The following is a 288358-nucleotide window of genomic DNA, read 5'->3' as shown; positions in this document are numbered from 1 at the left end:
ATGGTCACAAAATTGTTGCATTAGGGGCTATGTCACGGGGATACAGATGCCCATGTTTTGTCCTCTTTATACTATTTTTAATAGTAACCCATCTCCCTTTTTCTCATACTTCCATTCATGTGCATCCCTCTATTTTGGCTTCACAACTTAGATCATATTTAGGCTTGATACATGAACCAGTCAAAAAAACTGACAAATATCATAATCTATTAGATAGTAAAGCTGTAACAACATGGCCAAATGTATATGATCCTGTTCAACTTTTCATGGAAACTAGGATACAATGGTCATAAAAATGTTGTATGAGCGGTCATGTTACATAGATGTTTATGCTTGCATTGTGTCCCCTTTTGTACTATTTTTAATAGAAACAAGTCATATAGATCATACTATAGGGCTTGGTCCGTGAACCATTCAAAAGTACATAAAATCAATACAATTTATTAGATAGTGAAGTGCCAACAACAATGCCAATGTATACGACTTTGTTCAGCTTCTTAAGAAAATTAAAACACAATGGTCATAAAAGTATTCTATTATGGGCATTATCATAGGGATACCTCAAGTCCTTAAGGAGTTGTTTGATGGCACATCCCACGTGTCGTGTAAAACACTCAATCCATCTAACAACAGACACAACGAACACATGTAATGCACATCCACCATGTCTCAAGAATGGGAAATCAGCGTTCCAACCCTTGTTACGAAAAGAACAGAGACAAGGGAACATGATTACAAAAAATAAAAAAAAAATGGGGGGGGGGCATATCCCTCAACATATTTCATGTTTTGCCCCTCCCATTCTTTCTCACTTCTCTCACTCCCGACCCCTTTTCACTCCCATTCTCTCTTGCCTCTCTCACCTCTGACCCCAGAGCTCCCACTCTCTCTCACCTTCAGTGAGCGACCCTCTCTCCACAAAGAACAACTCGTTGTCTAGCTTGTCTCTATGGCATCTCTCTCTCTGGCAACCCTCTCTCTTCGATTAACCTATTTTTGCACATATCTCTCTCTGTTGTTGTTTGATTATATGGGGCTTTTACATTTGAAACCCTATTTTTGCAACATTTATAGTGAATGTATGCTAAATCTGGTTTATTCAAGGGTTTGTTAGGGTTTCTTGCACTTCGAGCATGTTAGAGTTTGTTCAATTCGATTTGTTTTTTAATGATTTTGTATTAAAATCATTGTTTGTGCAACTTTTTTAGTGATTTTTGAGTCAGATAGTGGGGAGTTTCTTTTGCAGTCGAGTAAGAGATGCTCCCATTCTGATTTTTTCTCCTTCCATTTCTTTTTTTTTTCTTTATGCAGTTGTAGTATATTTGTTTTTTCCTTTCCTTTTGAATTTGTTTGATTAGAAGCAGATTCGATGTTCTTGGCTTTTGTCTCTATTGAAGTTCATTTGGACAAACCCTTTTTTTCCTTTGTTATGTTTTTCTATTGGGAAAGCATTTTCTTGATGATGAGATTTTATCTGAAATCAGGTACACCATGAAGATTGAAAGATGGTTTCCCTGCAAAATTATGCTTTACTCATTCTATTATGGTATGTGGAGTTGTTTGCATGGCATAACATATTTTTGTGGTTGGGTTAATGAGAAATGGTCACTTACTGAAAAAAATAGAAAGGTGGTCTAAAAGGGAAGAAAGGCTTTCTTCTAGTTTTTGCCATGGTCTTGGATGGGCTTCTTGGGATCCCCCTATAAAGGATGATATATCCACTTTATTCAAACTAATGCACTGGTTCCATATATTATGCAAGTAGAAGTTGGGAAAGAGAAGGAATTGAAAGGAAGTGGCTAGGCTAGTTTATCTGTATTAGTTCACTACTTGTTCTTGTCTTTTGATGCCTTCTCTATAATTGTTTCTTCTCGAGTGTTCTTTGTTTAACCTCTAAACATTGCCTAGTAGGAAGAAGAATGTATAGTGGATGTTAGATATCTTCCATAGACGATTTTAAAGAAGCTAATAACTGGTTGCAAGAGTACATGGCGAAGACAAGGTGGGTGTAGAAGGAGGTGCAACAACGAGAGGTGCAACAACGAGAGGTGCACCAAGCAGCGACTACACAATTTTGGAGGGGATGCTGCATTTTTTTTGTCGTGTTACTTTTCCTATTTTTTTTCTTTTTTCTAGTATCTTAATGTATTTTCATGTTGGAGTGATGTACACTTTTTGGGGCTTGGGTGGATAGTTGATATACTATGGTACACTCACATTGAATTATTAGATTGCTTCATTGCTAATATTTTGGATTTACATATACTATGATACACTCTTGTAGGAGTACATGCATTTGCAGGTTTATTTTGGTTTGAATGACATTAATGAATGAATGATATTATCTTGCAGACTGATTTTTTGAATGGATGAAATGAATGTGTTTATGAGGAGGTTGATTTATGAATGAATGAAATGAATGTATATATGAGTTTTTAAATGAATGAAAGGAATGTATGATTAAGGAGGTTAATTTTTGAATGAATGAAATGAATGTATGTATGAGTTTTTGAATAAATAGTGGTGAGAATACTGATTTTTGAATTAATGAAATGAATGCATATGTTAGTTTTTGAATGAATTGAAAGAATGCATGCATAATCTTGATTTTTAATAAATGAAATGAATGATTATATATGAAAAGATTGATTGTCGAGTGAATGAATATATAAGAAGGTTGATTTTTGAATGAATGTATGATTGAGGAGGTTAATTTTTGAATGAATGAAATGAATGTATGTATGAGTTTTTGAATGAATGAAATGAATTTGGTGGTAAGAATGTTGATTTTTGAATGAATATATAAATGAGTTTTTGAATAAATGTATGTATGTGAATCTTCATTTTTGAATGAATGATTATATATGAGGAGGTTGATTGTTGAGTGAATGAAATGAATGTATATATGAGAAGATTGATTTTTGAATGAATAGAATTATATGAATCTAGAATTGGATCCAAATACTAAAACAATATAAAACTTATGTAAAAATAAATGCTTATATATACATTCATTCCATTAATTAAAAAATCAACATTCTCACCACTACCTTCATTCCATTCAATCAAAAACTCACATATATATATATATATATATATATATATATGCATTCATTCCATTCATTTAAAAATTAAGATTCTCATGCATATATTCATTTAATCTATACAAAAACTCATATAGGAATTCATTTCATTCATTCAAAAAATGTTCATTCTCACGAATATATTTATTTTATTCATTCAAGAACTCATATATACATTCATTTCATTCATTCAAAAATTAACCTCCTCAATCATATTCATCATTTTTGACATACATTCACAATTGGATCTAATTCAAGAGCCTTATTTGGAGCAAAAATCCATGATTTTTGACATAATTCAAAAAAATAGTTTAAGCATTTTTTTTTACATAAGTTTTATTTTTTTCATATTTGGATCCACTCCAAGATCCATATCTTGGATTAAAATTCATAATAAACTTGTTAAAATATGAATAATTATGGGCAGGTGGTATGATCCAAAACAAAGTAATCTGACCCATTATCCATATCTGTCCAAGTTGTCCGTATATCATAATCAAACAACAAACATTAGAACACAACTTCTCTGTACCATCTAAACAAATGTTATACGGAGTACAATTGTTATATAACAGACAAAACACATGTGTTCGGTCTATTTTGTTCTTTTGTTCCGTAAAATCATAGATAAGCTATCAAACATACCTTAACTTTTCTGCCGCACATCTTTATTTTGCATCTTTTTTTTCTTGTTTCTAGGCCAAATAAAAACTTTCATACCGACCACACAGTGGAAAGCTTCCAGTTGGTAAAACCCTTGAGGTTCTCTTGCCTACCACGGAGTTTACCCAGTTTTGACCATGTGGCAAGACATGCTCTACAGGTTTTGAATCATGATCATTCCACATCAGATGGCAAATCACATTAATTCCTTATTTGGAAGGCAAAGCCCTTGTGAGCCCCCTTCTATGCTATTATGTAGTGGGAAAGTGATAAGTTCTAGCTCCAAAGGGGTTTGGCGTAGTGGGATGAGACAGAGGCTGCTAAGCAGGTAAGTCTAAGTTCAAATCCCATGGGCGTCACCTCCCGAGCAAGTTGAAGCATGCCTATTCTCTGTGGGCAAGGGGTAAGCCCATAGAGTTTTATGCTGCCAAGACAAAGACCATAAGCGTGGCTAGGTCTTTGATTCTGAGGTGGTTTCTCCATGTAAATATAAAAGAAAAGTGATGAATTCCATGTCTTTTTTTAGCGTGTCTATGTGACGAATTAAGGGTGGCTTTGGGTTTAGTTGAAGATGAAGGTGCTCACGTCTAAACTGTCCACTCATGGGGGAGGTAACTTAAACATATGCTCTTCTCATGACTTAAAAAAAAAAAAAAAAAGTCAAGGGCCCAGGTCATGATCACCCCCATCAATCCCAATAAATTTAAAAAAAAGGTTATGATCTTGCTTGTCCTTTGACCAAAAAACCATTTGGGCTTTCCCACACGTAATTTTTCTCTTTATTTTTTAGTTTGTGATAAATAAAAAAAATGGCCTGAAATTCGTGTTTTAATCTTGTAGGGCCAAAGGTCTTGAGGGCACAGTTGCCAGAAATGGGTACGCGTGGGCATGAGATATTGGTACAAGTGAGGGCTTAAAAAGATTCAGGTATATTTTTATTTAAAATACATATTGATATGACTGAAAAATATCTATACGAGTTTCTAATAGTCCGATGCTGTTTCTAAAATCATTGGCATGGGTTTTTAAACAGTTGATATAAAGTATATATTTTTTATAAAGATACCTAAAAATTAAAATAGTTTTAAATATACATATATAATAAATAATTATTATATAATAATTTTTATAGATTATAATATTTAAAAGTCTTTATAAAAATGTATCCTTTTTTTTTTTGAAAAGCAAGCTGAGGTTAGGCAGACCCTTGACAGATCTCTTAAGCCCCATGTGGCAGAAGGATTCGAACCTGGGCCTTCAGCTTGACACAGGACCCCGCTTACCACATGGGATACCACCTCGGTATAAAAATGGTATCTTTATAAAATGAAATTATTTGTGTGCAAAAATGTTAATAGAAACAGACTTGATTCTCATTTATAATGTAATACAAACATGTTTCTACGTAAGTTGGTATGCATTTCTCAAGTAACTGAGTCGAGTTTCTTAAACATTAGGCACTTGGTACTTTGTACCTAATATGCCATTTCACTGGGGGTTGTATATATAGAGTATCGATGCAACTGTGCTTGAGAGTCCTTGCTTTTTTCATCATATAACATCAAATCCCGTTCAATTAAGTTTTTTTTTTAAGAGAAAACTCATTGTACATGAAAAGTTCGTCAGGTGTTGATAGAGTGCAATTTCTAAATGGTTCAGCTTTTGAACCAAAATCCTGTAAGACATGACTAGATCCATAGCTGGATCGGGTGAGCATTTTAGCTCAAAATGCTGAAAATATATACTGCATCTTTGTCTGGCTGCACCAAGTGAGTTGAATTGGTGCAAACCAACTTAAGCTTATGTTTGGTGACATTTTTTAGATAATCAAGTGTTCGAATCTCACCATAGAAACCTTTTATGCAACCAAAGCAGCATGCTTTCTAGGGCAACCCTTGAGGTTTTACCTTAACAAGTATAGCTGGGCACCATATGGTAAGGGTGACTTGTGAATGTCTCCAAGTTGAAGGAATGTCACAAGTTCTAAATTCACAGGTAGCGTCCCTTGCCTCAAAGTTGAAGCTGGGTGTACTCCCTGTGGGCAGGGTGACCTCAAGGGTTTTACCAACCAGAGGTCAGCCCATCTACTGTTAGTAATGGGTTTTTCCATTTTAACTATGTAAAAATAAATAAATAGAAAGAAGCATAGATCGACAGCCGTTGTTAGTTTCTCCACGTAATAAACAAAAAGAAGAGTAATTCAATTCGTATTCCTAAAAGAGAATAAAAAAGTACCATAGAGTAAATTATAAATTCCATGGCAGATTTCTATTATTACGTTTAACTGTACTCTCTCTCTCTCTCTTTTATTTTTGTTTCATATTAGACACACTTGGTTCAAAAATCACCCAATTGACCATTGTTTTAGCCAAAAAATATAAATGATCATCATCTTTAATAGTTTAATAAAAAAATAGAGATTTATTTTATAAAAAAACCTTAGGCTAGTATTTGAAATTCATTAAAATAGCATTCAGTTAAATCTAATTAGTAACTAAAATACGGGTTTTTTTATCTCTCTCTCTCTCTCTCCGTATAAAGTTTTGACTTTGATGACTATGGAATGCATCATCCACCCACGATTAAGAACAATTCTGGTTGCGTATGAAAGACACGGAAGTTTCCTACTTTCCTTCTCAACAAAAAAGTCAGCCTTCTTAGACATTAGTATTATAATTAGAAAAAAGAAAGAAAGAAAGATCTATGCGTGTGTTGGGAGGGGGGCACCCCACATCCATAAGCATCACCATTCATCACCACACCCATCATCTTCATCTCCACTTCTCCATCATACAGGTGTCAGTTCCCACCTTTACATAAAAAACTATATTTTAAAATGTCATTTCCCCATTAACAAAACAACCCATCTCCTCTTTCATATAAAATTGCTTGGTTTTCTGTCACCTGTGGTGCAATTCTGAACCCAAGATTATAAAATAAGAAACTGCTTCTTCTTCTCATCAAAATGTGTAGTTTGTTTTGGCAGATGGAGAATGACCAAGGTGATCTCTCAGATATAATAAGAGCTAGTAGTGGTGGTGGTGGTGGTGGTATTGCTTCTACTACTTCATGTTATGACTGGAATTTTCCGGCAGAACCTGCGAATTTTTCATTACGACCCGAAGATCAGATCGACGATTTCAGCAATATCCTCAGCAGTGCTCGCGATCCCTTTTTGCATGAATCGGAGATCATGAATTCGATGTTTTACCGGGGCTCCAATCCTTTGTTGCTTAAGAAGGATAATGCTAGTGTCCCTGATAATAGTTATGGTGATGGCATGATGGGTCAGGAGATTAAGTCTTGCCAATTGTTAACAAGGATGATTCAAATCGGCCCAAAACCTAACAACTTTTCACCTTCTTCTCTTTCTCCTAGAGGAATAAAGCCTCTGAATGATGGCGTGAAGGTGAATTCATTAGGTGGATCTAATGAAAATGCTGGATTGCAAATGAATTCATCAAGGAATCATGGTATCAAGAGGAGGTGAGAAGATTTTGATCTCTTGCACTGTTATCTGTTCTAGACTGTACTTTGGTTAAACTCTGTGAAAACAAGGTATCATGATTGTTCTTTATCAACCGATAATTGGCAGTTTTCTAAAATTTTAATTGGGTAGAAAAATAAATAAAAGAGCTCTGATATTTCATTTTCTTTTTCATCTCTTTAGTCATAACAAAGAGAATTGCTTTCTTTTAGTTATCCATGAAGTTTTACCATTAGTTGCAGGAGAAAAGATTAGGATGATTGTTTTCTTTCCCTTCCCCTCCCTCTCTTAGCACAGAAGCTACAGACATTTAAGCTTTACCACTCGTTCGCAGACAGTTGAATAGATCGTCTTTTATCACTTCTGACAAAGATGTGTACGTTTTTTTTCTTTTTGGTGTTCAGAAAGAGTCAGATGAAAAAGGTGGTGTGCATACCGGCGCCTGCAGCAGCCAGTAACAGACCAGGTGGAGAAGTTGTCCCCTCAGATCTATGGGCATGGAGAAAATACGGTCAGAAACCCATTAAAGGATCTCCTTATCCTAGGTATCATTTCTAATTGGAACTCAAAGAAAAAAGAAATTGAAAAACTAAAAAGACAAGAGGGAAGCACGCAAAAAAAGAAGTGTCCAAAATGATTGTTTTCTCAACAGTTAATCTCTCTCTCTCTCTCTCTCTCTCTCTCTCTCTCTCTCTCTCTCTCTCTCTCTGTTGGTTTTCTTTACGGCTGAAAATAATAACAGGTTTCCAACCAAGAAGGAAAAAATTTAAAATTTAGATTTCTTCGGTTACCATGCATGAATCACAGAATTTGACAAATTTGATTTTGATTTTTATTTCATCATGGTGTCCGTTTCTTGTTTTTTTTTGTGTGTGATTTTTTTGAGACTATCGTGCTTTTTACTTCTTGTAAAGGAATGTTTAAGAAAGAAGTGAAAGTTGGCATATTATAAACTTCTGTTATGCTTTCAGTCACCATGAATTTGAAGAATTGGGCACTTGGTCCTTACTACTAACTTTTCTTTCCCCCCCCCCCCTCTTTTTTCTTCTTTTCTCCATCATGCAAATATCATGGATGTGAAGCTAAAAAACAAACCAAAAAAGAAGCCTACTACCGTCCAAAAGAGTTAATGATTTTGCATTTGGCTTCTGGGTATATCATAAGCCTAATTTTGTTTGTTTGTTTAGTCTTTCGCTTCTCCTCTTTTCCTTGATGTGATGATGGAGATGTTGAGAAACTGTTCAATAGAATTGCTGACAAGAACAAATGATTATCCACTCAAAGGGAAATAAAAAAGAAGGGTCTTGATTAGAGATGATTTTTGCTTCCTACAGAGGGTATTACAGATGCAGCAGCTCCAAGGGATGTTCAGCAAGAAAGCAGGTTGAGAGGAGCAGAAATGATCCCAACATGCTGGTCATCACCTACTCCTCAGAACACAACCATCCATGGCCAACTCAAAGAAATGCACTTTCTGGTTCAACAAGGTCACAGCCAATGAGGGCAGCCTCAGCATCGAAGGCCTCCCCTCCTCCACCCCACAACCCGAAGGCTGAAGAAGCGGTGAAAGAGGAGCTCAAAGACACCAATGACAGAGAAAATGAAAGTGTGTGTGTGAAAGAGGAGATGGGTTATGTAGATAAGTCTCTGGAGATGGATGAGGGGGAGCTGAGTCAAGACTTCCATGAGAGTTACAGGCCAATTCCACCTCATTCAAGCCAGTCTGATGATTTCTTCTCTGAGCTGGAAGAGTTGGAGCCAGACCCTCTGAGCCTCATCTTTCCTCATGGTCTCAATACTGAGAAATCAAATGAAGACTCTGAGAACAAGGGTCTAGATCCTTTTAGTCTCTTTGAATGGTCTGAGAACTCATTTGCACGACCTAGGAGGAGTTTATAGCAAGACCATTGTTCACCAACATCAATTTTTTTTTACTCAGGTTTGTGGTGCAACTTCAGTTCAAGGTCTGGCTATAAACCCTTTATTTCAACTTGGAAATGCATGGAATTTTTCTTCTTTTTACATTTTTATTTCTATTCTTCTTTTTTTATTTCCATGCCACAAAGAAAAATAGTAAAAAAGATAGTTGTGCGATTGGTTGGCATCAGACCCATATTATTGGGATATAGGGAGAGTGGGACATACAAAAAGATGAGCAGTTCCACGACTACGTGCTGGAGTCATGACTTATCCTCCACAGTCGGGAAATAATTATGCTCAGTCTATTGCTGGGAAGGTTCAAATGCTAGAAGGTAGTTGGGCTTTGAAAGAAAGAAACAAGACATGATAAGAGTGAGCCAAATGAAAGGGAAAGGTTAATTGATTTTTTTTTCTATCAATGCTTTTCCCAAGATCCATATGCACATGATGGAGAGTTCAAGATTTTTGGTCGCCAAGAGTTTAGTCTATTGATCAATTAATGTTGCAGCTCATTACTAAAAAACCTGTTCCTCTTAACACATTGAACCATGTAATTCAAAACTTTCTCTCTTTTGTTTTTCTGGTGTTGGATGATGCATGAATGGCAGTTATGTATCTTAATACTTGATATTTGTGATATAGACTATATTTTATTGTGAATATTAGGAACGCACACATTTGTTATTAGTTTATAGTTGCCACACAGACGATGCATTTCATACATTACATTGGGAAAAAGTAAAAAGGTGAACTATGGGAGCTTGTGTCAAAAGTAATCATATCGGAGCTACTTGACCTTAATTACATACATATATGCAATTAATATTCGAGTCTGCAATGACTTTAATGTTTGCTGAATGCACGTGTGGGCAGTGCCCAATTTCTTATTTAAATAATAGATGCTGAGGATAAATGATAGTAATAATAAAAACATCAGTAATGCTTGGTTGGTAGCTGGGGACTTTGTTTCGCTTGGTTGGTAATGGTGGGATGGTGATTATTGATAAGATCATTATAAATTGAGCCAGCTCTAGGATTTCTTATTGTCTGACACCCAAAAGTGACAAAAACATAGGCCAATTTCCTTAAACAAATGTGCAAAAAGTTTAGTCAGATTTGTGATACTTTGATGGGATATACCTAATCCTAGTTTTCTTTTTGGGTTTAGGTCACTTAGAATGATCAGGTGAGCTCAAGACTTACTGAAGGAATTTTTTAAAATGAAACAAAAAGTCTGTTATCACATCAAAGAGGCTTGCAAAGAAACCTACTTTCTTTCAACTGTATGGAAATTTAGGGCTTATATTGCCTGCATCATGAATTCAAACTATCCCTCTAACATAATGAACAAATTGAATCGCACAAGTTATTCTAACTGTGCCTTTCTCTATAGAAGAAGAACAAGTACGAAATTACAGAAAAAAAAAAAAAACCTTCTTAACCTACCCCACTTTGACTCCTACAGCTTGGGTGAACCAATTTTCACCTAAGCCTTTTTTTTTCTTTTAATTTCTTTGGGTTTCATCCTACCACTTGTGGTTCCAATTAGCAATTTGATGTTTCAGCATGAAAAGAGGCATAACCTAGGGTGCGTGCGTTATTTCAAGGATAAAGCTGGGTGTACTTGGTGGGTAAGGGGGACCTGGGTTTTACGCCGGTGGAGGCCATGAACAAAGCATGAATCAACCAATTGTAGCCGATCCATGACAAATTGGTCCGAGTCACTTGATTCAGCGCACAAATGAAGGTTTTAGGACACACTAAGGAACACAAACAAATAATCTGCATCATGTATTTGTGTCTTATCACACCATAATTGACTAAGCAGTAAATGTCCAACATATATGGTTGAATACAAAAAGTTTGGAATGAGACCTCTGGTTCAACTTAACTTGTCCGAAGGCCAATAAGTAAACTTTTTTTTTAACACCAAAGGCCAATATAGAAAACTGAAAAGAATTATGTTCTAAAAGATGGTAGGTTAACCTGAGGTTTTTGTTTGACAGGGGTTAATATACTCAAGAGGGCATAGCAAGGGTGCAGGATAATGGTCAAAGAAGGATGCATGTGCCCAAGCTGGTGTTTGTTATGTAGAACTGGAGTTTGAGAATTAAGGGAGATGGATGAGAACGAAGAACCAAGGAATTTAGATGAGAGGACCAAGGTTCGGATGGCATCTAATTACTCGAGTGGAGATGAAAAAGGTGGAGGCATAAGGCAGAAGAAGCGAAAAACAAGGGGCCATATAACAAAATTGAGAAACATGAGCCCCTTTTCAGGGGATTATGGACAAATGTTAGCACCTAAATGAAAAAAAAAATCCTTTCTTCTTTCCTCAAGTATGATGACAAGGACATAACATTCTGTGATGAGTATTTGGTTCCTGGTTTAATGGTGTTCATAAACCGAATTATAATAGGAGGCTGTAGGTAGGGTTGGTAAACTAATCGAACAAACTGAACAGATGGAGTTCAACCTTGGCTCATTCTTGTGGCAACCTGAGCTGAGCACAAGCTCATGGCTAACCCAAGTTAAACGAGTTGAGCACGAGCTGGCTTGTTAAAAAAACAAGATACATTATCCAAAATTGAAAACAGTAAAGTTTAGACTCTAAACCTACTGCACGAATCTCAAGCTAGATCATTTATTACAAAATAAATACACTGTCTGAAAGTTACAAGCAATAAGATTTAAACTTTAAACTTATTGCTTGCAAGTCAAACACTTCAACCATCTATACTCTCTGATCTAAAATATACGTAAAACATATTCATTACAAGTTAATGAGCTTATATGAACTGAACCAAGATGAACATCGATTGTTTGTGTTGGGCTCGTCGAGCCTATTTCATGAGTTTCTTATAAGCTGAACCATGAGCAGCCCGTGTCATTTACCAGCACTAGTTGTTTGTTTCACTCAATTTACACATGAAAACGGGGGTTTACGTATCAAACCCTCTATTTTAGTATGCAGATAAAACAAACATGCCAACTCTATTTTCCTGTGGGATCCATAGTCATCAGTTTTTTTTTTTGTTCACCATGCATTTACTACCTAAATCCATACACACCACACCCCTAAATAAATGGATTTACATATTCATTTTTTCACACATAGGATGGCCTTCCCATCATGGGATGCCTTTCTCATGGAGTCTTTCTTTATTGGTGGGAACGAAACAAACGACCTCTAAATGTTAAAAAAAAAATTAATGAAACTTGGGTTTCTCAAGTGTTTTATAAGAAATGTGGAAGCTTGTCATCTCTACACGCATATGACGTCAAAACAGTATTTTGAGAAAATGACAATGAATGCTTAATATGTAGCTTTGTGTTGAGCTATTCTGAAGAGATGGCAGTGGATCGGGGAAATGGGGCCTCGCCTGGCCTCACCCCGTTTGGACCCTGGAGGACATGAAACAGGGAAGGGACCAGGGATGGAGGTTAAAATCAAAACCCATGTGAGGATGAAGGCGGGAATAAATTTACTCTTGCCCCCACCCGTCCCTAATCCCCGTTAAGGAAATTATTATTATACCCTTATACATATTATAAAATCCTATATATATATAACCCTTTCTCGAATCTTTTCTCTCTCCTTCCTCTAACGAGTTGTGTGAACTCCCATTTCTCTCCTCGCCTTCCGCTAACGATGGAAGGCGATAGTAGTGGAAGGTGACATCAAAGGAAGTATTGGGAAAATAGGCTGTTTGGACTGGAGAAGGATGACATGGAATGAGGATGGATCGAGGATAGAGGTTAAAATCAAAACCCGTGAAGGGATGGAGGCGGGGATGAAGGGCAAAATTTTGAGATGGGGCCAGGGTGGAGACCTTCTCCCCCTCCCCCACCCCAATCCACTGCCATCCCTACATCGTTGCCAAAGTACAGTTTTGAAGATGGGATTTATTGGGGGGTCTGCTTACGAGTTGCCCCCCATTAAGCATTACCAAACAAAAAAAAATGATAGAATGGGACATTTCCCGGAACCAAATTCTAGAAGGTGTCCAATTGGTGTTTAAGTCCTATCAAGAATCAATAGAGGTTGAAATAACATAACATTCCCACATGTGAGTGCCAACCATCTTTGTAATTTGCATGGATGGTCATGAAGGTTGGTCCTCTAGGTCTATCTATAAGATAATTACTCTAGTGTTGGTGTTATATGAAAATTATGTTGACCTTGAATCTTTCTTTGTCATTGAGAACTCCAACACTATTTTCTTTTCTTCTCGCCTTTACATGTGTGATTTTTAGAGAGAGCCGAAAAGCGTTACTTAAAAGTGAAACTCAACAAAGCGTTGAGACCCACAAGCACAAACACAACAGCATAACATGAGAACACCAATAACACAAAACAGAACACTCATAGAGGACCACAAACATCTATATGAGGATCGGTTTGTGGCAGAGGCAGGTCTTTAGGGAGAGAGAGAGAGAGGCAATTCCTCCATATGATCTTTTGGATTGCTGTATGATCAGGGGCTGTGTTGATGCTTTGACCTTTGGTCTTCTGGTTGAACTTTTTTTGTATTGGAGTAATTTCACCAACATTGGACTAGTCCATCATATTGACCTTCAGCTTCCAAAAGTCTAATAACCATATCTCTGGTGATACCCACATTTCATGGCACACAAATAAAGTGACAAAATTTTGCAACAATGTAAGGCTGCATGTAGTTTACATGGCACATTTGATCATAATTCTTGTATTATACACTGTATAATTTCTTCATGTTGCGGTTCATACGTCAAATGGATTAGGAAGGAGGAGGTTGGATGTTCCACATAAAAGTCGACCATTAGGTTTTCCCCATGTCACAAATTACAAATATCACCCTGACATTTTCAAAGGCCTATATAATATTGAAAAGGATGTGATACTCCCAAATATACCCTATTTTGAAAAATATATTGTTTAATTTTATCGTGATATTAACACAATAAAATAGTTTTGTAGTGTTTTTATTTAATTATTATTTATGCTTTTATAACTCTTTTGTGCTTTATAACTGCCAACATTTTCTCAATATTTTCTTGAGAACTGAAAATCCCAAAATACCAAGGGACTTTTCCCCTGCTGAGAATTTTCCAAGAATGAGATTTGTGAAGCATTTTTTGCAATGTTGTTAGAATTGATTTCTGAACCGAATTATTTTTCAAAACAGTTCAGAAAATCGGCCTGAATCGAATAATTTTGAATGGGTTTATTTGAACAAATTAATTTTTTAAAAATCCAAAAAAATAACACTCCAAAATATAAAAGGTTGCAGAAAAATATCTAAAAAAAGAAAATACAAAAAATGAAGTGAATGGGGACTTAGATGTTCAATCAAATTCCAAAATACTCAGTTTATACTTAAAACAAAACTAACAAATTAATAAGAAAATATCACAAAATATTAAAAAAAGTAAATAGGAAAATCGATTCAGACCGATTTTCAATAAATCGATCCATGTGACAAACGTACTTGTATCTATGGCTTCATGGGCTCGGTGAGGACTCAATGGATTAGCTCCACGTGCACTTTCTAGCCTTTATACTAACAGCAGCTTTCCATATCATGTCAAGCATTGCAAATCACTGAAAGCTCAGGAGAGTTGGATAGCCAAGCAGTTCACTTCACACACAAAAAAAACAAATTCTTTGAAAATAAACTTTTTTTTTTTTGTTTTTATGATGAGGGAACCCTCACCAAGAACTGGGTCACTCAATCGGCTCGCCTTTCTGCGAGGTAAAACTCTTTGTTGAGAACACGATCACCCAGCCTTACGTGCCCCAACCATGCTAAAACAACGACAGCCCCCATGCACCAGCAGGATTTGATCCTAGTTCTTCAGCGTGACACAGGACGCGGTGGTCTTTGAAAATAAACATAATTAAATTTGGCATGTTGCAATTTCATGTGTTTGTTAAAGTCACATGCATCACGTATTGTTGAGGCCTATCCACGAGTCGTGCCATGTGACCTTTAATTATTTGTTTGTGAACATCTTGGAAAACTATAGAGATATAGGGTTTAGATGATATGTACAAGGGCAGATGTGGGGCCCATCATCTCTCAGAAATTCAGGGTTGTTAAATGAACAGAACGAACCAAACACAGGTTATTCAGACTCAGATTGTTTACAGTAAGGTACTGCTAATTTGGCTCGGCTCGTTTCCCTTGTGTGAGCTGAACTGAGTTTGAGCTTGTACGAGCTCAAGCTAAACGAGAGAGTCCAAGTTGGCTTCTTCTAAGGGAAAAAAAAAAAACACTTCTAATTCTAAGACCACAAATTGGAATGGAACTGCAGGCCAGCTTCCACCCACATCCACATGCAAACCCATCAAACTAATTGAGCTACCATTCTATTTATTAAAAAAACAAGCTAAGCCGAGATGAACAGCCATTGTTGGCACTCGTCTTGCTAACACTACACGAGCTGCTTATTGCTCGCCTCACTGAGCTCATTAATTTGACGAGTCTGAACGAGACCCCTATGGCAGACCACCATGTGGGGAATGGTGGGCCTTAGGATGCATGACACCTTGTAGTGGGCCGAGTACTTAATTTGCCCCAGGCACTGGAACTGTCATGGGCTTACTTTTTTCAATAAGCCAGTACGGTGCAATGGCCCTTTCTTACTGCAACAAGCCTACTTATTGCTCTGTCACGGGCATAGAATGCTTCGCAAACCCGCGACGCATCAAGCTGCCCAAGCTAGCCAACGTAACGGCCAAAGGCTGCATAACAACATCATTCCATGTGCTGAATCATTTTCATTGGCCCTGCGCACCACCCCGTGCGCAGCTGCCTAGCCGAAGCTGATCAAGCACATTTCCAAATGCACATTCCATGTAGTCCATACCGCTTAGTGTATAGTCATTCCATACCAGTTATCACTTACGAAAGAGACACAAACTTTGCCTTAGCCTTGCGTGCTATGAAGTGTATTGCAGCTCCATGCGCACAACATAGCAAAACCTCATCACTAAAAGAACAAGACTTTGTGCCCCCCAGTCTGAAGACCAATTGATGATTGAATACCATAGCGAAAAGCACTACCCAGACTCATTCGCTGGCACCTAGGCATTCACTTGCCTAGCCCCGAGTCACCATACTCGATTGGAATCACCTAAGGTGATCACTGGGGGAATTAACCCTAACCCACACGCACCCTCGTGCATCCAACCGCTATGCATGAAAAAACTCTTGCAAGCCGAGAGGTCCTTAACCAAATATCCAAAGTCAACATCCTCTGATCCACTGGCAATGCTTAACCGAACAACACTCCACGTCTGTGCCGCCACATAGTGATACACTAATGACGATATTGATGTCTATCGCATGTCGTGCTACCACCACACTTCACCGATCAAGCGAACGCATACCGCGCATTACTACACTCGATGCATTTTCCACTCAGTAGAGCTCCGCACAACACATGCCCCAGTATGAAAGATCAGCTCAGAACATTCTTCCCCACCAAAAACCATTGTCGTCCTCAACAATGCTGGTGCAGGTAAGAACACAGTCTTCACTGATATGCCAGTTTTCCTTTGTACTTATCTTTGGTTTTACTATTTTTCTTCAGCCTACTCAACTTGTTCTGGTTTATATCCACCATCACTGCAACCTTTAACACACCAAGTCCCATACCTTTAACGCATCTCTGATCACTTAGACAACGGTCTTCTGCTTTATCAACATCGAGCATTCTCTACTCATGAGACCCCAGTGCAGTCTCAAACGCAAACAGGTCCACTACAAGAAAAATGTTAATTAGCAACGAATTTTTTTCGTCGCAAATTTGCGACAGATTGGCTAGAGAAAACTTTCATCATGAATCCGTCGCTACTGAGGGACTGATTAGTGACGTCATTTTTTCGTCACTAATTCTCAATACAATAAAAACATTTTAGCGACTGATTTAGCGAGGGAATTTTTTCGTCGTGAATCCATCGCTAATTAGCGATGGATTAGCGATGGAAAATTCTCTCGCTAAATCCGTCGCTAATTTTTTATTTAAACATACCCATCAAGAGCGCGGAATTTTCCCTCTCTCCCCGTTCAAAATTTAAACTGACCTCGCTCGATTTAAACTGACTTCTTCGTGGAGGGCGACGAAGTTTGAGGACGGCAGAAGGGATGATATCAGAGGATGGCGATGAGGCAGAGCGGTCATTGGAGGACGACGACACCAAAGAGCACGTCGGAAAGCGCGCTGGAGAGCACGCCGGTTCACAGAAGACGGCGATGAGGCAAAGCAATCACTGGAGGACGACGATGCCAGAGAGCACGCCGGAGAGCGCGTCGATTCACGAAGGATGGTAACAAGGCAAAGCGATCGCTGAAGGACGACGATGCTGGAGAGCATGTCGGTTCACGGAGGATGGCAGGGCTGATATCGAAGGACAGCGACGCTGGAGAGCGCACCAGTTCTGTGCAGAAGACCCCACAGTGGCGGGTCAATCCTCTCGGGTCTAAGACCTTGTGCAATGCCTGTCGGGTGAGGTACAAATCCGGCTTATTGCTGCCGAAATACCACCCGACAGGGATCAATTTTTTTTTTTTAATTTAGCAACGGATTAGCGATGGATAATGTTCATCGTTAATCTATCACAAATTAGCGACAAAAGTAACGACAGATAAGTTTTGTCGCTAATTAGCGACCAAAAATTTATGTTGGGCATTATCCAGCGCTAATTCGTCGCCAATCCATTGCTAAACTGTTTAGCGACAGATTAACGATTGATTAGCGATGGATATTGTCTGTTGCTAATCCATGATTTTCTTGTAGTGGTCATCCTCGTCCGCATGACAAACTTGTCATCTTGATAATCATAGATGGGGTGCCTTCTAACCTCTGAAAGGGCAAGTTGAAGCCCTTCGCGGTCCTCATAGAGAAAGGCGACCACCAATGCATGTCGTAGGGATATTTACTTCCTTAAGCACCAACTTACGACTTTCTACTGATCTAAACTAGTCCTCAAGTGGGGGGCGTCTGCTTACGTATCATCCCAATGTGGTCCTTCAAAGTGTCTTTCTGGGCACTTGTCCTCACAAGGGCAATTTGCTCTAATGTTGCACTCCCCTCCCGAAGTCAGCACACTCTACTCTCTCTCTCTCAAAGTCAGCAAAACGTTTCTGCAAGAACCAACGAGCCACAAACAATAACTTTTTTTACACGCGCAATCCATTAAAGATTTGTCAACTCAGGAGACCAAAATAATGTGCCTTCTGCTCAACGTGGGCACTCCGCTAACCCACAATCTTGGGAGAGTGTCTACAAGTTTAGTCGAGTCTCCCATACCCAAAGGTGCAAATCCATCTAGTCGAATCCAACGTGCATTCTCTGCATGCACAAGGCAAACGCCACACTCCACCTATGAGCCTAACACACAACTGGTAGGAATCTTTGGCTTATCTACGTTCTCTTAGCCAACTGAACAATAACCTTCCACTTCTACTTATCATCGACAAAATGTTCCATACCATCCTGCCAACATCTTGCTTTTGTGCTCAGTCAACCACCCTTTAGCTGCGCAAAATTACGTAACCAAGATAAACCATCGTTGTTCTCTTCAGTGTCGCACACAATGAAGAACAAGGTCTCCATGAATCTTTCTGCTCTGATACCAAATTGTCATGGGCTTACTTTTTCTAATAAGCAAGTGTGGCTCGATGGTCCTTCCTTACTGTTGCACGCCTACTTATCGCTTTGTCACTGGCATAGAATTAGGGGTGGCAGTCGGGTCGGGTTGGCGGGTCAGCATACCTCAACACGAACCTGACTCGTTTATTAAACAGGTTGATTGTGGCAAACACGAACCCGACCCATTTATTAAATGGGTAACCTGACACAACACAGTTAACCCGTTTAATAAACAGGTTGGGTTGGGTAAACGGGTTGGCAGGTAAATGGGTTGGCGAGGATGAGGTTGAGGTCAGAGAGTCGGTCGCCGAAGAGGGCATTCACGGCAAAGGCGGCAGCGGCCGTGCTGGCCGTGCTCAAGCAGAGGCCGCTGTCGAGAGGGAGCCCCTTCTCCAGCGAAACTAAGATGTCGACGAACCGAACACCCGAAGGGCTATGATCGTCGCAATCCCCGCGCAGTTGTGGAGCGGGTCGAGGGTGAGCCTGGGGGCACCGTGGATAGCGGCAATGTCCTCGAGCGAGTCCTTGTAGAAGTCGGTCTCAGGGGAGCCACCGGCAAAGGCGTCGTGGACCAGGTGGTTCTGGCTGTGGGGGATGGTCATGCCGTTCACCGGGAGGGTGAGCACGCGGGGGGATCCCGGCGAGGTCCCCGACGAGCAGTGGCGGAGCCAGGGGTGGGCAGTCGCCCACCCCAGAATCTGAAACCGAAAAAAAAAATACTGTGCCTCCAGCGATATTTCCTAAAGAAACAAAGAATCTGATTTTAAGTCTTGTATGCTAATGCCTACAGCTATGTGTGTTTTAATTTGTCTGGTGTGTGACAAACAGAAAATAAGTGTATGTTTACTTTTAATCCAGCAATCTGTTCTGGATATTATCGTCTGTGGTGTGTTGTCATTTAGATGCAGTTTGTTTTAGGTGGCGAGCACTCGCCCAGGACAGCAATCAGCAAGTGGTGCTGACACGTTTATGTCTTCCCGTGGCAGCGGTATCACATACACCCTAAGCTTCCACCTAATCTGCACCCGCGTTTGTCACTTTCCGAGTTCGAATCTGCATTCAACCGGATTCTGGATTGTGCGTTTTAAGCTTTAGAAGCTGCTTTCGGAAAGCAGCGTAATGTTCTGGTTCCTTGCTGTTTATTTGAGCTGAATGTATGCAAGACTGATCTCAAATGATTTGAGTATATTGTGATAAATATTGCTGTTTTTTTTACATTGATAACCAATAGATTTCAATATAATTCAAAGACTTATTTAAGTTTTATCTCTTCACCAACCAAATTTTTTTGGCCCCTCCATTGATCCGAATAAATGGATCGGCCTTCAAGACCATAGCATTGTCCCCGAGACCCGAGGTCTGCCCACCCAAGGAAAAACTCCTGGCTCCGCCACTGCCGGCGAGTATGGGCTCGGGAACGAGCCGAAGAGCGACCATGGTGGTGTGTGGTTCACCGCAGTGGTATCACCCAACATGGCTGTTTCTGCTCACACGCACCGAAAAGAGGTTTGAAAAAAGGGTGGTGGGGTTATTAGTTGAAGGGGTGGCATATTTTAAGGGGTTTCAGGTTGCGATGGCGGAAGCATCGCTCTGCAACTCTGAAATGCAAAAAACCTACTGGAGGGTCATCTCAATATATTGGCTCGATGAAGGGGGATGTGGTAACTCAAGGTGGGGTTTGGATTTAACCCTGGTTGCTAAAATAATATTAATGATCACCATTTTGGTCCTTGAGGTGGTGGATTGATATTTACTGCGGGCAGAATAAATTAATGCCATGAAGAAAAACTTGTTCTTCTCAGGAGTCCAAGCCACTTGTTTTGGTGTGTTTCCCTTTTTCTCCCTACATTTTTGGTTAATGGCAGATATGGTTTTGGAGTTTATTAAATGGGTTGGCGGGTTGGCATACCCCTAACACGAACCTGACCAGTTTAATAAACGGGTTAAGCGGGTTGACCCATTTACGACACGAACCCCTTTAAGCCAAACTCGGACCTGCCTAAGAAGCGGGTTGGAGGGTCGTGTCAGAAATTTCCACCCCTACATAGAATGCTTCGCAAACCCGTGAAGTGTCAAGTTGCCCAAGCTGGTCAGCCTAACAGCCAAAGGCCACGTAACAACACCATTCCATGTGCTGAATAATTTTTATTGGCCTTACGCACCACCCCGTGCACAACTGCCTAGCAAAAGCTAATCAAGCATATTTTCAAATGCGCATTTCATGTAATCCATGTCGCTTAGTGCATAGTTGTCCCATACCAGATATTACTTCCGAAAGAGGCACAAACTTTGCCTTAGCCTTGCGTATCATGAAGTGTATTGTAGCTCCATAAGCACAACATAACAAAACTTCACCACTGAAGGAACAAGATCTTGCGGCCCCAGTTCGAAGACCAGTTGATGATTGAACACCATAGCAAAGAGCACCACCCAAACTCATTCGCTGGCACCTAGGCATTCACTTGCCTAGCCTCGAGTCACCATACTCGGTTGGAATCACCTAAGGTGATTCCTAGGAGAATTAACCCTAACCCACATGCACCCCCATGCATCCAACCGCTACACGTGAGAAAACTCTTGCAAGTCAAGAGGTCCTTAATCAAATCTCCAAAGGCAACATCATCTGATCTGTTGACACTGCTTAACCGAACAATGCTTTACATCTATGCCGCCATATAATGATGCACTAATGACGATGCCTATCACATGTCGTGCTACCACCACACATCACTGATCAAGCGAACACATATTGCACGTTCCTACACTCGATGCATTTTCCACTCAGTAGAGCTCTGCACTGCACATGCTCCATTCTGAAGGTCGGCCCGAGACAAGAACAATCCTACATATTTATAGCCTTATGAAAGGGAGCATATTCAGATGGGTTTGGATCAGGTCATTTGTCAAATGAGATTTTTTTTTCTCATTTAACACTCAGATGGGTTTTTGACTTATTTTAAAATTATGCTAACTTCAACTTTATTTTTTGCCACCAAAATAGCATTTTAAAGACTTTTTTTTTTAAATTGAAATTAAGCTAGGGGATCTTATCTTTTTAACAAGCCAAAAATCAGGTTAGTATGATATTGTAGAAAAAAGTTATAACCACAACAAGGTCACTTGTTTAGTAAAATATTTATTTTTTAGATAAAACTCACTTTGAGTGCACTTTTGACTATCAAAATGATCAAATTTGTTTTTTTATTTAAAATATAAATTAGTGCAGAGGATGTTAGGTTTTGAACTCACTAAATCGTGCCTTAATATGATATCGAGATGGAAGGTTATGGCTAAAACAAGTTAACTTGTTAGGACCTATTTTACCCAATTTTGCTAACAACAATCCATGTGTCATTAATAGTTGTCCAAAAGTGCCGACGACAGATGGATATGTCAGAAGCATTTTTAAAGTATTATAAGTAGTTTTTTAGTATTATTAGCACTATGTGTCATTAGGACTTTTTATCGCCAGATGCCTTTTTTGAGTTAAAAAATGCATGTCATTTGAGAAAACCACCCACAATCCTATCATAATCCTCCCTAAACCAAAATTTGGCTTATCTTAATCCCAAACCAACCTAACCCTTAAAATTGGGTTAAAAGTACCCCTAGCCAATCAAAATCGTCTATTTAAAATCCAGCCAATAGGATTTCACCATATCATTTCATGGGTGGACCCGGATCTACATATCCTAAATTCAAGAGAACCATGTCTAAACCCACCAAAAAATCTATCAATGGGGGTCTACCCCCCTATTCCAATATCTTGAACTCAAAACCTAGTTGCACCTACACTCTTTCAAAATCTTTGCATAACTAGACCTAACCCAATTAGCCTAGCTGAGCCTACTTAGCCCAGTCTAGGGCCTAGATTTCTTATCCCTTCTAGCATGAGGAACTTGTACTTAGCTAAAGTCCTATTCAAGTTATACCATGCTCATAATCAATATAGAAAAGGGCTACCTAAGCTCGATGTGAGATTCAGTTTATTTTCTTGTTTATTTCATTTATTTTACAAGTATAAAATTTTTTTAACCCTTGCACATTGTGTTTGTTTATACTTATTTTTTGAGTTTTTGTGGTACATGCCACCAAGCTTGCTTTTTCTTTTAGGATCTGCGTATGAGGTACATGAATTTGCAAGTTGAAACCTGCAATTAAGGATATTAAATATCCAGTGTGACTAATTTTTTCTTAATAGAAGAGAAAAGAATCATGCATAATATTCAGATTTTATTAGTCATTATTTATGCATGATTCATGTTAAAATCACTCTAAAAACTCATTTTTATTGTTAGTTTTGAGAAACCGCATTGAATTAAATTTTATCAGAAAATCGGGTTTTTCAAAGCTTTCCTTGCAGTTTTAGTGTTTTTGTTAGATTTAGATTTTTGTAATTGTAGTTCAATTAGTTTAGGCTTGTATTAGCTAAATTTTAATTAGATAAGTAAGTTTTGATTTTTAGAAAAACATGTTTTTCATAAGAGACCTTGTTTTGAAAATTAGCAAAAATCTTCGAACTCTTTTTGAAAAAACCTGTTTTAACCTAATTAGATCTTTATAAATACATATTTTTCAGCTAAGGAGGTTGTTTTTTCATCAGCCTATTGCACCCCCTCCATCTTGCCTCCCTCTTCTTCTCTCTCTCTCTCTCTCTTGCCTCCTCTCTCTTTTGCCGATTTCTTTCTCTCTTACTCTCCTCTTCTTCTTCTTCTCTCTCTTTTTCTTCAAGCTTCAAACACTTTCATCATCGACAACCTCTTCCTCTTTGTCGAGGACGCATGGATGCAGTTGGATCAACCATCTTCTCTTCTCAACCCCTCCATCGAAGGCGAATCACGGTTTGCTTTTCTCCTCAATCTCCATAATTTAGGAACATATCATTGCATGCATTGTCTTTGATTTTCTACATTTGTTGTGCATCGGACTTATCTTGCATTCATAGTAGGTAGAATAGTTATTCTTGAATCTAATAGTTTTGCTTGTTAAATTAAAGATAGAAAGTATGTTGTAGTTTTCTTCTGATTTTTAGAATAGTTGATCTTTAGTTCTTTTGATTTTTAGTTCATTAAGATTTTATTTTTTTGGAAAACGCAGTTCGCACTCATATCGTTCATCAAGCCAAGAACTGCGTATTTTCTTGGAGACATTGAGTTTTTTTTATAAGGCTACGTGCTTGAATGAGAACAATGTTTTGATCAGATGTTTAAGCAAAGATGTGAACTGAAATCACACAGTTAATGCATCCAAGAAAAAAATCTAATGTTTTGATTCACGCCCTTGCTGTGCCAATCATCTAAATTCCTGCTGAAATAATCATGAATTTTAATTTATGTGCATCTGATCACTTGACAAAAACAAAGAAAAATAATAAAAACGTTGTGTAGCACTCTAGAGTGATTGACGTGAATCAGTTCCCAAGTAGCATTTTGGGGTTGCATACTATGTAGCCTGTAAAATTAGGTATTCAGCCAGTGCCTTAATTGATATATGTAGGCTGCACATCTTAGGTTATTTTCCTTAGGTTAGTTGCAATTAACTATTTAGTTCATCAGGTAATTAAGTCAACGTAGGTTCTTAAATTTTGTCTATTAATTAAGGTGTTCTTAGCAATTGACGCTACTTTTAGTTATTCATGTTAACTTTGTGTTATAAGCTAGCTCTTGATGTGAATTAGTGATTTTTTTATTCAATTTATTTTCAGTTAATTTAAAGTAATATCATATAGGTGGCTGTCTTGCGTAGGTTCATATTATTTCCTAATTAGTGACATTAATTTAGTTGTCGATTGATTGAGATATGTAGGTTACATTTTTTTTAGTCTCCTTGATTAGAGTAGAGTCATTTATTTCTTAGTCTTGTTGGTTCATATATTCATTTTTATTAGATTAATTGAATGGTTTCAATTTAGTCATGCTTAGTTTATTTGATTCAAAATAATGTGATTAATTTATTTTAGTTCAGCCATGCTTAATTAGATTTTTTGTATTATAGTATTGTTCACATTCTTCTCTACATTAGAAATCGTTGATTCGCTTTGAGTATAAGTTATCGATAGTTAGATCATAGTTGTTTACTTTAGATTCATGGGTTGTGTTTATTATTTTAATTTAGTTTCTAAGTTGTTACAGAAGGTTGTTAGTTAGTTTCGCTATTTCTTTTTCTAGTAGTTTGTTTCTAGTTAGTTACATTTTGATCTATATGATGTGTGATTTGTGTGGACTCCTATATATAGATAGATCATATACCATGGTTTAAAAGAAAGATTCTCATACAGATCTTCTTAAGAACCCAATCTCATCTTATCCAAGCTAGGGTGCTGAGAACCTGACCCGAACATACAACTTGAGTCTATAGCCTAAGAACCATCTAGTAATCCTTGGAAGGAACCCAGAGGCATCAAGAAGTTTTGAGCCTTGTTGGATGGGATCTCACTCCAAGGAGCGAGGGTGACATTTCCGCGTGAAGAGAATTCTTTTGATCAACATAATGGGAATGAAACTGATTTAGAGAGTGAAGAAGAAGAGGTCCAGTCTGAGATATTGGATTAAGGAAGGGGAATTGTTCAAAATTTCTCAGGGGAGGTTGCCTTGGAGGAATTAGAGAAATCCAATGCCACTCTTAAATTGATGATGCATGAAATACAACAGTTCATAGAAAATGATGCTAGGTTGAGAAGTTACAAGGAGGCACAAATAGAGGAGTCAGTGTCTCAGTCAAAAAAGTTTAATCCACTAGTATGCCAAAGATAGTGGTCCCAATAGTCAGAACTACATCCTTCCAATCCAATGAATATTAAGAACATGTCAGGAACTTGGAAGAGGAACTGAGAAACATGAGTCATCAGGTAAAAGAAACTAAGGGAGAAAGAAGACCTTATGAGATTCATGACTTTGTCCTGAGTCAAGACACTGAACCTTTGGGTCTCACCTCTCGAAGGTTCATTAAATTCAATGGGATAGGAAATCCGCATACTCATGTGACTTTGTTCCTCGACACCTGCTCAGATTGTTTAAGGAATCACCATGCTTTAATCTAATGGTTCCTGGAGAGTCTTGAGGGAGAGGCCTAGTCTTGGTTCTCTACTCTAGATGTCCACCAAATAAGACTGTTCAAAACTCTTATGAACTTATTCATTAAGCGATTCCGCTTCAAGGTGGATGCCCTGCCAAAGATCAATCAACTCTATGATCTTAAGAAAAAGAAGGATAAGGATGCACAAGATTTCATTAACCAGTGGAGATCAGTGTGCCACCATATGAAGGACCCTATTATAGAGTCTCATGCCATCACCCTTATTATGAATAACTTTAATCAACCTCGCAAGGGCATGTTGGCTACTTAGATGTGTGAGACCTTTGTGGATCTGATTGATGTTTTTCTTTGGATGAAAGAAAATCTTAAAGAGGGATGTATGTTAGGATTCTAGTTAATACTGGCTCTAAAAGGGATAGATCCAAAAAACAAGAATCACCCAAGAGCTAGGTTATTGTGGCTACTCCTTAGAAAATAACGAAAAAGTTCCAGTCTCCCAACCAAAATTGGAGACAAACCCAAAATTATAGATGACACAAAGATAGAGAGTTCACCAAGATCCATCAAACTTCCCTAGATAAAAGGAAGGAACCCAATAAAATTTTGCAGATATCATTAGTCTCTTGGCCATGATACTAAAGAGTGGGTTACCCTTAAGTACGCAATTCATGACCAGATTGGCAAAGGTGGACTGATCTTGAAAAGTGAGGAAGTTCGGGAGGAACCATGTTACATTCAGAATGAGGAACTCCACGATTACCAAAGTTGAACTAGTATTAAAAATTTTTGTCATAATCTACAAAGTCTACAATGACTTTTTTTTATCAGAAAGGAGCTGCATTGTTGTCTGAATCACCACAATTTGCATGCACTCAGGTCCACCAATATGAAACTCAAGTCAAGAAGAAAATGCTTCTAGCCAAGTCCTAGAAAAAACAATTATGCCTAAGTTATCTATTGAGGAAAAAAATAAAGATCTTACCAAGGCTTCAAAAGAAGAAAGTTCAGCCATTTCTGGAACTATAGAGGGACTTTTCTCTTTTAGAGCTTTCATTTTAGAAGAAGAGGAAGATTTTGAATTTGATGATGTAATTAAAAACTTCGACTCATCCAACTTAGTAGATACAGATGATCATGCTCAGATGAACTGTTTAAATTATGTTATGGAGAATTCAAAAGCTAAAATTTCTTGTCTCCTTTAAAAAAAAAAAAACTTTACTGATGAGATTTCTCATGACAACTCAAATTTTGTCAAAGGAAGATGCACTTTACCATTCTCATGCTCATGTTGTTCATCAACCTTGTGATTTTAACTTGGATCTTGAGTAGCATATAGGGAAGAACCAACAACTTCACAAGTTTAATATGAATCTCTGCCTTTTATGTTAAAATTGGAGTCACCTGCAATTTGCACTATAAAGAGAAAATCTATGTTGGGTCAAGAGAGTCAAAAGGTCAACAAAATTTTTTAATAATGTGAAAGATAAACATCATCTTCCATTTTACAGAGCCATATCTGGGGCAACATCGCAAAAAAAGTTCAAATCCTAATATTTTAAAAGATCGAGGTTGGAAACGAGGAGGATAAAACCAGAATATGGGTCACATTATGCTTTAAGAGGAAAATATTGTGGACCTATGCTCATAACATCTATAGTCTACTGCTTGGGTTGATTCCAAGTACATCTCATTTTTCACATTGGGTAGAGTCATAAGAGGTAAAACTACACCATTTGGATTATGTTTGCTTTCAACCCCTTATAGTATAGATCACACATTCATCATTTTCACATCTTTTGGGAGCGTGAGAGAGTGTTCTAATTATCTTTTGTAAATAGCTATTTGAAATATCCAAAAAATAGAAATTTTAGAAAAAAAAATTCCCATTTTGCTGCAAAAATTTTTTTGAGTGGATTTTTGCAAAGAAGTCATTGCATTTATGAGAGGTTTACATGCACTTCATCGCACTCCTTGCATCACTAGTAGTGGACTGTTTCTTTTCCATTATTGCGACAATGAAGCTTGAAGGTAGAGTTTTTTATGAAGAGTTAGGATGAATACGTAGTAGAGAGAGGAACTCCTATCTTTAGGGTGGTCTTTCTAGATAGAGATGAACTATTCTATCTTAAAAGGGATTAACTGCGAGGCTTGGAGAATTTAGTAAAAAATCAAGAGTTTCCTTTCTGGTCAACGAGACTCTACGTTCAGGTCTTATCCCATCTTAGTCTCAGATTAGTAAGAGTGCCCTTGAATAATTAGAAACTATTATTATCCTGCCGATGAGAAAGGAAAAGCAAACTTTGAGGGGGAAGATAGAGAAGAGGAGATGAGGATAGTCATGTCTCCATAGATAGTTGACACAAATTATTATTTAAAGACTTTCTTCAGGTCAGAAATATCGGCATATCTGCATGTGGATCTATGCTCATTTTCCCTCTTCTTCCTCTTTACAACCAGAATAAGGAACCTTAGACAAAACCGAACCCTACCTATAGATAAATAAATTGGATAGGATGGAGCACCTATTAGTAGATCACTTTAGATAAAGAATATAGGAATCACCTAAAACATAAAAATGAGAAAAATCACTTTAGATGGTTTTCTTAAGGACATCCAAATTGAGGAGGAGACTCATCTTCATGACAAAAAGAATTTGAGTCCTAAAGAGGGTTATCCTAAAGTGAATTTTATTAGTAACAAGGGTGGCAAAATCATGAAAACCCAAAAAATCAAAAAGAATTTCGTGAAAGGGAAAAAGTCAACTGATAAAAAGAAAATTAGTTGTTATGTTTGTGGTAAGTTTGGTCATTTTGCTAGAAAGTGCAGAGAAAGAAAGAGGATTGGTTCTAAGCCAAATGAGTCAGAGGAGAGTCTTGTTGTTGTAATCTCTGAAACCTTCATGGTGGCAGCAAATAAGGACTGATATCTGGATACTGAAAGCATTGTTCATGTGGCAAACGACATGAACTTGTTCAAGTCGTATGAAGTAGTGGGGGAGGGATGTAATCTCTTTATGGGAAACTCTTCATCAACTAAAGTGTTGGGAAAAGGTAGTGTGAAAATTAAGTTCACCTCCAAAAATTCTTAACACTTGAGAATGTCTATTATGCTCCAGAAGTTCAAAAAAAATTAATTTCTACAAATCTACTGTCATGAAATGGTTTCAAGATTGTTATTGAGTCTGGGATTGTAACTGTGACCAAAGAAAAAATCTTTGTAGGAAAAAGGTTTGCCACTGGTGGTATGTTCAAGATGAGCATAAATGAAGCTATTACTTTTGTTTATATGGTTGACTCCTATTTTCTTTGGCATTCATGATTAGGACATATAAATTCTCGTTGCATTCATAATATGAATAACTTTAGTCTTCTTCCTTGTCATGTTAGAATAGAACATAATAATAAGTGTGAGACATGCATTCAAACCAAACTGACTAGACTCCCATTTCCTAATGTTGAAAAGAATTATAAATTGCTTGAATTAGTGCATTCTGATGTGTGTACGATGAATAATATTTTGAGTCATGGCGGCAATAGGTATTTTATTACCTTTATAGATGACTACTTACAATTCTGTTATGTTTATTTGATTAAACATAAATCTGAAGCATTTTCAAAATTTCTCCTTTATTTTGCTAAAGTAAAAAATAGGTCTAAAACAAAGATTATGCATTTAAGAACAGATAGAGAAGGTGAATACTTAGGTAGAGAATTTGATAAATTATGTGGAGATAATGGTAATATCCATCAAACATCTGCTCCTAAAACTCCTCAACAAAATGGAGTAGCAGAAAGGAAAAACAGAACACTTGTAGAAATGATGAATGCTATGCTTTTTAATACAGGTTTGTGTTCCAACTTATGGGGAGAGGCTATACTTTCTGCTTGTTATATTTTCAACCGAGTTACTTATTCCAAATCTGAAAAATTACCTTATGAATTGTGTTTTGGTAAGAAACCTAATCTTAGTTATTTGCGTGTTTGGGGTTGTTTAGCATATGTTAAAATTTCAGAAAATAAAAGAAAGAAGGTTGGACCTAAATCATTTAAATGTGCATTTGTTAGATATGTTGAACATAGTAAAGCATATAGATTTCTAAACATTGTTAATGATGTTATTGTAGAATCTAGAGATGCATCTTTCATAGAACATAAAAATGCATTTAATTCTCTTCTTGATGACAGTCATATTATAGTAGACAAACATCTTGTTAATGACATGATTGAATATTCTAATGATTGTGCTGCTGAACCAGAAACTGAAGTTAGGCACAGTAAACGTATTAGAAAACCAACTAATTTTGGTTCTGACTATTATACCTTTCTAATTGAAAATGATCCTGTGTCTTTTCAAGAGGCAATGTCTTTTCAAGATGCTGCCTTTTGAAGAGAAGCTATAAATGATGAAATTGAATCAATTATATCTAATAATGTTTGAAAATTAGTCGATTTACCTGTTGGTTGCAAAACTATTAGTTGCAAATAGATTTTCAAAAAGAAATTAAAAGCTGGTGGTATAATCGATAAATTTAAATCTCGTTTGGTTGCAAAAGGATTTAAACAAATAGAATGTATTGATTATTTTGATACTTTTGCTCCTGTAACCAGAATTTCTACTATTAAAATTTTGATTGCCATAGTTGTCATATATAAGCTTCAAATTCATCAAATGGATGTGAAAATAACCTTTTTGAATGAAGAATTAGATAAAAAGATATATATAAAGCAACTTAAAGGGTTTGTAGTGTTAGGGCAAGAGCCCAAAGTTTGCAAACTTAAGAAATCATTATATGGATTAAAGCAAGCCCCTAAGCAGTGGCATAAAAAATTTGATAGTTCTCTGATAAATAATGGTTTTAAAATATATGATGTTGATAAGTGTGTCTACAGTAAAGTAAATTGTAACTCAATTATTATTATCTATTTATATGTTGATGATATGCTTATTTTGGGTTCCAACAGTGAATGCATAAATCAAACAAAAAGTTTTTTATCTTTCATGTTTTGTATGAAAGATTTGGTTGTTACAGATGTTATTTTAGGAATCAAAATTATAAGAAATGTTAATGGCTTTGCATTATGTCAATCACATTATATTGAGAAATTTTTTACAAAGTATGGATATAATAATAGTTCACCGGCATGCACGCCATATGATCCAAATATGAAATTGACTCCAAATGTTGGTGCAAGTGTTCAACAATTAAAATATGCCAGTGTTGTAGGTAGTCTTATGTATGCAATGAATTGCACAAGGCCTGATATATCCTATGCAATGAGTAAGGTGTGTAGATATACTAATAATCCTGGTCATCGACATTGAAATATAGTGAACAAGATTCTTAGATATCTTATACATACTTTAGACTACAGAATCAACTATACTGAGTTTCCTGCTATTATTGAAGGGTATAGTGATGCAAGTTAAAATACCAATTTTGAAGATTCCAAGTCTACGAGTAGTTGGGTTTTTACCCTTGGTGGAGGAGCAGTTGCATGAGGGTCTAAGAAACAGACCTGTATAACTCATTCTATAATTGAATATGAGTTTATTGCTTTGGCATCTGCTTGTAAAGAAGTTGAATGGCTCAAGAATATGCTAGTGGATATTCCACTAGGTGAGAAGCCTATACCTACTATTTCAATGTTTTGTGATAGCCAATTAGTTATATGTAAAGCAGGTAATATGAAATACAATGGGAAGTCTAGATATATTAGTCTAAAACACAATTTTATAAGATAAATGATTGATGACAATATTATATCATTGAAATATGTGAAGTCATGTCACAATTTGGGAGATCCATTTATGAAAGGCCTTTCGAGAAATGTCATCAATAAAACATCGAGGGGGATGGGAATTAAGCCAATTAAGTCATCACCTAAGGATACCCAACCTAGAGCGTTGGAGACCCCACATGCCTAGGTTCAATGAGAAACAAATTGGTGAATGACAGATATTGAGCATATTTATGTGAGTCCATTACTGATGTTTACTCATGAGCTGTAACTAATGTGAGGGTTGAGCTAATAACTCTTAATGAGTTTGTAGGCCTTATGGCTAGGCTGTGTGTTACAGTACACCTAGACAAACTCACCTATGTGAGTGTAGAAGTGTAAGCCACTTCTTATGAGATTTGACAATTCTCTAGAGCACTCATGAATCAAGGGAAGCACACGGCTCAAAATGTGCCAACATGAAATCCACATAATTGAACTTTTGGAAACCTATGCATGATTGAATACTCATTAACAATATAAGGAGCTAAGTTCAAGGTAAGTCCACTTAGCACCTTAGTTAATTTAGGTTTTCTTTTAATAAATGGGGGTTCAAGTCATGCAGACACTCTCACTGCTGCATAAATTTCTATGCAACCCAAGTACATTTTAAAACTAGTGGGGGATTGTTAGAAAAGTTTTAAAATATAACTATAAAATCTTGATGATTTATTGTTTCCCACCAAAAGTGCTTTGAAAATGTTAAGTCTCATATATAAGAGAGAGAAGTTTTTCAAGTGGTTTAAATAGAAGGTTTGTTCTCTATTCTTTACTTTGGTAATCCTTGAGTCTTTAGGTGGCTTGCGGACGTTGTTGCGCATCGTGCAACAACGGATGCACCATTCGTGCATACACATGCGTGTGTGCCCAAGGGCGCTTGAGGCACAATGTGGTGTTTTGATGGCACACTTTGCACGCTCGCAACAGTGCAAGGTGCATATGAGGTGCAAATGTCTGTTTTGACTTTTCGGTTTTGAGATGTCTGGCCGTTTGAAAGGCTTTTAATTGCATTTATATAGAGTTTATGTTGCATTGTGGTTGTTGGACGGTTTTAAAGGCCTTTAATCAATAGTCAAAGGTGGGTGACCGTTCAGGGACTTTTTCATCCTAGTTCAAATCGTCAAATTTATGGCCATTAATCTTATTTATCGCAAAACATTTTGGCCTTTCTAAAAGTCTATAAATCTCTTCGTTTTTCATCTTTTGAGGGATCCAAATTTTTGACTCTCTAATTTTCTTCCTTCTTTCTTCCCGGTTTGGCTTGCAGAGTTCAAGTGTGTTGAGGTCATCTGTTCTTGCGAAGCAGTGACTCTCTTGAGGTTCAAGCCTAGTTGTATCCTGGGAACTCAGTCGTAACAAACCTCTTTTCGCATCTTCGGAATTCTCAGAGTGGGGCGATTGAAGTTCTAAAGATAGTGATCTTAAGAACATGCCTCTAGGCTTGAGATCTCCATTTTCTTAAATCCTTATTTGTCACTTTGTTTGACAGTAACACTAATTGCATAAGCCCTTACCAACCATCTAGTTGGATAAAAAAGGCAAGACTCTTTTGTATAAGGGGCAGCAACTCTGAAACCCAGTGAAAGAGATTTTTTCAATCTGACAAGTTAACATGTCTAAGATCCAAAGGGGAAAGGGTAAGCCATATAAGATCAGGCAAAGAAACTGGCTCTGGATATGGCAAGGAATGTACCCCCTTTAGGTCTAGGTAAGTTTATAGAGAGTTGTGTATAAGTCTATTATGTCAAGTGTGAAAAAAGATTTTTTATTTTTAGTGTTATTCAGGGCCTGATAGTCAACACATAGACAAAGACTTGCACATGCTTCTTCTGGAACAACATCACTGCCCCGAACAGTGCCTTCGAGGGTTAGATATAGCTGTCATCAATAAGCTCCTTGAGTAGCTTCCTTAGCTCTGATAGTTCAGGGGGCCATTTTCCTTAGCGAAGGCTAATAAAGCTCCAACTCAAACCCAATCGAATTGAAAATCCCCTTTCCTTTGAAAGGTTTAAACCTGTGGTGTAAGTATCGTTACTGTGAGCCTAAATCAATATGATACAGACCCTATCAAGATACGGGTGTGTATCTTACTGGTACAGGGTGTATCTTATGATATACAATTAGTGCATTTTATGTTGCACTCAATTTATTTATTTATTTGAAATATATAAGAAGACTCCTTAAGGTGAGTTTGTGTTCACTTTTAAAGAACTTGAGAGTGATTTGGGGCTTGATTTCTTGCAAGAAGAAGTCTTTATTTTTGTTTGAACTTAAAAAAAAATGGTTATGTAAAATTATTAAGTATTGAGAAACACTTGGGGATTTTGTTTTTGTTATAACTTGTTAGCTTAGTGTTGTTTATTATTTCACAATTTATATTTTTCTTATAAGATAATGCATGTCATCCATAGCAGATCATGGAGACATAAATGATACGGATGGGTCAAATTTTTTAGAAATTTGAATTAGAACAAGAAAGAAATGGACTCAAGACCAAAACCATATAGATACTCAAGATCTGACCTAAAAGAGTTTTCTGATTTGGTGACCCTCTATGAATACCCAAAATTCAGGAAGAAAGGAAAGTGACAGCAAACCAACAAAACAGGAATGACTAAATTTGGATTGTGGATCACACAGATGTTGATCCCCAAAAACGAACTTGTTCCAAAAATTTCAGCAAAAGGTTTGCACCCACTTTCAATATTCTAGCCCAGATTTGAAGATCATAGAGATAGTTTTTGGGAAAATGGTGAACAGAAAAAATAAAGATCATATCAAGAGATTTTTGATATTATAAAGTTTGCAGAAAATCGAGTTTGGATAAGGGGGAAATGCCCTTAAAAATCTCACTTTTCGTGAAATTTTTTGGAACAGAAAACCCATTTCTGAATGTTGATCTGCAGATTTGGGAATGATGCAGGACTCTTTTAAAAACTTGATCAACAAACTGAATAAACTAGATGAAATAGCTTCCTCACACATCAAATTTCATAGGAAACTAATTTCAGATCAGGGAGATATGCCTCCCAGAACTCGAGAATCTGTCCACCGAACCTCTCCTATATAACTGCCGTTTTAGAAAAATAGAGACATTTTTTGAGAAATGTGGTCAACAAAAGGAAAACTTTGGAGACTCCAATTATTCCAACGATATATCCCCTTGAAGGAGAAGGAGAAAAAACAAAAATAATATGATGCAGTTTGGTAAATCGAGTAACCCAAGTTCCCAGATTTCGGACTTTGATTGAGGATTCCGACCCCTTTGAAGGGTTTTCTGATGCTCTACCAAGAAGAGTTGATGTAGAGCAAAATCACAGGGTTCCAGCACAACAAAAATCACTGGACTTCGTTGTTAGATCATTGAGAGGCAAAATAAGAAAGACTAGATCCAACTTTCTGAAGCTTTGGTAGAATGTGTGGGTCCCACCGGCCGGGTGTGCCAAAAAATATTATAGATGTAAATTTTTACCAAATCAATTTAAAAAAGATAAACAAAGTATTTGAATTAATTAAAAATATGTGGGTATTCAGCTTGCAAGTTTATCGCCTTTCCTCTCCAAATGGCCAGGGATCAGTTCTAACAAGACCTCCGCTCCGTTAATTTGTCTAGTTGTGTATCTGGAGCTCCATACCTCTTTTCGAACTGAGCTTTTGATGGTGCAAGGCACCTCCAAATTTGGGCTTTAGAGTGGGGTTCTTGGGTAGGGATGGCAGTGGACCGGGGGAAAGCGGGGCCCATCCCCGCCTCGCCCCGTTTGGACCGGGGATGAAGGGTATGAAACGGGGATGGAGGTGGGGACGAAGATTAAAATCTATCCCCATCCGGGGGTGGAGGCGGGGATGGACGTGCACTTTTCCTCGCCCCAACCACTTTTCCCCGCAATATCCCCGCCCCGCCCCATCCCCGTTTGAACCGGGGATGGAGGACATGAAACGGGGATGGAGAGGATAAAATCCATTCCTCACCGGGGATGGAGGCGGGGGTGGAGGATAAAATCTTGAGGCGGGGCGGGGGTGGAGACCTTGTCCCCCACCCCGCCCCACTGCCATCCCTATTCTTGGGTTTATAAATAGGGGAGTGACATTTTTTTCTTTGCAGTCAATTCTTTTAATGGAGTGAGGTTTCTCTTGGGTATTTGCTCCTCCTCTTCTTTGAGCGATATGCTTTTTTCCTTGTTGAACTTAAGGAAACTCTTGTGGATTCAAGGATCTCTTTAAGCTATATTTTATTGTCAAGTCAACTTGAGAAAACCCTTCTGGATTCAAAGGATCATACAGTGTTCTCCTCTGAAAAATTGAAGATCTTGTTTATTCGAGATCAACTCTTTTAAGAGGGTGTTCTTCTTTAATCATGCTTCGGACTAAGTTACTTTCACAGTATAATGGTGGTCCACCAAGTTCAGGGAACTGGATCTTTACTGAAATTTGTTGAATCCATGTCATTAACGGCAACGTAGAGAATAAGTTTGACAGACACTGGAGTACACCTTCTGCACACAATGCATGTCCATTAGTGCTACATGCATTGTCTATAGTTTGTTGCTTGATTGATAGAATTTGGCTAAATTAATTGTAGCTCAGCCTGTGGGGTGCCTAATTAGTGTAAGTTTTTTAACTTATGCTCATGTTGGTACTTATACAGATTGTATATGCTACCATGATATGCTACACATTTTTATGCATGTCAAATCAATCATAAGTGCATGTGACCAGTGTTGTCAGTTTCGGAATCGGACCTGTATCGTTGGCCAACGGTTCAGGTGAATCAGCCGATACCCATTAAAATAATATTAAAAAAACTAATTTTAAGTTATTTTTATATTTATTAAAAAATAACTGATTCAGGTGAGTATCATATCGATTTTCTGTATCGGCCGATACACACAGATACTGACAAGACTGCATGTGACCATGTCCATGCCCAAGTGAGCCTCCCCACATGCATGAAAAGCAACAAAGTAAAAACAAAAGCATTTGCAAGTTGTATGTAGAAAGGTACATATATAGCTCCAAGATAAGATGTGCAGTTGCAAGAAAAAGCAAGGGGTCAAGGCCCACATTGTAGGGCCATTTTGCACCAACATATTTGTAGAAAATTTCTAGGGCCATATGATATGAAGAAGAAAAGGAATCTTTGATTAACAGTGGGCCAGTCTCGGATCCTACTAATGAAATTAATCTTTGTGTGTGTGTGTGCGCGTGCACGCGCGCGCGAGAGAGAGAGAGAGAGAGAGAGAGAGAGAGAGAGAGATCACTTTGGAGTACTTGAGTGTTGAACCACATGCTAAATTGGGTTTTTCAGCTTCTCCGGTGCTTTTTATGCGGTTCTGGTCCTATAAATGTGTGGGGCATGGTCGATTTACTAAGAATCCACACCTGGATCATGTGTTTTCAATGAAAAAAATGATGTTTGAAGCCTCGAAAATTTATAAAGATTTTGGACCATTAATTTTTCAAACTTTATAAAAAACCACCCATGTTTTGGAATCAAACGCTTCAAGAGCTGATCCCTATAAAATCTAGTACATAGATCACATCTGTATGGTCATAATTTAAAAATAAAATGAAAAAAGCCCAAAAATCCTATTTAGCACGCGGTTTATCCCCAAATGGGTTTAGCACTGACCCATTACTCCATTAAAACCAACTTTAAGGCTTAAAAAAATAGCTCTTGTAAACAATAATTCTAAGTTTTCTTCTTTACAACATTGACATACCCTTTTGTTTCACTATTGGGAATCTTTTCAAACAAAACTTGAGCACAATGGCGCCAATTCAAACAAACGTCATGTTTATAAACCAAGGCCACTGGGATGGATTATGTGGCTTTGTACTATATATGGGGTAAAACAAACAGGAAATAATTTGTCTTTTTTAACATATGAAGCCTTGGTAAGATCATTCTTTTCATGCCTAAAAAATATTGGATATCAAAAATGTTTTCCAAAATAGGAAACAAAAAGACATATTTTATATTATTTAATTGATTTAAAAATGTTTCTAATGTTTAAAACTATATTTGTTATCAGATATAGTACTAAAATTATTTTAAAATTGAAAATATTAAATTATTGCCTGAAAGTTCATGTGTGTGTCTCATGTCTGTGTCACTAGACACGGAGTCAAAAATGGCATGTCCTTGTGGCATATAATGCGCAATTAACCATCCTTAAATTGGAAATGCTGCATATGTTCTAAAGGTAAAAGACTAGTACTAAGTCTTGTTCACTTTTAGATTGAATACAGTTTTAAAATTGACACGCAGAAACAAGATTAAACCTTCATTCTTTTCGGGTTGCAAAACCAACCATCCTAAGAATGAACTCACCCAGTTTAGCAAACCTACGAACTAGGGCTGTCAGTGGATCAAGTTTTGCCCGATCGACCTGACCCAGTTCCGGCAAGATCAATGATGGATTTGGACACAAACTAACAAACCAAGTGCAACTTGTCAAGTGGGGCTGACAATTAGGTACGTTCAGGACCAAATAGGTGTTTAGACCATGGCAGAATTCGACTCAGACCCTGACTTGGATCTACATGCATCTTGGCCAAATCCAACCACTTGATAGCTAGCATTATTAGCAAGTTAAAATTGTTAGTCCTTTATCTCCTTAAGAGCTAAACTCTAACTTATATTATGATTCATCACTAGATATAATAGTAAATTTGTGATCCAAATGGGAAAAAAAGTGGGTTAGCCGCTTAGTGCCAATGCCTGTAATGGTTAGAGGCTGGGCCCTTGTTATGTTCATAGAAAACAACACAACTTCCATGACCTGTCTGGAAGTTGGTGCTTATATGAAGGTGTTGGGTATCATTTACTTCTAAGCTCTCTCTCTCTCTCTCAGGTTGAAGATGAAGAAGATAAGCATGATCATGAAGAAATGGAAGAACTCCAAACTATCAAGGATCTCATCTTGCAGTAGCCTTACTCCACAGCCTGAAAGGCATGAGTCATGGGAAGAAAGAGAAGATGAAGAAGGGAAAGAAATTGTGTTTGTGGGTAGTTCACGAAAGCGTTATGTGATCAATTCCAAACACCTAGTTCATCCTCTATTCAATGCATTGATCGATAGATCCACGCAAAACACCGAAGGCATCACCGTGCAATGCGAGGTCGTCTTGTTTGATCACCTCCTATGGATGCTGGACAATGCTGATCCCAACGTAGTTGCCGACTCCATGGAAGAATTAGTAGAACTTTATGCTTGTTAAAGCCATACTTTTCTATGATGTAGTTTGTATTAGCCGAATCTTAATAAAGCATTGGCATAAATATCTTATCCTAAACAAGAGTTTGCGAGTTTCAAGTTTCTATGTGAAGATGAAGCAATGTGGAATTTTTTATCTTATTTGAGCAATGCACACCATGCATTTATTGGTGCACTAAAGGCGTGTGGCTTAGAATGCACCTAGAGAGGAAGGCCTGTTTTGAGGGCGTACACACCAGACAAGCAATGCAAGTAGTAAGTTGGGTGTCATAACCAAATATGCAGGGGCAGCAGGTCAGTGAACAATGCAAGCTTGGTCAGCATCTCTCCATATTTCATCTTGATTGAGATTGAGAATGATATATAAAACCACACACACATTCTTTTTGACAGGAGCAAAATGCACTAAAATAAAGAATATATACGTGAAACATAGAGAAAGCTCTTCTGAAGTTTTTGAAAAGCTCTCTCTCTCAACAGCAACAGCAACAACAACAACCTTTTCTTCCCCATTTGTACAAGTTCTTTCCTAATGTTAGCATTTTTGTACCTCTCTTTTAACCTTCATTGTTCTTGTTGTTGACAATCATTAATCAATTTTCAGCATTAGGAAGAAGAGGGGCATAAATATGACAGAATCAAAGGCAAAATTCCTCAATAAATGAATGATAGTGCATGCTTCCAAGGACTATGAGTGGATATCAACCTTTTTCAGGTTTTTTATTAAGTTTAAGAAATTTGCAGGCATTTTGCTTGGTTCTCATATTTTAGAGACAAAACAGCATCAATCTTATTACTATACCCTATAAGGGGAAGTAAATTCCCATTAATTTGATGCAAGAAAAAGAACTACATTATAAGAAAATTTACTTAATTTTTCAATATAGACTAAATGAATTAGGAAATGAATGAGGGGAGCATTCGTGGAGATTTATACTATGGACATTGAAACAAAGCCATGGCCACATGGCACCTCTCGGCTTGTAATTGGACTTCTAAACCATATCGATGAATTTTTCTTGTTATCAAGAAGAGAAAAAAAAAACTTCATTTCTCACTCTAGATCGGAATGGGGATAAAAGTAAGCGTGTTTATATGCCATGAACCTCTGGTCTGTGTGATGATACTTGTAGGTTGCTGATGCCAAACTTATGTATTTTTATAATCAGGGAACCTAAGATCCTCAACTTGTGATTCAAAAGTAACCCCAGATTCATTAATGTATTAGGGCATGTTTGTGTGCTACAGAAAGTCAGACGCTTCTCCAGAAAGGCATGGGGGCCCCATAATCTCCTACTGACACTGTGACACACGGGAATTAATCTCCTTCCATCAGGAAAGAGACTCATTTTTCAACAGTCCTCCTTTTCAGCGGAAATGAAGTCTGACAAGGGGGGGTTGGACTTCATTTCCGTGGAGAGAGGCTCTATGTGTTATCCTGCGCGGTGCCCCTTTCTTTGGCATGTAAACGTTCCCTTAGATAAGAGAGTTAGAATCACTCAAAGAACTCTCTCTCTCTCTCTCTCTCTCTCTCTCTCTCTCTCTCTCTCTCTCTCTCTCTCTCTCTCTCTCTCTCTCTCTCTCTCTCTCATTGGATTTTAGATCTATCTAAAAATCATAGGATATGACATCTTACAGTGACCTTAATCTATTATAGCGACAATCAAATGCACCCTAAATGTCGCCATTAAATTTGCATATATGTATTGCCATGAATTAGAGGGGATCAATAACCCTCAAGTATCCTATGAGGAAAATGCAAGCCTTCAAGCTCTCTTCTTTGCTTCGGAAATTCGGGAAGTAGTGTTTGAGCTAGATGGTGACAGTGCACCAGGCCCAGATAGTTTTCTAGGTTCATTCTTTTAGATATGCTAGAGGATAGTAGGGAAGGATGCTGAGAGCGCAATTGTTGATTTCTTTTGATCAGGTAAACTTCTGAAAAGCATTCATGCTACCAATATTATTCTAATTCCTAAGTTCAATGGTGTTGCTCGTCTTAGTGAATTCGGACCCATTAGTTTCTATAATTTTATTTACAAAATCATTTCTAAGTTGATGGTGAATCCAATGAGAGGGATTCTTCAAAGAATTATTTCAAAACACCGGTGTTTTTTATCTCGTACCAAACGGCTTTTTTGAGAGGTAAGCATATTCAAGACAATATTTTTATTGCTCACGAAACGGACTCAATGAATCAAATTGAGAAGAACAGTGTCCTTTTCAAATTAGACCTAGCCAAAGCTTATGACAAGGTGGATTGGGATTTCTTGGAGAACTCTATCCTATTTTTTGGGTTTATCAGATGGTGGGTGGAAAGAGTTATGTTGTGTGTTCATTGCTCATCATTTTCCATGGTGATCAACGGTAAGGTGTGACATAAGTTTTATCCGAGCAGGGGCATCAGGCAAGGGGATCCTATTTCTCTCTACTTATTCCTTGTCGTGATGGAGAGGCTTTCTGGGTAGCTCTTTTTGTTGGAAAAGGCTAGTAGTATTGGTCCTTGGTCCGTAAGGGAGTTTAAACGGAATCATTTGTTTTTGAAGACGATGCTTTATTCTTTATTCAAAATAAGTGCCAATCAATGCATACATTTTTGAAAGTCATGGCAGACTTTGAGAGTAAAACGAGTCTTTTGGTTAGCAGAGAAAAGCATTCATCTCATTTAACTTATCTACTAGCCGAAGATCAGTGCTGGTCAGGGATTCAGGGTGGTCGGCGTTGCCTCTTAATTATCTTGGAGTCTCTCTCTTTAAGGGAGCTTTGAGATATAGCCATTGTGAACCTCTTTTACTGAAATTTCGTACGGCTTTTGAAGGGTGGTGTGGGACGCAATTATATCATATTCTTATAAGGTCCATTCTCTCCTCTTTGCCTATTTACTGGTTCATGACTTTTCATATTCATGTTTAAGTGATTAAAGAGATAAAAAGAGTATTATGTGCAAACTGTTATTGAATTACTCCCTAGACAAATCTCGGTTTCATCTCTTGAACTGGGAGAGTGAGTGTGTGCATCCCAAGAATAAGGTGGACTTGGCATCCGTAGCTTACTTTAAGTTGATTTGATTTGTCAAATAAAGTTGGCTTGGGCAGTGATAAACAGTGACAACAGTCTTTGGGTCAAGCTGGTGAGGAGCAAATATGTTGAGCATGAACCAATTTGGTTTCCTTTAATCATTCATCACGTTTCATGGGTGTGGGAAGGTATTCAATGGGCTGTTAGTGTTATGGAAGATGATGCTTTTTGGAGTGTGGAAATGGCAGGAATATTTGATTTTCGGTTCGATCCTTGGGCGGGTAATGGTCCTCTAGCTTGTATTTATGACCAAGACATGAATAAGAATTTATATCGTAGCCTTTGAAATGTCAAAGCGGCTCATGTTAGACCTCTCTGCTGCTGCAGTGTGCGTCCTAATCAATAACTGCGTTCATATTCCAGCTGAAGTTAAGGTTCTGTTGAATAAACAGTCCTGTCATGTAGAGAAGGGCGATGTGCTTCTATGGAAAGGGAATAGGGATATATATCAACTAAGCAAGCCTTGGACGATATTAGAAATAAGAAGGATTCTTTCAAGTGTGCAGTTTTTATTTGGTTCCCTCAGCATTATCTCCTACAGCAGCTCTTACTCTCGGACTTGCTGCAGAGGAGAAACTTATCACCAATGGTAGGCTCATGAAGTATGGATTTCACATTGTTAGCAGGTGTCTTCTGTCAAAGGAATGCGGAATCTCACAATCATTTGTTCTTTTCATGCCCTATTAGTCAACTGGTGTGGAAGAAAGATTACATTTTTATTTGGTCGCTGGTGTACTCCCACTCAAAGTATTGAGAAGGAATTAATTAGATGGGCAAAGGCTTTAAAGATAAGGTGGTCAATAGATGTTGGCTCATTTCTTTTCCACTGATCATATGGTGTCTGTGGTCTTTGAGGAATAAAATCATTTTTTATGATGTTCACATGAGCCCGAAAGATTTCTGGTTGTCTTGTGTTAATATGATTGGAGAAAGAGAATTATTCATTGGCCACAACAGCCACCATCCTATTAATTCCAGACAGAGGAATCCAGATCATTGGAGAACTCCGCAAGAGCATTGGGTTAGAATTAACATCTTCAGCATCTGCAAATCGGGTACGCGATCCGAGATATGCATTGGATCTTTCTTGTAGCTGGCTGGTTCAGAGCAGGTAATAATGTGAGCCAAGGAGAGTGGACCTGGTGGAGGGAAACTCTTAATCAAGTTCATCCTTTCTCTAAGGTGATCATGAATCATCACAGAGAGATGTTATCATTAATCAATAGCTAGAAGGGCGTGGAGGTTCAGAACGGTTTGATAAGGATATCATGGATTGCCTGTTTCAGTTTGAGTGGCTAAATTGGCTTCTACCAGTCTTTATGCGATGTGGAAAAACAAACCTCCATACTGGTTTCCGAGAGATTTTGTTGACTCTGAGATGTAATGTTCCTTAATTTGCAATTAACAGGTAGGGGTCTGCCTAACCCTAGCTTTATCATAAAACAAAAACAAAATATTACATATTTATAGGGTTGTTAATGAGTCAAGTATGGACCCATCAGGTTGCACCCAAACAGGCCCAAATATCAAGCACTTGGAGGACGCTTTTGGGTGCAGGTTAATTATGTCGGCTCAAGACAGTGGAATCCTAAAACCAACCCACATAATTTAGAGAGTATTTAGAATAATATCTTTTATAAAAATATATAAGAAAACACAGGGTCAGTAGGATCCCATCAGATATTTGGTAAAAAATCATAGCACAAGTCTACCCGTTTGTTAGTTGGTCCGGTTCAAGTTGACCTAACTAACATTTAGGTCAGAATTTTTCATACCCAATCTTGGGTATCCAGTTCGGTTTGGATTTGTACATCAGACAAACCCAACCTGAAGCAACACATATGGACAACGCGTTAAAAAAAAATATTTCATCGAACCCGAACACGCGAAGTCGGTCCATCTCGGACGTCCAATGGACAATTTTGATATTTTTGAGTTTTCAAAATTTTTGGTATTAAGATTTTATTCAAAAATGCAATTTATTAGAATTTAGGAATTATTTTTTAATTTTTTAATTTAGGATTTTTTAAATCTAATTAAATAATCGGATCTAGATCTAGGTCAGCTAACTCATTAAGATAGCTTTAGAGCTATTGGAGGGTGTATGAGGTTTTTGGGTAGTTTTCTCTTTAATATTTGGGTTTCGATTTTTAATATGGGCTTGAATATTTAAATTTGGATATATAAATTCAAATTTTTAGAAGCAAGGAAACTCATTGGCCCAAAGAAGAGGTTGCTGAGTATGGGCTTCAGCTACCCCACTAAAAATGGGGTGGGTCATTTCCTTTTGGACCAATATGGGTGGCAACAACCATTGTTCCAATGAGAAGTGGACTCCTTTCCCATTGGACCAAGGGATCGGCAATCCTAGCCCTCCTCTTTGTTCACATTAGGCTCTTTTTCTCTCAAAGAGAAATCCTAACCCAAAGAAAGAAGTCTTGTTTTGAGAAAAAGAAAAAGGAGTGTAGGGCTTGAACGCCCCTCCCTCTCTAAGCATGTTCCTCTCATTGTGGTCGTTTAGAGATGTGAGCTGCGTGGAGAACATATTTATGGTCATACATAGACCTGGCTGAGGTCCATAAAAAATGGTGAAGGGCATCCTCTCGGTGGCTCGCATCCCGACAGGAGATATCCAGATTTGGCTTGCTCCACTATTTTATTGCTTGAATATTGCATATCTCCTATAATCATGTGTGCGCGAAAGTAGACTAGATGTATTAGTTTTCTGTTTTGTGTCATTGAAGCATGGTCTGAACATTATTTTGGTTGAATATATTTCCTTCTTTCAATTAATATTGTACGTTTCAATTTTGTCATGGTGGTATTGTTATTAATATGACATTATTTTTATCTAAAACCTTATTTTAAGTCCTCATGGTTTTGAATGGATGTACGGAAATGTGGACCCAAATTAGAGACATTTGGGGACCCAATTTGTTGGTTAAAATTTTTGCCTGTAATCCGTCAAAGTTTCCCTGATTTGTTCTTTTCAAATATTGTTTCTGCTAAACTATCGTTTTTAACTCTAAAAAAGGATTGATTATTAAAATTTCATTTTTTTTTTAAATTTACAAGTTCGAGAAATTAGGGCGTTAGATCTGACGTCCCTGATCTGGTTGATCCATGTTTAATAAAGGAAGAAAGGCTCAAGGTCTTGAGCAATGGTTCCCCCACATTCTTCTCAAATTTGGATTTGGATCTCAGATCCATTTTCTAAATAATTTTTCAGTGGAAAACTTGTATTTTTGCTTTCAAAAATCAAAGATCCATAGGTGGATCCCTATTTATAGATTTTGAGATGGGTATCGATCATAATCCTATTAAGTTGAGATCCAAAGATCCAGATCCAACTATTGTGCAACAACTTGAATTTGATTGGATGAGAATGTTGCATGACATATTTACTAGAGTTATCTGGTTTAGAGGCTAAGGTTTTTAATATTAAAATGAGTTTCTTGGATTTCTGAATAAAGTCTGGGTTCATTGAATAATTTTTAGAAGCTTTCTAGGATAGGAATGACTTATCTCTAAGAGAAGTAAGGAAGCCTCTAATTAGCTTCTAGGGTTTTTTAAGAAGATAAGGATCCAAGGTCATGGATTGGGCTTCTAAAGGCTTCCTATAGATTAGACATAGGAATTTTGGCTCTCCACGTTTCAAATCGGGTCGTACTTTATATTCATATGACAGACTAACTTGACCATAACTATGCATCCGAGTGTCAAATTGGAAACTAGTTTGATGCATTAGAAAACTAACATCATCTACTTAATTAAATCTTTTTAGTTCAAAACCAAATTCTACAAATTTGTAGTAAAAAATGCATTTAAAGTGGGGCCTACCTAAAAATAGGATTTTGGTCAAACAGATCCCCTTGTTTTTGTCAAAACTCATTACTTCAATATTGGATCGACCTCATTTTTGTCTCATTTGAAAGATAAGACTAGTTTAATTCATCTTTTGGTCAAAACTCTCAAGAATGTCATTTTGAAAGTCAAAAATGCTAATTTTAACTTGAAAATTACTCAAAAAACCTTGTTTTTAAAGATGACTTTTTTTCATAAAACTATTTGGTTAAAATTGAGGTATCTATAGGGTATCTATCCCAATCATCATCAAAGAAGACTTATAACTTTGGAAAATTGGACCTACCAATATAGAAATCAAGATTAATCATACCCTTCAAATACCTCATGATTCTCTGGACATAGGCCAGTGATCCTGCAATGGTTGGTTCTTGAATTGGGATGCTTTATTGACTGAGTTTGTTATGCCAGGTCATGTAAGTGTGACATAGTGGAGTTCAACTATACTTTGATAATTTGTGACATCTTTCAAAACCTTTCAATTGAATTTTGATAACACAATGTGTGGAGCCACAGGAGTAACCAGAGGCTTTGCATTGACCATATGAGACTTAATTAGAAGATCATATATATAGTTGGAAAAATTATTTCTCATGGGCTACTACCGAGAGAAACTTGGGAAACATCACAAACTCTAAGTCCTATGAATCTCAAACATCATAAGTGACCTACTAAGGCCCACATATTAAAAAATCAACAAATAATTCATTCAAGAGCTTAAATGAGAATAGCACATTCACAACAACTTTTAACTAAGTCCAATTATCATTCAAACATAGGAAAAGTATTCATTATGCATTTAATGCCATAACCTCCAAGCCTTCAGTTCAATTAATGTCCACCAAAATAAAAGTATTTTAACATACAAAAAAGACCATATCCATCATATAACATAGGGAAAAGTCCCTTCTCAAAAAAACTATAAAATTTAATCATGCTTGTATGCACATCTTACAATGGCATGCATATACACTATTGAGTTTTTTTTTTAACTTGGAATCACATAGACAACATGCACACAAGCTACAATTTTTTTTTTCAACTTAGAACCACATGGACAACATGCATAATAGATTTTTCTTTTTTGAACTTAGAACCACATGGACAACATGCACAATTTTTTTTTCCGACTTTGAACCACATGAACATCATATATACCTACTACAGAAAAAAAATTCAAACTAATCACATAGACAACATAGATTTTTTTCAACCCGACCACATAGGCAGCATAAGTAATCAAAGAACTATTTTTTTTTCAAACTAATCACATAGACAACATAGGTAATCAAAGTACAAAAATTTATTTTCAAACTAATCACATAGCATAGGTATTCAAAATAAAAATAAAAAATTCTAACTAATCACATAGACAACATAGGTATTCAAAATATAGAATTTTTTTTTCAACTAATCACATCAACAACATAGATATTCAAAATCCAGAATGTTTTTTTCAAACTAATCACATGGGCAGCATAGTAATTCAAAACACAGAACAAAAAAATTCAACTAATCACATAAACAACATAAGTATTCAAAATACAAATTTTTTTCCAACTAATCACATAAACAACATAGGTATTCCAATTACATAAAAAAAATTCCAACTAATTACATAGAGATCATAGGTATTCAAAATACAATTTTTTTTTACTAATCACATAGATGACATAGGTATTCAAAATATTAATTTTTTTTCAAAGTAATCACATAGGCAGCATAGTTATTTAAAACAGAAAAAAAAATCAACTAATAACATAGACAACATAGGTATTTAAAATACAAATTTTTTTTTCCAACTAATCACATAGATAACATAGGTATTCAAAATACAATTTTTTTTTTAACCAAGTCACATAGACAACATAGGTTTCTCAAAATACAGAATCTTTCTTTTGACATCAAGCTACATATTTAGCTCATAACTACATACAATTTTTTTTCAAACATCAAGCTACATACTCAGCTCATAACCACATAATTTTTTTTTTTAACATTAAGCTACATACTCAACTCATAACCACATACAAATTTTTTTAAACATCAAGCTACATACTCATCTTATAACCACATGCGTAATTTTTTTCAAACATCAAGCTACATACTCATCTTATAACCACATAATTTTTTTTTCAAACATCAAGCTACAAACTCAGTGCATAACCACATACAATTTTTTTTTCAAACTTCACGTAGGCATAATAAGCATCACGATACATGCTGCAAAACACACACACACACACACACACCTATATTATTATGAGAGGCGTCGAGCTCCTACCTTAGAACACAAATCCGACAGAAGTAGGGCCCCAAAAAAATCAACACAAACCTTCAAGACTCACTGTTGTAGCAGCCTTACTACTGCCCAAACGAACCAAAAATACAATGAAAGAAAAAAAAAAGAACAAGAAGAAGAAGGGGAGGGGCCAGCCTACCCTAGGTTGGTCCTTCCTCTAATGTCCTCCAGTTGGAATGTCCACCTTGCAGCAGCTAGAGAGAGGCACAACAACAAGTGGAGGGAGGTGCTCCATGGCAGGGATGAGGGTCAGCACATCGACAACAAGGAGAAAAAGATGATGGATGGAAGGGTGCAGAGGTGGTGGATGGAGGAGGAGCACCAGTGGCAACAAGGAAAAGGTGAGAGGGGTGTGGGGAAGAAGGGGAGAAGAAAGAGGGAAGAAGAGAAGTGAAAAAAGGGTTTTTCATGAATGGGGTTTTAAGGAGGGAATCGAGTACAGGTCCATGTTTGGATCCAGGATTCAATTGAGATTCAACTAGATCCCAAACTAGGAAAGGGTGTGGAACCCTAGTTGGCCCACTTGGTTGGCTAACTAGGTTCAAACCTAGTTGGCCCAAATAAGTTGGGACCAACACCCAAAGAAGTTTGCCAACTGGCTGTGTCCAGATGACCCTATAAGGTTTAACCATATACACAAAAATCATGAAAAATACCTCTATATTGCCATTATTTATATAATAAAAAAATCAAGAAAATATCAAATATTACATTCAATTCCACTAAAGGAATTTTTGTTTTTGAAATTCAAGTCAATAATGAAGGGTATCGGCTATGCATATCATCTTTTGGCTCCTAGGTGCATTCTTCAATCCCATGGTGCTGCCATCTCATTTTGACAAGCAAAATTACCTTATTCCTTAAGATCTTATTTCAACGATCCACAATCTTAATAGGGTTGTCTTCCACTGTCAAATCTTCTTGCACCTTAATCTTCTCATGCTGAATCACGTGAGATGTTTCGCTAACGTACTTCCTTAATATCGAGATGTGAAATACATCATGAACTTGTGTGAAATGTGGCAGTAATGTCACTTGATAAGTTGATGCACCAGTTCTCTCCAACACCTTGAAAGGTCCAACGTATTTGGGGCTCATCTTGCCCTTCCTTTTGAAGCAAAAAATACTTTGAGTGGGAGAATCTTCATGAAGACATAATCTCTAATCACGAAAACCAGATATTTAGGCCTCTTGTCAGCACAACTCTTATGCCAGATCTAAGCTATCGAGGACCAGAAAAAACAGTGAGAGTGATAAAAAAGTCTCAGCTATGTTTGGCAGAATAGTATATTCTAGACCACAAAGCCGACTTTAGATCGAATTTTGGCATAATGTCTGATAATAATTGAGCATCAATGTGCTTCTGCCTCTGTGAGAACTGCCTGACACATCGCTCTGACTGGTAATAGATAGAGAAGAATGGTCTGAGTAACTTGAAACGCTTGCCATATGCATAAGTGTATCGAGGGGGTGACTCCTGATGATCGAAGTAGTCCCACACGATTTCTTTTTCATGGAGGTTTTCGATCAAGGATCTATACTAAGAAGTGGGTAGTGGTTTTTTGTTGTTATATCTGAATGAGCTGGCTCAAGCTGGCACATGCTGGAAGAACCAGGACTGTAATGCGTAGATGCATCCTACTACTAAGATTGAATCTTTGAGCGTAAAGTAGGTCAATCTACGATACAAGAAAGCGGGTGCGGCCATGACAATCGAGAGACGGTTGGTCTGTCAACTTCCCCATCTTTGCAAAAGTTGTATTATTCTGATGTCCACATAGTTTTGTCCATCCTAGAAGAAGGCTAGTCCCACTGTGTACAGAACCATTGCATGCTGGGAGATCGTTTGTCCACCCCCTCTTTGTCAAGTTTATTATCCTTCAATAATTCTCATTCTATCATGGGTTGATGTCCTCGCCTAGGTAACAAGGCATATTTTAGTTGTTTATTTCTTTTATAAGAATAACAATGCAATTATCGTAATTTCAGCGATGACCCAATCCTTGGTAATAGGATATTCATCAAATTGTCAACTTGATCTTCATCAAATATTTTTCCCCTATTCATCCTTATCCCAAATCATTCTTCAGAGTCTAATAATCCATCTTATTCTGCAGTGAGCAATCGTGATCCCATATGGTTCAGACAAGGTCCGGCAAGAAAACTGCACTTGTCTAGCACATCGATTACTCTTCTGCATCTAAACAAGAAATGTCATCTCCACGATCTCTCAGAGATCAGAGCCAGCAAGACAATGATGATGTTGATCCTCAGATGTATTCATTGTTTCATAAGATACTGACTGAGCAGGCAGAGGCTAGTTCAGGCAAAATCCCTAGCAAGAAGAAGATCAAGGGTCGTACAGCGAAAAAGCATCTAAAGATATCGAAGAAGCGAGTTCATCACGATGACACCTCTGATGAAGCTGAGTCAGTGGGAGAAACCGATGAAAAGTGTGAGGCTCAGCAAGACTTTCAGAAGTCGACTCAGGGACAGGGGTCAGCCAATAAGCTAAAGGATCAATCTGTAGATGACCGGTTCAGACACAGCTCAAAGAAATGGTCAAAGATTTATAGGCCCATGACAAGGGCAAGAAGATCTTCACGAGTGAGAACTTTTATGATGGCTAGAAGGAGATGATAGCCTCAAGAATCTCCTCGGGAAATTTATCAAGTTTGATGGGTCTGGCGACCCTAAAGTGCATCTTGTCATGTTTTTCGCTGAATGTGCCAAGTTCAAAAGGGAAAATCGAGCTTTATTTCTTTGTTTTTCACGCAACTTAGAAGGCACCACAGTTAAGTGGTACTCTGAGCATATTAATCCAATCAAGCTGTGAGAGTTCGATAAGGTGATCAATCTATTTATCGAACGGTTCTTATTCAATACTGAAGCCTTACCAACTCTCAGTCACCTCTGCAACCTCAAGCAGAAGGAAGACAAAAAGGCCAGGGACTTCATTCACAGGTAGAGATCTACCTGCAACAAAATGAGGAGTCCAATATCAGAAGAACATGCATTGTCAATTATTCTGAATAATTTTTCTCAACCTCTAAGAGGCCTCATTTCTACCTTTTCATCACGATCTTTCATTGAATTAACAAAACGAGCAGAATGACTCGAAATGGGGATAACGAATGGTGTATATGAGAGTCTTATGCTCTCAAAGAGCACCAAGAAAAAGGCACCTGTCACCATGAATACCGCTAAAAGCAACAAGGAGAGTAGAAAGAGTGACATTTTCAAGCAGAACGACTGGTCTCTCTAGCCAAGCTTTTATCAAAAATCAAAAACTCAAGAAAAGTCGAAGCACGCCAATTGGAGTTTTAAACAAGACTTTACTCTCCTAGATCAGTCGCGTGAAGAAATTCTTGAGTATATGCTGGCCAAGGAGATGATTAAGCTCCCAAAAGTCAATGCTCATCTTGTCATTAGGGAAAGGTTTAAAGATCAATTTTGCAAGTTTCATCAGGCAATGGGCATGATACCGAGTACTGCTTCGTTCTCAGAAATATTATTCAAGACTATATCGATAAAAATCTCCTTGTGGAAGGTAAAAAAGAGGACAAAGCAACCAGCTCATCAACACTCTAAGAGCGGCAAGGCCAATACTCTCTCATTTTTTCATTTTGCTTTTGTCATTTTGTAGGGACAACGTAGCCCCATTTCTTTCATCAATAAAATTATCAGTCTTTCTCATTGCTTGATGCCATCTTCTTTATTTCTTCTTCTTTGCAAAATACCTTTTGCGAGGAGTGACCACTTTCAGAGTGCCTCCCGAATCAATCAGGAAGCGCATTGTCAATCTTTCCCTTGTTATCTTCATAGAGCATTTTTCAAATATCAATTATTTGTCATTTTCATCCAACATCGTACTTTACAGTTACACTGGGGCATTTTTTAAAGATTTGTTTTTACTTCAAAATGTCTTGTATGTAGGCAGGATCAAACAAAATCTTTCACCATCTATTTGCATTCATTCGCATTTGTCTGCAACATTCATCTGCATTTTGCATTCATTTGCATCCATTTGCATCAAATTCATTCAGGATAAGGGATAAATCCTGAGACCTCGACAGTTGTCTAGGTCATCATGAGGGTGAAGATTAAAAATCTCACATCACAATCATCAAGCGCTTTCAAAACACCAATCTTTTTTAAATTTGACATTCGGGTCGAGTCTTTTATCGAAGTTATTTTTGCTGATCATATCAAAATTAACATTTAGGTTAAGCCTCTTCCTAAATCTGGTTTTTACTGGTCGAACTTTCTAAATTTGGTTTTTTACTGGTCAAACTTCCTAAATCCGGTTTTTACTGGTCGAACTTCCTAAATTCGGTTTTACTGGTCGAACTTCCTAAATCCATTTTTTACTGGTTAAACTTCCTAAATACGGTTTTTTTACTGGTTGAACTTCCTAAATCCAATTTTTACTAGTCGAACTTCCTAAATCTGGTTTTTACTGGTCGAACTTCCTAAATCCAGTTTTTACTAGTTGAACTTCCTAAATTCGGTTTTTACAGATCGAGCTTTCTAAATCTGGTTTTTACTGGTCGAACTTCCTAAATCTGGTTTTTACTGGTCGAACTTCCTAAATCCATTTCTTACTGGTCGAACTCTCTGGATCCAGTTTTTACTGGTCGAACTCTCTAAATCCAGTTCTTACTGGTAGAACTCTCCCAATCCAGTTTCATTGGTCGAAGTATTCTAAAATCCAGTTTCACACTGGTCGAACAATTCCAAAATCCAGTTTTGCACTGGTTGAACCATTCCCAAAATTCAATCTTCGCACTAATCAAGCTTTTAAAATTCAACCTTTAAGCCAATTTCCAAATCCAATTTCCGAGTTGGTCCAGTTTTCCTCCAACGATTCGAGCCCCGTCTTGAGTTTTTGTTCAAACCCAACTTCCTAATTGGTCTAGTTTTTCCTTTGGAATTCGAGTTCTGACTCAAATTTTCTTTCCTTTAAATCCTAATTGGTCTAGTTTTTCCTTTGGGATTCAAGTTTCGACTCGAATTTTCTCTCTTTCAAATTCAAGAATTGGTTTAGAAGATCTGAGTTCTGACTCAAATTTTCTTCCAAATCCAATTCATCTAGTTTTTCTTTGAAGATTCGAGTCCCTACTCGAACCTTCTTTCAAATTCAAGAATTGGTCTAGAAGATCCGAGTTTTGACTGAAAATGTTTTCCAAATCCAATTCATCTAGTTTTCCTTTAAAAATTTGAGTCCTTACTCAAACCTTCTTTCAAATTCAAGAATTGGTCTAGAAGATTCGAGTTCCGACTTGAATTTTCTTTCAAATCCAATTCATCCATTTTTTCTTCGAAGATTCAAGTTCCGACTCGAACTTTCCTGCCAAACCTAGTTTTTAAACTGGTCCAGTCAAATCCAATTTTTGAATTGGTCCTTTCACCAAAATTCAGCTTTGCATTGGTCCTTTTACCGAATCCAATTATTGTATTGATCGCTTTTTCAAATTCAATCCTTATACTGGTTCTGCATCAAGATTCAGGCTCAATGCCAATTTTCAGACTTTCGGGTCAATCATTTTGTCAGGCAGACCTCCAGGTCGTTCAAGTTTTATCAATCAGATCTTCGTGTCAACCAATTTTATTAAATTGACCTTTGGGTTACCAATTTTTATCAAGCAAGCCTTCGGGTTATCAATTCTATCAAAGTCATTATTTTCCAACCTTCAGGTTGCATCCGCCAATCTTGGTCATCCAAGATTTGACCTTTATGTCAAACTCGTTCCCAATTGACCCAAATCAATTATCAATCATTTTTCTTGCGAGGGACCCTTTTTTCAAGGTGAGTTCAAGGGAGCTCGTTCCTTTCACATGAAATTATTTTTTGTTCGTTGAATCCCTTTCTAGGGAGAGTTTGAAGGAACTCGTGTTTTGCGAACAATTTGTAAGATAATTTTTTATTATCACACAAGGAACCCCTTTTTCAGGGAGAGTTTTGATAGAAGCTCATTTTTCTTGTGGCCCCTCAATATTTTGTTAGGCCATCCCGTTATCGAGGACCCTTTTCTAGGGAGAGTATGATGAATTCATTCTTCTATGACAATTTATCGATCTTATCCAATCGATCACTTTTCCATAAGAGAAGCCTAAAGTTAGAGAGTTTTGACAAAAACTTAATTTCTCTCGAAAGTTTATTTTGCAAACACCTCCTCTTCAGGGAAGAGAAGAATATTTTTTTATTATCCATTCAGGTAAGGGTCAAGCTTGAGTCTCTCCTTTGAGGAAATGAGAGGAGAATCTAGCCACGGATGTGTCAGTTGGATATCAAGCGATTTCTTTTACCAAGGATCTCAAGAAACATTTTGCCAATTTGTCATAAAAAAATAGTTGTTGATCTCAAAAATTTTATTGCATAAAATTTTACCTCAAATTACCTTTAGTGTTGTTTCCAAAAGGACAAAGCTTCTGTAAAGAAAGAAGAAAATTCAAGCTTTTTCTGTTGGTCAACCAAAAGGATAAAAAAAAAATCCTCGATATGACTGGCAAAGGAAAATTTAATGATGTTGAAAAGCCATATGTGAACGGATATTGATCATAGATATGACATATTTTTAAGGACCATTCTTTTGGCAATAAGGCAGTAGAAATATCCTACGCGATAAAAAGAATCCACTCAATCTCAATATCTCTCCAATCATTCAAAATTGACATTAACTATCTGCAAAAGAGATCTCTCAATCATCATCAAGTTGAAGGTCGATGGATGAGTTAGACCTTCGAGGCCAAAGGAGACTCAGATCATCTCCAAGTTGAAGGAGCATGTGACGTGTCCTTCCAGAGAAAGTTTAAATCATTGATAAGTTGAATGCGGATGCGATGAACCTCTTGTCAATCCCTAAAAGATATTTGATCAATGCTATCATCAAGAGATTTTCAATAAAAGAGACCATATTATCAATTCAATTCTTGGGATCAAAGGAGACTCGAAACATCTCCAAGTTGAAAAAGTATGTGACGTGTTCTTCTAGGATAAACCAGAACATCGCCAAGTTGAAGGTTGAATGTGATGAAATTCTCGCCCAACCCCAAAAGAGCTTGCTTTTTAGGTCTCAAAAGAGTGTAAAAGATTACCAAGAGATTTTAATAAAAGAGGCAAAATTATCAATACAATTTCTGGGAGCAATGAAGACTCAAAATCATCTCCAAGTTGAAGAAGTATGTGACATGTCCTTCTAAGAAAAATCAGAATATCACCAAGTTAAAGGCTGATGTGATGAAATTCTTATCAAATCCTAAGAGAGCTCACTTTTCATGTCTCAAAAGAGTGTAAAAAGGTCATCATGGGCAAACCCCAGATATCAAACTGCCAAAACTGCCAAGAATTATCTTTATTCATGTGAAATTCTTTTATCAATATCTTTTCATAAATTGCTTTTATGAAACTAAGAACATCTTCCTTTCTTTTTATATCAAGAAAATGGATAGCTTCCTTGAAGAAACTCAATAAAAATAATTTGAATTCGATTCTGGATTCTACGGAGTTAGCCCAATTGGAGGTAATACTCTAGGTAGAAGAGAGAATTTATTTTTTGCACAAATGTGCTTACTTTCAATCATCTTGAATCAACCACAATTTTTATCTTATTGACAATATTTTCAAGTTATCCCAACATGAAGTGAGAACTTGATGTCCATTTTGATATATCCCAGTGTTGGTTTTATCCCTCTTCAGGACTTGATAACATGAGTTTTCAAGATCTTTTACTTCTGTTTTTAATCTGAGTGCCCGAGCTCTCAGATTCACACACTTTCCTGTGTTCTCCACTGTCTCGCCATCGACAGTTCATTTTTTTTGTTTTCGGTTCGAGGTTGAGCCAATATTTATATTTTTCAGCAAAAGGTCATTTCAAGAGATATTTAGTCCCAGTAATGAGACACCCAAGATCAATCCCTTTTTCAAAGTTTTAGGGAACCTCATTTTCTTCATTTTGTAAACCCCTCTTGAATTTATTGTGCAAAATCCAAAGGTTTCATCATGGTTTCTTCTTCCGAAGATTCTGTCTTTCCATTCAGGTTAAGGGTCAAGCCTGAATCTCGTTCTTCCATGAGGTATATTTTTTCCCTTTCAGGATAAGGGATAAACCTGAACTATCTTTCGCAAAAAGGCCATTTTTCAAAAGCTAAGTCTCATTCATGAGATGCCCAAGATCACTCCATTTTCAGAGCTTTTAGGGAACCCCATCTTCATTGCCTTCTTTGCAGCCCCTCATTTTTCTATGAGGTATTTTTCATGGTTTTCTCAATCTTTTCTCTCAAGGACTCCATTCAAGCCCCCCACCTCCCTCGTTCGGGTTAAGGGTTACACCTGAGCCTCACTTCGTGATGTATTTTATCTTTCATGTTCAGGTTAAGGGTCAAGCCTAAACATTATTCTTCCATGATGTATTATTCATCCCATCCAGGTTAAGGGCTAAGCCTAAGCCTCATTCCGATGAGGTTAATTTTCTTCTTTATTCTCGATGTCATATCATCTGAATCAATTCTTTCATACCCAGTCAGATTCTTCTAATTGAGGCATTTTTATAGCCCAAATTTGGCGTATTTTTTTTTTGCCACTAAGCTCGGCTTTCAACCAACTTAGTAGCAAAAAGGGGCATCTGTAAACACCCCAATTTTTTACCTCATTCATAAAAACCTCTCTTTTGCTACTCGAGCTTACTCTCTGAAGCCTCCAGGGAACCAGCTGGTCGACATCTGAGCTAGGGTTGTTTAGAGCCTAAATTTTACATCAAATTTCAATGTTTCATCTTGCAATCAAAATTCAATCTTCATTTTGGCTCAGTTTCAACTATCTAGTCTTGTCTTCATATGAGAATTTCCAATCCTTTGATTTTGCCAGAGGTCTGGAACTTCAAATCCCTCATCCAGAGTTTGCATTTTGCATATCACTGCAATGCATTTGGCATATCATTTCACATCATTGCATATCATTTCATGGTAGTTCATGTCGCTTCATCTCATTTTCGAGATCCAACACTCTTGTTTTCAAAATCCCCAATCCAGATTCGAGTTTCAAAACCCACTTTCGAAACCAATTTCAAACACTTGGGTTTTAAATTGACATTTGCCATTTGGCTAACCCCCCAGGGTTTATTTCAAAAGCATTTCTTTAGAGAAACGATCTGGATTCATTTTTAACTAATTTCAAACCTCAGATGAGACCCACTCAGGTGGTGTCACTTTTGAATCACTTCTTTTTTTCAAAATTTCATAATTTTAGTTGTTTTAGAAGTCTAGTTGAATTAAGACTCTGTCTTTTCACCTTTTTAAACCTTTTTCAAAATTCTATTTTTGTTTTAATTTAAAAGTAGCCTTACTCCTTGCCCATTTCTGACATTTTGGGCCAAAATTTTAGAGTCTCAGTCGGACTAGGACTCTGTTCCAAAGTTTAATTCGGATTAAGACTCTATCCTGATTTCATCCTTTATCCCTGTCTTTCACTTATTTTCAAAAACCTCCTCATTTGACTTTCAAAAAGATAAAAATTTTAGAGTTTCAGTCAGACTAGGACTCTATTTCAGAGTTTCAGTCGGATTAGGACTCTACCTTTCATCTCTATTTCTACCTGTTTTCAAAAAAATCTTTCAAGAGAAGTCAAAATTCCAGAGTTTCAGTTGGATTAGGACTCTGTTTCAGAGTTTCAGTTAGATTAGGACTCTAAACCTGACTTCATTTTTTAGAAAATCTTTCACAAACTTCTTTATTTATCTTTCAAAAATCAAAATTTAAAATTTCAAGATTATATTGTAGAGTTTCACAATTTCAAGACTCTGCCCCAGAGTTTTAGCCGGTTCAGAACTCTACTCTGATTTCATCTTTGAACTCTATTCCACTTGTCTTTTAAAAAATAAGTCCAATTCAGAGAGTTTTTATTGATTTAGAACTCTATTTTAGAGTTTTAGTCGATTTGGGACTCTAACTCTAATTTCAACTTTATCTTATTTTTACCTGTCTTTAAGAAAATCTTCTAAAACCTTCTCATTTATTTTCAGAAAAACCAAAAATTTTTAGAGTTTCAGTTTGTTTAGGACTCTGTCCTAGAGTCCTAGTCGAGTTAGGACTCTATTCTGATTTCTACTTCTATTTCCACTTGTTTTAAAATCTTTTCACTTGTCTTTCAAAAATTAATCCCATTCTTCAGAATTTTCCCGCATTTTAAAACGAAGATGAGTTATTTTTAAAAACTTTTCAAAGGTCAGTTTGACTTGCAAAAGTAAAATTTTGCAATGATAACAGTAAGGATCCTCCCCTTCCTCTTCTTCTTTGTTTTTGCATTCTTTTTTCGGCAAAGGAAGCTGGCAGCCATGGCTGCTGGCGAAGCTGCAGAAAAAAATAGAGGATTACGAGAGAGAGAGAGAGAGAGAGAGAGAGAGAGAGAGAGAGAGAGAGAGAGAGAGAGAGAGAGAGAGAGAGGAGGGGGGCAGCCCCTCTGCCACAGAGAAGGACAGAGAGGGCCGGCTCCGGCGGTCAACCCCTCTCTGTTTGAGAATAGGGGAAGCCGAAAGGGGTGATGCCCCTTCTACCTTCTGTTAGGGTTTAAAGAAGGGGACCGTCTCGGTCCGGGTATGACCCAGATCGAATCGGGTCGGTATGGGCATGACCCAGACCGAACCTGCCAGTCTGGGTCACGCCCAGACCGAGCCAACTTAAAAAAAAAGTAGTGGTCGAACTATTTCAAACCAAACCACTTCTGGTAGAGCCGATTCTTATTGAGTCGGTTAAGACCGAACTGGTTTGATTCGGTCTAACAGGGTCTCAAATCTATTTGGATTTGATCTGGATAGATTCAAACATGACTGGATCCAGAGAGATATGGGTCTGGATCTAGAACATAATTGGATATGGTTCAGATCAGTTCTGGATCTAAATCAGAACTAGATCTTATTGGATCAGTTCTAGATCCAGATCAGTAAGGGGTCTGGATCTAGTTAGACAATTTTGGATCTAAATCAGAAATGGACCTGGATCTGGTTGTGAGTTATTTTTGAATTATGAAAATAATTTTGAAATGACCAAAATGTCCTTGTGAGTATCCAAAGCCTATTTTGATAAATTGGACATAACTTTGCACGCTAAATTCGGAATCGAGTGACGTTTGATGTGTTGGACTCGTATTGTAGTGAAGAATCTATTTGTCTACTGGTTTTAGTTAAATCAGGGACATAAAAATTAAGGTCTCATGAGTTAATTTAGAAATTTTATTAGAATATACGAGGTTTTGCGCATTAATACGAATATGCTTATGTAATGATCAGATTCTACTGTCAGAGCATCTTGAGACTCGATTGCGACCAGTGCATAATATTCGCATTTGAGGTAAGTGATATTATAAGTAATTTTAGATGTGAATGAACATTTTTACGTTGTATGTTGTTATGAATTAATATAAATAGCATAATAACTTTTAAGTGTAAAAATGATATGCATAAATTGACCATGCATGATATTATGCGATGATTGCATACACATGTTAATTATGCAATACATGTTAGTTGTTGTATATCATGCATGTTAGAAAGATTATTTTGTGTTAGCATGTCTATGCGATAAACTGCTAATGACATGCATTGTGATGAGATTATGTTTAGACTTGAGTCTTATTTTTATTCTATTCATGTTGTATGAATGAATATATTGAGATTAACATGCATAACCCCTTAAATCTCGAAAGTGGTGACCTGTGGTAAGGGCTACCTAGTTCACAACCAGATTGCAGCCACCATGGCGAGTGAGCCACCTATGATTTAACAATATGGAGACCCTACATCGTTGCGTGCTTATTATGAGATAAGTATGAGTCCTAATGTTATCCAGAGATTAAATAATGAGATCTATCATGATCATTTCATGATATCACTCATGAAAGAATGAGTGAAATACGAGTTTGAGAATGTGGGTCTATGTGTTGAACTTAGCCTATGACTTAGGGTTACAATCACACAGTAGTTGAAAACTCGAGATAGCCATAGATGATTAAGAACCATCATGGTTAGGATATAACATGAATCATATCAAGATTGAGATTGAGCCTGACCTCCCGGCTAGTTACCGACGGGGTCCCCTTTTTGTTTCACTGCAGTGCCTGGTGGTTCGGGGATCACTGAGAGTGTATGGTTCATTGTCTGACCAACATGTAGAATTTGAATGTTCTACGTGGGTTGCTACACCTATAGATGACTATGACCGGTATAGCCGACTTATGAGTAGTGTGGTGTGATAAAGTGTTTAAGAGTGTATTGGGGGGTTAATTAAAATATACAAACTTGTGTGTGGTATAAAAAACTAAACTCAGACAAGGGGCTTAGAGCTGACTACAGTTGTAAGTTTAAGTATATATCTGCTTATAATTATTTTTTACTGGGTTGTAGACTCACTCCTCTATTTAATTACAACTGCAGGTTCCGTGCATACTAGACTGGACTTGATCGACTACTTCTTCGGCAAAGCACTTGGTAGTTTTTACTTTATTGTCATTGAACATTTATGTAATTGTTATTTTCTTCTGTTATAAATGATGAACAATGTAAAGAAAGTGAGTTATTGGAAGATAATGAAAAAAAAATTAGCCATGTTTTTCTCTGTGTAAACTCTGTATACTTTCCCTCTGAAAAGTAATACAAACTGAACTCGAACTCCCGACATCCTAGATCGGGGTGTTACAAAACCACACTTCATAGGATGGGTGTCCCACTTGCAAACTAGAGAATTTGTGAATTTCTTCATCTTCTCATCATAAACAATTTAAGAAATATGAATAGGTTTCTTGTCATCATCCCCAAGCGAAGAAGGTAAGTTCAGATTCGGCTCTATCAAGGAGCAACCAACAATTTGCGCCCAAGACTGAGTCTTCAAACTGTCTTCAACATCCTGGTCCTTCAATTAATTATGAGTACCACCAGCTTGGGAGCTAGGGTCATCACAACCACCATCAGAACCATCTTCCATCCGCAAGAGTTGGGTTCAAGCTGGACTTGAGGAAGGTCGCTCAACCCTGCTGCAATAGCAAGGGAACAACTATCCTTTACCACCCAACTTCACTTCCCTGGAACCCATGAAAGGAAGTAGCTGACAGGAATGAGAAGACTCGAGAGGGAGCTTCCAGATGAATAAAAAGTTCATACCAAAAGCTCTGATGTAAGGCCGAAGATCCCTAACGATAACCAGTAGAGGAGAAACCCTACCAGATAGGTCTGAGCCTTTGTAATATTTTTCAAAACTATTGTTTTATAAAAAAATTCATTTAAGGGCTAACCTTTTTATTAATTTATAACCTGAAAAAACTGCAACCGACACCGAGACCTGGTCGCACTGGCTTAACCTGCCATACTTACTATCGTCGTGCCGACAACATAAAACTCCGAGACTAGGTCCCCTACCTCTAGGGTCTACTTAAGGAACAACCTTTTGATTCTAAATATGGGCATTTTTTTTTTTTTAAAATAGTCAAATAAGGACCTCAGATCAACATCCATCATAGTGCAAAATGTGAGTTCATTTTGGTTTTTGTATTGTCCTATGAAAATTGAAAAGGACTCATTCTTTTAAGTTCAACCTTATGTTTCCCTCTCTTTCTCTCTCATAGGTTGAGACTTACAAGTGGGAGAGAGATGAGTGAAGATCAGGGGAAATCACATTGCACACTTTTAATGTCGAGTGTGATTGCAAGATCATTGATCCTCACTCGAGAGATGAGTTTTGGTTTCATACCTGACCGACTGGAATCAACTTTATTCTGAGTTGCTAAGCCACTCTTACATTTGATTGGATGTTGGAAGTATCTTGGAGATTTTTGTATGAATTAAATTTAAAATGTAAAGTATATGAAGAAAGTTGCAGCACTTTATATAGCACCGATTCTTTTCTTTCTTCCTTTCAATTACGCAGTTCCAATGTTACAGGGACATGCTATTTTGGTCCCTCATGACACGAGCGGACACGTAGGCACGGACACTAATACGTATTGCTAATATTTAATATTATTTTAATGATTTTGAGTATTAGTTCAATAAAAACCTATTTTTTAATATTAAAGTATCAAAAAATTATTGTTTTATTCATTAAAAAAAAGCAAAAATTTTGTGCCCTCGAGTACTGTTTTTTTATAAAAAAAACCGAACTTACTCCGGCTTACAAATATAAAAAAAAAAATCATTTTGAATGCAAACATCCAGACAACAGAGAAACGTCTGGTTTCTCCGCGTAAATATAAAAAAAAGAGACGGAAACTCCTTGCGCCGGCTTATCCTATTCCTACGAGTCCTTCCCTTCCTATTGCGAGAGGGAAAATGGGAGGCAAATCCCACCCTTATGAACCTCTCTCTCTCTCTCACTTTCCCTGAACAGCCCTTTCAAAAACTGCCCAGCCGACATTATGGTAGCCCTCCTCCTCTTCCTTCCCTCCCTCCCTCCTTACTGCTGAAACAGACCCCTGCCTCCTCGCATTCTTTTGATAACCACCCTCTACCACGAGCCCCCAAATGCTCCTACCCTCCTTCGTATCCTCTAGCATAGCGATGAACTCCAAGTATTTTCTCAAGCCCACACCTCACAGACCCATCCCACCACCATCCTTCCTCCTCTTCCATCACACACACTCCTCGCTCATCCACACCCTCATTACGGACAACCACCATCTTGGGGCAGGCCCAGCGTTGGGGTTGGGGTGTACCTCCTCGAACCCACAAAAGCTCACCCTGTCAGTTCACCACTCGCCCACCAGAAGGCTCCTCACTACTTTCATGGTGGCTAGGCCGGGTATGCCCAGCTCTTTCTCTCTCTAGAAACTGCACACACCCGTCTCTTTCTCTCTCTAGAAACTAGAAACTCAACACACCCATCTCTTTCTTTCTCTAGAAACACACTAGAAACTCATGCACCCATCTATTTCTTTCTCTAAAAACACGCTGACCCGTTTATCTCTCTCTCGCTCAAAATGGTCCATTTTCTACTTGATTTTTTTTCTAATTTTGTTTTTGTGTTTCAGTTCACTTGGTAGTTCGGAAAGCGGATATGGTTGAGTCGGAAAACTTGCGAGCATTGAAAGAAAAATTGGAGAGTGAAGGAATTCCATTAAATGAGTGCAAGATAGGGGAGTACAACAGAATACTGTGCCCCAAGGTAGTGCTTTTTCTCCAGTTGAGTTTTTTCTATTTTCTTTTTATTCGCCTAACTTTTTGTTGGTGTGTAATACATGATTCTGGAATATTGGTTTGCTTCTGTGGAGACCTGCTTGTTGAAGATGTTAATATGAGCAGGGTGTTTTCGGTTCTTGGTGTTTGATTCATGGAAATTGCTGAAAAGTGCAATTTCAGAGTTCGGATTCAGGAATTGCAGTTCTTTAGCATGTTTTTGTGTTTTATGTAGGTTATGGACGTTTATTATTATTAATATTTCTTTTTTTTGTTGGGGATATTTGATGGATTTGCTTGGTTTAGGTTCCCCGGAGTTTCATAGTTTGTTCATTATGTTCTATGATTTTTTATTTGTTAAGGTTCTGTGATCGTTAATGAATCGTATTGTATCCCTGGGTTTTACCAATTGGCAGTGGAGTTACCTAGTTAAGTAAGAATTAGCATCTCTGTTTGATTACTAACAGGTATCAGATACTTTATTCTCGGAGATGGTGATTTGTTTGCTTTCAAGGAAGAAACGTGCTTTTCTTGTAGTTTTGGTGAAAACAAATTCTTATTTTGAAGCCAAACACATCTTTTCTCTATCTCTCTACACAAGTATTCATTGAAAACTGGCACAGACCAGCCATTTACTTCCATGCTCACTCCTCGGCTTGATGTCTGAATTCATCCATCTAACTGGAATTTCAATGGATATGATCCTCTAAGGTTTCACTAGAAGATAGATTATTAGCCCTTGGGAGCTTCAATTAAAAATGTTGTCTTCACAATTATTATTGATTAGTGTTGGATCTGCCTTTATGGATTCCATTTGCAAACTTTGGAATCTATTACTGTGAATAATATTTCATTGAGATTGATATTGTTATAAATAATATTGTTTTCATCCTTTTTCCAGATCTTCCTTGACATCACTTGTTTCCATTCTTCACACGATTCATAGGCATTCTCAACAAAAATGCTACTCTCAAGTCTCAACTTTACATGCAGCATCTTTGTGACATCTTGATCCACAATGTGAACAATAAGAAATTTGGGTTGGCCCGATAGCAGGCCCGACTGACTCGACTGGTCCGAGGAGCTGCCCGACCTGGCTATTATCGGTCGGGCTTGGCCCAATTTTAATTGGGTTGGGATTCCAAGCTGGCATCCGTAACCTGCCTAGGTTCGAGTCTGGCTGATTGGGAAGTTGGTTATATATATATATAAGAGAGAGAGAGAGAGAGAGAGAGAGAGAGAGAGAGAGAGAGAGAGAGAGAGAGAGAGAGAGAGAGAGAGAGTTTTATATTTAAAAAATTAGGATTATTTCAAAACTTAACTTAAATCTCTTTTCCGTTTCTCAAATTACCGATTTTGGATTAAGTGTTTCTTTTTCACCAACAATTTGCTATATGCAGGATCTCCTGTCCGAGAAGCGGATTGGGCAAGGTCATAGAAGAGAAGACCTATATTACATAGATTTTTTGTCTTTGCTATCCAAATCATTTTGTAATCATGTTCAAACTAAAGATATTGTTACTTGATACAAAAGGCTTGGTCACCCTAGTATTTCTAAGTTGTATCTTTTTTCATTTTTGGAAAAATTTTATAATGAAAAAGAATTTACATGAAATGATTCTAATCTTGCAAAGATGTACTCTCTTCCTTATTCACATAACAATTTTATTTCCAAAAGACTATTTGAGTTAGTGCATTCGGATGTATGGGGATTGACACCCGTTATGTCTAAAGGAGGACATTCATACTATGTTGTCTTTATCGATGATTTTACTAGATCTGCATGGGTTTATTTTATTAAAAATAAATCCGATGTTTTCTCTACCTTTAAAGAATTTCATATCCTTACTCAAAATCAATTTCAAAATAACATAGCTATTTTTAGATCCGATTTCGGATATGAATGCATGTCAACTGAATTTTAAAACTATCTTAAACAAAATGGTATTATTCATCAAAGATCTTGTCTCAAAACTCCTCAAAAAAATGGTCTTACCGAAAGAAAACATAGGCATCTTATTGAATTAACAAGAACTCTTCTTGTCTCTAAAATTGTTTGAAAGAACTTTTGGGCGGAAGCCGCTCTTTCCGCAACTTATCTTATAAATCAAATGCCTTCATCATCCTTAAAAAATGTTTCTCCTTTTGAAAATTTATTTAAAATATCTTTGGATTTTAAAAGATTACAAATTTTGTGTTGTAAATGTTTTGTTCTTTTCCAAAGACAAGATAAACTTTCACCGAAAGCCCTTGAATGCGCTTTTATTGGCTATGGTGAAAATCAAAAGGGGTAAGGTGTAATGACATTAAAAGTAACAAACTCTATGTTTCAAGAAATGTGACATTTCTTTAAGAACAAAATAGATTTGAATATAAAAAATCTAATGAAAAAATTCACTATTCTTTCCTCTTTGACTTATTGCCTATAAATAAGTCTAAATGTAACGACCTCAACTCATACCCAAGAAAAAGTGACACAAATTTTTTTTTACAAGTGTGGAAACAAGCCTTACAGTTAAACACAACCACCACCACAAGGGATCTTAGACTCATCTTTCATACCAAACCAATCCAAACTTTATTTATTAAAATACATATAGTTTGAGGCATAGGTAAATAAAATCAAAGAAAGCAAAAAGAAAGAGCCACGCCATCGCAAGAATCTGCCATGCAGTCATGTAGTTTCCTCGTGACTTTTCTCAAAAGCTAGTCCTCCCCACTAGGCATCTGAGGCTGCGAAAAACACAAAAAGTAGGGTGTCAGAATCCAAAGAATTCTGCGTATGAATCTATCTAATAAAACAAATAAGTATAAAGAATACAGATAAGATTCATGCAATAATTTAGAGGGATGCATTCATGCCAATTTTATAATTTAAACAATCATGTAAGTAATAGAGAACAAATGCTAAATAGGAGGGAACAATTAATATTAACAGAGAACCTTAATTATATATTAAAGACATGTTATCATGCACTAGAGAGCACAAATCATGCATTTATTTATACATCACAACTAAGGAAACAAGTAAATATGTATGATTTAATGCATGGCAGGATTATGCATGATTTCTATGCATATGTATGAATAAATTATAATCTTTTACCAGAGTACTCTTTTCATATGCATGTCCCTATTAGATGCACACAATTTAAGTTTCTCTTTTTAATTACCGTTGTTCGCGGATACACTAAACGAGTAAAATCCCCGAGGTCAAGTTAGGTTCTCAGGGTTGCTTAATACACAATTTGTATTTTATTACTAGATTCCAAATTTAGCTCTCGACCGAAACAGCCTTCGGAACATTAGACCACCCATCTAATGTCGAGGACACTAGGGACCACCCATCCACAAGTGCCACTTTTCTTGGTATACCAAAACAACAGCTGTGTTTACACACCACCCCTAGGCAGAGCGACAAAAACTCTTTAAAACCATGGCCAGGAGCAAGAACCTCCATATCGAGTTCAGGGGCAACAACATCGCACACAAAGTTTTTGTATCCTTTTGGTTTCTCCAAAACCGTAACTCCAAGAGTCCTGTACTCCGGATGAGACATCCCAGAAAGTACATTACACTATTCTTTTTCATTATCTTATCATTAATAGTTGTTTCATTAATTTGCAACCCAGCATGCCAAATTAATATCATAAATTCGCATTTCCAAATGCGAGGCTCATCACGAGACTCCAGCCTGTGAAAAAATGCAGAACAATGCAATATAGAGAAAAATATCAAATGTGATTTTTGTGATGCATAAATAAGATGCCTAATGAGTGAAGGAAGAATACTTTGGTGCCTCTATATAAGAATAAGGGTGATATACAAGATTACACAAACTATCGTGGTATGAAACTTATGAGTCATACTATGAAACTTTGGGAGAGGGTGATTGAGTCTAGGTTGAGGAAGGTTGTCATGATATCGAAGAATCAATTTGGTTTTATGCCTGGAAGATCAACTATGAAAGCTATACATCTTCTTAGACAACTTATTGAGAGATATAGAGAGAGGGACAAAGATTTGCATATGGTTTTTATTGATTTGGAGAAGGCATACGATAGAGTACCTAGGGACATTCTCTGGTGGACAATGATGAAGAAAGATGTTTCTCTCAAGTACATTAGTATAATTAAAGATATGTATGAAGGAGTAGTAACCAATGTCCGCACTTGTAGAGGGGTGACAACCAATTTTCCTATAACGGTTGGGTTACATCAAGGTTCTGCTTTAAGCCCTTTCCTATTTGCTATAGTGATGGATGATGGATGAGCTTACGAGATTAATTCAAGAAAATGTGCCGTGGTGTATGTTGTTTGCTGATGATATTGTTTTGATTGATGAGTCTAGAGCTGAGGTTAATGCTAAGTTAGAATTATGGAGACAGACATTGGAAGCTAGAGGTTTTAAGTTGAGTAAGAGTAAGACAAAATACATGGAATGTCGGTTTAGTAAGCAACGAAGTAGTGATGAGAGTGTAGTGAAGCTTGGTGAGCAAGAAATACCAGTGGATGATTGTTTCAAATATTTGGGATCTATCATTCAAAAGTATGGAAAAATTGATGGAGCTGTAAATCATAGGATAAAGGTTGGGTGGATGAAATGGAAAAGTGCAACTGGAGTGTTGTGCGATCGTAGAATGCCATTGCGGTTGAAGGGAAAGTTTTATAGGACGACTATTAGGCCCGCTTTACTATATGGTACGGAATGTTGGGCTGCCAAGAGACATCATATTCAAAAAATGAGTGTAGCTGAGATGTGTATGCTTAGATGGATGTGTGTAAATACAATAAAAGATAAGATTCAGAATGAGGAGATACGTAAGAAGGTAGGCGTTGCACCCATTGAAAATAAGATGAGAAAGAATCGTTTACGGTGGTTTGAACATATTCGGCGAAGGCCTAATGATGCTCCAGTTAGAAGGATGGAGAAATGGGAAAATATATTAGTTAAAAGAGGTCGGGGTAGGCCTAGGAAGACTTGGATGGAGATGATAGGAAATGATATGAATGCTTTGAACCTCACCGAGGACATGACATTGGATAGAAATGATTGGAGGAGAAGGATTCATGTGGAAGACCCAGAATGATTTTATTTTTTGGTTCATATCATCGACCCCAATTGTTTTGGGATGAAGGCGTAGTTGTTGTTGTTGTTGTATAAACACAAATAAAGGAGCAATCCAAGCTCAAGGCTCAGCAGACCTATAATAATCCATGTTGATTATCGATGCATCATATGAAAAAAAATCATAACCACATGCCATATATGCAATGATGTCAACATGCTTTCCAATGCACATTCATGTTTGCCAAATTTAAAAATGTACATGAGCTACAACAGTCATATGCATGTGTTCATTATTCCTGTGCATGTGCTTTTATGTAATCATTTCACACATATGCATTCATCCATGATTCATAAGTACATGTGAACATTCATGCAATATTGTGCATGCTAAACACATATCGATTTCATGTATGTACATGCCCTTGAACAAATTTTACAATAGCATAATGCTTAAGCATGTTACATCAAATCAAAGCATATGAACAATCTCATTCATAACATGTATTAAAATCAACATACATGTGCATAACTAAGATCTGGAAATTTATCATGCATACTAAATGTCTAATTCCATATTTAAGTAACATCAAGTGTTGGTGCTTCTCAATATTTTATGGCACTGAAATGGTTATATCGGACTGCATATAGTATAAAGTATTAGTTATATGCAACGCAAATGGATTGACAGACATATACTTTACTACCTTTACCACAATAAACATCTTCAGAAAATTAAAACTGCATCTATAGGTGTCCATATCTCCCATTGGAGCAATGATACCATAGCTGTGAAGATGCGATCGCTGACAAACTATAATGAAAGTATTGCCAGTAAGAGCATGCAATAGCTTATGCACAACAGCATAAGTACCAGACATACAAAAATTAATTTGCAAACAAGAACTGCTTGGCCTAAATAAGTAACCTGTTACAGGTTCGGACTTCATGTTCATACAACCTGGTTTACATTTTGTGATTCCTCAACTCAGCTATTATACTATGCAAATTCCTTAAAACCATTACAAGTCTGGTTATGCATAAAATAGAAGGATTTGGATGGATGGACACTTACTGACCATAGTCAATGCACTGTGAATTAAGTCTGAGCTTGGTTATTGGTGGGTGAATGACTCGCCATTCTATCCTCAATTAGTAGTCGATCAGGAAATCTTAAATAAATTAGCAAAGACCTAAATGAGGCTTTAGAAACCACATTCAAACTTGAAGATGGGATCAGGTGACTGACCTGTCTAACTGGCAGGCCCCAGCCCGGGCCTGTATAAAGGGTTTTACCATGGCCTGGCAGTCAGCTGAGCTCCCTCGGCCGGCTGCCAGTCAGTCCAGAACTGCAGGGAAAAACTGTTTTAAAATCTCAGTTTTTTCTTTTTCGTTTTTTTTAACCTGCTGCCCAGCAGGCCTGACAGAACCGACCTGCTGGACCCGGTTCTGTCGAGCCTGGCAGGGCCAGCAGGGTCTGCAACCAGCCAACCTAGTCTGGCAGCACCCTACGAGTGCTGCTAGGCTTGGCCTTGCCCTGCCAGCCTGCTTGTGAGGCTCGGATTGGGTCTGGCCCAACAGGGAAAAATCGTGACCCTAGGCCATTTTTTTTTAGAACTATTTCTTTCCTTTTTACAAAACATCATGGCAGCAACCAGCCTCTGCAGGTCTGCCATGCTATGTCAGGACTCGGCTGGGCTGTCATTGAGCCCCGTATTGGCTATCAAAAGAGGTAAGCATGGCCAGCAATAACAGAAATTTTACAGGGCTTTTGAAGGCATGCACATTTCAGATTTAAGAGTCTATGAATGCATTCATTCGGTGCATTCATTCGTAGACATGCCTGCAAGCATATGTATTATGCATGTTCAAGAACTATTATGCAAGCATGAGCATGCTAATACATTAGAAGAAAATATTCAGATTTTTTTTTCAAGTGATATGCATGCATAAACAGAATTTAAATCTAACAATAAACCAACATCCAAATGCTTCTTCAAGAGGATATTTATGAAACATCAACAAGCATGTAACAAACTATAGTTATCATTGTTAAAATATATATATTATCAAAACCCGATAGGGGTATTTCTGTCTTTTCACGTAGTTGTTTTAGAAAACAACAATTTTATTTTTTCAGCCAATGTAATTTTTAATTCTTATTTTTTCCTTTTTTATTTTTTGTTTTTTATAAATCAAAAGGGGCTCCAACCATAGAGTCGTTGGAGCCGCCAACGGTCACAAATGTGACCGTTGGGGGCTCCCAACGACTCCATGGGAGCCCTCTTTTGGCTCTTCTTTTGAGGCCCTTTGGCCCTCCTTTTCTCTCACTCTCTCTTATATAAATAGGGGTGAACCCCATGTATTCTATATTGCTTGAGAGCTCTCTCTTTCTTTTCAATAAGAGACTTTTTATATTTTTGCCTTCTTAAAGGCTTGTGTTTGTATTGTCCCTTAGTGGACTTGTGAGATTGTCTCTTTTATTCATTGTTGCAAGTGTTTATAAGCACTCTTTATATTTTCGCAATATCTCATTACATGGTATCAGAGCCACTTGGTTTTTGGAAGAAAAATGTGGTACGTATATCTCATATTTTGTGTATCTCTTCTCTTCTCACTTCTTGGAATCATCATGGAGGCAAAGATCGACCTATCCTTCAAGCTCAATGGGAAGAACTACACGATGTGGGCATCAACAATGAAAAACAACCTCAAAGGAAAGAAACTTTGGGGATTTGTCATGGGTACCGTTCCAGAGCGTAAACTTAAGCTCACAAAAAACGAAGGAGGTCAAGAAAAGACACTTGGAGGAGATGCTCGCTTTAAGGCCATTGAAAATCATCAAAAAGAAGTGAAAGATTGGGAAAACAATCACGCAAAAATCCTTGCGTGGTTTATGAACAATGTCGAACTCGAGGTATGTGCTAATATAGCTAAATTTTGTTGGGTCAATGAGGCTTGGTTCTTTATGAAGGGTATGTATACCCAAAATGATCTTGCAAGAGCGTATTTTTTGCAAGAAAAGATTAGAACCACCAAACAAGGTGACTCTAGCATTCAAGACTATTATAGTACCTTAAATCCACTATGGGATGAATTGGCTCTTTTAGAGCTAAAATGGGTTGCTATGGAAGATGTTGAATTAAGACAAAAGCAAGTGGAACAAGAACGATTGTTCCAATTTCTTTTCAGGCTATGTCCCGAATTTGAGCAAGTGAGATCCTCATTTCTCCATAGATCTATCTTTTCTCCAATTGAGGATGCCATTACCGAAATCACTTAAGTGGAGACAAGGCTTGACATGAGTAAACATGTTGATGAAGTGCTTGCCGTATCTAAACCTAGCAACAATGTAAAAACCTATACCCCCCCGCTTTGGTAAACAAGGAAACTATAATGGAGGAAGAAAAATTATTGTTTTCCATCATTGTTATGAGCCAGGTCACATTAAACCCGTTTGCTCAAAGCTCAATGAAACTTTCAAGCCTAAGGTGGCCTCTTTTGAAGAATCTACCACCAAAGAAGATGAAGGCAAGAATGGTGATCTTAATGATACCCTTGGTCAAATATCCATGGCTCTTCAACAAATCCTTAATTCATATGACCCCTCATGAAAATGCATTAGTTGATGTTTGCACCAATTCAAAAGGATCTTGTGTTACTACGGCCGATGGAACTCTTTTGAAAATTTCTAGTATTGGAACTCTAAACACCAAAAATTCTCAAAATCTTTTTGTCCCAAAAGTTAGAGTTATTTCAAAATTAAATTTAAACCTATTTTCGGTTTCTCAAATTGCCGACCATGGATGTGAAATATCTTTCTCATCTAATGGTTGCTTTGTGCAGGATCTCCAGTCCGGGAAGCGGATTGGGCAAGGCCATAGGAAGGGAGACCTCTACTATATGGACCATCTGAACCTTCATTCAAATTCTTTTTGTTCTTATGTCCAAAAGAAAAGTATTGAAACTTGGCATAAAAGGCTTGGTCATCCAAGCTATTCAAAAATGTATCTTTTTTCATTTGGAAACAAATTTTGTAAGGAAAAAGACATTAATTGCAAAGATTGTATTTTTAGAAAAATGAAGTCTATTCCTTTTCTAACTAGAACTTTTCTTTCTTCAAGACCCTTTGAATTGGTGCACTCAGATGTTTGGGGTTCATCTCCGGTTATGTCTAAAGGGAGTTACTCTTACTATGTCACTTTCATCGATGACTTTACTCGATATATTTGGATTTATTTTCTTAGTCATAAATCAGAAGTTTTTTCCTTCTTTAAAGAGTTTCATATGAAAATTCAAAACCAATTTCAAAGTAACATATCCTCTTTGAGAACCGATTCCGGTGGTGAATACTTGTCTAATGAATTTCAAAACTATTTAACAAAAAATGGAATTTGTCATACAAAATCATGTTCTCGGACTCCACAACAAAACAAACTAGCGGAAAGAAAGCATATGCACATTATAGAAACCGCTAGAACATTGCTTGTTTCTAGAAATATTATCAAAATTTTTTGGGTCAAAGCCGTTCTAACCTCAACATACTTAATCAATAGAATGCCTTCCTCAAAATTAAAGAATGCCTCTCCTTATGAAAAACTTTTTAAATTCTCTCCCGATTTCAATCGCCTCCGCATCTTTGGTTGTAAATGCTTTGTTCTCTTACATAAGAGAGATAAGTTATCTTCAAAGGCAATTGAATGTGTTTTTCTTGGTTACGGGGAAAATAAAAAAGGCTATAGGTGTTTTGATTTAAAAAATGACAAACCTTATGTTTCAAAAGATGTAACCTCCTTAGAAGACGAGAATGGTTTTGAAATCATAGAAAATCATATAAAATTGATTATATGTTTTTACATGATCTTATTGATGATATAAATGATGGTTCTATGAATCATCTTGAAAATATAGAGGACACTTGTGAAGTGTTCAACTGCGATATAACACCACCAAATAGTGGTCCTAATAATGAAAACATTAATGTTTACTCTCGAAGAGATCAAGAAAGGCCCATTAGTGCTTTAGAGAATTTCTCTTAAATTTTTGAATCTTCGGAAGAATCTCTCATTAGGCGCTCTTCGAGAGAATCAATACCACCCAATAGATTTGTATCTTATGAGTCTTTAGCACCCAATTATCGAGCATGTTTAATAACTTTACATTCATATTTTGAACCCGCTCATTATAATCAAGCTAAGACTCTACCACATTGGGTTGAAGCAATGAAAATATAATTAGATGCGCTACAAAAGGCTAAAACTTGGGACAGTCGAACTTTCTCCACATAAAAAACCTATTGGATGTCGCTGGTTCTTTAAAGTTAAAACTAAAAGCGATGATCTCTTGAAAGATATAAAGCCAGGTTAGTAGCCAAGAGATATTCGTAGGAATATGAAATTGACTATGAGGAAACATTCGCTCCTGTAGCACAAATGACTAGTGTCAGGACTCTAATAACTGTCGCCTTAGCAAAAAAATGGCTTATATATCAACTGGATGTGAAAAATGCATTTCTAAATGGAATTTAAATGAAGAAGTGTATATGGATCCACCACTCGGAATCAATATTGGTCAATGTCAAACCCTTAAACTTTTAAAAGCCTTATATGGTATTAAACAAGCCCCCAAGGCTTGGTATGATCGTTTTAGTGATATCATGGTTACATTAGGATTTCATTCCTGTTATTACTGACACTGCTCTCTTTGTTAAAAGTGCAGGTACTAGTATTGTTATCTTATTGCTTTATGATGATGACATGATTATCACTGAGAATGATCAAAATAGTATTGTTAATGTTAAAAACATGTTAAAAAATAATTTTGACATGTCTGATTTAGGCTTTCTCAGATATTTTCTTGGTATTGAAGTCGCATATTCTCCGCGAAGATATATTTTGTCACAGATGAAGCTTGCTGCTGATATATGTACTAAGTCTGGCATTTCAGATGATAAAAAAGGTAGAAACTCCAGAGGTCATTAATGCCAAATTAAGGTTGGAGGACAGAGTTCTCATGGAAGATCCCACTCCCTACAGACAACTCATTAGATCTCTCACATACCCGACCATCACCAGACCACACATCGCTTATGCGGTTCACTCTGCAAGTCAATTCCAGCATGCTCCTACAACTGTGCATATGAGTGCCGTGCTCCGGATCATTCGATACATCAAAAACACTATAAATAAATGGCTATTTCTATCCTCATCTTCTTCCTTATACTGATGCAGATTGGGGAGGTAACCCTAATGATAGAATCTCAACTACTGGTTTTTGTGTCTTTTTAGGAGATTCCTTAATTGCCTGGAGATGCAAGAAGCAACAAAAAGTCTCATTATCTTCTACTGAAGCTAAATATTGGGCTATGACAACCACAACAATGAAACTAATTTGGCTTCACAGTCTTCTCAAAGACATGGGGGTTGATATTACTGAAGCCTCAAAGCTATGTTGCGACAACAAAAGTGCCATCTATATTGCAAGCAATCATACCTTCCATGAGCGTACCAAACATATCGAGATGGATTGCCACTATGTTCGAGATGAATATTTACGAGACACAATTGCTCTACCATATGTCACTTCAGAATATCAGTTGGCGGACTTCTTTACTAAAGCTCTTCCTGCTCCTCGCTTCATGTTCTTTCTTGGCAAACTGTCCGTCATCTCCCCGTAAGGTTTGAGGGGGGGTGTTAAAATATGTACTCTTATATATTATCAAAACCCGATAGGGGTATTTCTGTCTTTTCACATAATTATTTTAGAAAACAACTATTTTATTTTTTCAGCCAATGTAATCTTTAATTCTTTTTTTTTTCCTTTTTTATTTTTTATAAATCAAAAGGGGCTCCAACCATAGAGTCGTTGGAGCCCCCAACAGTCATAAATGTGACCGTTGGGGGCTCCCAACGACTCCATGGGAGCCCTCTTTTGGCTCTTCTTTTGAGGCCCTTTGGCCCTCCTTTTCTCTCACTCTCTCTTATATAAATAGGGGTGAACCCCATGTATTCTATATTGCTTGAGAGCTCTCTCTCTCTTTTCAATAAGAGACTTTTTATAATTTTGCCTTCTTAAAGGCTTGTGTTTGTATTGTCCCTTAGTGGACTTGTGAGATTGTCTCTTTTATTCATTGTTGCAAGTGTTTATAAGCACTCTTTATATTTTCGCAATATCTCATTACAATCATGAAATAAATTCTGTTTAGCATAAAATAGACATATACATAATTTTATTTAAGGACGAAAAGAACTAAGAACACATCCATGAAAAACGATATCCATAAAAAACCCTCTAAATAAACACTTTTGCCATCAATAAAATTTTTGTTTTTACATATACAAAATTTTATTTCTTTGAAAGAATAGAGATATTCAAGAATTCTCTTATGGAGGAGGATCCATGCATCCTCCTTCATGTATATTTACAAAAAAGTAGCTTTAAACACTTTTTTCATGGATTTCTATCAAATTATTGCATGTAAATCCAATCTATATCAATTTTCCACTTGATTCAAGAGAAAATACCCATACCATGAATAAAAACTTGAAGAAAAAATGATGGTGAAAGTTGAAAAACGTGGGTAGATGGTTGGAGAAGTCCAAACTCCTCGTCTTCTTCCTCCTTCCTTTTTTTTCCTCTCCTTCTCCCTCATCTTTCTTTTTCCCTTTCTCTTTCCTTTCTTTTTTTTTTGATCTATTTATAGAGAAATAGGGAGGACACCTCCCTTATCTCTCCAGCACCTCTAGAGAGGGTTGGAGCTAATATCCCATTTAGGACTCTCTTAGAATTTAAAAATTTTGGACTCTAAAGTTGACTTTTTAAAACTTTCCAAATTTTTAAAATCCTTTCTTAATCCTTCTTGAGTCTTCTTAGGTAAGTATAAGGACTCTTTTAAGAAGTCCTAATCAGGCCTAAATCAATTTTTTAGAATTAATATAATTTAATTATTTAATTAATAATTAATTAAATAATTTTAAATTTGCAAAGTTGGTTTAATTACCTTAGGAGTCTTTCTAACTCCGGTTAGCTATAATTTAAAGCTTTAAACTGAATTTACAATTATATTTTTATTGGACGTGGATTTGGTTCCGGATCCGAATCCAAAATTCAAACCCATACCCAAAATGAAATTGGATCAAGATTTGGATTAAATCCAGATTAAAGTAGGTTTTAAATAAGATCCAAATCCATAATAATTTGGATCATATGCATTGGATTCAATCCGATCCACTTCGGATCCAGTTCGATAAACTGCTCAATTTTTGAAAAAATGCAATTTTTGGGTAAACCGAAACTTGAATTCAGAAAAGTAAAATATCATTGCGCTTAGAATTTTTAGACGCTTCTAACGACATATTACACAAATATCAAATTTCGAATTTTGCCCAAAAATAAACCGAATTTCGCTAAAAAATAACCCGAATTTAAAGGTAAAAAATGAAACTCTTTCTTACGCTTTGATTGGCTGGCCTCGACCTAATTGATGAGACCTGGGCCAAGTCCAAACTTAAAAACATCGGTCTAATATCGAGGCTCAAATGATTTTTATCCCAGACTTAGCCAAATTTTCAAAAAAATCTCAAATTAGCTAAGTGTGATGTTAATGATACTATTTATGATGACAATTCTCATCAAAATGATGCTTTGTTACGTCAAAATGATGATTCTCACAATGTGAATCCCAATGATATACATGTGTATACTCGACGAGAGGGCAATGAACATCAAAATACTTTTGATATATACTCTCAAGATGTTTCTTTAGAAAATCAAATTGAATAATCCCTACCTAGACGATCTTTTAGGAATAGTAGACCTCCTAAAAAATTTGTGCCAGGTGATTCTTTTTCTCCAAATTATAGGACTTGTCTCATGGTGATTCATTCTTATCATGAGCCCTCCAATTTTAAAGAAGCTAAGCAACATCCACATTGGATTGATGCTATGAGACTTGAGTTTAAAGCATTCAACAAAGCTAACACTTGGACAATTATAGGTTTTCCTTTAAGAAAAAAAGGCTATTGAATGTCGATGAGTTTATAAAGTCAAAACCAAGAGTGATGAGAAATAAGAAAGATACAAAGATAGGTTAGTTGCTAAAGGGTATGCATAAGAATATGAAATTGATTATGAAGAAACCTTTGCCCCGATTGCTAGGATGACTAGTGAAAGGACCTTAATAGCTTTAGCATCTATTAAACAATGACCTATTTATCAATTAGATATTAAAAATGCCTTTTTAATTGAGAATCTTTGTGAAGAAGTTTATATGGATCCTTTGCCGGGTCTTGAGATTGAAAAAGAAAAACATCGTAAACTAAATAAAGCTCTTTATGGTCTTAAACAAGCTCCAAAAGCTTGGTATGATTGCTTTAGTAAAGTTCTTGATAATGGTTTTACCTCTTATTATACTGACACTGCGCTATTTGTTAAGCATGCAAGTGATCACATAACTATTTTATTGTTATATGTTGATGACATGATCATCACCGGGAATGATAAAAGGGCATTGAGCTTATTAAAAATATTCTTAAAAACCATTTTGATATGTCTGACCTTGGATTTCTAAGGTATTTTTTAGGAATTGAAGTTGCATATTCTCCTCGAGGATATGTTCTGTCTCAAATGAAACTTGCATCAAATATCATTGTTAAGTCTAGCTTAACTGACGAAAAGAAAGTGGAGACTCCAGAAGTAATCAACACTAAGATGAGAGTCAATGTTGAAACTCCTTTAGAAGATCCCACTCCTTATCGTCAACTGATTAGATCTCTAACATATTTGTCTATTATCAATCGAGATAGTGCTCATGCTATTCACAATGCAAGTCAATTTCAAAATACTCTTACGAGAATTATCAGATATTTGATGAAAACCATTATCAAATGGCTATTCTTATCTTCTTCTTCGTCTTCTAATTTAATTGCTTATACTGACTCTGATTGGGGTGATAATTCCAATGATCATATTTCTACAAAGGTTATTGCATTTTTCTTAGAGAATCATTAATCTTTTGGAGGTATAAGAAACAACAAAAAGTGTCTCTATCATCTACGGAGGCTGAGTATAAGGCGATGGCCATAACTACCACTGAACTTGTATGGTTGAGAAGTCTGCTTAAAGATATGAGAGTCATTATCTCTACTTCCTCGAAGTTGTGTTGCGACAATAAGAGTGCCATCTATATTGCTATCTATCACATATTCTATGAACGAACAAAGCACATTGAGATGGACTGTCACTATGTTAGAGATGATTTTTTACGGGACACCATTCAACTACCATATGTTACGTCAGAGTATCAGGATTTCTTCACCAAAGCCTTGCTATCTTTCCGATTCTACTTTTTCCTAAGCAAACTCTCGGTGATCTCACCGTCAGTTTGAGGGGGGGTGTTAAAGTACATGGATGTCATATATATATGACTTTTGTAATGTCCACTAGGGGAAAATTCATCTTTTCATTTGTAAATACGCATGTTCATTAGGAACTTCCCTTTTGTATCTTTATTATTTTTATTTTTATCTTTTTTTATTTTCTTTTCTTTATGTTGGAATAAGGGCCCACATAGAGTCATTGGGGACCCTCTCCAATGGTTACAAATGTGACAGTTGGAGGGGCTCCCAACGATTCTATGGGAGCCACTTTTTGCTCCCTCTTGTTGTATATATAAGGGTCTTGCCCCTTGTGACCGTTGGAGGGGCTCCCAATGACTCTGTGGGAGCCCCATTTTGCTCCCTTTTGTTGTATATATAGGTGTCTTGCCCCAATATAAAGTAAGGCTTTTGAGAGCCTTTTTCAATGATAAGTTCATTTATATTCTGAAGTGCTCTCTCTCATATTTTTGTGTTTGTCACTTGCCACTTTTTTTCATATTGTATTTTGCCCATTAGTGGCCTCTTGTATGCTTGTGCATCTCTTATAGTCATTTTTTGACATTGTTCTTTGCCTAGTGTTTCATTACAATCTGATGCTAGAACTCTTTTTCTTAAATAGTTTTTCTTCATATCAGTTGCAGGCAGTTTATTTTTTTTTTGAATCAACACTTCTAATGTATTGTTTGTTCCTAAGGTTTGTGATTATTATCTTACTTTCATCATATGTGGCATATGTGCATCCTAATGTCCTATTGCTTTACACTTTCATTGTATTAAAGAATTATTTATTTATTTTTTGTATTTCATATTCTGTTTTTCTTTGTAGTGTCTGCTATATAACACAACTACAATTATAGTTTTAAAATGGATTACAACAATTAAGAGATGTTGCATCATAAGTATTTGCATTACATTTGGGCTTATAATTTATTCCTTTTATCTGTTTAAAATCATTGTTTGATTTAGGTGACTTTCTGCTGCATTGTAAGCTGTCAATCTGTATGTGTATCTTCAGCTGATGTCTCATGTTTTCTTGCCTTAATAGTGTCGAGGTGGGCAATCAAGTGAAAAGAGTTTTGCTGTTTTCATTCGTGAAGATGGGTCAGCTTTTTTTCTCCCTCTCTCTCTCTCTTTTGTCCATTAATGTTATAGACTAGTGCTTAACCGTCTAATTTTTGTTTTTCCTTGATGTACAGATGTTTGGCAACCTGGTCATGCTTTAGAGCTAAATGTGGTTGGAGAGGTCATGTTCGAGTGAGCACATTTATAAATTTCAAACTGTCATGTCATCCGTTTTCCTGTCTTTCTGAATTTGTTTATTCAACCACATGTAGTGAATTGATCTTTTTGTAGTTTCCCATTCTTCTGTTTTCTATTTACAGGCTTCTACAAGCTCAAGCCATTTTCCACCTACATCAATTAATGGATCTTGCAATGATGGTGATCTGCCACTCAAAGCAAAGCTGAATAGGGTTTTCACAGAAGAGAGCCTTGGTCTAGAATCACCTGGTGATGAGGTTGGTTTTCTATTGGCAATGCATTCTATAATAAAGAGAGTGAAACTGATGTCTATTATTTGAAAAGTGTTATCTTTACGTGGGCATTGTTGTTGACAAAGGACATCTTTTTCCATTTCATGTATATTTAATATATGCTTATTTTCTGTATCTCTTTTGTATTAGGCTCTTGTATCATTATTAACAAATGGAAGAGTTCCACAAATAACCCTCCCATTCTCCTGTTCTCTTCGATTCTCTTTTTCATTGCTTCTTAACTTCCCTATTTTTAACATGGTACCACATATTTTGCCAGCCTCCTGCAATCAAATTGGACCCATTATTGGGTGGAATATGAATACAATGATAAGGCCACTAAGGGCATACAAGAATCAAAGAAATGTGCACAAGCACTAGTTAATGGCAAATACAAAGGCTAAAAAATACACACAATAGCCACTAATGGGCAAGCACAATAGAGCGCAACAATATAAAACATAATGTTTTTATTCACCAAATATGCTTAAGAGAAGCATAGCATTAATAAAGGAGAGAATCCCTTTAAATAGAGCAAACAACCACCATAGAGGGCTAGCCAACTAGACGTTGGGCTAGCCCCCAACGGCTAGAACATAGAAAAAAACAGAAAAAAGACAAGAAATAAAAGAAAAGAAAAGGTGCCCTTAATGGGCACTACCTATTACACATTAGTAAAAGATGAAAATGCCCCTAATGGGCATAACCTATTACAGTTACATATCAGCCAAATATATATATATATATATATATATATATATACATATTTGTATGTACATACCTGTATACAAATACATCTTAACACAAGCCTGATGCTATTTCTTACTCATGAAGTCCTAAAATGAAGGTTCTATTATTAGTGGTGATTGATAGCATTCATATGAACATGCCAAATCAGTTCTTTCAAAAGCACTTGTAGAAACTTCTGGGAATTGAAAGATCAGGTTTCTGGAAAAGATCTGCTCCTCCTGGTTTTCTGGATATGTTCTATATAAAGTTGGTGGATTAGCTATTAAGGGTAGAGACACTAAAAAGAAAGTGAAGAGGTGTCTTCACTATGAGTGCATTGTACAAAGTGTACTATGTCAGCATGCTTTTATTGTTACAGGAGATTTTTAGGTAGTCCACCCTAATGAATCTGCTGAGTAGCTGCATGTGTCTCCTGAACTGCATGATTCATGTCTTCTGGAGGGCTACAAAACAAATTTTCAGAAGTGTTGTTAATTCCTGTTTATCAGGGGAAAATGTAGGTGCATTCTGTTTGCCTGTTAGGTCAATGGGGATCTGGGACCTCTGCCAAGGGATTGGAGTGCAAGGTGTGTTCTCAGGTCAGGCTCTGAAGCCATACAACTGGACACATGCATGTGGTTTATGATCCCATTCATCATATTTTCCACAACTGCCCTTTCATAAACTGGCTCATCTGATTAGCCTGGTCAGTGAAGAGAAGTTCTTGGACTTGTTAATGATTGTGGATCCCTCTTACCTAGCAAGATCACATGAAAAGAAAGAGTTGCGCCAGAATTGGGATCTGGTGGCTTCAGTCAGCCTGGTGGTACATGTGGCTGAAAAGAACACATGTCAAGAAGGTTATTTCCTCTGTGAGTGCTATAAAATCACATTCAGAGGGACATTGAGGATCTTGCCTCTATTGCTTAGCCTGATGTTGATGTTGACTGGATTGGGATTACCTGTGTGGGATCCTTCTGATTTTGTTCTTTTCCCCTCTTTGCTTACCACATATCACCTTCTCTCTTCTCTCCTTTGAACTCTTTCTTTGTTTCTTATGTTCTTGTCAATTCATCTAATTTTTTATTGCCTCAAAATAAAAAAAAATCGAAGAAGGTTGTGCATTAGAAATCTAAAAGCCTAAGCTACAGTTTTATAGGTACGAGATTGGTTGTTTTGAATATTTTGTCGACATAGGTATGATAGCTTCTCCCATTCGGTTATAAAACCTTCCTAGATAGAAACTATTTAGGAAAAGCTAATTTTGGATGAAGGCAAGAAGTAAGGTGATCACTGGCCTATGCAGCAATCCTATTGGATCATGGTGAGCATCTGGGTGGGGAGAACATGAACTATTGTATCCTTAGGTTGACGATTCTTTATCAAATGATTGTTCAGAGCAGATATTGTCAGAGGACCAAAACAGACTAGAAATTGAAAACATAATCTGCTTCCAAGGGTTACAGTTGGAGAAAAAAATGTTTATTTCTCAAGATAGAAAGACTCCTTATTTTCCTTATTGTACATAATAGGCACTATAGAAAGCGCAAAAGCTCGCTCCGTACAAGGAAATACTTAGGCCCTTTGTATGGATGGCAGGATTCTTGAGATGAGAAAACCGCAAGAAAATTGTTTGTTCCTCAAGTCAGATATAAAGAAACGCTTAGGCCCTTTGCATGGACCTTGTTGGCAGGATTCATGGGAGGGGAAAATCGTCAAAGTGTGGAGTTTTCTTTCATCTTTGGTCTGATATTCCTAATATCAAATTTGTTGCAAGTAAGCAGGGTTGTTTCATTATTGGGCTTGATTGTGAAGAAGGCATGCCTCCTTTCATGAGATTGGAACCAGTGTAGAATGCTGGTAGAACCCTTTTAGTGAGTCCATGGAAGCCAAACATAGAATAGAAGCTAGATTTAAACTGATTGGCTCCAATACAAATTAAATTATTGGCTCTCCTAACTGTGATTTGGACAAAATATTTCTTTTGAGGGACTGGCAAACTATATTGGTGCCGTATACTTGGAGGCCGATCTCTGTCACATAAGTGCAGGTGCGACACAACATTTTAAAAAAATTTAGGTGTGGGGTATATATATATATATATATATATATAATGTGTAGGTTCCAGACCATTTATGTACTAGACCATCCCAGACCCCTTTAAAAAACCCATTTGCTTATATTTTTTGCTTAATCCAAGCTTATAGATGTGTTTATCATTACTTGTTCAATAAGAACCATGCTTTAGATCAAAACAATTAAACAAGAATTCTTGATTTTTAGTTAATCAAGTCTTTGGTGTAATATGATCCATTGATATTTTTGTTAAGCTAAAAACACATGTAAACATGAAAAATGTTTAAACTAATGCATGTTTTCTACTAAATAAAGCATAGAGACCACGTCTATAGGTTTAGATTAAGTAAAATACACATGCAAACATGTTTTTTAAAGGAGTCTTGGGCGGTTTGGAACTTACATATTACTCTCTCTATATATATTTATATATTGTGCTTGTGTATGCAAATACATATTTAAGTATATACTATATATTCCATCTACGTCCTGCATTCATGTTCACATTCAAAACTTCATGGGACTTGTCATGTTGCTCATTCTTTCTCTTGGGCACATGAGATGCTTCATAATGAAAAAGAGTAGGATGTAGACTTTCAAGAGAGTGCAATCATTCCTGACTTTGAAGGGCTACAATAATCATAATATACTCTAGATCTAAGCTTGTGAGAATTTGTCCAACTTGATAATTTTCTTCAGTAGGTTGGCTGATGAGAGCCAACTCATTTGCAATGATTTTCATCTTGTTCATGTATTCTATCATTGGCAAATCCTTTCTTTTGGTGTTTTGGAACTCCTCCTTGAGTTCCATTGTTCAGGCTTTTAAAACCTGTGAATAAAACTCATGCAACTTATCCCACAATCGTTGTTGTTAATCCTTCATCGATGCTTACTAAAACTTTCTATGAAAGTGTAGACAGTAGGTAGGCAACCAACATATTGTCTTGCCTAACGCTTCTGTGGCGTGCTGGATTATGGGAGGAGATTTGGATATGGGAGCACATATCCATTGAAATCCTCTGAGACGTGACTGTCTCCCTGAATTTTCACATACTGCAATGTGGAGTCTCTTTATGCAACAAAGAGGAGGAGAATAATCGAAGGACGTTGGGTCCTCACATGGGAAGAGCCTATTGTGCTGCATCATTGCGCATGCTAACTAGGGCACAGGTAAGTACTCTTGAAACAATTTTCTTTATTTTTATAAATAATGTGAAGTGTAGGCTATGTCATAGGGACTCATCAAACTAGGTGCCGCACCTGCGTCGCACCCGCACCCATTGCGGTCAACCTGACCCTGGGTGCGGTCAATGCACCCAAGGTCATTTATATTCAACTTTTGGACTTTATATATATATATATATATATATATATATATATATATAATTTTTTATATTTTTGCCGCACCCCTCGCACCCCTCGCACCCGCACCCGCACCCATGTGACATAGAGTGTAGGGTTAATCATGATTGAAACTTTGTTTTGCAATTAAAGTGTTGTTCTTACGAAGACGCGGAGGAGGAGAATCAAGACATGGTTGTGCAAGCGAAGGACATCGTGAGGAGGTTCATTTGGTTGTACAACATGAATAAAGTTTTGTGCATGCGAAGGACATCGCGAGGAGGGACATTTGGTTGTACAACATAAATAAAGTTTTGTGCCAGATGGCCAGCTGAGTGGTCTGACAGTTTGGGTTTTTTAATAACCACTCTGTCACCAATCGTATCACTGACAATAAAGGATCAAATGAATAATTACTCCGCGATATTCCTCTATGAACTTGAAGACTGGCAGAACGGTGACAATGACAACCAACAGTTTGCAAGCAGTCCCTTCGCAAAGAGGGGCATTGAGGAGGAGGGAGAACTTGGGGCGAGGGGTCTGAAGCACATGATGATTACAAGTGAAGCGGATGCTGAATTGACTCTTACATTGGCTGAAAACCAAATGTTGAAGGAATTGCTTCAAGCAAATGAGTCCATTATACATACTCAAGCTGACCTTATCGCTAACAATAATAAGATCATCGAGGAGCGATGAGCGCGTCTGACACAACCACATCAGTGACGTCTGTTTTCGATTGTTTTGTAAATCATTGTAATTAAGTAAACAATGCTTTGTAAATAATTGTAATGATAGTTATAATTGAATTTTTGTGCCTTGCTATTAATCAAACAAGTTCAAGCCTTGTTGAAAATTGTTGAAGCCAATTCAAATTAATGCTCAAGCCGCGAGGAGATAAGAACAATGTTTGAGTGAGGATCAGTTTGATGTTGGTAATTCAGGGATTAGTTTTTCGGTGGACTTATGTTGCAACTACCAGCAACTTTGGCGATATTGGACCTAAGGTTCGACTAGGGGTGCATTAATGAAAACTTGCAGTCCTAAAATCCAGGAACAAAATATTGGCCACAAGGGCCCACATGATGTGCTTGCCATCTGAGGAGCACCATTGGTGTGTGGGGGCTTTAATCAAGTAGAAATGTTTGGATTAATTCAAATGGGAGGGCTCATGAAAGGTAAGAAAATCATTCTTGTTGGGGAAGGCTCTCCTCCACTTCAGAAGGTGTTCCAATTTGAATCCAAGGGATCAAATGGGAAGATAATTGTGAATCCTATGGGGCCGAAAATGGAGCAGAAAATAGGATCTCGAATAGTGAGACAACCAAAACAGATACTAAATTTAACTACCTTAGTGAGGCTTACAAAAGTAGGGTTGACTATAAACAATGATTGAGTCTTCTTCTTCCAATGAACCAAGATGTAAACAGAATAAGTGGGGGACTCCAAAGGCCCTATTGTGTCTAGTATGAGGGGTCTAAGATCTGGATGAAATTTTCAATCTTGCTGCCACTTGTCCAATAAATAAGCTTGTTGGTGGGTTGACTAACCAAATAGGATCAATCAAGTTAATGAAATGCATGTTGTGGAACGTAAGAGGCCTCAGCAGAAGATGGGTGAGGGTGGAGATAACCAAAATATCTGTAGCAAAAATATTTCAGTAACTTTTCTTCTCATAGTAAAACTCATACTTGAGACTTTCTACAAAGTGACCCCTATCACTTCCTGGTCTTAGTATGGTTGGAAATTTTGAAGAGTCTCCTATTTGTATAATTGTTCACATTTGGGATCCTAGTAAGATAAATATAGATATTTTTTAGGTTACTGAACAGTATATGATTGTTCTTGTGGATGATGTCACTGGAGTTTATGACTCATTACTATAGTAAAAGGCGCCAACTATGGGCAAATTCAATTAACTACCATTTAGATGTTGTGGGTGTTACTCGGTGATCGTAATGCAATGCCTTGCAGGGAAGAGTGCATTGGAAGTATGGATTGTGACTATCTATGAGAGAATTCAATAACGAGCTTGAGAATTGTAATCTTGTGGAGATCCTGAATTCCTAATCCAACTTTACATGGACCAATAATCAAAGAGGGATGGATTTCAATGCTAGTAAACATAGATTTTTTTTCTAGCTCTCCCTGGATTGAGAAATTCCCTAGATCTTGACTAGACGTGCTTCCAAGACTACTTGTTGATCACAATATATTATTTACTTTACATTAAAGTCATGACTAGTCTATGAAAACTTCCTCACTGATTTTTTAAGATATGGAAGATGCAAAGATATCGTGTGTTTTCATTAGATTTGGGCTATATGTAGGTACCCAATGTTTAGAATTGTCATGAAGTTACAAGCTGTGGGAAGAGACTAAAAAACTGGGACTACAACAATTTTAGCTTCATTGAAAATCACATTAGGCATGTTAAGAGGGAGTAAAAAGAGGTTGATGGGAAGATTCAAGTGGTTGACTTTGATTTGATGGATAACCGAGTAGAGTTCCAAAGATATTTGTCATTTTTATAATCTTGAAGAGTCATTTTGGATGCAAAAAGCTTGATCTCATTCATCTAGGAAGATGATAGAAATGTACCCTATTTTCATGCTAGATTCAAACATGATTTGCAAAAGAATTCAATGTGATTCTTGGGAAAAGAAGTGGTAGCAGGTGTGAAGATGTGGACAACATGCTCATTGAAGCCTCAATTTTTTTTTGCATTCTTGTTTGCTAGAAGGAACATTAGTTTGGAAGTCTTTCTTGAGGTGCAAATCCTACTGTTAATGAATAAGAGAATCAACATATATTGGGTTCGGTTGATTGTGAAGAAATGAAGAAGGCGACCTTTGAATTGAAACGAGGCAACACTACTGGCCTAATGGATTTTCGAGTATCTTCTATTGCTCTTATTGGGACATTTTTAAGAATCATGTTTGTAATGCTGTCTCAATTTTTTTCAAGAAAGGAAAGATGCTGCATCGAATCAATAATGTTTCTATTGTGTTGATTCATAAGAAGATGAAGGCATCTCTGCTAACCAATTATGAGCTAATTACTTTGTGAAATTTTATTTACAAAATTATCACTAAAATTGTGGTTATTCCGTTTGTGTTGCTAAGAAAAGAGCTGGTTGAATGCTTCTGTTGCCTTTGCTCTGTTCTTTATATCTCCCAAACCATCTTCTTCTTCTTCCTCCTCTTCTTTAATCATCATTACTATCGTTTTATGAACATCACTACATTTCTCGTCATGTTCATCATAATCACCTTCACCACCTCCAACATCAATACTAATATTTTGATAATCACTTGCTATCACAATCATCCTCCTTTTCTCTCCTTTTAGTCTCACACTTCTTTCTCTTAATCATTAATGCCACCATAGTTGTCTTCTTCTCAGCTTCACTTGTTCTCTTCTATAAATTTATCCCTCTTTCTCTATCTCTCTCTGCTGGTCCACTCTTTTCTTCCTCAATAGTCCATTCAGAAAGTGGTTGCGATAGTACTGCCTATACAAGGCTAAATGTACCATTGCCAGAAAATGGCTAGAGATGAGTTGAAAAAGGAAGGGTGGGGTTGTTGGGGGGTTGATTGGGGGTGTTCAGCCTCAATTAACAAGGTCAATCTCGATAACTGGCTGACCCATTTTTAGGTCCTGAGCAGGTTGGATGTTGGGAAAAACTAGGTCAGCACCATTATCCAAACACAATGCCAAGTTGTTTTTGCTGAAATGCTTGGTTATGCCCCCTTGGTTTTTTCTTTGCTTTTCTTGGGTGTTTAGTATTGTTCGTATCATTACTTCATCACTACTTTTTCTTTTCATTTGATATAATAACTAATTGACAAATACAGAAGATCTTTCCTTCTTATCCATCCCTTTTTTTATTTTTGTTAGTTAAGATTACTGTTCTTAGACAGCAATAAAGCTATTATCTGTTGCGTATCAAGCACAAAAATGCATTCTGATGTTGTGTCTTTCCTTCATTGTCTCTAACTTCTTGTTGCAGATACTTAAGTACTTTGCTGAGAGAATGATTTCTGGGGAAACCTTGAGAAGAAATGGAGTTATGCAGACTATAAGAAACAATGAGGTCCTTATGACTGTTTTAATGACTATCTAACAAATTTTCTTATCTTGTCTGACTATCTTATCTGCTTTCTCTTCATAGATTATTATTGCTTTTCCATACAGACGGAATGGGCAGATTGTTAGCTGCAAATACCGTGGTCCTCAAAAAAATTTTTGGCAGGTTCTGCTAACAATTTAAAGTTTTGTATATTTTTACATATATATATATTATAATAAAAGTAAATTTCAAATTCCCTTTGCAATTCACCATTGAATGAAATGTTGATCTATTCTGTTTCTCTACAGGAAAAGTTTTCTGAAAAGATATTGTATGGACTGGAAGATATCAAACTAGCAAAAGATATTATCATAGTAATATTTGATCCGTGGTTTGCACTTGATTATATGTGTGTTTTTTCATGCCCCTTATTGTCTATGAAATTGCCATCTAGGTTGAGGGAGAAATAGATAAGCTTTCAATGGAAGAAGCAGGTTATCCCAATTGTGTGAGTGTTCCTGATGGAGCACCTTCAAAGGTTTCAGAGAAGGAACCGCCTTCTCTAGAAGAGGTTTGATCTAATATTAAATGTTTAAAATTTAGCATCATCTTTACAATGGTTCATTTTTATGTTTTATTCCTTTTGTTTTCATTAGGTCATAGGTATATGTTTAGTTGTGCATTGGAATGTGAAATCCCAACTTCTGCATCTTCTAAGAAGTAAACTTGCTGTTGTTTGTTTGTTATGTTTAGATTAGTTGGTGGTTATGCTTCTTTTAGAGTTTAGGTCAGGGTTACCGGAAGCGCCATAGCATATGGGGAAGCATGGTTCTCCGAAGCGCGTTTCGGAAGCGCGAAACGTGGCACTTCCGAAACGTGCGGGAAAGCGCCAAAGAAAATTGAGAAATGCTCGCTTTCCCTTATTTTTTCATTTTTTTGTGTTTTTTTTATGTTTCTTACTTTTTTCTTTTTTTTCGGTTCCCCCTTGCTTCCTAGGTCGCTTCCTGTTCACTTCATAGGTCGTTTCCTAGGTTGCTTATGAGACGATTCCTGGTTCGCTTCTAAATCGTTCGCGCTTCCCGCTTTCTAAAATTTTGGAAGTTCCTCGCTTCCCACTTCCACTTCCCGAATTGCTTCCTGCTCCTGCTTCCCCGACTAACAACTCTGGTTTAGGCTGCACACAAGAAAGTCACCAAACAATATTCTTTTGGGCCTTCGGTTGGAGGCTGGATATTTTGCTTCCTCTTTCTTGACTCTCAAGTCAGGATGTGCCAAAATGTTATCTTGAATCACAGCATCTTCGTTTGATGTGAATATTGGTTTCTGCCATATTCATGCTCTACTGTAATATCTTGATTTTCAATATTACAAGAACACACCCCCAAGTTATTTGAAGTTGGATACATCTGGGACAGAGTGGGAGCTATCATGTCAAACAGAATATGGAAGGATAAACCTACTGGATGGTTTCCTTGTACTCATGATTTGTAATTTTGTTGCTTTTATTGTTTTTTTTTACTTATACTAGTAGGTATCTGCCTAACCCTAGTTTGCATATCACAAAAAAGGAAAGAAAAAAAAGTCATTTCAAGTTGGGCTGTCATTGTGTCGAATTAAGGTCATATTGGCACCGATTCTAATCTTCCCATTTATTCCATCATTGGATTCAGATTCTGGTTCGGGTTTTTGTCTAGTCAGATGTGATTTGGTTCAGGTGACCAACCCAATAATAATTGAGCACATCATACTTGAACCTAGCTGATTGGACATGGTCAACTTAGGCATTTTAATCTCTTGGAATTAGGGGTAGGCAACAGGTTGGGCAGCCCAGCAGGCCAAGCTGACCCCGACCACCATTACCCAGGGTTGGGTCAAGTTTTTGGATACTAACCCACTAGCTACCAGGTCGAAACCCAGCCTGTTATATAATGGGTCGAGCACAGGTTGGCCCACCGGGCTATTGGTGCGACCTGGCGGGCTTGAGTTACCTTTATATATATAGGTTATGTTGCATAGTGCGTGAAACTATATGAAGGACTGAAAAACTATGTTGTATTGCATAGCTATAGGGACTAGAATTCTGGATTGTATTTATGATGGTTTGGACCATTGATATTGGCTTAGGCTGACCTTTTAGATTTATTTATTGTTTACAAACATAAAGAAAAACACATTTATAAGGAAAAATCCTGTCTTTAGTGGTAATTAAGTGAATGGTGTGCATGTGTTTGTGATAGATCTGCTGCCTCAGAGTGTGTGCATGCAGTTTTCTTGTAGAAGAAGAATAGTGAAAATAATGAGAGAAGATGGTAGAAAGAATTTGGATCGTGCCTCTCTCTAGGTCACGTCCTCTTTTATATTAACTTATGATAAACAATTACAAAAATGTCTTTTTTACACAAGATAATAATACAACATAATCCTACAATACACAAATAACATAAATGCTCACAGAACATAAGCCAACGACATCTCTAACACATGGGTTTGTTATGACCATCTGCAGTTTGCTTTTAAGATCCCAATGTCTAGCACATGAGACACTTTGTGAATAAATCAGTTACTTTATCATTTCCCTTAATAAGCATGGGCTGAATCTCCTTGCGCTCAACCTTTTCACGGACAAAATGTTGATCCAGTTCAACATGTTTCATCTTGGCATGTTGAACTGGATTTGTAGCAATAGCAACAAAACTCTTGTTATCACAAGAGTAAGAATCTAGTGATGGCCTGACGTGAGGCTGTAGGAAGATGTTGAATCGGTTGAACTTCTGCTATCATTGCTGCCATTGCCTTAGCTTGTGCTAGATCTGGCCACATTGCGTTCCTTCCAACTTAACCAGGATACTAAACGATATCCCCAAAAAACTCCATAACCGGTATCAGAATGCTTGGTCATTGGTTCCCCTGCCCAATCAACATCTGAATATATGAGAATTATAAGTGGTATGCCTGATTGAACTTGATGAATGCTCTTATAAATCAGCCCATCAATGAGCCCTTTTAATGTAGTGCAATATTCGTTTCGCTGCCTCCATGTGACTTTCTTGAAGCATGCATGAACTAGGACACTTGATTGACTACAAAGACTAGATCTGGCCGTGTTAAAGTTAAATATTGTTGTGCTCCAACTAAACTCTTGAAGATATGTGGTTCAACCAATAATTCATCCCCTAGATTATCCTTTGACAACTTAGGATTCATGGTAACGGAAGTAGCTACTGGCTGATAATCGATTATTTCAAAACAACCAAGAAGATCAAGAGCAAGGTTTTATGTATCGTATAGTAACCCGTATCATTCTGTCTCAAAATAAGATACGTATTGTATTGTATTGTATCGTATATCGTAAAAAATCATAAATTAAAAAAAACTTCAAAATTCTAAAAAATAGTAAAAAACAGAAAATAGCAAAAATTCTAAAAAATTACAACACACAACAATGATGAAATGCACAATATGCAACCATAAAATCACATGTGAAGTATTTGTGTCTCTATGATCTACATAACACATCATCAATCATCAAATCTCACAAGAACAATGCAAAATAGTGATATCTTCAATTAAGAACATGCCGCAAGATTCATCAAAAAGCAAAAAAACCAAGTTTATGAATACTTAGCAGTTACAAATTACAATAATAACCAAGTTTTTAAGAAGTATACCATTGATAATCATTATCATCATTATCTTTTTCATATTCATTTTCTTCTACTCTTTCGACATTCAAATCATCTTCAATATACATGGGGTCTTTGTTGTTTACGTCCTGAGCTCTCTCAATGTTTATCCATTGAATGTCCTCTTCATTTTGGACGTCGGCTTTTTCTTGAATCTATTCATTCAATATATCGAAGTTCTCTAAATTCTTTGTGCCTCCTTGATGACAACTTTTGTATTTGGCTAAAAAGATAACATGAAAATTTAAAATTAGTTGAGCTTTGTATGCATAAAAAAAAACATTAAATAACACATGCATATAACAAATAAACTGTATAGTTTTAAAATTACCTTTGCCTCAATCATAAGTTGTAGCAAATGTTAACGAGGTCATTGAGCCTTTTATGCACTAATCTGTTTATTCGCCTTGTATGAATCTGCTCAAAGACACTCCAATTTTTTTTGCATCCACTTGCACTACATGTTTGACTTATGATGCGAATAGCAAAAGCTTAGGTTTGGAACATCACTTTAAAACCTAGTCTACCACATGTCTGAAAAAACAAGAAAATGAGAAATCAATAAGACAATAACTGATACAAATCATACAAAATATCAATATGAAATTAAAATTGAAATAGACAAATAAATTATCTAGGCCCATCGTGGTACAATTTTACATTGTTGCAAGTCTCTCCATATCATACAATGCATTGTCGTAAATTTTTATTTCCTTATGAATTTGATATTGAATGCCATAATCAGGGTTCAGCCTTTCAATGCAATCCAAGAGACCTTTATTGACTTTCTTGTCCATTTTAAATGTATGAGAGTATCTAAATGCAGGATTTAAATAACACGTTGCAGCATGAAGAGGTTGATGAAGTTGCCCAGGCCATATATGGTTAATGATGTTCCATATAGACAAATACAAATTTTTTTCTATTTAAATTATCTCTAATGATCTCTTTTGCCTTATCCATGGCCTCATGGAGATAACCCATAGCTGGTCTGTCTTCGTTGTCAACCAATCAAAGCACCTTCACCAGAGGTATAGTGATTCTCAACATCACGTATGAACCCTAGAATTCACTTCTAAATACAATATCTACAATTTCTCTTGTTTTTTTTTTTGGAATGGGGATATGCATTCCACTCATCTGAAGAAAACATCTTTTTAAGTGCACTTCTATTCTTTACAAGACTCTGCACAGTCAAAAAATTCGTAGCAAATCTAGTAACAACACTGCGAATCAACTTAGTACCATTAATATACTTCTTCATTAAGTTCAAAACCCATGCATGATTATAAATACATCTTGTAATTTTTTTGCATCATTCAACTGTATGTCGTATCTCATCTATGGTGGCGATGTTCTTAAGCATGAGTAGAGGTGGGCAATCAGCCCGACAACTCGATGGTCCAAGTTGACCTGGCCCGCCATAGGCCAGGTTTGGGCCATGATGATAGGCTCGAGCCCGTTATATATGTGGGCCCGATGGGCTTGAGTTATTTATTAATTTTTTAATAATATAAAATTTATAAAAATTAACTATTATATAGTAACTTGGATAATTACCTAATTAGTTGCATGGGAACTTGCTATTAGCTATTTATCTAATTAGTTGCATAGGAACTGGCTGTTCTCTCATTAGCCCATAATTTGAGTCAAGCATTTATGCATTTTAGGATTGGGCCAGGCCAGACCCGACCTGCTGAAAAAGTCTATTTGTCTATGTATTCTTTACTTGTATTTGTTATTTTGTATTCTAGGTCTGGATAATATATCTGACCTGACCCATACTGTAAACGAAGGATATATATACATGTTTTAGGTCACGATTTCATTATTTTGGAAATTGTGACAGCCACAATTCCTTTTTCTTTCATCTTTCTTTCACGTGTGACAGATCATAGTGAAATCTAACATGGTATCAGAGTAGAGATCCATCTAGGGCTTTAAAGCTGCTTCCAGAAGGTCTGACCTCAGAGATCAACCTGCATCCAATCAAGAGGTTTTCTTCTTCCACACTTTTCTTCCATCTTCTTCTTTCTTTCATTTACTCATTCTCTACTATTTTTCGTGCCTGAATATTCAGATTTGACATGAATCTGCGTTAGACTTGAAAGACTTCGGTTCTTCTTTCTATTTTCGTCTCACGATTTATATTGAATATTCAGATCTGATCGTGTACATGCGTCAGATCTGAAATATTCAATCCTTGCGTCAGATCCCAAATTTTCTTGATTGTGCATATTCTCCGTCTCACACTTCCTCATTCTATCATATCTGAAATACTCAGATCTGATCATGAATATTCTTGGTCTCGCAATTCTTATTTCTGCCAAACCTTGTCTGAAACCATCGAATATGATCATCCATCATTATCAGATCTGGAATACCATATTTCTTGATTGTTGAATCACGAAAATCGTTGTGCCTACAAATCGCTCTGCCAATAAATCGTTGTGCCTACAAATCGCTGTACCTACAAATCGTTATGCCTACAAATCGTTGTGCCTACAAATCGCTGTGTCTACAAATCGTTGTGTCCACAAATCGTTGTGCCTATAAATCATTGTGCCTGTAAATCATTATGTTTGTAAATCGTTGTGCATGAAATACACCTGTTGTCAAATTTCATATTCACGAAACCCCTTGTTCTTGAACCAACATAGTTCCCATCTGCGATTTATTAAAGTCTGTTCAGCGTGAGTTGTTCTGCTCTCTTTTCCTGCATTTATCACAACAAAAAAAAGGCAGGGGCGACCAACAAGTTTCTCAAGCAGTGGATTGTGCATCTCGTGAACACCTTGTTAACTTTAAGCTATGGACTCCTCTCATTCTTCCCAGTCTGGTCTCTCTTCGAGTTTTCTCAATCAGCTTGTTTATGAAAAGTTGACCACCTCAAACTTCTTGATTTGAAAAAGACAGATCATTCCTTTATTAAGGAGTCAAGGTCTCTTAGTTCATATGGATGAAACCACTCCGGCTCCACTGGAATTTGTTGTGCGAGAAGAGAATGATGATAAAGGGGCAATCTCAATTGTGTATGTAAGAAATGCAGAATATCTCAACTGGAAAAAGAAAGATCAGTCAGTGGTCGTGTACATCACCTCTATACTCTCTCAAGAGGTACTTATTGCAATTCCTGACAATTGCACAACCATGCAACTTTGGGAGAGACTAGTTCAGACATATTCACAAGTTTCTCAGGCAAGAATGGTTTTTTTCAAGAGAGAATTTCAGCTACTGAGAAAAGACTCCATGACTATCATGGAGTATTTAAACAAGATGAAGACTATCACAGATCAACCTGCGGTTATAGGATGTGTAGTGAGTGACAGTGATATGGTGCAACAAACCTTGAGTGGATTGGGATCATAATATAACATGATTGTTACCTCATTACTGTGTTTGTCTGCTCTTCCCACCTTTGATGAGCTTCGGGCTAAATTAATTCAGTATGAAATGACTCTGAAAGGCTTTTCTGAGGATAATCACACTCATACAAATACCCAATGACTTATGGTCGAGGACGAGGACGAGGACGAGGAGAACAAGGGCAAAATGGACACGAGGGACGTGGATTACTTCCCACTCCCACCGTTACTCAAGGATCAAGACCCATTCCCACATACTTCTTTTGCAACAAAAGGGGGCATATCAAGGCTAATTGTTGGCATAATCCTGAAAATAAAGAAAAGTCTCATCAGGCAACATCTAAAAGGAAGTCCAGCAGCACCAAAGACAGTGGGGAGATTAAGGAATTGTTAATATCTGCCTTGTCGGGATTGAATCTAAAGCAGAATGAACAAGGAACTTGGTTCGTTGACTCTAGGGCAACAACTCACATGACCGATGATGCAGGAAAACTTTTCAAACTTATTCCTTATTTTGGAAAAAGTAAGATTGTCACTGGAGATGGATCTTACCACCCTGTTACTCACATTGAAAAATCTATCTTCCCCATGTCACATTCTACTCTTGAACTCTCCAATGTCCTTCATTCTCTCAATATCAAGAAAAATATTGTCTTTGTTTCTAAACTTGTTGATGATAATCATGCTTCAGTTGAATTTACTCCATTCTCTGTGCTGATAAAGGACCTTCACACGAGGGAAACATTCGCTGAAGGAAAGTGACAAGGCAATATGTATGTCTTTCAAGAGGATCCATTAGAGTTATGTCTTTCTGAAAATGTTCTTAGTATTTCTGAATGTAATAAGCCTTCTCTATGGCACAGTCATTTAGGGCATTGTGGGAGTCATTTTATTGAGAAACTTGTTTCTAATAATCTCATTCCAAAAGAAAGTCTCAATGTGGAAGAGAGAAATCAAAAGTGTTCAAGTTGTCTTTTATGTAAGAGTCATGTACTACCTTTTCGTTCCATTAATAAGAGAGCTTCAAAGCCTTTTCTGATAATATGTTCTGATGTATGGGGGCCTGCTCCAGTCATTTCTGGATCTGGAAGCAAGTACTATCTAATTTTTGTTGACAATTACTCTCGATATACCTGGATATACTTCATGAAAAATAAGTATGAAGCTTTCCTTTTGTTTCAGAACTTCCTGTCCTTAGTAAAAAATCAATTCTCTGAGTCCATTCAATTTTTCCAATATGATGGAGGAGGGGAGTTCATATCCAGTGACTTCATTTCCTTTCTTCAAAATAATGGGATAGGAAGAAGAGTGTCGTGCCCACACATGCCACAACAGAATGGGATTGTTGAGCGCAAACATAGGCATATTGTTGAAAGTGCGATGAGTATCCTTCATGACAGTCATTTTCCTATTAATTTGTAGACAAAAGCTTTTCATTCTGCTGTACATGTGATAAATAGACTGGCCATGGTTGTCTTAGAAAACAAGTCTCCTTATCATTGCCTTTTTGGAATTCATCCTAATTGATACAGGGAGGAATGTGATATGCTCACGATAATGGATACCCACGCTGTCGTTCCTCAGTGCAACAACAGAAATGAATCACCCATGCACAGGCTTGACATTGTCATGGATCTGTCTGGTGCCCGATCAGTTGTGTGATGGCAAGAGAAGCAAAAGGAGTGCATCGTAAGGGATCAGATCAATGGATCTGATCAACGTCTTTTATTCAAAGGACCAATAAACTATTACAATGTTCAAAAGGCAAACATGCTAACAACTATTGGCTGAATGTAAAGAACTAAATGCAAACAACGTGAAAGAAACCTACGGTTGCAGTGAAACCAACAGAAAAGGACAAAACCAGGAGAAGAAAAGCAACAGTAGAAGAAAAGGCGTGCAACTAAAGAAAAGTAACAGAGCCGCTGCAAGGGTTTAATTTCTCTCTATCCTGCGCACGCAACCCTAGAGGGGTTTTTAAAGACCTACTGGATCCGGGTCTCGGGTCCAGTCCCGGACCCGAGACAACATCCATTTGTTGCTGGATCTGGGCCATCTGGAGTGGGTGCGTCGGGGTGTCACTTCCCCATGCCTCGGTACCGTGATATAGATCGGATCCACCACTTGGATCCTATCATCATTCCTCATGTGCAGACCCTGTCCCTTGCCGGGGTCATTTGGTGTAAACTGGACCCAGTTCTGCTCTGCATCATTCTCCCCTGGTTGGGAAAAAGTCGGCTCTGACGACTTGTTGTCTCCACAGTAAGCAATTAGATCAGACATAGTAGATATAGGAGAATGGTGCCAATCTTCGGGCCGCTCAAGGAGGTAAGACCGGTCATGTAGGCCCGTGAGCCAGGGAAACCCGGTCTCCTTGGTGGGAAGAACTTTCTTATGACCCTTAAAAGACAAATGTGTACGTGTTCCTGCGGCCATCATGAATGGTCTTACAGTCAAACTACCAGGGGCGTCCCAACAGGATGTGACACACTCATAGGGGCCACATCACACCATACTTCATCGTGGTAATGCTCCCCCATGGAGAATCGAATTAGGCAACGCAGGGTGATGGGTACCTCGTTCCCTTTCTTGAACCATGCCATTTTATAGGGTTAGGACAATTTTTCCGTTTTTAAGTTCAAGGTGGACGCGATAGTCATATTCTTACATGCTCCGGTATCAATGATAACATCACATGCACGCCCCTCACAGTTGTACCGGGTTCTAAAAATATTATTCCGCAACCATTTTGTCGGGGTCGACTCTGGAGATGTGGTCAAAACATGACAGATGGTTAATAAATTTTCAAGGCTGCCATCGAACTCTAGGACTTTCATCTGCTCATTTCCCTCAACAGGCGACGCACCCTCGTTATCACTATCGAACACGGACTCAACAATGCCCTCTGCTATATGAGTGTTCTTACTTATGGTGGGACACTTGGACGCAATATGACCTAACTCTTGACACCTAAAACATCGAACGGTGGACTCACTGGGCTTACCTTTGGATCTGGTATGGTATGCGGGTCCAAACTGATCGGGTTTGCTAGGGTCGACTCCAGGGATGGACTTTGAGTCTTCTTTCCTGGGGGAGCTCGCTCCTCTGGTTGGGAAACTCGACTTGGGTTGACTGTACTGATCACTACGGGATGTCCTATGTTCCTGCCTCCTTTTTAGTTCCTCCTTCACATTCATGGCATAACTACTTGCCTGATTCAATGACTCGACTGTGATACAACTGAAGTCGTCAGAAATATCAGGATGGAGACCAAAAATATACCTCGTGATTTGCACTCGTAGAGAAAGACGATGAAATTCAACAGTGTAATCCGCAATAGTATTGGTGCCTTGATATAGGGTCAGGTACTCCTTGTAGGCTCTCTCGGCGTGATCTGACGACGCAAACTTAGACTGCATCAACCACTGCATCTCTTCCTAAGTCTGTACGCGCTCTAATTCCTGCCGCTCCCTCGACCTCTGCAGTGTCTGTGCTAGGCCTCTCAATCGGGTAGAGGCTAGGCACACACAACGGTAGTCGAAGAAGAACTGGACGACATATGACCAATCGAAGAACTGCTTCGCATCAAACCGACCTACGAACTCTGGAAGCTCTAACTTCACCCCATACGTGAAGGGGCGCTCTGGTGCTCTCTGCTGCCGGGCCTACACCATTTCTGCAGGGTGCTCGTTCCAAAAGGTGTCATCATCCCACACTGCTTCATCTCCGTGGTCCTGTTCACCTGGCTGTTGGGGTTGACGAATTTCGACGACCTGTTGTCGGCGCTCTGGTTGTGCCGGTCCCTGCTGAATCTGCCTCGGTTTGGCTGACTTGTGGGCGGGAGCCATCTATGGCCGGTGTTGTGGCACCGATATGACAGGAGGTCCAAAGTAAGGAGGATGGGGCTGCCGGGTCTCGGGCTCTAGGTGGGTAGGAACGGGATAGTACAGGTCTGGGTTATGGTTTGTATTAGGGTAGGGGCAGTGGATTGGGTTTGGTACGAGGTTCTGGATCTGGGTTGGGTTAAAGGCTTGGGCCTGGTAAGGGTACTGGGTTTGGGTAGTGTAGTACTTGGATGAATTACCCGATTGGATCTGGATTGGGTCAAGTCCTAAACTGCTCGTCAAACCCAGATTTGGATAGGTTGGATTGAGGATTGAGGATCGAGGATCGAGTTGTAGGGATAAAAGGCTTGGTCTGAACTCGATGCACGATCCATATGATTATGGGTTTGGGTTTGACCCGGCTCAAATTCAAACTGGAGCGCGGTTCGGGTCTGATATGGGTTTGGGTCGGTACGAGATCTATTTTCTGGGTCAAAACTAACTGGTTGGGTCTGGTTTGGGGCGAACCGCTAACCAAACCCAATTGGGTAATTCGGGTGATGGGGTTCGGGGCTTGGACCCATTCCCTGGAACCCGAAAAATGGTTCCCGAAAACTGGGTCTGGGCCCTGCTGAAATGAACTCAGGTCGGACCCTCTCAGATTCAACCCAATGTAGTGGGACCCACCTGCTCCCTCTCACGGAGGTGCTGCCACAGGCCATCCACGCACGGACTCAGGAAGAAAAGGGGGGCCCTTCCCGGGTCGAGCCGACAAGGTTGGGTCCTGCAGTCCCGACCCGTCTTGTGGCGGGGCCCCCGCGACGCGGGGCCATGAGCCCACCTGGTCGGCAGGACCCAACGTGACGTTGGGGCCCTGCTGGAAAGGTCTGGCTGGCGACGGAGTTCCAGTGGCCTGAGTCCACGAACCCTGGCCTGCGACTGGACCTAGCGTGACGCTGGGGCCCAGCAGGCTCGGGTCGACCCGCGACGCCGGGGCAGATGGGTGTCGGCTACCCAGATTCATTAGAGGTGGATCGACTGTGCGAACCACAACCGGTTCAGGGTGTTGAGGAGGTACCGAGGTCGCGGTGATGGCACGGACAAGCTGACAAATCTGTTGGTCTGGGTCGATTGCCGCAGCTTCAATGAGGACGACAACTTCGTCGACCACTCTCGAACCCCTTTGACGTGGGGTTGCCGTGTGGGGCTCCATCCGTGACTCGATGATCATGATCCGAGTTTCAATCCCATCGAGTCGTTTCGACATGCTGACCACGTCTCGGCTGACACGCATCAGATTTTTGTCCATTCGGGTCATCATCTTCATCATACGCGACATTTGATCGTCGCTGCCGGTGTCCTTTTGCTCCTTTCCCTTCGCCGGATCGTTCCTCATGTTTGGTGGCATGCTCCCGGCGACGGAGGATGCCCGGTACTCTGATACCATTTGATGCAGGGAGGAATACAATATGCTCACGATAATGGATACCCACACTGTCGTTCCTCAGTGCAACAACAGAAATGAATCACCCACGCACAGGCTTGACGTTGTCGTGGATCTCTCTGGTGCCCGATCAGTTGTGCGATGGCAAGAGAAGCAAAAGGAGTGCACCGTAAGGGATCATATCAATGGATATGATCAACATCTTTTATTCAAAGGACCAATAAACTATTACAATGTTCAAAAGGCAAACAGGCTAACTACTAAGTCACACAGACTCAGCTAGGGAGGTGCCGCACCCAAGTCGATACGCCTCGACACGGGTGCGGCTTCAGACTCGATCAACGCCGAGTCAGACACGGTCAACGAGTCGATGCCAAGTCCGTCCACATTTTGGACTCGGTCAACTTTGACCGAGTCCAAAAATGTCTATTTATCCCTAAAAATTGATTTTTTTTATATTTTTTATTAAAAAAGATATAAAAAGTCACAGTGCCCAGTGCTGTGCACAGTGGACTGTGCTGCAGTCACAGACTATGACTGTGACCGTGCACAGTCACAGACTGTGTTGTGTCTGTGCACAGTCACAGACTGTGTTGTGTCTGTGCACTTTTTAAAAAAATAATAATAATAACTGTGACAGTCACAGTCAGATACTGTGTTGTGTCTGTGCACTTTTTAAAAAAATAATAATAATAACTGTGACTGTGCACAATCACAGACTTTGTTGTGTCTGTGCACTTTTTTAAATGTATATATATATATATATATAGCCGAGTCCCCGTGTCCAAAAATTTTAAAATTGCACCGCACTCGTGTCGCACCCGCACCCATGTGACATAGGCTAACAACTATTGGCTGAATGTAAAGAACTAAATGCAAACAACGTGAAAGAAACCTACGGCTGCAGTGAAACCAACAGAAAAGGACAAAACTAGGAGAAGAAAAGCAACAGTAGAAGAAAAGGTGCGCAGCTAAAGAAAAGTAACAGAGCTGCTGCAAGGGTTTAATTTCTCTCTATCCTGCGCACGCAACCCTAGAGGGGTTTTTAAAGACCTCTACTGGATTCGGGTCTCGGGTCCGGTCTCGGACCCGAGACAACATCCATTTGCTGCTGGATCTGGGTCATCTGGAGTGGGTGCGCCGGGGTGTCACTTCCCCATGCCTCGGTACCGTGACATAGATCGGATCCACCACCTGGATCCTATCATCATTCCGCATGTGCAGACCCGGTTCCTTGCCGGGGTCATTTGGTGTAAACTGGACCCAGTTCTCCTCTGCATCATTCTCCTCTGGTTGGGAAAAAGTCGGCTCTGATGACTTGTTGTCTCCACAATAAGCAATTAGATCAGACATAGTAGATATAGGAGAATGGTGCCAATCTTCGGGCCGCTCAAGGAGGTAAGACCGGTCATGTAGGCCCGTGAGCCAGGGAAACTCGGTCTCCTTGGTGGGAAGAAGAACTTTCTTATGACCCTTAAAGACAAATGTGTACGTGTTCCTGCGGCCATCATGAATGGTCTTACGGGCAAACTACCAGGGGCGTCCCAATAGGATGTGACACACACTCATAGGGGCCACATCACACCATACTTCATCGTGGTAATGCTCCTCCATGGAGAATCGAATTAGGCAATGCAGGGTGATGGGTACCTCGTTCCCTTTCTTGAACCATGTCATTTTATAGGGTTAGGACAATTTTTCCGTTTTTAAGTTCAAGGTGGACGCAATAGTCATATTCTCACATGCTCCGATAACATCACATGCGCGCCCCTCACAGTTGCACCGGTTCTAAAAATATTATTCCGCAACCAGAAGAATGTAGTGGGATCTTGATGGGTCTATAAAATAAAATACAAAGCAAATGATAGCATAGAATGTTTTAAAGTGAGACTTGTGGCAAAGGGTTACATGCAAGAACAAGGGTTGGCTTTCGATGAAGCATTCCATCCTGTTGTCCGGATGAGAACTATTAGAGTTGTTCAATTGCTTGCCACTACATATGGTTGGGAATTAACTCAAATGAATGTTAAAAATGCTTCCTACGTGGAGAGATTCAAGAAGTTTATATAGAACATCCACCAGGCTATCTGGAGGGAGATTCTCATTTCACTGTTCTACGATTGAAAGAGGCGATTTTTGGGCTTAAGCAAGCATCCCATGCGTGGATTAAAACCGTTAGTAAGTCTTTTGGCACTCTTGGCTTTATTCATAGTCAATGTGATTATTCTCTTTTTCTTCACTTTAGTGATGGTTATATTACTATTTTATTGGTGTATGTTGATATTATCTTCACAGGAAATGACATATATAGAATCCGGCAACTTATAAGTATGCTTAATTCCAAAAAATTTCATATAGAAGGATTTGGGTGCTCTCAGAGATTTTTGAGGAGTAGAAGTTGATAGAACATCGGGTCTATGACATTGACGCAACACAAGTATGTTCTTGATCTTCTTGGTCATTTTGGAATGATCGATTACAAACTAGTTGCCACTATTATAGCCGTGATTTCCAAGCTGTCAGGGGATTATCCGAAAGATGAGTTGGCTGAACCGCATATTTTTAGAAGTACGGTTGGGGCATTGCAATATTTAACTTTTACCAGATTAGATTTAGTCTTTGCTGTCAATTAGGTTTCCCAGTTCATGCACGCTCCAAGGAAAAGTCACATGTAGGCGGTGAAGCAAATACTATAATACATTAAAGGCACTATCACTAATGGGCTATTTTATAAGTGCAATGTTCACCAAATTCATTCGGGCATATCACTTATAGTCCTTTTCTTTTCTTTTCTTCTTTTTTTGTTTTTTAAGAGACGATCCATGAAAAGAGGGCCTATCTATACAAGAGTACAAAAGGATGATTTAATATGGATGATGTTAATGAAAAGGAAAAGTATGAGAGGAAAGAAGAGAGCGAGAGGAAATAAAGAAAGAGAAAGAAATTAAAGAAAGATGGAAGGAAAATGATCTTTGGAAGAATAGATCAACAACCTTATCTTAGATGTGGACTTACCCATACCTAGGCTCTAATACATGGCAAATCTAAGGGTGGCAATCGGGTCGGGTTGGCGGGTCGTGTTGGCAGGTTGGCGGGTTAGCATACCTCAACACGAACCCGACCCGTTTATTAAACAGGTCGGCTGTGGCAAACACGAACCCGACCCATTTATTAAATGGGTAACCCGACAGGACACGGTTAACCCGTTTAATAAACGGGTCGGGTAAGCGGGTTGGCGGGTTGGGTTTGTGTTAGCGGGCGGGTTGGGTTCGGGTAAACGGGTTGACCTGCCCGCCTAACCCGTTTATTAAACGGGTCAGCCGGGTTAGCGGGTTGGCATACCCCTAACACGAACCCGACTCGTTTAATAAACGGGTTAGGCTGGTCGACCCGTTTACGACACGAACCCGTTTAAGCCAAACCCGAACCCGCCTAAGAAGTGGGTTGGCTGGTCGTGTCAGATTTTGCCACCCCTAGGCAAATCTGCTACCTTGAAGTCTGCCTTCAGTTTTCTTGTAGGAGAAGATAGAAGAGAGAAAATAATAAGAGATGGGATTAAGAATTTGGATTGTGCTCCTCTCTCTAGGTCACGCCCCCTTTTATATTAACTTATGATGAACAATTACAAAAAATGCCCCTTTTACACAAGATAATAATACAGCATTACCCTACAATCACAAATGATATAAATGCCCATAGAAATAAGTCAATGACATCTTTAATAGTTTGAAACTATATCACATAGGTGCGGGTGCGGATGCGGCAATGCGACACATTAAAAAAACTTGGGTGCGGCGATGCCGGGAGGGTGTATATATATATATATATATATATAATTTTAACAGTTTTAAGTTTAACACTGTGGTATGTGTGTGTGTGTGTGTGTATATATATATATATATATATATATATATATAGAGAGAGAGAGAGAGAGAGAGAGAGAAACTTGGACTTGGTTCGAGTTAACTGAGTCTACTTTTAGACAGAAATGAACCTCAATGTGGTTGACTTCACCTGACACAAAGGAAGCCGTGTCCAAGTGTGCAACACAGGTGCGGTGCGCTGTTAGAAGAGTCCTTGTTACATAGGTTTGAAATGACTAAATGCCCAAGCTGTGTGATCCATTGGTCCATGGGCCAATGGTCAGGCCATGAATTGCCTTTCAAACCCGAGTCCATTAAGAATCAGGCCAGAACATGGCCCATTAATAAATGGTCGGTCAGTTCTAGGCTGGGATACAGTCAAAGCCCGATGGGCCATGCAGAAATAGGCCCGAGCTCGGGCTCGACGAGCCCAATGTGCACCCTTGGAATTGTTGTCCACAATTTTGTGCATGTCCCAGTTGCCTAGATTTGTGACATTCCATTAACAATAAAGTGCATGTGTGAGATCTCTCGTGTCCATGTGTATGATATTAACACTGTCCAAAAACTAGAGCAGGGAGCAATGCCTGTTGAAGTTCCCTTGTTGATAAAGGGAGCTTGGAATCATTTTATTTTTGTTCTATTTTTGGCATTTCTTGGTGCTGGTTATGCAGGATATCACCAATCCTGCCATCTCTGCTAGATGATGCAGTTCATGTGAAAATATATCCATATTGGCATCATAGAGATTTTGGAATTGAAGGGTTGATTAAACTCTAACATACGTTATCTTTTAGAGTATCACTCTCTAATGCACACTTAGTCTGTTTTTTTCTAAGATGTCACATGGAATGGTGCCAAAAAGTGGTGAAGAGAGGAACCAAATGTAATGAAACAAGGTACAATGGAACAATAGTGAAACAAACACAATGCCAACAAAGGGCTTTAATAAACTCACTTAAGGTTGGTCACTAATGGACCAAATACAATCTTAAAAGAGAGAAAAATATCAAACAGCACAAGAGGCATACAAGCCTATAAAATGGGAAAAAAACTCTAGAGAAAACCCTCAAATGCTTCTAAAAGCATTGAGGAATAACAAGGGAGGGAGGCTCTATTTATAGAGCCTCACTCCAGCACATGGGAGACAGTCCAACTCTTTGAACTGCCTTCCACAAATCATTATTATAGGCTTGTATGCCTATTGTGCTGTTTGATATACGTTGGACTGCCTCCCAACAGTCATATAACATTTATGACTGTTGTGCCTAACAGTCATAACATGGTTGTTGGGTAGTTTATATATTACAATGCTAAATTACATTTCAGTCCCTAGTGGACTGTACTATATGATAAAAGACAAAAATACCCTTATCAGGTATTTGAATACAATTTTATTTTTAATACTCCTCAAACTTATGGGGAAATCACCGAAAGTTTGCTAAGAAGATAAAAAAAATTGAGGCAGTGGAAGAGCTTTGGTGAAGAAGTCTGCAATTTGAAATTCGGACTGGACATATGACAATGTAATAGTCCCCTTCAAATATTTTTCGCGAACATAGTGACAATCCATTTCAATGTGTTTTGTTCGCTCGTGAAATATGTGATTGTTGGCTATATGGATGACACTTTTATTATCACAGTCTATGTCACATGGGTGCGGGTGCGGGTGCGGGGATTCGACACTTCCAAAAAACCCGAGTGCGGGGGTGCGGCAAGGGCAAAAATGTAAATATATATATATATATATATATATATATATACATATCATGTATAGTGTATATGTATGAATGTATGGTAACTGTTAAGGTCCATGTGTAATGCCCGTAAAAAAAAGTGTCAGACTCGTGTCAGACACGTGTCGGGGGTTTGGTCTGCTGTGTCGGGCCCGGATCCGGGTCCGAACCGGACCCGAGCCTAACCCGGACCCGGGTTCTCGAAGCCTCGAGAACCTGCGTCTTTTAAAAGACGCAGGTGTCTCGGGCGAGGGGCAAAAACCCTCGCCCCTTCTCTCTCCTCGCCCGTTCTCCTCTCGCTCCTCTCTACGGCCACCGAGCGCCGGCGACTTGCCGCCGGCCACCTGTTGGCCTCCTCTCTCAGCCCGGCAGACCCCCCTGACGATGCAAGCACCCCCCCTCTCCGTCCCCTGTGTCGCAGGACGTCGGCGATCGAAGCCGACGGCAGCCTCCAAGCTCCGGTGATCCCCCACCTTCGCCGCCTGTGTCCCTCGTCGTTGCCGACCTCCGAGCCTCTTCGCCTGCCCCTCTCTGAGTTCGACAGTCCTCTCGGCGGCCACCTGCGACATCATCGACGACCTTCTGACTGGCGATCGGCTGCGCCAGAACCCCGACGTCGGGAAAGTCGTCGCCCCTTCCACTCAGCCTCTCTCCCTGTTACATCGGCGGTTTCGTTTCTTCCGGCCACCTGACGTTTACAGCTGTCGGCGACATCACCGGCGTTGTCCCCTCTCTGCTATGGCTGTCGTGGTTCCCGATGATCGTCGCCGTCAACGAGCAACCCCGACGGCCCCGTTGTTGCGGTTTTTCTAGGTGAAAAACCCTCCCCTCCTTTTCTTCTCCTTTGCGAGGTTGGTCGACAGGGGGCTGAGCAACTCAAAAAAATAGACAAAAATCACCCTAGGTGCGGTCAACGCACCTAGGGTCGGGTTGACCGCACTCGGTGCCGCACCCGCACCCGCGTCGACGCGGGTGCGGCACCCTGCTAGCCAAATCCCTGTGACATAGATCACAGTATAGCTTTGAAGGTTCTGAGACATCAACACCCATATCGGAAAGTAGTGCTCTCATCCACACAACTCCTGTGGTTGTGGTAGTCATTGCCCTGTACTCAACTTTCGTAGAGGATAAAAACACTTTATGTTGTTTTTTGCATCGCCAAGAAATGAGAGAATCACCTAAAAACACACAAAAGCCAATAGTTGAGTGGCGGTTATTGGGATCTCCTCCCTAGTCAGAATCAGTGTAAGAAATAAGACTTAAGGATGAGGAAGAGGATAAGAATAGTCCTTTAGATATAGTTTTCTTGATGTATCGAACTATTCTTAATACTGCACTTATGTGAACGGTTGTGGGCGCATGTTGAAATTGACTTGCAAAATGTACGACATGCGTAATATCTGGCCTTGTAATGGACAGGTACATCAACGATCTAATAAGTTGTCGATAAAGGGTTGGATCATCTAATAATACTCCATCTTCAGCTCGCAATTTCACATTTATTATTTCAGGAGTATCAACATATTTTGTGTTAGTGATTCCTGAACGCTCAACAATATTAGCTGCAAACTTGATTTGAGATAAAATGTATCATCTTGGTGAGTAGGCTACTTCAATTCCTAAAAAGTATCTCAAAAAACCAAGATCAGTCATATCAAAGGATTTTTTAAGCAAAATTTTAATATCTTCAATTTCCTTTTGATCATTCCCTGTGATGATCATATCATCAACATACAAAAGAAGAATGATTAATGAGGTACCTGTATATCTCACAAAAAGAGCAGTGTCAGTGTAACAAGATTTAAATCCAAGTTTTAATATCGTATTATTGAACCGATCATACCATGCTTTAGGGGCTTGTTTAAGCCCATTTAAGTTTTCATTCAAGAATGCATTTTTGACATCCAACTGATATATCGGCCATTTTCGAATGGATGTTATAGTAACTAGAGTTCTAACTGTAGTCATACGAGCTACTGGGGGAAAGATATCTTCATAATCTATACCATATTCTTAAGAATATCCTTTTGCAACAAGTCTTGCTTTATATCTCTCAAGAGACCCATCACTTTTTGTTTTAATTTTAAACACCCATCTACACCCTATTGTCTTCTTTTCGATAGGAAGAGGTTGAACTGCCAAGTGTGAACCTTATGTAATGCATCTAATTAAATTTTCATGGCTTCAACCAATTCGTTTATATTTTTGGCCTCGTTATAGTTGGATGGTTCATGATAGAAATGAATGGCTAGAAGACATGCCCTGTAGTTTGGTAAGAAGGATTTGTATGAGATAAATCTACTTGGAGGCCTATGTGTTCGTTCTGACCTTCTAACACTAGTTTCTTCAGTATTTGTTAGTTGATTATATTTTTCAAGGGCACATGGATGCTCCCCAGTATTTCGTCTAGAGTATTGAAGAAGATCTTGAGATGGTTCACTACTTGAGTCATTAATAGACTCGAAGATTTCAATATCATTACTAATACCTTTATTGGGTAACAAATCAAATAAGAAAGCATACTCAGATTCTTCCTTAGGAACTTCAAAATCAAATCCATTGTCATTTTTTAAAAAGGTAACATTTCTAGATACATAGAGTTTATCATTTGTTTTATCATAACATCGATATCCTTTTTTATTATCAGCATAACCAAGAAAGATACATTTTATGGCTTTAGGAGAGAGTTTGCTATATTTTTCAAGAAGCACGAAGCATTTACAACCAAATACCCATAGTCTTTTTAAATCAGGTGAAATTTTAAAGAGTTTTTCAATAGGAGACTTGTTTTCCAAAGTTTGAGAAGACATTCTATTTATTAGATAGACTGCGGTTAGGGCAGCTTCAGCCTAAAATTGCTTTGGAATTTCTTTTGAAATAAGTAGGGTTCTAGTAGTTTCAACGATATGACGATGTTTTCTTTCAGAAATCTCATTTTGTTGAGGTGTCCTAGGGCATGATTTTTTATGCATAATTCCATGATTTTTTAGATATAATTGAAATTCATTTGAAAGAAACTCTCTCCTAGAGTCGGAGCAGAAGACTTTAATATTTGTTTTAAATTCATTTTTAACTAGATCATGAAAGTTTTTAAAACATGAAAAAACTTCGGATTTGAGTTTTAGAAAGTAAATCCAAGTATGTCTACTAAAATCATCTATAAATGTAACATAGTACGAATAACCACCTTTTGACATAACAGGAGCGGAACCCCACACATCCGAATGCAATAATTCAAAAATTTTATGTCACAGAGGTTCTAGACCCAAAAGGTACCATTTGCATTTTTCTAAGTATACAATCTTCACATACAAAATTTTTTCAAAAATGGAAAAAGAGATAATTTGGATATACTTGGGTGTCCTAATCTTTTATGCCAAAGATCTATATTAATGTCTTTGACATGGTTCCAAAACGAGTATTTTTGTAAGCACAGAAAATCCATGTAGTAGTAAAGGTCTCATCGTCTATGGCCTTGCCTAATCAACTTCCCTGACTGGAGATCCTGCACCCAACACGCCTTAGATGAGAAGAATACTTTACAACCATAGTCAGCAATTTGAGAGACCGAAAAAAGATTTAAATTCAGTTTGGGAATGACTCACTTTTGGAACAAAGAATTTTTTTGAAATATCATCAAGGTTTTATAAGCTTTTGACTTTTAAAGAGGTACCATCGGCAGTTGACACACATGAGAAATATGATTTAGTGCAATCGGATAATAGAGACTCATTATGAGTCACGTGGAAATAAGCACCCGAGTCTAGAATCAAGAGGTCTTACCTGGAGGAGACGAGGAAGAGATGGCAACCCTAGATATAGAAGGTGTAGTCTTGAGAAGTTGTGAGACGACTTCTGCTATTTGAGCAAGATTTAATTCATTGAAGTTACTCACTTTTCTTGATTCTTGAGGTTCTTCACTTAAGGCGGCCACTTTTTTAAGTTTGGGACGTTTCGGTCTTATATGTCCGAGTTCCTTACAATAATGACAAATAATTTTTCCTTTGTATCCTCCTCCATTGTGTCCTTCCCCATTGAACTTCTTCTCAAAGTGAGGTGGTTTATATGTTTTCACAAAATTTTCAGGTCTTGTCATGGCAAGGACCTCATCATTAGACTTGTGCATTCCAAGTCTTGTCTCTTCTTGACAAATTTGAGCAAGGGCCTCACTTATAGAAGGAGAAATGGTCTTATGAAGTAAGGAAGATCTTACTTGCTCAAATTTCGGTCGAAGGCCATAAAGAAAGGAGAAAAGATTTTCTTTTTCGATTTGGGTCCTTCTCATATCAATAGCCGAACCTTTCCATTTTGGTTCCAACATGGCTAATTCATCCCAAATAGGGATAAAATACAGTAAAAATCTCTTACACTTTTATCTCCTTGTTTTGAATTACGTACCTTGTCTTGGAGATAATAAAGTCTAGCCATATCCTTTTGGATAAAGGTACTTCTTAGAAAGCTTCATGCATCACATGCCTTATTGAATTGAATGATATTGGTGGCGATCTTGAACTCCATGGTATTCATAAACCATGAGAGTATTTGTGCATTGCTTGCCTCCCAATCTTCCAATTTATTTTGGTATTCTTCCAAGTTTTTTTCTTTTTCTTCTTCGGACAGGACTTTGACTTGATCTTTTTCTCGTCTAATCAATTTGAGTTGTGGTTCACTAGTAGAACCACTAATAGAACCCCACAATTTTTTCCTTTGATATGATTCTCCATAGTCGTCGCTCACATCAAGTAGTTGTTTTCATTGAGTTTGTGGGTGATGACGGTGGCAGACTCTCTTTCTCCCATAATGAATACGTGAGTTTAGAATAGAAGAGATAGGGAATGATCAATGATCGAAGAACACTTCATTCACGAGATTCTCCTTCTTTCAAGAGCCTAGCTCTGATACCATGTAATGAAACAAGGTACAATGGAACAATAGTGAAACAAACACAATGCCAACAAAGGGCTTTAATAAACTCACTTAAGGTTGGTTACTAATGTACCAAATACAATCTCAAAAGAGATAAAAATATCAAACAACACAAGAGGCATACGAGCCTATAAGATGGGAAAAAACTCTAGAAAAAACCCTCAAATGCTTCTAAAAGCATTGAGGAATAACAAGGGAGTGAGGCTCTACAGCACATGAGAGGCAGTCCAGCTCTTTGGACTGCCTTCCAACAGCCATTATTATGATTGTTGGGCGGCAGTCCAGCGTCTAGTTGGACTGCCTTCCAACAGTCATATTTTGACTGTTGTGCCCAACAGTCATATTTTTGTGCCCAAGAGTCATAAATATTACTGTTGTGCCTAACAGTCATAATGTGGCTGTTGGGCAGTTTATTTATTACAATGCTAAATTATATTTCAGTCTCTAGTAGACTGTACTATATGATAAAAGACAAAAATACCCTTATCGGGTATTTGAATACAATTTTATTTTTAACACCAGAGACATGTCAACACGAACTATTTTATCCCACTTTTCAACCCACTACTATGAGGATAACATCACCAATCTGACTGGCCAAAATGTGTGTTCGTTCCTCCTATCTTCAAAGAGGGAACTTATAGTGAAAACATAGATATATTTTCCATATAGTTTGATGATTTTTTCCTGCAGCCCATGGGATGGGTCTTATATCAGCTTTGTGATTTGTTTAAATTGGCATTCCCTTGGATTTTGTGTTTGTTTTGTTGCATTTAAATTCAATCTTCACATTTCTATAGCATTGTCGATTAATTGCAGGATAAGAAGTATGCATATTTGTGGAATTGCAAAGAATATCTTGAGAAGGTATCCTTTCAAGTTACAGTTTATGTATGATATGGCTGCTTTAAAGAACAATTTATTGTTTGATGTCATAAAATCATGATACCTATTAGGCATCTCGCATCATCTTAGCTACAGATGCCGATGGACCTGGTCAAGCTCTTGCAGAAGAGATTGCTCGACGCATTGGTAGAGAAAGGTCCCTTCTTATTCTAAAAGTTCCCTCTACAACATGTTTTTGAACATATTTTGGGATAGTTATCTTGATGTGTCTCTTTCTCTTTGTTTTCCATTTAATAGATGTTGGCGAGTTACATGGCCAAAGAAGAATGAGGCGGACGTCTGCAAAGATGCAAATGAGGTACTCTGGTTGCAATTTGAGTTCCAAATTTGTATTTCATCCCCCAATATTGTAACAAAATGCGAGTGCCTAATTGATTTTTGAATATCAGTCAAATAACCAGTTTTTTCTTAGTGACATATCTATTTCATTACATTAAGAAGGGAAATTATAAAATGGGATACATGATATGAAACACTTATGTCATATTGCAAAGAACTGGCCAACCAAGTCTGTCCTAGAGACGATGCTGTGAATGTTTGACCTTCTTTGCTTTTGTATTAGCTGTTGCATTGATAAAAAACTTTTTGATTTGCAAATAAGTGTACAAAGGTATATTTATAAATTATTACCCATATCCTAGCATTATGTATATTAAAGGAATATAATGGAAGTTCAACCATCTCAAACGATCTCTTTTTGGATATGCATGTACTCCCCATTTTTCTTCTCTAGGGTGGCTCTACTAACATGTTTTTTCATGGTGTTAGAGTGGAACACAATCACACTGAGGTAGGCCCTTCTTATTTGTTCTTTTTTATTGTTCCTTATTTCCACCATCCTTATTCTTCTTTTGTATTCTTCAAGCTTCTAAGCCTTTTGTCAATCTTTGTCATTCCCTTCATCCCTTTCTTCTTTAAATTTATTTTCTCAAGGGAAAATGGAACTTGATTGTTAAAGGGATTGACCACAAAATAAGTTCATCCTTTTATATCTGACTAACATTCAAAGTTCTGAACATTAGAAGAAAAAGAAAAATCATTTCAGTTTTGACATCACCCTCTGCAGGTAGACATCAACTTGATTCTTCTTCCTTTGGACTTTTGAGTAGCACTACCTTCTGTGTTTCTCTGCTTCATTCTCTTTTTTATTGGAACTTCGGGGATCTTGTTAAGAAGGAAAGCTTATTTATTCTCTTGACATGGCATTAGATAGAAATGATTGGAGGAGAAGGATTCATGTGGAAGACCCAGAATGATTTTCTTTTTTGGTTCATATCGCCGACCCCAATTGTTTTGGGATGAAGGCGTAGTTGTTGTTGTTATTGTTATTCTTGTTTATTTCATAATTGATCATATGACTTGAACTTGTTTAGAAGCAGTCACAAATATTGCTGATATTTTGAAAATTTTCAATGGCCAATATTATGCCAAAAAATGCGATATTTTCAAAATATCAGCTATTTTGAAAATATCATAATTTTACCTTATATTGGTACCATAAAGAACTTTCTCAATAATTTATATTATTTATATATTTATGTATATATTCTATAGGGCTGCACAACAAGCCGATCTAGCTTGGGCTTGACCCGGTTCAAACTTGTCCGGGAAAATAAATGAGCTGAGCTTGAGCAAGGGCATAGGCTTGGTACATATATATGGGCCAAGCTTGAACAAGCAATCGAGCTCGGATAAGCTTGATAAGCCCGATTAGGCTCGGTTCACATAGTTTATAAGGACATAAGTTTCTATATGTTTGTATTGTTTTGTTAGTTCAAACAATAACAAAAGGTCTTACTTACCTTGATGGATGCAACACGGGTATGTGCTTGTCCGGGTCAGTTCGGGTCCAACCTTGACCCAACCCAACTTTTTTTTTGGTTTCTCGAGCGAAAGACAGGGAAGAAGAAGAAGAAGAAGAAGAAGAAGAAGAAAAAGGAAGAGGGGGAGGAGGAAGAAGAAACAAAAGAAAAAGAAAGAGGAAGAGATAGAGAGAGAGAGCATGCCGTTAGGGTTGGGCCTCTCCGTCTTCCAATCTGCCAGAGAGAGAGAGAGAGAGAGAGACCTTCCCCCTTTTATAAGATATATCTTATATATGGATCCTAATATAGTGGTGTTAGAAAGTGACTTGGAATACATTGGGTTCAATAATGAACCCATACTTATGCACGTGGAGTGCAAATATACCCATTAAAGGGAAACAACATAAGCACATAATGTGCTAACACATAAAACCCATAAAAAGGGAAAAATATGACATAAAGTCATAAGTTGCATATCATTGAAGAATAATGGAGAAGGGGTAAAAAACCCATTACAATGGAGCATAAGCTCCCTCAAGAATGCCAAATACAAAGGGGAAATCCCCTATTTATAAGCATGAAAAGGGACCACCTTGGGGGCTCCCAAAGGGGACGTTGGAGAGCCCCCAACGGTCACATTTGTGACCGTTGGGGGCTCCCAACATCACTTTTGGGAGGCCCCCAATGTGGTACGAAATCTAAAAATATAAAAAACAAAAAATAAAAATAAAACAAAAATTACAATGCATATTCCAATTGGAATATGCGTAAAATGCTAATTTACAAGAATACCCTTGAGGGTATTTTAGGAAGATAAAATATATATATTTATATATATATAAATAGAGATATGTATACATATATATATGTATACGTATCTTTATATATATATATATATATAAATATATATGTACATTTAAGGATCAACATATTTTAACACCCCCCCTCAATCTTTGCGGGGAAACGAAAAGATTGAACAAAGGGCAAGACTCCAAGAGGCTCCGGCAAGGATGCAATGGAACTTGAAATGGCCTTCCTCCTATTGTCTTCAAATTTCCCGAACTATCCAAGGTACTTCTCTTTGTCCTATCTCCAAGATCCTGTGAAATAACAACAAAGAAACAAGCAAAGCAAATCTTTGTACTTTTATTCAAATGAAACATTCTTAACTAGCACAGGTTAGAAGAGATGCAAATTATACAAAAATGACCCTAAAGTTTCAAAATCATATATCATGTTTAAAACAGAATGAGCGGAAGCAAATTATGCAGAAATAAATTGCAAGAATGCATAATGCATTCATAAGGTCCAACGTTGGACAAATATAACCCTATAATGGGGAATAACAAAATGGTCCACTAAGGGACACCACAATAAGCCTACGAAGAGGCATGATATACATAAACATTATTGAATGAGGGCCCAAAAAGGCCATAAAGAGCATATGCATATACTTATCATGAAATGAATTAATACTCAAAGAACTCATTAATGAACATGCTTCAAACATGTAATGAAGTGTCAAACAAGAGAAACAAAGTCTCCAAGCATACTTTAGGCAAAATAAACCCAAGAGTTCACAAGGTTTTAAAATCATTTATGAAAGACATACTTAATACACATTTTGCATATAAGGGTGGCAAAAACCATAAGCACTTAATATATAGATTAAATGCTAAGAAATCAACTTGATATGCATATCAAAAATATGATTTGCTTGAAAAACACAAGTCATGAATGAAATTTTGCAAATTTCAACAATAGTTTATCCATTTACAAACATCTTCCTCATTAGTCCTCCAAAACCCATAAATCAAGTGTATAAGCTACTAGATCAAGAATATAAAGCCATTAAAGGCCAAAGACACACACAAAGGTGTGTAAAAGAACCTCTTGTCTACATATAATAATACTTGAAATAAGTGCATCTACGACAAGAACAAGAGAATACATGCCAACATGGACTAAAAAGTATCTCTTGTCTACGTAAAAAGAATACACTTAAAACCAAGTATGTTCAGCTACTAGAACAAGAGTAATAAGCCAACCATGGGCTAAAACATAATACATCTCTTGTCTACATATGATAGCACTTGAAATGAGTGAAATAAGCCAACAATGGGCATACATCTTAAGCGACTAGAACAAGGACACAAACGCCAATATAGGCTAAAAATCACACACCATGGTGTGAATCAACGTGCCTTGTCTACATATAAAAACACTCAAGACAAGTGTGTTCAGCTACTAGACCAAGAGAGCAAAAGCCAACAAAGGGCTAAAAACACACGAAGGTGTAATAAAATTCTTGTCTACATATGATGACACTTAGATAATGGGCATAAAAGGAAAAGACTTTTGAGGCAATAAACTTGTAATGAAAATAAACCTCGAATAAAACAATACTCCTTTTAAAATGAATTCTCATAACAATAACATGCATGTAAAAAATATCTTCAACAAGATACTATAATCGATAAAATAAAATTCTTGAGAACAAATGTGTGAACATACACACACCAAGAACACTTAGAATACTTGTGCAAAATCACAACATAAAATCATAAATGTGCAAATGCACTCATAAGATTCATAAACAAGAAAAGATTGGGCAATAATCCCCAAACCCTTGATTTTTAATATACCTTAAAACATTTAAGGTTTTAAAACACCATATGTCCATCACATTTACATAGAAGCATCCATAATATCAATGGCCACAAGAGAAAAAATGAGTGACACACTCATAATTAGAGATCATACAACAAATCATTTTAGAGTCCCAAGGTGCCCATAACTCACCTCAACAACCATCTATAATATGGAAGGTGGACAAACTAAAATGATATAACACGAGGTGCCCATAACTCACCTCAACAAACATCTCTAATATAACAATAATAAGGCCAAATAAAAGATGCATTAAATAACATGTGATGGACAAATATAAATGCCACAAAAAGGCAATAAACACTTAAGGAATCATTTTTCAAAGAAAAGAGGACCGATTAAAAAATTGAATAAAAAAGGTCCAATAATCAATAATGTGCTTTATAACAACAATTTTGCATAAACACAAATTATACTTAATCTTCAAACAAGTCATTTATACCAAAAAGGACTTATTAAGCAATAACCACAACAACATAAAGAATTCATCAAGACAATCAAGCTTTTAATCAAAGAAATCATAAGAACCGTAATGGTTCACAAAGAAGGCTTTAACACAATACTCAAGGAATGAATATTTAAAACACTTGAAAATTTATAAATTTGGGATTAAATCCCATACAACAATTTTAAAAAAACCTTTGATTGTGATGAGATATGCGGAAACATTCAAAGTGCTAAAAGCACTTACAATGATTTAAAAAGGACTCAATATCTAAATATATTTTTCACAAAAATAAATGTGCATAAAGGCTCCATAATGCAAAAATGTCTACGAAGAGACAATACACATGTGAGCACAAAAGGCTTTATAAAAGATGTGCACGAGGGCACTCATACAATACTTGAACAAATACACACCAAGGTGTAAACAAACATGCACTAAGGCATGTATTTCATAAAAAAGAGGGAATGCATACAAGCGCAAATATTTGAGAAACAAATGTGCACAAAACACAAAAATACACAAAAGTGAGCAAGTATGCACTTTATAAAAAGAGCAATGCTTGAAATTCTCAAACTTTAACAATTTGCAATTGAGGACAAAGAAAACCATATTATGGCCAATGTAAGCATTTTTAAAAGATATTATTAAGAGGTTTCGAAACCTTATGAAAAATACAAACCAACAAGATGAAAAATGAAATCATTTATACCAAAAGGATGCAAAAGATGCACTATGCACTCTATGTAGTGTGAGAAATTCCTTTTGAAAAATCTTTCCTAATGGTTTATCATAAACAATTTTTCAAAAAAGAAACATTGAAAAACTTTTAGGAGTTCTTATAAGTTATCATTAACAAGAACTACTTTAGGATTCAACAAAGATTTTTAGATGTGAGAGATTTTCATATAAGGATTATATCAAATTTTTCAAAGAATGCACTAAAATTCATAATCAAAAGAGGAACTCAAATCAACTTAGGGTTCATATGAGAGTTAAGAAATTTTAAGCAAAGATCATTACTTTAGCAAGAAATCATATATATAATTTTAAAAAATAACTTATAGGTCAATCATGAGATAGTTATGTAAGAATTATAAATCTCACATAATTGAAGGTAATTAAAAAAAACATAAATTGCTATTATATGCGATGAGTAGTTCGATAAACATAAATTATATATTTGAACAACAAACGAGTTCACCAAATTTGAGGGAGATAATTTTAAAATATACGAGCACACGAAATGTGAAAAAACATAATTCAACTATCATAACCATTAAACGAACAAACTATATGCAAGAAACATATTTTCAAATGCATAATACTTTAAGAAAAGGGATACATACCGAATAACTTCAAAGCAAAAAGGAAGAGCAATGAATACTTCACCATTTCTTGAGCGACACGCTTTCCGTTGCACCAAAGGACAACCCCATCGTGACCTCGCTCTGATACCATGTTAGAAAGTGACTTGGAATACATTGGGTTCAATAATGAACCCATACTTATGCACGTGGAGTGCAAATATACCCATTAAAGGGAAACAACATAAGCACATAATGTGCTAACACATAAAACCCATAAAAAGGGAAAAATATGACATAAAGTCATAAGTTGCATATCATTGAAGAATAATGGAGAAGGGGTAAAAACCCCATTACAATGGAGCATAAGCTCCCTCAAGAATGCCAAATACAAAGGGGAAATCCCCTATTTATAAGCATGAAAAGGGACCACCTTGGGGGCTCCCAAAGGGGACGTTGGAGAGCCCCCAACGGTCACATTTGTGACCGTTGGGGGCTCCCAACGTCACTTTTGGGAGGCCCCCAATGTGGTACGAAATCCAAAAATATAAAAAACAAAAAATAAAAATAAAACAAAAATTACAATGCATATTCCAATTGGAATATGCGTAAAATGCTAATTTACAAGAATACCCTTGAGGGTATTTTAGGAAGATAAAATATATATATTTATATATATATATAAATAGAGATATGTATACATATATATATGTATACGTATCTTTATATATATATATTTAAATATATATGTACATTTAAGGATCAACATATTTTAACAAGTGGATCCATATATAATCCAGACCCAGGCCCAAACTCTCTCTTTATATATATATATATATATATATATATATATATATATATATATATATATAGTCGTGTCCTCGTACCTGTGTACCTGCATTTTTTGAAATTGCCATGTCGTACCGTTCGCACCTGTACCCGTACCCATGTGACATAGTTTGGAAGAAACACATCTGCAAAAAGGCCATGATACACTTACAAACAAAAGTCAACTACAAACACCTTAATCACATAATCAAATACAATAGAACATAGCGTCTGCATTGATATAATGTTAGAATGCTTCAGAACACCTGTTCTGACATTGAGGGGGTAAAATTTACCAAAATATCCATGATTACTGAATGTGCCCTTAAATGGATCATGTACCATCCAGATATATCTTCTAACAATTATGAGGGATTCTTTCTTACCCATGGAATACTCAAATGAAATAAAGTGTATCATTCGATAGAGATCCCTATCAGTGCTAGTGACAGAGTAAGAAGTTTAAGAAATGGATAATCTTCTTTCCAAGAAATAGCTACCACGTGATTTCTTCTGCCCTCTTGATATCTTTGAAATTTCAAGTGATGGTTTATTTTCCCTTTGCATGCAGATCAAAGGCAGATAGATTGTTTTTCTTGTGTCGAACCTTGTTTCTGTTGTGTTCTAGACTGCAACATACTATTGCTGGATCTAGCATGGATGCTGAATAATGTGCTATAGCTGCTGTAAATGCAGTTGCATGAGTGAACAATGCACATACAGCCATCATCCGCCTATTAATGATTCCTTTTCTCTGATAATTTTAGTACAATTTTGCAGTCTATGTCACTTGGGCACTTCATTTAGTATGCATATTTCATGCCGACATGACATGACACTCGAATCGGAATAGCGCTTCATGGACACAACACGACACTGAAAACATGCTTAGTTATTATATATATGTGTGTGTGTGCTACTTAGCTTTTGGGATTTTTTCTCTGAAACATTGAAAGCATGCACAAATAATTTGAATTGATTATGTTTTCTATATATGTGTGTATTTATGATGATTTTTTCTATAAAATCCTAAATGCATGTTTAGTATTATGAATTATGTAATATGTTATTTTTATATGTATGTGCTATTGTGCTTTTGTGAAAGGTTGAAAGCATATTTTGTTGATTATATTGAATATGTTATGAATAATTGATATATATATATATATTTGTGTCTGTGTACAATTATATATGTATATTGTGGTTATGTATATTAATATATTTTGTGGAAGTATATGTAAATTTGTACTTGTGTAATGAAAACATCTTATTAGTAAAAGAATTAATATATTTTGTAACTTTTTTATATTTTAATTGGGGTACCGACTAGTCCCGCCTAGTCTTTTTAGAGGTCAACCGACTAGGCACCGCCTAGCGCTTTTGACTACATAGTATGTAATAGGATGTGCCCATTTAGGGCACACTAGCCTTTTTGTATTTTCCTTTTTAATTTTCTGTTTTGTCATTTTATCTATAGCCAAGGGCACACTTGTCTTTTGCCCTAAGAGTCGTTGGGATGCTCCCAACTGCTATATGTGCTCTCCTTTGTCTATTTAAAGGAGTTCATTCCTCTCTTGTAGTATGCTTGTCTCAATCACTTTAACTTCAATAAGATTTATATTTTTTACCTTGTGTTCTAGGCTTCTAGCTCCTAAGTGGCTTTTATTCTTGTGTTCTTGTATTGACCCATAAGTGGTCCTTGATTGTGTATGTTCTTGTGCATTTGTAAGCCCACAAGAGGCATCTAATAGTATTTTTTGTCATTTTCAGGTTTGTCTTCTGATCTGTTTTTCTTGGATCATTGTTGGGTTCTTGACAATTGTACGATATCTGTTTTTGACATGGTCTACAGGTGCTTATGTATTTAGGACTGGATGCACTAAAGGAGGTAATTGAGAAGGCAGAATTATATCCTGTAAAGGGTTTGTTCAATTTCAGTCAATACTTTGATGAGATTGATGCATACTATTATGGTCTTTATGGAAATGAAATTGGCGTTTCAACTGGATGGAGATCTGTGGATAATTTATACAGGGTAAGTGCCTTTTATATCCATTTTTATGGGCCTGACTTAACATTCTATATGGGTAGTCTTCTTTTATTGGATTCTGTTGCTGAATATTTCTATTTTTTAATGATTCATCCTTGAAGTTAACTAAAAGAAGCTAATGCTTATTAGTGTTCTAGAGTTAATTCTTGGTAATTTGTTTTATTGCCATTTTCAGAAGTATCTGATGATTGTATCTCTATGTCCTACTTGATGCTTTCAAATAAGAAATATCCAAGAGAAAAAAAGTTGAAAATGTATGTAGCCTAGTCAAGGCAGTTTGAAATCTTTCACATGGATACGGGAATGGAAATGGGATGCAACATAGGTACAACAATTGGGTACGGTAGTAGGATTTAAGATAGGTACAACAATGTCATCAACATATAATAGAACAACAATGGCACTTCCAGTATCTTTGACAAAAAGAGCAGTATCAGTATAACAACATTTATAACCCAAGTTTAATATAACTTTGCTAAACCTATTATGCCAAACTTTGAAGGCTTGCTTAAGCCCATACAAAGTTTCTCTTAATCGAAGAATTTTGTCCTTCTTGATCTCAAAACTGGGCGGAGGATCCATGTACATTACCTCATTTAGATCCACATTCAAAAAAATATTTTTGGCATCAATTTGGTAAATAGGTCATTTTCTAATGAAAGTTAAGGAATTAGTGTTGTAACACTAGTCATATGATCTACGGGAGCAAAAGTCTCTTCATACTCTATCTCATACTCTTGGGAATAACCTTTTACCACTAACGAAGCCTTATATCTTTCTAATGATCTATCCCCTTTGGTTTTGACTTTACCCATCTGCATCCTACAATCTTTTTTTACTATGGGTAGTGGTTGGATTTCCCAAGTTTTGGCTTTCCCAAGTTTTGGCTTTCTCAATAGCTTCTAATTTTAGGTTCATAGCTTTAATCCATTCAGGAATTTCTTTAGCCTCATTGTAGGTGGAGGGTTCATGAAAGGAGTGAATAGACATAAGACATGCTTTATATCTAGGTGAAAAAGTTTCATATGACACAAACCTTTCAGGAAGTAGAGGTTCTACTAGATTTCCTAACACTAGTTTCTGCTTGATATTGGGTTAATTCAACTTTGTGCATATGCAATAAATACCCCTGGTAACTAATTTCTGCTTGATATTTTGTAAAAATTAGTTGAAATTAATTCCATGCATTGTATGATTTTGAGCAGGTGGTTCCTGGAGAGGTTACTGTTATAACTGGGGTTCCCAATTCTGGCAAGAGTGAATGGATTGATGCCCTTCTATGTAACCTTAACAAAAATGAAGGCTGGACTTTCGCACTGTGTTCCATGGAAAATCAGGCATGGGGTTCATCCTTGGTTTTCTATTGTGTTTTACCTTGCAAATAATTGCAGGTTAACCCCACCTGGTTTATAAATTCAGGTTAGAGAACATGCAAGGAAGCTTTTGGAGAAATACATAAAGAAACCATTCTTCAATGCCAAGTAATAAAAAAATTATCTTCTCTAAGAGCAGATTGGGTGTTTCATTATGTAGTTGAATATTTGTTTGCCTAAATTAAGTAGCCAATAAGAACTCCAAAATATTGCGATATTTTTAAAATATTGTTGAAAATATAAATATTCTGATAATATTATTATATTAAATTTTTATTATTATTTTGTTTGTTTTAAATCGATACTTTTTCTGATTTCTTGTTTGTTTATTTTTAATTCTAACTGTTTTTTAATAGTTTCATAAGAAAAATAATGCTAAAACCTATTCTTATCCTTTTTAGTTTTATTTAATTTTCTAATTTTTAAAAGATCTGAAATGTTTTCAAGAAAAAAAACTCCTGTGAAATTCCCGTGAATGGGATTGGTGACTATGATTTATGGTATTTTAAATGTTGAGGTCACTAGCTTGTTGAGATATTCAAGTGTTCAAAGCTGTCACATAGGTGTTGGTGCAGGTGTGGCTGCAAAGGGTGTGAGCATGGCAATTTCAAAAAGTTTGGGTGCAGGGCTGCAGATATATATATATATATATATATATATATATATATATATATATATATATATATATATATATATATATATATATATATATATATGTGTGTGTGTGTGTGTGTGTGTGATAAGTCTTTGGTGCGGATGTGCATATGGTATCAATGAGTCAAAACTCATAGTTGCAAATTATTTTGACTCAATCTGACCCTGTAGATGTGTTCAGTGTAGTCAATTTGTTAGACTTGGATCATGTTTTCTCAACAAAAAGAGTATCATTTTTTTTAAGTCATGAAACATTGGTGCATTTATGGCCAGTATTTTTGAATCACTAAAAAAACCTGTATTCACACCAGATTCCAATAATGTAAAAGTTGATCCCCACCAAACAAACCTTGTAGATCATATCTATGAGATTAGGTTCACTTAAAAGAGCACAAGCAATAAGATATTGTTCATTTTAACTCATTGATACCGTATGCATATATGCAGCAGGCACATACACACATATATATATACCATAGAATGCAACATGCTGTTATAAGTTCTTTAAATTTTTAATTGTTTTTTAAACTTGGACACTTTTGGACCTATGTCACATAGGTGTGGTTGAGGGTGCGGGTGTGACATGGGTGCTTTGGTGGTGTAAGGGTTACCCATGTTACATAGGTTCAAAGATTGCAATCTGTCATGTTAGGTGTTAAACTGTTAATAATTCTTGGCTGGTAGCATCCTGGCCACCTGTCACTTTAGGATGACAATTGTTCTCTTTCATTGTTTCTTGATCATATATTCTGAAATGGGATATGGAAACTATGCTGCTGATTCTTAAAGTGACTTTTGCATGTGTTCATGTTCTAACATCTTCTGTTGGTAAAAATTTTATGCTTTGTTGATGATTATTATTATTTTTAATGTGCTTCCTTTTTTGAGATGCTGGGATTACCATAGACCCTTTATCCAGGCACTGCTTGTTGATGGTTGAAGTAATAAACAATCTTTAATGTTCATGTCCGTGTTTGTTAGGTATGGAGAATCTATGCCACAGATGAGTCCTGATGAGTTGGAACTGGGGAAGCAATGGCTGTCTGAAACTTTCTATCTCATAAGGTGAACAATGGGAACCAGCTTAATTTTAGGCACCAATTTCTTTTTCGGAAAGTGTAGGACAACCATTTGATGTGCCTTGAATACCTTTATGATGTAGCATGCTTTGCACTTTAAACCAATTTTTTATTGCTGATACATATGAAAGATATGCCTGTCTTTTCTTTCCTTCAGTTGTTTTACTTATTGTTGTGTTAAGCAGGTGTGAGAATGATAGTCTCCCCTCTGTCACATGGGTTCTTCAACTGGCAAGAGTAGCTGTTATGAGGCATGGAGTGCGTGGACTTGTAATTGACCCGTACAATGAACTTGATCATCAAAGATCACCAAATCAGTAAGTTGTTTCTATGATATTTCTGGCCTCACATTTTCTTTAATACTAAAATTCCGTAGTTCAATCTTGTTGCTAAGTCGATCAATAGGGAAATGATCATGGTGGCTTGAAAAGGGCCTGTCCTGTATGATACCTGATCAGGTTGGCTTAGTATTTTCTGTAATGATCCACTTTAATGAAATAAGAATCCTGTCCTGGTCTCTGCCCTAATCTTTTGAGTCGGTGCTAATCTTTCACTAAATTCATGGGTCCCTGCCTCCTGGCCATATATCTGTCCACTCTTGATTCTCATTCTCTTAGTATGAGCTTCTACTTGTTTAAATGTTGGCAATTATTTATTTGTGTGGATTGACATGGCTACTGTCCAATAGTTCTGATGGAAGCCTCTTTATACTTTCTATTACGGTGTATGATATAATGAAACCTCTTATACTTTCTGTGGGTTCATTTGCTTTTTGTGCCTACTTTTTCTAATGTCTATGCTGAAACAGGACAGAGACAGAGTATGTTAGTCAAATCCTTACCAAAATTAGACGCTTTGCTCAACATCATGCATGCCATGTATGGTTTGTTGCACACCCACGACAGGTAGAGTGAAAGTCTAATTTGAATTAAACAACTGTTTTTTCTTGACTTTTGTTGTTTTAGCATGGGCGATATGCTCTTTCATCATTCTCCCTTTGCAGCTACAAAACTGGCATGGTGATGCTCCTAGTATGTATGATATCAGTGGAAGTGCTCATTTCATCAACAAATGTGACAATGGGATAGTTGTTCATCGGAATCGAGATAAAGAAGCTGGCCCAATTGATCAAGTGCAGGTCTGTTATGTTTTAAAACACACATGATAGTTTTCTGGTAACTGTTTAACCTTGCACTTTTATGGCAGATCTGTGTGCGGAAAGTACGTAATAAGGCTGCTGGAACTATAGGCGATGCCATTTTGTCATATAACAGGTGCTTTTGTATCTTTTGATCATGTTTCATGATTCTAATTCTATTATTTCTTAGAAAGTTATGCAGAAGACTTCAATTCTCTGGATTTCACTAGTTTGCTGTATTGCAATGAGTTATTAGATTAGGAGTTTTGGCAACTAGCAGTGCATCAAAGATGCTATCATTTTTAAAAGCTCTTGGTAACCATCTTTCCCCAAAGGGTTAAGGCCTTTCACCTTTTCGTATGGTTGAATCCTTGAAAAGAATTCCCCATTCTCTTTTGCTATTTGCATTCTTTCTTCCACCTTTTGTGCAGTTGCCATCTGGCTAGGCATCATGAAAAACATTGAAATTGCTTTATTGCTGTCACCTGGGTGCGGGTGCGGGTGTGGGTATGGGTACGGGTACGATACGGCAAGTTCGAAAAATGTGGGTACAAGGACATGGCTATATATATGGTAACATTTTGAAATGAAAGAAAAAATAATAACATTTTAAATGTAAAAGAGGAAGGGGTAAAATCAAAAGGAAGGGGTAAAATAAAAAAAAAATTAAATAAGAGGGTGTTTTAAAAATGTGTGTATGGAAAAATATAAAAGGGAAGCGGTTATATAATCCCATTCCCGCCGCCTATCTCTCTTGATCAAGATACGAATGAAGAGGACCCCATACGAGGTAGGTATGTATATATATATATATATATTTATTTATTTATATATCTTTCATTTCCCCCTCCCCCCATCCCCTCTGGATTACCTCTCTCTCAAGTGACCTTGCAGTCGCAGAGAGAGAGAGAGAGAGAGAGAGAGAGAGAGAGAGAGAGAGTTTGGGTCTAATTTGGGCCTGACCCACATTGCTCCCGATACCTGCCTCCGTGTCGACACGGTTACACCGACTGATCTGTCATGTCCCAGTTACATAGCTTTATTGTTACCCTAATAAATCAACATAGTGAATTGCTGAATCCCAAGTTGTGCAAAAATGAAGACAGGAATTTTTTTCATCTTCTTAATCAGAGAGTAATGTTAGTACTCACATTAAGCAATTATCATATTGATAAGGTAATCAAGATTTTCAATATAGAAGTGGAAAATTATATTAATTACAATGGATAGATATAATTTTAATGAAAATTAACATAAGAATAAGTTCATGTACAAATAAAACAATTAACTCCATTTCTATAATCATAATTTCTATATATATATATATATGATATTGATCATGCATAATTAAAACTTTAAAAAATTGAAAATATGAAGGTAGATATGTGCAGATTGGGTCAAGCAACTGGGTTGACTCAAGCGAGACACTGGGTCAACTCACCTGGTTTTTAAATTATGCTGAGAAGAGTCACAGCTGACCAACTGGAATGCTAACTAACTAGTTTAAGGGTTGCACGAATTCACTCTTATTGTACGATTGTAAATTGTTATAATTATGGGGACATATCCAACTTGTAACCTGATCAAGACTGGAGAACACTTGAATCCATGATTTTTATGTTTATTTGGCCCCTGGTCTCCTATTTTTAAAACTTTCAGTTTTTACTGCTGTTTCGGGACCCAGAAAAGAAGAAAAATCAATTTTGTCTGTTAATTTTTATGACCTTGCCATGTAGGTGATATACTGTTTCTGTTGTCATTCTTGTTTGGATTGCTTACTTACAGGGTAACAGGAGAATACTCTGATGATGGTTTAGAATGCTCCAGCAATGGTAGATGATGGTGTATTCTTATATTGCAAGTTTCAGAGAAAGTGATAGACGGCTGAAGCTCCCTTGCACATTTACCAAGTAATTGCTTTTGCTCACCTTGGAAAGTTTCAATCATTTTCTAAAGATGTCCAAGGTTGCTTCCTCTGTAATTTTCTGGATTGGTTCATCTTCGTATGTTTGGGTGCTTGTGCTTCCTGATGTCTAGTCAATATTCAACACTGATTTCTAGTCTGTTGTACATATCTATTGTTTTGAAGATGAAAGGAAATTGCAGAAGAATCTAGTCAGTACTGAATATTGACAGTGTTCCTCTGATCCTTTCTTGGTTTTGTTATTTAGGTAGGTAGCAGCTGTGTTGTGTGTGTAGAGAGAGAGAGAGAGAGAGAGAGAGAGAGGGTGCTGTCAAAGGTCAGTTTGTTCCATAAATTTGGGTTCCGTTGGTTACATGTCACCACTTTGTCACAGCTCGATATGTGGTGGACACGGGAGGTCATGCCTGTAGGCTACTAAGGAAACCAGTTATTGAAGGGCCCTAGTGGAAGTTCTGAAGAAATTAAGGCCTCAAGCTGATACACGGGAGGCCAGATCACACGTCACCTCATACTCCAGAATTATCAATCTATATTAAATCTAATCGTCTTTTTTATGAGGTTTTTTAACACCCAAATTGTTTGTTTGAGCTTGGAGTCATAAATGGTACTAAATTGATTTTGGATATGGGTTCACTAAAGCCTGATCTGATCTGATCAAATGTATAATACTTGGACTGGGAGATCCAATAATCGAAGTTTTTTTTTCAGAAGAAAAAAATGGACTTCAATATTTGGAGTCAGGATATGCCCATATTCTTATGAGATCTTAATAATGTAACGTAACCTATGTCACAAAGACATTTATAGACATGGGCTGCGTCATTTTGTTTTAATTTTCTATTAGGAATAGTATGCAGTAGGGGACGTGACACGGTGGTAGGTTAATGTATCCCTGTGACAGAAATGGCAACCTATCAGATATTGGATATTGGATATTGGATATTGGATGCTTTTTAACAAGATTTACCAAAGCCCGCCATGTATGTATTCAGGAATTGAAATGGGTTACGGACTAATCCTATTTAATAGGTTTAGGTGATTTGCGGATCTGTGAAAATCCATGCAGTCTACTTGCATAATTTTAGGATATACTATTCAAATTGCAAAACAAACCTTCTTGGAGTGGTTTTCTCAAAATTATTGCTTTATGACAAAACCTTGCCTACTTCCATGTGTATTGCTTTGTGTTACACTGAAATAGTGTTATATCGCAACTCTAGCTACCCAAAATTGGGATTTTTGTTATTGGGGAGAAAATCTGGTGATAAATGTTTTTGGGGATAATTGGGGGGAACCCTCTCTCGTATGACCTTGACCTCATGGAGTTGACAAGCTTTGGCTTACCGCACGGGGGTGATGCCGACTGCCTTGTGTCTAAGGTCTAGGCTCCATCCCACTATGCCAAACCCCTTATGTCTAAGGTCTATCGACAATTGATAAAGTAGAAAAACCTCTATTATTTTTTAGAGGGTGGGAGAGGAAGCCACAATGCTAGAAAAATCTTGGCATATTTAAAACGAAAAATGATTGTACTGTCTAAAATGACATGTTTTTCAAAATGCACCACAATTTGCTTGTGGATGCTAGACTTTTTTAGGATCACTAAAAAAGTAGATTCACACTACAATTGTTTAGGCCTCACAAATTTTACATAAACAAATTCAAAAAATAATTGTATTGTATCAAATATGATGCATTTTTTCAAATGCCCTAAAATTTTCGAAATTCATTTGTTGTCCAAAAATGCAAATAAAAAACTTTTTAAGACCTTTTTACCCTTTGCACAAGCGAACCTCACAAAGTTTGCATGATATATTGTTTTGTCGGTCGGTTAAGGCAAAACCTTACTTAAATGTATATCTAGCACAATTTTTTATAATACTCAAGAATCGTGCAAAAAATTATGTTATTTATGTGATCTTCTATGTTAATCATAAAATCAGAAATATCTTAGCAAAATCATATATTTTATACCAAAGTCGTGGGAAATTATGTGAACCTCCTTTCTCTTTTCTTTAACCATCACCTAAATGTATATTTATACTTATTTTTTTTGTGGTATTCACAAAGCACATAAATATAACTTATGCAAACCTTCTTATGATTGTAACTTTACTAATATATAATCGATAAAAGTTCGCGAGTCCACCATGTTGCACCCTTTGATTTTTTGCTAAGCACCTAGGAAAAAGGTAATAATATTAGGATGAGACAAACAATAATGTTTGAGCATGATCCAACACTCAACACACATCACAAGGCAAGCATACAGGGGTCGACTCTAATTCTAAGGATCACACTAAGACAATCTTTCAAATTCATACAATCATAAAGTGAGTGCAAATCATCATAGTTCAAGACAAAATCGCCCAGCACAATTGCCAACAGCTCATACCTATAGCTTAACATTATCTATACATTTTCAGATTTGTGGTTAAGACAACCTGAGCTAACAGTCTACTTATTGCCCCATCATAGTGTCAGGGTCTTGGCCAAGATGTAACTATTGCTATGAAACAAATGGCATTTAGCCTACAAACATTATACCTTCTGGTACTGGCTCTCATGGCCAAAGCTGCAATACCCCTTAGGTATGTGCCACAATCACATCATGTCTGCATACTCTCAAATATGGATAACTATGCACCATACTGGTAATTGGGTATGGGCCAAGATGCGACACACTGGATGGTAGTCAACACAAAAGAGCAACTTAGATTACCTGCTCGATAACACAGATCAATATCCAATACTTAATCATATACATATGGGTCAATACCCGATCATACAAGCTCATGCTCATCAACCAAAATACTTCTTGCATCATATGCAATGATTGAACAACTAAGTTCCTTGGTTCCAACACATCTCAAATCCATCCTACATATATTAGAGATCGCATGATTCAATGATGATCGATTCCATACATAAAATCATAACGGAGGAGTCCAATCTTTCCTTGACAATAGGAAGAGATTCATTCAATCACAATAGGAAAAGATACATTTAATAACAAATAGAAAGAGTTGACCTTTTGATTATAGGGTCAACCCAAGCAAAGAACTCAATCACCTGAGCTAGTTAAGGTCTCAGTGACGTGACACCACTAGGTTTGATCAATCAAATCCCAACTCACACACCTTAATTTGAACTCAAAATCTCATGAAAGACTATTTGGAAACCATAGAGTCAACCTAGATTACTGAAGGGTCAACTCAAGCACTGCAGAGGTCGGCTCACAATCATCCAGGGTCAAAACACCACTACAGAGATTGACCCACCCACTATAAGAGTCAACTCTTTCAAGATCAAGAGTCGACTCATCCCTATAGGGGTCGACTCTCTCCTGCAGTGGTCAACTCTGACAAACAGGGCTCAACCCATGGGTAGACCAATAGAAACAAAAGAGAAAGAGGGTTGACCTTGAATCCTAGGGGTCGACCCTCTCGAGCCTATATGTGAATCAAAAGAGAGGGAGGGTCGACCCTGAATCCCAGGGGTCGACCCTCAGGGCCAACCAACAGAACATAACAAGGAAGGGATTGACCCTCTGGTAGACCAACTGAAACACAAAAGAGAGAGGGGTTGACCCTCGGTGGTCTCCCAGCAGAAACAAGAGAAAGGGGTTGACAACTTCTACCTGATTGTTGTGTTTTTCTCCTCATAGCCTCCACCTTTTCTTTTACTTCAGGCACCACAACGCTTGACAACTTCTACCTGATATTTTTTTTTCAAAAAGTTTCGTTAGCATGAGATGAAGCTTTTCAATAAGAAATATTAGGGCTTGTCACGTATGGAGAGAATCCATAAATTAAAGCTCTCTACTATATTAGATGTTAATTACCCATATATTTTTGTTAAAAAGTGATTGTTAAAGCAATGTTTTGATTTCACGTCAGTGGCAATATAATTGTAAGCAACTAAGTCTTTCTCTTAATTTTTTAAAAATAAAAAATGTATTGTCGTTTTGTGGTTGCTCGAGTTGCATTCCACGAAAGTGCATTGAGTAGTGAATCAAATTTCTTAGCAAAGTTTTTTCTCAAGTGCTTCATGCAATATCCAACATGACATTTATGCTATATATGAGAGACACCATACTTTAGCCTTGGGTGTATATCTAAGATAATTGTCAACTCTCCTATCTCTTCATAGCCGTTGAAGTGTAAGAATTCTTCCTTTACATGCTTTAAAAATTGTGCCCATGAATCCTTTGACTCCTTATCTACAACCGTAAATGCTACTGAAAACATCTCATACAAGGATCAATACTATGAGCTGACAACAATATACCAATGTATTTTTTTTAGAAATATGCTATCTACCATAAGAACTGAAGGACATCCTTTCAAAAACCCATCGATGCATGAACAAAAAGATAAAAACATGCACTTTTATCGATCTTTATTATCAATCTAAATGTATCTTAGCATTTCTAGGTTTTTCTTCCTCAAATGATTTAAATAGGTGAAAGGCATCTTAAAATAATCTTTGAATGAACCATATAATTCTTTTTTCGTGGTTTTTGTCCATACCATGCTTGTTTATAAGAAATCTCCATACCTTCCTTATAACCGAAGTCATTCATGATTTCTTTTGAACTCATCTTTGGGTTATCGTGTAGGCATTTATGAATAATCCTTGAAATTCACTTGGAAGATATTTTTTCAATTAGAAGGTTGCCCAATGATCCACCATATATATGCTATGTTTCATACTTCTTCACTTGAAAGAACGCTACCTTGCGCACTTTTGTGCAATGAATCTTCTAGAGGCAATCACCCATAGTCTGCAGGTTCTTTTTCATGCATACAATAACTCTAAACGAATTTTGCTTTATAGATATTCTTGATCACATGATATTTCAAAAACTCATGACAACAATGTCTCCATCTTTTGAGATTGTTGTTAGCCAATAGAAAACTTTCCAATCATTATTTTTTTTGTTACAAACTTGTCATCCAATTGAGATGCCTTCACTTCAATCATTTTTAATTATTCTTCATTGTATGAGAATCCATTAAACTAGAACATATTTGACCACATCTCATTAGTGTAAAAACATAAAATAGTTCTAATGCCAAACAAATGCACATATAGATTATATAACATACAAGGTTTCAACTTTTCAATTGTCATTTGTGCATTATATTTATTCACCATTATTTGTCTCATGTCATCAGTGTCTTCGTTCTCTCCTTTCGTTTCTGAGTCATTCTCAACCAACATGTTATAGTCATCATCATTTGATCCTCCACTATCAACGTAATCGTTGTTACCACTAATGATTGTTTATATGCACAAACTAAATTAAAATTCATTGATCTAGCACTTCATTTGCTTCTATGCATGAATCATTCATGCATTTTCAACTTTCAAGATTAACTATAAAAATAACACCTCTGTCATCACACTTACATCTCAAGCATAAATTACAAAGACCAACAAATCATACATAGTTATGTCAACTACCCTAAAAGGATGGATGCCATCCAAATTATTGAGGTGAAGATCAATGACATTGGTTTGTTGGCGTAGTTTCATATCATCTGCAATGATCCTCTTATCATGTACAATATCAATTGTTTGTGAAAGTCTTTTATTGCTTACATGTCAAACATTTATATCCCTAATTGGTTTGGGCAATTGCATCCCCTCAGCGTGCATGTTAACTTCAATATCGCCCATTATTTGAGACAATTAGATATTCGCCAAAAGATTAAGCTTAATATATGGTGTTTGAGATAGATGCACATTCTCCACAAGATTCTTGTCATTATCATCATCAACTGCTTCTTGTTTAACTGTTCTTTGTTTAACTTTGTGACCAACTAAGTAAACATCGCTACTAAATAACATTTATTCTACATTATCATCATCCAAAACATGTATCCATATTTGTTGGCTATCTATGTTTGGAGAATAACTATACTAGAGCCCCAATAGCTCTTTCGCATATCTGATTTTACGAGACATCAAAGAATTAAATTTTTTAAAGCTACTGTTTTTGGATACTAATATAAATCTTCAAGTAGGGTGACTAGTGTCACAGTCGTATAATTTAATCCTTTCAGAGGTCATCATTAATTATCTACACTAATTACACAACATATCATTTATCAAATGAAAATAGCATGTGATAAAAAGATTATCCATATACCCTTTATTAATTCAATTAATAAAACTACCTACAACAACTACTTAGAAAACTAACTACTTATAATAACCCTAACCTTTATTCAATGCTTGTGTACAGTTAACCCCAATACCCTTACACTAATTGAATGCTTATGTGTATTCAACCCTAGCCCCATTACGCCAACATAAAATCACTGAATATTACATAAATGACAAACAAACAAAAACCATCTACAACACAAACAAATATATATAAACCCTAAATATAGTAAACTCTAAAAGGTGAATCTGATGCTAAATTTTAAATAAAATATAGGAAAATATACATAAAATATCTACAACAACAACCAAACATAAATACTACAAGGTTATTAAATGTTCATATCTATAAAAAAAACTTTAGAATGAATATATATATATATATATATATATATATATATATATATAATATTGTTTGTATGGAACTCACATTTTGACCTAATCGAAAAAGCCAATGAAAAATATACCAAGAAAGTCATTGAAATGTTGTAAAAAAAATTTACAAGAATCGTCGAAGGAGAGGGAAAAGTGTTAGGGTTTTAGAGAGAAAATGGTTAGGGTTCTAACAAAAAATAAACGAAGAAAAACCAAAAAATAGAACCACAATGACTTTATATATGAATCATCAAACATGCAAATGTACAGAAATCCACACTGAAAAATTGAAAGAATTCTATACAAACGGCATACATCATTTGCGAAGGTAGTACCATATTTGCAATAGTTGTATCATAGATATCATCATATATTTGCGGACCTCCTTCATGATCAATCTCTTAAAGGAGCTTCACATGGTACGTCACGAATGTCGTACTATATATGAATGTGAATGTTGCCACACATTTGCAGATCTTTTTGAGGATTAGTCACTTAAAGAAGTTTTGCATGGAAGGTTACAAATGTTATACTATATATGTGAATGTCACCACACATTTGTGAATTTCTTTGAAGATCAATTACTTAAAAGAGCTTTACACGATACTCGTGAATGTCTTACTATATATGTGAATGTTGTACGATATTTGAAAATCTTCTTCGGATGAAAATTATCCATATTCGCAATTTCGTTTACTCACAATTTGTGAGGTCCTTGCAATTGTCGTACAAATCTACTTTTTAGTGAGAGTTTGCAATATATAAAAGTTAACTCGACAAAATCAAATATAAGCTCAAACTGACTCGGTTTGATTAGATATTGAACCAAGTCCAACTCTCCCACAAGGCCTAAACAAGTGATACGACCTGTGTAACTTTGTTAACCGAATAGTGAATGTAGCACCAAGTGGGTCAATAAGTAATCAACGAATCATGCAATTTTAAGTAAATCTTAGACAAAGTACCTTGAGTTAATATATTTAAATGATTAAATATATTTTAGAAAATTTTACAATGACCTGCCTAACTTTTGACCTAATTACAAAGACAAGCTTAGCCTTTGAAATATTGCAAATGTGTCCCTCAGTTATGAGAATAACTCTCAAACACCGACCTTCTCTAACTTGAGTGAGTTTACACTGGTCAAACAGTGGTTCTACTTGGTGGAATCAACACAACACTCTTGTTTTTAGGGCATTCTGCATGTTTCCATTCACTTGGGAGAAAGAAAACAAAAGCGTCATCCCAACTAGTTTCAGGAACTCTCATTCATAAACAGGTGCTATTACACAGCATCCCATCTGTAATGGGTCCATAGCTATGAACTTCATAAGGAGTTTGTAATGTCCGATCCATCTTAATAAATATCAGTAAAGTTAGAGGTAGGAACAAAAACAGTTTGCAAGTTGTTTTACATATTTGAGCTTATTAGAATATATGCATTCATATCCTTTTAAAAAAGCCATTTCACAATCTGCATTTTCTTATGGTATCTCCAAATTCCATTCTTTTTTTGAAAGAAAAATAAACACCCACAAAATTTTCAGTTCCTTTCAATTAACTTCAAAACTTCTGGTTTGCAAGATTTTTATTAGGGAGATCCTAAAAAACCAAAAAGAAAATAGCAAAAAACTGAAATTTACGGCAAAACTATTCAAGAAATCCTTGATGGAGTTGACAAATGACAAACAATGGCTAACCGAAAAAGGGTGGCTTCTTTTCTAGAGAGAGAGAGAGACCTTCACTTTGGCAATCGGTGGGAGATGGGTTTCAGTTCAAAGTTTGTTTGTTTGTTTTTGAAAGGCAAGCTGGGGTTAGGCAGACCCCCTACCCTACCAGATTTCTTTAGTGAAGTAAACTGTTTACAAGGCTATACATCTCTGTAAGGCATTCAATCTGGGGAGTGATCTTTCCATGAATTTTGGATCCCCCCCCCTCCCGGCCAATTTGTCCAAAATTTTAACTAAGTGGTTTGAATTGTATTTTGCTTCACAGAAATAGAATCGAAAACGTACAAAATGCTTTTAACTTCATCTGGATATTTCTAACCTGATCTCTACCTTCCAAAAAACTAACTCTGTCTGTTCTCTGTCCCCACTGGCTTGGAGAGGACTCTTGCCCGAGAAGCACCCAACTCTTATGAAGCCACCTGAGTGGTTACGGATTGTACAGTCCAAAGTTTTGAACATGTAAAAGATGGCAAAAGAGACAAATAAAAGAGAGGCAAATTAGTAAATTCTCTAACAATTGTTTGACCATGGTTTAACAATTCTCTCTCTTTCTCTCTCTCTCTGCTTCAAAATTGTGCCCTCCATCTCCACACGGGTTTCGATTTTTGTTGGATCATTTTTCGGATCACACAGTTTCATAATCGTCATCATGATATACACCATGATATGAACCACAATATGCAGCATAATACAAATCATGATTTTGGACAAATCGAAACAGAAACAGGGCATGTCGGTTTCCGCATACATCCAAAATTCAGACAACAACATACGAACAAACATATGCAAAGAACATAAAGAAAACAATAGAAACATGTTTAGATAATGTATTAGGTTAAGGCGTACGAAAGTACTCCCCTTAGAGAAGATTCACCCCCACATACAGTGCAAATCAGGGTCCGGCGTCCTTCCCTCAGGATACAATAGCCACGACGAACCAAACGGTGCACTCCGACGGATCGTCCTTCAAAAACAACCTCCACGAACCAAATGTTGCAGAACACCCCTTTCGGGATAACTCAGGAAAGAGAGAGAGAGAGAGAAAGAGCAACAGGGAGATGGGAAATCGCAGAGCTCTTCTTCAGAAAACCAGAGCGTCTCTCAGATCGTCTTCATAACCCTACCCTCACCACGCTTTTATAACCCACGAACGGTTACAAAGCATGAAAGGACTCGTTACGGATTATGAGGAGACGTGATCCGTTACTTCGAAAGATCGAGATCCGTTACGAAATCCGAAGAGCCATAACGGGCGCACGGACTACGAGGAGTTGTAACCCGTCATCATTTCTCATAACCCGTTATAGAATCCAAATATCCAAAGAAACTTTGGGTAAAAAGGTACTTTGTCTTGATTGGATATGGCCCTAAAGGGTCAATTACTCAAACCCAGTTCGGCTCGGCACAACGGGCGCGCGCGTGCGTGTATGTGTGGTGGTCATCCCACCCTCTTGTTCTCAGGAACAAGTGTATGAGTTTACATGTAGCTTATAAAGCCCACAACAAACTCAAGCACAAGCAATATGGGACTATTCCTCCTCATCAAGACCACCTTTTTCAAAACAGCCCAGTTTCTCCTTTGAATTCTCTCTCCCTTCTTTCTTACACCTAACAATTTTCACCTTCATCCTTAGTTAATTCTTCGATTCGTGTCCTTTATCTCCGTCTCAAATGAGGCAGGTTCGAATGAATCTCCATTTTCCTCCCGTCTACTTGTCATCCCTAAGTCACTAGTTAGACTTGTTAGAAGAAGAAGAGGTAGGATAGAAGAGATAAAAGGGGGCCTAAAGCTTAGGGTTGGGAAAAACACACACACTATATATATATATATAAGAGATTTAAATGTTATTTTATTAAATATCAAAAGTATATTAGTAATTTTATTAATGGGGATCGGGGTGGGCACATGAAAGAGTAAGTTCACGCCTGCCTCCATCCCAGTAGGGGTTTTGAATTTCATCTCTATCTCCGGTCTCATATCCTCCATCCCCGCCCTAAATGGTGCGGGTTTGAACGGATCCCTGTTTTCGCCGGGTCCACTGCCATCCCTACTTATTGCCCGTTTATATAAAAATTTCCTCTATTGTTTTTTATTAATTGTATTGTTTTTTACAAATTTTTATTTTCCCCAATAGTTTATGATTTTTTATCAATGCCAGAGCTATCTAAAATTCGTAATAAAAAGAAATCTGCGGACTTGATTTAGTGGAAAACAAATCCATACATCCCATGCCTCTCCAATTAAAAAGCTCCTCCTATTATTAATTTCTATTTCAAAGTTTTTCCCAAGAAATAAAAAAATTGAAAGCCTTGAGAGATTTCACTTCCAATAAAATCACGCTTGCTACATAGATGATAGTTAACAGTGTAGTTAACACTATGGAATGCTTCTTTCAATGGATCAGGTTTGTGTCAAGTACCGGACCTGACCAGAACCGAAACTGAATACTTGGATATGGACATAGAAATTGCTAACCCATATATTATTTGGGTCAACCTGAATATGCAGGCTGGGTTTGGGTTCTTATTCTTGTAGGATATCCGACCAATCCAGTTTGACCCCAAGTATTTTATATGTACTTCTAGTGAAAATACATTTTTTGAAACAACAAAACCCAAACTCAAACCCAAATATGACAACTGGTTATTTGTGTGAGTTTGAGCGCGCTCCGTTGTTATCTCGCATACAAATGCAGATATGGATTCTTAAGGTAAGATGTGAATGTGTACTAGGAGTGGATTTGGATTTATTCATTCAGATAATTTTCAGATTTAGATCAACAGTTTAAATTGGATCTGATCAACCCATTTGCATATTTTGCATGTAAAAACCTTGTTTTAAGTCCTCTTTAACTGGATACAGTATTACCCAACATATTTTGGATCAGGATCTGACTTTACTTCATTGGATCTCATTTGGATCTGGGTTTGGATTCCAATCTACTGTTTGGATTCAAATTCTGATCAAGCAGGATCTGATCCTTGTCCAATCCATTTTCAGCCCTTGTCGGATATCCTACCGGTTTGCAACTAGGGTAGGATACCCCACCTGTTGACAGTCCCTATCATGCTTGGCACGAGGAAGTCTGCATCAATTATTATGAACAGAAAAGGAAAGATTATTATTGTAATATTTTTTTATGACAAAAAAAACTTATTTGACAAAGCAACGGCAGCCTCATGCACCAGCAGGCAGCCGGATTCAATCTTGGGCCTTGACACAGGACTCTGACCACATGGGTATTGAGAATAAGGGTGCACAAAGAAAATTTTCAAACTTTTGTACTTTGCTCATGGGGGTCTGGTAGAGAGAGAAACCGACTGTCTCTCCTCTGACTTGGGGCCAGGTCATGACCGTTGAAAGGCAAAAAAGGGCCCCCAAAAGAATAAATAATAGAAAACAGTAACGGCAAAGAAGAGAGTAACCGTTGCAGCAGGCCGTTCATCCCAACGGCTAGTTCTTCAAAAGAGAAGCCGAGGGTGAGGAGATATAGCCAGAGGAAAGGAAGAGAGAGGTGAGGATATAGCCAGAGGAAAGGAAGAGAGAGAGAGAGAAAGAGATTTGATCAGATACTCGGAGCTCTTTTGGGTGCTTTCTTTCTTTGGGGAGTTATACCTGAAAGAACTCCGATAACATCCAGATTCAGCATCAAAGATGACGGCTGCTGAGGACGCCAAGACCATCGAAACCAAGGTGGAAGAGCCGGCCGCTGCCACCACTATGGCCGAAAAGGAGGCTGAACCGGCCAAAGTTTCTGTCGAATCGGCGGCCGAAGAAAAGCCTGTGCCTACAGATGATGCCACAGAAGAGAAGTCCGAAGAGGAGAAGGCAGAGGAGAGCCAGGATATGGATTCTGAGAAGAAATTGAACTCTGCTTCGTTCAGGGAAGAGAGCAATTTCCTCTCCGATTTGTTGGAGCCCGAGCGGAAGGCGCTGAACGAGCTCAAGTCCAAGGTGGAAGAAGCAATTCTCAAGAACAAGCTCGTCGTCGATTCTTCAGCCAAAGCCTCGGCCGAGGAAGAGAAGGAGACCCCACAAGAAGCAAAAGAGGGAGAGGAAATGGATGATAGTGAGAAAAACAATGAAATTGAGAACACCCAAGTAGTCAATGAGGATATCTCTTTGTGGGGTGTGCCTCTTTTGCCCAGCAAGAATCTTGACGGTACTAATGTTGTTCTGCTGAAGTTCCTCAGAGCTAGAGATTTCAAGGTGAATGAGGCTTTCGAGATGCTGAAGAACATGATCCGGTGGAGGAAAGATTCGAAGATCGATTCAGTAATGGAGGAGGAACTGGGGTCTGGTCTTGAAGGAGCTGCCTACATGAATGGTGTTGATAGGGAAGGTCATCCTGTTTGTTACAATGTGTACGGAGTCTTCGAGGATAAGGATCTGTATAAGAAGGCATTCGGATCGGAGGAGAAACGCGAGGAGTTCTTTAGGTGGAGGTTGCAAGTGATGGAGAAGGGAATCAAGCAGCTGGATTTCAAACCAGGTGGGATCTCTTCAATGCTTCAGATCATTGATCTGAAAAGCTCGCCCGGGCCGTGGAAGAAGGAGATGAGGAATGCTATCAGGAAAGCTGTCACCTTGCTTCAGGACAATTATCCAGAGTTAGTCGCCAGAAATGTAATAATTTCTCCTCTATTCTTGTTACTTTAATGAAGCTGATACCCTAAAGTAGAAAATCTTCAACATTGAAAAGCCATTAGATTTCTCTGGTCATTTTCACTTGTTCTTTATATTACACCCCCCTTTGCTTTCTCATTGGTTTTCATAAACCTTTTCCATGGAGAATCCTAGCTTTCTTTTCATTTGCTATCTGTAGTAAGTATACGTCACTTGGGTTCCTTTTCTTGGGGGGTACCAGTGAGGGCATTTGTACATGACTTCTTAGATAAAGCTGATTTGTCTACAATAACCAGTTTTTAATCCTTTCTGTAGTATTGCTCTTCAAATTGTGCTTTCCAGATCTCATATCATCTGGTTTTCATGGCTGTGATAACAGATCTTCATCAATGTTCCTTTTTGGTACTATGCTTTCAAGTTGTCCCCATTCTTGACGCAAAGAAGTAAGAGCAAATTTGTTTTTGCTCGGCCAGCCAGGGTTACTGAAACCCTGCTCAAGTAAGTTGTACTCTTTGGTTAACAAGTTTTCTTTTGCATAACTGCTGCTGCAACGGTATCTGAAACAATCTTGTCTTAACAGATACATCCCAGCTGAAAATATACCAACCCAATATGGAGGTCTAAAACGTGAAAATGATGAAGTATTCTCTGGAGCAGAAGGTGGAGTTTCAGACATTATTATCAAAGCTGGATCCACTGTAACTGTCGAAATTCCAGCACCAGAGGTATATATTTTACTGAACATTTTCTGTTCTGTTTAGTTCCACTTCTGTGGTGAAGAGGGAAAACAAAGAAAGCACCATTTAAAACTAAAAAAAGAAAAAAGTTGAAAACCAATGGTTATGAAGGTGAAATTGGGTATACGGCTGTCATTTTGGATCTCAGTGTGGAACCAAGATGAACGTTGGTTAACTGGTCCTTGAAGCTAGAGTGCAATATTTCATTCCCTCAAGCCCCTTGTCTGGTTCAACTCTTGAATTTGGACCACTTGAAAACCAGTGAAACAAATTACTATTGGTTGAGATGTTCAATTAGCAAATCACAATATTTGCACATTAATCAGATGCTTCAGTCTATTTGGCTTCCTTGAGAAACTTATTACAACTTGATCAGAAACTCGTGGTTTCTTTTTTCTTGTTTTTCATTAACAGGTTGGAGCCAATATAACTTGGGATCTAACCGTATTGGGCTGGGAAATGAACTACAAGGAGGAGTTTGTTCCTACTGATGAAGGATCATACACAATCATAATTCAGAAGTCGAACAGGATTTCATCTCATGAGGAACCAATTCGTAATTCGTTCAGAGTCAGCGAGCCCGGCAAGGTTGTCCTGTCGATTGAGAACAACTCCTACAGAAAGAAGAGGGCTCTGTATCGATCTAAAGCGCAGAGCACAAGTTCATGAAACATGACTGAAGCAGCAAAGCCAAATAAAAAAAGCCAAGAGAATTTTTTTGTCACGTTGAGTCAATTCTTTCACTGTAGTAAATGTTGAGAGAGAGAGAGAAGAGCATAGTTATTCTTTTAGGCTAAGGCATGTTTATTCTGTTCATTTGTGCTTGCAATGCATTCATTATTCATTTATTTTCTTCTGGAATTTTGTAGTTCATTTATTTTCTTCTGGAATTTTGTAGTTAAACGGAGCTTGCTTTTTTGTGTTAATGATATCTTAAACTGTTAAACTCGCTTCTTCCTTAAGTAACATGAAATTACAGTTCCGGACCTAAGCAGAATTGTTGATTGGCCCAAGAGTTGTTTAATTCCTGGGCACTTCTAATGCGTTCAATGAAAGCCAATTAAAAAAAGAAGAAGCCATCATCATTATAAAGCCTTGTTATGCCAACGACATGTGGGATGGTGTGCCCCCAGTGCTAATGGGATTTGAGACTAGGGGGAAAGCCAATTAAAAAAAGAAGCCATTTTTTCTTTATTTCTCCTAGTATGAGGCTACAAACCTGCTTTCCGGACACCATCATCATTATAAAGCCTTGTTATGCCAACGACGTGGGATGGGTGCCCCCAGTGCTAATGGGATTTGAGACTAGGGGGATGTCAATGAATCAGATTTTATCCAATATCTGACCGAATTAGATTCGGTTTAGTTGCACTTGGTAAGCCAAAACCATATCCGATATAATGGGATGCAGATATGGTTCTGATTTTTTGCTACTGAATTCTACAAATATCTGAGTTTGATGGATATCCGAATCCGTTTATATGTAAAAAGGAAGATCCGGTATGAGCTTTTCACCATTCAAATTTGAATCTGAATTCAAATTCATTTAGCCAACATCCAACTCAATAATAGGTATTGGCCACATCCGATCTGAATCCGAATCGTTTACATACTTTAGACATTGTTTCAGTGGCCAATGCAGTCTTCTCTGGTAAGCCAAAACCATATCCGATATAATGGGATGCAGATATGGTTCTGATTTTTTGCTACTGAATTCTACAAATATCTGAGTTTGATGGATATCCGAATCCGTTTATATGTAAAAAGGAAGATCCGGTATGAGCTTTTCACCATTCAAATTTGAATCTGAATTCAAATTCATTTAGCCAACATCCAACTCAATAATAGGTATTGGCCACATCCGATCTGAATCCGAATCGTTTACATACTTTAGACATTGTTTCAGTGGCCAATGCAGTCTTCTCTGGATCATTTCAAGAGCATGTTTAATTAGGGACACCCCCTTACCTAGAGTTTGGTAAACCAGGACTCTTTTGCCCTTCCACTAATCAAAAAACAAAATGATGTTAACTGAAAGCAGGATTTAGGGTTGACAAAGGATCAACTTTCTAGCTGGACTGGTCAAACCTTCAATCCCACAACCAGAGATTTGTCTTCATAAAAGACCTCCACAATCATCATGCTGCTTATTGGGTTCCAAAAATGGTCGCCCTGATTCTTTTTGTTTTGAAAGGCAAGCTGGGGTTAGGCAGACCCCACAAGTTATTATTCAATTGTACCACTGAGGTTTTGAACCTGCAACGTCCCACCACAGGGAGACATGCACTGACAGCTCCTACCAACCCTGATCTTGCTATGAAAGAGTGGATATGATTGAAACAATGAGTATATTTTGTGCATGTTGCATGTTTGGATAGACTACATTTTCACAACTGTCCAAGGCTAGAAAAGATCGGGTCATAACTAATCAATATTCAATGGTTATATTCAATCTACACCACACATCTCACTTGAAAACAGAACATTTGGCTTGGGAAACTGTTAAAGAGACTCAGTCACATCGCCCCCAAAGGGGTTTGGCATAGTGGGATGGGACCTAAGCCTAGACAGGTGGTCTAAGTGCAAATCTCATGGGCATCACCCCTTGCACAAGCCCAAGCATAGTGACTCCCTGGAGGCAAGAAGTGAGCTCAGGGAATTTTACGCTGTCAGGACAATGACCATCAGTACGGCAGGCAGAGCCAGAGCATCCCGTGGGTGGTTTCTCTGCATAAATATATATATATATAACTGTCACATCCCCATCAAATCATGTACAGTTGAGATCGAATATAAGTGAAGAATCAAGTACATACAATATGACCAGATCTGCTCATGTCTGAGTCACCAGGCATTAGTCCATCGGTAATCTTGTACAAACGGATGAAAATGCATAGATGCTGGAGTAGGTGAACACCCAAGGTGCTTGTGACAAGGGACATCTGGTGGTATTGGAGCCTGAGCTTTGATGTTTCTTGTTTCTAGACTGATTTTTATTAGACAAGAAGTCACATAGTTACTAGGATTTCTAGACTCTGATTTCAATTTGGTGTCAAATTTGTCTGATCCATAGTTACTAGGAAACTAAATGGATATGAAAAATGATATGTGAAGCGGAGACAAGTGTTCAGTAATATGAAGGGGGAAGTGAAATATGGTTGTTAGCAATTATGAAAGCGCATGAGAAATGAAAAAAACAAACGAACATAAGAAACAATAAGAAGCAGGAGCAAAAGCGAATAAAAAACATGAAAACAAGTATAAAACAATATAAATTCAACATGCAAACTTGTCATATAAAAATTATTATTTTTTAATATGAAAAATACAAAAAGCCAGGGGAAAGCTAGTGAGAAGTGATAAGCACAAAGAAAACGTTAACAAAGTGGGAGATAATTCATTTGAGAATGGGGGAAGCAGGTGTGTTGCCCACATTTCTAAAGTGAGTTTCCCAATGCTTCCCCATGTTTCAAAAAAACAAGTTCCTATTTTCGAAATGTACGTTTATAGAAGGTTCAAATCCAATGAGCGCCAACCCCTGCGTAAGCCAAAGCTTGGTGACTCCCTGAGGTCAAGGGGTAAGCCCTCAGAGACCATAGTACAGCAAGCTGAGCCAGCTCAGCTAGGTCTTTGCACCTGAAGAGGTTTCTCCGAGTAAAAAAAAATGTGCTTTAATAGAAGCACGCTTCTCCTATAACAGGATGCTTCCAATAACTAGTCTGATAAACCCAGAAGCATATCAACGTTGGAAAGGCATGCCCAAGCCAACGTGAGGTAACTCGAAACCCAGACCGATTGATGTTTTCACATACAAAGAAATAAAACTTGAGAGAGAGAGAGATCTGGTTCAAGCTAAAGAGTGATTTGGCCTTCACAGTTCAAATCACAAAGATCCAGCTTGGCCTTCCCGTATCGTGCATGCAACCTGGGTTAGGTCTGGATAGCAGATGCTCAATCCAATATACTGGAAAATCGCATTGAACCAAACTGTTGACAGCCTTGCCAAAAAAGAGAGCTTCGACTGCCATCCTCATGCAATGCACAAGAAATTCAATTGAAATAACAAATCAGTTGTTTTTACAAATGTCCCCCTCTTTTCCTTTTGGTTCTTGAATGGAGTGGAAGTGTGAGAGACCTAATGTCAGATATCTACAGCTTCCATCAACCATTAAGGGGAGCCATGAATATGTTGTAGTTTCTCCCAGTGCTCTTATGCTCTGCTGTTTGGGAGCAGTGTGGTGTTGCCAAAACACTGCATCGAGAATGGAATTGGCAGCCCCAGTACCACATTTGACACCACCGACAAGAGGATGTTTTCAGCAACTACATCCTCAGCACTACATTTTAGCAACACATAGAAATGGCATTTCCATCTCAATGGAAGGCTCTCAGAGTTTTTATCAACTAATAAGAAGCGAACAGTATGTGCAGAATCAGCAACGCCACAAGAAAAAGAAAGGGTTCAATGGAATCACCCATCAGTTTATGATGCTAAAAACACATTCTACAAATAAAGTGCACATTTTTTTTTAACAGAATACAAAGCAGAGAAAATTCTAGTTAATAAACAGCCAGACATCTCCCAAGTTGACAATGGGACAACCTCTTACTTTGATACAAAAAAGAGGAGCGTTAAGACTGTCATGACCTGATAATAGCAGGACCGTTAGAGTGTTTCCTTTTGCTGATCCTCCCATGATGTCTTATTGGTTCATCAGCTATCAATGCATACATCCTCACGGGAAACAGCTCATGGGGGAATCCCTTTTGTTCCTACAGACAAAAGATGGATTCAAGTAAATATGGGATTTTCTCATGTCTTTTTCACTTGGGGCATGTTTGCAATACCCTGTGATTTTTTTATTTTCTAAAGATCCGGTGACTGTAAATCACAATCACAACACTTTTTCAGAGGTTAGTGAAACATGAGAAAAGTACCAGTTGTGATTGTTTTTTGCCTTGAATCTTGTGAAAGTTGACCACAAGATTGACCTTGTGACTAACAATCACAGCTTCTACTTTCTCAGTTGCGATTGTTCATCCCACCTGTGACCAAACCAAACATGCGCTTACTCTTGGCCTAGATGGAAAGTGCCACAGATCCTTCCACCTAGATCGTTAACAAGAACCAACAAGTGCAGAAATAGGTTTAACATGGAAACAATTTTAGCAAAGATTCCATGAATGCACGGGCCACTAAACAATATAGAGATCAGGATATATGGACCTTTGATTCTGAAAAAATGATTGGTTTAAATGGTAGGGTACAGCTTCAGAAATAGATGAACAAGACATCAATCTCACAAGAACTAAACATTAACTGAGACCATTGGATTGAAAAGTGTGAATCACACCTTTGTCTTGTATAAATACAGACCAGCCTGCTTGAACAGTTCCTTGAAGTATGAATCGGATCTGGTGATGCTCTTATCCTCTTTATCCAATACAAACCCTGAGGATGAAATTGTCCTTTTAAATGAAAAATGCCAAGCAAAAAACAGGTTTAGATACACGATTATTAGAAGAAAAAAAAAGTTGATCCTTTCTGAGAACAAGGATAACATGAACAAATATGCATTCCTTACCCAGCATCCCAAGTGAGGAAGACATTGAATCTGTGTCACATGGATACAACTGTGGATACCGGGATACAACCATTTTTATGAAGTTTTCGGTTCAACATGTCACAGATATCGGCGATATATTCAAAATATCGCGATATTATGGATTTAAAATAAAAAAATTTGTTGTACAGGAAAAATATCGTTATATTTTAAAAATATCGAGAATTTAAATTTATCGCGACAATATCAGGAAAATCTCAGGAATTTATAGTTATGTTTTATGTTCATGTTTTATTTCTTCTTTTCTTAACATATATTTTTTATTATTTATATTATATTCATGTTTTATTGCTCTTTGTTTAACATGTATTTTTTCCTATTTTTTCTTTTTCAAATTTTTTATTTTCTGAGATTTTCCTAATATTTATTGAAAATTTGATATTTTCCTCGCTGAGATATAGCCGAGAGTCTGAGACCAATATCCGTGACTGGTTTTCAACAAAACTAGTATTTAAGGGAACACAATATGAAGCATAAAATGGAGCATCCAAGGAAAATGGCATTGAGCCAACATTAGCACCAGGGACTGGGCACTGTATTCATCACTTTATTTATGTCCTGAATCAGTTTTGAATTTTTGTTTCTAATTTTTGTTTTCCTTTTCTTATTTGTCATTGGTGTGCTTTTATGCATATTTATTAACGAACCTGATTGGATAACATGTATGGGTGGCAAAAAAAAGTTATCATTGTAAAACTCAAAAAAAAATTAATGACTTTGGATTCGGGTCGGATCCGGACCCGGACCCGACTTGGACCCAACTGAGGCACTGCCTCCCTCGTTGTCTCTTAAAGACAACGAGGCAAAGGGGGGGAGGTTCTCGAAACCTCCCTTTCCCCACTTTGCTCTCGTCTCTTCTCTCTCACCCTCACGCTCTCTCAACTCTCCTCCCAACAACAAACAACAACAACTACGCCTTCATCCCAAAACAATTGGGGTCAGCGATATGAACCAAAAAAGAAATTCATTTTGGGTCTTCCACATGAATCCTTTTCCTCCAATCATTTCTATCCAACGCCATGTCCTTGGTGAGGTTCAAAGCATTCATATCCTTTCCTATCATCTCCATCCAAGTCTTCCTAGGCCTACCCCGACCTCTTTTAACTAATATATTTTCCCATTTCTCCAACCTTCTAACTGGAGCATCATTAGGCCTTCGCCGAATATGTCCAAACCACCGTAAACGATTCTCTCGCATCTTATTTTCAATGGGTGCAACACCTACCTTCTTACGTATCTCTTCGTTCCGAATCTTATCTTTTATTGTATTTCCACACATCCACCTAAGCATCCGCATCTCAGCTACACTCATTTTTTGAATATGATGTCTCTTGGCAGCCCAACATTCCGTACCATATAGTAAAGCGGGTCTAATAGTCGTCCTATAAAACTTTCCCTTCAACCGCAATGGCATTCTACGATCGCACAGCACTCCAGTAGCACTTTTCCATTTCATCCACCCAACCTTTATCCTATGATTTACATCTCCATCAATTTCTCCATACTTTTGAATGATGGATCCCAAATATTTGAAATAATCATTCACCGGTATATCTTGCTCACCAAGCTTCACTACACTCCCATCACTACTTCGTTGCTTACTAAACCGACATTCCATATATTCAGTCTTACTCTTACTCAACTTAAAACCTCTAGCTTCCAATGTCTGTCTCCATAATTCTAACTTAGCATTAACCCCAACTCTAGACTCATCAATCAAAACAATATCATCAGCAAACAACATATACCACGGTACATTTCTTGAATTGATCTCGTAAGCTCATCCATCACTATCGCAAATAGGAAAGGGCTTAAAGCAGATCCTTGATGTAACCCAACCGTTATCGGAAAATTGGTTGTCACCCCTCCACAAGTGCGGACATTGGTTACTACTCCTTCATACATATCTTTAATTATACTAATGTACTTGAGAGAAACACCTTTCTTCATCATTGTCCACCAGAGAACGTCCCTAGGTACTCTATCGTATGCCTTCTCTAAATCAATAAAAACCATATGCAAATCTTTGTTCCTCTCTCTATATCTTTCAATAAGTTGTCTAAGAAGATGTATAGCTTCCATAGTTGATCTTCCAGGCATAAAACCAAATTGATTCTCCGATATCATGACAACCTTCCTCAACCTAGACTCAATCACCCTCTCCCAAAGTTTCATAGTATGACTCATGAGTTTTATACCACGATAGTTTGTGCAATCTTGTATATCACCCTTATTCTTATATAAAGGCACCAAAGTACTCTTCCTCCACTCATTAGGCATCTTATTTGTTCGCCAAATCAAGTTAAAAAGATTTGTCAACCATTCTAAACCTTTCTCTCCCAAGCATTTCCAAGCCTCGATAGGTATACCATCTGGGCCAACTGCCCTTCTTGATTTCATTTTCTTCAAAGCCTCTGCAATTTCTTTCTCGTCTCCTCCCTGCATCTCTCTCGACTCTCCTACTGTCGGGAGCGATGCAGGCGACCGTCAACAAACCACTGTCAGCTGCCGCCACCTGCGACCTTCCGTCTGACCGCTGACAGCCCGAAGCTTCTCCGACGACCACCAGGTACGCCTTTTCTTTTCCCTTTCGTCGCCTCCTCTTCCTCTTTTCTCTTCTTCTCCCTGTCGTCGACAGATGGTGGCAAAAGCCCCTTCCCGTCGGTTGTTTATGACGAGGAAGGGCCATGCGACATGGGCTTTAGCCCTACCAGTTGCCGACAGGTCGGTAGGGGTAAAACCCCTGCCGCCTATGAGGAGGGTTCTGGCAGGGGGTTTTGGGGCCCCTGTCTGCCCTTTTGTCTCTACCAGGGAGGGTCGAGACCCCTCCTTGCCTCCTATTCCTCTAAGAAACCGATAGGGGGCCTTTGGCCCCTGCCTCCTCTCCCAAAAGCCGTAGGGGGGCTGTTGGCCCCTCTGCCTCTCTCTCTCTCTCTCTCTCTCTGCTCATTTGCTTGGCAGGGGCCATCGGCCCCTGCCCCTTTTACTGTTCCAGCAGGGCTGTCCTTTGTACCTTTTCAGCAGGAGCCGATGGCCCCCTACCCTTTTAAATTTCCAGCAGGGGCTGAAGGCCCCTGCCTTTTTAAATAACCAACGGGGGCCGATGGCCCCTACACCTGTTCTTTTGGCGGCAAGAGTCGTTCGGCCCTGCTTCAGCCCAATGTATCGGAGAAGTTGAGTCTTCTCCTTGTTTTTGCTTTTGTCTTGGTTGCATGTTAATATCGCATATTTGCAGTTACGACGGATTTCGCTCGCGCTCCGCAACCCGAGCCGTCAATCGTTTACACCCGCAGACGTCAGCAAGCTTGCAACTCTCCGAGGTAGGGGAAGATTGCACTGAGGACTTGGATAATTGAATTAAGTTCAATTAAAGTAAAAATGATCATTATATATATATATATATATTTAAACAAGTATGCACTTAACTCAAGGACGCGGTTTCGCGATCCTTGTCCTTTACTTTCTGTCATGTCTTTACTTGCCGTCGCATATTGCGTCGAGGCCTTTCGTTGCACTCCTGCTTACAGTCTTTACTTTGCCGTCGCGCTTTGCGCCCAGACTCTTACTTTTGAATATGTGTTGTTACTGCCTTGCTATTGCAGATGACGCTCAGGTTTTCGCTCATTGCATACGCTTTAGAGGCATCCTCATGGAGGATGTAAGAGGCATTTACTGCTCTCCCTCTTGCGACAAGAGTTGAGTCAGGAGCTTAACAATTCATCATCGTCAAAGGAGAGGGATCCCTAGCAGGGATTCGGGTTCTTCGAGTACGCAGTCTTGCAGACGATTTGGGGTTCGAGCGAACTTCTTAGCGGTGGTTCTGTTGAGAAACTCGTATCCCGTCTATCGAGGCTGGTATCGAGTCATGCGAGACATGTAGATACCTCGATAGTGGATGAGATTCTAGAAAATCGCATGCCAAATGTTGGCACAAGCTGCTAGCTGTTTCAAAAAATAAAGAATGTCAAAAGTAAAGTTTGATAAACATTACATCTTTGTGAAACACTCCTATTGAGGAGCTATACCCCTTTCATCCTAGAGTACTTGTAGTCGTGCACTACATGCTAGTACTGCGATGATCGGATGAGACGGTCGTGCGACCTCGAATAGTGTTAAATGCACAATACTGTAATCACTTAAATGATGATTAATTCGCCTTCACAGGCAAGATGCTTGAGTGGTTTAAAGACCACAGCATACAATGGGTCGTTAGTTAAGCAACCCCTAACGCACCCATTCGCTTCTTGTTGTCTGTCAAGGGAGAGGACAGAGCGGTATAAAACTCCAATGGACAGGTTGTTAACAACCACCCCACGGGCAATGATCCGACCTCCCCAGTCATTGGAGTTAGGGGAAAGAGGCTACAATAGTTAGAGCAACACTTCTGCAGAAGTTGGATGCATCTGTGGCACTTCTTACCTGCCTTTGAGGAATCCTCTCTCGGCTAAAGCCATCCCTTTAGGAGCGAACTCAACTAGCTATTCGGGTTATTAAAAATACATAGAATAACAGACGTCCGAACTAATCTAAGTTGTTTCTACGTTTTGCCTGCGCGTACCCGCAGGCCAGTAATATCGAAACATAAAGTTTGTTCACACTGGTTGTCGGGTCGTGAGACTTGCTTGTTGTGTGGTAGTTCACAACTTACGATCAAATGAATCGTCTTGCTGCGTTTTGACAGTTGCGTTGCTTACTCGCTTGCACTACTTACACGCTTGCACTACTTACTCGCCTGCACTACTTACTCGCTTGCACTACTTACGCGTTTGCACTACTTACTCGTTTGCACTGCTTACCTGTTTAACTGCATATCTGCTTTAAACTGCTTAGCATACTGAATTAAATGTACATAATTCAGTTTCCTGTGGATATCCGAATTTTGTACTATTTGGAAACTTTTTTTAATGGAAGTGGTTTTTCCAAGTGTCTTGCAAGTAGCATGGTTTGTGCGTTTTGGTTCTTTTAGCTAACGCGTCCAAAGTTGTCAGCTTGCCTTTCTGAATTTAACAAAAGAATAGTCTTCTGCTGATTTCATAAACAAACTCTGAAGAAAAGAGATATTTCTAGTCTCTTGCCTGTTTTTTGAAAAGGTTCGCAAGATTGAAATTTGGGGCGTTACAATCATTCACATATGTGACACCATGGCATGACATTTGCCATTTACATACTTCACTTACGAAGGTTTCTGTCATGGTTGTACCATGTCATTTACATATGTGACACCATGGCATGATACTTGCCATGAATATACTCCACATTGAGGGGGGTGTCATGGTTGTACCATGTCATTTACATATGCGACACCATGGCATGACACTTGAATTGAATATACTCCACATTGAGGGGGGGTGTCATGGTTGTAACATATATTCCAATGAATCACATGATACACATCAATTTGGAGTGTTGCTTTTGACGTAGTCCTATATAGGAGACAACTATGTGGTACATTCATTATATTTTTTCAGTTTTTGACAACTTGTCACCATAGATTATAGGTTCTTTTGGGTCATTTTCATTCCCCTCATACTACCCAAACCTTAATTCATTCATTTTTTTTAGCAATTTATAAATTTGCAATTGATTGCTGTAATGGTCTTAGAAAACTCATTTTTAATCATGCATGTGGATTGCCTTAGCATATACTTTTGTCTTCGAGATCTAACATATTGATTTATGTTTTATATCTATTATTCTATGATTATATGCATTAGTAAATAAGTTGAGAATATACTACAGTGTCCTACTTTAAGTAAATTTGGTATCTACTTTTACACTGATGTTATAATCATGCCCCATGTTGACATTCATGTGATGAATACTAGGAAAATCGACTTATTTTATATTTCAAATAGCAAAAACCATTGTTTGATGTGAAACAAAATGAAAAGTAAAAATACAGATTGATGATCCATATAACATTCGATAAAATTCAATTATGACTTGAAAAATAATGGAATTAGACATCTTTGACAGACAAATAAAAAGAAAAAGTCAGTACGGACAAAGCCCCAAGTTTCAGAAATGAATGGGAGACAACAACGTAAGGGTAAAAGATTTTAGAGAGAGGACATTTTTCCTGAGAACCGAGAGAAAATGAAACTTAGGCTCCAAAATAGTCCCTCCAATAACTTGAGAGTCCAAAACATTAGATTAACTAAACAGACACCCCACATGATGAATAGGAAAATCAATATAGCCTAACTCGACTCTTAAAACTCACCAGTGCTCCTAAAAAGCTAGCTTGTTATGTTTTTTTTCTATTTTTAGTTTCATTTTTAGTCACCAAATCTTGTGAGAAACTGAAAGCATCACAAATCCATAGGCTTTATGTGAAAAACAAAGGGTAGGATATTGACACCTTTTCACAAATCTAACTTCAAAAATATTGCAAGATTATCAATGATATTTTGTTGTGATATTTTCGAGAAATTCAGATTTAGATTTTCTAAAATGTGTTGCTTGCATTATTATTTATTTTAAAAATTCCTTGATATTTTCTCAAGAAAAAACACATTCTTTGACAAAGAAAAAACCTCACAGACATTATTGCAAGATCAATATCGGTAACTCTTGTTTATACATTACAATCACAGTCACCAATATCGCCAATATTTTGAAAATATCGCGATAATTTTGCCATTTTAAAATATGCCGATAATATTAGCAATATATCATGATATTCTCAAAATATCTCTAGAATAAAAAATATCATGATAAGCCTACTTTTCTTTTCTTTTGTTTCTTTTACATTGTAAAACCTTTTAAATTTTGTTTCTTTATAAGTTTTGCAAGAAAAATAATGCAAAACTTATTATTTTCTTATGTTTGATTATTAATTTATTTAAAATTTTCAATATTTAAAACTTTTCCAGGATCTTGGAGACTTCTCCATTCCTTTTCATGAGATGAATCGTGACTTCATGCGCAAGATTCAAAAGAAAGAAATTGAAGAGGCTTTGAAGAAAATGCAATCCAAAAAGGCAGTTGGCCCAGATGATATACCTATCGAGGCTTGGAAATGCTTGGGTGAGAAAGGTTTAGTCTGCTTGGCAAATCTTTTTAACAAGATTTGGCGGACAAATAAGATGCCTAATGAGTGGAGGAAGAGTACTTTGGTGCCTCTCTATAAGAATAAGGGTGATATACAAGATTGCACAAACTATCGTGGTATAAAACTCATGAGTCATACTATGAAACTTTGGGAGAGGGTGATTGAGTATAGGTTGAGGATAGTTGCCATGATATCAGAGAATCAATTTGGTTTTATGCCTGGAAGATCAACTATGGAAGCTATACATCTTCTTAGACAACTTATTGAGAGATATAGAGAGGGGAACAAAGATTTGCATATGGTTTTTATTGATTTGGAGAAGACATACGATAGAGTACCTAGGGATGTTCTCTGGTGGACAATGATGAAGAAAGGTATCTCTCTCAAGTACATTAGTATAATTAAAGATATGTACGAAGGAGTAGTAACCAATGTCCGCACTTGTGGAGGGGTGAAAAACAATTTTCCTATAACGGTTGGGTTACATCAAGGATCTGTATTAAGCCCTTTCCTTTTTGCTATAGTGTTAGATGAACTTACGAGATCAATTCAAGAAAATGTGCCGTGGTGTATGTTGTTTGCTGATGATATTGTTTTAATTGATGAGTCTAGAGTTGGGGTTAATGCTAAGTTAGAATTATGAAGACCGACTTTGTAAGCAAGAGGTTTTACGTTGAGTAAGAGTAAGACATAATATATGGAATGTCGGTTTAGTAAGCAACGAAGTAGTGATGAAAGTGTAGTGAAGCTTGGTGAGCAAGAAATAGTAGTGGATGACTGTTTCAAATATTTGGGATCTATCATTCAAAAGAATGGAGAAATTGATGGAGATGTAAATCATAGGATTAAGGTTGGGTGGATGAAATGGAAAAGTGCAATTGGAGTGTTGTGCGATCGTAGAATGCCATTGCGGTTGAAGGGGAAGTTTTATAGGACGACAATTAGACTCGCTTTACTGTATGATACGGAATGTTGGGCTGCCAAGAGACATCATTTTCAAAAAATGAGTGTAACTGAGATGTGTATGCTTCGATGGATGTGTGGAAAGACACTAAAAGATAAGATTCGGAACGAGGAAATACGTAAGAAGGTAGGCGTTGCACCCATTGAAAATAAGATGAGTGAGAATCGTTTACGATGGTTTGGGCATATTCGACGAAGGCCTAATGATGCTCCGGTTAGAAGGATAGAGAAATGGGAAAATATATTAGCTAAAAGAGGTTAGGGTAGGCCTAAGAAGACTTAGATGGAGATGATAAGAAAGGATATGAAGGTTTTGAACCTCACCGAGGACATGACATTGGATAGAAATGATTGGAGGAGAAGGATTCATGTGGAGGACCCAAAATGATTTTATTTTTGGTTCATATCACCGACCCCAATTGCTTGGGATGAAGTCGTTGTCGTTGTTGTTGTAATATTTAAAACTTTTGAGATATTTCCAAGATTTTCTTGAGAAAGCAAACTCTGGAGAAAAAACTGAGTTGCCAATTGAGGAAGCGGGGCAGGAAGCGATTTGAGAAGTGGAAGCGGGAAGCGAGGCACTTCTAAAATTTTAAAAATCAGGAGACACAAAATGACTTAGAAGCGAACCGAAAATCATCTTGAAAACGAGAAGGAAAGCGACCTAGGAAGCGAACTGAAAGCAACCTAGGATTCTAGTGAAAGCGAATAGGAATCGAGTTTTCTCGATATTGGGCAAAAAAAATTTGTTAAAGGCTACAAGCCCCCCCCCCCAAAAAAAAAAACTCACTTTCTAATATTGGGAAGCGATCGGAAAGGGAAATGCGAAGCCCGTTTCACCAATTTAAAAGGATTGCTTCCCTGCATGTTTCAAAAGCAACACGTGTCATGCTTCTGAAACACATTTCGGGGAAGCGCATTTCCCCGAGTGTTAAAGAGTTTCTGGTGACCCTGAGAAAAACCCTCGGTGAGGAATTGCCTTGAACGATACAAGTAACTAGGATTACAATGAAAAAGTAACTTAATGGAATACCATGATGTTTTAAGAAGTTTAAACCAAACTTGAGATAAGTGGGGCCTACCATTTTATGGCCTAACATGTGATCCCCTGTGACAATGCTAAATTAGGGTGGCATGTGGCACATCTACAGCAAAATCGTGCCTACATATCATGAGGCGTATATTACAAGGAATCTTAAAATTGTTTCTTACTCATGTTAAGTTGGTCCCATATGGTTTCAAGGTTTGACCACTTTGGGTTCCACATCTGACCTGTTGATAAGCATACCCTTATAATATAATATTTGCAATTTCTACCATAATGATACTAGCATGCTTACCTAGGTTAAACAATTAAATCACACCAACTAAATACAGTAGTATCAACTCAAACAGAGCAAAACAATAAACCAAAAAAACAATATGATGTATTTCTCTTGCACAACTAATGAACGGAAAATTTTTCTTGGCCTATATTACAAGTCACACTTTGCCCAGCCATACCGCAGTCGGACAACACATTATTCATGAACAAGGCCAAAGATATACTGGGCATGGCCAACATCATATCTATTTGTGTTTTCTCATGAATTTTGAGTCTTGACTCCACATTACAAACTAGAGCAAGAGGAATTTGGGATCTTGTTCATATATATCTCCAGAAAACCGCAATTATGTTAATGTAATAAGTTAAATAATTAAATAAATAATCCTGTTGCTATGTCCGTTTTATAAAATCAATGAACTTACTTACCATCTTCATGTCATATCCATGTCCTTGTTCATGTGATATAGTTGAGCATCTATGTCACAGGGATTCGGCCAACAGGGTGCCACGCCCGCGTTGATGCGACGTGACTCAGGTGCGGGTGCGGGTGCAGCACCCAGTGCAGTCAAGTCAACCCTGGGTGCAGTCAACACACCCAGGGTCATAAATGTCCAAATCTGGACTTGAAAAAAAAACTGTTAAAAATTAGTGTTACTGCTATAGTATAACTGTTAAAAAATTATATATATATATATACCCTCCCGCACCCAAGTTTTTTTAAAGTGCCGCATCGCCGCACCCGCACCTATGTGACATAGCTGAGCATATACAAAGCTTGATGCCTCTACAGCACTCAAGTTGAACAAAGCAAACTTTCTGTTGTTGATTTATTAAGTTGTTCAGTGCATGTCCACTGATGCAATTCAATGTCCTCTAGTTATAATCATCAGATAACAAATCATGAATGCAACCCATATTTAGTGACAATGAAATACTTTATTTTTTTATCGTAAAACATGGGTTAACCTTAAACAGAATTGATTGGAGACACCCAGTAACATAACTAACTAATTTGAGAAATGGACCCCAAAACTGAAGTAGCAAGTATCTTTCGGTTAACCAACCTCTAAGCCCATGACATTCAAAATAACGTCACCCTAAAGGAAAGCCAAAATCTAACTCTCCTCAGGTGAAGTCATACACTTTGCCAATTTCACCAATGCCCATCATGCTCCTTTCCAGCTACAGGAATGCATAGTCAAAAATAACTCAATGTGACTTGAGAACAAGACCACCATCCTTTCAAATTAGTCCATGATCTAAATCCAATTCACAATAAAACTAGCCCAACTTGTCAACATAAAGAAACAACCCGTAGCATGTTATTCAACCATACAAGGCTTGATATGCACACAATTCCTTCGATGCATTTCCAACAAAAGAATTCATAGTATTTTATTTCTCACAGTAGTCAAGCAATGACATGGTGAAAGCACCTCTTTCTAATGGCCATAAAAGTGTTAAGAGTAGGCATGTACTTTAAATAGGGGTATTTTAGTCTTTCAAGTTATAACACGATATGTTTGTACATATTGTATATGTTCAAGGGTATTTTTGTACATCTAAAATATCTTAATATAAAAAGAGGAGAACCCTAATCATGTGGGACATCCTCTCATTCTTGGCTGCCAATCTTCTACTGCAGGTTGCATGAGTTCCAAGGCTTCTTCTCATGGTATCAGAGCAGGTTTGAGTGTAAGCCCTCACCAAATCAGAAACTAGAGATGATCATCATCTGCCTCTTTTAGATAAGTCATTTCTCCTTCATTCCCTTCACTCCATTCTAGATCTAAATTGTTTCTCATATCCTTTGTTGCATCCAATCAGATCTGAATCAAAGTCTAGGCTGATAATCCAAGACCAGATCTGATCATGTACTTTTTCTCTAAATCTATTTATCTTGATCAGATCTGAATCACAATCAAATCTGATTCATACCAGGTCTGATATTTGTTTTCGATCGTGTCTTCTTTCTTTAACCTGTCCACCCTGATAAGATCTTATCAGATCCGAGTCCATATCAGGTCTGATATTCCTCTCGGTCACTCTTGAAAGGCAGCACCATTGTCTAAAAAATAAGGGAGACAGTCAGTTTATTTTTCCCAAAAAAACTGATACAAAACAAAAAAAAAGGAAGAAACTATAAAAAAAAGGGGACCGTGATCCCAAAAAAAAGAGGAAAGATCCCTTACACAAAAAACTTTGTGATCAGATCTGTTCCAAAAAAAAAATTTGCAGACATCATTCCTGCAGGCAATTCCTAATTTTGATCCCCATTTATTTCCCTTTTACTCATGTCATTCCCTTTTTTATTTATTTGCTGATCCAAGTTTAGTTAGATTAGTGTTTGAGACTTCTCTCACTCATTTTCTTTGAGATCGTTGAATCATCATGTGTTAACATGTCTTCCCAAAATTTTAGCATCAATTCCTCATTCCTAAATCAGCTGGTTTCTGACAAGCTGGATTATTCAAACTTTACAACATGGAAAAAGTAAATTATACCATTCATCAGCAGTCTTGATTTGTTGGGGCATCTTAATGGGACTCTTCCTATGCCTAATGAATTTGTTGCAACCCTAGATGCAAAAGAGGGGCTGTCTGCTACAAAGAATCTAGCATATTCAGCTTGGAAGAAGAATGACCATACCTACGGGAGTTTAAGCATACGAGTTGTAGCTGACACTACATCATTGGTTCGAGCAAATTTCTACCCCAAAAATCTATCATTTGAAGGGAGAATTTGCTTAACTGAAACATGGAGACTCTCATGTCATTGAATATCTCAATCAAATCAAGTCTATCACGGATCAATTGGCTGTTGTTGAATCTCTAATATCTGATGAGGATATTTACATGAAGACCATTAGGGGATTAGGACCTAAGTATGACATGTTTGCTACAATGTATACTGGCCTAAGTCCTCGACCAAACCTTGATCAACTCCGTAACAAACTTCTGAAACACGAAGCGATGTTTCATATATCAACCAGTGTCAACAAGGAACCAGCAACTTCTCAGCATGCTCCGATTCCAAGCAGCATCCTATTCGCCTCAAGTTGAAACCCAAGTTCTTGACAATCTGAGTGTTGGCTTCTACAACTTAAGTGTGAACCATAATCCTCTTGCAAATACCTGGGCAGATCCAGCCAATTCATCTTCTCCATGGGCAGCAGCAAGTAGCACATCACGGGCATCCAATGGGCAGCACACCAACGCTTGGTACTTTGATTCCAAGGCTGCACACCATGTGACCAGTGATTCAGATAAGTTTCTTAATGCAATCTCTTATCATGGCATGGGTAGAATAGTCACTGGTGATGGAGGACACCACCACATCACTTATGTAGGGACAGTTGTTCCCACAAGTTATGGGCATTATGCATCTTTCAAAAACTTTTCTTGTTTCTGGTATTCAATGTAACCTCATTTCAATTGCTCAACTCTATGATCAGTCTAAGTCTTACATTTCCTTTACCCCGTCTTTTGTTTCTATGAAGGACCTTCACACGAATCGGATGTTCGTTGAAGGAAGGAGATGCGGGAATCTCTGTCATCAATGGATCTCAACTTCCATCATCATCGTCCTTTAGTCCGGTTTTTATGTCTACTGTTGAGAGTCGGAATAAAGAGACTGAGTTGTGGCATCGCAAACTCAGTCATTGCAATTTCAATTTTCTCAATGTTTTATGTAATAAGAATCTTGTTCCTTTGAAAAATAAGATTCCCAAAACTTCATCAATTTGTTCTTTCTGTCAAATTTGTAAGTCATGAGGTTCGCTTTGGAATATCTAATAAAATGTCTTCTTTCCCTTTTGAGTTGATTCATATTGATCTATGGGGACCAGCCCTTATTCTCTCTTTTTCTAAATCTCGATATTATGTTCTTTATAGATGATTTCAGCAAATATACTTGGATCTTTTTTTCTTAAATTTAAGGATCAAGTACTTTTTGCATTTCAACGTTTAAAGAATTATGTTGAAAGCCATTTTTCTCGTAAAATCCTTACCCTCAAGAGTGGTGGTGGTGGTGAGCACACATCTAGTGCATTCAAACAATGCCACGTGATAATGGCATCTTGCATGAGATGTGTTGTCCTAGAACACCAAAACAAAATGGTGTTGCTGCATATAGTTGAAACTACCCTTACTATAATGGTCGAGTCAAACCTTAGGACTGACTTATGGATAGAGGCATTCCATATTGCAACTTTTCTTATTAACTGAATGCGTTTGACAAATCTGAATGGTCATACACCGTATTCCTTGATGTTTGGAAAAGAACTAGATTATTGCACATTAAAGTTTTTTGCTGCATATGCCATGTTCACATCCATAAAACTCTTAGAGACAAGTTTTCTCCAAGAGCCGGACCTTGTTAGTTCGTTGGTTACGATGATGAGTATAAAGGCTATAGATGTTTCAATCATGATTCTCGTAAACTTATTGTTTCACGAGATGTCTTACATGAGAATAGGATGAGAAATTGCAGCAACAATTCTAACTGCATTCAATCACATAGATTGTCTGCTTTTTTGGCCTTCCTCCAACAATGCCCATGCCAGTAGAACCAGTGTTTCAGCACATTATTTTGACCAAATTCAGCGTACACTCGTGCCTACTGATAGACAAGACAGCACATCACAGATGTCTCGAGCTGAACATGATCATGCTTCCTTTACTTTGCCACTACATCATGGGTTTCCTCGGTTTCAGCAAGTATACAACAGACGCAGTCAATCAACAATTGAAAGAGATGGCATGCATGTTGAATCCTCTACAGAACCGAATTGTATACAACCTAGTACAGGTGAAAATCAGAACAGCACTTCCTACACAGATAAGGAAATCTTCGAGGGTGCCATTTTTCAGATAGTTTTGTCACATATGAATCATTCTCCTTAGACTTTACTGTGTTCGCTACAACACTTGAGAATGAAAAATAACCTATCTCCTATGGAGCAACTAGTCAAAACCCTCGATGGATGGAGGCCATGAATGAGAAAATTAAGGCATTACATAAATGCAACACATGGACAGTAGTTGACGGACCGCTAGAAAAGAATATTGTAGGTTGCAGATGGGTGTAAAAAATTAAATATAAGTCTAATGGGAGCGTAGAAAGATTTAAGGCATGCCTCGTTGCCAAAAGATGCACCCAAAAACACAGGCTGGATTTCAATGAAACCTTCAGCCCTGTTGTTCAAATGGGTACAATAAAGGTGGTTTTGTCCCTCGCAACTACTTACAAATGACCTTTATTTCAGTTAGACATGAAGAACACCTTTCTTGACAGGAATCTACATGAAGAAGTTTACATAAAGCACCCTCCTGAGTACCAGAAGGCGACACCAAAGGCATGGTTCACAGGTTGAATAAAGTTATCTATGGGCTGAAGCAGGCATTATGCCTGGTTTGAGACCTTTAGTGATGTGATTAGACATCTTGGTTTCACAAGAAGTCACTGTGATTATTCATTGTTTGTCGATCATGATAACAAAGGTATGACTATTTTGCTCATTTGTGGATGATATAGTCATAACAGGAAGTGACATTTCTAGGATCAAAGAGTTGAAAAGAGTATTGCATGATCGATTTCACATGAAAGATCTAGGGTTGCTGACATATTTTCTGAGAGTTCAAGTGGACAAAAGAGATGATGCTTCTAAATCAATGCAAATATGCTTGTGATCTTCCTCAGCAAAGTGGCATACTGCAATGCAAACCAGCCAAAACTCCCATAGCTCAAAATGTAAAATTACAGGAAACTCAAAATGGTGATTTTGTTGCTTGAGCAGTCAGAAAAATTCAAAAGTATAATGGGAGCCCTACAATACATGACTTTCAATAGACCTAATCTTGTTTATGTTGTCAATCAAATTTCTCAATGCATGTGTACGGCTAGGAAAAGCCACATGGAAGTTGTCAAGAGAATTTTACGATACATTAAAGGTACTTTGTTTGACGGTTTGGTTTACAATAGAGGAAATGAAGTTGTTCATTCACAAATCACTATTATAGCATACTCAGATGTTGATTGGAAAGGTGACCCAACCACTAGAAGGTTGGTGACTAGCTACGGGGTATACCTTGGAGCGCATCTTGTCTCTTTGTCTAGTAAAAGACAAAGAACCATCGCCAGATCTAGTACAAAAGCGGAATATAGAGTCACGACAACAGTTACAACCTATGTCACAGGGATTCGGCTAGCAGGGTGCCGCACCCGCGTCGACGCGACTCGACGCAGGTGCGGCACCGGGTGCGGTCAACCCGATCCTGGGTGCGTTGACCGCACCCAGGATCATTTAGGTCCTATGAAATGGGTTGCGAAATTTTTTTAAAAAAAATTCTGCTGTCAAATGCAGATGGGCTGCAAAATTTTTTTAAAAAAAATTCTGCTGACAGCTCCTGTCAGGCTCCTGCCTTTTCAAATCCTTTTTTTCGTAAAGGATTTTCTCTCTCCCCTTTATATATATATATATATATATATATATATATATATATATATATATATTACATTTTTGCCCCTGCCGCACCCCCACACCCGGGTTTTTTGGAAGTGCCGAATCCCCGCACCCGCACCCGCACCCGCACCCATGTGACATAGGTTACAACAGATGTTTTATGGATTAGACATCTCTTGACAGCGTTGCATCAAGGAATAGTGAAATCAATGCTATATTGTGACAACCAGAGTGCAGTTGCAATTTTCACTAATCCTATACAACATGAAAAAATGAAACATATAGAGTTAGGTCAGCATTTTGTTCGAGAAACGGTTGAGGATAAAAAAGTTCAACCTATCTTTGTGACCAATGAGAGGCAAACTGAAGATTTATTTACCAAACCTCTTTCAGTTCATAAGCATTGGTTTCTGAAAGCCAAATTGTCCATGATCCGTAACCATGCACAATTTAAGGGGAGTGTTAAGAGTAGGCATGTACTTTAAATAGGGGTATTTTAATCTTTCAAGTTATATCAGGATATATTTGTACATATTGTATATGTTCAAGGGTATTTTTGTACATCTAAAATATCTTAATATAAAAAGAGGAGAACCCTAATCATGTAGGACGTCCTCTCATTCTTGGCTGCCATTCTATTATATCTTCTATTGCATACACAATTGCCAAGGCTTCTCAAAAAATATCACAGGCAACCCTATCAAAGGCATGACTAACACAACATGCATAACTTACAGTATAAAGCAATTTAGATTAGCTGCTTGTAGAATCAAGAAAATATGTATCTTTCATGTTCCTTATAATCTGTCACATGGGTGCGGGTACGGGTGCAGGTACGGATGCGGAGCAATTTAAAAAATTTTGGACACGGAAACACAGCTATATATATATAACAATAATAAGATTGTAAATTTTAAAGCAAAAATAAAAAAGTAATTCTATTGAAGTAACAACACAAACTTACCATAATATAACACATAAAGAAGCTTGTGAGTGTGATAACAACAAAACTTATCATAAATGGACAAAAATAGACTTGGTCAAAGTTGACCGAGTCCAAAATTAATTTCAATAAATAGACAAAAATAGACTCGATCAAAGTTGACCAAGTCTAAGATGTGGACGGACTCGGCCCCGGTGCGTTGACCGAGTCTGACACTTAGTTGACCGTGTCCGCCCCGTGTCCGAAGCCACACCCGTGTCGTGGTGTGTCGACACAGGTGCGTCGACCTTTTAGCCGAATCCGTGTGACTTAGCTTATAATATATAGCACAATTACCAAGGAGAGAGAGAGAGAGACAAACCACTTCTTGCAACATTCTCCTTTAGAACAAAGAAACCACCTGGCTTAAGACCAGCCTGAAAAGGACAAATAGCACAGAATAGTGAGATCTTAAGGGAACTGAGTATCATAAACAAGCATTGTTTGAGATCCAGTTTTACATATTCAAAAATTTCATTCTCAAAGCAAAAGGAATGCTTTCAAACTTCCAGTTTACTGAAAAAAATGAACATGGAGCTGGTGAATAATACAAGCATGCACATCTGTTTTGTGAACATTTTTATGTGAGATGTGAAATACAAAAGGGAAACTTTCCACTAAGTTGATCACAAGGTGACAACATTTTTGGGTCGTTAAATTTTGGAACATTTCCTTTCCTGCTATTGCATCTGGACAAGTATTGTCCTACTTTTCTTTCTTTTTGCATAGCTGATTAGCAGACAAGCTGAATGATGGCTGGCCAGGCTAAGCATGTGCATCGGCCAAACACAATTAATCATGCATTATTGCATGGATGGATCCTGCAAATGACCAGGAATAGTTCTTGTTATAGGGATCATGGTTCCTCCAAACATTGGTAAGAGTCGCACACGGAATGATTTTGTTTCTTGATAGAAATTGGTGAAGCATGAGACTGGCTGCTAGCTGTTTACCTTGAAGAATTTGGTAGATGCTTCCATAGACCGGTCTTAAGTTGGAATGAACCTCAAATCAATATTATTTACAACACACATAAGCAAGGCAAGTGACAGAACAAGGATTGCCTTTATTACTTGCAAGAAACTAGTGATACCACATAATCAAGTTTGCCTGGTAGTTAAACTAAGATATGCAGAAGACGGTTGACAAAATAACATAGATACAGGGCCAGTCTAGCTTGCAACATGAAGCCAAAAAGTGAAGTTGGCCTACTCTAATGTAGTGGTGGACCAGCAAGAGATTTGCTGGATTGAATATCCAGGAAAAAAAAAAAGGATTTGCATTATTTATAAGCTAAAGAATATAAAAAATATTTAATTGTATTCTATTATGTGCCTATGTTTCCTTTTTTAAACATCATTTGCTAAGGATTTTCTTTTTTAAGGAAAGAAAAAACTTTCATTAGAAAAGCTGAGTGTGGTTACCACGAACAAATTACAGCAAGTAGATTTGCTAAGAATTATGATAACAAGAAATTCAATGTTCTATTCTATTGTCCCTAAGGGGGTGTTTGATACGCAGAGCAAACACTGCATGGCGTTTGTCCAGCATGTGCTAGTTGCACCGTTAGGGGTGTGACTGGCGCATTCAACATGGCCCCTTTAAGCATGTCTCATGCGGCGTGCATTGTCCACGTGTATCAAAGGCATGACAACGCTGTGTTGTTAAGAGCAAAAAGTTACCCTTCCTTTCATTGCGCAGAGAGGGGGCTTGGCGGACTCTTTGCACCATGACCGGCATGTAATTCGCCTTAGAGGAAGTGCAAAAGCTTTGGAGTGATGATCTATGTCAGCCTTAGAGAGTGCGGAAGCGGATTCAAGGTCGTGCATATCCAATGCACGCTTAACACAAGCAGAAGTCTTAAGGAAGCAAAGTCGAGCGAGTCGAACACATGGCAAAGCCATGCCTTTGGAATGAAAGCAACCAAGCCAATGAAGGACATGTGTGTCACCTTCCTGTGATGAGTGCACGAGCAATCGAGGGTCGAATAGCCAACAACGCATCAGAACAAGCATCATGGACATTAGAGAGCATTGAGTTCCAAATATTAGAATATGGAATATGGATTGGATATGGATCTGATAAAGGATCCATATCCAATCACGAGTTTTATTTCCTTTGTATTCTAATGTAACATGTGTTACTAATAAGGGGCACTTTTGTCCTTGTAAAAGATTATTGTAACCCTATTAAGACTAATGAAGCATTACTGCAGCTACAAGGTTAACAGTGGCTGCCGATTTCTGAAACCTCTCTCCTTTCTCCTTACTTTTCTCATACCTTCAACAGATCACGTCAGTTCATAAGTAAATTTATCATGGTATCAGAGCAGGATTAATCCTGTGCGTGAAGAATATCTGAAAACTCGTGCCTGGTCAGCATGAAAAGTTGGCAGTTCGCAGATCTGAAAGTTGGCAGATCACGTGCCTGGTCAACGTGAACAGCAGATCCCTTTTCAGCGTGAACAGGTTCCAGTGTGAACAGTTTCTGACAGATCTGAAAACTCGCAGATCTGAAATCTCCTTTCTTCTATCTCAGCAGATCCCTTTTTCAGCGTGAAAGTTGGTAGGTCACGTGATCTTAACTCATCCTTCTTTTCTTTTTTGTTATTTATGTTTCTTTAAGTGTCAATCTGCCATAGATCTGATAGTTTCCCAGATCTATTTCTTTTCTTCTATTATCTTGCAGATCTGAAATCCCTTCAGATATGCTATGTCGTAGATCTGAAATACCTTCAGATTTATTATCGCCTCTCTCTCTCTGTCGCAAATCTGAAAGCTCTGTCGTAGATTTGATAGTTTCCCAGATCTATTTCTTTTCTTCTATTATCTTGCAGATCTGAAATCCCTTTAGATCTGCTGTGTTGTAGATCTGAAATACTTTCAGATTTATTATTGTCTCTCTCTCTCTCTGTCGCAAATCTGAAAGCTGTGACAGATCTGCTATCAGTCCGCTCTTCTATTCCTGGTGATCATTGTCTAATTCGAGTTTCTTCTATTCCTCGCAGATCTGAAATCCCTTCAGATCTGCTATTTTGTCTTTGTCACAACCTTTAGTGATCACTTTGTCTGTCGCAGATCTGAAAATATTTTCAGATCTGCTATTAGCCCTCAAATCTGTCTGCCACACCTACTTATTTTCATTTATCTTAATTCTTTGTCAGTCCTTTATTTTCTGTCCCCGCCACCAGTTTCTTTCCGCTGTCAAACAGTCTATCAATGGATTCTTCAGGTAATTCGGGTTTCTCTTCCAGTTTCCTGGGGCAGTTAGTTTCAGAAAAGTTAACTACCAACAACTATTTGACTTGGAAAAGGCAGATTGCCCCTTTTATTCGGAGTCAAGATCTTTCAGGCCACTTGGATGGATCGATTCCAATGCCTCCAGAATTTATCACAACCGAAGCCAAAGAGGATGGAGGATTGTCGAATATTATTCGCAACCCTGCATTTGTTACTTGGTTGAAGCGTCATCAGGCACTTGTCGCATACATCATTTCCACATTATCACAAGAAGTCTTGATTTCCATTCCTGATGATTGCACATCTAAGGTTTTGTGGGATGCTTTAGCTCAGACCTACTCTCAAATATCAGAGGCTAAAGTGTTGTTTCTTAAACGCGAATTTCAGATGTTAAAAAAGGATACAATGAGCATTATTGAATTCTTAAATCAAATCAAAAGCATCACAGATCAATTAGCCATGGTTGGATGTCCAGTCTCAGATAAAGAAAAGGTGCAGCAAACACTGAATGCCCTGGGATCAGAATATCATGTTCTTGTTACATCCTTATTATGCAAGCCTATGTTGCTCTCCTTTGAGGAATTACGCGCCAAACTCTTTCAGCATGAGATGACACTGAAAAGCATGTCTGAAGCTTCAACAGGACAATCATCTACGCATGAGGTTCTTGCCACAGGGGTAATAGTTGATCGTGCACGAGGAGGACGTGGCAGAGGCAAGGGAAATCCAATCCAGGGTGGACGTGGGTTACTACCTACACCAACTTCCAATGTCAATTTTTCAAAGAATGTTCCCACATGCTATCAGTGTAACAAACGAGGTCATATCAAGGACAATTGTTGGTTCAACCCACAAAATCGGAATAGAATGCAAAACACTAGAAATGTTGGTATATCAGAAACTGCAGGTACATTTCGGGTCAGTGATGATGCTAAGGATCTTCTACTATATGCTATGGCCAACTTGAATCTGAAGCAGAATGATGATGGAATATGGTATGTTGACTCTGGGGCAGCAACCCATGTCACTGGCAATGCAGATAAGTTCTTTACTTTGACTCCCTATTTTGGTAAATCTAATATTGTAACCGGAGATAGGACTCACCACCCTATTTCAAACATAGGCAATGTCCTCATTCCTTTGTCTAAGTCATCTATCCCTTTATCTGATGTTGTTCATGCACTGAACATAAATAAAAATATTGTATTTATTTCTAAGCTTGTTGATTCTACCAATTCTTTTGTGGAATTTACTCCTACTTTTGTCTTTGTCAAGGATCTTCAAACGAAGGAGATGTTCGCTAAAGGAGAGCGACGTGGAGACATGTATGTCTTTAATAAAGATCCAACCTCCAGTGTCCTGAAGCCCAAGTCTGATCTCGTCTCTAAAAGCGTCCTAAGTACATCCAAATGTAATAAGTCAGATCTCCGGCATTCTCGTCTTGGTCATTGTAGTCAAGTCTTTATTGAAAAGTTAGTGTCCAATGGTTTTCTTTCAGAGTCTGTTTCACCTTTATTGAAGGATAAAATATGTCCCAGTTGTCAGGTCTGCAAAAGACATGTACTCCCTTTTCATCAAATAAATAAAAGAGCTTGCATGCCCTTTGAGATAATATGTTCAGATGTTTGGGGCCCAACCCCTAATCCTTCCTCTTCTGGAAGTAAATATTATGTATCTTTTATTGATGGTTTCTCTCGTTTTACCTGGATATTCTTTATGAAACACAAATCAGAAGTTTTTTCCATTTTTCGTCACTTTCATGCCTATTAAAAATCAATTCTCTCAAAATATCCAAATTCTCCAATGTGATGGAGGTGGTGAGTATTCCTCCAAAGAATTCTTAGATTTTCTCCAAGATAATGGGATGCATCGTAGAGTTTCTTGCCCGTACACTCCACAACAAAATGGAATTGCTGAACGTAAACACAGACATATTGTGGAAAGTGCAATGAGTATGATGCATGGGAGTAATTTACCCATTAGTCTTTGGACTGAAGCTTTTCACACTGCCACTCATGTGATAAATCGTCTTCCTATGCCTATTCTTGAAAATCAATCTCCCTATTATGTTCTCTTTGGTGCACATCCCGATTATAATGAGTTACGAGTTTTTGGATGCACATGTTATGTACATATTGACAAATCTATGAGGACTAAATTTCAGGACAAAACCTCTATATGCCAATTTGTAGGTTATGCAGATGAACACAAGGGTTACAGGTGCTATGATCCTGCCAATAAGAAGATTAGAATTTCCATAAATGTTGTTTTTGATGAAAATAGTTTTTTGGGAAAAGAAGCAGACGTCAATCGTGAACATATTGGCGCAGTTGCTAATTGGTATGACCCATGGCTTAGTGTTGAACTTATTTCACATGCTGTCGAGCATACTATTTTGACTCCTAAAAACATACATGGTGAGACAGTTTCAGATGATGCATCACAAGCAGAGTGTCTGAGATACAAAGGTAATGTGTATATCAGGAGCCCTAGAGAGCAAACGAATGTACCTGCTGAAGAACACATTGCATTGTCTAATAACAGAGAAGCACCAAGAAGATCAGGCAGGATAAGACATCCTATTGAAAAGTGGGTTAGTTATGACAACTTTTCTATGGACTTTCAGATTTTTCTATCCCAGATTGAAAAACACGATGAACCTCTTGGTTTTCATCAAGCTATCCAATCCAACAAATGGATTGAAGCGATGAATGAGGAGATCGAGGCACTTCATGAGTGTCAAACATGGGAGATAGTTGGTCGTCCTCCAGATAAAAATGTTGTTGGTTCCAAATGGGTTTATAAAATTAAATATAAACCGGATGGTAGCATTGAACGGTACAAGGCGCGTCTTGTAGCCAAGGGTTTCACTCAAGAATATGGTCAGGATTATGATGAGACATTCATCCCAGTGGTAAAAATGGAAACTATCCGCATTATACTTGGCTTGGCGATTGAACATGGTTGGATCCTTAGTCAGCTTGATGTTAAGAATGCATTCCTTCATGGGGACTTAAAGGAAGAGGTCTACATGGAGCAGCCTCAAGGTTATGCAGAGGGAGACCCAAAAGAATATGTATGCAAATTAACCAGAGCTTTGTATGGATTGAAGCAAGCTTATAGGTCATGGTTTGAAAGTTTTTCCTTAGAAATCCAGAAACATGGTTTCTTTCGTTCCCAACTTGACCATTCTCTGTTTATATATAGGAACGGTACCACTATGGTTTTCTTACTCATATATGTTGATGATATTGTTATCACTGGTAATGCTCCAGACCACATTCAGCGAATTAAAGTTTTGTTGAGTATGCGGTTCAAAATGAAAGACCTTAGGGAGTTGAGATATTTTCTTGGTGTAGAGGTAGACGGACAAGATGAAAAAATGCCATTAACTCAACATAAATATACTCTTGATCTTCTGGGTAAAGCAGAAATGACAGATTGTAAACCTCTACCCACACCTAGTGTTGTCAACCAAAGGCTCAGTATTTGTGATGGTGAGTTATATCCTGATGCAGTCAAGTATCGCATTTTAGTGGGTATGCTACAATACCTTACTTTTACTAGACCAGACATTGTATATTTTGTTAATCAAGTATCTCAATTTATGCATGAACCAAAGACTGGTCACATGGATGCTGTCAAACGCATCCATCGCTATCTAAAAGGAACGGTGGGTGATGGACTCACATATATTCAATCTTCATGCAAGTCACCAAAACATGACATACTGGCCTATACAGATGCAGACTGGGCAGGGGATCCAGATGAGAGGAGGTCTCTTTCAGGATACTGTGTTTTCATTGGAAGAAATCTTGTCTCATGGAGTAGCAGAAAACAGAAGGCTGTGGCAAGATCTAGCACAGAGGCAGAGTATAGATCTATGGCAGCTGCCACAGCAGAAGTGACTTGGATTATGCATCTACTTACAAAGATGGGAGAGGATATCTCAAATTCAACACTTATGTGTGATAATAGAAGTGCTATACAAATTGCATTCAATCCTATTCATCACAGTCGGACTAAGCATATTGAGATTGATCAACATTTCATCAGACAAAAGATAGCCGACAAAGAGATTGAACCAGTTTATGTGCCTTCAGAAGACCAAGTTGCCGATATGTTTACAAAAGGTCTCACAAGTCACCGCTTCTGGTATCTGAAGAACAAGTTGCACATGGTTCAACCCCATGCACAACTTGAGGGAGAGTATTAGAATATGAAATATGGATTGGATATGGATCCGATAAAGGATCCATATCCAATCACGAGTTTTATTTCCTTTGTATTCTAATGTAACATGTGTTACTAATAAGGGGCACTTTTGTCCTTGTAAAAGATTATTGTAACCCTATTAAGACTAATGAAGCATTACTAATGAAGCAACAAGGTTAACAGTGGCTGCCGATTTCTGAAACCTCTCTCCTTTCCCCTTACTTTTCTCATACCTTCAACAGATCACGTCAGTTCATAAGGAAATTTATCACCAAAGAGGCACCAAACGGGGCAAACATCGAGTCCTGGGACCTATGGGCCCATGGGGCATATAGTGGGCCCTACGAAAGACCTCCAATAGTGGTGTAGAAAGGTCTTGCGATCTCCAACAGGAGTCAATTGCTAGAATGACTTTGTGAAACTCCCTAGCCAAGCGGAATCACTGTGATTCGACATGCACTCGTTGAGCCCCTTGCAAGGGTGTGAGGTTAGACAACACAGTAGGGAGCAAGAGCAGGCCCCAATGCATGCTTTAGATGCCCAAGAAGGGAATTTGCATACTCATGGGCATCCCCATGCACACTGATGTGCTACCCATGAGATATAGGCGTTGTCTCTCCAAGACCACATGGTTGGCATATCAATGCAAGCCAAGAGAAAGGGTCCCTATATAGATATTTTAGGATTTGACCCCGTCACAAAGAGGAACCCAAAAAATACTTGAAAAACCATAAATTTTTACTTGGCCAAATTCCTGGAAGTGCTCCCAAATGAAGTATAGTATTTAGTTGAACCAACAGCACCATGGTCTTCCTCATATATGAATGTGTTAGCAAATTTTCGATCTCGGGTAGAAAATTCTCAACTTGCATAGAGGAAAGCAGGCCCGAAGTTTGGGGCAGGCCCGTATCAGCATTGATGTGGCACCCCTGGGTGAAGTTGCTCCTTTTCATGTTTTGACTTCACGGATGTGTTCCCCATATATGAATGAGTAGAGGAATACCAAACGGCAAGTAGCAAATTCTGTATGGAAGGCCTCTAATGGCGGACATGAAGTTGAGTCGCAGGTGGCACAAGATGCCCCCGAAGCATAGAACATGGTTGCAGGTGGCACAAGATGCTCTTGTGGCATAGAGCATGGAAGGATGAGCAAATGCACTTGAGATAGAAGGTGCACACCAAGGCTTGCTTGTCAAAATGCTATCAAGTGTCTTGCGTTGCTTCGTGCCTCTACTGCATGCCATAGTTATCGGCATGGGCCTTCCACTTAGCAACACGCGCATCACCATAGGCACCACCACGACGTGCACACCATGGCAATCCATATCTTTTCGATGACGAACAAAGTTCAGAACACGAAAATCGCGTTGTACCCACACAACGTTTGTCCCACATATCAAACACGCCCCAGAGGTACACCTGAAACTGAAAGGCATGAAATGAATACTCTCCTCCACTTTGAAGGAAAGATTTTCTTATTTTACATGATGTTTAGAGCACGGAATCAGGAGTCAGGTTTATCCCAACTCTAGGGAAGGAAATAGTGGTCCATGGAAGTCAATACATATCTCAAAGCATATTAAGATAGGGTCAGATCTATGACCTAACACAGACTCAATGTCAAATATTAGGCTGCAGGCTCAGGAAACTGATAGGGTTGATATCAGCAGTTGCATTGGCACAAACAAGAAGAGATAAAGATTGTAGGCAAACTGATAAAGAAAATAGAAAGAAAAGGAGAATATGAAGAATAAAAGAAAGATGCAAGAGGGAAAAGGAAAAAGTAAAAACTGGTGAAGAAGAAGGAAAAAGAAGAGAAATAGTAAGAAAAACATGTTAAGAGAAGGGGATTGACTAACCCACAGTGACATGGTGCTCTAATACCATGAAAACTCTCAAAGGGAATCTGTTATAGCAGAGGATAAGAGAAAGAAGCAGTCATAGCCACCATCTCTTCATTAGTGAAGGGCAACAATGCAGGTCTACCATTTATACCAAAACACTATTAGCCCTAGGCTCTGTTTGGGAGCCATTTTGGGGAGAAGCGACGGGAAATTCACGGAATCCCATCATCTCCGCCTCTTGGTATCGAGGTTTTGGGAGGGGAGAAGGATACCAGGGTGGAGTTGGGAGGGGGGACGTCATTAAAAACACCGGATTTCAAAAACATCCTACCAAGGATGTTGTTGCCAAATCAGTGGATTTAGTCGCCTCTCCCATCACCCTTTCCAACATAGGCTCCCAAACAGAGCCCTATTGGAGTAATTACAAATAGCAATGAAGAATAACACAAATTCCATCAGAAGTCACAAGAGATAGCATAAATAAAAAGCATATCCAATCTTATAATCTGCCACTGCTTGGCTGATCCTAATTAAAATATCAAAAATGCTCCTGCTAGTAGTCCTTAACAGAACTACTGAAATTTGATTACTAGTAAAAGGACATCCTCAAATAAGCCAAAAACAGTGAAATCATCTTTGTACAATGGCTAAAACGACTAGTCTACAATCAACAGTTCAACACTCTCCAAACAATAGAATTTTGAAAAATGCAACTTGCAGTGATGTAGCTAACTGTGAAAAACAATTTCCGACATTTGAAACAAACAGGTCCAGAACAAGTAATCCAAAGTTAAAAGAACTATAATCTTAATACCAACTAATTTTAGTTTAATCAAGTTAATAAGTAAAGCAACCTTTGCCCGTCTAAAAAATGAAACAAAATCTTCGTCTGCAAGCTGACCTATGCACCACTGGACCCATATGACATCATATCTTCCAACTTCGGGGGTGAATTCCTGTCATGGGAAACTAGTTTGTTAGTCAATGAATGAGTTCACATGAGAAGAGAAGATTTCAGGAGAAAACATATTACCTGAAGAGGTACACAATAGAAGTTCACAGCCTTGTGCATTTCAGAACCTAACTCTTCTTCCACAGCCAAACTTTCACGAGCTGTCTCTAAAAAATGTGAAACTGGCTCAACAAGATCAACCTAATCCAAGGCATATCAAACAAAACAGCTATTAGAGAAAACAGCATCTCTGTGGAGTTTCCAAGTAGAATGAACAGAAATAATATAAAAGAACATATTTATAGTAGTCAGAGAAGAAAACAATCACAACAACAACAACTACGCCTTCATCCCAAAACAATTGGGGTCAGCGATATGAACCAAAAAAGAAATTCATTTTGGGTCTTCCACATGAATCCTTTTCCTCCAATCATTTCTATCCAACGCCATGTCCTCGGTGAGGTTCAAAGCATTCATATCCTTTCCTATCATCTCCATCCAAGTCTTCCTAGGCCTACCCCGACCTCTTTTAACTAATATATTTTCCCATTTCTCCAACCTTCTAACTGGAGCATCATTAGGCCTTCGCCGAATATGTCCAAACCACCGTAAACGATTCTCTCGCATCTTATTTTCAATGGGTGCAACACCTACCTTCTTACGTATCTCTTCGTTCCGAATCTTATCTTTTATTGTATTTCCACACATCCATCTAAGCATCCGCATCTCAGCTACACTCATTTTTTGAATATGATGTCTCTTGGCAGCCCAACATTCCGTACCATATAGTAAAGCGGGTCTAATAGTCGTCCTATAAAACTTTCCCTTCAACCGCAATGGCATTCTACGATCGCACAGCACTCCAGTAGCACTTTTCCATTTCATCCACCCAACCTTTATCCTATGATTTACATCTCCATCAATTTCTCCATACTTTTGAATGATGGATCCCAAATATTTGAAATAATCATTCACCGGTATATCTTGCTCACCAAGCTTCACTACACTCCCATCACTACTTCGTTGCTTACTAAACCGACATTCCATATATTCAGTCTTACTCTTACTCAACTTAAAACCTCTAGCTTCCAATGTCTGTCTCCATAATTCTAACTTAGCATTAACCCCAGCTCTAGACTCATCAATCAAAACAATATCATCAGCAAACAACATACACCACGGTACATTTTCTTGAATTGATCTCGTAAGCTCATCCATCACTATCGCAAATAGGAAAGGGCTTAAAGCAGATCCTTGATGTAACCCAACCGTTATCGGAAAATTGGTTGTCACCCCTCCACAAGTGCGGACATTGGTTACTACTCCTTCATACATATCTTTAATTATACTAATGTACTTGAGAGAAACACCTTTCTTCATCATTGTCCACCAGAGAACGTCCCTAGGTACTCTATCGTATGCCTTCTCTAAATCAATAAAAACCATATGCAAATCTTTGTTCCTCTCTCTATATCTTTCAATAAGTTGTCTAAGAAGATGTATAGCTTCCATAGTTGATCTTCCAGGCATAAAACCAAATGGTAACATAGTAAATGAACTAAATGATTTCTTTTTTAAATGAATATCACAACTTTAGAATGAAAAACAACATAGTAATATATGATCATCTTGACATTTTCCAGATTGTTGAAAGCTCTGTTGGTTGAAGACGCACTTTGGCATGCATGATTGTCATTTCATGAGCTGGTATCTTAGGTAGCCCCGCAATTGTAAATGACCAGATAGGTAAAAAGAAAGAGGTCACTTGAATTAACAAATCCTTGTTGAAAAGGCACTGCATGAATAGGTATATCACATTATTGTTATTGCACGTTATCCACAAGTGCGATTAGTACATAAAGCAGAAAAATTATCCATTTATTTAACCAATCAAGTCAAAATGAGTGGATAAAACTAAAAACAAAGTTTAAACAACAAAATAATCTTAGAATATAATTCTTTAGAATGATCTTTTCATAGTAATATCCATAGCTAACAAACCAGGTCACTAGCAAATGATACAAATAAACCATATCTGATAAAACGACCAGCAAGAATCAAACATGATCTTGCCATTCATGTTCCTTTTTCCGCATCTAACCATCACAGATAAGAGAGTGGGTACCCACCATGAGTTGTTGACTAGAAACACCATACTGAAAGCAAGAAAGGGGGAAAAAGAATGATATTCTGTTATTCTTACCTCATTAAAATATCTAAGAAGAAGATTCTTTGTAACTCTTCCAATACCAGAACCACAGTCTGCATGAAATTTTACTCATTGATTACAAAACTGCACAACTAACCTCCACATAACATCAACACAACATGCTAACAGCAGAAAACTATATACAACAAGCTGATTAGTCTAGCTTATTACTCATGCTTCAGGATATTTGCAATACCATTCCCCATGATACTGGGACACTTTCCATCTAGACTCAAAAGCACCAAACGAAGGTATCCTTTTAATTCATCTCTGCAAGAAAATAGGCATTGCCATCTGTGTGTTTAGCCAACTAAATACCATCAGAAAAAGTTAAAAGATCCTGATCAGCCTTGACATGTGTGCCAACTACCCCTGCGACCTGCACTGTTAGATAATAATATTCCATGTGCTTTATTATTTTTCTAGAACAAAAACCTTTGGAAATGCCTTCTCTCTGCCTTCTAAATATGAATAGATTTCAGCCAAGGTCTGCGTTGAATTTAAAGAAATTATGGATTCATGGTTCCTTGAATCACATTGACACTATATAGTTTATATCAAGGTTGCCCATATCGTACGAGTGTGTATCGTACCTATATCGTACGATACAGGTTGGCACACTTAAAAGGGGCAAAAAAAATATTTTTCATTTTTGGGTTTTAAAGATCACTTGAGGGTCGACTCCCTCATTTGTATAGAGGCCATTAGAGAGGTATCCACTGTTAAAATATAGCTTGCGTATGGATCTGGATCCAGATCCATACGCATGGTATGTTAATATAACACATGCTGTATATTTCTCATTAATGGCATCCTTGTAATATCTCTGATATTACAAGGATAGTTGTATAACTGTTGATTTATTTATATATTGATTAGGGCTTGGAGGTCGGGTATTCTGATTGCCGCCCCAGCCATTGTGCTCTCTCTCTCTCTCTCTCTCTCTCTCTCTCTCTCTCTCTCTCTGTGTGTGTCCTGTAGATGCTATACCAGATCTCAAAACTTTCATGGTATCAAAGCTTGCGTGAAGAAGATCTGGAATAGCAGATCGTGAACAACGTGGGTGAAGAAGATCTGGAATAGCAGATCGTGAACAGCGTGCGTGAAGATCTGGAATAGCAGATCGTGAACAGCGTGGGTGAAGAAATTCTGAAATAGCAGATCGTGAACAGCACCCATCTCTCGATCGTGAACAGCAGCAATCAGCAGAGAACAGCGTGAACAGCGTGTTCATCCCAAATCTCATCAGCACCCATTTCCCGATCGTGAACAGCAGCAATCAGCAGATCGAGAACAGCATGTTCAGCGTGAACAGCGTGTTCATCAGATCGAGAACAGCATGTTCAGCGTGAACAGCGTGTTCATCAGATCGAGAACAGCGTGTTCAGCGTGAACAGCGTGTTCAGCCCAGAACATAAACTAGACCCTTCTGAAAGTTGGTACCTTTATTTTCCTTTCAGCGTGAACAGCGTGTTCATCGACTGTGTTCATCCCAAGTTCCTTCTTTTCTGTTACTCTATCGTCTGTGCTGGTTCCAATTTTTTTTCTCTTGCCTAAACATCACCAACTGCTGTTTCCTTTCCTCTTTGCTGTTTTAGTGTTCTTTGTGCAGCACTTTTGGTCGTACAGGTATATGCCCTATTACAGTTTTTTTACTGATTGATTAAGTGATCTCAAATCTGTTTATTTCTTTTCATTCATCGTGTTTTGCTTATTCATTATTCCACTGATATGGATTATTCTTCATCTTCGTCATCCGGTCCCTCTGCCAATTTCTTGAGTCAGCTCGTTACAGAAAAACTTACTCATTCTAATTTTTTGACCTGCAAAAGGCAAATCCTTCCTTTTATACGGAGTCAGGATCTCGATGAACATTTAGATGGTTTAGTTCCTATACCACCACGGCTTATTTTGCAGGAAACCAATGATGAGAAGGGTGACACAATTACCATTTCCATTAAGAATCCAGAGTATACAGCTTGGAGGAAGCGGGATTAGTCTTTGGTTGCTTATATTACGTCAACACTCTCTCAAGAAGTGTTGGTTACTCTTTCAGATGATTGCACTGCGGCAGATCTGTGGAGTAAGTTGTCTCAGACATACTCTCAGATATCAGAAGCCCGAGTTATGTACTTAAAACATGAATTTCAAAGTTTGAAGAAAGGCTCCATGACAGTCATGGAATACATAGGCCGCTTGAAGAGTATCACTGATCAATTGGCTGTTGTTGGAAGTGCTATTGCAGATAAAGATAAAGTTCAACAACTTCTCAATGGATTGGGTCCTGATTTTGACATGTTTACCACAGCTTTATCTTGCCTCCCTCACTTGCCTACTTTTGATGACCTCCAAGCGAAACTTCTTCAGCATGAGATGATTATGAAGCAAAGGGCAGAAGGAAATGAATCAGCTCGTCCTCATTCAGTTTTGGCCATGGACACTTCTGTAGGTTTTGGACGAGGGAATGGAGGTCATCAAGGAGGCAGAGGCCGCGGACGTTTCGGGCAGGGAGGACGTGGTATCTTGCCTACACCTAATATTTCAGGGGCTTTTAATACAGGGAATCAGAGGAGAGTGCCCACTTGTTTCTTATGTAACAAAAGAGGACATGTGAAAGCTGATTGTTAGTTCAATCCACAGAATAGAGGAAAAATAAACAAAATTGAGAATAAATCAGCTACTGCTCTGGACACAAAAGTGCCATCCACAGATGTGCAACAACTTTTGTTATCAGCATTGTCACAGATGTCGATCAAGCAAAATGAACAAGGCGAATGGTATGTTGATTCAGGTGCCACCACGCATGTTACGGGTAATGCGGGTAAGTTATCTCACTTATTGCCTTACTTTGAAAAAGGTAGTATAGTTACGGGAGATGGAACTTATCACTCCATTAGTCATACTGGCAATGCACATATCCCTATGTCAAAGTCCTCACTTCACTTGTCCAATGTCCTTCTTGCTCCTAATATTAAAAAGAACATTGTTTCTGTAGTTAAATTTGTTGACGATATGAATTCTTCTGTCAAATTTACTCCATCTTCTGTTTATGTTAAGGATCTACGAACGAAGGAGACGTTCGCTAAGGGGGAGCGACAAGGAAACATGTACGTCTTCAAGGAGATTCCTTCAGTGTCTTCGTCTTCAGTCCCAGTCCTCCAGTTGCACTCGTCCAAGCATTCTTCAATGTCTTCGCCTTCAGAGTCTTTGTTTTTTCCTTCATTGAAAGTTTTTAATTCATCTCATTGTAATAAGCCAGATATTTGGCATAGTCGTTTGGGACATTGTAGTCGAGGTTTCGTTGAAAATCTTGTATCTGATGGTCTCCTTCTAGAGTCTAGTTTATGTTCATTTTCTGATGATAATAATAAATGTTCTTTATGCGAACTCTGCAAAAGTCATGTTCTTCCTTTTTATATTATAAATAAAAGAGCTTCAAAGCCATTTGAGATTATTTGTTCTGATGTTTGGGGACCTGCACTTATTCCCTCTCTTTCTGGCAGTCGTTACTATGTTATCTTTATTGATTCCTATTCCCGTTATACTTGGATATATTTCCTAAAACACAAGCATGAAGTTTTTCAAATATTTCGGGAATTCCATTCGATGGTCAAAACAAAGTTTGCCTGTGATATTGTGCATTTACAATGTGATGGTGGAGGAGAGTATTCATCGAACGAGTTTATTGCCTTTCTTCGGGATAAAGGAATAAGTCGACAGGTTTCTTGCCCTCATACTCCTCAACAAAATGGGGTTGCAGAGAGGAAACATAGGCATATTGTCGAGAGCGCGATGAGCATGTTACATGATAGCAATGTGCCCGTTAGTCTCTGGACAGAAGTTTTTCACACATCTGTTCATATCATAAATCGTCTTCCTATGGCACTTTTGGATCGGAAATCTCCCTATTATACTTTATTCGGGCAACATCCCTCTTACGATGAGCTGCGTGTTTTTGGTTGTGTATGTTATGTACATGTTGATTCATCTCTGCGAAATAAGTTTCAGGACAAGGCTGTCAAGTGCAGATTTGTTGGGTATGAAGATGAATACAAAGGTTATAGATGCTATGACCCTACTACAAAACGTATTAGGACTTCCAAAAATGTTGTTTTTGACGAACGAAATTTTCAGGTTAATGACTCTGCAGCGTTGCCATCTCGAGAATTAGAAGTATATGATCCATGGATGAGCGCAGATCTTTTTGCTAATACCGGAGAAACATGTCAGACAAATTGTCCTCCCTTCAGCTTGAGTAGGGAATTGAATGACTCACAGATGCATGTTGAATCATCTCCAATTGAGTCTCCAGCTCAGCCACCTCCAGTAGAACGCTTCTCTGGACAGATATATACTAAACGGGACAAAAATACAGAGCAGAGGAATGTGGAAAGCATCGCCAATGATTCGGCTCAAAGGCCGTCACGCATTAAGCATCCTATTCAACGATGGGTGAGTTATGAGACCTTCTTCCTTGATTTCCGGTTGTTTATGTCTCAGCTCACAAAACAGGATGAACCCACTTGTTTTAATCAAGCTCTTCAATCCCGTCATTGGACTGAAGCTATGAATGAAGAAATGGAAGCTCTTCATGAATGCCAGACTTGGGAAATAGTCCCTCGGCCAGAAGGAAAGAATGTAGTTGGCTCCAAATGGGTTTATAAAACAAAGTATAAGCCTGAAGGAAGTATTGACAGATATAAGGCGCGACTTGTTGCTCGAGGATTCACACAACAATATGGTGAAGACTACGATGAAACTTTTAGTCTGGTAGTCAAAATGGGTACTATTCGTGTCATCATATCCCTAGCAGTCGATCGAGGTTGGAGCCTTAGCCAGATGGATGTTAAAAATGCATTTTTGCATGGAATTTTAAAGGAAGAAGTGTATATGGAGCAACCTCCTGGTTATGCCAAGAAGGATCCTACTGCCTGGGTGTGCAAACTAAGGAAATCTCTGTATGGGTTGAAACAGGTGTCTCGTTCCTGGTTTGAAAGTTTCTCTATGCAAATTCAGAGTTATGGTTTTAGAAGATGCTCTCTGGATCACTCACTTTTTATTTACCAAAAGGCAGACATTGTTATACTTCTTCTTATATATGTTGATGACATTGTGATCACTGGGAGTTCAGATAATCATGTGCAAGACGTGAAGCAGTTTTTAATGAAAACTTTCAAGATGAAAGATTTAGGGGAGTTGAGGTACTTTCTTGTTGTGGAAGTTGACAGACAACAAGACACATTGACACTCATGCAACACAAGTACACTCTTGACCTTCTGGAAAGAGCCGGCATGACGAATTGCAAACCAGTCAGTACTCCTAGTGTATTACATCAAAGGCTGAGCTCTGAAGATGGTCATCTTTGTGTCAACCCTACAATGTATAGAAGTCTCGTGGGAATGTTACAGTACTTGACCTTTACCAGACCTGATATAGTTTATGCTGTCAATCAGGTATCCCAGTTTATGCATGCTCCAACGGAGGGTCATATGGAAGCTGTGAAGCGCATTCTACGCTATTTAAAAGGAACTATAGGAGACGGACTTGTTTATCGCAAGAACGATAATTTGCATAGAGGACATGAACTCATCACTTATACAGACGCAGATTGGGCAGGGGATCCAGATGAGAGACGATCTGTCTCTGGATATTGTGTTTATATTGGACACAATTTAGTATTCTGCAGCAGCAGAAAACAAAAGGCAGTGGCACGATCGAGTACAGAGGCTGAATACAGATCGATGGTTGCAGGCACGGCAGAAGCCACATGGATTAGACACTTATTGAGTGATCTTGGGGAGACAATTATTCAATCTTTTCTTCTATGTGACAATCAAAGCGCAATAAACATTGCATGTAATCCTATCCAGCATAGCAGAACGAAGCACATTGAGATTGATCAACATTTCATACGGCAGAAAGTCGAGATGAAGGAGATAGAACTACATCATGTTCAAACAGAAGATCAAGTGGCAGACTTGTTTACCAAGGGGTTAACAGGACGTTAATTTTGGCTATTGAAGAGCAAGTTGTACATGATCCAAAATCACGTACAACTTGAGGGAGGGTGTTAAAATATAGCTTGCGTATGGATCTGGAGATCCATACGCATGGTATGTTAATATAACACATGTTGTATATTTCTCATTAATGGCATCCTTGTAATATCTCTGATATTACAAGGATAGTTTTATAACTGTTGATTTATTTATATATTGATTAGGGCTTGGAGGTCGGGTATTCTGATTGTCGCCCCAGCCATTGTGCTCTCTCTCTCTCTCTCTCTCTCTCTCTCTCTCTCTCTCTCTCTCTCTCTCTCTGTGTCCTGTAGATGCTATACCAGATCTCAAAACTTTCATCCACGCACCCTAGGACTCGCGAGAGCGATTTTGGGAACGATCCATGTGCAAGGGAGAGGCCTTTTGTGATTTCATCAAGAGTGCATTTCCATCATTTTTTCACTCGAGGAAGTGGGTTAAGGTAAAAAACCCTATTATTTGTTTTTTACTGAGCTTTTTTGAGGGAAGATAGCATCAAATTATCCGGCATGGCAATGGAGCACTCAAATAATTAGTGAAAAACCGGTTGAAAAGCGAGTGCAACTATTGTCATATTATTATTTCAGATGGTATCTCTCGGTTGAAGCATCATTTAACTGGGACACACATAAACGTTGTGGCCTGCACGTCAAGGACTCTGTCGGATGCCATGAAATGACAATGCCAACAATTATTTACTGGTTTGAGAAAAAAAGACAAAAAAAGATATGAGTGAGGCAAACATGGGGTATGCACAACCCTAAGAGGACAAAGATGAGCTCCCAATTTCTGATCCCTAGGCTCCTAGCGTAGCATTAGAAGTAGGAAGTTCTGCAGCAAAGGAAAAAGGTATGGCTGGTACTAATAGTAGTGTTGCAGGCACAAAAAAAGAAGAGGAGAAAGAAGAGTAGGAGAGTGTTAGAAAGTGACTTTGAATATTTTAGGTTCGATAATGAACCCATACACATGCACATTAAGTGCGAATATACCCACTTAAGGGAACAACACAAGCACATCAAGTGCTAATACATAAACTCATAAAATGGATAAATATGACTTAAAGTCATAAGTTGAATATTATTAAAGAAATAGGAAGAAGAGGGTAAAAACCCTATACAATGGAGCATAAGCTCCTCCAAGGAGTGAAGGAATTACAAGGGGGAGACCCCTATTTATAACACAAGAGATGAGCCATATAGGGGGCTCCCAAAGGAGCCGTTGGGAGCCCCCAACGGTCACATTTGTGACCGTTGGGGGCTCCCCAACGACTCTTTGGGGAGCCTCCCTAGTTGGCGCAAACCACAAAAAAGAAAAAAAGAAAAAGAAAAATAAAAAGTAAAATTACAAAACATATTCAAAATGGAATATGCGTAAAATTGTGAAATGTTTAAACTACCCCTATGCCTATAAATAGAGAAATATATATTTTATATATATAATTAGGATAATACATATGCATATATACCATATATGAATATTATTATCCTTTATATATATAAAATATATATAATATTACAAAGGTTGAATGATACATTTTAACACCCCCCTCAAACTTTGCGTGGGGGAACGAAAAGATTGAAGAAAGCAGGAGGAAGACTCTCAAGGCTTCAAGAGCCTTCCGTACGAATGCCATTGCAAATGTCTTCCTCCAACGTCTTTAACGATGAGCACCTTCCATGATCTATTCAAGGTACTTCTTTTCCTCTTATTTTCAAGATCCTGAGAAACAACAACAAAGAACAAGTAAAAAATATCTTTGCACTTTACTCAAATGGAACATTCCCAACAAGGTGCAAAAATTTATGCATAATAGGATAATTACTTTAGCATGAAAAGAAAAATTTAGAAAACCAAAGTTTCAAAAATCAAATATCATGTTAAAGAGTGAGCGAAAACGAATTGCAAGAATGCATAATGCATTCATAAGGTTCAATATTGGACAAACACAACCCCATAATGAGAAATAACAAAATGGTCCACTAAGGGACACCACAATAAGCCTACGAAGAGGCATAAGCTACATATGCTTTATTGAATGAAGGGCCTAAATGAGCATATGCATATACTATCATGAAATGAATTAACACTTAAATAAAATCATTAATGAACATGCTCCAAACATACTTTAGTCAAAATGAACACGGATGCAAATGTTCAAAAGCATGATGAATATGAACTTCAAGGGCTTTATAATTTTAACACGCATAGATCAACAATAGAGTTTTTCACATCTTTAGGGAGAAGATCTATGTCAAACAAATGTCATATATAAGAAGCATGATTTGACTAAATATATTAAAGCATCCACCCAAGATTCAAAAATGAATAACATTTGAGACAAAAGACTCATTTTGCATATCAAATACAAAAGATGCTGAAAAACTGTAAGCACTTCATATATAGATTAAATGCTAAAATATCAATTTGATAAAAAACATATCACGGATATCATTCACTTGTATCTAAAAACACAAGTTATGAATGAAATTTTGCAATTTTCAATAGTAGTTCATCCATTACAAGCAACTACCTCATTAGTCCTCCAAAACTCATAAATCAAGTGTATAAGCTACTAGATCAAGAATATAAATAAAATGTCATTAAAGGCCAAATGACACACACTAAGGTGTGTATAAATACCTCTTGTCTACATATAATAATACTTGAAATGAGTGCATCAAAGACAAGAATAAGAGAATACACGCCAACATGGACAAAAAGCATCTCTTGTCTATGTAAAAATACACTCAAGATCAAGTATGTTCAGCTACTAGAACAAGAGTATTAAGCCAACCATGGGCTAAAAACACAATAAATCTCTTGTCTACATAAAATGGCACTTGAATTGAGTGAAAGAAGTCAACCATGGGCATACAACTCAGCGACTAGAACAAGGACACAAATGCCAACATGGACTAAAGATCACACACCATGGTGTGAATCAATGTGCCTTGTCTATATATGATAACACTCAAGACAAGTGTGTTTAGCTACTAGAACAAGAGAAACAAAGCCAACAAAGGGCTACCAACACACAAATGTGTAATAAAATTCTTGTCTACATATGATGACACTTAGATAAGGGTTATAAAAAGAAGACTATTGAGGCAATAAAACTTGTAATGACAAACATATAAATAAAACCTTGAATCAAAAGAACGATATCCTTAAAAAAGAATACTCATAACAACAATATTTTGAAATAAATGTGTGAATATACACACACTAAGAACACTTGTGCATAAAAGCACAAAACACAAATGTGTAAATGCACTCATAAGATCCATAAACAATAAAAGGTTGGGCAATAATCCCAAAAACCTTGATTTTAATATACCTTAAGACATTTTAAGGTTTCAAACATCATATATCCATCACATTTATATATAAATAAGAGCATCCATAAGATCAATGGCCAACATTAAACTAGTGACACACTCATATACCAAATCATTCTAGAGTCCCAAGGTGCCCATAACTCACCTCAACCACCATCTATAATATGGCAAGTGGACAATCTAAAATGTCATAACACAAGGTGCCCATAACTCACCTTAACAATCATCTCTAATATAATAATAAGGCCATAAAAAAAAGAATTTGATGCATCATATAACATGTGATGGATAGAAGATAAAATGCCATAAAAAGGCAATGAATTCTTAGGGAAAACATTTTCCAAATATGTGATTTTTACAAAGAGGGTCGATTCAAAGGTCCAACATAATTAATCACAACAATATGTCATATAATAATAATGATGCATATATACGAAATTATGTTCAATCATGTTCACTATACAAAAAAAACTTTAATAAACACAACATGAAATATTTAAGCTATGTCATGTGTGAGAAAGGATTTGGAATAATCCAAGAAACAAATCAAGCCTTTATAATTTGCAATTATATGTATACCAAGATGCAAAATGGCAATAATCTTAAACGTGCAAATATAGGACAACATATACTAAGATATTACGGAAGCATTTTAAAAGAAACAATCTTACAAGTCCATTAAGGGATAAAAACAAACACAAGCCCTAAAGAAGGCAATAAGAACATCTCTTTATTGAAAAGAGAGTACTATGTGAAAATGTCTATGAATAGACAATACGCATACAAGCATAAATATTTTATAAAAGAAGTGTACGAAGACACTCTCACAATACTTGAACAAAATACGAAAACGTAATAATATCAAACATGCAATAATGCATGTATTTCATAAAAGATGCAAATGCTTGAGACTCTCAAGTTTTAATGCAATTTAAGACAAAGAAGACCATATTATGGCCAATGTAGGCATCCTTAGAGATACAATCAAGAGGTTTTTGAAACCTTATGTGAAAAATACAAACAAATACGTTTGCATCATTAGAAGAAAATCAAAAATAAATGAAATCTTTTATACCAAAGGATGCAATAGATACACTATGCATTCTATATAGTGTGGGAAATTCTTTTAAAAGATCTTTTACAATGGTTCGAACAACCTATTTATCACAAACAATTTTTCAAAAATCCTTTAAATAAACCAAAAACATTGAAACATCTTTAGGAGTTCTCATAAATGGTTATCATTAACAAGAACTACTTATGATTCATAACAAAGATAAAGATGTGAGAGATTCTTATATAAGAATTATATCAATATTTTTCAAAAAAACATGTACTAAAATCCATAAACAAGAGAGGAACTCAAAACAAATTAGACTTTATATGAGAGAAAAGAGTTTTAAACAACGATCATTAATCAAGACATCATATATAATTTTTAAAAGGTAATTTATAGGTCAATCATGAAATACTTATGTAAACATCATAAATCCCACATAATTGAAGACAATTTTAACAACATAAATTACTATTATATGTGATGAGGAATCGATAGCCAAGAATTATATATTTGAACAATAAACAAGTTCACCAAATTTAAAAATAGATATTTTAAAATATACGAACACACGAAATGTGAAAGGAAATGATTCAACTATCAAAAAACACTAAATGTGCAAGAAAAATAGTTTCATAATGCATAATATGTTAAGAAAAGAGATACATACCGAAAACTTAAAAAAAAAGAAGGAACAATGAATACTTCACCATTTCTTGAGCACCACGCTTTCCGTTGCGCCAAGAGACAACCCCATCGTAACTGGGCTCTGATACCATGTTAGAAAGTGACTTTGAATATTTTAGGTTCGATAATGAACCCATACACATGCACATTAAGTGCAAATATACCCACTTAAGGGAACAACACAAGCACATCAAGTGCTAATACATAAACCCATAAAAGGGATAAATATGACTTAAAGTCATAAGTTGAATATTATTGAAGAAATAGGAAGAAGAGGGTAAAAACCCTATACAATGGAGCATAAGCTCCTCCAGGGAGTGAAGGAATTACAAAGAGGGAGACCCCTATTTATAACACAAGAGAGGAGCCACATAGGGGGCTCCCAAAGGAGTCGTTGGGAGCCCCCAACGGTCACATTTGTGACCGTTGGGGGCTCCCCAACGACTCTTTGGGGAGCCTCCCTAGGTGGCGCAAACCACAAAAAAGAAAAAAATAAAAAGAAAAATAAAAGGTAAAATTACAAAACATATTCCAAATGGAATATGCGTAAAATTGTGAAATGTCTAAACTACCCCTATGCCTATAAATAGAGAAATATATATTTTATATATATAATTAGGATAATACATATGCATATATACCATATATGAATATGTATTATCCTTTATATATATATATAATATATAATATTACAAAGGTTGAATGATACATTTTAACAGAGAGTTCTTCAAAAGGAAGTAGAGCTAGAGGCTCTATTAGGAGTTTTTTTCTTCCTAGGACTACACTTGTGGCGCAACCCGACAATCGTATTGCTATGACTCCTCAGCATTTAGTCGAGCAAGCGAATGTCGCAGTTGGAAGATGGTTTTATTATATTTGCATTCCTTTCAATGCGGCAAATTCATTTCATTTTCAGGCCATGAGAGATTCATAACCAGTATTAGGCTTGGATGCAAGATGCCTTCGTATCATGCTTTGAGAGAAAAGATTTTAGATGCTAATGTAAATAAAGTGAAGATAGATTAAGTTTGCCTCTTCCAGGTAATGTGAATGGCTTCTGATAAATTAAGTATTTTGCCGCTTCCACGTAACAAAATTGGAATTGTTAAGTTTCTCAGATACCAACTAAGGAAGGAAGGTAGAAGATAGAGACGAGTGTTGATTTGGATCCATTAAGAAGAAATGAAAGCAAAGATAACAAAAATTAAGAGAAAAAATTAAAACCACAGAAATAAAAGAATATGAAACAACAAGAAACAAAGGATGTGGGAAATGAAAAGGAATATGAAACGACACTCTGAATCAAATATTAGTAATGCTAGGCCAATGATAAGAGAATATAACAAAGCATTAAATGAACCAGGTAACGGAAAGGACAGATCCATGTTTTTTTTTGTTGCAGATCAGACGAAAGCAGCAAGAAAAATATCAGACCAAATGCCTTCTTCAAATCAATGATTCAGAGGTACTTTGGGTATTAGCTTGATGCCCAAGAAAAAGATAAAGAAGTTGATGATGTACCAAATGACCATACAATCACACCCTCCCCTTTTTTATAAAGAGGCATGAGTGAGAAAAAATATCAAAACTGAATCAGACATCCTTAGAGAAATATATTCAAGACTGTAATATGCAGTCAATATATATATATATATAAAGAACAAGAAGGAAGCGATGACACAGATTGAGAACACAATACTGAAGATAGAATAAGAAAGAAAGATGAGAAGATGACAAAGAGAAGCAAATCTGGAAGATGCAAGAAAGAAGCCAAAATCAAACTCACCTGATGAAATCAATCACCAATATGATTTTCGGTATCATCATCTTATGGGATTCTCCAAACACTCATGCACAAAGAAGAAGGAAAACTAAGCAATGCAATTTCCTCTCTAACTGGACCTTCAAACTCCTTACAAATTTCTTGCATCAAACATAGAAAGAGGAAAGATTATTCCAGCAGGCAAGTAATTGTCACTCAGATATCCAGTTTTTCAACCAATTCATTCAAAGAACTGCAAAAGGGAATCATGCTACACTATAAGTTCTAGGAAACAACTAAAGAGGTTTCTAAGTGAACAAAATAAGTTCCTCTTGAAAATTAAACATAGAGAGATGAAAAAAGCATGAAAGATTAGAGTTTGATGAATTCACCAAGAGCAACTAGATGGCGTTTTCCAGGAAGCCAATTGACCAAAAGTTCACCAAGGAAATCTTCACTACCTTTCACATCACACTGGCTAACATGACCATACCCACCCAAAACACCATCCACAGAAGCCTCTACACCCTGTAAAATGAAATTAATTATCATTTTATAAAGGTAACAAGTCAGTGAGTAAAGAAAGAAAAGGTGAAATATTTTCAGCAACTTAGCTATCTACAAAAGGATGAGAAAAGACATTAAGATATTGGCAAATGTAGAAGATCCATCAGATAAGAAGTTCTTAAATTCTTATAATCATATGCATGCACAAAGTACTTATTGTCTCTGCTTCTAGATTATGACAATTTCTCCCTACTGTTGCCTAGTAATGATTTACCATCATCATGAAGTCTTGTTAGCCTACAGATGGACTTGGCCCGGTAATGATGTTCCCATATGCCTTTACATCACCAGTCACTGTCTCCTTGATGGACTTTATAAGTTATATCACCCCTCATTAACTCCTTGATGGACTTCATAAGCTATTTCCTTCTATTTCTCTAGCCCGTGTCAGGGCACCCTTGTAGTATATATATTTCAAGTTTACATATATTATGTTGTCTAATTAAACACCCTCTAGACCAAGGAACGCTGGTTTATCACATAAGAAACCACCAGCTTCAAATTTTCTACATATAAGTTCTATTAAGAGTATCCTCCTTAAACTCATCACATTATTCCAATGGTAGATCCCACTACCAGAATAAGACCATAATATGGTATGATAAAGCTTTCTAGTTCAGCCATAAGCAGGACTCTTGATATTAGATGACTCAAGATGGCATGGGTTTGGGCTGCCTAGCCCAAGCCCAATAAGAGTGGGGTCCAGGCATCCAGCACAGCCTGACTAGCAAACAGGTTGGCTTCCTGGTAGGGGTGAAATGCCAACTCGAACCATCCATTTGCCAGTCGGGTTTAAAGGGCAAAATTGTTCTCAATTTTATCTGTGGCAATTCTACCGAGATCTCTTCGTTAGTTGGGGGAAGAATCAACACAACGGCCGACCCCACTTGGAATCCAGTCTGATGAGACCCAGGCCCAGCCTGAATCCGATAAGAATCAGATCAGGGTTTCAGCGGGCCTGGATCTCTGTTGTGCGGCCTGTCAGGCCCAGAATATCCAACCCCAACTCTCATACCTATTAAGTTTGCAATTTCGTATAATTTTATCCCACTCTATAGACTTTGAACAGTTCAGATGTTCCTCACCACCATCATAACTCCCCATTGCTCATTCATTTAATTCAACTAACAGGAACCTATTTGGAAAGATGACCATCGAAATAATTACATAAAAATGAAGCATTCACCTGGCTGGAATTCAGGTCGACAAGACTCAGCTACCTCATTACAAAACACACTCTTAATTTCACATGTTGGAATTTATTTGGAACTCCACCGAGATCGTAGTAGCAACCCTTAAAATCTCGCCAAAAGGGAAAAAGAAGTCCCAAACAGATAACCAATACCTCCTTCCAAAAATGTAACACAATCACATTTCCTTTCCTACCGAAAGTTCCAGACTGGTGACTATTTCTACCAAACACATGGGTGGTGCGCTTCTTTTTCCCTTTTCTTTTGTTTTTTTCAGCCAGATGGCCTGGAGACACTAAACGCTCTGTTTGGGAGCTGGGAATCGGAGGGAAATTTAACCGTTCGGAAAAGTTGAAGCCTACCAGCTCCCAAGCAGAGAGATCTACTCTCTGACGTGAGCTAAGGTAAGCAGCAATCTACTCAAAAACCCCGCTTTTTTCTGGATAAGTGGTTGCATCCAAACGCCAAAAGAGAAAATCTCGAAATACTTGAATCCAGAAATGGAGGGAATGAATTCAACTTCCCGGGGAAAAAGAAAAGAAACATAAAGAAAAAGAAGTTCGAGGCAATCAAAAGCGAAATAAATCAAGGTAACTCCCAAACATTCCGAAGCTCCACGAGCACAAACCCTAAACAAAGGACCATCTCTCGACCCCGAAAAAACCCCCTAAACCCTAACAAATTTCAAAAAGTCCGCAACATGAAAAGAACCAAACAAGATTTTTCATGTTCCCCAGTTCGGATTAGAAGTAAAAAAAAAAACTAGAAACCCATTCTCTCGACGAGGAACCGCCGGAGATCTCACCTCCCAGTAAGAGACGCCCTTGCTGTACCAATCCCTCTTCCTGGCGGGGTTGTTCTCTCCGATCTCCTCGCTCCACATCTCACTCGCGCTCCTGAACTCCCGGCCGTCGGAATCCGACCCGCCGACGTCCATCGATCGCTCGGACACAGCCGCAGCCCGCCGGAGAAATGACGCCCTCTGGTGGCTTCCTCCGTTTTGTTCCATGGGAGGGGAGAATCCTGTAAATGGATCGGGTAATCGATTGAACTTCACCCGACCGGTTACGCCGTTACGGACCGAGGAATGGAAATGGTCAGGTATGGGTCTGCACCGTCTTGTCATGCTTGAACCGATGTCGAATTCAAATTTTTGAAGAGTGTGTTCCGTTCCGAATCATCATTTCGGAATCTCCAGTAGTCAATCCAGGACCCGTTATGTTACGAGTCCTTGTAGTACTGGATCCCTTCAAAATGGGTCAAATCTTATCCGTTATCATTTGGACAAGGTAAAGAGAGTTAGATTAGGTCAGTTATGGAGGCCGTCCGTACGGATTGAAAAACACAGTACAATAACTAAACTAGAGTTTCCATTGTTCATTCATGACCGTGTGGCCTAATGGATAAGGCGCTCGCCTCCGGAGCGGGAGATTGTGGGTTCGAGTCCCATCACGGTCGTCTTTTTATTTTTAAATAATAAAAAAAATCACTTATAACGAGCAATCTAAAATGTCTTTTTCACTAAATTACGAAATTGCTCTTTCTAACGCTTCAGACCGTTACTCAAGTGGAAACTTTCTTTTTAAGTTACAAAAATGCCATTATCCTTTTTACTAAAAGACTTGGCCGAGTCTTTCTTGGCTTATCGACCATTCTTTACTTGCACGATCGGTCCTGTGTGCTACTGTTTGACCAGCAGACCAACTCATGCTCCAGGCGAGTCTGGTAGCTTTTGACCGCTGGACCAACTTGGCTGAGTCTTCTCCAGCCGTTGACCAAATATTTGTCTGCAAATATATGTGCAGTGTTCAACTAGACCCACTTTTGGTGTGGGTTCATCTGAGCTTGGCCATTTGAAGTCATAATGTAACAACCATAAGGCCCTTAGGTTGACTTTTGATAAATGGACCAACTTGGCTGAGTCTTCTCCGCTTGTTGATGAAATCTTCACATGCAAATTTATCTGCAGTGCTCGGCGACAAGATCCACTTGTGATGCAACTGAGCTTGGCCATGTGACAAGTTTATAATGTCGCAACCATGAGGCCCTTAGGTTGACTAGATCGAGTTTCTTAAGCCATTTGGTAGAAAATGACTTAAAAAGAGCTCAGTACGAGTCAAACAAGCCCTTGCTCAGTTTCTCACTTGCATTAATTTTGCCATTCATTGGTTCCAAGTTTATGGCCGACAATGGGTAGGATATGGGCCAATTACCCAACACAATTCCTTATCTAGTTTTTATGAATATGGATCATGATACTATCATCCATATAAAATTGGATAGGACACAAGCCTAAAGCGTAACATCTGACATTTTTTATTTTTATAATATCAATATAATGAATATTTTTGAAAACCTATTTTATAACATTTGAGTATGTGATTGCTTTTGCATCAAAATTTTAAAGAAAATGGTGGTTAATTGGGCAAAAATAAAGTTAAAACAAGCTCAAAAGGCACCCAACAAATTCTAAGGGCAAAATCATAATTTATGACCTAAGGGCGTACACAAATTCTTTAAAATATTCAAGGGGCATTTTTGGTCAAGAGATATGGGTGGAATTTTATGAAAAGACCATGATTTTTGTATAAATCACATGGAGGTAAATTGGGATGAGATTTTGGGTATTTTGGAAATAAAATGAGCAAATGAAAAATAAAATTTTTTGTAGGGGTAGATTGGTCATTGTGAGGGACACATGACACTTGAGTTATGCCAATATCCCTCTATATAAAGGGACCCTGCCCTTAGTTTCTCGCAGGTCGTCTCTCATATCTCTCACTCTCTCTCTCTCAACTCTCTTCTCTTGCCCCCTCTTAACCTTCTCTCTCCCTCCTTTGTTAGTGGGCTGCACCATCAGCCCACCACCATCGAGCCTAGCTCAGTTTAGTCGACTGAACCTTCACCTGAGCCATCACTCACCACTAATCGAGCTCAGCCCGGCTCGATCTTGGTTGGACCTCCACCAGGCCGCTCCTCCTCCATCGCACCACCACCCCTCTCGGGCCACTACTTCCCTACTAAACCACCTTCTTTTCACCTCATTGCATCTGCCACCACCTCAGCCCACCGAGCTCGACTGATTCAATTTTGGCTACACCCACTATCCAAGCCACCTGCTCCCTTCCACCTCTACATCCTTCTACTACCTCAACCACCTTTGCATAGCCCCCAACCACCTTGCCTTGCTCGAGTTGTTGCAACCCACCTGCAACTCCCTCCCAGTCACCCGAATTGCCCTTCCCTTTCAATGTTCGCCAACTACTCGAAGTGGCCTCCCATATCGATTTTTGATCGCCCTGAACCTCTCACTCTTTTCTACTTTCCAACTGTGGTAGAAACAACCTAACCGTTGTCTCCACTAGAATATGTCTTCGCCATGCCGTGATACATTGCTCGTAAATTTTTAATATTAAAATTATGTTCTTTTGACACGTATTAGTTATGATGAATTTATATTTAAATAATTTTGCATGTGTTTGAATGACCTAACCAATGTTCTGAAGGGTGTCTATAACAAAACCCTTTTGTGTCTGCCACTCATCACTGAAGTTGGTCTCATTGGAAACATTTTCACTAAAAGTATTCCCATGACAAACTATCTATAATAATTTAATCACATCTTAGCTATAGTGTGAACCATTAAATTTAAACATTGTTCATCTTATTATTAATCTCATAATATCCACTAATTTAAATATTTCTTCATACAATCACAATTTTTTAATGAAACATACTTATAACGAGATGCCGAATTATTGGACGACTATGAATCAATGACTTCCGATCCAAGGCTCTGATACTAAGTGTAAACTCTAGCTCTAATACCAACTGTAAAGGCCCGACATATTTCAAACAAAAAATATCAAGAAATCTTTTTTTTTCAAAGTTAACATGTTATTGATTTACTTTTTCTTTTCCAATATGTAATGATTCAACGAACTCACCAACGGACATGTTCCAACTCTACTAAGTACTAGACAACCTGCCTAAGCATAAGCACAAACGTGTCTTAGCCTCCTAGTATCAGATCTAGTACGGAATGACCGTTAACAAATCCGATTGAACCATTACATAAAAGAAACTATATGGTTTAAGTCTTTCATCATTGGCATTGCCTTAATCGAAATAAGCTCTAAAGAGTCAGTCTGCACATACACCAACTTTTAATAGCTCCCTAAAACAAAATTCGAGAATAAATCATCTAAATGATAAAATCCGTAAGTTATTATTTATGTGAGTAAACAAAGTGAAAATTATTGATTTTGAAATCAATTTAATAAGCTGAATTTTTTGTTAAACCTCCTGGACACATTACATTTTAAAGCTTGCATAAAAAGCATCAATTACCAAAGAACTGCATTTAACATCTAATAAGCAAATAAATGATTTTATAAAAAATTTATGCATTCATGATTCTAAATATAAACATGTATGATATAACAATTTCAAGCATTTATAACTATAGTCCAAATGAAATTAAGACATACAATAGTAAGCATGAATTCATCTAATCACATGAACATAATAAAAGTGTAGAAAAGTAAAGTGTGAAAATATTTTATGTTCCACTTGATTACCAAATGTCTATCGGGTATGCGTAAGACTAACTACGAAACAAACTAGACTACTCACGTGTTTATTATGCTATGTATTTTAATTTCTCAAGTAGCTGACTGAGTCATCTCCCCCAAGAGCAGAGTCAGGCCGTGAGAAGTAGCAGTGTGCTCAGAGAGAATCAACCTGGGGGCATGGCTATTTTCAGCTCCCTCTAACTCGCTGATAGCACAAGGATCCCTACTCGGTGCTCTCTAGGTGGATCCATTTACTAGTGTCTCAGGTCGAAGATGATATATCTAACCACTCTGCTCTGCTCCATGCAGGTAATGGTGGTCTCTCACGAGAAGAGCTAGCTCCAATTATGGGGATTTGGATCTCATGAGTCTCTAGCTTCTCCTGGTAGAATGCTATTGAAACCTTTGTCTAGGCATGTAACTCCTCGATTAGTGTTAGCTCTTTCAAGAGAATCCATGACTTCTCATGATACTCCTTATGCTTCCCCTTCTACAAAATGATTTTTAAAAGCAATGTCAATATCTTTAAAAATATTAAATTTTTGTCAAAAATATTGAATTTTTGTCAAAAATATTGAATTTTTGTCAAAAATATTGAATTTTTGTCAAAAATATTGATTTTTTGTCAAAAATATTGATTTTTTGTCAAAAAAATTGATTTTTTGTCAAAAAAAATTATAAATAAATAAAAGGGGTCTATGAGTATAAATAAGGTATGATTTCCAATATCACTATCATAAATGCTAAAGACCTACATTCCTAATAGAAAAATAAAAAAAAGCTAAAAAGGACAAAAAGGTACCTCAAAAGTCAAGTCAGCTTAAAGTCATATCAAGTCCACCTAGGCAGTCAAATGACCCTCGTCAAAGGCTATGTCTCATGCTCTCTAAGCCTCCTATAGAGCAAGCCTCAACTCTGTCACAATCAACCTCAACTTGGCCACAATACACTAGGTCTCCTCTAGTGCATATTGGACCCTTTTCAAGGAAGTGGTCCTCTTAGACAAGGCATCCTCCAGGCTCTAGATCTGCACCTTATACACCTCTCTCTCTTTCTGCTAGAAAGATTAAGGTCAAGTTGCAAAAGAGCATAAACAACACAAAAAGCAGAAACTGAAATAGTACCTCAAACTCTTGAGAAGGCCATGAGTTTGGAATAGACTCGCCCACCAACTCCGCGTAAGAAAAGAGTTCAATATCTCCCTCTACTCCCTAATCCTCCTATAGGAGGAGATTGCCAGAAGTTGCATCATTCTACGCTAGAACCACAACTCCTAGTCTCACATGTGCTCTATCTGGGACCAACCTATTGTAGAGAGGGCCTAGTTGTACGGTTGGGTACCACTTCAAGAATTTGCATCATTCTTAATCCATTTCCATAGTGTGACCTAAAGTACTAGACTGTCCAGAGCCATCCAAATATTCCATGTCATCCACATCTTCTCAGCTCTTGACTTGAACCAAGGAGAAGTGAACAACCTCTACAACCCTGGTACAATAGGAATGCCTTGTCGAAGGCCAAACTATCTCATCACCCAATCAGGATAATAAGGCTCTATGATCCTGTCAAACAAGAGCACACAAGGGGCACGGTCTAACAAAGCAACATCGCCCAAGAACTACTCCTCGTCTAGAGTGTAGGGCCTCCAAACCACCTAAAAGCGGAAAAGATAAGTCAAAATGATAGAAAAGAATGATGAGATATCAGAAGCAGATAAAGAAAGAAAGAAAAATTCCATACCTAGGAATGATCTAAAGAATCCAAGGCTCGTCTAAGAGATGACTGACTATACTCATCACTTTCGTGTTTAGCCTCCCACCATCTCAACCTATGGTGATTAGAAGGAGGAGGAAGAGTCGTCAGGTGCAATTATTGTTGGACATTAGGAGTTCTGATAAAAGCAATATCTTGGATAATCCATCACATGTGAAAAAATAAACCCTGGCTAACTAAAACAAGGATACATGCATTCTGTAGAAAAACTAGAAATACAGAGAAATAGAAACATGTACCTTGTGTCCCTACCATTGATTGATGATAGAGCTCGGGTGTCTGGAGTAGAGCAGAAGAGCCTTCTCCTCCAGCTTTTCTCTGCCTTATGTGAGTCACAACACTTAATGAAAAAATTAGAGTAGGGACCCAACCGTGTAGGTTAAAACCTTTAGGAAGATGCATATCACACACCCCTGCCCTCAACCACGCAGGGATACTAGTATTCTCTTCTGTAACTGACTAACAGTTACAAATAAGCCCACGACTAAGTGGGACTTATCTCCACTTCAAATCAACGCACATTTGACTTCCATAACGGTTAGTTATGGAAAATGGATTTGGATCCAAACTAAATCCGGATGAATCCAATCTGAATCCAGATAACTAACAATCTCCCACTTGGACAAAAATGTGTTATTCCCGAATGATTTGAAATAACAAATTTGAATAGATTGCCTCAATTCTATTCGGGTCTAATTTATTTTGCTTCAACAAAATTCTATTCACATAGATAACTTTATGCAATATAAGTAAAAGAATAAACCTTTATTACAGCATGTGATCACATGTACAAAATTGTGTATCTGACTATAACAAAATGGAGAGACCCATCCTCTTTATATGTTTAACATATAATCCCGGGGCCAAACCCTTAGTAAGAGGATCTACAACCATTTCTTTGGTACCAATGTTGTTAATATACACATGTTGAATCTCAGTCATTTCCTTGACAACAAAGTACTTTAATTCCATATGCTTGCATTAAGTAGTACTTCTGTTATTGTTAGAAAAGGACACAACAACTTCATTGTCACAATATACTCTAAGTGGTCTCTCAATGGATTCAACCACTTCGAGTCCAGATATGAAGTTCTGCAACCAGATAGCCTGTGACGTCGTCTCAAATAGTGCAATGAATTCAGACTCCATAGTGTGTGCAGCAGTAGTGGACTACTTCCCACTCCTCCAAGAAATGACACCACCAGCAAGAAGGAAGATATATCCTGTTGTAGACTTTCTACTATCAAGACATCCTCCTAGATCAACATCTAAATAGCTAATCACTTCAAGGTGTTCCGATCTCATGTAGGTTAACATATAATCTTTTGTCCCTTGCAAATACTGCATGACCTTCTTTGCAGTTGTCCATTGGGCATGTTCTGGATTCAACTGAAATTTGTCAAGAACCCCAACTGCATAGGATATGTCAGGTCGGATGCAGGTCTGCGCATATTGCAAACTACCAAAAACTGAAGCATATGGTATTTGGTTCATGAGTGCCTTGTCATCTTCAGTTTGAGGGCAATCCTTGAGGCTCATTTTATCCCCTTTAAGTATGGGTGCCGTAGTAGGAGAACAATTCTCCATCCCATACTTTTTTAAATTTTTATTTATATAGGTTCTTTGAGAGAGGCTTAAAACACCTTTTGCTCTATCTCGACGGATCTCTATGTCGAGAACAAAAGCAACCTCTCCCATGTCCTTCATCTCAAAATGAAAGAAAAGAAAATCTTTGATTTCTCTGAGCATGACCTTATCGTTTGTTGCAAGTAATATGTCATCTACATATAATACCATGATTATGAACTTACCCCCACTTATCTTGAGAAACACACATCGGTCAATGATGTTTTCTGTAAATCTAAAAGCCAGAATGACTTTAGTAAATTTAATGTACCATTGGCGGGAGGCATGTTTAAGTCCATATAATGACTTATTTAACTTGCAAAACAAACGTTCAGACTCATCTTTAGAGAAACCTTGAGGTTGATCCATATAAACTTCTTCATCAAGTTCACTATTTAGGAAAGTTATTTTTACATCCATTTGATACAACAACAACAACAACAACGCCTTCATCCCAAAACAATTGGGGTCAGCGATATGAACCAAAAAAGAAATTCATTTTGGGTCTTCCACATGAATCCTTTTCCTCCAATCATTTCTATCCAACGCCATGTCCTCGGTGAGGTTCAAAGCATTCATATCCTTTCCTATCATCTCCATCCAAGTCTTCCTAGGCCTACCCCGACCTCTTTTAACTAATATATTTTCCCATTTCTCCAACCTTCTAACTGGAGCATCATTAGGCCTTCGCCGAATATGTCCAAACCACCGTAAACGATTCTCTCGCATCTTATTTTCAATGGGTGCAACACCTACCTTCTTACGTATCTCTTCGTTCCGAATCTTATCTTTTATTGTATTTCCACACATCCATCTAAGCATCCGCATCTCAGCTACACTCATTTTTTGAATATGATGTCTCTTGGCAGCCCAACATTCCGTACCATATAGTAAAGCGGGTCTAATAGTCGTCCTATAAAACTTTCCCTTCAACCGCAATGGCATTCTACGATCGCACAGCACTCCAGTAGCACTTTTCCATTTCATCCACCCAACCTTTATCCTATGATTTACATCTCCATCAATTTCTCCATACTTTTGAATGATGGATCCCAAATATTTGAAATAATCATTCACCGGTATATCTTGCTCACCAAGCTTCACTACACTCCCATCACTACTTCGTTGCTTACTAAACCGACATTCCATATATTCAGTCTTACTCTTACTCAACTTAAAACCTCTAGCTTCCAATGTCTGTCTCCATAATTCTAACTTAGCATTAACCCCAGCTCTAGACTCATCAATCAAAACAATATCATCAGCAAACAACATACACCACGGTACATTTTCTTGAATTGATCTCGTAAGCTCATCCATCACTATCGCAAATAGGAAAGGGCTTAAAGCAGATCCTTGATGTAACCCAACCGTTATCGGAAAATTGGTTGTCATCCCTCCACAAGTGCGGACATTGGTTACTACTCCTTCATACATATCTTTAATTATACTAATGTACTTGAGAGAAACACCTTTCTTCATCATTGTCCACCAGAGAACGTCCCTAGGTACTCTATCGTATGCCTTCTCTAAATCAATAAAAACCATATGCAAATCTTTGTTCCTCTCTCTATATCTTTCAATAAGTTGTCTAAGAAGATGTATAGCTTCCATAGTTGATCTTCCAGGCATAAAACCAAATTGATTCTCCGATATCATGACAACCTTCCTCAACCTAGACTCAATCACCCTCTCCCAAAGTTTCATAGTATGACTCATGAGTTTTATACCACGATAGTTTGTGCAATCTTGTATATCACCCTTATTCTTATATAAAGGCACCAAAGTACTCTTCCTTCACTCATTAGGCATCTTATTTGTTCGCCAAATCAAGTTAAAAAGATTTGTCAACCATTCTAAATCTTTCTCTCCCAAGCATTTCCAAGCCTCGATAGGTATACCATCTGGGCCAACTGCCCTTCTTGATTTCATTTTCTTCAAAGCCTCTGCAATTTCTTTCTTTTGAATCTTGCGCATGAAGTCACGATTTATCTCATGAAAAGGAATGGAAAAGTCTCCAAGATCTTGAGCATGACTATCATTAAATAGCTTATCAAAATAATCTTTCCATCTCTCCTTAATCTCCTCATCTTTGACTAAAACCCTTTGCGTTTCATCTTTGATACATCTAACCATACCCAAATCCTTCGATTTCCTATCTCTCATCTTTGCAAGCCTATAAATATCCTTCTCGCCTTCTTTGGTATCCAACTTGTCATAAACCTCCTTATATACCTTAGCCCTCGCGTTTCGAACAACTTTTTTAGCTTCCTTCTTTGCTATCATATACTTCTCCAAATTCTCATTATCACGACTCTTACTTAGATTTCTATAACACTCTCTTTTAACCTTAATAGCTAATTTGACATCCTCGTTCCACCATGATGTATCCTTACCTAGTGGTGCACCGCCTTTAGACTCACCCACTACCTCCTTAGCTACTTTTCTCATACCACCCGCTATCTTATTCCACATTGATTCTGAATCCTCCTCGAGACACCAATCAACTTCCTTAACTACCTGCTCTACAAACATTCCTTGTTTAGCTCCTTTCAGTGCCCACCACTTAATTCTAGGATCTATCCTATGTCTATCCCTTTTGCGGCATTGTCTAATTCTAAGATCTAAAATTAAGACTTTATGTTGTGTAGCTACACTTTCTCCTGGTATAACCTTACAATCGATGCAACAACCCCTATCTCTCTTTCTAAGTAGGAAAAAATCTATCTGACTCGTATTAACCCTACTTTTAAAAGTTACTAGGTGAGACTCCCTCTTCCTAAACCAAGTGTTTGCTAAGATCATATCATAGGACAAACAAAAATCTAAAATCCTTTCTCCAAAAATCAAATTCATTTCCTTTTTCTGGATTCAATTTTAGATTCAATTCCATATCCCAGATCATATTTCAAAGTTCAATTTAAACTTTGGAATTTCCTGATTCATCTTCTGATTTCAAGATTCAGGTTTAAAATCAGATTTATTCTTTATTTTTCAAAAATCTCCAAAGTTATATCCAAAGATTGAGTCTTGATTCTCAATTTAATATCAAGGTTTTGAGATTGATTCTGAATCTCAAAAATTCGATTTTTCCTAAGTTTAAAGATCACTTTTAAATTCAAATCTGGATTTCTGAAATCCAGATCCATCCTCAAAGTTCCATTTGGATTTTCAAAATCCAATTCTATCTTGGATTCTAGATTTAGAACCCAATTCCACCTTGGATTCAGATTTTCAAATCCAATCCCATCTTGGATTCCAGACTTCGGATCCAATCCCATTTAAGATTCCAAATTTCAGATTCAACTCTATCTTGGATTCCACACTTCGGATCCAATCCCACTTAGGATTCCATATTTTGGATTCAACTCCATCTTGGATTCTAGACTTCGGATCCAGTTCCATTTAGGATTCCAGATTTCAGATTCAACTCCATCTTGAATTTTAGACATCGAATCCAATTCCATTTAGGATTCAGACTTTGGATCCAGTTCCATCTAGGATTCCAGATTTTGGATCAAATTTCATTTAGGATTCCAGATTTCAAATTCAGTTCCATTTCCAATTCCTACTTTCAAAAACCATTTTCAAATCTATTTCTTAAGTCTAAATCCAAATTCAATTCCTCTTTCAGGTTCTGAAATTAAGAATTCCTTTTTCAGAATCGATCCATTCAAATTCAAAGTCCATTTTTAACTTTAAAACTCCATTTTTTCTCAAGATTCTATCTCAAGTTCCAAAAGCTCCTTTTCTTTTTATCTCTTCAAATCAAAATCCATTTTCGAAACTCTAATTATTCCAAGAGTTGAAATTTCAAGTCTCTTCTTCCAGATTTATTTCAAATTCTAAGTTAGATTCAAAAGCTAACTTTTTCAAACCAATTTCAAATCTTTGAATAAATTCTTCACTCCATTATAAAATTTATTTCAGAATCACTTGGAAAATCTCAAAATTTCTAAATTATTTTCTCAAAAGCATACATCTTTGCATTTTGCATTGCACAAGCATGATTCTTTGTGCATTTTAGACTTAGAATATTTTTTTTAGATTATATTTAGGCAAAGCAAAAAGGCATAAGTTTGATTACGGTACCAAAAATGGTCGAACCTCGTACCGACGAGCGAATTTTGTCCCTCCATTTTCCCACAAATTTTCAAAAACGGAGGCAAGTAATTTCAAAACATTTTCAAAATTAAGGTCAAGTGAGACCTTTGCAAAAGAGTTCCTCTCTTTCTCTTCTTTCTTTTCTCTTCTCTCTTCTTTTCTATCTTTTTATTTCCCTTCAAAAAGAAAATAGAGGCTAGAAAGGAAAAGAGGAAAACCAGAGAAAAAATTTTGCAATGATGACAATTAGTTCCAAAAGGGATTTAACTTAAGAACTGGGGATCAGTAAGAATTCAACCTACAGATCGAATTTTTGAGAATGAGATTGGTTCGAAAGGGGTTCAACCTAAGAACCACTAGGTTGAGAAGGACTTTTGGTTCACAAAGGGGTTCAACCTCTGAGCCGTATTGGTTTGGCAGGCGTTCAACCTACAAATCACATTGGTTTAGCAGGGGTTCAACCTACAAACTGTCAATTCCATAGGGATTTAACCTAAAGATCACATCGGTTTAGCAGGGATTCAGCCTACAAATTATCAATTCCATAGGGATTTAACCTAAGGATCACATCGGTTTAGCAGGGATTTAGCCTACAAACTATCAATTCCATAGGGATGTAACCTAAAGATCACATCGGTTTAGTAGAATTCAACCTAGAAACTATTAATTCCATAGGGATTTAACCTAAGGATTACATCAGTTCTACAGGGATTAGACCTACAAACTATCAATTCCATAGGGATCTAACCTAAAGATCATATCGGTTTTGCAGGGATTCATCCTACAAACTATCAATTTCATAGGGATTTAACCTAAGGATCACATCGGTTTAGCAGGAATTCAGCCTATAAACTATCAATTCCACAAGGATTTAACCTAAGGATCACATCGGTTTAGCAGGGATTCAGCCTATAAACTATCAATTCTATAGGGATTTAACCTAGGGATCACATCGATTCTGCATAGATTCAGCCTACAAACTATCAATTCCATAGGGATTTAACTTAAGGATCACATCGGTTTAGCAGGGATTCAACGTATAAACTATCAATTTCATAGGGATTTAACCTAAGGATCACATCGGTTTAGCATGGATTCAGCCTACAAACTATCAATTTTATAGGGATTTAACCTAAGGATCACATTGGTTTAGCAGGGATTCAGCCTACAAACTATCAATTCCATAGAAATTTAACCTAAGGATCACAGTTTAAGAAGGAAGGGTTCAACTTGTGGGTTTTGAATAGACCATCATAGTTCAACTGTATATGGTTTGCTTTCAGAATTATCCCCTTTTTCTGAATGGAGACGAAATGAATTTGAGGAGAATTTTGAGGAAGTCATGGAAAATGATTCAGGTTTATCCCTTAACCTAAGCGGGGAATCTCAGGTTTATTCCTTAACCTAAAAGGGAAGAGAATTTAATGCAAATAAATGCATGCAAATGCAAATGAATGCAAAATGATGTAAATGGGTGCACATGCATGCAAAATGAGAGATTTGTTTGATCCTGTCTGCATATAAGATGTTTTGAAGACAATTTTCAAAATAATGCCCTAGTGTAACTAGGAAAGAAGAATTTGACCATTGTTGAAGAAAATATATTGAGGAATTACAAAGGATGGGATAGAGGATTTAAGTATAGAAAATTTTCAAATGTTGAGCATTGACGGGGTCTGATAATTCCACACCATCGGCATTGATGAGCTGATATGAATTACGGGGTAATGCTTCCTTGACAACATAGGGTCCTTCCCAGTTCGGCGACCATTTGCCACCTGGGCGGTGCTTGAGATAAGTCGTGGATCTGAGCACTAGATCATTGACTCAAAATTTCTTTTTAATGACAGATTTTGCATATTATTTGGCTATCATCTGACAATACGATTGAGCATGCTCCGCTGCTTTGAGCCTTTTCTCATCAAGTAAATCAAGTTGTACCAGTCTTTGTTGCTGATACTGATCAAAGGACAGCTTCAGAAGTGATGCCAACTTCAGAGCGGGATTCTAAACATGTAGAGGCAATACTACTTCAGTTTCGTAGACAAGCTCTGATGGAGTAGCATTGGTCAGAGTGCGAATGGTGGTTCGATATGCCCACAATGCATCATGAATCTTTTCATGCCAATCACAGCCTGTTTCCAAAGTTCGCTCCAGGATTCGAATTAGAATTTTGTTGGTGGCCTCTGCCTGACCATTCCCTTGAGGATAATATAGAGCTGAGAAATGAAGATAGATTCTGAACTTTGAACATAATGTCCTCATTCTTTCGTTCTTGAAATGACGGTAATTGTCTGACATAATATCATGTGGGATGCCGAAATGACAAAGAATATTCTTGTGGATGAATGAGACCATATATCAACCTTTTATTGTGCGTAGGGTGACAACTTTCACTCATTTAGTGAAGTATTCTATTGCGGCAAGAAAATATTTGTGGTCATTTGAAGCAGGAGTGATGGGGCCGATCACATCAAAGGCCCACATAAAAAATGGCCATTGGGAGATGATGAATTGCAGATATGTTGTTGGCGCATGAATAGAAGGTGCGTGTATTTGGCATAGAGCACACTTCTTCACAAAATGGTAGTAGTCTTGCTGCATAGTTTTCCAATAATATCCTTCTCGAACAATTTGCTTGATAAGAGTTTGGTAGCCGACGTGACCACCGCAAATGCCTTCGTGTGCCTCCCACACGACTTCTTTAGCTTTATCTTCGTCTAGGCAACTGAAATATTCAAAGTTGAATCCATGATGATAGAGGACATCAGCGAGAATAAAATATCGGGCAGACATGCGTTAAATCGCTCGTTGCCCTTTTCAGTGATATTCTGGGAGAAGGAGACAGATGTCTTCTCCTTAATGAGAGCCTTTCTGAGACTGTCTTCAGCTTGGTCAGACATCATTCTAATCATCATTTTCTTTAACATTTGATATGCAGCGAGATCAATGTCATCCCTATCAGTCTGACTCTATCTTCTAGCAGATCTTGGAGAATTCATTTCTTCTTGCCTGCTGCTGAAATTACCGATGCACTGATACAGTGGTGTCTTTTTGCTTGATCTGATCTGAATCACTTGGGAGTATTGGTGCTCTCTGCAGAATGAGATGGATGATTTAGGATTTGATGATAATGATTCAAGATAGAAATGAATAGATTTGGTGAGAATCAGGTTGTCAATTGAAAGGATATCCCATTACTAGGGATTGAATCATCGCTAGAATCACAACAATTGTGTTGACATTCTTTGTAAAATAAACAACTGGAAATCTGCCTTGTTACCTAGGCGAGGTCGTCAAACCATGATAAAATAAAAATTGAAGGAATTTTATTGAAGAAAGACATGATTTTATCAATAATAAACTTGATAGAAATAAGGGGGACAAACAATTTTCCACCACTCTGGATAATCAGCAGACACTCGAGGACCCGAAAAAAGAGTAAGATTGACAAAGGAATCCCATCCATATCTGGCAGAATGGTATGCTCAGAACTACTGTGCTGATGTGGGATCGAACTTTGGCATGATCCATGATAGTAGTCGAGCTTCTACACGCCTCTGTCTCTGAGAAAATTGTTTGACACATCACTCAGGATGGTAGTAGACATAGAAGAATGAACCAAGTAGATTGAACCGCTTGCCATATGCACAAGTGTATCTGGGAGGTGACTCCTGACGATCAAAATAGTCCCACACAACCTCTTTCTCTTGAAGGTTGTCGATCAAGAATCTGTATCATGCAACTGGAAGAAGCTTCTCACCATTGTATCTGAATGAATTGGCTTTGGTCGGCACATGTCGGAGGAACCAGAACTGTAAGGCATAAGTGCACCCTTCGACTAGAATTGACTCTTCGAGTGTAAAGCGGGTCAATCCTCGATATATGAAAGCGAGTGTGGCCATGACTATCGAGAGGCGGCTGGTCTGTTGACTTCCACACCTTCGCAGGAGCTGAACTATTCTGACATCCACATAATTCTGTCTGTCTGGGAAGAAAGCCAGTCCCACAGTGCATAGGACCATCACATGATGAATTCTCTCTCGAGCTGTTCTAGATAATGAGATGACTTCTGTGAATTCCCCATACTATCGGTAGATCTCGATCAGATTCACATATTCATTTTCATTTTCCTTAATCAGTAGCCAAGACTTATGCCCTGTCATGCAAGCTAAAGCATTTTTATGATCCAGACCCTTAACATTGATAAAAAATTGTTGCTCCAATGCATCTCCAGGCTGACCGGCTGGCTCAGGCAATCCCATAATCTTTGAAAACTCGTTCATCAACAGGGTCATCTCACTTCATGGGAACCAGAAAGTATAAGTGTGTGGATTCCACCGCTCTATCAGGGCAAGGATCAAATTGTCGTTGACTGTCAACTTTCCCACTGTGGATGCCAGTTCTAAGCCACAATCGCTCAAATAGTTCAAAAACATACGGGAGAAGTTTTTAAGCCATGAATAATACCATCGGGGAATGAAGGATCCGGTGTTGAGAGTCCGATGCTCGGGAAGACTTTGCCGCACCTCGTAGGAGATGTGGCGCTCAACAAGGACAAAGTCGAGCTGACTGGATGCCATTGGACTGGAAAACAGGGAAAATTGAAATGAGACTTGGGAAATTACAAGAATTTTGAAAAATGCAGGCAGGATAAAGCTGAAAATCTGAGATCCAGAGGAACGAAAGGATGGAAAATCACCTGGAGTTTTGAATAAAAAGTGGATAATTTGAGAAAATTGTCTAGAGTTTTTGAAAAAAAAAAGATATTTCAAAAAAGATGGAAAATGAGGTATTTTGGAAAATCGTTTAGTATTTTAGAAAAATTAGAGAAAATATAGGAAAATAAAAAGGGAAATGATTACAACACATTCAATCACATTCTGCACAAACAATTATGCACATACAATATTCCTTAAGAAACTGACTCTAAATGCATCAGTTTTGAAAGAGCTTTAGGATCCTAATCCTGACTCTAGGCTCAGATCAGTTGTGTCCAATCATGCTATGCCGATATACTCGAGCCGAGGCTTGATATACGTGGCATAAAAAATCATCTCCGGGTCTAGGCTTGTGTTTTCCCAACATCCTTGAGCGCTTTAGACTATGGCCCTTAGTACGTGACAGGGGGCGTTAGCCCAAATAAGTGGCCCAGTTGTGAGGCTTTATCCCGAACTATGGTTTTGAAAGAAAGCCCAGCAACGTGAAGACCGGGTAGACATAGGTAGGGTGGTTTTTAAAATATGAGCACATGCAAACAAACAGAGGACTCTAAGTCCTAAAGAGATAAAATTTTGAAAATTTTGAAGAAACAAACATTGTTTTTATACAAATCCTAGATTGAGGAGGGTTGTATTAGACCTAAGTCTATGTGAGCATGAAAATTTCCTTCTCAATATGGTCCTACCAAACTATGCCTAGTCTACATGCAATTCATGTCAGCTAAGTTCAAGTCTAGGCTCCTAGGTTCACATGATATCAAAAAATAAAAGCTGACATTCCATAGAACATGATTTTGATAATTGAGCTAAGTCAAAGCACATAGTTGATCAAACAAAGACAGGTCCCATCATAGTCGCCAAACCTATTATCATTGCAAAATTTTCCCCTCCCTCTACGAGAGAGAGAAACGATTCTGCCAGTCAAACTCGACCAAAGTTTTGAAAATTACTTGCCTCCGTTTTGAAAATTTGTGAGAACATTCTGTGGAATGGGATCCGCTTGTCGATACGAGGTTCAACCGTTCTTGATGCCTTTACCATGGGTAATTGAACCAAGGATCAAATGTGTGCTTTGACTAAGTGCAATTATCTAAATTATGCTCTATTTTTCTAAAAGGCACAGAGAATCGGACTTGTGCTATGAAATTTTCAAAAAGATGCAAGTTTGAGAAATATGATGTTTGCTTGGAAACTTAAAATGTGCTTGGAAAATACTTTGGAAAAGTGATGATTCTGGGAAAATCATAGATTTAATTGGAAAAACTGGAATTGCATTGGAAAATGAATCTTGAATGAAAAATAGATTTTCAGGAAAATGTGAACTTTGAGAAAATCAATTTTGAAATTTGGACTACTTTTCTGAGAAAATGGATTTGAGAATTCTGAGAAAACCAGTTTCAGAAACAATTCAAGAATTTTGGGAAAATTGATTTTGGGATTTGATAATGAAATTGAGAATGTTAAAAACCTTGAGAAATCATGATTTGAACTTGGGAAATGCTTGAAATAACATTGGAAAATTCAGAGTTTTGAGAAAATCAATTCCTCAGAGAGACTTAGAAAATTCTGAGAAAATCAATTTCTCTGAAATGGAATTGGGAAATGAGTTTGAAAATGATGCAAATTGAATGAAATGAATGAATTTGAAAGATATTTCTTTGAGGAATTGGGAAAATCCTTTTGAGATTTTGAGAAATTCAGTGCATTTTTTAAGTTAGCCTAATAGTGTAGGCTGAATGTGGCTAATACGAAGATCACAAATCTGGGTTTCATTCGTATTCTGACTATGGCCATAAATATGAATTCCACTGAGTTTGTCAACTCCATAAGAGCTTGTGCACGTGTCATTCGTGTCAACCATAGTGGATTTGAGAAAAATATATGCATGAATGATACATTCATCAGCTATTGAAATTACAGAATTAAACTATATGCAATGCAATCCTATTCTATGCAGGAAATGTAAATTATTATTCCAAATATTACATTGCTTTTTACATTGAATTGAATAAAGGAAAAGAAATAAAATAACTAAATCTTCTACTTGAATGTTTCTACAAAACTAGAAAACATGTTAGCACAGAAATGTAGGTTTATCTGGATTTATCCGAAAATATTAGAAATTATCATATATTATTCAGATATAAACCCAAATCATACCCCCTTTGAGATAAACATGAGAAATAAGTAATAAAATTCAAAAATAAACTTGGAAATTTGAAATTGGAGTAAAAATGACAAAAATACCTCTGATGACCTTGAAATCAGGAGTTTTTGAGAGAATTTTTGTAAAAATGGGATTTTGAAATCCAAATAAAAATAAACCAAACATAATATGATATGATATGATTGAAAATATGTAAATCAAAGTTTGGAATTTCGAAATTGAGGTCAAATGACCAAAATGCCTCTGATAGCAAGACTATGGCCTTGAAATCTGGGTTTTCTGAAATAAATTTTATAAAAATGCAAACTTTGAAATTCAAATGCATGCAAATGACATGTAAATCAAATATAACATGATATAAAATGATGATATGCACATTAAAACTCTAAAAATGCAAAAACATCCTAAAGACACTGAATTTCGCCTGCTTTTCGCTTGATTTTCGCTTCTGATTTTAAAACTAACTAACACAAAAGGCAAATGAGCTTGGGATTTTCTCAAATTTGGTATGAACACCTAGATTAACACTAAAAACAGAATGTAATTCGAAAACTAATATTTTTAGCACTTTCAATATGGAAATTAATTAAAAATCCTAAAAATCAGATTTTTGCCTAAACTCTAAATTTTCCCTAATGAAAACTGAATTTAGGGTATTAACCTACCATAGAAATGTTCTAAATTTTACGGGATGACAAAGGACAGTTAGACAAAGATTTTTTCCTTTTACAGATTCTGGTTTTGACCTATGGTCGGAGCTTGACAGATCCGGCAAGTTGGATCAGAATCCAGCGACTCTAGGATTTAGGGCAGACTGACAGGTTTTGGGAACAAATATGGGAAAAATAGCAAATAGTGAAGAAAATGACTGAAATTTTGAAAGAATGTCCCTGACAAATAGAGAAAAAATTATTTTTTTTATAGTATTAGGATTTGAGCTATGGTTTGGAAATGAACAGAGGATTATCTGAGATCTAGATCTTTGTAATTCTCAAACATTGGAATTTGAAAAATGGGGAGATTAATTCCTAGAAAAATACCTCGGATGCTTTTAAAATTCTCAAATTTTGGGGGGTGGTAGAGGGAATAATGAGAAACAATTCTTATGTTGAAAGTTTTGACATCCGACCTACAGATTGAAGCGTCACAGCCGATTAGGGTCGGTCTAGACCCTGACAAGGAAAAATCAAGATTTTCACAAGGATCTGGAAATTCCAATTTTTGACAGAGACTAGATCTTTATAGAAAAATACAGAAAAATGCTGGAAAATAATAGATTCTAAAAGGGATATATATCATTTTTTAGTGGAAGATTCGAATCTTCCATCTGGGAGATCTCGTGTTAACAACTTCAGACTTCAACTCAAATGGAAATTCCCTGGTACTGAAACCCGATTCAATATTTCATTTTTTTTTACAGGATACGAATCTCAAAGATCTCAATTTTTTTGTAGGCGATCACTAATAACTATATGCATCCACCATAAAAAGATCACGATTTATTGACGATAATTCAAATCTTATATGCATAAAATCACGATTGACACGCTATCGATGGAATGCCTAATAGAATCTAACCTAAGCTTGTAAGATGAATAAGATACAGAAAAAAAATGATGCTATGAATCTATTTATGATGCTTAAAACATGAACTCAACAGCAAGAAATAAAGAAAAGGTTTCAAGGAGGCATGATCTATATTTGATATAGCTCTCAAAATGGGAGATTCAATCTATTGGATGGAGGAATCTCACCATTTAAGCTTGAAGACTGTATTCCAGAGAATAACAAGAATAATCTCACACAAGTTTAACAAAACAAATATAAAATAATAAAGTAAATGAGAGCGTCTCACCTTGGAACCTTCTTGCACTGTTTGGAGATATGGCTGCAATGAAGAGGCCGACTATGTGAGGCTGGCTTATACCTACTAACTAGGGTTGTGTTATCGTCACAAAATTTTTCTGTCTTCCCTTCCCTTGCGGAAGAGAGAGGAAAATGCTTTCGTGATTCAAACTTGACCAGAGTTTTGGAAAATTTGTTTTGAAATACTCGCCTCCATTTTTTAAAATAGCGAGAAAATCCATGGGATGGGGCTCGACCTGTCGGTACGAGGTTCGACCGTTCCTGTCGCCTTTAACAGGGGTAATTGAACCAAGGACCAAAATGTGCTTGACTTAGTGAAATCATCAAAATCGTGCTATATCCTAAATGCACAGAGAATTCAGGCATGTGCTATGAGAATTTGGTAAGATGCAAGTTGAGAAAAACATGATGTATGCTTAGAAAACATTTGGAGTTGGAAAATATTTCTTAGGAAAAGGATGGAAATCAATCTCTCAGGAAACTCAGATGAAAGTATTTGGAAATCACCAGAAAGTTTATGAAGATGTGAGAAAATCCTGAGAAAATGGAGAGAATTCTCGAGAAAAGAGGAACATTTGAAAAGGAAAATATTTGTCAAGAAAACTCTGACTTTGAAAATTTTCTTTGGAAAATGATTGGAATTCATTGGAAAACTCTTTGGAGATGAAAAATCAAAACTTAGGAAATTGAAAACCTGAGAATATTGTCCTTGAAACATTTGAAAATCGATTTTTGATTCTGGAGAAAGATGAGAAATTTCTTTTGAAAATGAATTTTAAGAAAATAACATTTTCCAAGGGAAAATCGCGGGAAAACTTGACTTGAAAAATCCAACTTTGAGAATTTTAGGAGTTTCTTGAGAAATTGATTTCCATAGAATGAAATTTTCTTGAGAAAATCATGAGAAAAGCAGATGATGCCATGATGCAGATGATTTGAAGGGAGGAATGCACTTTGAGAAAACATCTTTTCAGGAAAATATACAATTTTAGAATTAAACTAAGTAGTATCACCACATGTTCTGACTATGGTCGTAAACATGCCTGTGATTTACTTAGCTAATTCTAAAATATTTGGAAAAATTGGAAGTATGCAGTGAACTTTTGAAGATAGCCTAAGAGTGTAGGCTCAATGTAACTAGTAGAAAGATGCTGAATCTGGGTTTCGTCCATATTTCGACTAGGGCCGTAAATATGGACTCCACCGAGTTCATCAACTCCCTAAGAGTTGGTGCACGTGTCATTCATGTATATCCACGGTGATTTTGAAATAAAATGCATGAATTGCATAATCAAGATATTACAAAACTTAACTATATGATATGCATCCTAATCTAAGCAGTGAAAGTAAATATAATGCTTGGAAGCCATGTATGAGGGATATCACATATACAATATACCTAAATATAAAGCTTATATTAACAAAAAAATGTATATGATATTCATGCAAAATGACATATACTAAGTACAGAATGTACATGATAAGTAGGAAGGACATAGGCTTGAGCTGAATAATGAGAATGTATATATATATATATATGTGATGCACCTCTTTATATAATCCCTGAATTACCAAGAAGATGTTGATGAACATGTATGGTAAGCTTAATGACCCACTGGTAAAGAACTTACGGATATGGTGATAAACACAGGATATGTTATGAATATCTAGGCTAATATGACATGAAAGAATTATGGGAGATATTTTGAACATGCAAATAAAGCATGAAGATACATCAATGACTATACAAGAGTATTTCGTATCATACAAAAATAATCCTTAGTGATGACATGGGTGGATGAGTGATGTGCTAGACATCCACGTGATGACATGGCTATGTTCACATTCAGCCATTTGAGGAAACCTTAGATATTCTGCAACCTATAGTCCAAAGGCTGATTCCAGGATGTAGTGTCTTTAACACAGCCTACTTAACCATGAAGCAATTACAGTAGGATATTGTAACGATCAAACGGCTCTTATTTCACCTGTGATCAGCTTGATTTCAGCCATTTAGATGGACTGAGACAAGCTGATGATGGATATGGCAACAGGGGACATAGGGGTGAAGGCGTATGATACAAGATATAACAAAAGTAGGAATATGGTATAGGGATCGAATGTGAGAATCTACCATAATATACAGACGATGGTGGAAAAAAAAACATTACAAGTGGTGTGTGCCAGTAGAAGAGATGTGCAGATGAACAAAAACAGTGAGTGTGTGGCAGAGTATAGCTAAACTATATAAATCAAAAGAAGCACTAACCATCATGGATTGATTCTATGGTGACTATTTGGCATTGAACCAAATTCTAAAGGTAATAGAACATAACAGGCAGAAATTAAGAGGCTAAGTTGTATGTATTAATGATATGACAACTGAAAATAAAAATAAGAACCACACATTATCAGAGACATCTCATATAGTAAATCAAAACAAAACCATCTTGCAGAACAGAATCAATTGCTGGTAATAAACGATTCCAGCAAATACCCATTCATAATGACTATTATAAGACCATGGATGACGCTATTTACAGATATATATTATAAATTTTACATAGGTTCTGCTGAACAGAATGCAAAGTATGTTGGTTTGCAGAGGTTAAAGAGAAACAACAAACTGGATGAGCTTATAAGAAGATGCAAGTAGATATACAGATAGTAGAGTGTAAAATACATTCATGAGTGAGCTGTTAATATAAAAAGACATACAGAAAGTAAAAGAAGAAAATATATATATATATATATATAAAGGAATAGGAATACAATGATAGACATGCTGCAGGTAATAGCATTGACACAGATAACTAAAACCAGTAACGGTCATCATTATCAAAAGAAAAACTGATTTCCCTGCTACCGATCAACATATAACCTCAGAGTTATGCTAAATGAAAACAAGAGATAGGTGAGGTAAATATAGCAAGGGCAGAAAAAAAACAATAGACAAGGTATGATGGTTCCTCTGCAACTACCATATGATGGAATGGAAATATACAGGATGGATAAATATTGATAAAACAATCAAAGAAAAAAGTGTAATGCCTTGGTTAAGGGCATCTTTTACTGTACGATAATTCCTCTTGGATATCTTTTTGATATGAGGCTATGCAAATGATTGATCAAAAGATTGCGAATGTAGGTAAAAACCAGTAAAATGCAGCAGAATTAGAAGATATCATTATTAATCACAAAAACAGAGAAGAAAACAAAGAGAACATTTGAAGATGATAAGAGCAAAAGATGATGCTACCTGAAATTTTACTCTCTGCATATACAAGGACTAAATGAAAATGATATTTCTAAAGAAAAGTTTTAATAACCTTCCTGAAGTATGATATGCGATGTGAGATGACCCGAATGATAGTTTGAAAAACCTTGAATTGAAATAATGCGTTATACCATGAGATTCATGGTATTGAAACAACCCAATAAAGACGATATGAGAAAGATGGTGATTTGGTGAAAATCTATTCTTCATAGAGATCGAAGGTGTTATTGTGAAGCATCATCGATCTTTGACGGATGCAGCAACCATGAATCTAAATCGCATTACCGCAAAGAAAATGGATTCACTATATGCGTAAGATAAATATGCTAACTAATTCACAGAAATGAAAGTGTAACATAGAGTTCTCACCTAATCACCGGACTGGATGCTTTCTGAATGTTGAACCTTGAAAAAGCCTTGCATGACAGTGAGAACACTCGATATCTAGATTGGAGTTCAAGGTAGATTGCGAGAAGATGATGTATTCCTTGGCTCTCTTCAGGTCCGAACGGTCTGCAGGGCTCGTGAAGGGGGTGGAAACTGGAAGTCGTGAGGGAAGGAGAGAGATAGCTTTCAAAAACGAAGTCCCCCTTTTATGTGTTGCCCCTTGTGGCTTTTAATAGCCAGTCGTCTGCCTTTTTCCCCCAAATTCGAGTGTTTCCTCCTCTTTAGCCGACTTTGATAACCTTTAAAACAACCTTTTAAAATTTTTTGAAATGTTCGCCGTTTTGAGAGGGGGACGGCTCCTTTTCTCCAATTTTTTTTTTTTTAAAACTTAGGTAAAGATAAAGTTTTTGGGTAGGGTTTCACGATGACTCCATTTGGGGCTGAAAAAGTAAAAAATGATTTTTTTTTTTTAAAACGGATTTTGTTTTTCCTTTTTCTTTTTCTTTTTTTTAAGGTGGTGCCACCTCAACTGGATTTGAAAACTTTTTTGAGCTAAAAAAAAAATTTTTTTTTCTTGGCAAGGAGCTTTAGTGAGGTGCCATCTATGTGTGGGCCCACTAATTATTTTATTAAAATAACTAAAAAATTGAAAATTAGATTAAAGAAAAAGTTTTATAAATCGGTGCCACCTCAAGGTGGGCACTCTTTTGGAAATAAGAGAAACATTGGCGAACTTGAGTGTGACATCACCTCAAGGTGGGCTCGACGTCATTTAAATAAAAGCAAAGTAACTTTTTTTGGAATTTTCATAATAGTAGGCTAGTTTAGAAAATACGAAGTGCGGTTTAAAAACTTAGAAGAAAATGGTTCTTCAGGGCAAAATTTAGAAAGATGCGGAGAAATTCGGAGCCCTTTTTGTAAAAGTTTGAAATAAGGTCTTCTAAATTTAAAATTGCATCCCCTTCTTTCCAACTGACGAGATTTGAATATAAAAAACCATCCAGATTGTTTTCTTGAGAAAACTTTTGTAATTTGGGGTCATGGGGGTAAAATGGGAAGAATTGGCAATTTTAAAAACTCAGGGGTTAGAAATCAATTTTGAAATATTTAAAACTCGAATCTGGATTGACACTTTTGAAAATCAGGAGTTCTGGATCTCAAAATGACATGTTGTGCAGTGAAATGGTGTGAAATGTTCATGCAATGCTATGCAAAGACATTGTTTCCTGAAATGACACTGAATTTAAAATTGAAAATTCTAGCTTCTTGTTAAGAATAGGATTTTGAAAATCTGTGACTCGAAGATGTTTTTGAGTCTAAATAGAGAAATTTTTTAGCATTCGGAATGCATTTTGGACTTTCTGTGAGATCTATTCTCAGAAAATAACCATTTTGCCCTTCAGTGATCTCGGAGAACCGAAATGTGGTGATTGATGGAGATGTCAGGGAGGTGAGTGAAAATTTGGAGTGTTTGCAGGTTGGAGAGGGACTGGAGCAATGGCTAGGTGCTAGAGATGGTTGGCTGGAGATGTTGGTACCGAGGTGTGGCTGGTGCTGTAGCTAGAACCAACGATGTTGGTGTTGCTGTGAGAGGGATGGAGACAAGGGTAGAGGACCAGCTACTGTGGCTGGAACGATTGTTGTTAATGGAAGAAGTTGGGGTTGTAGTTGCTGAAGGTTGGAGTTTGCTATGCTGCCGCGAATGTTGAAGTGGTTGGTGATGGTTGCTCCCAAGTAGAGACTGCAGCAGTTATGGATGAAGCAAGGATGGGGATGGTTGCTCCCAAGTAGAGACTGCAGCAGTTATGGATGAAGCAAGGATGGGGATGGATGAAGCTGTGTGAGGGAGAGCCTTGGAAGAGGCTGGAAAAGGTGTTGAAGTGAGGGCTATGCGTGAGATTAGAGAGAAGTGGAAAGAGCTCCAAGGAGGCAGTTGTGTGATGTAGTGTTGATTAGTTCCAAAAATAAAAAACTTAGGTGTTAATAGGATTAGGGCTAAGGTTGAGAATAGCTAATGATAGAGAGGAGAGGTGTACGTGAATGGGTTGGACCAAGGAAAGGGGAAATAAAGAAGGGAGGAAAAGGAAGAAGGAAAGAAAGGAAAGAAAGAAAAGAAAGAAGGAAGAAAAGGGAAAAGGAAAGAAAGAAGGAAGAGAAGGAAGAAAGAAAGAGGAAATTAAGAGGGAGATAGGGCTGTACGTGAATGAGAAGGAGAGGAAGGAAAGAGAAGGAAGAAAGAAAGAAGAAGAAAAAGGAAGAAGGAAAGAAAAAAAGAAAAAGAAGGAAAAAGGGAAAGAAAGAAAAAGAGAGGGAAAAGAAGAAAAATCTGGATTTTTTTTTATTATATTTTTTTTAACATGTGGTGCCACCTTGGAGTGGGCCCACATGCTTTTTCAAAAAGGGTTTCAAAGTGGGCACCACTGGGCCCACACGATCTCTAAAAAAGTAAATTTTAAAACCCGAAAAGGTTTCGGTGTGATGCCACTTAGAGTGGGTCCCACTTTCAATTTTGAAATTCATTTGAAAACCAAAGGGTAAAATGGTCTCTTAAAAAAATTTCAGACGAAATGAGCTATTTTTGGCAATTTTTGAAATGAGCTCCGAATTTAAAATTTCATACCCTGTTGTGAAGCAAATCTAGTTTAGAATTTGAAAATTTGAGTTTGAAAAGAATCCAGATTGTTTTCTCGGGAAAAATGTTTCCAAATTTAGAATCCTCAGGGTAAAAATGTCAATTTTGAAAACCCAGGGTTTGAAATTGATTTTTGAAAACTTTTTAAAACTCAATCTAGATTGGAATTTATAAAACTGGAGTTCTGGATGTCAAAAATGAAATGAAATGCGATGAAATGTTATGAAATAATGAGAAATTACATGAAATGTTATGCGAAATGCTAACCCTGAATGAAGAAATTTTGATATTAAACCTCGATTGATAGTTGTACCAGTTCAAAAAATGATAATCTTGACAAAAATGGGCAAAATGGTTCAAGAAATAATTTTTGTCTCTGCCAGGCCAGAGTGACACTAAAAATAGAGAGTAGCTGGATTGAACTGAGATGAACTGGATTAAGCTAGGTTTTAGAGTTTTCAGAACTCAAATGGACTGACGAGACACTGACTCAACTGAACTCCTCGACAGAATTATTAAGAAAAGCTGTCATTTTTAGAGAAATGGCGAGAAATGGTCGCTGGAGTGAAGTGAATTACAGACCAGAGCTAGGTTTGAGCTAGAACAAAGATTAGTAACACTAAGATTAACTAAAATTGAAGCTCAAACACTAGCTCAACTGGCTGGACTCAGCTCAATTTTAGTTGAAAGAGCTGAAATGGGCTAAAATGGGCTCCTAGACACTCAGAAGTGGTTTTGAACTAAAACAGAAGCACTTGAACTTCTGGTGAGCTCAAGCTAAACTCAAGAGATTATGACTGACTAAGAATGACTGACTCAGAGACAATTGGCTTGGATTTGAGTGAGAAATGAGCTCATTTCTGAAGAAATGATCATGTTTTGGCAGGAATGGTCAGAAATGAAACTAGCCTACTCACTTTGAGCTCAGGTGAGCTTGAAATGACTGACATTCTAATTGTTCTGAGTTGGAGAATAAGCTTGGTTGACTCTGACTGACCTGGGGTCTGGGATAACCTAGGGGTAAAATGATAATTTTCCTAATAAAAGGGGTTAAATGGTAGTTTTCTGACACAAACTTGGGGTTTGACTCCTACACTAACCTACCAAGGTTGGCACCTACACGAGGGGTGTGTCTGAGAATGGATGAGGAAAATTTGGGGTTGTTTACAATCAGCAAGATGGCAGAGCAAATTGAAGAGCTAGCAGAGTTTGACTCAGTGATTCAAGAGTTGCCAGAATTTGCCAGTATTCAAAAGCAAGATGAACCTTCGCCTTTGGTTCAAGATCCAACAGAGGATGTCAATATTGGCTCAGAGGGTGATCCGAAGATCCTCAAGATTGGCTCCAACTTAAGTTCAGATGAGAAGGAAAGACATACTATCCGTCGCTAATCCATCGCTAAATTTAGAAAAAAAAAAATTTATCCCTACCGAGCGGTATTCCGGTAGCAATAGGCCAGACTTGTACCGCACCACACATGCGTTGCACCCGAGCGGCCCGGCCCGCCACTACAGGGTCTTTTGCACAGAACCGGCATGCTCTCCAGTGCGCTCTCCGGTTCTACACAACGCAGTGACTGGTAAGCTAGGAGTTCATCCTCTTTAACGACACCATCCGCGCAAACATCGCCTACGACAAGCACGGCTCCGTCTCTGAATATGAGATTGTCACCGCCGCAGAGGCGGTGAATGCTCACCGGTTGATCTCGGTGCTCCCATGGGGCTACGACACCCGCATGGGCGAGCACAGCGTCTAACTCTCTGACGGGCAGAAGCAGAGGATCGCCATCATCAAGGACCCCAAGATCTTCTTCCTCCATGAGGCCACCTCTACGCTCGACGCGGAGTCAGAGCGCGTAGTCCAGGAGGCATTAGACAGAGTGATGGTGAGCAGGTCGACCATCGCCATCGCCCACCGCCTCTCCACGATCAGGGGCACCGACGTGATCGTCGTGGTGAAGAACAGAGCGATTGCTGAGGAGGGTAGCCACGAGACGCTCAGAAAAGAAATGACTTACCGGACCGAAAAGGTCGGGCTGGCTTGGTCCTCCAACACCGACGGGCGACTCTGACTCCTCTTCTTCCTCGCGTTCCTCCGCCACGACGTATAATAAGTCGTCATCAGTTTAAATTTCAAATAAGGAGAGAGGAAAAATTTTGTGCCTCAGATGGGACGGTTTAAATCGAAATTTAGTGATGGATTAGCGACAAAAATTTTTCCTCGCTTATCCCTCGCTAATTAGCGACAGAACTCGCTAATTAGCATTTTTTATTGTAGTGTTTGGTGACAGAAAGATTTTGTCGTTAATCCATCGCTTATTAGCGATGAAATTACGAGAGAGATATTTTCGTCGCTAATTTTGCAAATATTTTGAATGTCAGCGACGAATAGTTTTCTCTCGCTAATCTGTCGCACATTTACGACGGAAAAAATCTGTCACAAATGTCCCTCGCTAATCCACGTTTTTCTTATAGCGAGAGAATTAAAAATGTGCACAGTGGCACCTGAGTCAATCTACCAACTATTAATTGAAACATTAATCAAATTACATTCATGAGAAACAAATGACAAGTTACCTTTCTTGCACAACCAGAGCTGATACTTTACGCACTCTGCCTTTTTATGTTCCTTCTTTTTTGCAAAAGAAACACTTTACTGCAGGAACATCAGTCTTAGCAGGTGCTAGGTTGCACTGAGAAACTGACTTTTTCTTAGGTTTCTTCTTAAAATATTTTTTTTTGGTCCACTTTTCTGCTGAACTTTATGAGAAGACATATGTGCATTATGCACCTTCTCACCCTTCAACCTCTTCTCTTCCTCAACACACTTGGACAAGATATCATTAAAAGTTCATTCATTATTATGTGTGTTATAGGAGATTTTAAAGGGACCATACTCAGCTAGCAATGATGCCATAATGAGGTAGACAAAGAAGAAGTCTGAGATAGTTAGCTTCATGTCATTAAGCTGCGTGGCTATGTTTCTAATCTCCAGTATGTATTGTTAAATGTTTTCCCCATTCAAGTATCTCATAGATGTTAACTTAGGCATAAGGATACTAGCCCTAGCCTTGTTGAAACTCACGAACTCTGCCTCTATAGCAGCCAGAAAATTCTTTATATTCTTACATGTGGGAATGACATTCCTTATGTTCTTAGCTACCCTAGACTACAACAAAAGCAGACTAAGGCGGTTAGAATGCTCCCACTTCTCAAAGTCTGATTTCTGTTTTGGAGTTCTAGTAGGTATTAGTTTAGCAGGTTCCTCTTTTCTAAGAGCCAGGTCTAAATCCATGTATCCTAAAGTAAATAAAATTGTTTCTTTTCATTCTGAGAAGTTAGAACCATCGAGAAAAGGTATACTAGATGAGCCAAAAACTGTATTATGCACTACATAGACAAAAGATAATATTATTGCACGTAATGAGACATGTAAAAGGAAAGATAAATACATGAATAAGGACCATAATTATTTACTCTTTCCTAGGCAAGTGCCATGGGTCATTATGGTCCCACTTTGGTAGGTACTTGTAATATGCAAATTTACTTTGCCTCCCACTATTCGATAAAACTGAGGGAACATGTACCCAAAGACAATCAATATGGTATCTTTGGGTACTACACATCTCATGTGCTGGGAGACACTTCCTTTATTTTATTCTACTAGCCTCTGAACATAATAATATCATCTTTGGATGACATATTATTTCTATAAGGCTAATACAATTTCAATGTTAAAAAATTTCTAACTAGACATTTGCAAAAATATACATCAGTTCACTTTGATAAAAACAGATACATACAAATCCAAATTTCATGTTAATATCTATATCAACATTGATGTGAACGCTTAAACAATCATGCATACTAAAAATAATACTACACATATCTTTATGCATTCAAAATGTTCATACATATGCATGAAACATGCATAATATCAATAGAAACATATATATAAGCATTAAAACCGACTCCAAATCATAATGAATCAGTAATATAACTAAATATGCTTTAAAATGCCTCATAAATATGATATGCATGCTCTAAAACATGTATGTCAGCCCTAGAACCCAAGAACCAGTCAAAACACATGATGAACAGTCCCAAAAATAAATGTATCAGTTTGAAACTTGATGAACCATAAGAAACACCCTCAGAACAGTCTCAAAACGAAAAAACCAGTTATGCCAAGTGAAAGAACCGACTCCAAAACCTCAGGAATCGGTTTAAATTCACTCAAAATCGGTCCCGGAATGCCCCGCATCGGTCTCAAAAGCCATATGGACCGATACGATACATTTCAGGTCGTTCTGTCTGTTCCAGAACAAACTGTTCTGTTTAGATAAAAATGTATCTATTTTGGGACAACTGTTCAAAATGTTTTGTCCATTCCAGAACACTATGTTCTGGGACAGTTGCATAGGGTGTCCTGGACAAAAGTTCCTAATGTCCGAAACGTTCTGTCTGTTCTAGAAAAACATGTCCGGGATAAACGTACCCGGTATATATGGACTTCGGATCTATAGATCCCGAAACAAGTTGACTCGGGTCCAGATCCAGATCTGATACTATAGCACCGCCTTATGTTTCATATTCGAGCTGAAACTAGTATTCCGGATCGGGTCCAGACCCGATCCGATTATCGTTTTCGGATCTGGGGAAAATTGGATATTCCGGATCGGGTCCAGACCCGATCTTGTTCCCGAATATAAAACATTGTTATGATGTTTTTCAGAAAGAAAAACCCTAGCCGCCTCAAGCTTCTTCTCTCTTATAGATTTGAAGCGTCTGGTGAGGCGGCCGATGGCTCTAGAGCCGGCGGCGTCTTCCGACATCTCCCAACTCACAAAAAAACTTGATGGCCGGTGATTCTTGCGAACATCGGTGGCAACGCCCTACGGGAATGATGGCGGTGAAGCCGACAGGGTCTGCCGACATCCCTCAGCCCTTAACCCAGATTCCTACAACCTCGATCCCTCTAGCATGCGAGGCGGTGCAGGCTGATAGGTCCGGCCAGTACCGACCTCCTTCCCTTCTCCGGTCACCACAAGGTGACAGAGGCGGAAGTCGGTGAAAAACACTTTTTGTAAGTAAATTTTTTTTAGAGGGTTTTTTTTGGCAAGATGGTCGGTGATGCCAATACCATCACTATTATCCGGGAGGGTTGGGTCTCACCCAATAACGAGTCCCTCACCATTTTCGGCAAAAACTCCCTTGAACAGGGATTTTGGCAACGACCGATGAGAAACGGGGATCCGGTCCTGATGAGAGGTCAAAAAGGGGAAATGGCTTGACACGGGTCATGTCAGTCACAGAAACTCGTCCAGACCCATCACGGGTCGTGTCTGTCACAGGGACTCGCCCAGACCCGACACGGGTCAGAATCCAAGATTTTGAACCGTAACCTTATCCCAATTCGATTTACAACTGGATCCGAGATGGGTCATCCAATACAGTTTTCATAACCTTGACCCGATTCGGTTTATAACTGGATCCGAAACGGGTCATCGATAACCAGAATGAACTGTATCAGACCGGTTCAGTTTATCAGAACAAAAAAAACCTGATTTTGTTTATCAATTTTTTTGGGTTTTCACGTTGCTTCTGTTTATCAAAACAACAGAAACAACATGATATATGTAGGGACAAAGTCTCAGAAAACCCGAGACTCGTCTCTGCCCCCATCTCTGTTTTACCTTATGCAAAAATGGGTGAAACACGCCCAGAGGACCAACACAGAACCTGGCGGCTCTGATACCAATTGTTGGACATCAGGAGTTCCGATAAAAGCAATATCTTGGATAATCCATCACAGGTGAAAAAATAAACCCCGACTAACTAAAACAAGGATACATGCATTCTGTACAAAAACTGAAAATACAAAGAAATAAAAACATGTACCTTGTGTCCCTACCATTGATTGATGATGAAGCTCGGGCGTCTGGAGTAGAGCAGAAGAGCCTTCTCCTCTAGCTTTTCTCTGCCTTAGGTGAGTCACAACACTTAATGAGAAAAATAGAGTAGAGACCCAACCGTGTAGGTTAAAACCTTTAGGAAGATGTATATCGCATACCCCTGCCCTCAACCACGCAGAGATACTAGTATTCTCTTTTGTAACTGACTAACGGTTACAGATAAGCCCATGACTAAGTGGAACTTATCACCACTTCAAATCAATGCACATTTGACGTCCATAACGGTTAGTTATGGAAAATGAATTCGAATCCAAACTAAAACCGGATGAATCCAATCCGAATTCAGATAACTAACAATTATAAGAAAGGTTAGAGAGAAAAGTACAAGAAATAATTCTATACCTCCAAAAGAAAGGCACAACCTAACAGGACATCTATTGTATCCTTCAACACAAACTTACTGAGGTAGTGGTACGAGTAAACCAACACCCTGTAGCACCAGTCAAAATGGCCTGGTTCCTCTACAAAAGCCACAAACCAAATAGGGTATGTGAGTCCCATCACCCGTAGGAAAAAGGACCACACCCATTGCATACAACAAGTGTGTGGCCCATTGAAAAGAAGGGGTAGTGCATGCCCATCTCATCAGCAACAAATACCTCCCGCAATCAGCACATCTGGACCTTCTCCTCCTCTGAAGGCAGCTACCCGAAGATCCTGTGAAATGCTCTGGTTGGATCCTCGTCTGAAGCTATCATGGGGTCAAAACCCACCTGAAGGCTCAACAAGTGATGCACCTATGCCCGGTTAATGGTTATCTCACTCCAAGTAAAGTGAAAGATGTTGGTCTCTCGCCTTCACCTCTTGATCGAAGCCATGACTTCACCTGTTGACCTTAAATATGCCACAACAGGACAATCATCCAAAACAAAGCTCGACCAATAGGTTGGCATACCTCTCCTCTCCCCTGGCAAAACAAGGCTTGTCCAGCCAAAACAAAGCTCGTCCAGACTGTCCCCTCTCCTTTGGCACATCCCTCGGTAAATAAGATAACTCGTTGCCCGGTATGTTGGTGAGGAGGACCTCCACCTGAAGATCTACCCGATCCGCTCTACATCATAAAAAGAACGATCCATGTGTCTCTCACCAGTTCCAAACCCACCTTAACAACACAAAGGTCTGTAATCAAGTGTTTAATAACGACAAAACATTTTGTCATTAAAAACTTTGACGACGCTAGATATTGTTGTCATTTTTCTGGCAGGAAATGATAACGACACTTCATGATCTCTTGAACTATTGTTATTGCGTTGTGGAGTTGGATGTTCTTCTGCTTGTAGAAGCCATGGATTTTGAAATCTTCACAAAAACTCCAAGAAAAGTCCCAAGTTTTAAAAGAAATGGCAGAAAATGGGAGTCAGATGGATTTTTTTTTTACTCATCGAAGGAATAACAACAATCCATCTCTCGCGTGAGTGTCATTATTGGGACTAGTTTGTTGTTATTAGAAAGGGTCCCTAAATCCGAGTCTGGACCCAGTCCTATGATGGCAAATCGTAGTGTGTTAATTCTTCTCACTTATCTGTGTTGTCCGATAACGACACTTCTTGTTTCAAAAAATTATTGTTATTGCTCGTTGAATTGTCATTTATTAGTTCATTGATTGTCGTTATTGCATTTCACATTTCTGAAGCTTCTGGATCATCTCCAAGACCATCAGAATGTATATTTTCTTGTATTTATGCTTATTTCGTGCATTTCTGCATACATTCATCTACAAAAAATACAAAAAAGAAACCATTCATTCATAAAAAAAAAATGCATTGCATCATCTTGAGGACATAAGAGAAACCAAACTCCGAACGAACTTCTTCCCACCAATGATCAAAGTTGGCAGTGGCAAGATCAATGTGACCCTCCAAGAAAAAGCGACCATCTGCAGATGAGAGGGTATTGCGTGTTCTCCCCCGAACATGCACTGTAGCTACAGTGCTTGTTCAAGTCCCGACTGAGCACCGTACATGTGACACTCAGTTGGGTGTATGGGGGTGCCGTACACTGCTGTACAGCCTGCAGGCTGGCATATGGCGGTGTACGGCGCTCCCATACACCCGGCTGAGCACCATGTGACACTCAGTCAAGACCCCAAACATGCACTATAGCTACAGTGCTTGTTCAGGGGGGTGCACATGTAACCTCCCCCGATCTGCAGTTAGGTGCTCTACTCATCCAAATCGAGGTCCATCTCCCCCAGCTTGTCCACAAACTCCCGGTTGTTCATCGTCCCCTAAATGTGCAAGCAACTCTCTGAATGATATGCCACCTTAGAGAAGGGTCTCACCAGCCAAAGGAAGCAGATCAGGTCATGCTGAACATGAGCGTTTTTGCTCATGCCCACATGGCCTCATCCAAAATGCAAACAGACGGCCACGATGTCGGCATGAGCAAAAATATGCTTCTTCAGCATGACCTGATCTGCTTCCCCCAACCAAAGGAACATGCGTTGTGAGCTTATGTGGCCCATATTTTGGAACTAGCATAAGATCCAAAGTGACAACACTTCTCCATTGTATAAGTCTTCACGGATGGACATCATTGGATTCCTCTATAGCCACTGAATAACTTGAGGTCTAAAGTAGAAATTGTGCTCATAGAACTAGATCTCCAAGAGGACCTTGCTACCCATAAACTCCTCGTCATGGCGATATATTAAAAAGGTCGGCGCCGCGCCTCCCATGACAAAACCACAGCTTCAAAAGGTGGACCAACCGAACATCCATAAGAAAGAATTGATTATGAACAGATGCACCTCGAGATGGATAAGCGAGCACCAAAATCTCAATGCACTCATCCAAAGTAATAGTCATTTTTCCCATGAAAAACCACAATGTGCTAGTTTGCAGATTCCATTTTGTTAATTAGGTCACCATTTATTTTATCTAGCCTTTAGCCAAATGTGCCAGGCGTGGATAATTCAATAAATTGTCTTTTTGTCGCAATACCTGAATGTTGTATGTTTGGCATCTAGTTTGTTTTTTTATCAACAAAATTTATAAATAATATGTATCTTTATGTGTTCTAAAAATATACAAAAACTGTTCTTATAATGCTTAATTGTCGACGTATTTTTCGATTCCTATTATTTTTAGTTTCAATCATAAAAAATGTAAACTAAAAAAAAATCATGAAAAATGTATTTCATGTCATTTTTTGTCTAGTTTCATATAAAACTCCTTTCACACCTTCCTTCCTGTAAAAGTTGTTTGATGGAAAATATATGCCAATGTTACAGGACGTTTTAGAAAGTCAAGTCCATTCATACGATTTCTCCTCCCCGTCCCTCACCTTAGCTAGCGTGATGTCAGCTAGGGCTACAAACGGGTGGGATTTGGTCTGGATCTTGCTATATCTGAACCTGAATCTGAAATGTGAATATTAGATCTAAATTAAATCCGATGAGGTAAAAGTAGAATCCAAATTTGGGATACAAGTGATAATAATTGGATCCAGAAAAAATAGAAGAAAAGAAAGCTATTTACATGTAAAAAATGAAAACGGATCATATTTTGAGTCGAATCAATTTCTTATTTGAATTTAAATACTGATTCAAATTTGAAAACAATCCAATTGAACAGATCCAAATCCGACCCGAATGCACATTCGGATTTTACTTAAAAGATCCATATCTTGAAATAACATTCGGACTGGGATTGAATATCTGACCATATCTGATCTGTGTACAGCCCTAATGGCAGCTTCCTTTAACGCACAAACTTCTTTGTCTAATCCTTGAATCAATGGTCAAGGTGGCTTCTTATCCGGAAGATGGTTCCCTTGTTGAGTCTGAAAAAACAGCCCATGTAGCTGGACGGAGACACGTGAAATCTTATGGCAGTCTTTTCCCAAAATTGCCTTCTCATCTTTTGCTAATTTGTAAAGAAACCCTGTTTGATAAGCACCTAATCTAAAAGTAGGTAGAATAAATATGGATCATTTACAAATTCATACCCAATTAATTTTTATATTTTAGATTCATACTAAAAAATATTCTCACCTTCATATTCTAATAAAACCCATCTTAATTCTACTTATTACATGACCCACCTTTACTCAGTGTCCACTGATAGATAGAGATGCAAACGGATCAGAAACAGGTAGTTGATTTGAACTCCCATCCAAAACATGTCTAATGCATCCAAATTTGAGTTTGGTCCAAATGGCACCTAGCAAGTATGATTTGCATCCCGGTGTCCAACATATAGATGGTTCTACTGATTCTGATAAAAGAGGACTAAGAAAAGTCATTCCATATGTAAAAACCTATAAATGGATTAATTGGATTTGATTTGTCAACAGGCCAGGTCAGTGTTAGAGAGTATTTGACTCAACTCAATTCCGTGTATGGGCATCAAAATGCAGACCCAAGTACTATTTGGGTCGACCCAAATCGGACTCAGGTAATAAACAAGCCAGGCTTAAACGATAATTTTCATGGGTAGGAATGCACCTCGATAAGTTGGATATTTAACCCGTTGAGAGAGAGAGAGATTAACATGAGTAAAAAGAAAATATATGACAGTAGAATTGGTATAGCTCAAATGTTGTTAACCATCAACTTTAGTTAAAGCTGGGACATTTAAGGAATCTTTTTAAGGAATTTCTTTTTTTGTAAAACACATATTGCTTGTAGGATGCAGTGGAAGACTCAGACTAATTTGAAAATCGATTCAAGTAATAGGCAGGTTACAATCCCAAACACTCACTCACATGCGAGAGTAGAATCAATTTAAATCAAATAATGCATTTAATTAAAGCATTGTCAAATCCTAAACTAGTATCAAAATAGATTAGAGCTTACATTTATATCAAATGTTTAAATCAAATAAAATCTTAATACAAATCTAGAATCCAAGTGAATGAGTTGGCACAACCCTGAGCCTCCCATCCTCATAAGCCAGCCTCACTGGTTTCCTGCACGTAAAGGTCGTTGAATAACAGTAGGGTTATTTTCACTCATAAACATAAAGAAGAATCAACTACATAAGTCTTGCATTTTTTACAAGAAATCAAAGCACTCATAATACAAATTATCACATAGCATACAAATCAATATTACAATATCTAGAATCACAGGCATTCTCAAACCTCTCTTACTCAAAGGTAAGAAATTAGTAATCATGATCACAAAAATCAAATTATGCCAAATAAGATAATCAGTGCATGCAAACTCAATGGATATGCATGAAATTCATATTAAGACCAATTAAAAACATAATGTTATGAAACATCCAAACACATTATTACATTGTTCTTCTTTCTTTACTCGGGGGTACACTACCAGGACTTTACTTCAACTCATCTATCACAAGGGGTGTATATTTATCTATGTATCTTATTTTCCTAAGAATCCGAAGAGTTTAAACAACCCACTAGAGCGACCTACAACCATAAGAACCTCACAATGGTCCATGCGAAATTCTAATTCCTACTCTACAAAGCGAAAGACTACCTACCTAGGCTTCTTTGATAGCCTGGTTCTCTACAACCGATGACTGAAAACCAAGAGATGCTTTTGCTCTCTAAAAAACATGACATGGTCAGTCAATTGTATGTACCCCTACCCTCTCCAAGGTATGACAGGATTCAAATGGGCTACTCGGTGTTTATAAAACAGAGCTCATTTCTAAACTCGGTGCCCTAAGCACTAGGTTCTACTCGGAGTAACCCATTATGATGCCTCACTAGGCTTGAGCCCAATACCTATGCATCTGCTCTAAGGCACCATTAGCTCACTAAGATAGCTCATTCAAATATCTCATAGGTCATACCCTCACATCCGCTCCAAAGCAACCCTAAGCTCTACCTCTTTAAGACTCATATGTGTGTAATGAGTATGTCTACCCTTTTCAATTACCAGATGCACCCTGATACCTGACCTGACTCGACTCAGTTGTGAACCTGTGTATGCATGCATTTCATGGTTTACTACACTAACATACTTTTTGATACACTTTATAATGCATGTAATCTAAACCTACATAACATGAACCACATACTTATGCAACCAACTCATTTATGCATTGCACCCACACAGTTCATCTACGTGCCTAAACTCCATAAGCTATCATGTGGACCAAAACATGCAATCATGCATAACCAAAACAAAATACTTATATGTCACATGAATATATATTTTATATCATAATCCAACCAATAAGAACTTGCAAGCTAAACTTAAGTCTAAGCAAAAACATATAATTTAGAACATGGTTCACTAGTCAAAACTAATATTTTAAAACTCAGTGACTGATCACTTGGCTCGTCCTTGAGTGACTCATGAATCAGTTGGGTCGTGTTAAGTTTATATTTTATACATAATATATATATATATATTACCTATATTTTATAGTATTTTACCAATATATTATAAATAACATACATTATATGATATTTTTATAATATATTTAATATAAAATTTTATTAATACATGTATAATCATATTTTTATATATAACATATAATATTTATATTTTATTTTATAATATATATATATATATATATATATATATGCATGACTCGCCCATGGCTCAACCGAGTTTTATTAAAGTTGGGTTACACTTGGTTTTTGACACATTGACTAGGCGATCTAGGTCGAGTCAATTGAGTCATTGGGTCAACCCAATGAGTTTTTAAACTATGATCAATATACACATGACATTCAAGTTGTATATGAAAGCATTTTATATTGTTCATGGCTCTGTAGCTTTTCCTACTAAGCTCACACAAGCCCCCAAAAAATTTAAGACATAAAAGAGGATGTCAGCTTCCATCCTCAAGTGAAAGCTCATAAAAATTTCATCCCAACTGTCCATAGAAATTTTTGGGTTGCAATGTAATTTTATTTCCTGACCATACAAGTTAAACCCAGTTTTGAAAACAATTATTGAACATATCATAATTCTGTATACAAAATCTATCAAACATATTTTTTATGATATCCCTACTCAACAGCTTTCCAACGAATCAAATTTCATTAAAAAACTCTTTACCTTTGATTTTTTAGATTTTCTTCACTAAACCCTATCCGGGCACATTGCATATTCTGAATTTTTGCAAAATCTAAAAACTCATCGTATTTGGGCTAGCTTCTGGGCCTCACAAGTAAAACATAAAATTTTTGTTTTAGTTTTTTTTATTCACCATCGAGTCAAGTAGACCTTATCTGAAAATTAGACTCATTCGAGTTAAACCTGTTTTTTTTTAGATTTTTCTCCTTTGCCCAAAACATGTCTTGTACACATGACAACAAATTTGTTACCTGTTGCAACATCTCTTTGGGCCACTTTCATACACCAAATGGATTTTGATTTTTTTTTTCAGAAATCTTCTATGTATTTGAGAGGTCCTTATAAATTTTTATGGTCGTCGAATACCGTTTCTAAATTCTGTGATTTTTCTACCGACTCTGGTCGAATAGAAAAAAGTTGGATAGAAAAATCACTGCTACACAAGACAATAAATAAGCACATTGCAAAATTAACACATTTTATGCTCAATATCATAGAACACATAAAAATTCTTAAGAAACCTATGATTAAACAATCAACATTCATGTTTTCAGTATGATCAATGTGCTTATGAGGTATAACAAAGAAAATTAACCCTAAGCATACTTCTATATGCTTGTGAGGTATGACAACTTAAATCAACCCTAAGCATGATTCTATATGCTCATTTATATTGAGATAATGGCAAAACACACCTCTAAAACAAAATACAAGCACTCACACAACCTAATCAAGTTAAAAACCATAAAAACACCTTAACATTCTTTAAATCATCATATGAATAATAAGGTATGTTGAAACATAATCTAAATAGCGTATGTTTAATGAAAAAGAATAGGTTTTAACATAACTCATGCATTTTTTGTTAAACCTTAAAAGAAACCATAACCAAGTACCATAAAACCTAGTTTTATTTTTTTATAAAAATTCAGATTATAAAACTTGAAAAATCTCTGAAAAGGGTGTTGATCTGATTAAACATTAGATCTGATCAAACCCACCATGAAAAATGTATGATCTATGTGTTGAATCTCAACTATCTCTATAAGTAATAAAACCCTACCTCACGTGTGAATATGGGTTCTCACACCTTCATCGCCTGTTGCTAAAGCTTCAAATTGTGTAACTTTAATGGCTGCACATCTGCTCTATGCTGGACAAGTGAGAGGAAGAAAAATCAAACTCGTGGAAAGAGGGAGAGAACAAAAGGGGGAAATAGAGAGAGAGCTATGAGAGATAGGGGAGATAGAGAGATAGAAGAAGAGTTAGAGAGATGGGGGGAGAAATAAGAGGAGACGTCTAGGGGGGTTTCCCCTTTTTTGTGAAGAGGTGGTTTCTCAAACCACCTCTTTATCCCTTTGGCGGGCCCCACTAGGGAGGGGGGCCCAACCATCTCTATCCATGTGGGCCACACTAGGGGTTGACCCACCTACTTCCTTCTTTTTCTTTGTTTTCTAACCCCCACTAACCTAGTTAAACAAGTAACTAACCTCATTTACCATGTGGGGTCCACTAAAAGGGCATCCCACCCTATTCTAGAGTCCTCTATTTAAATTTATTAATTTATTTATTTGAATTTCATTTACCTACTCAATAAAAGAGTGAGTTCCAAACTATGGTAACTTCTCTATTTTACAAAAAAATTTAATTATCTTTATTTAGAAAAATATTCTTAATTTTAAATATTATGAGACCCACCTAAAAAATCTATAGGCATTATGGACTCGACACATGGTGTAGAGCGGGTGTAAAATACCACTATACCCCTGGCCACCTTCGCATCACCTGTGGGCCCCACATTGACACGTGGCACCCCACTGGGTTGGGCATGACCTACTGTGCCCCATATGTCACAAGTGGCATCTACAGGGACTTTGGGTTGGGTCCAAAATATGATCCAAACTTTATTTTTAAATGCATTTTTGGATCCAATCCAAGTTTAAAAAGAACTAAAATAGATGCCGATCAATTTTCAAAAATGCATTTTCTAATCTAGCCCAAATCCGAAATTGCTAATTTGGAACTTCTACCAGATCTATGACCCATTTCAAATCTAACTAGGGTCCAAATTCAATTTAACATCTTGAATTTAACCTGAATTGAACCTAAATTTTATTCAAATTTAAAAATTAAATTAAACAAATTTCATAGGTATTACATCCTACTTCCCTTAAAGAAATTTTTTCCATGAAATTAAAAACTTACTTAAATAAGTGAGGGTATTTCTCCTATATGTTGGCCTCGGGCTCCCACATATACCTCAATTTTGTGGTGTTGCCAACACACCTTCACAAGGGGTATTGTCTCTGTAACACCTGTTCCCTTTAATTTATTTATTTGAATTTCATTTACTTACTTAATAAAAAAGAGAGTTATTGAACTCCGATAACTTTTTTTATTTTACTAAATTTTTTAATTATCTTTATTTAGATAATTATTCTTAATTTTAAATGTTATGGGACCCACATGAAAAATCTCTATGCATTATGGACTCACCACTTGATGTAGAGAGGTTGTAAAAGATCACTATACCCCTGGTCACCTTCACACCTCTTATGGACCCCCCACATTAACACGTGGTGCCCCACTGGACTGGGTGTGACCCAATGGGTCTCATATGTCACAAGTGACATCCCACAGAGACTCTGGGTCGAATCCAAAATATGGTATGGTCATTTTTTTAAAATCCTTTACTGGATCCAATCCAAGTTTAAAAATAACCAAAATGGATGCCGGTCTATTTCAAAAAATTCATTTCCTAATCCAACCCAAATAAAAAATTGCTAATTTGGATCTCCTACTAGACCCACGACCCATTTTGAATATAACTTGGGTCCAAATTCAATTTAACCTCTTGAATTTCACTTAAATTTAACTTGATTTTAAACTGAATTTAACAAAAAAATTGCTCAAATTTAAAAGTTAAATTAAACAAATTTCACAAGTATTACAAAATCAATACCTCATAATGCACCAAAATTTTATGATTAAAAAACTATATTTTATAACAAAATGATCCAATGCAAGATGCAATCCCTAACAAAAAACCCCATGATGATTGCATCTACGTACGCAGGCATATAATGCAAACCCTGCATCTGTTCAAAGAAGGCTGCATGCCCCACATTGCATATATATGGGACCAACTTGCAGGCATTGGGTTAATAGTAGCTGCTTCAGAAAAATAGTGACTTTTAACCATTGGCCATGGACTTGACACTTGGCATCCCTCTAACATTGGAGCCCAATGATGTATCAATGTTGATGGATGACAATAGAATATGCCAAGCACCTTCAAGAAAACTTCTTGTGATCAATTTTCTCTCTCTCTCTCTCTCTCTCTCTCTCTCTCTATATATATATATATATATATATATATATATATATATATATATATATATATATATATATATATATATATATATAGTAACTAGAATATGGGAACTGAAAATATGAAAACTAATGTGTAAACTGCGATTTTCATGGAATTTTGTTCTTTTCTCTTGAATCAAACCATATGGATGTGATCTACATGTTTGGTTTTATAAGAACCCACTCTTGAATAATCCTATCAATGCATAAACAAGATTTTTTTAAGGCTTTAAAATCAAAGGTTCATAATCTTCATAAATGTTCAAGCATTCAAAAATCACATTTTTTCATAAAAAAACACGTTCCAATGGTTGATTCCAACCAAATTCACCATGCCAAGCACATCCACATGGTTGGATTTGCAAAAAAAAGTGCTAGAAATGCTCATATTTCTAGTTCTTATATTCTAATTTTAATATTTCAGTTCTCATATTCTAGTTCTTACATACACGTGACATGGCTTCACCGTGAAAATCCAAGTATGCAGTGATTCACATCTTTCTTGAAGAAAAGAAAACATGACCTTACTTAATAGACTTGCCTTCTGTGACATCAATCCACTTTGAAGTCTTTGTTGTGTTGCTCTTTTTCCAATACATGATTTGGATAATACCTTAGAGGGGGCGGCTAGGAGCATATACTTCCAAGTTACCTGTTCTATCTCATTTTCCTCATACAAAGAAGATTTCTCCATATACTTAAAGCAAATTATCCTTCTTCCCTATAAATGGCCCCTCCTCCCCCTTCTCCTCTTCATCCCCAAAACTAGTACAAGAGAGACAAAGCCATGTTGAGCCTTCTTCCTCTCTTCATCACTCTTATCTCACTCTCTCCTCTCATCCATGGAGCCAACTTTGAGATAAGGAACCAATGCCCCTATACCATATGGGCTGCCGCCGTTCCTGGCGGCGGCCGCCAGCTCAATTCAGGTGAGACATGGAACTTAGTTGTCAATCCAGGTACTACTGCTGCACGTATATGGGGCCGCACTGGTTGCTCGTTTGACCCAAGCGGCCGCGGCAGATGCCAAACTGGTGACTGTGGTGGCGTCTTGGCTTGCCAAGGCTATGGCCAGCCACCAAACACTCTTGCTGAGTATGCATTGAACCAATTCAACAACCTTGACTTCTTTGACATATCCGTTATAGATGGATTCAACATCCCAATGGCATTCAACCCTGTAAGTGGCAGCTGCAGAGGGATCACCTGCAATGCCGACATCATTGGCCAGTGCCCGAATGAGCTGCGCGTGCCCGGCGGGTGCAACAATGCTTGCACCACGTTCAAACAAGACCAGTACTGCTGCACTGGGTCCGCTGCAAACAATTGTGGGCCCACTAACTACTCCAGATTTTTCAAGGATAGATGCCCTGCTGCTTACAGTTACCCCAAGGATGATCCCACTAGCACATTCACTTGTAGTAATACCGACTATAGAGTCATATTTTGCCCCTAACGGCACAGTCTCCTGCCTGCAGGTTGGAAAGTAAGACCTACTATAGTACCTAAAGGAAATAAAGCCAATAGATCTTGGCAGCCAGTCTCTTGTTTTCCTTTTTGGAGAACAATTACGCTTCCTCTTTAGTGGAATGTGATGAGCTTAATTTGTTATGTACTTGAAGTATAAGCTTCATATTGTATTCATGCACTGAGTGCGCTTTATAATAGTGGCTATTATTCGACGAGAAAATAAGTTGGCAACATAAAAATAAATAAAATCCCCACTTCACAAATCGATATTTGGCTGCATAAAAAAGGATGAAAATAAAAAAGTGAAACAAGGTTATTTTTCATTTTAACACTATAAAGAAAAAATCTGCTTAGAGTTTCTTTTCTTTTTCTTTCCTTTTGTAGTTTTGGTGAGAAAAAAAAATCTGCTTAGTGTTTCTTTTCCTTTTCTTTCCTTTTGTATTTTTGGTGAGGGGGTTGGCCAATGGTGTCATATTTTTTGCGATGACGAGGGACTTGTCAAGTATCAGAACGGTCCCTGGTGAATTCGTCCCGGCAAGTCCTACAAATCAACTAAGGCTCTGTCAGGGAGTCGTCGCTGGGAAGGGTGACCAAATCAGCTCTAAGGCTGGTAATTGAACCGAGCCGGTTAATTTGGACGCCCCTTCCAACTCCGCTCTCAATTACACTCCCAAACAGGAACTAAGCTTTGTTGAGACCGACCCCATGTTGGGCAGCAAACCTCGAGTGGCCAACCGAGCCAACAAATTAAGGTGGTGCACAATGCTTGGTAGAATGCTCACGGGGGATTCCAATGCTGGATATCCATGAGAACTCATATGATCATAGTTGGCAAACTCGGCGGCGACTCAACTTGTGACTCACCCGAGTTGTCTCGGATTGGGACCTAATCGAGTTAAAAAAAGTAGTATAACTCGGTTAGGACCAAACTCAGCCTAGTCACATTTTGATCCATGTTGTACTTTATTAATTTCAGATAGTGTAAATACTATTATTAATATTTTAAAAATATATTTAATACATTTAAAATTTTTTAAGTTATATTTATTTTTATATATAATAAATCATACCTAATATGTTATTTTTTATTTTTGTTTCGTAAATTACATACTTATTATTTGTTTTTAATAAATTAAATAAAAATTCTTGACTTCGCTTGAGTTACTGAATTGACTCGCTCGTGTCACGAGTTGTATATGGCCGATCCAATACTGAGTTCCGAGAATACCAACCATTGTGCATGCAGTCTTTTGGTTAATATTGAAAAATTTAATAACCTTTGGCATGTTTGCTTTGGTCATAGGTGGGGATGAACAATCACAGCTGAGAAGAAAGTAAAAGCTGTGATTAATTTGTTGATTGCAAGAATAATCTTGTGACCAACTTTCACATGATTCAAGGCAGGAACAATCACGGTTGGTAATCACAATCACAACTTTTAATTTTCTCATGTTTCAATAACATTGAAAAAGTGTTGTGATTGTAATTTATAATCACAGGATCTTGAGAAAATTTAAGAATTACTTGGGCTTTGCAAACATGCCCTTCTTATCACTAACAAGGCCAGTTGTCTCTTCTTTTGAATAATTTTTTTTTTCACTCGGAGACACCACCACATGTGCAAAGACCTAGTTGCGCTAGCTCGACCTGCTGTCGGCGTAAAACTCTAAGGGTTTACCCTTTGACCCCATAGAGTCACCAAGTTTCGGCCTATGCAAGGGGTAACACCCACGGGATTTGAACCTAGACTGCCTGTCAAACGGTCTAGGCCCCATTCCACTACGCCAAACCCCTTGGTTCTTCCTTTTGAATAATTTTACAAAAATGACATGTATGGGTAAATATTTGCTACCAACGAAGGTATGAAACTGCTGAGCAAAAAATCAAATTTTATATTATTATTATTATTATTTAATAAATCAGACCCTACAAATACGATTTATATATATTTTTTCTTTTTAATAGGAAATGGGTTCGAGTCATGCTGATTGCGACCTACAAGCAGGTTTTCAAGGACTTAAAAAAAACAGCCTACAATGTGCCTAGCTTCATCAGACTCAAAAAATCATGTATTTACATTGATAAACATGATACATGGTCTGATCTGTAGCAAATAAAGCATGTTGAACCCATCTACATGGTCAGATTGAGTCGTTGCAACTTGCATCCTTGTTTTTTAGTTTAGTTCTATACCTTCATTAATAGCAAGTATTTACTCAACATGTATAAATCAGAATGGATTTGCTTTATATATGTATATATAGTCATTAGTTAAAGGCTAAATTTTATTCCTAGAGGACAATATCTTGTGCATATGGATTAAAATGAGCATTTTGAGTATTGTCTATCTCAAAGATAAATAAATTAAAGATAAAAATGATATTTGTAGAAAAAAAATAAAAGATTAAAGTCAATTACTTTTTTTTACAAAGACGATTGTAAGTACCATGATATTTTGAAAATGTGATGATATTTTGCTGTTTACAATTACCTAAACTGTCATGTTTTTATTTAGCGATATATTCAATATATATATATATATATATATATATATATATATATATATATATTTGGGAATGAAAACCTACCCAATAGAAAACCTTCCAAACCTACCCAATAAGAAACATTTGTCAAATTTCTAGTGTTTTTTTTCAAAATTCTGACCTTACAGATGTGACCTATGTGATTGTTTTTATAAGAATTAGTTCTTGGATCATTTGATTCTGATGGATGTATATGTTTTTATAAGGTTTCAAAAATCAGTGCCCTACAATTTTATAAATTTTTGAGACCCCAAATACCATTTTTTCATCCAAAATTTATGATCCCAGTGTTTGGAAGGTTTTCATTTTCATGTATATATATAGAGAGAGAGAGAGAGAAAGAGAGAGAGAGAGAGAGAGAGAAATAAAAACCTACACACTAAAAAATATGCCAAACCTATCCAATGATTTTTTTTTTTGGTTTTTTTCAAAATTATGATTGCATAAATGTGTTCAACATGATTGATTTACTGGAAATCGACACTTGAATCATAAATTTTGGATAGAAAAAATTGTATTTGGAGACTCAAAAATTTATAAAAAGTGTAAGGCATTGAGTTTTGAGACTTACAAAAGCTTATTCATGCATTGGAATCAAATGCTCTAAAGGACTCATTCCTATAAAAACAAATGTACGTATAGATCACATAGGTGCGATCAGAATTTAAAAAAATACAATAAAAGATACGGAATGTTGGGCTGCCAAGAGACATCATATTCAAAAAATGAGTGTAGCTGAGATGCGGATGCTTAGATGGATGTGTGGAAATACAATAAAAGATAAGATTCGGAACGAAGAGATACGTAAGAAGGTAGGTGTTGCACCCATTGAAAATAAGATGCGAGAGAATCGTTTACGGTGGTTTGGACATATTCGGCGAAGGCCTAATGATGCTCCAGTTAGAAGGTTGGAGAAATGGGAAAATATATTAGTTAAAAGAGGTCGGGGTAGGCCTAGGAAGACTTGGATGGAGATGATAGGAAAGGATATGAATGCTTTGAACCTCACCGAGGACATGGCGTTGGATAGAAATGATTGGAGGAAAAGGATTCATGTGGAAGACCCAAAATGAATTTCTTTTTTGGTTCATATCGCTGACCCCAATTGTTTTGGGATGAAGGCGTAGTTGTTGTTGTTGTTGTTGTTGTACAAAAAATACAATAAAATGTGTGGTGTGTAGGATTGGCATGTTTTTAAGTAGGTAGCTTTTCATTCCAATATATATATATATATATATATATATATATATATATATATATATATATATATATATATATATATATATATATATATATATATATTGAAAGGCAAGCTAGGATAAGGCAACTGTACCACTGGGTTTTGAACCTGCAACCTCTCACCACAAGGAGACGTGCACTGGCAGCTCGCGGAGCCCCGTTGGGAAAATATCACCGGTATTTGTCAGATGGAGCACCACACAGCTAGCTAGCTAATTTAGCCGTCTTTGAACCATTTCATGTGTGGGCAAAGTGGGTCCAGAGAAACCATGCATGTGCCAAGCAACCAAGACTAATTGTCTAATTCAATTGAGCCGTGCAGACGCATCTTGAGGTAGGCCAAGGGCCCGACCATGTGAGGTGTAGTTCATATCTGCTATGTGTGTCACTGGGTAGGGTATGACATGATCCTGACCCGTAGCAGATCTGATGGAATTCGAGTTTGGTAATAAAATAAGGTCAGATTAAGAGTTTGGATCCGACCCATAGAATCTTTGTAGTATACAGAGTTGGCTATGGTGGACCAAACTTTATACCAACAGGCATTTGAAAATCAATACAAGTTGCCATCAAACAGTTCTGGCTGCTTTGACCACCTTGCAGATTTCCGTGCTGCCTTGTGGTTTTCTCTTTCCAAAGTAAATCCACCGAGGTCGATGAAGGTTAACTTGATGAATTCCCTTGTCAAGAAAATCCTAAGAATAAGATTTGTGACTATGCTTTCACCATGTTAGGCCTACAGGAGCAGTCAATCTCACTTTTGAACAGGATGGTTTAAGGGGAATGAGCTAAGAAGCAACAAAAGGTAATGTGGTCGATGTTGGTGCCGAAAAAATAGTGTTTACAAAAGGAGACTACTGCTAGACTTACATGGTGCGTAATAAAGATGGAGAGCTTCCTTGCTAAAGTTGACCAAGAAAATGATGCAGCAGCTCAAGCTTCATCTCCTCCTCTTGCTCAACTGCCTCACTTCCAAGTCTGCTGCAAGGAATTATGACTATCCTTCCGCAAACATCTCCACCACTTGGCAAAACAACAGCTCCCTTCCATTTGCAGTATCCTCTTTTGGGCAGTTCATGGTGCGGTACGTCCTCCTCCAAGGCAATGGAACCAGGCTTGCGGTTTTTATTGTGAAGCCTCTTGTAAATAAAAAGCACAAAAATACCTAAGTTAGATATTTATCTTATTTAAAAACAAAATAAAACTCTAAATATTATTAAAAAATTAAAAAATTTAAAACTTAATTAAATACTTATATTATTAAAAAAATAAATAAATGAAAAACTCAATCCTAACAAACATTATTCATAGTTTTCATACATAAATTGATTAAAATAAAAAATAACAAAACCCTAAATTTCTTAACTAAAATCAAGCATGTGGATAATGTATAATGTTGATTTAAAAAAATATAAAAATAAATAAAAATAAATAATTAATATTCATCTCATTAAAATTTGAAATACTAATTAAAAAAACACAAAATACCTTAAACTTAAATGTTAATTAAAACCTTAATCCTTACATAATCAATTAAACATTTATGTCCTAAACACAAGAGATAGTAGACCTCATGCACATTCTGTTGCATGCACCGTGCATTGGACGACTTTGTCACTATGGGGTCGGGCCATCGAGAGCAGAGAGCTACTCAAAAAGTCAAGAGAGGGAGAGGTGGGGGTGGGGTGGGGGGGGGGGACTTGCTATTGTGGGCTTGTGGTCTATAGAGACGTGGGCAAAGTCCAAGCTGCAAAGGGCGAGAGAGAGGGGTCCACTACCTATAGGTAAAGTCATGGGGAGAGTTGAGCCGCGGAGAGAGCAAGAAAGAAAGAGAGAGAGATGGAGGGTCGAGTAAGAAAGGAAGAGAGAGAGAGAGAGAGAGAGAGAGAGAGAGAGAGAGAGAGAGAGAGTGGGGTCCCGATTGTGGGGTAGTAGGGAAGAAGCCATGAAAGGGGCCGCCGCCACATGTAGGTTAGCGGGGAGGGCATCCGACATAAACTAATCAAGAGAGAAAGAGAGGTAGAGTGGCTGAGTAGAGGTCCGAGCCGCCGGTTATGGGGTTGTTCCCTCGTCGAAAGGGGCAAAGCCACAAAGAGGGGGATGTCGACCCACAACCCAAGCCGCGGGGAGAGCGGAGCTGCAGAATAGAAAGAGATTAGGAAAACTGAGAAAGCCAAAAGGGGAGGAGCCTGATCTTATGGGTGGTCAGGCGGGGCACCAGTGTTGACTCTAACCCAATCAGGGTGGGCAATGCTCACCAGTGTTGTGAGAGGCATACGCCTCAGTACCTGAAGCGTACGCCTCAGAGGCGAGGCACACACTCAAGGTACTGAGGCGTTGCTGTGATGCGCTTAAAGTAAATATAAAAAAAGTACCACGGATACTTGAGAAGTAAGATCACTTGAGAGTGTGATACGAAGCCCTTCAAGAGAAGCAAGATCACTAGTGCGAGGCGTTGAGTGTGATGCCATATATTTTTACGATATTTTAAATAATACCATGGATACTTGAGAGTCTTATGTTGTGAGAGGCGTACGCCTCAGAGGCGAAGCGTAAGCTTGTTATCATCGCAAAATTTTTCCCCTCTCTTGCAGGCGTTGAGTGTGATGACACATTGTTATCAGAGACCCGAATCTCTGAAATTTTGGAATATTGAAATCTGTCAGATAGAAAAAAAAAATTCAGGAAAAATACTGAAACAGTTCCAAAAATTCCCAAATTTTGTAAAATGTCAGGAAAACATGTTAGGAACAACTTTCATCTTGAAAGTTTTTGCAGACGGGCTACGGATTGAACGGACTCGATGCATTAGAGTCTGTCTATATCCTGACGAAGGAAAATCGAGATTTTTCGAGAGGTCTGGGAAATCCGATTTTTGACAGAGGTCAAAACTACTTGGAAAAACCTCAAAATCTCCAGATCATTAATAGATCCAATTAGGAATCCACTGTGATTTTTTGGAGGACAATCTGGATCTCTCACGAGGGTGGTTCCGGAGGTTCTTGTCTGCTAAAGCAGAAATTAAAAATTCAGAGAAGCAGAAAACCCGATTTAGGGTTTGATCGGTTTAGATGGGTTCCAAAACCCAAAATGAATCAAATCTTTGACATAAAGCCACAAACAAGACGATGTAATTGTAACAAATTGTTCAAAATTTATTGACAAGAACATAAGCATTAAATGGTAGTTGGACTCCACGCCTAGAATCTAACCTATAGACTCTTAGATATTCATTAATTAAACCAATGGAATACGCATAAAGCAATAAAATAAAATAAATATAATGTCTAAAGCATATCATAGACATGAGAATAAACAATAAATGAAGATAAAATCCAAGGGGTATGACGTTATTTGATGTTGGCTATGGCAAAGAGAGATTTAATCCATCTAATCGGATTGATCTCTTCTTCGTATAGCATCCTTAAACAAAGTTTTCATATTTTCCTTTTCTTTTATTTTATTTTTTACTCATATTATCACATACGTGAACATCAAGTTGGAGATTGGATCCGGTTGAAGAAGATGCTGGTTGTGCAGTTGTGCTTGTGGTGGCCGTATCTGCTGAGGTAGCAAATTTGTGCTTACTTGTGATTGATGTTGTTGTTGTTGCAGCTGCAGTTGACGTTGATTTAAAGTTGATGGTAATTGTTGTTCTGCTGCATGTGTCTAAGATTGAAAGCTTTGCTGTAAAAGAGGTTGGACGAAGTTCTGAATGGGAAGAAGGAATTGTTGTTGGAGTTGCAGGTTTTGTCCAAGCAGTTGATGTTGTTGGAGCTTAGACTCGATGAGGCTCTGCTGCAGTGGTTGGTGTTGATGGCTGATTAACATGGTATTGAAGAGGTGGAGGTGGTGGTGAAGGCTGGATGGAAAGACCTTGCTAGAGGCTGCTATGCTGCTGTGGAGATGGCTGCTGCAACCAAAAGTTGAGGAGAAGTAGGGTGCTGAACAAGGGAAGATGGAGGCTGAGCAAGAGAGAGAGAGAGAGAGAGAGAGAGAGAGAGAGAGAGACGTTCAGGGGAAGAGAATTCCATCCGTCTCTTTTTTTTTCCACCTTCTTATCATAAGTTAGGTTTTTTTTTTCAAAACCTAAGTTTCTCATATTATTACATGAAGGAAATCCACGTGAATGGCTGTAGCCTTGTGCCTTTGAAAAAGATAGAAAGGAGGAAGGGAAGGAAAAGGAAAGAAGAGGGGAAGAAGGAAAAGGAAAGAAAAGAGAAGAAAAGAGAGGGAAAGAAGAAGAAAGAGAGGGGGGCTGAAGAGAGTATACGTGAGTGGAGGGAGAGGAAAGAAAGGAGGAAAGAAAGAAAGAAAAGAAAAAGGAAAAATAAAGGAAGAAAAGAAAGAAAGAAGAAAAAGAAGAAAGAAAGAAGGAAAGAAGGGAAGGAGGAAAGGGAAAGGAGAGGAGGAGAGAAAAGAAATGGGCTGAAAAAGAAGCTAAGGTGGTCGACCCCCTTGTGGGTCCCACCTTAGGAAAAATAAAAAAATAAAAAAAAACAAAAAATGAAAAAATAAAGAAAAAGGTAATTTTTTTTCTTTTTTATAAATTAAAACAGAAAATGCAAATGAATAGACCATCTCAGAGCGGGTCTAAATTCCACTTTTGAAACTCATTTTGACGATTGGAGGGGTAAAATAGTCTTTTCAGAAAATTTCTAGACGAAATGAGCTATTTTTGGTAGTTTTTGAAACGAGCTCGGATTTTGAAGTTCAATACCTCGTTGCGAAGCAAATCCAGTGTAGAATTTGAAAATTTAATTTTGAAAGAAATCCAGATTGTTTTTCTCGAAAAAAAATATTTATAAATTTAGAATCTCGGGTGTAAAAATGTCAGTTTTGAAAAACTTGGGGTTTGAAATTGATTTCTGAAAGCTTTTGAAACTTGATCTGGATTGAAATTTATAAAACTGGAGTTCTGGACTTCGAAAATGAAATGAAATATGATGAAATGTTATGAAATGATGAGAAATGACATGCGAAATGCTAACCCTGAATGAAGAATTTTGGATTTTAAACCGCGATTGGCAGTCGTACCAGCTTAAAAAGCATTAAAATTGATAGAATTTGCAAAATGGTTGAAGAAATGGTTTTTGGACTCTTCTGGGTTAGAGTGACACTGAAAATTGGGGTTTGAGCTGGATTGAGCTGAATTGAGCTGGATTCTAGAGTTTCAGAACTCAAATGAACTGACCAGACACTGACTCAACTGACCTTTTCGATTGAATCTTCAAGAAATACTGCCATTCTTAGAGAAATGGTACGGAATGGTCACTAGAGTGAAGTGAATTAGGGATTTGAGCTGGCTTTGAGCTAAAACAAAGGTCAGTAATACTGACATGAACTAAAATCAAAGCTCGAAGACTCATTTAATTGGCTGAACTGAGCTCAATTTCAGCTGAAAGAGCTGAAATGGACTAAAATGGGCTCCGAGACACTTAGAAATGGTTTTAAACTGAAACTGGAGCACTCGAACTCCTAGTGAGATCAAGTTAGACTCTAGGGAATATGACTGACTGAGAATGACTAACTTGAACACAATTGGCTTGGATTTGAGTGAGAAATGAGCTCATTTCTGAAGAAACGATCCCATTTTGGCAGGAATGGTCAGAAATGAAAATGGCCTTCTCACTATGAGCTCAGATGTGCTTGAAATGACTGATATTTTAACTGTTTTGAGTTGACCAACAAGCCTGGTTGACTTCGACTGACCGGGTTCGGGATGACCTAGGGGTAAAATGGTAATTTTCCTAATAAAAATGAGTAAAATGGTAATTTTCTGAAACTGACTCTGGGTTTGACTCCTACTCTGACCTACCAGGGTTGGCACTGCACGAGGAGGGTTGTCTGAAATGAGTGTAGAAAATTTGGGGTGTTTACAAGGCTCAACGCCTCACTTCGCCTCATCGAATTTAACAACCTTGATGCTCACCCTGATCCGTACACCCTTGGGGGTTTTAGCGGGACAGGGTGGAAACCCTCTGCTTAACGTGGCTCTTTCTCTGCTGACAGATCGAGTTGGAATTCCAAAGCCACCATCCTCAACATCACTACAAGAAAATTGTTATTTAGCGACAAAAAGTTATGAGTTTTTTGACAACATTAGAACACATATAAGCATGATTTCATCACTATGAAAGTTTTTTGACTGCCTTATAACACATATATGCATGATTGAATCACTATAAAAGTTTTTTGACAACCTTAGAGCATATATTAGCATGATTTCATCATTATGAAAGTTTTTTTACTGTTTTAGAACACATATATGCATGCTTGAATTACTATGAAAGTTTTTTGACAACCTTAGAACACATATATGCATGATTGAATCACTATAAAAGTTTTTTGACAACATTAGAACACATATAAGCATGATTTCATCACTATGAAAGTTTTTTGAGTGACTTATAATATATATTTGCATGATTGAATCACTATAAAAGTTTTTTGACAACCTTAAAATACATATTAGCATGATTTCATTATTATGAAAGTTTTTTACTGCCTTAGAACACATATATACATGCTTGAATCACTATGAAAGTTTTTTGACAACCTTAGAATACAAATATGCATGATTGTATCACTATGAGAGTTTTTTTACAACATTAGAACACATATAAGCATGATTTCATCACTATGAAAGTTTTTGATTGCCTTATAACACATATATGCATGATTGAATCACTATGAAAGTTTTTTTACAACATTAGAATACATATAAGCATGATTCCATCACTTTGAAAGTTTTTTTACTGTCTTATAACACATATATGCATGATTGAATCACTATGAAAGTTTTTTTATGACCTTAGAACACATATATAAGCATGATTTTATCACTATGAAAGTTTTTTGACAACCTTAAAACACATATTTAAGCATGATTTCATCACTATGAAATTGTTTGACTGCCCTATAACACATATATGCATTTTTGAATCACTATAAAGTTTTTTGACAACCTTAGAACACATATCTGCATGATTGAATCACTATGAATTTTTTTGACGGCCTTATAACACATATATGCATGATTGTGATACAAAACACATTTATTTGACAACCTTATAACACATATATGCATGCTTGAATCACTATGTTATTTTTTTGACAACCTTAGAACACATATCTGCTTGATTGAATCACTATACATTTTTTTTCAGCCTTAGAACACATATCTAAATTCAGTTAATGTCCTTCACTTTATTGCTAGCTAGTCTATGTGTAATTCATTCATGTTACTTTGATTGCCTTAGATTAGGTGCATTGCATATAATTTATTTCATTATATTTTGTTTATCAATACTAACCTTTCGGTTCTCTTGTAGGATGCTAAAGAGAATCAATATAGAGGAGTTGATGGAGGCATGGATGAAGGAGCAGATCGAGACAATGAAGATGATGATGCTCAGAATCTTGGCGATGATTAGATTCATGTGTTGCATTTGTTGCACCTTCTTGTTGCTTCAAAAGAAACTCTTTGTATATGTTCACTTGTAAATAATTAGAACATGACGAAGATTATAGTGGATCAATAAATTTTTTCACCTTGTATCTTATGTTAAATTTGTTTCAGTTGCTTTGTATTTTTATTTTGTATGTGTACTTTGTTTTTTATACACAGGATATATAAATTGTATAACGAGATTTTTTTTCTCGATATTTATATTTCAAACAATTTTTTTTTGCGACAGATTAGCGACGTATAATAGTCGTCGCTAATTAGTATCGGCCTCCAATTTAGCGACGAATTAGGGACTGATATTTATATATCATAAAATTGAATCAGTCGATGTTTTGCGATGGATTATAATTCGTCGCTACAATATCATTGAAATTAGCGACATATGTATATCTGTCGCAAAACCAAATCTCTACGGATTAGTGACGACCTCGCAATGGATCATGGCTTTCTCTAATCCGTCACAAATTAGTGATGGAAGTAGCGATAGATATGTTTCATCGCTAATTAACAACTAGGAAATTACGATGAAAGTTATTCATCGCTAGTCTGTCGCTAAACTGTTTAACGACGGATTTGCAATGAATTACATATGTCGCTAATCCACAAATTTTTTGTAGTGCATGGAAATCCAATTCAAGGTCGAGTTGGAATTCCAAAACCACCATCCTAAACATGGAAATCCAATTCAATAGTTGTTTTACAAGATCCAAACCATTTAATTCCTACCTGGGAAATTAAGGATATGTTTGGTTGAGTCACTTTAGATTTGGATTCTGATTTGAATGAGAATCCAAATCTCATTGTCACCGAAACCAAACTAATGAAAACTAACGATGTTTGGAAGGTTTCTCACCAACCCAATCTCACATGTTGGTGCCCCTCATGTTGTTAAAAAGTAGATGTCTCTCAAAGCCCCCAACGTCTCTCTCTCTCTCAGGGTACAACGCAATGGAAGGTGGAGGCTCTTTGCAGGAGGACAGACCTATGCCACCAGAAAAGGGGTGGTGCATGGTGAAGTTCACCAAAGAGACAAGTTGGGGTTTTTTCTCTCTTTTTTTTTTCTCTGCAATCCACAATGATGGGAGGACGGGGTAGCTCGCCAGATGTTCGAAGAGCTCCACTGTCCCTCATCCAAAACCCAAAGAGAGCCCTTGTTTGCATTTTTTTCGTTCTTTGTTGTTGTTGTTGTTGTTGTTGTTGTTGTTGTTGTTGTTGTTGTCTATGTACAACCGACAATTCTGGCGAGCTCCACTATCCCTCATCCAAAACCGACCCTACAGAGGTTGGCTGGATTTCTCTGCATAGACTACCAGAGGGGCGAGAGCCCTCTCTTGGTAGAGGGGATCAGTAGGATCTCTGAGGCGGTCCCGGATTCCATTTCTGGATGGTGACAGAGGAGATCGGGAGGTGAAAAGAGAAGCTCCGAAAGATGGAGGCAGCGAATTGGGGGTGGACACCTGTGGCAGTGGCCGACATAGCGTTGTGCTATTTTTTTTCTTTATGTGAGGTGGAATCTCATGTAAATGTGATTCATTTTCTTTTACTAAACAAACATGAGAAAATAAATTACATGAGATTTCAAATCATATGATTTTGAGTGTCATGAGATTGCTTTCATTTTTTAAAAGAGCAGCCAAACACACCCTAAATCTTGGAACTTTGACAAGTTTAGGAACTTTTGGGAAGCAAATTCTACACACTGAATCTATCAAAATACAAGAATCCAGAGTTGGCATGGTATTGCAATTTCAAAACTGGAATTCTTGGCAACAATACATACTAATATCATGAAAGCATCAATTATCAGAACAATTAGGCTCTCTTATTTTTTACACTAGCCACTTTTCTTTATTAACTGACTCACAAATACCTTCTACTTGACATCAACTGCAGCCATAGGTTATTGGTTAGCAGTGCAGCCTGTGTTTTCTTAATGTTTAGCTAGAGTTGTTTGCATGTGGTGAACCGTTCCAAGGGTCTTATTCGAGCTACCTTTGGTGAATAATGGCATGTTATTCCTTTTTTTTCTAAGTTCTGTAATATGCTTGCATATAAAACCTTGGATTTTATCCATGCAACGACAGAGAGTCAAAGAATCCTAATGCAGTTCGGAGTGCGCCATAGAAAGTCCTACCCATTGAAACACCAGCCTTGACATTGGAAGAGTTGAAGAGAATGACTGGCAATTTCGGAGATAAGGCTTTGATTAGAGAAGGATCATACAGCTGGGTATTCCATGGAACTCTAAAAGATGGTTGTGCAGCTGCAATAATGAAATTGGATCCCACCACCTCACAGGAGCCAGATTCTGATTTTGCAGAAGAGGTGAGATTTTGGTGGGTGTAGAAGAGGTGAGAAATAGATAGTCTTACCATTGCCTATCATAATGAAATCATTGTCAAGATATAAAAATTTATTAGTAAGGTTTTGCTCGTGCATTGTCACATGAAAAATTTACTAGTAAGGTTTTGCTCATGCATTGTCACATGATTAGTAGCTCATGTGTCAGGATACCAATAGTCGTCTTCTTATTGTTGCATAGACATCGTTGAAAAGGCATTTAGAATGTCCCAACAGTCCATAGAGATGTGCCCATGCTTGCCACAATATTAGCAGGTCACGTGCTCTTGGGTTGGAGGTGCCTTGACTACGTTCATTCTCCCTATCTTAATTCTAGTGCCTTTTTTAGAAGCCACGTCTTCGGCCCCTACCATGAGTGGTAGAGAACGAAGTTTGGCTAGATTCTTGGGCTTCAAACGGTTTTGAGTGCAACAGGAGATTCATTAATAAATTATAAGCAAACTCGTGAATAGTGGAGCCTGTGGTGCCAGATGTTACAAAACTTTCATACTCGATGGGCAGCCCATTGAGCGTTATCCGAATCACTGACAAGATGACTTGAGGCCGCCAATGAATCTGGTAATCTGATCAGTGATTCTTTTTTAATTAAGGTTAATTCTTTCTTCAACATCATGATTCGCAAAGGTGATTATGAACCATAAGTTTTTTCTAACATTGTCCAGGCTTCACGGGCAGACTTAGTTCTTATTTGCCCAAAGACTACTTTAGAGATTGTAGCCTTGATCCAAATCATGGCAAGTTGATCGGCTTTCTGCCAAGTGTGATAGTCGGGGTTGACTACCTGTCTTCCTTTCTTATCAATTATTAATTCGATGGGTTAATAAGATGGCTCATCAACGAAACCTTACAAATCTTGGCTCATCATGACAGACTCCAACTGCGAGAGCCAAACAAGATAGTTTTTTCGAATCAATTTGATAGAGACCAGGCTTGCTACAACGTTCCACTGAGTTGCTGATACAGTGGATACTATAGAACCATGCAGAGTTAGATGCGGTAGACGCCATTAGACTGCTCGCTGGAGAGGGTGGCTCTGATACCATAAAAAAGGTGACTAAGAACTCAATAACAGGAATTGAAAAATACACGGTCTCACCTCACACTGAGACGTTCATTGATTAATATTTGATAGCTGTTCTTCAGTTGTACAGGGTCTACATGATAAGATATAACTAATTTACAAAACACTTGGTTGTCTATCTTATCTGTACATTTATGATAGGTTTTATCCTGTAATATACAGGATATGCGGTTATTTATCAGTTTGACATTGGTTGAGTTTTGAGGAGTCCACAATATCGATAGATATGCTGCTGTTATGTTTGCTGAATCTTGAGGAGTCCACGGAACCGAGAGATAAAGATTTCTCTTTATTCTTGGTTTGACTGTTATGCGCAGCGTTATCCTAAACAGGGGACTCATGGTTTTAAGAGCAAATGCTTTCACAGAGCCTGGCTGGTGTCATTTCAAGTTGCGGTAAGGAAAATTTGGGACATTAGATGTCATGCTATTTTTGACTCCCAGCATCTGTCAAGATCATCAACCGTTTGCATGGTGCTTAATTGGTGCAGGTAGCCAGCATAAATTTTTCAAGAATGGATGTATGCTTGGGGGGTGGGTGAAAATTAACATTTACTCTATGCGTTTGATTCGATGGAAGGTTGGATTCATTGTCCGGGACCATATATAATGGCTTTAGTTTATTTTTTGCGGATCCCATCTCAGACCTTGTTTTCTGAATTTGATTGCATGGAAACATATTTTGAGCCTTAATCTGAACTGTTGGAAGGTAATTGTTGAATCATCAAGATGGGATATTGTGACTGTGACGAACAGGCTTCTCAATGGGCGAGCTACGTTGATGTGGAGGACGTCTTGTTTAATTTTGAACGTACAAATTGTTCTCGTGTTGCATCTGAAAGAAAATTTAAGTGCCGACGTGCCTTGCACGGTTGGAATTGTATCTGTAGACTAAAATCTGGAAAGATAAACCCTTAGAAATTGATCTGCCTGATGTAACTGGTAGGGGTCTGCCTAACCACAGCTTGCCAATCCAAAAAAACCAAGAGGAAGAAGGATCAACATGGCTTTCACTACAAATTTGTCTCTAGTAAGGGAGGATTAGATGCAATGGGATTGCATACTTTTTGGGTGTTGCTGCACCTGTCACTTGTGGGGACCCAAAAGATGCCTGTGATCAGGCACAGGGGCGACATGCTTAAAAGTGTGCAATCACATTGCACTTGATCTCAGTTTTTTTTTATAGGGACATAGGATTATGAAAGTAAGACAGAAAGAAGAGTTTTGTTGTGACTTGAAAGTTGGAACTATGTGTTTGTAGCCGCCCCCCTCTCTGAGGTATTAGCCAAAACATGAACTTGAAAAAACGCGCAACACAACAAAGGCTTCAAGCACGATTGAGTGAACAAAGAAAGTCTTTTGTAAGGAATCAAAGAAAGAAAGTCTAATAAGGGAGGTTACTCTTCAAGAAAGCTCAATTGAATTTTCATTTTTATGGTAAGAAGTTATGTCACGAATGAACGAGAGAATTTTTTTTTTGAAAGGCAAGCTGGGGTGAGGCTGACCCCTACCAGTTATACAACTATACCATTGGGTTTTGAACCTGCAACGTCACAACACAAGATGACATGCACTAGCTGCTCCTACGAGCCAAGCCAAGCCCCAGTTGGTTGAGACAGAGAGAGAGAGAGAGCCGAAAGTAATTCAACATTATCACTCATGAAGATCAACAAAATGTTGAACCCATGAACTGAACAAGAGCAAAAGCCAAAACAAATAAAAAAAGCACAAGAGAAAAGAACATCAGACAAATAAAATGGACTCACGCCGAAGCCGCTTGCCCAGATTGCGACAAAGGATAAGTAGCATCAGCAGGAGGGAGTGGAAGATCACTAGGATGCATACACAAGATCGCATAAACATCTACCAAGATTTTATGCACCAGGTTTTGAATGTTAACTGGAATATGACGAAAATGAGCATCGTTTCGCGCCATCCAAACAAACCACCAAGAAGTAAGCAACCACGTCCGCCAGATGAACCTCCATCTCTTGCTGCGGCTAATACAAACTGACCCCAAGATCAAATCTAGTGCAAAGTACTCCTCCTTAACAAATACTTCCGGATGCCTCCAGGTCCTGCTAAAGATTTTCACAAATATTGGGCAAGATATGGTAACAAGAAGTTTCCCTCAAATTGTTTCACATATTCCATTGTCATCCATCAGCATTGGCACATCATTGGGTCCCAATTAGAGGATGGTTAAAAGTTGCCACTTTTCAAAAGCATTTGCCGATGTATATATATATATATATATATATATATATATATATATATATATATATATATATATATATATAGGAAGATTGGTAGCTGCTTACCACTTTTTTAACCTACCAGGAGCTTACCATCAACAAATAGATGTTTTCAGGTTGTTTTTTGTAAATCTAACCCTGAAGATGTGTTCTGACTTAAATGCATAGAGCTTATATTGAACCAGAATCCAATTAGAATATATCTCCCAATAGATCCAACTTATACATATAATTGGGTCAGATATGGTCGGACTCAAACACGAATGTGAAAATCTTACAGCCAAATCTGAGAACGAGATCATGTTTGCTTACTGAATTCGACTAAATGGACTCAGATTATATTGAAAGTAAAGTCTCAAAAGACAAGCTCATGTGAGTTATGATTGGTCTAAGAAGAAAGTTAGATTCTAAGCTAAGGTTTTCTTGAAAGTAAAATTATAAGGTAAGACGTTGAAGATATTTAATTATAATGAATGACTTATCTACAATATGTTCTGATAATTAATACTTTGAAATTGTCCAAATATTTATTGAGATATTTACAAAAACATACCCAGTTTTCCTCATATTTCAGATTTATACCTAAAAACTAGTGTAACTCAAAAGCATACATAAAACTTTTTTGACCCTACAGAATGTTTTTTATAGGATCATCATAAATGTCTGACTAACAACATTTGAGGTATACCGATTTTAAGTCATTTATTTTCTTTTTACTCACTCTGAAAAAGTGGAGTTTATGTTCAAAGCAGATAAAGTGATCTTTCCAATTACTTTAACAAAAGTGATTTGGCATCCTCTCCGTCCACAAGGACCATGAGGTTCTACACGAAGCAATGAACGGTCAAGATGTCAAATCACTTTCTTAAAGTGATTTGACATATCACCTGATCTGCTCATGCATCTGGAAAAGTGGCAGCTGCTGACTTAACAGCTATCACGTCGAACTAAATGTCAGATTTGGTTAAAATACAAAAAGGGGTTGGCCTCACGTCCTTTTCCAATTGCATAAATTCCCAGCCAGTTTTGAAACAAGGTCGTTTGACCAGGCTTTTACCAAATGCATACTCCCGTTCCAGCTACCAAAGGCAGTTGCCCGTCAATGGAAGGATGACGTCAGCAGTCAAGAGCGGTGTCAGCCGGTGGGACCTTCAAGGAGCCTGGCCCAGGTCTGGTATAAAATTTGTTATTTGGACTATACGGATTATTTTATCATAAAGGAAGCCAATACCCAGTTCGTATAAGGATTATATAGACCCGATCCCATCCATACCCAGTAAAACAATATTTTGTCTTTTACATTGAATATTTGTCGATCTTAATCAGAACTCAGGGTTTGATCCAGGTCAGGTATAAAGTTTGGTCCACCATAGCCAACTCTGTATACTACAAAGATTCTATGGGTCGGATCCGAACACTTAATCAGACCTTATTTATTACCAAACTCGAATTCCATCAGATCTGCTACGGGTCAGGATCAGGTCATACCCTACCCATTGACACACATAGCAGATATGAACTACACCTCACATGGTCGGGCCCTTGGCCTACCTCAAGATGCGTCTGCACGGCTCAATTGAATTATACAATTAGTCTTGGTTGCTTGGCATATGCATGGTTTCTCTGGACCCACTTTGCCCACACATGAAATTGTTCAAAGATGGCTAAATTAGCTAGCTAGTTGTGTGGTGCTCCATGTGACAAATACCGGTGATATTTTCCCAATGGGGCTCCCCGAGCTGTCAGTGCACGTCTCCTTGTGGTGAGAGGTTGCAGGTTCAAAACCCAGTGGTATAGTTGCCATATCCTAGATTGCCTTTCAATATATATATATATATATATATATATATATATATATATATATATATATATATATATATGAATGAAAAGCTACCCACTTAAAAACATGCCAATCCTATACACCACACATTTTATTGAACTTTTTGTATTTTTTTTAAATTCTGACCGCACCTATGTGATCTATACACTTGTTTTTAAAGGAATGAATCCTTTGGAGCATTTGATTCCAATGCATGGATAGGCTTTTGTAAGTTTCAAAACTCAATGCCTTACACTTTTTATAAATTTTTTAGTCTCCAAATACAATTTTTTCTATCCAAAATCCATGATTCAAGTGTCGATTTCCAGTAAATCAATCATGTTGAACACATTTATGCAATCATAATTTTGAAAAAAAACCAAAAAAAAAAAAATCATTGGATAGGTTTGGCATATTTTTTAGTGTGCAGGTTTATATATATATATATATATATATGTGTGTGTGTGTGTGTGTGTGAAAATGAAAACCTTCCAAACACTGGGATCATGCATTTTGGTTGGGGCACAAAAAATTATAAAATTGTAGGCCACTGATTTTTGAATCCTTTTAAATATATATATATATATATATATATATATATATATATATATATATATGTGTGTGTGTGTGTGTGTGTGTGTGTGATATTTTGAATATCTTGAATATATCGCTAAATAAAAACATGACAGTTTAGGTAATTGTAAACGACAAAATATCATCACATTTTCAAAATATCATGGTACTTACTATGGGCTAGTCTTTGTAAAAAAAAGTAATTAACTTTAATCTTTTATTTTTTTTCTACAAATATCATTTTTATCTTTAATTTATTTATCTTTGAGATAGACAATACTCAAAATGCTCATTTTAATCCATACCCACAAGGTATTGTCCTCTAGGAATAAAATTCAGCGTTTAACTAATGACTATATATAAAGCAATTCCATTTTGATTTATACATATTGAGTAAATACTTGCTGTTAATGAAGGTATAGAACTAAACTAAAAAACAAGCATGCAACTTGCAACGACTCAATCTGACCATGTAGATGGGTTCAACATGCTTTATTTGCTATACATCAGACCATGGATCATGTTTATCGATGTAAATACATGAATTTTTAAGTCGATGAAGTTAGGCACATTGTAGGCTGTTGATTTTTTTAAGTCCTTGAAAACCTGCTTGTAGGTCACAATCAGCATGACTCGAACCCATTTCCTATTAAAAAGAAAAAATATATAAATGTATTTGTAGGGTCTGATTTATTAAATAATAATAATATAAAAAGTTGATTTTTTGCTCAGCAGTTTCATACCTTCGTTGGTAGCAAATATTTACCCATACATGTCATTTTTGTAAAATTATTCAAAAGGAGTCGCGTAGTTGGATTGAGCCTAGACCGTTTGATGGTCTGTCTAGGTTCAAATCCCGTGGGTGTTACCCCTTGCATAAGCCGAAACTTGTAGACTCTATGGGGTCAAAGGGTAACCTTAGAGTTTTACACCGACAGCAGGTTGAGCTAGCGCGACTAGGTCTTTGCACCTGTGGCGGTGTCTCCGGGTGAAAAAAAAAATTATTCAAAAGAAGAGAACTGACCTTGTTAGTGATAAGAAGGGCATGTTTGCAAAACCCAGTAGTTCTTAAATTTTCTCAAAATCCTGTGATTACAAATTACAATCACATCACTTTTTCAAGGTTATTGGAACATGAAAAAATGAAAAGTTGTGATTGTGATTACCAACCCGTGATTGCTCCTGCCTTGAATCTTGTGAAAGTTGGTCACAAGATTATTCTTGCAACTAACAAATTAATCACAGCTTTTACTTTCTCAGCTGTGATTGTTCATCCCCACCTATGACCAAAGCAAACATGCCAAAGGTTATTAGATTTTTCAATATTAACCAAAAGATAGGATGCCACGTGGGCTCCACGGAACTCGGTATTGGATCGGTCATATACAACTCGATGACACGGGCGAGTCAATTCAGTAACTCAACCGAGTCAAGAATTTTTATTTAATTGATTAAAAATAAATAATAAGTATGTAATTTATGAAACAAAAATAAAAAATAACATATTAGGTATGATTTATTATATATAGAAATAAATATAACTTAAAAATTATAAATGTATTAAATATATTTTTAAAATATTAAAAATAGCATTTTCACTATTTAAAATTGATATAGCACAATATGGTTCAAAATGTGACTAGGCTGAGTTTGGTCCTAACAGAGTTATGCTACTTTTTTTTAACTCGGTTAGGTCCTGATTCAAGACAACTCAGGCGAGTCACTAGTTGACTCACCGAGTTTTCCAACTATGATCATATGAGTTCTCATGGATATCCAACATTGGAATCCCCCATGAGCATTCTAGCAAGCATTGTGCACCACCTTAATTTGTTCGCTCGGTTGCACTACAAGAAATCTGTGGATTAGCGACGACCTTAATCCGTCGCTAAACAGTTTAGCGATGAATTATCATCGACTTAGCGACGAATAACTTCTATCGCAAAATTCTAGTCGCTAATTAAAGACGAAAACTATTTGTCACAAGTTTCATCGCTAATTTGCGATGAATTAACGAATGTCATGATTCGTCTCAAGGCTGTCATTAATATACATAGATTTGGTTTGGCGACGGATTAAAATCCGTTGCTAATTCTGTCGCTATTGTAGCGACAAAATTAGCGACGAATTAAAATTCGTCGCAAAGACATTGGCCGATTCACTTTTGTGATGGATTAATATTCGTCATTAATCCATCACTAAATTGGATGTCGATAGTAAATAGCGATAGATAATATCTGTCGCTAATCCATCGCAAACAATAAAAAAAAATTAAAAAAGTTATTTAAAACATAAATATCGAGAAAAAATTCTCATGATACAATTTATATTTCCTGTGTATACAAAATAAAGTACACATAAAAAATACATATAAAAAGCAACTAAAACAATTTATCGATCCACTATAATCCTCGCCAAGTTCTAATTTTTTACAACTGAACATTTACAAAGATTTTCTTTTGAAACAACAAGAAGGTACAACAAATTCAATACATGAATCTAATCATTACCAAGATTTTGTGCGTCATCTTCATCATTGTCTCGATCTGCCCCTTCAACTCCTCTACGCTGATTATCTCCAGCATCCTACAAGAGAAAAGAAAGGTTAGTATTCATAAACAAAATATAATAAAATAAATTATATGCAATGCACCTAAGTTAAGGCAATCAAAGTAACATGAGTGCATTACACATAATTTAGCTAGCAATAAAGTGATGGATATTAACAGAATTCATATGTGTTCTAAGGCTGACATAAAAAATTCATAATGATTCAATCATGCAAATATGTGTTCTAATCATGCATATACTAGTTTGAAATCTAACGACATGAAAATTTCATACCTGAGAGGCACCTACAGACGAAGTTTCTCTGTCCCAAAAAAGTTGCACAACTCATTACGGACAACGTCAGAAATTGCTTTATGTAAATAGTCATGCATTGTGTCCTTAACAAGCTGGCAAACACCATCCCAAGAATTAGGCAGGTCAGTCGGATGCTTGGAGCTGATGCTGGCGGAAGAACTCTGTGAGTCATGACTGGACGCGGCAATGACTGGTGAGGTGCTCATATTACTCCCAAACCCGAACACAAGACCCTTTTTGGGTTCACCTGTTGCAGTCACCCATGTTGCAGGATCAAAAGGTGGATCCTGAGTGGAGTCATCGTCATATCGCTCTACCATCTATTGCTCATATGACTCCTACAAAAGTAATGATTACAATATGAATTAATAATTACAATGTTTATGATAACTTGTATATTATAATATTTATTAATACAATAAATATATATCATTGTCATTCTCGCCTTCTCTGATATGAACTCTCCCATGGTATTACGTTTATGTGTTTTAACAAATACATCCTTGTATGACACAATGCCTTCTTTTTTTGCTTTCTGCGAAGTTAAATGATAAAAAAATATATTTAACAGGTACGTAACAATACTTATAAAATTGACAATATATATTGATGAGTTACCATTTTCTTCAGGTGGCTCTCAAAAGTCCTAGATCCACCTGTGTATAGATGGGCATCAGACATCTTCGCTCGGTTTTGTGGAGCCATCGCTGAGCGGTTTCGAAATTCATGCCCCGCCCACTTGTCGCACATTGCATCCCAAACATCTGACCTGATAGTAGGAGGTCCATGGTCCTTCCACTGTAGTGGATCATCTATCCTGCCAGATGCTTTTCTTGATGTTGTTTTCATATTGTGCAGCATGTCTGCAAATCGACTGACAACCACCTTCTGTCATACCTTCCTCGTGTCCTGCTCCTCCATCGTAGTTGTGAATCGATTCAAAACCTACAAATACTTTCAGAAAGTTAGTAGACATGACTATAACAAAAAATTAAATATGAAACACATTAACTATGAAAAATGATTGTATACCATGAATGAGGACCACAATTTGTCAAACACCTCCTTCGGGGACTCTTTCCATTGACCGATCGGTCCTGGTAGATATTGAACTAGTGAATGCCTAATCTCTCGTATTACTTCTTGTGGCTCAAACCTCGCACTGCACATAAATTGGTACACATTAACTATCAATATATAATATTTATAAGATAAGTATAGGATAAGTGAAAATGAAATACTTATGGTCGATTATCGATATACATTATTTGAATGAGTCTTCTTATGTCAGACTGAGAAGACCTTGCATTCAGCGTTGTTTCGTGACTTGTATGAACAGCTGGTGTGGGTGGGTCATGTGCAGGCGTAAAATAATGAGTTAGAAATTCACATAATGCACATTTAAACTAATCAAGTATACAATTAGTTAAATGATATACCTATCGAAGCAGCTCGTGAAGATGAAGGTTGAGATTGGTTATCACTGAGTGATCGACTACAGTAACCTCTACAAACCATATTCTAACAAATAAAAAATGTCATGCAATATATTCAAACATTGCAATACCTTCAAATCATTGTAATACATTTCAATACAACAACAACAACAAACAACAACAACTACGCCTTCATCCCAAAACAATTGGGGTCAGCGATATGAACCAAAAAAGAAATTCATTTTGGGTCTTCCACATGAATCCTTTTCCTCCAATCATTTCTATCCAACGCCATGTCCTCGGTGAGGTTCAAAGCATTCATATCCTTTCCTATCATCTCCATCCAAGTCTTCCTAGGCCTACCCCGACCTCTTTTAACTAATATATTTTCCCATTTCTCCAACCTTCTAACTGGAGCATCATTAGGCCTTCGCCGAATATGTCCAAACCACCGTAAACGATTCTCTCGCATCTTATTTTCAATGGGTGCAACACCTACCTTCTTACGTATCTCTTCGTTCCGAATCTTATCTTTTATTGTATTTCCACACATCCATCTAAGCATCCGCATCTCAGCTACACTCATTTTTTGAATATGATGTCTCTTGGCAGCCCAACATTCCGTACCATAAAGTAAAGCGGGTCTAATAGTCGTCCTATAAAACTTTCCCTTCAACCGCAATGGCATTCTACGATCGCACAACACTCTAGTAGCACTTTTCCATTTCATCCACCCAACCTTTATCCTTTGATTTACATCTCCATCAATTTCTCCATACTTTTGAATGATGGATCCCAAATATTTGAAATAATCATTCACCGGTATATCTTGCTCACCAAGCTTCACTACACTCCCATCACTACTTCGTTGCTTACTAAACCGACATTCCATATATTCAGTCTTACTCTTACTCAACTTAAAACCTCTAGCTTCCAATGTCTGTCTCCATAATTCTAACTTAGCATTAACCCCAGCTCTAGACTCATCAATCAAAACAATATCATCAGCAAACAACATACACCACGGTACATTTTCTTGAATTGATCTCGTAAGCTCATCCATCACTAATACATTTCAATACATTCAAATAATTCAAATCATTCACATCAAATATTGTAATACATTCAAACGTGTTACAATACATTCAAATCATAACTCTATACGTATCGAAGATACATAATCAAAAAATAAAAAATACCATGCAATACATTCAAACATTGTAATACCTTCAAATCATTCAAACCATTGCAATACATTTTAATACATTCAAATAATTCAAATTATTCACATTACTTATTGCAATACATTAAAACATAAGATATTCAAATCAAATTGAAAATAACTTCATGCAATACATTTAAACATTGCAATACATTCAAATCATTCAAGTCATTGCAATACATTTCAATACATTCAAATCATTCACATCAAATAGATGTATGTATTACAAGATTTATTTCACTAGCTCAAGAATTCTTCCTCATCACTTGTTTGACTTTCATATTTTTCTTCTTCCTCCTCCTCCTTTTCTTCGTCGTCTTCTTCTTCTTCATTGGCCTCTCATCCACTTGGTATATCATTTGGATCACATTCTTCCATGAATGTTTTATCGACCAATGGAGATATGACATGCATACCATGTGCGACATCATGACCATAAGAGAAGCCATACATATCATCTGATTGATAGTAATCACTCTCTTTAGTTAACTTGTCTTCCTGTAATTGATCATACTTAGGGTATAGTTTGGACTTCACCTTGCAAACTGCCCACCATTCATTTCTATCTAACTTCTTTGCACTCAGATATGAAGTATAGTAAACTTGTTGAGCTTACGAGGCTAATATGAATAGTTCATATGTTTCAAACCTTGATTTATAATTCACCTCCACAATGCATGGGGCTTTGTCGACTCTTGTTGCAGTGGGATCAAACCGATGACACTTGAATAAAGTTACCCTATTATTTATGCCTAAGTAAGTCAACTTCATTATTTCTTCTATAACACTGTAGTAGTCATGTTCATTTTCACCATAGTTGTTGCCCTTGATACGCACACCACTATTTATCGTTGACTTGTTTACACCGTAGTCTTTTGCATGGAATTGATAACCATTTACGATGTACCCATTGTAACACTGCACAACTTTGGTCAAACCATTTTGTAAATCACATATTCCTTGATATTTAACATCACCATGGCGGACCTACAAACATAAACAATGACTGTGATCACAACCAATTAAGTAACTTATTGTTGTTTAGACAGAGACATTGTATGTCATCGTCCTTACAAACTCTTTCAACTATGCTATAAACTTATTTTCATGTTCTTTTTGTACTTCTGCATCAGTGAGATGCGAAAGTTCTCTTCGCAACTCCAGATCAAATCGTCTACACTTAACAAATACTTATATTACTGAACCATGTATGCATGTATAGAACATAAAAGGATATAGATTTGTGTTGTGTCTACATATACTTACTCGATGTATGGGTCAATCGCTAAGCAATTAAAAAAGATGTAGATTTGTGTTGCGTCTTGCTCTCGATCTTCCAAGAGTCTTGACCAGCAACTACCCTTAAGAGCCTTGACCATCTACATATACTTACTCGATGTACGAGTTGGGCTGGGCTAAATCCGAATCCAAATCTAAGTTAAAGTTTAAAGTTCAAAGTCAAATGTCAAGATCATGATCCAAGGACCAAGCCCAAGATCTAATGCCCTTAAGAGCCTTGTCCTTTAAGGCACCACCCGTATATATAAGGACAAGAGGTTTATCAAAATCCTTCAATATGGGACTAAACTTTGGTAGAGAATCCACTACTTATAAACTTAGAAAAAAATAGAGGAAAAACTTAGGGATAGTTTTGAGCTAAAATCCAATAATCCCCTACGTGGATCAAAACTATTGAAAAGGACTACCACTACAAGAAAAATGCATATTAGCGACGGACTCTATCCATCGCTAACGTGTTTAGCGATGGCTTAGCGACGGATAGCGTCCGTCATATAACCCTAGTCGCTAAATTGTGGCAGAATTTATCTGTCACCAATTCGTCGCTACTTAGCAACGGATTAGTGGTGGATCATGTTCGTCACTAAATAGAGACTAATTTGGTTATGCGACGGAATTTAATCCATCGCTAAGCTATAATCAGGGATACGTATCCGTCGCTAATGTCCCTCGCCAATTTGGTGACTGACATTAGCGATGACTTAAATTCTGTCGTAAACCAATGACTGATTCAAATTGGCGACAGAGTAGCAACAAATAGTATCCATCGCTAATTTAAAAAAAAAGTATTTTTTTTTTGAAATATGAAACTCAAGGGAAATTTCTCGTTATACAATTCATACAACCCGCCTATAAAAAATAAAGTACACATAAAAAATACCTCATTGTCAACTATCCTACGGTACATCCATTCATGGTTTGTAGTCATTTTATTGTATGATGTTACAGATATTATCCTAACTAGTTAAAAGAGAATCATCAGAATGCTATGATGAAGAAAATATCAAATTATCATGCATTCGTGGTAGATGTAATGATTTGATATATATATCACACACACACATATACATATATATATATATATATGACATTATATATATATATATATATATAATGTCATACAATCATAAGAACTATGATGCATGCATTGATAACTTAATATTTTCATATGCAAAACCATTCAAAGCATGTTTGAAGCATTGATAACTTATCATTCATTTTTATGTGCAAACTCATTCATAACACGATGCATTCATTTGAAGCATGTTTTCAAGATACAATTTCACATGGAAGTCATAATCAAATTGAAAGTAACTTCATGCAAGAATTCATATAATCACATCAAACATTGCAATACATTCAAATCATTCATATCAAAACAATGGCAAACATGTACCTGCAGCAAACACGCTCCAATATCCTGCTAACTACTACCATGACTAGCATGGAATCTGAACTCAAAAAATAAGAACACTTCTATTTTCATACATTAAAATCATGCTCAGCATGATCTCTGAACTCCATCAAAGCAGTCCTAGATATCCACAACTAAGTGAGTGTGTGAACAGAAAAGTATTGCATTCAAGAAATTAAATAACCTGTGATGCACATGCATCACTTACTCACCATGGGTATTTACCCGATTTGCATTGCTTTTGCCACTTACTTACCACAGGTGGCGGGGCACAAGCGGGATCCATTGAGAAATCTGCAAGAGACACTATGTTAAAATGAAGTTTATTACTCGATGACAACGAGGTGACGCCTTCTGTCGAAAATGAGCCCGAAAACTGCAGGCGGCAAGGGTCTTACCCCAACCAATCTGGCAAAAAAAATGGTCAAAGTTGGCAAAGCTTGACCCCTACCAACCTACCTAGGCAAACAGGGAGGCAACATGGCTTGGTTGCGTCCTGCCGACTCATCGGAAAAATCCGAGGAGGTTTCAGGGCTTGACCTCTGCCCACCAAAAGAGAAAAAAGAGAGGGAGACAGCCACAGGGCTCGGCCCCTGCTATTGCTCACAGACACAAGGAGGTGGTAGGGGCTCAACCCCTTCCAACTTGCCTGAACAAGAGGCAGGCAAGGGGGGGGGGGGGGGGGGGGCAGCCACCTTGCCGACCGAGGCACGAGCAGCCTCTCCCCTGGGAGCCCTCTATTTGACAAAAGATGCAACGCAGGTGGCAGCCCTGTCACCTGTTGGAAAGGAGAGGGGGCAACAGAGGCTTGGCCCCTGTCGACCTGCTCGAGCCAGTTGACAGCATAATATTTCCCCTGCCAACCCTCTATAAGAGGAACACAGAAGATAGGGGCTGCCAAAAAAGAAAAAGGAAGGGGATGAAGGGGTTGCCGATTACGACAGAAGGGGGTTGTTGGGGAGTGCCAGTCTTAAGAAGGAAGAAGACCCGGGAGATGGAGGGTGTACCTGAAAGGGGGCTCGCTGGAAAACACAGAGGGGGAGCAGCGAGAGAGAGAATGGGAGGGGAAAGAGAGTGAAGGTCGCTGGGAGGTCGATGGGCAGCGGGCGAGCGACGGGAGGTCGACGGGCGACGAGAGGTCGTCGGGCGGTGGGCAGGTGACAGGAGGTCAATGGGCGGCGGGTGGGCGACAGGCGGCGAGGTTTACAGGAAAAGGGGCTCGCATTAGGGATTTACGGGAAATTTAGTGATGAATTAGCTATGGCAATATTTTGTCGCAAACGTCGTCGCAAATGTGCGACAGAGTAGTGACAAAAAATTTATTTTGTTGAGCCGTCACGATGTTGCGACGGAGTTTGAGACGCAATTGTTCTGTCACAAATCCATCGTTAATTCGTGACGGATTACTGGCAGAATTTTTTCCATCGCTAATTCTGTAAATAATTTGAATGTTAGCGACAAATAGTTTTTTCTAGTTGATCCGTCGCAAATTTGCGATGAAAAAATTTTGTCACAAATTTTCGTCGCTAATTAGAGTTTTTATTGTAGTGTTGGACACTCGAGGTTTGCTGCCCAACAGGGGGTCGGTCTCAACAAAGCTTAGTTCTTGTTTGGGAGTGTAATTGAGCGAGGAGTTGGAAGGAGCGACCAAATTAAAAATTAATGGATAGGGTTGGTAATAGAGCTAATCAAACCAAACAAAAGGTGTTCGGGCTTGGCTCGTTGAACATTTTGTATAACTCAAACCCGGCTCGTGTTCACCATGAGCCGGATTATTCTATCACGAACATCATGTGTTTATGCTCATTTCATGAACAACTCGAACTAAACAAGCCAAGTTTTTGTTCGGCTCGGGTTCAAACTCATAAGATCATGAACATGTTCAACTCATAAGATCGTATGAGCTCAACATGAACTCAACATCATGAGTGACTTTCTGAATTCAAATACATAAATCAAAACATGCGCCCATTGATACAATTAAATTGCATAAAATAAGAAACAAAATAAGTTTTGTTGTACTATGTATAACAAAATTAAAAAATTCATTTATTTATGAAACAATTTTAATATGAGAATGCACAGTTTGTGGGTCCCATTACAGGTAACTGTGAAGAATGGCACAATTTATCTTTTTCCATATGTGAAGCAAAAAAATCTTTGCAATCTCACCGAATCTATTTATAAACATTAGACAAGCTGAACAGTTCATAAGTGGCTCACTAAGATTACAAGCCGAGACAAACATGTGTTGTTCCTGCTTGTCTCAGTAAGGCATGCCGACACAATTTGTGATCGGCTCATAAGTTAAATTAGCAGATCACAAACGAGCTTTCAGTGAGCCAAACCAAGCTGAACGATGAACGGTTCGGTTCTATTACCAGCCTTAGAGTTGATTTGGTCACCCTTGTCATCGCCCTTCCCAACGACGACTCCCTGACAGAGCCTTAGTTGTGGTCTATTGTTGGACATGCCGGGACGGATTCACCAGGGACCGTTCTGACACCTGACAAGTCCCTCGTCATCCCAAAAAATATGACACCATTGGCCAACCCCCTCACCAAAAATACAAAAGGAAAGAAAAGGAAAAGAAACTCTAAGCAGATTTTTTTCTCACCAAAAATACAAAAGGAAAGAAAAGGAAAACTCTAAGCAGATTTTTTCTTTATAGTGATAAAATGGTCACTTTTTTTATTTTCATCCTTTTTTTATGCAGCCAAAGATCGATTTGTGAAGTGGGGATTTTATTTATTTTTATGTTGCCAACTTATAAAGCGCACTCTGTGCATGATACAATATGAAGCTTATACTTCAAGTACATAACAAATTAAGCTCATCACATTCCACTAAAGAGGAAGCGTAATTGTTCTCCAAAAAGGAAAACAAGAGACTGGCTGCCAAGATCTATTGGCTTTATTTCCTTTAGGTACTATAGTAGGTCTTACTTTCCAACCTGCAGGCAGGAGACTGTGCCGTTAGGGGCAAAATATGACTCTATAGTCGGTATTACTACAAGTGAATGTGCTAGTGGGATCATCCTTGGGGTAACTGTAAGCAGCAGGGCATCTATCCTTGAAAAATCTGGAGTAGTTAGTGGGCCCACAATTGTTTGCAGCGGACCCAGTGCAGCAGTACTGGTCTTGTTTGAACGTGGTGCAAGCATTGTTGCACCCGCCGGGCACGCGCAGCTCATTCGGGCACTGGCCAATGATGTCGGCATTGCAGGTGATCCCTCTGCAGCTGCCACTTACAGGGTTGAATGCCATTGGGATGTTGAATCCATCTATAACGGATATGTCAAAGAAGTCAAGGTTGTTGAATTGGTTCAATGCATACTCAGCAAGAGTGTTTGGTGGCTGGCCATAGCCTTGGCAAGCCAAGACGCCACCACAGTCACCAGTTTGGCATCTGCCGCGGCCGCTTGGGTCAAACGAGCAACCAGTGCGGCCCCATATACGTGCAGCAGTAGTACCTGGATTGACAACTAAGTTCCATGTCTCACCTGAATTGAGCTGGCGGCCGCCGCCAGGAACGGCGGCAGCCCATATGGTATAGGGGCATTGGTTCCTTATCTCAAAGTTGGCTCCATGGATGAGAGGAGAGAGTGAGATAAGAGTGATGAAGAGAGGAAGAAGGCTCAACATGGCTTTGTCTCTCTTGTACTAGTTTTGGGGATGAAGAGGAGAAGGGGGAGGAGGGGCCATTTATAGGGAAGAAGGATAATTTGCTTTAAGTATATGGAGAAATCTTCTTTGTATGAGGAAAATGAGATAGAACAGGTAACTTGGAAGTATATGCTCCTAGCCGCCCCCTCTAAGGTATTATCCAAATCATGTATTGGAAAAAGAGCAACACAACAAAGACTTCAAAGTGGATTGATGTCACAGAAGGCAAGTCTATTAAGTAAGGTCATGTTTTCTTTTCTTCAAGAAAGATGTGAATCACTGCATACTTGGATTTTCACGGTGAAGCCATGTCACGTGTATGTAAGAACTAGAATATGAGAACTGAAATATTAAAATTAGAATATAAGAACTAGAAATATGAGCATTTCTAGCACTTTTTTTTGCAAATCCAACCATGTGGATGTGCTTGGCATGGTGAATTTGGTTGGAATCAACCATTGGAACGTGTTTTTTTATGAAAAAATGTGATTTTTGAATGCTTGAACATTTATGAAGATTATGAACCATTGATTTTAAAGCTTTAAAAAAACCTTGTTTATGCATCAAAATCAGATTATTGATTATTCAAGAGCGGGTTCTTATAAAACCGAACATGTAGAGCGCATCCATATCGTTAGATTCAAGAGAAAAGAACAAAATTCCATGGTATCGCAGTTCACACATTAGTTCTCATATTTTCAGTTCTCATATTCTAGTGACTATATATATATATATATATATATATATATATATATATATATATATATATATATATATATATATATATAGGGTTAAGATTAGGTGCTATCAAAGGTACAAAACTATTGTGTATAGATCATCTTTTGTATATTTTTTTATAAATCAAACCTTATGAATGTAATCTGAGGTTTGTTTAGTAGAAAATGAGTTTTGAATAATATGAATGTGACATGTAAACAAGTTTTTCAAGGTCTTAAAAAAATAATGGGCCATAATATAGTAAAATTTCATGACTCAAAAATTATATTTTTAGATCAAAATTATGCAATCCAATATTTGATATCCATAGCAAACAAACCATGTTGAATATATCTATGTGGTAAAGCCTAAAACTATGATTTTCAGCTCAATGTTTTTGTGCCTTCAATAGCACCACATATACATAGGCGGAGCTGATGGTAGGGATGGCAGTGGACCGGGGATGAAGGGTATGAAACGGGGATGGAGGCGGGGGTGGAGGATAAAATCCATCCCCGCCGCGGAGGCGGGGCGGGGGTGGACGTGCACTTTTCCCCGCTCCGCCCCGTCCCCGCCACGATCCCCGCCTAATCCCCGCCCCGACCACTTTTCCCCGCAATATCCCCGCCCCGCCCCGCCTCATCCCCGTTTGGACCGGGGATGAAGGGTATGAAACGGGGATGGAGGCGGGGGTGGAGGATAAAATCCATCCCCGCCGCGGAGGCGGAGCGGGGGTGGAGGATAAAATTTTGAGGCGGGGCGGGGGTGGAAACCTTGTCCCCCGCCCCGCCCCACTGCCATCCCTAGCTGGGGGGGCGGGGGGGGGGGGTGTCAGAACTGGGCTGTAGCCCAGTCCTACCTCCTGGCCCAGTTAAAAATAAATAATTTTTTTTTAAAAGCCCAGTCCTAGCCCAGCCCTGATTCCATATGAAATAGATTTTTATCCATTTTTGTAGCCCAGTCCTAGCCCAGCCCTGCCTGCAGCAAATAGTTTGATTTGTCCATATGAAATAGATTTTTATTAATAATTGTAGCCATTTTTTATTTTATCTCAAAAAAAATTTTTTCGAGCGCCCCCGAACCCGCTCACATGAATCAAAGCTACGCCTTTGCATATATATATATATATATATATATATATATATATATATATATATATATATATATATATATATATATATATATATATATATATATATATATATATATATAAAGTGGTGGTTGCACAACTACCAAGTGGATCACGCTGGCCATCCATCGTGACTACACAACCCAAAAACTGTGAAAAAAATGCTAAAAATGTGCTTTGCATATTTTGTACCCTTGCTTTTTAAGCGCCACTAAACATCCTAGCAAAACTGGAACCTTTAGCATCGCTAATGCCCCAAGAGAGATGCATCGATCATTTTCTGAAATGATATTTAGTGGCATTCCCAAACCCTCTCCAGATGTCATTTTTGGGTAAAAAATGTTGTTTTCAGTATTTTTCGCAGTGAAAAAGGCTGAGCGTGTGATGGACGCTCAGCAGTGTTTCACTGCTAGCTGCACACCTAAGGGTTGCTCAACTCTCTCTCTCTCTATATATATATATAGAGAGAGAGAAAAAAAAATTGATCACAAGTTTTCCTGAAAGTGCTTGGCATATTCCATTGTCATCCATCAACATTGATACATCATTGGGCTCTGTGATCATCGCAAAATTTTTCCTCTCGTAATATTCTCTCTCTTCCTTCTCTTTTCCTTTCCAACCTCTTATTTTCCTCTTTTTTTGAAGGGAGAAAGATAGAAGATAGAAAGAAAGAGAGAAGAGAAAAGAAGAGAAAAGAATGAGAGAAAACTCTTTTGCGGGTCTCACTTGACCTTAATTTTGAAAATATTTTGAAATAACTCGCCTCCGTTTTGAAATATTTGCGGAAAAACTGGGAGACGGGATCCGCTCGTCGGTACGAGGTTCGACCGTTCCTGACGCCTTTACCAGGGGTAATCAAACCAAGGGTCGAATTTTATGCCTTTTGCTTTGCCTAAATATAATCTAAGAATTTATTCTAACTCTAAAAATGCACAAAGAATCATGCTTGTGCAATGCAAGAATGTATGCTCCTTTTGAAAGATGTTTTGAAAATTTCCAAGTTTTCTGAGATGAACTTGATAAGGGAGTGAAGAAATGATTGAATTTAGAACTTGAGATAGATCAAAGAAGTTCTAAGTAAATCGGGATTGGAAGAATAAATCTTGATTTTGAGAAAAAATGACTTGAAGCTTTGAAATGAAAGGAAATGAAGTTTCAAAGTTTAGAAATGGATTTTGAATTTTGAATTTGAATTTAGGAAAGGAAATGAAGATGGAATTTGAATTTAGATTTTCGAAGTTGGAAATTTAGAATGGATCTGAGAAATTCAAATGGTATTTTAAAAAATAGAAATGGATTTAGGGAGTTCAGATGAGATCTGAAAAATGGAATTGGATTTGAAATCTAGAATTGGGAATGGAATTGGATCTAAAGATGGATTTAAGATATGAGATCTGAGATCCGATACAAAATTGGGTTCTGGATCCTAAAATGGATTTGGACCTGAAGTTTAAGATTCAAAGTAGAATTGGATTCCGGATCCTAGGATGGATTTTGGATTTGTAATTTGAGATCCAAGGTGAAGTTGGATTTTGGATTCTAACATGGATTTGAATCTATATTCTGAAATCCAATATGGAATTGAATTCTGGATCCTAAAACGAAATTGGATCTGAAGTCTAAGATCCAAAGTGAAATTGGAGTCTGGATTCTAAAGGGGAGTTGGATCTCAAGTCTGAGATCCAAAAGTGGAATTGGACTCTGGATCCTAAAGAGGAATTGGATCTGATGTCTGAGATCCAATATGAGTGTTGAATCCTGGGTCCTAAAATGGATTTGGAGTTACATTCAGAAGATGAATCAAGAACTTCCAAGTTTAAATTGAACTTAAAAAATGAGATTTAGAATTTGAATATACAAACGAACTTGAAGGTCAAATTGGACCTTGAATTTTTGAGTTTGGAATTTAGAAGATGAATCAAGAGTCTCAAAGCTAAAATTGAACTTTGAGTTTGATTAGGGTTTTGAATATATATAAAATGAATTTGGAGTTTTCAAAGTCAAATTGAACTTTTGAAATCTGATTTAAATTTGAATACAAAAATGACTTTGAAATTTCAAAGTTAAATTGAACTTTGGGATTGAAAATGAAATTGAATTTGAAAATGAAAGGATGAATTGGGTTTTATAAGAATAGATTGAGGAAGATATTTACATCACTTGGAATTTTTGAAAAAGGAGTTTTGAAAATATGATGCAGTTCTATCCTAAATGATGAATGAATTTAAAGAATTTGAAATTGGATTTTGAAAAAGCTATTTCATTCTTTAAATGAATTTAAAATAAGATTGAAGATATAATACATCCTTGACTATGGTCATTGAAGGTATTATATAATAATCTATATTTAAATTCAAGAGAAGAATAAAATACATTTGGTGCTTTTATAGAATTTGAAATGAAATTAACTCTCAATATACCCTGGCTATGGCCATTGGTATATATTTTGAGTCAATTTTAAGTTAAATTCAAATAAAAGGAGAAAATATTTTAAGGAAATATGATGAATTTTGAAAATGGATCTAGTGTGGATCCAGTGTTATTTCGTAAAAGATAAAAATCCTAAGTTTTGTCCACACCCTGACTATGGCCATTGATGTGGATCATCAACTTAGGATTGATTTACCTCTTACGAGATGGTGCACGTATCATTCGTGTTTCACCAATGTGAGATTTTGAGAAATAAAAGAGGAAGGATGATATGAACAAGCAACATGTATGCTCATACATTCTAATCTAGGACTGAAATGGAGATTTTCCATTAATATCTAAATTGTTACAATCCTTGAAATTTGGAGTAATGACATTCTTAGGCAATACAAGCCTCCCATGACTTCCCTGCAAAGGAATGAATTAGCACAATATAGGAGAAGATGCTTTGTTGACAGCGAAGTTGTATGTAATTTGTATGAATCCTAACGCAAGGTGCTATGTTTGTGCTGAATGGAAAAGGTACATGGCCTACCCTACATTGGTTAGAAAATACACATATATATGTATATATATAGACGCATACATATATATGTATATAAGTATATATTCAGACAATGCTGTAGGTGACATATGTATTGTTATCATGAAGGCGGCAAATGTAATAGGCAGAATGTACATGATGAAGGGTGATGGATGCAATCCCAGCAGCCAAGGGGATGTTGTGAATGCACAACATAAGGGTATTGAGCAGGATACTATTGATGTATAAATGCAAAAGATTTTGCATTCCCCACATGAGGAAAACACTTTCATAGAGCATTAACAAAGGAGTGTGAAATATTCAACTATTCATGTTGACAACTGAGAGCACCAATTGCCATTGAATGTAACAGTTGTTGTAGCTGCTACACAGGTTTCACTGTTTAGATTAACACTCGATTCGGCTGCAGCAGCTACTACAGAAAGTGCAATACCAACTACTATTACAACAATAACATCAATGGGTAATATATATATATATATATATATATATATATATATATATATATATATATATATATATATGTCTGTGTGTATATGCAACAGAAGTAATTCACTTGATGAACATACGACATTCGAGAGTACCTCAATACTCCTTAATACACCAATCCTTGCAGAAAAAGGATCAACTGAATTAGTGTTACCGTACCCCCTAAAGAAAAATTTTTAAGACTTAACAATCTCCAAATAAGTTGAGTCATAGGTTTATCAAGAAAACTCGAAGTGATAGAGAGTAGTTGCTATTACAGATAGCAGATTCAGCAATGACAATCCAAAGCTAAAGATATTGGTAATGTGGATAAGCAAAACAGCAAAAAAAAATGCTTCTGGGATTCCTTAGTCTTCAAATTTTCTGGTGTTCAAAAGGTTACCTGGAGCTCCATTGGTGGTGAAATCAGATAAGACGCCAGCCGTCATTTTTTTTTTTAGACAAAACTATGAGGAAACAGTCAATCTTAACACATACGGTAAGAGTGTAATTTCACATAGCATTGATCCTTTCACTTTAGTACTTGACGAAACAACATTTGTTGTTTTAACCACACAGCTACATGGTCGGGGTTTTGTATTGGACACATGATCTATCAATAAAAGTCCATGGTAGATTTTGGAAATAATAACCACAACTCTTGTTAATGATGTTTTCCCACTCAACAAGACTTCAATCAACACATTTTAACTCAGTTTAAATTTTGCAACAAAACCCGGTGAATGACAGTAAGACTCAGCTGTAGAAAATAGTAAGATTCTGTAAACTTCTTATTAACAATGAAATTCAGAAAGAAAGAATATACAGATAATGAACTAATGAAATAATAACAAACAGTAATGATCTGATGGAAATCACCTTTCTTACAGATTTTGCCATGATTGCTGAGCCAATAAAACTCGATTAAACCCTGAGAGAATTTGTGATCAACATATTTAAGCATTTTGCAAAGAAGCACCATAAAAGGGAGGGGAGCTGAGATCGTGCCCCCATCGACTGGTTATTTATCTTGGAATACCCAACTTAGCAATAAACAATATTCAGGTGGAAGCCTCCCAGACCAAATGGCATCATTCACTAGTAGGTGGGCGAGCCTGATGCGGAGACATCAAATTACTAGACTGCATATCAACTCAGTTGATGTCTTGGTGTAAAGAATGATAACACAGTCTGTTTAAGGTAGATACCAGGAGATTGAAAATGAGGCCTGAATATATTCAGATGAATGACGTGATATCTCGTTTAACTGAAGGACCAACATAACTTAATTTAATAACAAACGTAAATAGGATTTACACATAGGACAAACCGGGGCGGTAGTCATCAGTTGTCCCCATTCCAAGTAGAAAAAAAAAACTGAGTATAGTCAGACGCAACACATTACACTGGAAAACACCCACATGACTTTAGCAGAGGAAAATACAGAAATGAATTTACAAGGCACATATCAGCTGTCCAATAAGCTTTTCTCTGAACATTTGGGTTCGTTACCCATCTTGCATTTGTTAGCCTTTGAGATATAGAACTTATTCTTCGCCAATAACTTAGTATAACCAGGCATGCACCTTAGATTGGATATATCAACAACATTGAAGATCGAAGCATATTTAATTTCTCATGCAATTTGTGCATAAAACACCCAATTCCCTATTATTCAACCAGAGAAGCCGAGCATGTAATAAACTCAAACAAGTTTACAAATCTGAGCATATGAGCAGTTAACATCCAGTTCAACCGCAGATTGAAAATCAAGTCAGATCTGACCCAATAATAAGGAGATCCCAAAAAAAATATTCAGGCATTTAAGCTTTTCTTCAGTAAGTGAGGCACAATACACAGAACATACGGATGGCCTTTATTATGTCTGTACCAGTACTCTTACCAACACTTTTGGTACTCATGAATCAGGGGAATGGGATGCAGATCAATACAGGTTTATACTGCTAACAAAAACGAAAAATGCAAAACGATGAAAAAGGGAAAAACAAGAAAAAAAATGCGACAATCGATAAAACAGGAGATCAAGTATCACGATAAGTCAAACAGGGAAAGCAAGAGACCAAAATTGAAAATGTAAGAGAAGAAAGAAGAAAAGAAAAAAAAAAGGAAAAGAAATGGGGGAATCAATCATATCGGCAGAAAATTTAAGATCAAATAACAGTATACTAACCGATTGATATTTTAAAATTGCTTGAATGTAAGGAAAATTTTAAAAGAAAGAAGGTGAAATAAGTGTTGGAGTTCGAACTACTCCATTAATGTAGCAGCAACAGATGGGTCGATCCTGCTATATGCAGGTCGACCCTACCATTCGTGCCTAAAAAAAAGTAGCCACAAAGGAGGATAAACAACGAAGTAGTCACTCACCTGTAGTTTCGCAGGGGGGGAAGGTCGATCCTTCTTGTTATTTGAGGTGAAAATGGGTTGAGAAGAAGATTATGCTCCTTTCCTTTACTGATCTTCGACCGATCGGATTACTTGAAACTCCTGGGGTTAGAGCGATTCTCTTCAGTCAAAGGGGAAGAACAAAGGAAGAAATGGGGAAGAAGAATGGTCGAGAAGAGGAGGAAGAGAGGTAATGGCGGGGTGATAACGGATCCTCCCGAGAGTGGAAAAGGATGCTGCATGAAGAAAGGTGCGGGGGTGAAGAGCGATGATCGTTTAGGGTTTCTTGAATCCCCTTTTAAGGAGGAACAGGGAAGGTTTGGGAGGAAATCCGTTGAGGATCAAGGGTAGAGGATGAAGATGGTTCAGAGATGGAGGGAGGTCGAGAGAGGAAACCAACCGAGAAGAGGGTTTCGTGCAGAAGAGAATGGGAAGAGAGAGAGAGTGGAGAGAGAACGGAAGGGGGGCGGCTATCCTTCCCCCTTTTTTTCTTTACGAAGGAAAAACCCTAAAACCTACTTTGCAAAAGACCCCCTTCGGTTTTCAAAATTTTTACGAAAAAGGGGCTTCCGAGGTTTTTAGCAAAAAAGAAAAATCGATTTTTTTATACTCATTTGGTTTTCTCATAATTTTCTCAATTTTTTTGGTTTTTTGTGTTATCTTTTCAATTTTTTTGTATTTTTAGAATAAAATCTTAAACTCTGTGAGAAAATAAAGATTAAAACTAATTTTTTGTGTTTTTGCGAAAATATTTACAAAAGGGAATTTTTCTGAGAATTTAAAAACTATTTTGAGAAAATTTCTTCAGAAACAGGTTTTTGATCCAGATTTTGAGAAAATATGGATTTAAAGTGCTGGATTCAGATCCGAAGTTGATTTTGAATATATCAATATGGATTTTAATTCAGAGAATCTGAAGAAATGACTTGATTTTCTCAGAAAATGGGGTTAGGGGCAAAAAGGGTCATTTTTACAAAATTTTGAAAAATTTGGGGTGTTCACAGGCTCCAATGTGAGAGGGATGCCAAGAGTAAAGTCCATGGCCAATGGTTAAAAGTCACTATTTTTCAGAAGCAGCTACTATTAACCCAATGCCTGCAAGTTGGTCCCATATATAAGCAATGTGGGGGCATGCGGCCTTCTTTGTACAGATCCAGGGTTTGCATTCTATGCCTGCGTATGTAGATGCAATCATCATGGGGTTTTTTTGTTAGGGATTGCATCTTGCATTGGATCATTTTGTTATAAAATATATTTTTTTAATCATAAAATTTTGGTGCATTATGAGATATTGATTTTGTAATACCCTTGAAATTTGTTTAATTTAACTTTTAAATTTGAGCAATTTTTTTGTTAAATTCAAGTTAAAATCAAGTTAAATTTAAGTGAAATTCAAGAAGGTAAATTGAATTTGGACCCTAGTTATATTCAAAATGGGTTGTGGGTCTAGTAGGAGATCCAAATTAGCAATTTTGGATTTGGGTTGGATTAGAAAATGATTTTTTCAAAATAGGCCGACATCCATTTGGGTTCTTTTTAAACTTGGATTGGATCCAAAAACGGATTTGAAAAAAAATGATTGTACCATATTTTGAATCCAACACAGAGTCCCTGTAGGATGACACTTATGACATATGAGACCCAATGTGTCACACCCAGCCCAATGGAGTGCCACATGTTAATGTGGGGATCCACAAGGGGTGTGAAGGTGACCAAGGGTAATGGTCTTTTATAACCTCTCTACATCAAGTGGTGAGTCTATAATGTGTAGAGATTTTTCAAGTGAGTCCTATAATATTTAAAATTAAGAATAATTATCTAAATAAAGATAATTAGAAAATTTAGTAAAATAAAAGAAGTTATCAGAGTTCAATAACTCTTTCTTTTATTGAGTAGGTAAATGAAATTCAAATAAATAAATTAATTAATTTAAATAGAGGATTCTAGAAGAGGCTGGAATGCCCTCCCTAGTGGACCTCACATGGTAAATGAGGTTAGTTACTTGTTTAATTGGTTAGTGGGGGTTAGAAAACAACCCCTAGTGGCCTACATCGATAGAGATAAGAGGTGGTTTGGTAAGCCACGGGGCCCCTCCCTAGTGAGGCCCGCCAAAGGGATAGAGAGGCATGAAAAGGGGGAAACCCCATTGGACATCCCCTCTTATCTCTTTTCACCTATCTCTCTATCTTTCCACCTATCTCTCATAGCTTTCTCTCTTTTTTCCCTTTTGTTATTTCCCTCTTTCCACGGTTTTGTTTTTCTTCCTTTATCTTGTCCAGCATCCAGGAGGTGTGCAGCCATTAAAGTTGCACGGTTTAAAGCTTTAGCAATGGGCCGTGAAGGTGTGAAAACCTATACATGCATGTACGAGATATGGTTTTATTACTTATAGAGATAGTTGGGATTCAATGCATAGATCATGCATTTTCTATGGTGGGTTCAATTAGATATAAGGTTGGATCAGATCAGCACCCTTTCCAGAGATTTTTTAAGGATTAGAATCTAAATTTTTATAAAAAAAATAAAACTAGATTTTATGGTACTTGGTTATAGTTTCTTTCAAGGTTTAACAAAAAACACGAGTTATGTTAAAACCTATTCTTTTTCATTAAACTTACGCTATTTAGATTATGTTTCAGCATACCTTATGATTCATATGATGCTTTAGAGCATGTTAAAGTGTTTTTATGGTTTTTCACTTGATTAGGTTGTGTGGGTATTTTGTTTTAGAGTTGTGTTTTGCCATGATCCCAATAAAAATAGGCATATAGAATCATGCTTAGGGTTGGTTTTCTTTGTCATACCTCATAACCATATTGATCATACTGAAAACATGAATGTTGGTTGTTTAAACATAGGTTTTTTAGGGACTTTTATGTGTTCTATGATGTTGAACATGAAATATGTTAATTTTGCAATATGCATGTTTGTTGTCGTGTATAATAATTGTTTTTCAATCCGACTAGAATTGGTAGAAAAATCACAAAATTTAGAAACAGTGTTCGATGGTCATAAACATTTATAAAGACCTCTCAGATATGTAGAAGAGATTCAAGAAAAAAACTCAAAATCCATTTCGTGTCCAGAAGTGACCCAAATAGATGCTGCAATGGGAAACAAATTTGTTGTCCTGTGTGTAGGACCTGTTTTGGGCAGACTTGATGGAGAAAAATCCAAAAAAAATCTAATTTTAGGATACTCGATGGCAAATCAGAAAAAAATAAAACAAAAATTTTATGCCTTACCTACGAGGCCCAAAATTTATCCCAAATCAGGTGAGTTTTTTGGATTTTGCAGAAATTCAAAATTTGCACTCTGTTCGAACAGGGTTCAGTGTAGAAAATCTAGAAAATCAAAGGTAAGGAGTTTTGCCAGAAAATTTAATTTATTGGAAAGTTGTTGATAGGATTATCATAGAAAAATATGTTTGACAATTTTTTTTTTAGAATTATGATTTGTTCAATAATTATTTTAAAAACTAGGATCTAATCTGTATGGTCAGGACAGAAAAATACACTACAGTCCAAAATTTTCTACGGACAGCTGGGATGAAATTTTTCTGAGCTTTCACTTGGAGATAGAAGTTGATATTCCATGTTATGTTTTGAATTTTTGCTAGGCCTGCGTGAGCTCTGTAGAGAAGGGTGAAGAGTCATGAACAACATGGAAATGCTTTTGTATACAACTTGAATGTTATATGTGTTTTGATTAGTAAACTATGTTCTAAGTTATATATTTTTTCTTAGACTAACTAAAGTTTAGCTTGCATATTCTTATTGGCTATATTACAATGTAAAATTTATATTTGTGTGGCATGTAAGTATTTTGTTTTGGTTACGCATGATTGCATGTTTTGGTCCACATGACAGCCTATGGAGTTTAGGCACGTCGGTGCAATGCATAACAATTAATGTCATTACCTAATGGTTCGGATTAGAAACATAAATTTGCTATACATTAAGCAACTGTATGTAAATCACCCTCAAATTAAATCGCCATATAACCTATATATATCCAATACAAGAGAGACAGTGATTGATGTTTTGATTCTGTCTGGTTGGACGGTTTTGAAAGGGGTTTTTTGAGAATTTAAAGTGCACTTTTCACTTGTTAGAGGGGAATGGCTAAAAAGGGTTAGAAAACCAAGCTTACCGTGAATAGGGTTTTTTATTTTATTTTAGATGCTTGGTTTTATAGAGACGGACTTTCAAATCATCTAATTACTATATATATAAAAAATCTTTTAAGGCTTGAAAATAAAAGGAAATCACATTCATTGATCCAATCCAATATTAGATTCCAATCAAATGGACCACGACTGTGCATCTACGGGTTAGATAACCTATAAAAATCTCAATTCATGATAGTTTACATATTTTGCTGGTTTCTATATATATACGAGAGAGAGAGAGAGAGAGGAAACATGGTAAGGACGTGGCGAGTGGTTCCTCCTGAAAAAATGGTTTTGAGGGTTGTACCGTAGAGCGTGCATGCACGTAACAACTCGTTTGTTTTTCCCATAAACCATCCTGCACGCCAATCCCACTCATTCCTATTGGTCAATCTTGGACGTTTTGGAGGTACGCCTGTCCTCTGAGGCTCCCCTTCTCTCACCCTCATTGGCGCTTTCCTCTCTCTCTTTCTCTCATCTTCGTTAGATATGTGAAATGCAAGGATCTTGTGCCTTCCTCTGTTGTATGGTGTCTTCTTTTTCTTTGTAAAATATGATTTGCTTTGTAGATCTTCAGCGGAAAATCAAATACCATTTGAATTGTTTTTCTTCAATGTTGTTTTAGGTGTTTGAATGTACAATTGACAAAACATAGCATTCCATTGTATTGAAATTTTTTCTTGAAAGAATTTTCTGTTTTGATTGCATAGTTCACCATTTGTTTTCTGCCATATTTGTTTAAGGTTGGTCTCTTGTGCTGTTAAGGAGATTTTGACTATCTACGTGGTTGTTTTAGGCTGAGCTCGATCCGGTTGGTCTAACAATATGGCAACCTCTGCATGAGATTAGCAGCCCGAGTTTGTTGGTTTGGTACATCCAGAGACTTCAAGATGTTCTGCTGTGCAGGTGCAGAGGAAGAGTTTCATGGCCAACCGGTCAGCCAATACTCAGCCCCACCAAACGGCAGACCATATGGTAAACTTTTATACACATAACCATTTTCAGTGGGAAAATAATATATTGATAATCAATCTTATAGTTGATCACTGATACCAATCGTGGGACGTCGCCCACATGAATGATGTATCTGAAGTTTTCCCTTTTTTTATGTAGATGAATTTCCCCATTTGAGTTCATCTATTGGATCACATATGCAAACAAAGAGAGTCCATCTGGACCTGCTTCAACCAACCTGATAGTTGGTGCCATGCAACTCCCAAGAAACATCCCTTGCATTAGCTTCTTAATCAGACTTTTTTCTCCATTATTTCCAAATCTTTCTTTTTTGTGTCAATTCTCCACAAGGGTATGTTTATACTGGTGGAAGTGGGTGGCAATGCAATCCAATTCCATGAAAATTCTCCTTTCCCTTGTATTTTTATACAAGAATAATAATGAAATTGTTGATTTCAGCTCTACCCAATTCGACGAATCCCAACACACCTTTAAGAAAAGCTCGGATGCTCCACATATTATGACAATACCGAACATCCTAATCATCATCACCATCAAGTCTTATGACAATATTTGCTTTAAAACTTGGTTAAAATATCATGATAATGTTGTGATAATTGGAATTACTTATTGCAAAGAAACGCATGGTTTGATGTATTAATTCAGGCATGGTATCAGAATAACATGATATTTGTCACAATATGCAAACAAGAAGGCACATTCCAAATCTATTAGTATGGCCGACATTCTAATACAGAGCTAAATCTGTTTAAGCAGGGGCCACCTTTGGTTGGGACCAGACGAAATGGTTTACCCTTAGAATCCAAACTTCTTCAACTCTTGAGTGTCTGTTTGTTGTTTAGCAATATCTGGGATAGGGCAGGGCTGTAACAATTACTTAGAGGTGTGTGATATCCCAGATCAATAGACCCTTGGACAATCTAGGATTATCTGAGAGCTTCCAAACTCCCCATAGCATGAATCTCTTGGAGACGTGAATGAAGTTCCTCCCCTCTATGAAAATTAGATATTCATTCAAAATTCTTAAAAGTTATGTTTAGTTGAAGCATTCATTTCATGCATATTTTGTAGAGATATAGGATGAGAACCATTGAAATTTGAATTGCTAGATCTGACATGGTCGGATCTAACATAATCAGGCTTGGGTGGGGATTGAGGTCCAGATGTGTACGCTGTCCAAATCCACTAGCTTCATATACTTCATCTGAATCTACATATGAAAAATTCCATCAAATTTGGTTCCTTTCATCTTTATCATATTTGAGGTTTAATTACAAAAACTTACTAAATCTTGTTGTTTATCAATGTGGAATGGATATTGGTTTACTGAACCCAAACGGTTGATTGCGAGATGAATTGGCAATACTGATATTTCTGAAAACAAGATTGGTTCATCTTTTCAGCAATGTGGTTCTCTAAACATATCAAATGTCGAGTATAATACTTGGTAGAATACAGGCACTGATAATATATAAAAAAATTGTAATTGACCAGTATATAGGCATAATCAATCTGTGAGATTTCCTCTAACAACTGATGCCATGAAGAAGGCCTATTCTGCTGCCTAGTTGATGTACTGTTCTTGAAGGAGAATATCTTTGGGTATCATTTTATCTGGATAAGGAGTCTGTTGTATGGAAGCAACTTTTCTAATTTTATTTGTGTTATTTAACGAGATGGGGCCCAGGAGATATTGGTGCCGTGCCATATGGCCCACCACCAAGTGGTTAACCCCCTCAGCTGTGCTCTTTGCCCACCAGAGAGCCTTCTGCTTCAGCCTTAAGGCAAGGCCCTGAGTATGGAACTCTTTGACGTCCTTCAATTTGAAGGTCTTGGGCCAACCCACCTAGCTAAGTGTGCAAAGCCCTTGTGGGTCAAACAATTTTTCTTCTTAGATTATTCTAGATCGAATTGGAATTCCAAAGCCAACATCCTGAACATGGAAATCCAATTCAATAATTGTTTTACAAGATCCAGACCATTTAATTCCTACCTATTTGAGTGGGAAATTAAATCTTGGAACTTTGACAAGTTTAGGAACTTTTGGGAAGCAATTTCTAGATACTGAATCAATCAAAATACAAGAATCTAGAGTTGGCATGGTATTGCAATTCCAAAATTGGAATTCTTGGAAACAATACATATTGTAGACTAAATAATATCACAAAAACAATAAATATCAGAAAAATTAGACTCTCGTAGTTCTTACACTAGCCACTTTTCTTTATTAACTGATTCACAAAAACCTTCTACTTAACATCAACTGAAGCCATAGGTTATTGGTTAGCAGTGCAGCCTGTGCTTTTTTAATGTTTAGCTAGAGTTATTTGCACTTGGTGAACGGTTCCAAGGGTCTTATTTTAGCTACCTCTGGTGAATAATGGCATGTTATTCCTTTTTTTCTGAGTGCTGTAATATGCTTGCGTATGAAAACTTGGATTTTATCCAGGCAACGACAGAGAGTCAAGGAATCCTAATGCGGTTCGGAGTGCGCCACAGAAAATCCTACCCATTGAAACACCAGCCTTGACATTGGAAGAGTTGAAGAGAATGACTGGCAATTTCGGAGATAAGGCTTTAATTGGAGAGGGATCATACGGCCGGGTATTCCATGGAACTCTAAAAGATGGTCACGCAGCTGCAATAAAGAAATTGGATCCCAGCACCTCACAGGAGCCAGATTCTGATTTTGCAGCACAGGTGAGATTTTGGTGGTTGCTGATCACAGGGATATTCTATATTAGTCCTTCACTGTATCCCTTTATGTAGTATTCATAGTAGAAAACTCTAAGAAAGTAGCATTAACCCAAGTATCTTTTATGACCCTTTCTGTATTGCATTGGAAAAATATAATCCATGAGCCATGATAAACTTTCTTCTTTTCTTTCTTTTTTATTTCTCTATCCTTATCGTGATTATGATAAGCATGTTGTCTGCATTTGTTCTTTTTTTTTCAGCTATCAGCGGTCTCTAGACTCAAGAATGAGCACTTTGTTGAGTTGTTGGGGTACTGTTTGGAGGCAGATAACCGGATTTTGGTGTATGAGTTTGCAATGATGGGATCACTACATGATGTGTTGCATGGTACATATAGCACGAAGTTATTCACTGACCATCTTCTTGATGACATGGTGACCAAGTAAATGCAATGGCATATAAATATCATGTGAAATAATAACGAATATCAAAGTTTTGATTTTGGTGCATCAGTGTGTGTATAGTATAAAGAGGAGAGAGAGAGAGAGAGTTTTTATCAGTGATTTTTTAATAGGTCAACAATGTAATACTTCAAAAAATTGAAATTAAACAGACTTTAAGTGTTACTAAGAACATTTAAACATAGGGGCTAACAATGCACTATTAAATTGCCTGTTGCTTTCCAAATAATGCATTTCTGGTCTCTATGCTTGATAGTGGTATAAATCCCCATATGTCATAATCCTCATATATCATGGTTCCAACACAGGCAGGAAAGGTGTCCAGGGAGCTGAGCCAGGTCCTGTTCTTGATTGGAACCAGCGAGTGAAGATTGCTTATGGTGCAGCAAAGGGTCTTGAGTATCTCCATGAAAAAGTTCAACCTTCAATTGTCCATCGTGATGTCAGATCCAGCAATGTTCTGTTGTTTGATGATTTTAGTGCCAAGATTGCCGACTTTAATTTGACAAACCAGTCTCCGGATACAGCAGCTCGTCTTCACTCCACTCGTGTTTTGGGGACCTTTGGATATCATGCCCCAGAGTAAGTTGTGTTACTTCTTAAGTGCTCTTAAACATGAGTAATTATGATCAACCAGATGTAACTTACTAATAGGCTTCCTCTCCCATGTTATACTTGATGATTGATAAGATAAATAGCGATCTACAGAAAAGTGGAACACCATAATTCTTTCATCTCTAGCTTTATGGGGCTGAATAAATATTAGAGAAGACAGAAGTCATGCATTGTAACAGGTTTCAACAATTGAAATGTTCAATTTAAATTGTGTTAAACTTACACTGAGACCAGTTCTCTTTTAAAATTTTAATTTAAATACGTGCAATGCAATTTTTCTTCAACATGCTATTTTTTCTCTATTTGATGGAGAGGGCAACCATCTTACAACAATTTGAAGCAGTGAAGCTTTGAGAATCCGTTCATGTGGATGAATGAAACTCTTAAAAGAGTAAATAGACCATTATCATATTTAGCATACTAACTAGTCGACCCCATCAGCTTTTCAGCATTTATTTTAATGTCTTGCTGATAAATCCTTACTGATATTTTCAGCATAGTTTATTTAGTAAAAGACATGGTTTAGAACATGTCATTGTGATGTGTAAAGGTTTTTCAAGAGCTTAAAAAATCAACAGCCCACAATGCACGGGTTCAGATTAATCATGTAAAGGTTGCACCTAAGATTTTCCACTAAATAGTATGATTCAAATGACAATAGTAGATATTTAACCCTCTTAAAACACATTGGATGACTCATCTTGGTTTAAAGTATTACTCGTTTAATATTTCTTCTACTGACATCCCATTTACCAAGCAACAAGATCTTGTTTGGATGAAATCATCTTTTTAGTCCAAGAAATTACTGTGAATTTATATTGCATTTTTAGATATGCAATGACCGGGCAGATTACCCAGAAAAGCGATGTTTACAGTTTTGGTGTCATCCTTCTAGAGCTTCTAACTGGTAGGAAGCCTGTGGATCACACCATGCCTAAAGGGCAACAAAGTCTTGTCACATGGGTATGTTTCTTTAGACCCAATTGTTCCATTACTCATCTGGATCATCTTTGTGAAAAGTGATAGCAATCTACTGGTTCATTTCTATTCTCTACATTGCAGGCTACTCCTAGATTGAGTGAAGACAAAATAAAGCAGTGTGTGGATCCCAAGCTAAACAATGATTTCCCTCCAAAGGCTGTTGCAAAGGTCATTCTGTCCAATCTTTGCTTCATTACCTTTTCTTCTCTAGACAAATGCAATGGAACGACTCCCACACACATTCCATCTTTGGTTAATTGGAAAAGGATGCAATGTCCTGGTGTGGTCAAAGAGCTCAAATCATTGGTACTAGGAATTCTAAATAAGCTGAGCTGCTCATGAGCTATTATGGCTCATGTAGTAGCTTCTTGTGCTTCAAAAACCAAGCTCAATGAGCAGCTCAGGCCTGTTTCCTGAGCTTGACAGTGGAAATGAACCAAACTGAACATGCCTTGTTCATCTCAGTTCATGCTGCCTCAAGCATCCAGAAGATGAAAGTCTAGCCTCTCTCTCTCTCTCTCTCTCTCTCTCTCTCTCTCTCTCTCTCTCTCTCTCTCTCTCTCTCTCTCTCTCTCTCTCTCTCTTAATATGTGTGTGAACATGTGTGCAGGAATATATTTGGTACTGTCAATGGTCCCGTGCTATCTACTAGAAAGCCATCATTGCTTTTTTTGCTTAATCCAACAGACATAAATATAGTTGGTATTATTGAGAAACAAGACTGCCTAGTAGATTCATGACCTTTTTAATATTGTTATTACATGATCAGACCTTGCAGATTTGGTCCATATAGTTGATTTAGTAGAAAACATGTATTAGGCTAGAATACTTAATGTTTAAACAGCTTTTTTTTAAGAAATCTAAAATTAAATGCCTCATTACACCAAAAAATTTACAATAAAAACGGGATTTTATTGAAACAATTTGATCCAAAGCATCTATTGCAGTAAATCATCAATAATAGCCCAAATGGGAGGAACAAAAGAATAAGTCTAACTGAGCTTGTTTATGAACGTATTTGTTGTTTTTCCTTTTTATTCTCTTAAGGTTCTAACTATAGTTGTTTCTCTAGCAGATGGCTGCTGTTGCAGCACTCTGTGTCCAGTACGAAGCCGATTTTCGCCCCAACATGACGATCGTTCTCAAGGCACTACAACCACTCCTTAGTTCCAGGCCTGCAGGACCAGAACATCCCATGTAACAATGTGCAATAGGTTGATTCCAACATTTCACCTAACTCTATTTAAGCTTGTTTCCCCAGCTATATGTTGGCAGTTTATTCTTCATTTCTCCTTTTACAAAATCAAATGTTATCTATGTTTGGCCTAGTTAGCCTATGTTATACTTGGTTTTATGATGAAGTGTTGTAGGCTTCACTCACTATGAAAGAGACAAGTTAAGAAATTGCTTAGCCAGTTGATGAAATAGAGTGATAGCATCTATACCGTAGATTCTTTGCCTATCTGACTCTCTCTCTCTCTCATGGTGACTACCTTAGTTTTAGCATTCTGGACGGTTTAGCGTCTTAAGCCTAACTGTTGATAGCTAGCTTGACTGACCTAGTCAAAGCTTGTCCCTAACCAGTTTTGACTACGGTGACCAGTCAAATGACTATCTCATTTATGTCCTTATAAAAGTTAGGCTAGCTGTTTTGGTCTAGCTTGGGTGCATGGACCATTTGGGTCCAGCTTAGGTTCCTGATAGGGTCTACGTATACCTTGGACGGATCCAGTCAAGGAATCAAGTTTCCTCTGAAACCTTTTCTTTTTTTCCATTATTTTTTCTGTTCCTTTTTTTTTCTGTTCGGGTCTTATCACCCAAGAAAGCTGTTCAAGTTGGACTGCTTTCTTAGTACAAAAAGGTGACTAATTCAATTCAAGAAGTCAGGCTAGTTGTATCCATAGTGACAAACGTTTTTATCGGCAAATTCTCGTTTTTCAAAAACTCGCGAGAAATTGAAAAAAATCCATAAATCTTGCATTTTTTTCAGCAAAATCTAGGCAATAAAAAATTAAATATAAAATATAAAATTTATTTTTTATAAGAAAATATTAATAAAAATTAATTAAAAATAAAAATACATGCTTTTTTTGCGATAAATAGCCGTTTAAAACATAAATATCACGTTGAAATCACGGCATTTATGTTTTTTCATACAGAGGCAACTCAAAACAATTTGTACCTTATGACTCAAAAACCATAAGCAGGGTCCTGTGCCAAGCTTCAGGCCTAGGTTCGAATCCCTCTGCCACATGGGGCTTAAGAGATATCTGGTAGGGGGTCTGCCTAACCCCAGCTTGCCTTAAAAAAAAAACATATTTTTACATTAAAAACACAGTTAATTGTTTGGTCCTTTGCAAGAAAATGATGTTGAATACATCTATGTGGTCAGATTAAGTCGATACAACTTGAACCTATGATTTTCAACTCAACAGTTCCATACATTCATTAGTGCCAAAGATAAACCCGAAAGGCACTGCACTGTTAAACCATCCCCAAATTTGCTTGCCCCCGAAAAAATAAAAAAGCACTACAATAACAACTTTATTAGATAGTTTTCTAAACACAAGCAGTTGTTGAGACCCACTGCTGACAGGATGTATCGTGATGTGCTCAGGTGCAGCAGCACACTAAAAATATACGATCCTCCGTCTTAAGATATTGTCTTGGAAAGGGGAAAGCGAGTTCCTCATCTGACTCCAAAGCATAGTGACAAATATTTTTTAGGCAAAATCTCATTTTTCAAAAACTCGTGAGAAATTGAAAAAAAATCATAAATCTTGTGTTTTTTTGGCAAAATCTCTGTAATAAAAAATAAATTAAAAAATATTTTTATAACAAAATATTAATAAAAAAATTATTTTGCTTATAAAAATACACTGTTTTTACACGATAAATAGCCATTTTGAAACATAAATATCACGTTTAAATCATGGTATTTGTGTTTTTTCATAAATCTCACGAAATTTTGAAAGTCTCGCGAGAAATTGCTGTTTTAGACTTTCAGGCAATTTCTCGCGATATTTGTCACTATGCTCTAAAGTGCTCATAAAACGGGAGAGCATTCCAGCCTCTAAATCTATGCTGCCATCCCCATGCCTCTCTTATATCTTGGTAGCTGCACCACTCGGCACAGTGAGTCTCTTTCCCACCCAAAATCAATTTCATATATCTCATACCTAGGGGAGCTTCCCACTACAATGATGTTAGGGTCAAACATGCTGGTTCCATTTATGACTGGTATTCTTCACCCACCATTCTACTTACTCCCGTACCGGGGTGGTTCAAGCCTCGAATGGCTTCGACCATCATTAGACCAACTCGTTTGATCAGCTGGGAGGTTCCTGGCCCTAGTCACAGACCGCCACATGAGTACGGTTAGTGCTTGGAGTGACAAGACCTTGTTTACCTCTATCATGGGTCTTTGGTTGGCCTTACCCTTGACTCGTGCCCAGGGGCGTAGCTAGGATTCATGTGACAGGGGGGGCAAACAGGGGTGTAGGGAAAAAAAACTGGTTTGATAGTTGGGGGTTCGGGGGCAGCGCCCCAGAAAAAAAATTTTGAGATAAAATAAAAAATGGCTACAATTATTAATAAAAATCTATTTTATATGGACAAATCAAACTATTTGCTGCAGTCAGGGCTGGGCTAGGACTGGGCTAAAAAAACTGATAAAAATCTATTTCATATGGAATCAGGGCTGGGCTAGGACTAGGCTTTTACAAAAAAAAAAAATAACTGTTTCTGGAGGCAGGACTGGGCTACAGCCCAGTCCTGCCCCCCCCTAGCTCCGCCTATGCTCGTGCCACAGCTTCCCTGGTGAAGCTGAAGATTCGGACCACGAGTGCTGGTGGCGAGAACTGCTCCATATCCTCTTTGAAGGCAAGGAATCAGATCTGACATGCTTCCTGGTGAATGGTTGGGCGCTTGGTCAATGGTGATAGGGATACGGTTTAACTTGAAGAACTGAGCTGCGACCAAGACTTGAAGA

At 37.5% G+C, this 288358-nt stretch overlaps 5 protein-coding genes, 1 non-coding gene and 3 pseudogenes across 7 annotated transcripts; 6 read left to right on the top strand and 3 right to left on the bottom strand.

The window, feature by feature from the left end:
* Window positions 1–6732: 6732 nt before the first annotated feature.
* On the top strand, window positions 6733–9132 carry LOC149844860 (putative WRKY transcription factor 14). Its single transcript, XM_089986400.1, has 3 exons — window positions 6733–7232; window positions 7638–7778; window positions 8568–9132. The coding sequence occupies exons 1-3, from the start codon at window positions 6733–6735 to the stop codon at window positions 9130–9132; spliced, it is 1206 nt and encodes a 401-aa protein (XP_089842526.1).
* Window positions 9133–62325: 53193 nt separating this feature from the next.
* On the top strand, window positions 62326–127616 carry LOC149844859 (primase-helicase Twinkle, chloroplastic/mitochondrial-like). Its single transcript, XM_089995330.1, has 21 exons — window positions 62326–62843; window positions 63073–63206; window positions 79706–79761; window positions 79857–79914; window positions 80043–80177; window positions 88351–88434; window positions 88513–88593; window positions 88719–88784; window positions 88865–88981; window positions 112071–112118; window positions 112208–112293; window positions 112395–112455; window positions 121062–121244; window positions 122465–122596; window positions 122679–122740; window positions 124268–124351; window positions 124551–124682; window positions 125174–125270; window positions 125369–125503; window positions 125572–125639; window positions 127289–127616. The coding sequence occupies exons 1-21, from the start codon at window positions 62567–62569 to the stop codon at window positions 127341–127343; spliced, it is 2151 nt and encodes a 716-aa protein (XP_089851456.1). The 5' UTR covers window positions 62326–62566; the 3' UTR covers window positions 127344–127616.
* An 11566-nt stretch (window positions 127617–139182) lies between these two features.
* Window positions 139183–141928, top strand: LOC149844858 (patellin-4-like). Its single transcript, XM_089997364.1, has 4 exons — window positions 139183–140333; window positions 140713–140831; window positions 140914–141058; window positions 141485–141928. Exons 1-4 carry the CDS (start codon window positions 139362–139364, stop codon window positions 141737–141739), a joined length of 1491 nt encoding a protein of 496 aa, XP_089853490.1. The 5' UTR covers window positions 139183–139361; the 3' UTR covers window positions 141740–141928.
* Window positions 141929–145531: 3603 nt separating this feature from the next.
* Window positions 145532–191700, bottom strand: LOC149844857 (alpha amino-terminal protein methyltransferase). The gene is made up of 8 exons (XM_089995329.1): window positions 191388–191700; window positions 189218–189353; window positions 175937–175995; window positions 173815–173934; window positions 173636–173737; window positions 163806–163860; window positions 146425–146522; window positions 145532–145843 (listed from the first exon to the last, which is right to left on the bottom strand). Exons 1-8 carry the CDS (start codon window positions 191589–191591, stop codon window positions 145712–145714), a joined length of 906 nt encoding a protein of 301 aa, XP_089851455.1. The 5' UTR covers window positions 191592–191700; the 3' UTR covers window positions 145532–145711.
* Window positions 191701–191967: 267 nt separating this feature from the next.
* Window positions 191968–192040, top strand: TRNAR-CCG (transfer RNA arginine (anticodon CCG)). Its single transcript has one exon. It is a non-coding gene; the product is annotated as a tRNA-Arg (tRNA).
* A 6059-nt stretch (window positions 192041–198099) lies between these two features.
* LOC149844855 (secreted RxLR effector protein 161 pseudogene) lies at window positions 198100–198516 on the bottom strand (annotated as a pseudogene).
* A 36309-nt stretch (window positions 198517–234825) lies between these two features.
* On the top strand, window positions 234826–235728 carry LOC149844854 (protein P21 pseudogene; annotated as a pseudogene).
* Window positions 235729–265835: 30107 nt separating this feature from the next.
* LOC149844853 (protein P21 pseudogene) lies at window positions 265836–266775 on the bottom strand (annotated as a pseudogene).
* Window positions 266776–278978: 12203 nt separating this feature from the next.
* Window positions 278979–285738, top strand: LOC149844852 (protein CYTOSOLIC ABA RECEPTOR KINASE 4-like). 2 transcript variants are annotated; one of them, XM_089997362.1, is made up of 8 exons: window positions 278979–279047; window positions 279435–279613; window positions 282063–282313; window positions 282571–282697; window positions 283080–283353; window positions 284217–284349; window positions 284449–284535; window positions 285443–285738. In XM_089997362.1, exons 2-8 carry the CDS (start codon window positions 279478–279480, stop codon window positions 285566–285568), a joined length of 1134 nt encoding a protein of 377 aa, XP_089853488.1. In that variant the 5' UTR covers window positions 278979–279047; window positions 279435–279477; the 3' UTR covers window positions 285569–285738. The 2 variants fall into 2 exon arrangements, with proteins under 2 accessions (XP_089853488.1, XP_089853489.1); XM_089997363.1 differs by lacking the exons at window positions 284217–284349; window positions 284449–284535; window positions 285443–285738 and having other exon boundaries at window positions 283080–283357.
* Window positions 285739–288358: the final 2620 nt, after the last annotated feature.

Source organism: Nuphar pumila, chromosome 2, assembly GCF_984573655.1.
Source record: "Nuphar pumila chromosome 2, dmNupPumi1.hap1.1, whole genome shotgun sequence".
Lineage (NCBI taxonomy): Eukaryota > Viridiplantae > Streptophyta > Magnoliopsida > Nymphaeales > Nymphaeaceae > Nuphar > Nuphar pumila.
This window is presented reverse-complemented; position numbering and strand designations above follow the sequence as displayed.

Bases quoted from the DNA above. Each gene is read 5' to 3' on its own strand.
- LOC149844860 (XM_089986400.1), top strand. From the start codon at position 6,733: ATGGAGAATGACCAAGGTGATCTCTCAGATATAATAAGAGCTAGTAGT. The intron at 7,233-7,637 runs GTGAGAAGATTT...TTTGGTGTTCAG, and splicing joins AATCATGGTATCAAGAGGAG to AAAGAGTCAGATGAAAAAGG. The intron at 7,779-8,567 runs GTATCATTTCTA...TGCTTCCTACAG, and splicing joins AAAGGATCTCCTTATCCTAG to AGGGTATTACAGATGCAGCA.
- LOC149844859 (XM_089995330.1), top strand. From the start codon at position 62,567: ATGCTCCTACCCTCCTTCGTATCCTCTAGCATAGCGATGAACTCCAAG. The intron at 79,762-79,856 runs GTCAGCTTTTTT...CTTGATGTACAG, and splicing joins GTTTTCATTCGTGAAGATGG to ATGTTTGGCAACCTGGTCAT. The intron at 88,594-88,718 runs GTTCTGCTAACA...GTTTCTCTACAG, and splicing joins CTCAAAAAAATTTTTGGCAG to GAAAAGTTTTCTGAAAAGAT.
- LOC149844858 (XM_089997364.1), top strand. From the start codon at position 139,362: ATGACGGCTGCTGAGGACGCCAAGACCATCGAAACCAAGGTGGAAGAG. The intron at 140,334-140,712 runs GTAATAATTTCT...CTGTGATAACAG, and splicing joins CAGAGTTAGTCGCCAGAAAT to ATCTTCATCAATGTTCCTTT. The intron at 141,059-141,484 runs GTATATATTTTA...TTTCATTAACAG, and splicing joins TCGAAATTCCAGCACCAGAG to GTTGGAGCCAATATAACTTG.
- LOC149844857 (XM_089995329.1), bottom strand. From the start codon at position 191,591: ATGGAACAAAACGGAGGAAGCCACCAGAGGGCGTCATTTCTCCGGCGG. The intron at 175,996-189,217 runs GTGAATTCATCA...AATTTCATGCAG, and splicing joins ACGCCATCTAGTTGCTCTTG to ACTGTGGTTCTGGTATTGGA. The intron at 145,844-146,424 runs GTGTGATTCACA...TTTTGTCTGTAG, and splicing joins TGTATTTATACAAGACAAAG to GAACAAAAGGGATTCCCCCA.
- LOC149844852 (XM_089997362.1), top strand. From the start codon at position 279,478: ATGAGATTAGCAGCCCGAGTTTGTTGGTTTGGTACATCCAGAGACTTC. The intron at 282,314-282,570 runs GTGAGATTTTGG...TTTTTTTTTCAG, and splicing joins ATTCTGATTTTGCAGCACAG to CTATCAGCGGTCTCTAGACT. The intron at 284,350-284,448 runs GTATGTTTCTTT...TCTACATTGCAG, and splicing joins AACAAAGTCTTGTCACATGG to GCTACTCCTAGATTGAGTGA.